At 40.1% G+C, this 276,230-nt stretch overlaps 7 protein-coding genes across 16 annotated transcripts; 3 read left to right on the forward strand and 4 right to left on the reverse strand.

Annotated features, from left to right (window-relative positions):
* The first annotated feature begins 6,509 nt into the window (after positions 1-6,509).
* On the forward strand, positions 6,510-15,043 carry TUBB6 (tubulin beta 6 class V). Of its 5 annotated transcripts, XM_074146136.1 has the most exons (6): positions 6,578-6,634; positions 7,291-7,399; positions 8,536-8,646; positions 13,406-13,496; position 13,559; positions 14,104-15,037. In XM_074146136.1, the coding sequence occupies exons 1-6, from the start codon at positions 6,578-6,580 to the stop codon at positions 14,467-14,469; spliced, it is 735 nt and encodes a 244-aa protein (XP_074002237.1). In that variant the 3' UTR covers positions 14,470-15,037. The 5 variants fall into 5 exon arrangements, with proteins under 5 accessions (XP_074002234.1, XP_074002237.1, XP_074002236.1 ...); XM_074146135.1 differs by lacking the exon at position 13,559 and having other exon boundaries at positions 13,406-13,518; positions 13,861-15,037; XM_074146133.1 differs by having other exon boundaries at positions 6,510-6,634; positions 13,406-15,043.
* Positions 15,044-19,339: 4,296 nt separating this feature from the next.
* On the reverse strand, positions 19,340-45,565 carry AFG3L2 (AFG3 like matrix AAA peptidase subunit 2). Of its 2 annotated transcripts, none has more exons than XM_074146185.1 (17): positions 45,358-45,565; positions 40,791-40,890; positions 40,245-40,313; positions 38,083-38,198; positions 37,093-37,245; positions 34,804-34,878; positions 33,210-33,331; positions 31,407-31,680; positions 30,682-30,819; positions 27,245-27,398; positions 26,545-26,652; positions 26,270-26,395; positions 25,130-25,240; positions 24,414-24,529; positions 23,257-23,457; positions 21,487-21,681; positions 19,340-20,337 (listed from the first exon to the last, which is right to left on the reverse strand). In XM_074146185.1, the coding sequence occupies exons 1-17, from the start codon at positions 45,478-45,480 to the stop codon at positions 20,095-20,097; spliced, it is 2,424 nt and encodes an 807-aa protein (XP_074002286.1). In that variant the 5' UTR covers positions 45,481-45,565; the 3' UTR covers positions 19,340-20,094. The 2 variants fall into 2 exon arrangements, with proteins under 2 accessions (XP_074002286.1, XP_074002285.1); XM_074146184.1 differs by having other exon boundaries at positions 33,210-33,334; positions 45,358-45,560.
* A 393-nt stretch (positions 45,566-45,958) lies between these two features.
* Positions 45,959-57,778, forward strand: PRELID3A (PRELI domain containing 3A). 2 transcript variants are annotated; one of them, XM_074146510.1, is made up of 6 exons: positions 45,959-46,115; positions 48,759-48,927; positions 49,329-49,418; positions 50,225-50,295; positions 50,392-50,494; positions 56,110-57,778. In XM_074146510.1, exons 1-6 carry the CDS (start codon positions 46,084-46,086, stop codon positions 56,221-56,223), a joined length of 579 nt encoding a protein of 192 aa, XP_074002611.1. In that variant the 5' UTR covers positions 45,959-46,083; the 3' UTR covers positions 56,224-57,778. The 2 variants fall into 2 exon arrangements, with proteins under 2 accessions (XP_074002611.1, XP_074002612.1); XM_074146511.1 differs by lacking the exon at positions 56,110-57,778 and adding an exon at positions 52,292-52,345 and having other exon boundaries at positions 46,084-46,115.
* Positions 57,779-66,923: 9,145 nt separating this feature from the next.
* On the reverse strand, positions 66,924-191,247 carry SPIRE1 (spire type actin nucleation factor 1). The gene is made up of 16 exons (XM_074146358.1): positions 191,125-191,247; positions 178,061-178,095; positions 134,173-134,409; positions 110,836-110,961; positions 99,594-99,677; positions 98,350-98,514; positions 92,854-92,940; positions 92,342-92,471; positions 81,732-81,895; positions 78,047-78,137; positions 77,036-77,178; positions 70,744-70,881; positions 69,040-69,110; positions 68,260-68,287; positions 68,035-68,171; positions 66,924-67,176 (listed from the first exon to the last, which is right to left on the reverse strand). Exons 2-16 carry the CDS (start codon positions 178,064-178,066, stop codon positions 66,924-66,926), a joined length of 1,860 nt encoding a protein of 619 aa, XP_074002459.1. The 5' UTR covers positions 178,067-178,095; positions 191,125-191,247.
* Positions 191,248-193,277: 2,030 nt separating this feature from the next.
* Positions 193,278-206,794, reverse strand: CEP76 (centrosomal protein 76). Of its 2 annotated transcripts, XM_074146631.1 has the most exons (12): positions 206,692-206,794; positions 205,480-205,635; positions 205,057-205,138; positions 204,447-204,671; positions 203,088-203,273; positions 201,754-201,851; positions 200,949-201,077; positions 199,415-199,606; positions 197,337-197,503; positions 195,258-195,591; positions 194,099-194,316; positions 193,278-193,634 (listed from the first exon to the last, which is right to left on the reverse strand). In XM_074146631.1, exons 1-12 carry the CDS (start codon positions 206,752-206,754, stop codon positions 193,496-193,498), a joined length of 1,989 nt encoding a protein of 662 aa, XP_074002732.1. In that variant the 5' UTR covers positions 206,755-206,794; the 3' UTR covers positions 193,278-193,495. The 2 variants fall into 2 exon arrangements, with proteins under 2 accessions (XP_074002732.1, XP_074002733.1); XM_074146632.1 differs by lacking the exon at positions 204,447-204,671 and having other exon boundaries at positions 193,496-193,634; positions 206,692-206,754.
* A 119-nt stretch (positions 206,795-206,913) lies between these two features.
* PSMG2 (proteasome assembly chaperone 2) lies at positions 206,914-213,190 on the forward strand. The gene is made up of 7 exons (XM_074146657.1): positions 206,914-207,033; positions 208,695-208,866; positions 209,632-209,690; positions 210,635-210,753; positions 211,986-212,159; positions 212,299-212,419; positions 212,843-213,190. The coding sequence occupies exons 1-7, from the start codon at positions 206,965-206,967 to the stop codon at positions 212,933-212,935; spliced, it is 807 nt and encodes a 268-aa protein (XP_074002758.1). The 5' UTR covers positions 206,914-206,964; the 3' UTR covers positions 212,936-213,190.
* A 7,927-nt stretch (positions 213,191-221,117) lies between these two features.
* Positions 221,118-256,022, reverse strand: PTPN2 (protein tyrosine phosphatase non-receptor type 2). Of its 3 annotated transcripts, none has more exons than XM_074146279.1 (10): positions 254,901-256,022; positions 250,908-250,998; positions 243,613-243,713; positions 242,863-242,961; positions 242,029-242,166; positions 234,587-234,796; positions 232,952-233,110; positions 228,971-229,161; positions 227,261-227,362; positions 221,118-222,697 (listed from the first exon to the last, which is right to left on the reverse strand). In XM_074146279.1, exons 1-10 carry the CDS (start codon positions 255,138-255,140, stop codon positions 222,676-222,678), a joined length of 1,353 nt encoding a protein of 450 aa, XP_074002380.1. In that variant the 5' UTR covers positions 255,141-256,022; the 3' UTR covers positions 221,118-222,675. The 3 variants fall into 3 exon arrangements, with proteins under 3 accessions (XP_074002380.1, XP_074002379.1, XP_074002378.1); XM_074146278.1 differs by having other exon boundaries at positions 222,399-222,697; positions 227,159-227,362; positions 254,901-255,105; XM_074146277.1 differs by lacking the exon at positions 221,118-222,697 and having other exon boundaries at positions 226,183-227,362.
* Positions 256,023-276,230: the final 20,208 nt, after the last annotated feature.

The following is a 276,230-nucleotide window of genomic DNA, read 5'->3' on the forward strand; positions in this document are numbered from 1 at the left end:
CAACAGAAGGAACTACTACTTCAGAGAACGGAATTCAGTTATGAGTGGCAGGCAATGCCATAGGAGACTTAGGAGGCTGCAAGTGTAACAGTTTAAAAAGCAATTACATAACCTAATGGATGATTCAAAAGGATTATTAAATATGATGGTCCAGGTCCATTCTTTGGCTCAATGAAGCCGTAATCACTGATTGCCAGGATGTAGAAGGGCATTTTGGGGGAAGCATTACCATACCCTTTCCCTAGCACCCATCACTGGCTACTGTCAGAGATGTAATTCTAGATTAGATCGATCTTCCATCTAATCAAGACCAGCTGCTGTCAGCATACTCATCTGGTCAGAACACGCTTTTTCTCCTGATAGTCTTTAGCATGACTTCTGGTTAAAAGACCACTTTGTCCTCATTCTGCTGTCTCCCACACTCAAAACACCAGGACTTTACTGATAAACTCTGCATTGTACTGGTATCTATTCAGAACTGACTAAACTCCAAAAGCAAGTCAGCAATATCTCAGATTCATTATCCTCTTACAGCTGTACCACTCACTGTGTGATACAGATAATGCAGGGCACACATTCTAGCTAAAATTTGTTTTCACTCTGTCCTTCAAACAGCTCAATTCCTCAAAATCGCTGATGTGCAGAGAGGCTGGAGAGTTGAATATAGATAAATTCCTGCTTTAATTTTGTATTTCCATACTCTCAGTTGTAGCTGTAAGAAAACGCTAGCCTGGATATTTTACTGACTGTTGAACACACAGCACAGCCCATTCTCTAGCTCTGTTTGTTTATGTAGCTAAGTGACCTATTAGAATGGAAGTTAAAAACATAGCCACACCAAACACACATTCTGCCTGAAAAAAACAGGCAGGTACATGCCTCTCTCTTCTCCAGCTACTACAGCTATTGCATAAAAATCACTTTGACCAACTCCGCAAAAAGTTCTGGATGAGTTACTGTTAGCATTGAGGCTAAGCACAGCGAGAAACAAAGGGCTGAAAGAAAATACTGATTTCCAAAGGACAGAAAATATGTTACAAATGAAAAGACAGTAAGTGCTGAAAGTACAAAGGTGACTGAATTCCAACATGTTAATATTCAGGGTTGGACTTCTAGTGCTTTTCCGTTCATCTTGTCAAACTGAGAAAAGCGTGTGAAAATGCAACTCAAAACTCCTTTTGACAAGAGGGTGGAATTCCTCCAGTGTTGCTTCACACTTTCAGACACTTCAACGATAAACATATTTACCTCTGACCTGATGTAGTGACCTTTGCTTTAACATTACAAAGTTCAGGCCATAATCTTGTGAGCTAAAATACAAACACCAGCATTACCTCCACTGGCAGCTACAGTTATAAAGCAGTCAGGTGAGCAGCATTAAAACAAACCCCTGAGTACCACGTTTGAGCTTAGGTGGCAATTAGTGACACCACAGCTTCCACAGCAACAAGACTCGGGGGGCGGAGGGGAAGCAAAAAACTTTTTGAGGACCATATGAAATATAGTAGCTTTTATAGGCAAAATGTGATAAGCATTAGCCTTATGAGACTGTCCACTTCTCTGGGTGTGTCTTGCTGTTTCCCTCCCACTTTTGACCTGTTTGACCATGCTGTCAGGTTCTTGGGCTGTTTCTGGACTCTTCTGCAGCTGCAATATCTCTGGAACTCAAGTGCCTCTATCAGATTGTGTCACAAGAGGTTGATAGATTGAAAAGATGGTGGTGGAGATAGATGGGCACACACTTGCATGGAGCATGACTTCCCATGCTTTGTTTCCTCAGGAAGCCAGGCCAAAAAAAAACCCAAGGCCAAACTGCTTTAAGATACTTTTTTCCTTTGTTTTTTTTTTTTTTTTTTAACTTACATGAAAAACTTTCAGACTAAAGGAACAACAGTTACCCTGGGACTTTCATTATAAAGGTGACTGTGGGGTTAGTGGCACTTGCTAGCCTGTTACAAGCTGTCAGAGTGAATCCACAGATTTATTGCTTTGGCAGTTAATGTAAGTGCTAACAAGCTTTATAACACTGGATGGACCCTTGTTGGTATTCTTATGTATCAAAATACAGCATATTTATCACTCTGAAGAAGAGAATAGTAGCTATCATGTTAACTGTTCTGCATGACATGAATTTCTCTCTAGTCCTTAAAAACTCCAGTAAATAGAAACAGTCCTAGCAACAACCCTGATACACACACAAATGTGTTTCCTGAAAAGCAGGAAGCAGCTTAACAATCATATCATATGACCACCTAAATACAGAAGAACTTTTCTGGGGTTTTTCCAGGGCATTAAAGTACATTTCCATGTGACTTTGTGGGAGATGACTATTGCCTGGGCTGCTGTTACTGGAAAATCCTGCTACTCTGTAGCATGGACACCTTGCACATTTTGTCCTGCCTTGTGAAACTCATCATCTTGTAGGTATCCATGTCTATTTTAGCCAATGCAAGAGCAAGGAATACATGAGAAAGGCTTAAGAGCAGTGGGAGCTCTGCAATGCCACATGGCCCCACCAGTTTGTCTTGACAATGAACGTATATGGCTTTTTTGAAGAAGCAGGAGTAACGTGACTGTGTAACTGTAACATTTGCTGTTACCCTCTGATACAAGTGCTAAGACTGACAGCCAAGATCCTTGTCGGTGCTGACTAACAGGAATAAAGAATCACATGGCCTCTACCCATCACATTGGAGCACCAAAGGGCTCCCCAATGAAAATGAACTGTTCTGGGCTTTCACCAATTAGAAATCTCAGACTAATTCATACTTGGCCTAGTAGTCAGATATTCCTTAATCCACATCTTGTCTATTGTAAAGGGTCATGCCACTCCTTAAAATACAAGCATGGATCTCTTTTACTACTTAATCATTTGCTTCCATACCTGGGAGCGAGAGGTACTTTGAGGGTGTAAGTCGCGTAAACTGATTGTTCAAAAGTCTGTCTGGAGCATGAATTCGCAAAGTTGGGCTATTTGTTTACTAGTTTTGCAGGTTGCATGTATTCATTGATTTTTTTTAACAACAGAAGTGGAGTTAAAATTGCAAAAGGAAGGAAAAGAAAGGAAAAACAATGAAGGGAGTAAATCTGCGAGTCAAATCTTAAGAAAGCTTTCTTCCTATTTTGTGCATTGTGAAAAAAAGCATTACATTAAATTAGCCTATGAAGTGAATGGGAAGGAAAAAAGACTATGAGTTATGAAGGTTAGAAGTCATATATATTATAGGTATCTGAGAAACAGACTATGCAGCCAAAGACAAGTGAAAATCCATTGTACAGAATCTACAGTGTGTTCCTGTGTTAACCTATTTCTAGAATGAATCTCATGGACCCAGTCAGATGAAGCAGCTGGAGAGAAATCTTTAAAGACATTCAGGTGCCTTAAATTTCCAAGAGGTGTTTAGTGGGGGTTTAAAATACATCCAGAAGTAATCCATAGCAGTTGAGTACATAGTAGGATTTTGAAACACCTAAGTGCCTTTAAAATCCCAGACCAAGCCTGTGAAGATTTAAAGAGAACGTGTCGGCTTTTGTAAACACGGGTTATAATGGCACCTCCACCTCCTAAGTCAGCTCAACTACTAAGTAAACACAAGCATGGATGAAAAGGATTTGAAGGTACATTTACATTCAATGACCAACAAATGGGGGTTGCTTCTTTTCAGATTGCTAGCAATAAAACATGCAGAAGCTGCAGGTTGATTCAGGTCTGACTGAATATTAGACCATATTTACATAGCTATAAAATGTGTACAAGTGAGATGCAAATTTGTTGAGTAAACTGTTGCTCACCTTCATCACACACATGGTTCTACAGTCTTACATGTACTTCAGTAGGTTACTTTGTATGTGTGGGAAGCTGGCTGAAGTTTTGGCCTCAAAACAGTGTTTGACCAACTGCTGCTTCCAAACAGTAGACAAACCTTCCAAAGATGACAGGCAATGGCACTGCAACCTATACAGCTTGTCAGGAGGCACATGGACTAACGGCTCTACTACAATACTGTCTAATATCTTCTTTTACCCCCTCACTGGCCTACCTATGTCCATTTTTTCCTTCTTATTTTATTCTCAAAATATCATTTGATTCAGATAATCAAATGTTCTACTGCTGGGTTATGTGATTCAAGACTTACCTCCAGGAACACAAAGGAGCACAGAGGAACAGTGGCAGGTGGGGAACCCAAATAAGATACCCAGAGAAAAGGAGCCCCTGCCCCAGCTCCTCCCAGAGAGGGATCAGTCCATGGGCTGGGTGTGATACCCGTCACCAACAGTCAATGGGAAAGGCTTCATGGATCACCGTACAGAGAGGGGTTATTGCCTGCAGGGGTATGGGACTCTTTAGGGCATGGAGGGGAAGAGCATCTTTGGGATTTTACAAGATGACTTATGGGATGTTTAGAGGAGGAATCAAAGGTGAGGAAAGGGGAGGATAAAGGTAGTTTGGTATGGAAAAATAAAAGGATACTGGGCTAAAATGGCTCGTTTGTGTGTAAACAGGTTGCTGGTCAGTACGCCTGTCTGGCTATGCTTTGCACCTGATCTCAGTGGAGCTGTGGGCCTCTGGGGATAACATTTCCAGGTGCCAGCAGCTGGGAAGACTTTGGATCAAGGGTCAGCTACTGAATAGGATGAGTGTCTAAGACTAGCTACTAGAGGGATCCATATTGTATAAATGTATACAGATATATATTTATTTTCCATTAATGGGCTTCTGTCCCAACCAGCCAGAGAAGGGAATAGGATGAGGCCATCAGCGCTGTTGGTGTTTGCATGAGTGCTGTGTTTTCTGCCTGTGTCAATCAGTGTGGCCAGCCATGTGTATATGTATATGTGTGGGGAGGTATATGCGTATGCATGTGCATGGGCGTGTGCCTATTGGTAACGCGCACTCAGCCTTACCACTAGCTGGACCTGGGAACTAACTATATTTTAAAAAGTGGCATGCCAGCAGAAATGATGGCAAGTTGATGGCAAGTGTGAGCCACACAATAGTATGTGGAAGGATCTGCAAGGTGCAGGGAAAGCCAGGCCTGGAAGCCATACTCAAGGACATACAGATTCAAGCAAAGCCCAGGAAGACCTCACTAATCAAGCTACTAAACAAACGACTTGTTCATGGATCTCTTCCAAAAACGCAGTTCACACACAGAAGGACATTTATTTGAGTCCTTCAGCAGAGAAAAAGGCACATAGTATCCAATCCTGCGCTGGTGGCTGCTTGGAAGGCAAACACACTGATCCTCCAGCTGCTTCACTGATGTCAGAAAGACATTTGACTCAGCATAACATGGCATGTGGGGGCTACTCAGAGGTCATTTGCAAGAAGCTGCTAGCCCTGCTGAAAAACACTTATGAAAAGGCAAGGTTGGAGCCCAGAGCACACAGCCTGGCTGACATCAGTCATGTCACAGCAACACAAGGGCGGGCAATAAGGATGTGACCTCCCAGCTTAGGTACAGATTCTGGGTTATACGTGGATTACTTATTGATTGATGGGCATTATCTTAACTGTATTCAAACTGGAGAAAGCACCCAAGATTCTTCTCCTGGAGAGTCCCTGCTGGGTCACCTTTGATCAAACAGATAATGAGGTCCTGTAACTCTGGCCTCAGGGCTGCTCTTGCACAACAGCTGAGATGCGGTCAGACAGCAAAGATGTGCATAGACAGAGGAATGCCTCCCACCAGGGCTATATATCAGAATAGGCTACGTACACAATGGCATCCCTCATCCCACAGAAGAGTCCCAGTGGCATTAAAACAGGCAGCCAAATTAGGCAGCTTTTCTATACCTGGGAAACCATGAAATAGCTACTTACAGGGATCGTAAACGAGATTCAGTAGTTGTGGGAACTTGTTTCCTCTCTGGAGGGGAAAGAAAATCTCTCTTTTCATTAAAAGTCAAGCTATTCAAACTATGCATATTCCAGGGCGGTGACATGAGCTTTCAGGAAAGTCTCCATAAAGACTGCTTTGCCTTCTAAGTTACACGCAGCAGCTTACTATCTGGTTTCTGGGGCGAAACTGCCTCAGCAAAGAGCGACGCAAAGAAGATGGCCGTTGGCAAGGTCCACCCATTTCTTTGGACGCTGCAGCTTCAGTGAAGGTTGCGGTATCTGCCCGGCCGAAGGGGACAGCAGGCCGAGGAGCAACAGGAGAAAGGCGGTGATGTCCGCCTGCAGACAGCAAGGGCAGGAGTCCCTCCTCGCCGGCTGACGATGACATACCCACCTTTGCCAAAACGCGGTCGGGGTGAGAAGCGCGGGCGGGGCCGGCAGCCGCCGACGGGGCCGAAGAAACCCGCCGGGGACCCTCGTTAACGGTGAGGGGAAAATGCGAGGGGGCGGCCGTTACGAGGCCAGCCGGGGCTGCCGTTGGCGGAGCGCGCGCGGGACGCCGGCCGTTGGGCGGTTGGAGGGCGGGGGTGGGGGTGGTGAGGGAAGGGTGGGGTGGGCGCGCACCGCCCCGGAGCCCATAAAGGGCCGCCCGGCGCCGCACTCAGCCGGGTTTGAGCGGCGGGAGAGCTGAGGCGAGGTCCGCTGGGGAGGGAGGGCAGGCAGGCGGTCATCGCCATGAGGGAGATCGTGCACATCCAGGCGGGGCAGTGTGGAAACCAGATCGGCACCAAGGTGAGCCTTGAGGGGAGCCCCGGGACCCCCCCGCTGCCTCGCGGGAGCCGCCAAGCGCCTTGCGTCCGGGGCGGGCGGGGACGCGCTCAGGCGCTTCTCCGGGCCGTTTGGTGCCGCGGGGCCGGGGTGTGCCAGCCGCCCTCCCGTGCCCCCAGCCAGCCGCTGCCGCCGAGAGGCGCCGGGCGCGCTCGGGCCGCGGGGCACCGCGCATCTGCCTCTCCCCGTGACCATAAAAGGCTTTGAGATGTGCCGAAACCAAACGGGGCTATTTATTTAATTATAATTTTGTTTTGTTTTTTTTGTTTTGTTTTTAATTATTTTTATGTTTAAACTGGCCAGGCCGTGGCTCAAAAGCGGGCAAGGGCGGCAGAAGTCCGAGCAGCCCCCGCCGAAACCCCGCAGCCCGACGTGGCGAGGAGTTGGTCGGCCGCCGTTTGTCCGTTTTGGGTTTGAATCCTGGTGCCTGCCCAGCTCTCCTTGCCGCCCTGTCCCGTCCCGGGCAGGGAGGGGCGGCGGGCACGCCAGGAATTCGGCAGCTGCGGCCGCACCGGACCGAGCCCACCCCTCTCTCCGTCCGCCACGGGGCCGGGGCGCTGGGCAGCACCGGGGTGCTCCGCAGGGGAGTTCTCAACCCACTTCTCCTTTTCCTCCCTTAGTTTTGGGAAGTGATAAGCGATGAGCATGGCATTGACCCAGCCGGAGGCTATGTCGGTGACTCAGCGCTGCAGCTGGAAAGGATCAATGTCTACTATAATGAATCATCGTGTAAGTGTGGGATGGGGAGGGGTGCGGGAGAGGGGACTCCGTGGGAAGGGACACAGAGATCTGAGAGTGAACGGGTCTGTGAAGCTGTATTACACATCTGGTCATGCTCCTTGCGTGCCATCAGCCCCTCAGCTGATCCCAGCTCCCCCCATTATACGCAGGAAAGATTATCTACTTTCTTATAAACTGATAACTGGGTGGTACCTCCCCAGGCAGAGAGAAATGGCACAAGGGGCTGTCTTTAGGGTCTGGAGGTGGAGGCTTGTTTATTACTTAGCGCTATGCTAGACACTTGCTCTTCTAACATATGATTATTTCATCAGATGTGTCGTATCAATTGCCCCAAATTAAACTGTTGGTCATATGAGCCTGCATCTGTAGTACTCCATCTCTGATTTCATGACTGAGAGGGTTGGGCCATGGGAAATGGAGATCTATGATAATTTATTAGTAAGATACCAAAGGTGCCCAAATCCTCTGAGTCAGTCTGGTGTTGAAGGGTGTTAACTGTGTAAAATGGGGATCATGAGTCCTTTGGTCTATGGACATGAACCTGCAAGTGCGAATGTTTCATCTTTTGTCCAGATCAAATTAATTCATATTATTTACCTGAGTTTTCTTGAACAATTTCAACTGGATACAGATTCTTTATTTTGTGCTTTGTGGTGTGATGTGCTAATCTACTATTTTTTGCCCCCTACACCAAGTAGCTCTTTCAGTGGAGGTGAATCCTTCAAGCATAAAAGCTAGTGAAATTTACTAGGACCATTTGAACATAAACCCTTCACTCACCCCATTATTCACAGAAAAGATTATCTACTTTCTTATAAAGAACATAACTATTTTTTTTCTAATCGGAAACTTTCCTCCTTCATATCTATTGCTAAAAAAGAGCTTACAAAATGTAATACACCATCTGTATGACCCCCAAAATGTCAAGTCTGTTTTTTAAGGAGAATTAATTTGTTCCCATGGTGCTGAGGTGTTTTACCACCATGACTTCCTGTATAAGAAATATTTATATATGTACAATCTATATTCAACTAATAATATGAGACATAATGTATTTGTGTATTGGGAGCTATAACTGTTAGCTTATTTCAGAACACTAAGGGCATACTTGCTTTTTATTGTAGCCCAGAAATTCGTACCAAGAGCGGTCTTGGTGGACTTGGAGCCGGGAACCATGGATAGCGTGCGGTCCGGTCCTTTTGGTCAGCTCTTTCGGCCTGATAATTTCATCTTTGGTATGTGGATGTCACTTCTTAAAAAGCAAAACTATCCAACAGTTGTTTGGTTACCAAGGGAATGGTCAGTTCCAATTATCTGTAAGTCAGCTAAAAGATCCTGTTAACTAAAAAAGTATTTTTTCTGTTAATAATTTCTTCAGTTAGAAAGCCACTGAAAGTTTCCTATGGTATTCAGATAAAATACATTTGCTTTCCATATATATGAACTCCAGATAAATCCTGAGACCGCTGCTCTACAACAAAATGCATGGAAATTCTGCAGAAAATGGATGGCGGGGGGGAGGGGGAACCTCAACCACAAACCAACCAGACCACTCTTCACTTGAATTCACATTAAATGCTTGAGCATGAAATTGTTTATGGGCTGTGTAATTTGACTTTTTCAGCAGATCCTTACAGTATAGTAAACAGCGGAGGAAGAACAACTGCATAATGGGAAACACTGTTATATATAGCCAGTTACTGGGTTATTTTCCAACATAGTGAGGAACAGTCTAAGAGCATGTGGGGAACTTCTGGTATTGCAGTGTTCTTGCACAGGGTTGTTTTGGCTTTTACTGTTTTACTTTGGACTTCTGTAGTACTTTCCACTAAAACTTAAAAATACACATTGCCAGGATTAATTTTCATAGCATCTTTATGAAGTACGGAAGCATTATGCCTTTGCACTAAAGGGAGAAACAGCGTGTGAAAGTGCAGTGATCCACTTGCTGAAACAGGAAGCCTGAATGAAAGCTACCATGAGAACTCTCCTGCCCTTTTGGTTTCCAAGTCTGCACTAGCCACAAAACACATTTTCTCCTGCCAAAGCAAGCTTAGGTTGCAACTTAGTTTGGTATATTGTGTTAACATAAGGAAGGAACAATGCCAGGGACAGACAGAGATAAAATAAACATTATTTGGGTGGTATTAAACAAACTGAAGTCTGGGTTGTTGCTGTTGAGGTGGGGACTAAGAAGCCGCATAGAGTCACTTTAAGCTTTTAACTAACTTTCTATGTTATCCCTATTGTTCTCCTGTATAGTCTATGGCAGAGATGTTAAAGGTCTCTTTTAAAAGAATTTTATGTTACAACATGTAGAAGTTATCCTGGGGAGAAAAGCCAGAGACAGGCAGCTTTATGAAGTATGTTTTTATATTCAGGTTTCCCCTTTCACTCCCTTTTTCCTGCATGGACCACACAAGCCCTCTGAAAGTGAATTCACCTGACCTATGGAAATACCTGAACTGGAGCTTTACAGTTTGGCATACCACCAGTAAAACCAGAGCAAAATCAATTCAGAGCATTTTCAACAACAGTTCACTGTACTCCCTTCCTGCCAAGCTAACAATGAACCAACAGCATGTGATCGGCTTGTATCTGACTGAGGCCCCTGCCAGCATCAGGCACTGTCCTCCCAACCTGCTGAATAATGCAGAATGGCTGCCTGAGCGCTGAAGTAATGATCTTCTATGTCAAAAGCCAACAAAGCATTTTGTTTTCTTTTCAAATATCTGGCCTGGGCCCACAAAGGGTTTTGTGGCAGAAGCTGGCAGTTCCATACTTGCTGTATGCCAGCATGTTAGGACTTAGTCTGATGGAGATGTTTTCTGCCTCTTCTTGTGTATACCTGCATGTGCCCATGTCTCCATAGCAAGTAACTGTGGAACATCAATCAGGATTTCATTCAGGTATATTGAGTGCATGATCACACACTCCAGATACAGTAATTTTAGCTCAGACTGGAAGGAGATTGAGGTGGGCACAGAATAATCCTTGTGCTTTAATGCTTGTGTTGACAAGGTAGTGATCTAAAAGGTGAAGAAACAGGTGGAATGAAATTGCTGCACAAGAGCAGCAGGTCTACTGGCCTTCTAACAGCATATGATTGCCCACCAGGAACTGCTGTGAACTCTGATGTGTCTCCTCTTGTTAACCTCATTTGTACATTTTTGCATTTGTCATTCTTTTCTTGTGTATGCCTTTTCTAGCTTTGTTGCATACATATCAGCCCAATTTAAGTTTTCTGAAGTGGTATGGGCAACCGCAAAAAAGTTGTTAGCCAGTCAAGGGAGCTGTCCTTCCCTCTCTAAATCCATACTGTGTGTTCCTGCACCAAGGCTGTTCATACTGGGCCTCTGAGTCTTAGTGTGCAAGCTACTGATCTCTCTTCCCAGGTTTGTCTTTTATTTCAAGCAGTGGAGAAAGGAAAGAAGAGAAAAAGAAGATTGCAGGAAATAGCTGCCATTTTGGAAATTAAAAAAATAAATTGACCATTGGACAAATGGCTTCTATGCATGCACAGCTCTACCTGAACACATGTAATAACCATTCAATGTGTTGGAGAAAGAAATAGTGATAGAAGGATCTGGAAGTACCAAGAGTGCAGATAAGTTGTGGGATTGCTGGATGTAGACTTTCTTTAGATCTCAGTGTATGCACAGTGAGAAGAGGCAGAATGCTAGAGACAGGCTGCGTACAATGCAGAGCTTCCAGGACTGGCAAAAGATCTGCCAAGTCTTGATTTTTGTGGACACGGGCTCATTTTCAACCTAGTGATTTAGTCCTGGTGGGAATTGATCATTTTATGTGGTTGTCTGAGATTTTCAGAGATCTGGTAAGGTACCTGATAAGTGGAAGGCATCCAGTGGGGTTTCACAGGATCATGATCAAGATTTCCAGGTGTGTGGCAGCCTTGTCAGAGCCATGGCTCCTCTGGACTGTACTGTATTGTCAGGAGCTTCCAGGGCTTATTGTACATGTTCTGTGTGGTGGTCTTACAGCTTGATAGAGCCAGTGGGTTTGAAATCAGATTACTGGGCATATACGTGTGCACAGAAGGAAGTTTCAAATGAAAATGTGGGAGACCCTAGGCAGGTGGCTGACTAGTGGACCAAGTGTAGTGACACCATGGGAGCAGCCAATAGTTGTGGGCTGGAAGGAAGCCATTGGTATTGGTGTAGGCAGCCACTGCTACAGTTACACTCAGCAGTTTAAATACAAAAGCTGTATCAGTGCAATACAGACTGGTGGTGTCTAGGAATTTTTGTGATTCATATTAAGACTGAGGGAGTCTAGCGCAGTTAAGGGCCAAAAGGAGGACGTCTACCTCTGTATCAGGTGTTTTGCCTCCAAATGTAATCTGCAAACTAAGCAAAAGCAAGTAAAATCAGTCTCTACTGATTTCTTCTTTTTTCCCCATGAAAATATCTTTTCCATGTTTGTGAGAGTAATTCCCGCTCTCCTCTTACCTTGTTCTTTGTTCTTGTTTTCCTTTCTCTTTCTTTCTCCATTCTTCCTTTACCTCACTGCCCACTGAAGAAGGACAATATAATGTTTACACAAGAGGCAATCTGCAAAATAAAGTCCTAAACTCAGAATTTGGCTTTGTTAGGATCCATCTACATCTTGGAGTGATGTCTGCTTGTTAGTGTCCAGCCTGATGTGCTGCCCTATCTGTAGCAGGGGATCTGCTTAAGCAGACAACTGATGGTTACGAGCATGTTCAATTCTGGAAGGATATTACTTTGTGCTTTGCCCAGCTGGGCAGGAAGTGCTGAGCTCCCTAGGTTCAAAGAGAAAAAAATATAGCAGCATATAGAACAATGCATTAGCTAACCAAATACATCATGAGGAAACCAAGGATTTATGCAGTGAAAATAAAGTGCATCATATTTAAACAATATCCCAGCAAGCAGTTTCCCTGATTCATATGTTTGGCACCAACACAGTGCACTGGGAATTGAAATGAGGCATGGTAATAGGAAGGAAGGGGATGGTCTTGGAGAACAGCGCAGAAGCTGACAGCCCTATACCTAATTCTGAAACTATTGCTCTTTCTGATTACCACTCACAAGAGTTACCATTAAGTGACACACATGTGGCACAATATATGTATGGAGTAGTCACTGTGAGGAACAGGAGTATTAAAATCCCGGTCCCCCATTTAATCCTCCTTGTTATCTAAATAATATTTAAATAGTGACATAGCAAAGGATACAGATTGTCCATCTTAATAAATTGAGTGGCATGTAAAATGAAAATGGAAGCCTTGGGGAGAAAATAAGGGGCTCATGAAACATCAGTGATCTAGTTTTGCAAGTTGCTTTGCAGATCCTGAAGAATAGTTTGTAGGGAAACCAGTAAAAGCTAAAGGTGCTTAATAACTTCCAAGCTTCTGTAATAACTTTCCTGAAGCTTCTGCTGATCAGTATTTTCATTCAGGCTAGGTAACGGTGAATTTAAAAAAGCTATAGTTCTTGATATAACGAGTTAAATAGGACTTCTGAAGCCCAGCCTTATCCTTGAATGAAAACAATACCTCTGTGTCTCACGGGAACAGTCCAAGAACCTTTCATTTAGAAATGTGTATCTGTGATTTAACTTGGTATACATCATGGACCTTATAAACAGAAAGTATTTAAATATTAAACAGTCATCTTGTGTTTATGGAATAAGCAGGGTCAGGAGTGTGAAAGCTTTCAAAACAAGGAGTCAAGACCATCTTTGCACTTATGGAAGGTTAAATACCAAAAAAGAAAAAAACCACCCAAAGACATTAATGAAGACTACCAGGGATTTGAGGCAAAAGGACACTATATAAAAAGTTTATGTTGATACTTCTAAAGACATTTGTAGGCAAAACTGAAGAGGACAGTTATCTACCTGACAGATTTATAGCAGCTTTTGTTACAGACGTGAATCCATTTGGCAAGCAAATACTAAACCTTACCAATAATTTTGTATATTTTCTTTCTCTATTGTGTGTTGTTTTAGGACAAACTGGTGCTGGAAACAACTGGGCTAAAGGACACTATACAGAAGGGGCAGAGTTGGTTGACTCTGTGCTTGATGTTGTAAGAAAAGAGTGTGAACACTGCGATTGCTTGCAAGGATTTCAGCTCACTCATTCCTTGGGAGGAGGGACAGGGTCTGGCATGGGAACCCTACTCATCAGCAAGATCCGAGAGGAATATCCGGACAGGATAATGAATACCTTTAGTGTCATGCCCTCTCCAAAGGTTTCTGATACAGTGGTGGAGCCTTATAACGCTACACTCTCGGTCCACCAACTGGTTGAAAATACAGATGAAACCTATTGCATTGACAATGAAGCTTTGTATGACATTTGCTTCCGCACCCTGAAGCTTACCACTCCAACATATGGTGATCTAAACCACTTGGTTTCTGCTACCATGAGTGGGGTAACTACATCCCTGCGTTTTCCAGGCCAACTAAATGCTGACCTCCGGAAGCTGGCAGTGAATATGGTCCCTTTTCCACGCCTTCACTTTTTCATGCCAGGCTTCGCTCCTTTGACAGCCCGGGGCAGCCAACAATACCGAGCACTCACTGTTCCAGAGCTCACTCAGCAGATGTTTGATGCCAAAAATATGATGGCAGCCTGTGACCCAAGGCATGGGCGCTATTTGACAGTGGCTACCGTCTTCCGTGGTCCCATGTCCATGAAGGAGGTTGATGAGCAGATGTTGGCTATCCAGAACAAGAACAGCAGTTACTTTGTGGAGTGGATCCCAAACAATGTCAAGGTGGCTGTGTGTGACATACCTCCTCGTGGCCTCAAGATGGCTTCCACATTCATTGGCAACAGTACTGCTATTCAAGAGCTCTTCAAAAGGATCTCGGAGCAGTTTTCGGCCATGTTCAGGAGAAAAGCCTTCCTCCACTGGTTCACAGGAGAAGGAATGGATGAAATGGAATTTACAGAAGCAGAAAGCAACATGAATGATCTGGTTTCAGAGTACCAGCAATACCAAGAAGCAACAGCAAATGATGGAGAGGAAGCATTTGAAGATGATGAAGAAGAAATCAATGAATAAAGAAATTAGGTGCGCTATTTTTCAGGCCAAATTCTCAAATCTGGATTTCTAATAATTAAGCTTATACATCCATATTTAGGCTTCAAAAAAGAAAAAGAAGAGCATGAGTCTCGGATGTTAGAGGTGCTCTTTAGAGTCCATTGAGGTCACTGAGAACTGAGGACATCATCAGTATTTCTGGAAATCAGGCCATTTCTATTCATGAGACAAATGTAAGGCATTCTGTTAAGACTTTGACCTAAGAGTCTGAACACAGAGATTGCTAGTTTGGGATCTTTTTTTTTTCCAAACAAAGTTTGTCATCCCTAAAGTTGTACAAGAGAAGATGTAAAATAGGCATGAAAAGCTACGAAACGGAGCCGTGCTATTTTGATCCAATCATGAGTAAGAAAATCTTGTGGGTTTGAAGTATTCATTCTGTACCAAATGTACAATACTAAACTGCCAGGAACAAAATTCATTCATAATAAAAAGAAGAAAAAGTTTTTAGCGATTCTGTACAGTAACTTTTAACAGTGGTATTTGACTCCTGTCCTCTAAAAACAAAATAAAAAAGATTAGTATCTTCTCCAGCAGAAGTGTTTTGGGCAGTCAGTGCTATATAAATATCCAGTGAGCTGCAGGTCAGAGGCTGGATTTATGCTATGTGACTTCATCACTTGCAGCTGAATAATCACAGATTACATATATATGAAATCTATCCATTTGTGACGTGTTCTGTAAGGGCCCTTGGGGTTTAAAGTGGCACCTCGGTATCCTGCTGGTCCGCTGTTTTTCTGGCTATCACCAGAAAATTGCTGGTGCTATTCCTGTCTCCATTCCACCTAGCCCATATAGCTGAAATTCAGATACTCCACAGAACATGGCAGGAGAGACTATGTGTTGATATATCTCACTACCTAGTTCACCACCACACCTATAGATGCTATGGATATCTGTCTGGACAAATGAAGGGTAAAGTACAATTAAAAGCATTTATCCACAGTATTAAAATCAGCTGGCAAAATGAAAGATAAACAACAGTTTATCTGCTTCTGCTAAAGCTGAAACAGAAAGGTCTCATCTTACCCAGCTGACTTGCTGCCTTGACAAAGTGGCTGTTGGGCATTTGCTCTTCTTGCATGCTTTATGTTTCTGCTCATATCAATTAAACTGCCCTTCTCCGTTAGAGAGCCTCTACCAGAGAACACTGTCTACACGGAGTCACGGAGCCTCTTATTTAGGTCAGTTTCTAGGCAACAAAACAAGCAAACAAAGGAGAAACCCTCCGGAAATCCAAACTTTAAATGTTTCAGGAACTCTTTGCTCTTTTTCTTCTCGCTTTAAGAAGCACTTTCTAAGGAAAAACATTGCTCAATACTTAAAAAGGCCCTTTACAAACATAGTGTAATTTCCAAAGATCCAGTGCTCCTAACAAGATGATGTTATGTTTTGTTAGTTTGGGATTCAGGGAACGAGACAGTATTTTATAAAGTATACGAACCGGGCAACTGTTAATCACATAAGCTGAAGCTGTCTGCCCAATTTTATTCTACGTTGAAATGGAACTAAACTAGTTTTAATCAAGTACAAATTTTTCATATAAAGTGAGTTCATGGGTTGGAACACACTAACCAAAGTGGCTTTGGCACAGGTGTACAGGCAGAGACTGGGAGGGCCTGGCTGATTACCTTTCGAAGGGTCATGATGGCGTCAGCAAACTCACAGGGGACCATGCTCTTTGCAATGACTAGAGAGGCATAAAGCATTTATGAATTCCAATAGAGCACCTTTAAATATGCATTTTATAAATGTTGCACTATGTTGTGGCTATGTATTTATCACAGCGTGAGGTTAAGCTAAAACACAATATGCATTAAAGAGAAATTAATGTTTAGTGCAATATATGGCCCCATCCATGGGCAATAAAGCCATTAAACTTAGAAGTGTAGTTGCTGCTTTGTAAATGGCAGGCCGTTAGCTTCACCAGCAAGGAGAATGTGTTACAGGCTCAGAGCCTGCCCTCGCAGCTGTGGCACACACTTCAATTAAAGCACTAGCAGAGCTTTTGCTGAATGAAGTAAAAGCCAACCACCTTACAGCTTGTGGACTGCATTTTGTTGTAATACAGAATTCATAAATAGGTCCCAGCTACACATTCTGGTATTACTGTAAAAAAAAAAAAAAAAAAAAAAAGGTTAATACTTTGAAAATGCCAGGATTCTTGTGAGTTTCTAGATATTTGAGTTATTCACTTGGTGAACCAGCCTATTCTTTAATTGCTTTTTGTACGTTGGCTCAAAATCCAGACTATATACTTTGAGCCTGTGGAATCCAGACCTGAATGTGTCCTCTGATCCTGCTTTGACTCAGCCATTCTCTTGCATGTGTTTACTTGCAACTGTTTGATGTGAATTTCTAGAATGTGTGGAGGTGGGGGAGGCAAACTAATGCCCTCTTTAGAAAAAAGAGACAGATCTTCCATCTGATCTTAGGAAAAAAAAACCAACCCAGAACAACCCACCGAAATGAACCCAGAAACCAGTAGTAGGAACATTGGCGGAGGACCGGATTGCACGTAAGCAGTAAGAAAGCTGTGGGAAGCACAAATGGTTCCTGTTCCTCTTCAGTCAAACAGCTCTAATCATCTTCCTTTCCTGACATAAAACAAAAACTTGTTTTGGTAAAAGGTTTGGTGAACAATCCCTTTGGTTGCACTTCCTTTCAAATAACTTCCTGCTTTTTTCCTTGGAAACCTCTCTTTTGGAATCTACCTGCTGAGTCCCACCTAGCTTTGTTCCTCTTCTTTTCACATTCCTCACTTAAGTGTTTTCCCTTTATCCCCTAGTTTTTCAACCTACTCTTGCACCTTTTCTTTCTGTGCCAGGCCCACCTTCATTTTCTCTCTGTTTTACTGCTTTGCACCTGGCCATGGAGAAATACACAGGAGCAGGCTACCAGGACAAGCCAGACCTAAGGAGGTCTAGAAGCGCAGCTCCCAGTGTTACCCAGACACAAACACCTCTACCAGCACCTTAACCAAGCCACCATAGGCTCTTGATTTCTCTGCAGCCTGAAATTACTTCTCCCCGTTTCTTCTCTTGCATTTGTATCATCTCCTTAAGAAAAGGCAGTTGCTTCCTGGGACCAGGGCCAGGCTGGGAAAGAGGGTTCTAAACCTGCTCCTTCTCCCAGCGTTGGGAGGAGTAGGGAACTCAGTGGCTGTCTCCGTGCTCCACAAACCCCTGCTAGTTGAAGCAGCGCTGCTCAATGTGCTTGCAACAAAAATTAATCATCTGGCCTCATCGGCACCTACAGCACAGACTAAACCCGGCTTTCTTGATTTACGTTAAACCACTTGAAGTCATAAATTTGTGAGTAGGAGGAAGCTAATAGTCGTCTTCAAAGAAGCAGGTTGGGTAAACAGGCTTTTTTCTTTTAGTATCTTTGTTTTGATTCCAAAATCCCAGCAGTGTCAACTTCTGCCACTTATTGGCACAAAACGTTAAGACTTTCTGAGGTAAGACTACACAAAGCAAATTTATGCTCTAAAATCAGGGCCGAGGCACTTGCCTCTCCTTTATGTTATCATATGCTTATTAATTCCATGCTGCAACTAAACAAGAGTGAGATTTAAAAGTAGACAGCATGAACAGGGAGTAAGATAAAACATTTCCTGGAGAGGGGATGATTCTTTTACAGCCTGGTAGTATCATTGTGAAGAGTTAAGTTAGGGGTTTTTTTGGGGGGTGGGGATGGGGGGTTTGGTTTTCTTAAGTAAGGAACGAGGAAATGCAGAATTCTGACCTTTACAACAAGCACATATAGTCCTCAGCACTGGCTACAAATTGCCTATTCCAAGCAAGAAGCGTTCAGCTAAATGGAGAGGGGAAATAGAATAAACGAGGCATTAATACAGAATACACGTAAGGTACAGCACTAGAGCTTATGCACAGAAGTCAATCACCACTTTGCCGCGTGTGCAAGATTCAAGTTTTATAGAACAAGCTTACTATTGCAATAAATCGTTCCAAACTTCGACTCCAATGAAAACTAAACTTCAGTTCCTGTTTTTTCAGGATACTCTCTTGTTTACCATTCATTCTACAACAACAAATGCAAGAGTGATACTCAGAAGTGTTGTTTAACAATTAAAAATGCCCAGTAAGTATGCCCTCAATTGCTGTATTTGCTGTTTCCCGTTCCTCTTCACTGCAAAGCCAGGCAACATCAGACGGCAACACCTTCATCATGAAGAAAAAAAAAATAAAATCCCAAAAGAATGATTTCCATAAACAATTTACTTCAAATAATTCCAGCAAAGAGCTTGTGTCTGACCTTTCAGAGACAACTTTTTCCTTTGCCATCCTCCTTTCCAGTATGTTGCAACATACAGATGGAATCAATCACTAGTTACTCCCTGAACCTGCTCTCTCATTCATAAGCCTTAAACGATTTGTTGTCCACCAGAGAAGCTTAGTTCATTCCTCTTTCCCATTTAACCACCACCCCACCATCCCCACTTCCCTCTCTTCTTCTGGGACAGGGAGACCATCAGTTAATTCTTGAATAGCTGAATTCTCCAGCTGATAAATCCTTAGCACGCAGTATACAACCAGAAGCAGACAACTATACTAAGACAACTGTATTCAACTAGGCAGAGGAAAAAAATAAATAAAAATAAAACTTTAAATTCAGCAAACCAATATGAAACTCTGACAATATGATTTAGTACCTTTGGGTTTGGCTGCTGGTTTTGGTATTTATAAGCACAATCTTGCTACCCTACTTTAACAAAATCTTATGCTTAAGAGGAAGTTTTCTATTGGTCTGAATTCTATACCAAGAAACCAGCAAACAAACAAACAAAAAAAAAGAGACAAGCTTTGTTCAGAAAAGTACTGATTTTATTGACTCAAACTGTATTTACACAACACATTCATATGTTCAATATCTTACAGAACTCTGTAAAAAACTGACTAATAAAACTGCAGGAGCCAAAATGAGTTTCAGACTTAAAGACACTGAACCATGAGTATATTTTAAGATATTTAAGTGGGTGTCCAGTTTCACAGTCAACTTACATGGCAGTTCTCTGTAAACAAACTCTTTTTAAAATCAAAATGAAAGGTGGAGGGGGAAAGGGTCAGACGAAAGAGCTGATAGTTTTGCAAAGCCAGTACTTTGTAAGACCAGACTTTTGGCTAAGCATTCAACAATGCAACGATTCTTTTTTTTGGAAACAGGTCACATACAGGTATACTTTAGATGAATAATCAAAAAACTTTAATTTACTTTAAGCTTACATACATTTTTAAAAAAAAGAGACCAGTGCCACAAAGTTTGTGCGTGAATCTGAACTGTTTCAAAGTTTGAGAGGCTCGGTTCTGGCATTCCACTGCAGCTCAAATCCAATGCGTGTTTCTTCAGCTGACAAATGAAAGATGATCATCTTTTACCAGTGAACTGATGATATCACATACGTAAATTTACGTATGTGATATCATCAGTTCACTGGTAAAGATCTCTCCCATCCTATACATTTGTCAGCTGAAGAAACACGCATTGGATTTGAGCTGCAGTGGAATGCCAGAACCGAGCCTCTCAAACTTTGAAACAGTTCAGATTCACGCACACACTTTGCAGTTAAAAAGGCATCCCTCCTCTGATCTGCCTGGCGACCTCTTCAGCTGTTGTCTCCTCTTTCTCTTTTTCACGCTCTTTGTTCCAGTCTTTAAGGCCTTCTGGTAATGAAGTATCCTCATCCAAGCTTCCTGTACCTTCAACAAATTCTTCATAAGTAGACTTTTCTGCAAACGGTCTTGGCCCAAGCAAGTCTAGCATATCGCTTTTATCAAGTACTTCTTTCTCCAGTAGTCGCAGGGCAACCTGGAATAGCAATGTTATGTCACACACCAAATACCTAAGTTAACTCTCTTCTTTGGAAGCGTTTAAGGGAGTTTGAGACCAAACTCAGAACTCATTAATTTTGATAGATAAAAAAAAAAAAAAAGGTTGCTCGGAGTTCACTTAATACATGATGTTTCTCCCTTGTGAGCATTTAGGTGGCAAAACCACCATTTTTTTAATCCTACTTTTAAGATTTGGCAGAATACCCTCCGTAAGGCTACTGTTGCTGTTCTTGTTGCTTCAGAACAGCAGGCCTTCTCTGCTGCCAAAGGCTACTGATGCAAGACATTAAGCTAGAGATGAAAACAAGCGTTCCCTTCCTATCAAACCAGATGGTTCAACAGGGCTGCCCTTATGTTACAAACAAAAGAGTACCAGGAAGTTACAACGTGTGCAACACCCTACCAGTGTAGTTTGTAACCTTCTTGGGTCAGGGAGTGCATTGCTCAGCACAAACCACACTCAGCATCTTTTTGGGGATGGTGACCTACTACACCACCATTTACTGAATCCATACAAAGTTGTCCTCTTCTCAGGAAGCCTATCAGATGCCTACCCTGGAAAATTTTCCTTTTGCTGTTTCAGGCTTTCCGGTGTGGAGTAAGAAAATACACACAAGGGTACCTTCTGCTGCAGCGAGGCAGATCACAAGCAGCCAGGGGGCAGGGAAGGCAGATGGTAGAAAGATTCTTTTTCTTTAACATTCAAAAAGGAATTCAGAGTGAGGAAGTTATATGGACTTCCCTTCTTACAGAGCTTCTTTTAGCTAATGAATTGGCATGTTAGTATTTCATGTTTGGGTTTCCCTTTCATACTTTTCTAGTATGCCTATTAAAGCCTCCAGTAGCGGACAGATTCTTCCCTCCAACTTTCCAAATGAATATTGACCTTATAAGGGAAGAGGGATGTGAAATCAAGTTAATGAGAACCTCAGAGGTGTTGCAACACAAAAGGAGATTTCTATTTACTTATTTGAAGTCCTGTGACACACTTGAAACTATATTGAATAGTTTTAAGAAAACTTTCTCAAATACTTTATATATAATCACTATTTTTAATCTATTTAGTTCAATCCAGATTCCAGTTTACCAGCTGGAACTTGGCAGCTAAAAATATTGTAATGCTCACCTTCTCCACTTCTGCTTTCTTCTCAGTCAGGAGACTTACTGTCCTGTCATAGGCGATGTTAATAAGCGACCGTACTTCTTCATCTATCAATCTGGCAGTTGCCTCACTGTAAGGTTTCTCTAATACCATGTCTCCTTGACGAGGGAGGTCAAAGGAAATCTGCCCTACTTTTTCATTCATGCCAAACTGAACAATCTGAAGAAAAAAACAAGAGGAGGAAGTCATGTTGCTATGACCCAGTCTTTTCCTCTAAAACCAAATCCTCCCCTGAAAACTCAAGTCTACCTGAGCTAAAGTACCTTAGTTGACTTCCACTTACTCCTTTTTAATGATTAAATTGAAGCACCCAAACGCCGCCATTGAAAGGTAGTCACTCATGATGTACATAAGGCTTTGCTGTTTAAGTACTAAGATATTACAGAAAAAAAACACTTCAGCCTTCATTAAGCAGTAAAACTTTTCCTTTACCAGAAATATACGCATTTTTCCAATTCAAAATGCTTCTAAAGCATAACACATTCCATTCACCCATACAGTTAACTTAAGGATTAGTCTTGAAGATTTTGTCCTATCATATGTAAAAATCACATGCTATACTTCATCCCAAGACACCCCCCTACAACGGTGAAAGTGATTCTTATCTTGCTTGACTCATTACTGAGTATTAACTCCTCTGCCAAATCTGCATGTTTTAAGTTGCATTTTACTTCAGCAGAGGCAGAAGTAAGTTCAAACTGCTATTTATTTGCATTCCATGGTCACTCTCAATTTGACGGTTAAAGCAGCACCTTCTCTGCTTGGTCTTGCAAGCTGAGTATGAGTATGACAAAGAATATTCATAATTCAAGGAGATTTCAGCATTAGAATCAAGCTCCTTAACCTGCTTCTTTAAGAAAAGATCAGTGCTTTTTATTTTAGCCCCTAGCTGTCTCTGGAGACAATGTCTGGTTCACACGAACAAAAGTCTTTATTAAAATATTTTTTAATTTAGAATTGAACAAGAGTCAATGAAGGTCCTGTAAAACTAACATTAATAGCATTGCGTTACACATTTACTTCCAGAACTGGGGTAATAAGCAGCACATCAGAGACCAGCAAGTGGGTGTGTTTTGGGGGGGTGGGGGCCAAGTGCTGTGCAGGGGAAGAGACACATCCTGAAATGTCCCTCTTGCTCACCGTTGGGCGTCTTACAAAATGACAGCTCTTGTGCTGATGCAGGAAATGGAATAAAGCACCAGAGTGCAGCACACAGCTACGTTTAGGTGAGTCATTACATTGATAATGTTTCCAATTACTCATCTACACTAGTTAACATGGTACAAACAAACTAATTGCAGTAGCCTTAACTGACAGCAAATTCTACTTAAATACAAAGTTTTCTGGATTTAGTTACACATGTGAATCCAAATTGGGTCTTCAAACTGGACAATTGTAAAAGTAGGATCAAATGATCAAATCTGAACACTAAATTCCATTTTACAAGTATACAATTTCCACATGTATTCAAACCAAACTGTGGCATTTATGTTCCTGTGAGCAGATACAGGATAGTAACCAAAGCCTGGACTCTTGTTGTAAGACTATAATAAAATATTTCAATCATCAACATCTCTATACAACAACAGCATAATGGGTAGTCGTATAATACTTTTGAAACTAGGCTTTTGAGGGACATACCTGAACAAGTTGCATCCTTTCAAAATATTACTGTTAGGTAGTAGATAAGGAAAACTTTAAGAAAACACCGAAATCCCACAACTCTGCGCATACCTGAGCATATGCACTCTGGGTCACCTTCTTCAAGTCATCTTGGGCACCAGTTGTAATTCTTCCAAAGAAGATTTGCTCAGATACGCGTCCTCCCAGAGTCATGCACATTCTGTCAAGTAGTTGCTCTTTGGTATAAAGATACTGTTCTTTGGGTAAATACTGAGCATAACCCAGTCCTTTACCACGTGGTATAATAGATACCTACAATCAAAATGAACAGAATGCTAGAACTAAATAGTGTTAAAAACATAAAACATTCTTTGGTTCGACTTAATTTTTAATACCGCAACCTATACCATACTCACCCTTGAAGTTTAATTCAGACATTATTTCCATTTACAGTTTTGCCCTCATTGTGATTTATCCTTAAAAGCCCTGGCTAGTTCTAAACTGGGATAACAACTACTAGAATATCTGGAAAAGAAAGGTAAGACCACTGTCATATCTTTTCCAAAGATTGTATAGTATTTTTAAAAACTTTTAATGAAAATCCACAGTTCTTTAGAGTTACGTATTGGCCTTTAAGTATTCTGCAACAGACATAGCATTTCTGCATCTTTAGTATTGTGATTAGTTGGAGGAGTTTCTATGTTTATTAACGTCCTTCCTTCCAGCAGTAAATTGTACAGGATGAATTTTAAGCTTGAAAGCCAGATGAGGTTAAGAACACAGCCAAGCAAAACTATGAATGTTAAAGCAAGTTTGGGAGATATAGGTGCTTTTTCCTTTATCTTCAACTTGTCAAGCTGTGCATGCAAGAAGCAAATTAAACTAAGATCAGTCTCTAGACCATTTTTATAGTTATATTCCTGAAGAGGCACTTACATGCATAAGCTGGTAAGATTAACTAAACCACTGATATGTACTAAAAGCCTCAGAGAAAAAGCAGCTATCAAGGCAGGCAGATTCATGGGAAGACCAAGTCCCTTTCACTTTCTAAGGATATTTATGCTACAAACCCTGTAACAGTTTAGTCAGAAACAGTGAAGAAAGCTACAAAAAGTGGATCAAAAAAAGCACTCTAAAATTTACACACGCTATCTTTTGCAAGATTACATATTTTAATACTCTCTCAACACTGGGGGGAGTGGGAAGAGAAGAAAGAGAAGCTGTCCATGCCACTATTAAGTTACTAGTTCAAATTAAGTTTCCTTTACCTTTAAGAGTGGGTCAGCATGTTCCAAAAACCATCCTGCAACTGCATGCCCTGCCTCATGATATGCTACTGTCTTTTTCTCTTCTGGTTGCAGTACTTGAGTTTTCTTTTCCAAACCTTTATAAAATAAGTTTGATTAATAGTTTCAGACATACCTTTCTCCTCTGAAATCTTTTATCTTATTTAGAAAGATGGTAAGTAATACTTAGATGCCATATATGCCATCTATTGAAAAAGTTTTTAAAAAAAAAAACCACAAAAACAAAGCTTGCAAGTTTTAGAAATTTCTGTCTTCCAGGTTTTACTGTAACCTTGTCCTTGATCAGATTTTCTAATTTCAAAGTATAAGTTCTTAAGAATATTTGAAGATTTAAATAAAACATTTGCACTTTAAAAATGAAACCGTTTTCTAGACTATTCCAGGCTAACAGCAGTAAAAAGCATTGCCAGATCCACACAGCTATTCCTCTTGCTATTTGAAGAAATTAGAAAAGTGTCCTGATGAAGTTTCTTTCCCTAATCCTTTCTCCATTACACAAGTCAGTAACACAGACAGGATACTTCTTTCCTAAATCTCAAGTATGTTTAGGAGAGAAAAAAAATACAACCTTGAAGAACAAGAGAAACATACAGAATGTCATGCTTTCAATATATACAGAAAAGGAAGTCACCTATTATATTACAAATTTTGAGAAATGACTGATGCAATTCACCTACCTCCAATAACTCTTTCAATTGCTTGCTCAAAATGCTTTTGGTTGATGGCGTCTGAGAGATGCCTTGCAGCAATTAAAGCAGCTTCATTACAAACATTAGCAATATCAGCACCTAAAAGCAGAAGGCATGAATTACCGATCGTTTTCAACAACTTTCTCTCAGTCTAGCATAAAGATAATTTTATATAGAAGTAGCTTTCTAGAGATTCTCATAGAAAAGTAAAGGTAATCCTCTCTGAAATAGTTCATTACACGTAGGTGAATCCTTTAAGAGATATTTAAATACACGTACTATGGTTATATTATAGGCTTTAGGATTTTTCTCTTAGGCAGACAGCTACCAAATAAAAATTATTACCAGTTAAGTACTTGTTTGATATATCCTACCTTCTGTAAGTTTTTTGTCAGCAACAGACTACACTTAGAGTTGTATATACTTAGCAGAATAAGTTTACTACATATGGATCCAGTAATCGCTCAGACCTTGATGTCTCTAGAGGATATCCTTCCATATTACTGGCCTCAAGCCATCCATGTCTTATTAACAGTTGCAGTAATGCTACTGAGATAACTTGGTTTAAACATCATCACTGCAATTGCCAGAAGTTTTGACCTCAGAAGACAGTTTTATACAGATCACAAAAATAGTGGAGAATTCAACTACTGGTCAACACATTTTACGTGGATTAAACTACAAGCCAGTAATGAAAGTTCTCACATCCATTCCTAACTCAACACAAGGTTTAAGTACATTTCCAGGGAGAAGTTTTTATGTCCAGAAATAGAAATCCCTCTACAGAACGTGCACGCAAACACCACAAAACCCAGGTCTTCTCTAGTAGTGCTCAAAGAATCCAACAAATGTATTAAAAGGAAGAATACACACACAAGTGATAGCAATGAGAAATCTCTGGATTGCTTTTACTGAAGACAAAGGAAACTGCCATTTTGTCCCCCTGATCAAGGCAGATGAAACTTAAGACCCCCAGAACAAACAGGCAAAGAGAATTTCATGCTGTACCAGTAAATAAAAGTCTCATTCAGAAGACCAAGTGCAAGAAAACCAGAAGTAGTAGGGAAATAAAATATCTACAGATTATATAGTAAATGCAGAAGAATAGTGGCATTAGGAGTCACTTACCAGAAAAACCAGGTGTTAATGATGCGAGTTTTCTTGCTAGGTTATCTTTATTTAAGACGGTGTCTAATTTCAGAGGTCTAAGGTGAACTTTGAAAATAGATGCTCTTCCTTTGATATCTGGGGGTCCTTTAAGATTAAAAAAAAAAAGCATGCTTTTACTTTTCACATATATATTCTAATTGAATGTGTGCAAGAAGTTACATATGTAAATAGTTGCAGTGATTTCAGTGCTGTTCTACAAATGCAGAAGTACAGCAATGCAGACAAAAACTTACCAATGTAAATCTGCCTGTCAAAGCGTCCTGGTCTCATTAGAGCAGGGTCTAAAATATCCGGCCTGTTAGTACCTGCCAAAATTACTACATTTGTGGTTGTATTAAATCCTGTTGAAGAAATGTAATAAAGAGAAAGTCAACGTAAATATAATTTCCAAGAAAGAAATAAAACAGAAATAAAAAGACTGTTTGCTTTACAGGGCCACATAAGAACTGACAGCTTAAACAAATGATCTTAAAGCTGAAAATACTTCCATTTATTAGAGCATTGTCCAGCTTTTCATAACAAGCAAAAAAACAGCCTTGGGCTCTGCTTTGTGAAGTACTGTATCAAATCCTACTTTATCTTCAAAATGCAATAATAGATTAACTGCTCAGGAAATTGCAGAACCAGCACGGATCACTATTTTTTTTTTTTTTTTTAATTACAGACTAGTCGCATGCAAAGAATTTTTTTGGCCTATTCAGCTGTGACAGAGTTATCAAATGCAGAATGGTGGTTCTTTTTTCTGAATGAATTTTAGCAAAACATCAGGCTATGGCAAAATAAGTCACCATCCTTCATTTTAGGAAGCAAGGAAACACACTCAATTCATATTTAAGCTAGAACCCAAATCTTGGTTAACAGGTCTGAACAAGCGTATTAGTTCTTTCCCTTATCCTTGTTATTATAATGTAATATCGGATGTTAAATACTTACCATCCATTTCTACTAGAAGCTGATTGAGCGTGTTCTCTTGTTCACTTTGTCCTCCAAAGTTGCCCCTTCCTCTCTTCCTTCCTACAGCATCTATTTCATCAATGAAGAGAATGCACGGGGCATTTTTCCGAGCAAGAGCAAATAAGTCTCTAACCTTAATAGAAGAACAGAATATATATCAGACTGGATTGCAATTGTTCAGAGTTGGGGGGCGGGGAGAAGGGGAAGAGGTACATCAGTAACAGTATCACTGGAATGATGGTTGTTAATAAGTATTCCAAAGCCTCCAGCCAGCTCTCAAGGCAGTGATAAGTTACACTGCAGCTGCCGCTCAGCAAGAATCACTAACGCGGAAGCCCACTGGTTGACAAATTATTCCTCAATTCATAAATTATTAAACAACTTAAAGTCTTAAGTAGCAGCCACTTTTTCTGAATAGCTAAAACATATCTTCAACTTCAGCTTTAAAAGCTTCCAAACTTCAGAAATTTAAAGCAAGATTTCTCTTAAGCTCTTCTTTAATGTACAGTATTAGAAGCAGAACTCGAATGTGAGCAGGCATGCTACCACACAGTAGTTCTCCATACCAAGGAAATAAAATCTTCTAAGTTTTTCTGCAGTTAGAACAGGGGGATGCAACTCCTACAGTGAACTCAAGGCTTACTTACAGCTCTTACCATTGTACTCCAAGAATATGCTGCTATAAATATTGACTCTTAGCCACACTGTGTCTCAATTACATGGGCTAGAAAACTGAATTCACCTCCAAATATTTACTTGGAAGCCAAATTAACTTCTAGAAGTCTAGAAGCTAAGACCTAAGGCTAAGACCTAAGAAAATAGTGGAACATTTTTTTTGGACTTTCAGATAAGTAAAGATATTACCTATCAAATTGTACCGTAGCAGTTATACCACAATGTGATTGGCTTTAAGATGAAACATTACGATGTTATTTGGCTTGCAAATATATCTAAAGGACCTCATTAAAACCAGTTCAGCGAGTTAACAGATCTACAACTGAGGAATCGAACTGGAACAAACAGGAAATGAAAAATTATGGAAAAATTTTGACCTGAGTGGGAATTACACACAGCTCAGAGCTTTACTACTGTGTACATAGAGATGCAATTAGAGAAGGCTTCTCTGGTGACAAACAACGTACAGCAGATGCTAAGAGATGCTAATTTTGGACAGCACACTCTACTACAGAAAGTCACTGATTTGTAAACAGAATTTGAAAAAAGTACAATGAATAAAGCATGAAGTGAAGGAACGTGATAAATGGGGGAAAAGTATCAGATGCTCAAAGCAAACTATCTTTTCGTTGGAAAGAGACAGAGATCCAGAAATATACAGCTATTTTTCAGAAGGAACAGAACTAAAAATTACCATAATGCATATACACTAAAAAAAGTTTTAATTCTAGCATATCCAAATTCACAAATAATCAATTTAGCATCATTAACAACTGTGTTATTTACTAAATTCATAGGAAATTAAACTAAAACACACTCTCATTTTGTTTTCTACAGGCAGCAGAAATTATCAACTGTGTTGAAACCTTGATTCATAGCCAAAGCAGCAACTGTTATGTCAACAGATTTCACACTGTACTGAAAGCTGATAGTCATCTGCACAGACCAGCAGGGAAAGGTTAAGTCACTTTGCTTTGGGGCTTTTCAGGTATATTGACAGCTAACAACAAGGTAGTTTGAATACCGTTATTATTTCAGGATACCTAATACTTTTCCAGAGGGCATGGATCAGTTTATTTACTTATGGTTTCTTGGTAGAGTACCTTCTACACTGCATCCTCCCTTTTACACGGCCTGCTCATCTTCCATACATGATCACTATCTCCATACCCTCTGGTGTTCAGTCACTTTTTTCAGTTACCATCCATGTTTTTTACCCTGTTACCCAGTTCTGCATCTATTTTCCCCCGTGCTAATTTCCTTACACATTTCCAGTAACCCTCTGCACTCTCATTGATGCCTCTGCTCCCAACTACCATCTGCATTTAACTTTCTGAGCAGCTCCTATTGTTCTCAGTGCGAAGCTCTGTGCCTACCTGCATGTGTCCCCCACTCCCCTTCCCTCTTCTCTTTTCAGAAGACCCAAAATTACCTGGTTTCACTTATCTTTTCCCACTTGTATTACTGGAAGAAGTCCAGCAAAAGACCATTGAAACAGACCTAGGCTTGCAAGTGGCATGTGACAAACTAAGGACTAAATCTTGGCAAGTTTATCTGCTGACCTCTGACACATCTGGTCATGTGAACATTGCAGTTTTTCAGGGCTTCACAGAACTGAGTCAAAATGAATTTTCCTGTGAGTTTTCACAGGATATAAAAATCGCATATATCTGGTAAGAGCCATTCCCTGTCAAATTTCAAATTCAAATCAAGACCCTAAAGCACTTTCATTTTATGCCAGCAGAATTAGTTTTTAAACATAAGAAAAATCATGGTATGCTTTCTTAAGTCTGTGTGAAAAATCTGCAGCAAACAAATCTTAGTTTTCCAAAAATGTCACCTTGCAATATTACCTTTTAAGGCTTAAGACAAGATGGTTGGAGTTTAGTGAAGGTATCAGCTGTTGGAAATAAAATATAGATTTTGGACATTATGAGGAACCTTATTTTTTTGTGTTGCCCACCTAATTTGTAAAATATTATCAGTAACCTGTTTATAGAGTACTTTTCAGCAGATATAAGTGTCCTTCCGTCCTTCCTTCCTACACAGGAGAAGATAGATTTAAAACTGAATGCTTGAAATGTAGTTGTAATTAAAAAAGAGCTAGAGAAAAATGGATGTACTAGAACAGAGCTAACTCACTTCAATTCATATGCTTTTAATGAGCTATTTTGAAAGCTAAGGCAAAAGAGCACCAAAAAAAGTCAGACAGGTGTATTTGCTTATTTGAATCACCTGATCTCTAGAAATCAATCAATAGCTCCATGACCCTCGGACTCCTGTTTCCACCAGAAGCTCATTTGTGTGTCCCAGACAACTATTTATATCTAAGAGTTTGACACCACAAAGAGAATGAAGTTCTTCAAAGAAACAGGAACAATTTAGAGCAGGAGGAGACATTCCCATAGCAGCAGTCACATGAGCTACGCATTTCTGACCCAGCTAGTAAATTTACTTCAGAGCGGAGCTTGGAGAGTTCTCTGTTTTATTTTCTTAAGTTCCTGCAAAAAAGGAAAACCCTCAAGGTCCCGACGGGCTGCAACCAGATATTGAACTGCATTAGTTCCTTTTATGAAAGGTCCATCTACGATTTGTGTGTTTAGACAGGCATCTGGCATCACTTGTAAGCAATCTGCATGGATGAAAGAACTTCAGCTATCATCAAACTGTTTGCCTCCCAAACTTGACAATATTCTTTCAACAACCAATAGTGAAATAAAAGAGCAAGGCCAAAGACTTACTCGAGCTGGACCCACACCAACAAACATCTCTAAGAACTCTGAGCCGTTGACTGTGATAAATGGTACATTAGCTTCTCCAGCTGTAGCTTTAGCTAGAAGTGTTTTCCCAGTACCTGGAGGACCTGTCAGAATTGCCCCCTGCAAGAGAAACAGGTATATTTTCCTCATAAGAAAACATAATACAAGCCTACAAAATATCTTTCTTAAAAGATCTACATGTTATGATGTTGAGTCCACTGGCTCTCTTTCCACGAAGTCAGAATTGTGCAAGGAAACAAACTAAGATTCATCTCTCATTTAAATCAACAAAAAGGAAAAAAAAAAATCAGCTACAACACTGCCACGCTGTCTTAGATTTACAGGAACAGCATTTTCTTTGACTGACATTAAAAAACCAAAATATCAAAAAAGGTATGTCATCTGATGGGCTCCCACAACAACATAGCCAAACGATAATTCTGTAACAGTTATATACAAGAATGATGGTACACACGCATGCCATGGATCATTTCTGACCCTTGGGAACAGATGAAGGATTCCACAAGGTATATCTTCTGGCACCAGTTATACTGTTGGCACTTAATGCCTATTTATTATTTTCTGACTGTGAGAAGAAAGAAGCTGGAAAGCATTGCATATATAAACATTCCTAGTCCAATTTAGAATACTGAGGACTAAAAAAAAAAAAAATAAAGTCTTTATCTGTTAAGTCATAATTTCCTTACCTTTGGAATCTTGGCTCCCAGATCCTCATATTGTTTGGGATTTTTCAGAAAGTTAACAAACTCCATTATCTCCAATTTGGCCTCTTCACAGCCAGCTACATCTTTAAATTTAACATCTATTTCATCCTTAAGGACTTTGGCTGTGGTTTCACCCACACTGAAGAGTCCACCCATTCCACGCCCTGCTCGACCTAAGCCTGCAGGGCCTCTTCTTAATGTGTACAGTAAAGAACCAATAATCAGGATGGTAGGCAGCAAACTCAGGAGAAATGATCTGTGGAGAAAAACCAAATAAAGCAGAAAGCCATGTATATTACAAAAATCCATTACTATATAACACGTACAAAATCTAACATACTACATATAACATGTACCATCATAAGCAACCCTGAACATGTTCAGGACAAACACTCTATTAACTTGTAATATTTACATTTTTTGCAAGTTGTTCAGATCAGGAAATAACCAAAATAAATTTGAGGAAAAAAAAAAATAAAGATTCTGAATTACAGAAGTAAAATAGGCCAAGAAGCCTCTTATAACTATAATTAAAGGAAGATTTGGAATTAATTTTTCTTTGCCCATCCTCCTTCCCTCATGACCCTGGGAAAACGTAAATTAATAATCTTAGAGGATAACACATTTCTACGCTTGATGTGTAGAACTAACTCACTAACAAGTGACAGTTTTGGGGTTTTCTTTTTGTTACTTTTTATTTGGTTTTAAACAAAACACACCATCAGGTGACACTGATGAGTTATACAGAGGAAAACTGCCTTACCTAGTACGCAGAAGTTGCTCATTTTCTGAGCTCTTCAAAGGTAAATTCACAGGACTAGTTTATGGAAATGGTTATATTGTCAAAATAAGTTGTATTAGGTAGCACATAATCAGTGTATGCTACAACTTCAGGCAGAAGTTTCTCTCAAAATATGATCTTGCCCTTATTCCCTTAGGTCTTTCTCCATTTTCTTCTTCTTTCAATGTGCCCAATTCCCTTCCCAATGGCTATAGGTTTTTGGTTTGTTGGGGGTTTGGGTGGTTTTGGGGATTACTTATTGCCCATTATTCTTCACTGTCTGTCCTCCAGTTTTCTAGCATAGGCTCAAAATCCTAATACTAACACAGTATACACTATCATAGTATATCACAGTATCAATAAAACACAGCTACATAAGACGAATACAAAAAGAGTACTGGAGCCATTATTCCCTACCGGGGAAGCAACAATGCTGCAAATCCAACATCAGTACTATTTTTCTTAAACAATTTAGAGATTAAAAGCATGATGGATGTTCCAGCTCCTGTTAACAGGCAGGACAGTGGTTTACTTAATCACCAACTTTTTATCTTTTTGCAAGGCCACAAAATTTGACTTCTGCTGAATTTACAGGCAGAAATCAGTGCCTGTTATAGCTCAGTCAATATTCTGTAATTCTATCCGTATTTTGTCTGTCTAAAAATCTGCATGAGTGCCACCTCTGGAGCTTTACAGCTGTGCCTGGCTGACTCCTGCTCTAGTCCAAGTCACTAGAAGGAAGAGCTTAAATGAAGGGCTAATTGTAAACAGAAACATTTATGTAATAAGAAGCTATATTTCAGGTAAGAGGATATGGATTTCTACATAGACAAAGTACTGAACAACTCCTCTTAAGAGTTAACATTCAAAAATAAACCAAGATAATTGTTATTCCGATAATACTGCCACCTAGTGAAGCATAAGGTGCATATCTTACAACTCTACTTTTCTACCATAAATACAACCATTATTAACAAGAGACTTTTTTTAAAGCAACTTCTTACCCATCACTCTCTGTTGAGTAGACTACAGGCAATCTGTTCTCCACTTCTATTCCAAGATCTTGCTGCACAGTTTCAAGATTCCGTTCAAAAGTATCCACACTACCAATATTAAACCAGACGTACTGCTATAAAAAAAAGCAGAGATCACCACAAAGTGCCCTATCTTCTTTCAGCTTCATTACAAGCCAACTTCTAACACATACACAAGCAATTCTCAGAACAGATTAAGATCAAAAGAGAGGTTTTAAGTTGCCTTGTAAAGTGTGCAACTGATGTAAGGCGTACCTAATAAATCTAAGGCCTACCAACCTGATTATACTGTATCGGTCATTGCTTCTACAGAAATCATACACCCAATAGTCCTGGGGCACTTTAAATGGACTGAAATCTTGCCATTTTCTCCAGGAAAGAAAAATGGAAGGAGAGCAGGTAAACAGATCTTTAGGAGGGAGCTATGCAGTCAGAATAATACAGAGCACTGAACCGGCAAACACAGCAGCCATATAACTGACTGTTTCACCTGAAGGTCTCGGCTGTTCTGATTTAAAAAAGCAATTGTCTACTTTTGGAGTCCGTATTAGGTTTAAAGTTGCTGTCTTGACAAAAGACAGCATGAACTTATATCAGACGCCAGAAAAAAGAACCCAGATGTTACTGTCAAACAATATTGAAATTTGGGTTTTCAAGAAAATCTCCCCTTTTACACCATGACCTGCCTGACTTGCCCCTACTTTCCCTGATATTGAAAAAAAAGAGAGTAGTCCTAAGTATTAACTGATTGAGAAACTAAGGCAACTGGTGGTATGTGGGCTAAAGAGTAGGTGTATAAATAATTCACCCTGAAACCCACTGATGAAGTAATTACTGCAGATTTCACTTTACCCCAGAGGGACTTGCAGACCTTGTTTCATAAAAACGCCACCACCTCAGAAGAGGTAACCTGAAAAAGCTTCTCTAATGCTTCTTCTAAATTTTCCAAATTGTGTACGAGATTTTTTTTTGTTTGTTTATTTAATTTTGAAATAGGTCCCTGCCACTGAGTATTACTCTTTGAAGAACTTTTGCCTGTATCACTCTGTTCCCTGCTGTGCTACTCAAAAACTAACTTCCTGAAATAAGGACTTTTCTCAAGAATAGAGAGCTCTCAGCTTAGTTTTAAAGACTATAGTATCAAATATACACAAAGTTAAACATTTCTCTTTGTTTTTTCAAATAACTGGCTCAAAGCAGTCTGGAATAGAAAAGATGCAAAAGTACAATTAAGTCTGGGATTTTCTTGAGCAGAAGAAAAACAGCAGTTAGAAATAGAACTTTCAGCAATTTATCACTCTTCCAGTTTGTGTATTTGGATTAAGAGCATGGTGCTAGAAAGGAACTACTAGCCATAGTTTCAAGATACCTGTGGCAGAACAATCAGTACAGCAAAGTGAAAAACACAATGTAGGATAACGTAACAGTAAGGAAGAAAACTTGCTTTAGATTAAAAGATTATTAATGCTCCAGACCAAGTTTTCTGCATCAAATTTTATCTAAAGAGATCGCTTTGCTGTTTCTAATGTCATGTATATCATGTATATGTACTAAAAGCGTTTACCCATTCATGAGGAGACTTTCCTGAAACAAAGATCACTCTAACAAAGCGCTTGTTCACCACTTCAAGTCTGTCCACCTGTAAGAGGAAAGAACAAAACTTACGTGTTAAAATGTACAGTCACTGCACTTCTATCACAGCTAACAGCGACATATAACAAATATGAACCTGCTCTGTTTCCCAGTAAGGAGAATAAAATTCATGTTGTAGATAGGATGGTTCCACAATCCACAGTTTGCCATTAGGAATGGCATGAGGAATCATGTATGTAATCAGTAAGCAAGGAATATTGGTATACTGGAATTTAGATTGAAAGGACGACCTCATACCCTTTTTCCAGGAAAAAGCCCAACATACACCTCAACTCAAATTACAGGTACAGTGAAATAGTTAAACAATACTTAACTACTTCAGTGGTCAAACACCAAAAGCAATAGACCCCACAACTCCAAACTCTTGTAGCAGCTTCCAAAACAAAACAAGCCAAACTGAACAGAGTGAGGGAAAACTTAATTTGCTCTTGCAATTGTTTTCCTTAATATCAAAAGCTTCCTGTGCTACCATATTAAACACAGTAACATCAGTTAGATAAAAAAGAATTTAGTTGAGATAACATATACCATACCAACAAAAGTCAAGAATTGAGCTGCAGGTTCGCAAATATATACTATTAGGCATTTTATTTTTGATAAAATAATTCTCAAATTTTTAGTTTCTTGAATTTGACAGGGTCTCTTCAGAAGGCAACTAGTTTCCATTTTTTCTTCCTCTTTCCATAAAAAACTGGTTTCAGCATCCTAAAAGAATTTTAAACTAGCAATGGTTCCACAAGTTGGGCCTGAACTGTACATAGACTAGCAAGGTTTCCCTGAATTCACTACATGTGGCAATTTCTGGCAGAATTGAAGCAAAACATGAGCTGGGAAGCCACTCTAGATCTAGCCTGACTTCATACAAAACTACCAGAACACCTTTGTTTTGAAAAGTGTATAACCCCAGTAGTGCTGAAGTCTTCTCCCCATTAACTGGCCACCACTACAGCAACCAACAGCATTTGATGGCTATATATTCAGCTTATCTGAATATCCAGACTACATCTTGCAAAGGCCCAAGAGACCTGGTTTTATGCAACAACTCACTTTCATAATGCTTTTCTGCAACAAGGGTTCAGGCTGCGTTCACTATAACTGATAAATTAATCTTTTTTACTGAGCTAGCCTCTTACTGCTTCACACAAATATAATCAGTAAGGTTGGTTGGTTGTCCTGTCCCCTTCCCCCAAAACGTATGCTTAATTGTCAATTAAGAACAGGGCTGTAAGACACAGCCTAGGCAGAAGGAGAAAAGAATACAGAACAGCTCTGCATAGACCAATATGACAGAGGTAGAAAACAACCTGTTTAGCGGTTTACCAAAGTAATGGAGGAGTAGGAAGCATGCTGTTAACACAGAATCCCAGGTCTGAAACCTAGAGGAGGAAGCAAACCAATGTCTTCCTAATCTGCAGGTGAAGCTACAAACAGGAAGGTAACACAGCAAAAAACTAGTGGCTCCTGAAGTGGAAAAGGCCTGCGTAAGACAATCTCCTGAACTTCAGGACATCACCAACCTATTAGTAAGTGCAGAAAGCTGCCAAGTTCTACAGAGAGATAGAACACCAGTGATAAAATTGATTGCTCCAGTAGTGGCTCCAGATAAAAGAGAAAGAAGAAATAAGAGAGGAAAAAACACATGAAGGAGGCTATTTTACAACACAGTTATGCCAATTTACTGTCCTCGGAAGGGATTCTTTGATTCCCCACCCTGATCTTTCTGTTCGCACTGCTGCTCCTCAGATTGCCTGAGGAACTGATTTAAGGCACAAAACAAGCAGGACGCTTTTTTTCAGAGGGGTGGGCTTGTGGAAGCGTTTAAGGTTAGGAGTAAGTTTCTTCTGAGAGCAGCCTGCATAAGCCATTAGGTCAGCTTACCTGTACTATAAGACCATATCCTAAGAGCCTGTGGTTACACTGCCTCTTCAAACTAGCATCAACACAAGCTACCCAACAAAGAATTTATGTTCCAACCTGCTCATTCCCTCGCATCTCTTAAACTGACACAAATTTTCATACAGCCATCCAAAACATCAGATCAAGGAACTGATTAAGATGAAAGCTAATCCCCTTCTCCCTCAAAAGTTACTCTTCAGCCAGTTCTCACTCCACAGACACGGGAATACAAGCATAAGCAGGAAGGCAGAAATAAGCATCTTCAGCACACTAATTTGCCATTTTGATTCCCTTCACTACTCACCACTCCTTTAGAAAGATAGTTATTGACAAAGTCTTTCCAGGTGATTTCTCTCCCAGGGACCCTGAAGAAAAAGTAATACACAACCATCGTCCAGAAAAAAGAACTTCCCACTACGTACATCCGAAACTCCCTGACATCCCATGGAATGTCACCCTAGGAGATGGAGGAAAAAAAACAGTTTTAGAGTCTGTAACGGTACAAACATGACAAGCAGGTTCTAGTATCCATTCCTACCCATATCCTATTCCCTGCCCTCAAGGTTACCACAGAGAATATCAAACAAAGCTGTATTTTGTTGTATCAACACACTTCAGTAACTTCAGATACAAGTAAGGAATTACAACATTAGTAGAAAACCTTAAGTGGTTTACAAGTAGTAAATGAACTATGTTTTGATCTATGAACTACTTTTATTAAAAAAAAAAGTTTAAAAAACTAACAGAAAAAATCCAGGAATGAGGAGAGAAAGTATACCCACTAAGTAAAATTGGAAAATGTTCTTTATATTTTTGAACTGCCAGATGTTATCATCTTTGTGCTACAGCTAATAACAATATATATAAATTTTGAAAAGAAACTTACAGAAGTATTCCATTAAGGTCAGAATAGCTGACAGTAAACTACATTTAACTAGCGTTGTGTGGTCAGCAAGTTTTACAAATTGACATTCTGGAACAAAATACAAAGTGTTTAAAGCCCTGAAGCTCCACTGTAAGAATACTGACTACTAGCAACCATATTCATGTACTTTAAAACACCATTAATGTTCCTGAAACCAGAGTTAGGAGCCTCTGAAGGAATAGCTGTTATTTATGAAAGGCACCGAGTGGGGAGCCACCTAGAGCCAGTTACTATGAAATACTAGGCACAAGAGGCTTAAGAAGGATTTCGGCAGTCAGACCATGGCCCTAAAAATCAAAAACCACACAAGGTTATTTCATGGGGGCAAGACAGTTAGTACCATAAAGAAAGGTATTTTAAAGTCAAGACCTTCTGTAATCTAGTCCACCAGTTAGTTTCTTCTTTCTTGCCACCTTTTTTACCACCACTGCCACCTCCTCCACTACTAGGCCCGCTAGGCTGTCGGGCACTAGCTTGCTTTGCTTCTGAAAAAATAAAGCATAACAAAAAAAAAATAATACATCTTTACATCTTCAACCAACCTCACACTACTTTTTATTAGTTTTAAAATTAAACAGTTGTTCTGAAAAATGAACTAGTTTGCAATGCTACAATAATTAGAAGATGTGAGAAACTGCGTCTTTCATGCAAAAGCAGGTATATAGTCCATTAACTGGCAGAGACATGTCTCATACAGTTACGATCAGAAGAGAGGCCTGTTAATTGTATAACTGGTGATACTTGTGCACCAAGAATTGAAAAATGTCCCAAATATGAAGAAAAACCTGTTGTGGTGACTGCATGAAACTTATTTCTACTGTACTAATCCAAGACATGTACAAGACTATTATAAGTGTTTTGTTGGGCGTTGGCAGGGGTGGATTGGTGAGGTTTTTCATTGGTCTCGGGAGTGGTGGTGGTATATGTGCAGGTGGGTTGGTGTTTTTTGTTTGTTTGTTTGGGGGGGGGGGGGGTGGGTGTTGTTGGTGTTTTCTTAAAAAAACAAACACACACACACCCCCCACAAACCACCACAAGCTCTACATAACATCTCCTTCTCCCACGATTCACCCCACCATCGTACTCTGGGCCCCTCGCTACAAGAAGGACATTGAGCTGCTGGAGCGTGTCCAGAGGAGAGCCTCCAAGCTGGTGAGGGGTCTAGAGAACAAGTCATATGAGGAGAGGCTGAGGGAACTGGGCACATTTAGTTTGGAGAAGAGGAGGCTGAGGCAGGACCTCATTGCCCTCTACAACTACCTGAAAGGAGGTTGTAGAGAGGTGGGTGTTGGACTCTTCTCCCAAAGCAATAATGACAGGACCAGAGGAAATGGTCTGAAGCTGCAGCAGGGGAGGTTTAGATTAGATATTAGGAAGAATGACTTTACTGAGAGAGTGGTCAGGCACTGGAACAGCCTGCCCAGGGAGGTGGTTGAGTCACCATCCCTGGAGGTATTTAAGAAACATGTAGATGTGGCACTTCAGGGTATGCTCTAGTGGCATCCTCTAGTGGCCGAGATTGTAGGGGTTTCTTTGTGTGTGTATGGTTGGACTTGGTGATCTCAGAGGTCCTTTCCAACCATGATGATTCTGTGATTCTATAGTCCTCTTAAAGCTCCAGGTTTATCAACATCACAGGCTAGCATCTTTTTTAATATTCTAGAGACAAACACAGCACACTGACAGCCAACTGCAGCCGAGTAGTTCATCTTAATCATTCTTCTACTCATCCAACTCACAAGATGCTAGCATGGCACAGCATAGCGTAGTATCATGTGTCAACATACTCAAGAGGGCGAGACGGAGCACAACACTAACACACACTCCTTCCAACCCCAGGTCTTTCAACAGCTTGGTAGTTTGGGGATTTAGGCATGACACTAGATTTTACCATTCAAGGCCTAGTGGAAGGGAAACTGCTGCTCCTATTACTGCTCTCATAAGAGACTCACAGAGTTGCTGCCTCTCCTACTTGGAAGATATATTTTATAGATTTCTGATACAATGGAGTGGCTGTTATTGCTAATAATTTCCAGATTAACCCTCCTCTTTGTAAACGTAGGGCTGCTCCTAGCACTGTCACCACTAACTCCTCCTTCAAGCAGCAGGCTACATGGTTGGTCCTGGCTAAAGCGCTGGTTCTGGATCTTCACCCAGAATGACAATTCTGGTTATTCCATACAACAAAATGGATATTTTAGCTTACTCTAGGAAAAGCTGAGAATTGTACACATAGAGACTCTCTGAATGCATGACTGTATCAACTAATAGGAACCAGTAAAACAAGAATTTAAGGACAGCATTGCAACAGAAGCATAAGGGAAAAATAAATGTTATTCCAGAAGATATATATGATATGAAAGCAAAGTAACATTTAATAAAAATATACCAATTTGCACTTTTAAAGTAACTGGGTACAGAAACATCTTCCTCAAAAATAAACAAAAGCCCCAAAGCCACAATGTTATGCTATAAAATCTAATGAATACACATTCCACAAGAAGAACCGAAATCAACCAAATTTTTTGTACCTTTTGCTTCTCCAGATGTACCTTTAGTTCCATTAGCTTTCTTCCCATTGGGAAAATATTTTTCAAATCCTATTAAGAAAGAATTAAAAAGTTCATAATTGCTTTTTAGTTCACAATTCTGTCATTACACTTCAGCAGTCACAAGCTGACCGTATAGAACAGCAAAGCAGTAACATATAGACTGCAAAAATGGTTTTGTTCTTGTCTTTTGGTTGAAGAGTTCTAGCAGGTTCCCATAAACCAATCTACTAGAGTTGACAAGAAAATATCAGATGTATTTAATGAGTAAACAAAGTAAAGCTATCCTTTAGATATAGACAAGCGTAGTTCTACAGAAGACTGCATTGCATAGCTTGAAGTTGAGCAAACCACAGTCATTTTTTAATAGCTCCTAAAACCCTATAAATCAATGTTGCATCTCAACATTACTGGTTGGTTAGTACAAGAACTTACTTCCCCATAGACAATAAACCTAAATGGCACACAAGTGCAGTCCTCAGCAAGGAACACGGTCTGCTTCACTTCACTGATCAAAGTTATAATCACCTTTGGGAGGTTGAGAGAAAAGCCTTCTGCAAGCAGCAATTACACTTGCCAAGACAGTACTTCTGTCAGCAGTAACTCCAGTGGTAACTTTTTCACGGAGCTGAAAGATGAAAAACAAATATAAAGCAACAAGAAGGTGCCACAAAAACCTTCAAGCTCTCTAGTAGTCCTGAACTGCAACAAGTCAGATGTTACTTTACAATAGGCTTCATAATAACTGCTGTGGACCACAGTGTAAGACAACAATGGAAAAGGAAAAGTCAATTGAATGGGTAATTTCTACAGCTAGGAAATTTTTATTCTATTTGTTAAGAGCAGAGTTTCATCTTACATATAAATATAACATTCTTTATTAAAAGAGAAAAATCAAGCAGGAAACACTACAAGCTATGAACATTAAACAGCAACACACTGATCCTATGGGAAATATTTCATAACACCAGCTGAATGACACTGCAGAGCAACACTAACTGTGGCTGTACAAGCATGATCCACACAGTACTGCATTATGTTTTGTTAAAGAACAGCAACTTTTTCCAAATAGTTAGGAACCTGTAACTTCTGAATATGAAAGATCTGTTTGAATCCATAAGAAAGTGGTATGGCAGACAATGCTTATGTCCAGCTAAGAAACCAATGCAGAGGAGGAATACCAGTTCAAAAAGCAGACCTAAACCCCTATGTAGGTAAAGATCCAGTTATAAAAACACAACAAACCCAAGTCTATCACACCTTGATCTAAAACTAATTGTTTACTCTTACTTGTCATTTAAACGCAATGAAGAAAATAAAATTTTTATTTTAAATGACTAATTCTTAAGAAAACTTTTGGTATTGTAACCGAATACTTAAAAACAGAGTAAACTGCTGTGTTATTACAGAGAAATCAACCCCCCTTTCTTCAAGAAGGACTTATTTTAGATAAAATCCCAACTTATCCCCTTCCTAAGCTTTCCCAGTGCTTCTAAGAAAAAAAGTAATTCATATCAAATTTCCCCACAGGCTGACTCTTTCTGCCCTATAGAGGTGCTCAGTCTCCTTCTGTTCATTTTGAATAGAAGCTATTTACCTTAAGAGCCAAAGAAACAGTAAGACAAAAAATAAAATACAACCAAAAACCAGAAAACAACAGGTCCTGGAAACATGACTCAAAGTGCCCATGCAAGACAGCAAACATCCATCTAGGACTAACACCTCTAGGACTACATCTGTGAAGGAAAGCCCAACGTTAGCATCTCCATAGCAATTTTGTTATAGTCAAGTTATAATGGTACAATGTTTTTGCATATTAAACAAACTTGTAGGATACTAGATAACATGCTAAGACTACACTAGGGATGCTGACATATCATTAATTGAATTCTAACTCTCCTGAAGCCTTCCTTCTGGGATCTTCTCCCTCCACTCCTTATCAAATGATGAAATACATTAGACTTATTTAAAGTAGCCATCTGGTTCCACCTGCTGGAACCAAGAGGAATACCAAAATGTCTTTGTTGCGCTAAAAATTCTTACGCTGCTTGATCCAGCCATTATTTCGTGCCACTGCCTGTCTTTGAATAAAGTCTGATACTGAAAACCCAAGAGGACATTTTACTGATCATGAAAAGCACATGCAGCGCAGATACTCTGGAGAGCAGCTAACCTAGAGAATAGCTACTTGGTCCAATACACTATTACCTCCAACATGAGCAAATGCATCTATGCTCTTTCTTAGAAGCTTTAGGACAAGTGGGATGCATCCATGTGGGCAATAAAATAATAAAAAAAAACACAGACCAGCCCATCTGTAGTTCAAATACAAATAGGTAGTGAACGTTGCAGCAACAAATGAAACTCAAAGACATGCCCAGTATTACACTGGCTTGTCTTCTATGTCACTGGTCTCCTACAACACACAAAAAAAAAATGGGAGTTATTTATTCCACAAGCTCAAGATTATTTTGTATTTGTGAAGAGACAGGAATATTCAGAGGCCTTTACTCCAACTAAAGCAACTCTTCAAGTTTAAAAGAAAAATTTGAGTAAGCCAAACCCAACTGCCTGGCTCAGCTAGACCAGCATGGGTTTAATACAGCATTAAGTTATAGTTTAATCGGGTGGGGGGGAAGGAAAGGGAGAGCGAAGGAGAGAGAAGGATAATCAGATAGAGCTTTGAGGCAGACCTGAATAATGGAACTGTTTTGTTGCTGGATTGTCTCTACAGATCCTAGATTCTATGAATAAATGCACAGTCACCTGTCAAGTTAATATGCAGAGAGCCGAGTGCTTTAATGCTGTTTTGCGAGAAAAGGGAACAACTAACTTCATGGCAAGTTCATAAATAGAGTCTGGGAGGAGGAATGTTTTTATGCTACCGACCGATCTAGGTGAATCAATCCACTGAAACACGCAGTTTCTGTTCACCATAACATTCCACAAACACAAAAGTTGTTAGAAACATGCTACACTGGTAACAACTGCTTGGATTTGGGGTTTTGGTTGGGTTTTTTCAACTCTAAATTATCAGCATGAGAACTGATCATACTGATCCTGATACAGGACCTGTCCCTGGGTTGGCTGGCAAAGGGAATGCCACAGCAAGCTCAGCTGATACAAGCATACCCACTGCCTAAGCAGAGGGAAAGCAAACGAAGCACATTTTGACTGGATGCTGTTTTGAGCTATCTACCAGGAAACTCTGCCCAGTCTCTCCCAGTCAGAGATGAAAGAACTGTCACAACATATAAGACAAAAAAACCCTATGAACTATTTTTCTCAAGCAAATCTTGTGACACTTTCCTAAAAATCAAGACTTTTTTTTTAATAGAAGTTCAAGATAAGTAAAGTACAAAAAGGTCAGTTTTGAGTTAAAATAACCCAGAAAATGTTACTACTCCAGAGTATAACATAAGCCCAAGATTTGTAACACTAAAGAAGTGCCTTCTCCACATTTCCAATATTAAATAAAATAGGTAACTTTAAATAAGCAGAACTACTGACTTTACAAAAACTTTCTAACCGTAATCCAGTTTTAAAAACCTGAGGCTATACAAAGCAAGAACAGAAAACCCACTTGCTTACCTATATAAGCAAAAGTCCAAGAATCCATTACTTCTAGAAAGTTACAAGTTCACAGCTATATCCATAAACAAGTTCCAAATAAAACAAAATAAAATTAAGCCAAAAGTCTTAATTATCTAACACTCACCAGCATGTTACATAAAAGCATAATGAGGGGGGTGGGGACAGAAAGCTGGTAAAGAAATGCAACTTAATACAAGTTAGTCTCATTTTTTTATTTTTAAAAGAAAGATCAAAAAAAGTAAGGGCTTTTATGAAAACAAAGTTCCTTGTTTCGCTATCTATACACGCACCCAGATGCTAGGATGAACACAAAGTTCCCTTCATAGTTCTTATGTTCCATTCCAAACAAGAACTCATTAAGTTTTATTGACAGAAATGAGAATTAAGTTTCCTGACAGATTAGCAGTACTGCTGACAGTGCTTTATTTACTGTTGTGACGATGTTCAGCTCTGACCAAACAAGAATACAGATTCAACATTAAAAACAAAACATATATTTATACTTAGGACTAAGTTACTAACGTGCTTAAGTGCATTCATCTCACAATTATCACTGTCCTAGTGACAAACTTCATGCCTACAAAGGTGCAATTGTTCTCCACTATACACTACAGAAAAATGAAGCAACCTGCCCAAGATGCCATTGAAAGATAAAGGAATTAAGCATCTCCCTTTTCCCAAGCAGTAACATAGGCCTGTCAATCCTCCAGTATGTTAGGGCTGACAACAAACATCTTATAATAGCTGACAGTTTAAACCATTTCACTAAGAACAAACACCCAGCCATCACGATTTCATAGCAGGTTCAAAATCCACACCAGTACTGCGATCCCAGAATGCAAACAACCGGCCACTCACCTTCTCTTTCCCAGCCCGTTACCGTTACTCTCACTGACAACCCAACTCCCTCCCCCCGCCCCAGTCGCTCAGCCCACAGCACAGACGCCATGTGCGGACAGCCACAAACCCACCCACCGCGAATCACCACCCTGAAAAGCAATGGAGGTACTTTTGAGTTAGGCGGAACACAGCACTTCACCATCCGCTCGGAACCCGGCAGTACCGGCGGGGTGCGGCGGCAGCAGCAGCTCTCAGGTACCGCCTCATCATCCTGCTCCTCCTCCTCCTCCAAGAACGGCTCTTCTTCGCCCGCTCCGGCAGCCGAAGCGGCCGCGGTACCAGCGGGTGCTCTCGCCCGGAGCCCCGCTACCGTTGCCGGCCCAGCAGGCGCCGCACTCCGGCCCCCCCACCGGCCCTGGCTCCCCGCCGTCCGGGAGGGCAGGTACCGAGCGGCCGGCGGCCGCCCCGCCCGAGGGGTGAAGACGAGCCGAGTAAGGCCGCGGGGAACAGCAAGGAACCCTCGGCCCCAGGGTCCCGGGAAGCGGTGGGGCCGCCCCGGGCGTCACCATGGCAACCGATGCCCCCCCACCCCAACCCAACCCCCGTGCTTACGGCCAACGGGCGAGAGAGCGGCCGGCTGGGCCCGCGCCCTGCCCCTCACCTGCGCCAGGCACGGCCTTGCCGCCAGCGGGCCCCTCCCGCACAGCAGCTGCTGCAGCAGGACCCCGGGGAGCCCCCGGCGCCGGCAGCTCCCCCGCGCCAGCAGCAGGTAACGGTGCGCCATGGGCCCGACCGCAGCCGGAGCCACCACCGCCGGCGCCTCGGCCCACCCCGTCCGCCACCGCCCCGCGTCGCGATCGCCGTCGCGTCGCCCCACCCCGGCGTGCGACGTCTGACCTCATCGCGCTACCTCGTGCACTTCCGCCTCTACGTCTGAAGGACCCCATCCGAGCCCCGCCTCCCTTCCCGTAGACCACGCCCCTTTCCCCGGCCACACCCACCTCCGGCGCAACATCCGAAAGCCCCGCCCTCCCTCCGCTCTTACAGCTGCGCCTGCGCGGTGCCGCCGCTGGACTGACGCGGAAGGTGGCGGCGTGAGGCGGGGCGGGACGGGGCGAGGCGAGGCGGGGCGGGGCGGGGCGGGGCGGGGCCGGGCCGGGCCGGGCCGTGCCGTGCCGTGCCGTGCCGTGACGTACCGTGACGTACCGTGGCGTGACGCAGGCGTGTGACGCATGAGCTGGCTGGGTACGTTCAGTGCTGCCGGGCGGAGCTCCGCCCCCCGTGGCTGCTCGCGCTCGCCGGCCGGCCGGCGTCTGGCTGTCAGGCGGCGCCAAGCCCGCGCTTCCCTTCGTCCCCCGCCGGCCCCGAGGAGAGACCGAGGGCGGCCATGAAGATCTGGAGCTCGGAGCATGTGTTCGGGTGAGGAGCCGGGCGGGGAGGGCTGAGCGAGGAGCCGGGCGGGGAGGGCTGAGTGAGGAGCGGCGAGGAGGGCTGAGTGAGGAGCGGCGAGACACCCCCCCCCCCGCTGTCGCGCGGTGGCCGTTCAACGGCGGCGCCGCTTCTTCCACCGGCCGGACCGCCGGGGGGAAGCCGGGCCCTGCCGGGGTGAGGGCGGAACTAGGAAATGCCGCGGGCACGGCCGGAGGAGGGAGGCCGGCGGCGGGTCCTGAGCGGTTATACCGGCAGGAAGGCTCGCCCGGCAGCCGGGGGAAGGGGCACCGGCTTCTGGCGGCGTTAAATCCTCCGGTGACGGGGAGGGCTGGGGAGGGTCCCCGGCGGTGCCTCGGCGTTCCCCTCTCACCCCCCACGCTGCCGAGCCGTCATCGCCTGGAGCTTTTCCCTGGGTGGTCGGAGCCCGTGCGAGGGGCTCTCCCGCCTCCCGCCCCAACCAGCGCTCCAACAGGGCAGCGGCGGGGCCGGCCCCACAGCGGCATGCTTTGGTAAAGGTGTGGGTGTTTAAGGAAAAACAACTTTCACACGACTAAACAAAAAATAAATCCCAAACTGCTGACGTACTTGATGATGTTTTCCAAGAGGTATGGGCAGAGTGACTGTATCTCGCCTTAGCTGTCGGATACTCTCACAGAGGTGCCTAGCAGACAGCCATTAAGTGACAGCTGAGTAAGTTTTCTTACCGTCAGTCCTTTTCTGCACTAAACGTGTTTTGAACATGGTTCTGGTTGTCCAATTCCACTTCTGTGTAAGGAGGGAACAATAGGCCAAAGTATCAACAGGCATGTAACTCTTACTCAGGCTGACGTGGAAGACAGGGCAGTTCCAGTGCAGCTCTTAAAATGCCACTGATAACTCATCTGATACAGGTCTCTTAAAAGTCTCAAAACCTGGAGAGCACCAGGAGTGATAGTTCTTAAAATATGTACAAAATATCCCAGATGTGCAGTTTTAAACTTCTTTAATTACATTAGCACAACTGAATTCATTATGCTGACACAGGTATTAGGTGTTCAACTTTAACATTAGTCTGGTATAAGTAAACTGTAGCCTCTAATATGAAATGACAGGCTGAGGCTGGTAAAGGCTGTTGCCGTATTGTGTAACTTGCGAGTTTGAGATTAACATCTGTCATTTGTGAGACACTAACTTGGTTTTTATTCGGCATTTTCTCATTGACATCTGTACTGGCACACTTATGGTGTGATGGGTGTGGGTGTAGATAGTTCAGCGCAGGGGTTAATAAAATATTGTTGTACCTTATCAGATCTCTGACTCTAAAAATCCCTCAAGGACACTTAACAGAAATTTGACCTTTTCAGTTTGTGTAACTTCTGTTGATTATGATGTATAGTCACTGAACATAACAAGGAATGGTCCTCCAGCTCTCCTTCTGATATAGGAATTGAAGGCTCTATTTTTCCTGCTTGCATCAATAAAGCTGAAAGACCTTTTCTTACTTTTCTTGTTGGAAAAAGAACTTATTTTTCCAAACTCCTGTTTGTTCTGGCGGTGGTGTACCGTTGATGCCCTTCTGTACTGGTCTATTTTAAGACTAAAAGTAGTGTTCTTAAAAATCAAATCCATTTAGGGCCCTAAGTGCAACTCTTATGTACAAGTTGGCATCCCTCAGCCTTCTTAAGTTAGTTATCGATAGTTGAATTTTTGAAGGTACCTTTAAAGGTTATAAACTTTTCATTCCAGATCTATTAGTTATTCCGAATATAGAAATCATTGCTTAGGGACAATTTATTCGTTGGATCAAGTCCATGGTTTCTCTACCCTCCTGCATTTCAGAACAAGATATATAAAGTTCCATAACAAGGGCCATGTGGATGGCCTGCCCTCCAGTAGTAGGGCTGCTCTCATCCCAGGAGTTTGAGATTATCAAAAGTTCTTTGCATGAAAACAGTCCTGTATTGAGAAGAGTATCCATAAATGTAATTCATGCTAACAAGCTGCTGGAAGCGGTACTACAGATGCAGACTTAAGGCAGTGAGCTGAGCTGGTTTCTGAAAATCTGTTTCTTTATTTTGAACTTCCTGATATTTTTTTTTCATTGAATTAAATTTCGCTTTGCTTTTTTGCTATGGAAGGAATCAGAAACTAATGATTTCTTCTTTAGTTTATGTGGTGTGCTTAGAATTATAGAAGAATTTGTGTTGGAGTGGTCTTCTGGAGGTCATCTAGTCCAGCCTCCTTCTCAAAGCAGGGCTAACTTAAATGTTAGGTCAGGTTGCTTTTCCGGTTGAGTTCTGAAACGAATCCGTATTCAACAATCTCTGTGGGCAGCTACCCCGTCATTGTGGGGTTTTTTGCACAGCTAATTGGAATGTCACTTGTACCAATTGGTGACTGTTGCCCCTTGCCCTCATTTATGTTACTCTTGGGTTAATAATTCCTTTCTTCACGCTGTAGAAAGGAATATTTTTTTTTCTGTTTGTGTGTCAATACTTTCTTATTGCCTTTCTAAGCATCGCTTGGGATGCCTTTTGGGAGCTATGAAGTTGTACAGCATGTGCCATATTATGCAAGCTAGATTTCTGATTTAGTGTTGTCTGAATAGTTAAAATTAAATACACAATAGTTACAATGTCTCCTTTTTTACAGACACCCCTGGGATACAGTGATCAAAGCTGCCATGAGGAAGTACCCCAACCCAATGAATCCCTGTGTGGTAGGAGTAGATGTCCTCGACAGAAGCCTTGATAACCAGGGGAGGTTGCATAGTCACCGTCTTCTCAGCACAGAGTGGGGATTGCCAAGTATTGTGAAAGCGGTACGCTTTTATAGTCTTAATGGGTTATTAAGGGTGGGATGCATTTTTATGTCATCATCTGAATTGGACCTGAATTAAAAAGCTTAATTCATAGGAAATATCATCCACAAATATCACACAAGCTGTAATGAGTGTGCTTTGTAGAAAGAATATGTTGGAGACTTTAATATGCCTATAGTGTGTGTGTGTCTATACATGCCTTCCAGACTGGTCTGTGTGGCTGATACAACCTACCAGGATGTAGTCTTGCCAGTGATCACAGTGTTCTGGTATCCATAAATTACTTTGCATATATTTGGGGTCACTAAGAACTTGACATGTATGCATTTAAGTTTGGGATTTTTTATATTTTAGTACTTGACTTTTTTAATTTTTATATTTTTTTATTTCTTCACTTTCAGATTTTAGGAACAAGTAGAACTCTGACTTATATTGAGGAGCATTCTGTGGTAGATCCAGTGGAAAAAAAGATGGAGCTTTGCTCAACTAATGTGAGTGGTAGCTTAAGAAGTTTCTGGTAATTAGTTCTGGAGATTAGATGTTTTGCTCTTAACATTTAGATTAGAAATGTGTTTGCATCTTTCATCAGGAGGTGGCAATTTCCATGTCTTAATTAGCAGCTTAGTTGGCTCTGTTTTTCCCCTCCTCCTTCTTCCCACAGATAGGAAACTTTAAATACTTTGGGATCAAACATTTGTGATTCTGTTTTTAATGTAAGATTATTTCTGAGAATGGATGTAAAGTAGTCTAACTTTTAGGTGAATAACTTGTTCTACATTACACTGCCATTTGCAACAACGGTTTTAATTTAAAATTCCTTTTTTCTCCAAATGTAAATGAAGTTGTATGCTATATTTTGGTATCCTGGGAACTTGTAGCTATCAGATTTAAAGTGGAGTTGTCTGTAGCAGAGCCTTGTCTCTGTACAAGAGGCATTGTCTTTGCTGAGTATTAATTTTCTGTACACTCCACATAGCATTATGGTGGTCTTGGTCTTGAGAGCCCGTCTGAACTGCATGCCATAAATCAGATAAGACTCAGCACTCAGAGAAAACAAACGGAAAGCTGTTTGTGCCTTGTACTGTGAATCAGAACTTCGATTGATATAATTAGATCTCGGATAGGAAAAGATGCATCACCCTTTATAGGTCTTTTTATTGACTGTGTTCTGGATATTATATTCTGTGTACACTGCTTTCTCTGACATTAAACTGAGGGCTCTACTATTGAGTAGTGCTGTTGATAACAGACAAATGGAAGGCTGGAAGTGAGGATTTCAGCTCTTTTTTCTTTTTAGATTACTCTCACAAACTTGGTGTCTGTTGATGAGAGACTGGTTTACACGCCTCATCCTGAAAACCCTGAGAAGTAAGTAGGGATATTTGTGTGCTTCTTTGTGTATAGGAGATGTTATGTTAGTCCAATTTAGTTTAGGTGTTAACTTTTCTTTATATTCTCTTACAGAACTGTGCTAACTCAAGAAGCAATTATTACTGTTAAAGGCATTAGCTTGAGCAATTATCTGGAAAGCTTAATGGCAAACACAATATCTTCTAACGCCAGAAAGGTACATCTTTATTCTGGTTTCTCCCTCTCTCCCCCTACCCTACCTTTCCTTGTGTTGAAATAGTAATTCTTAGTCATGTATGCTGAATACTACATTTAATTTCTCTAAACTTTGTGCACAGAGTTTCAGTTGATTTTTTTGGAGGACCTCAGCAAGTAGAATATAATTTCCTAAAGCATGAAAAGGTTTCTCTACTAAATCTTTGTTTTTCAACTAGAATTGCACATCAGAACAAACAAACTTTGATGTGTATGCTACAGTTACACATAGCATATGCATATTGTTGGTAGGTTGTTTGTTTTTTTTTTTTCCAAAGCACCTTATTAAACACTAACCTGCTATTTCCAGGAGTTAGTGCTAGTAGTGAATGTAACTTCCTTTTCAGCCTTTATAATCTGGATGTAGCAGTTAATGCTAGCATATTTTCTATGCTGCTTTGTCAGTTGTTCCAGTTCCTATCCATTATTGAGCTGTCTCCTTGCCTTTGGCTGAAAGTAAGGTAGTGTAAGCAGAGGCATATTCTTTGAAGAGATGAAACTATGCTGGCTTTTGTAGGTAACACTATACCAGCTCCTCTGTCTCGTGCTTGCTTTTTCTGCTTGGCTTGCAGCCATGGAGCTGTACTTCAGCACAGGCGGATCTGTGGGAGTGCTTATTTTGGGCGCATTGTCCTATCCTTCAGGGAAGGTGGGAAAGAAATGGGGTTGCTAGAGAAGCATAGACTTCACTGCCTAACAGCAGGACGAGTGCACCTGAAATTTGAGTTCATGCTCTGCGTTGCTGGAGAGGTTCAGCACAGTGGGAATCTGGCCCAGGTAATTCCTGCTATGCCAGAGAGCCTGTGCTTTGGCCAGCCCTTTGTCCTTGTCAGAGATGTTGCTTGACTGAGGTGATGTAAGCCAACTTGATAGGATGTATTGACCAACTAGATCAGAAAGGAGAAAGTCTCCTTTTCCTCCTTTCTGTGTGCTTCTCCAAAAATAAGAAGAAAACAGGTTAAAGTCAGGGGATGGGGAAGGAGTGATGGGTAATTTCTAGACACTGAAGAGTAACTATCTGAGTGCTCACTGTGTTTGTTTGAAAGTCATAAATGGGATGTATTTCAGATAAATTACAATTCTATTCTGATCCAGTTTCCATTTAGAAGTCTGTATGGGGCATATGTTCTTGAAAGCCAAGTCCAAACCCTGGCTCACAACCAAACTTTGGGCTGACTTGGAGGTAGCAAAGCACTAGCTAGTTGGAATGGCCAGATCAACTAGGCACACTTAAAGTGCTGGCTGAATTCCTCTTGTGGCATCTGTCATGTTTGCATGTCTCTGTTGAACTTAGGGAAAGAGTGTAAATATTTCTTGGTGCCTGTTCAGGTGTTGCCTGTGTGAGAACTCTATTTCTTTTAAAGATTGTTCTCCTGTTCTGCAATTTTCAAGGAACGCACTGGCTCACAAGCTTCTTGCAAATCAAAAAGAACTTCTTGTCCTGTGTATTTCACTGAAGAATCTTTGGAGATTTTGAATTTGGCATGAATTTGTACTTGCTGTTACCAGCCCTTTCTTTGCTACACAGTAACGTGCTCTGCTATTACTAGCTCTTATCCCTTGCTGTTCTGTGCCCCTGTGCTTTTAGCACCCCTCTTAAACTAATAAAAGTCACTGAAAAATGTTTTGTTGTTCTGAAGAAATAGGAAGTAAGTCTATTGTGCTCTGAGGTAGAGGTGGCAGATGATGCATTATTATTTTTAATGATGATGAAAAAATCATTTGCCATATGTTGTAAATCTTTTTTGTGTTACTCCAGGGGTGGGATGCTATTGAGTGGATAATTCAAAATTCTGAAAGCGCTCTAAGCTAGCAGTTCTCCACATCTACAGTTTGTACTAACTAGTGGTAATGCCAGCATTCTTCTTCTTGGTACAGCATTTCAGCTTTCTAGCAAATATGTGCATGGATTGTTGTCATGTGAATTTCATAAATTAACCTGCATGTATGTTTTATATACATTGCATACAGGAATGGCAAACATGTTCATTGCACTGCAGTTGTAGGGAGTGAGAGTAGATCAAATCTAGATGAACTGGATCAATTAAGCTGTGATTATGCCTCTGGATAACCAACTTGGTGCAGCCATGTCTTGTGCCACATGTTGTTGCTTATGGTTTGAAAATGTAATGATGGCTGCAGGTAAATGAGTACCTCCACTAAGTGTGGAGATGAATGAGTGAATGAGTCCCTCCACTAAGTGTTTGATCTGGTCCCCGTCTCTGTGATTTCTGTATGTAAAACTGGGACCTGAAGAAATTAATAAATTGATTAATGACTGGAATTGGCATTATAAAAATGAAACAGAATTGTGCTCTTAGGATACAAAATTGATTTCTTGAAAGAGATTGCCCAAGAGGGGTAATCTTTTGCATAGTGAAATTGTATTTGCTTTTCTTATGCCTGAGGAATATTGTTGCCCTTCTGTGAACTTCTGTGGAAATCTGTACAAAGCTTGAAGCTGTCAGAATGCCAGACTGTTTGTGTTTTTCATTGGTCTTTAGTTTTATTCATTTTGGTAGTGACGTGTCCCTTAAGCAATGTGACTATGAAAAAACTTGACTTCAAGGCTGAGAGAACTGAATGTACTTGCCTCTGTGATACCTCTGTGCAGACTGTTTTCCTTCCACGAGTCAGTGTAGCCTGTCTCTGTCATTCCTGTATTGGCTTATGCTTCAACTAATAAGATTCCTTAAAAAAAAAAAAAAAAAATCCATTATGCTGCTTCTCCTACTTAAAAACATTGAGGTTTTTTACACTGCTTACTTTGAGATCAGTGTATACCAAGAGTGTTTGCTTTTACGTTCTCATTCCACTAAGCTTTTATGGCTGTTTTTCTGGAAAACATCAACTACAAAGGCTTAGCATTTATCAGTCAGTCACTTAAGCTCTACCAACAAATCTTCATCTGCAGTGTTTGGTCTGCCAAACACGTCATACTGCTAACATCTGCAATAAAGACTAATATTATATGCATGCTTGGTTATGAATGTGCTTGCTTAATGATTTACTACAGAATTTGTTGTACAGTATGAAACTTTATAGATCAATCCTCTGTCAGATTTTTTTTTTTTTGGTAACTGGGTAGTTCTACAGTACTCGGAGGCTTTGCATCTTGTTCAGATTTGTAAGTTAACTTCCTATGCAGAATATTCCTGAAATCTTCCTTGCGAATATCACAAGTTTATTCTTAGCTGCAAAATACAGCATATAGTGTGTGCAGGTCTGAGGAAACGTGCAGACCTATGTAGTCTCAAAAGCTGAAGGAAATATCTTGGTGCTCCAGTTGAATGTTGTGGATTTTTTAATTTTATTTTATTTTCTCTTGTCAACAAATATATCAACTCAAACACTATGACCTGGTTGTTTCATAGTCAGGGCCTGTAAAGAATCTCAGTATTTTTCTACTGATCATTTTCTACATCAAATTTGTTTGACATTCTGACGAGTCTTCTTTGTGCAATTAGACAGATATAACATCTAAGCTGTTGCTGTCTTACTCGCTTCTCTCTGCATGTGTCACCTAAGAGAGGACATTTTAACCTGACTTTTAAATATCCAAATGCGTGCTTACTGAAAGATGACTCCCCCTCTCTCCCCCCGCTTTGTTCCTTAGGGACAACTCCACTCAGCTAATTCACAGCTAGTTACAACTTCTTGCTATGCAGTAGCCTGCCCCTGTCTGGGTGCTTTTATCCGTGCTTTGCTGGTGGGCCCAGGTCTTGCGCAGGATGTAGAGACAGTGGAGGCTCCTGGTGAAGCATGGTCGATTTGGCGCTCAAATGGAAGGAACTCAGAAGTTAAATCGTACTCTTCTAAGGACTTTTTTCAGCAACCGCGTACTTAAACTGGGCAATTTAAATCATGCTTTCTTGATTATTGTCTGTATTTTTTAAAGGAGTATCTTGAACTAAGTTCTGAAAGATCCTAGTTCTGGAGGTAGTTCTGGATAGGGCTGAATCCCCCTTTCTGAGCCCTGGCCAAGAGTTGAACACTTTTTTGTGATGTGTGGATGGCTTTCCTCAGGTTAAGGATGGCTTGCCAGGGCAGATGTAGCAATTAGTGTTTATTCTGTGAATCCCTATAGTTTGAAAAACTCGAAGAGAAACAGAGTCAGCCCCTGACTGAACTTAGTGAGGGTCTTGAGATAAATATGCTCTGACTCGTAGTAAAACTTTATTTCTTTTAATACGTTACACTTTGCAGCCTGGAACTGGGCTTTTAAAATTATTGCAGAGTAATGTTTCTAGCCTCAAAAACAATTTTCAAGAGTATGTGAGGGTTTTCTTTTTTTTTTGAGGTTTTCACAGCTGTTTATGCAGATCCTTGTTCATGCTTATTGGTTTATAAAGGACAACAGCAAGCTCTGGACACTTCAAGAGATTTTTGTTCACTTTATCACCTATAATGAATGCAACAAAAATAGCACATCAGAGTTCAGAACAACTCTCTCTATGTGCGGAGGGCTCTTCTCCCCCTTTCCCTCAATCTCCGCAGAAGGCTTGAACACGGGCACTGGCTCTCCTGAAGACCTAGGGCTTTTTGGGTTTAAACCCTTCATCTCCAGAACTCCTCTAGACTTGGCCAGAGCCATGTGGCTCCCAGTTACTGCTCTCCACTGTCTGTACTTCTTATTCTTAGTCGGGTAATTGAGGTGAGTGTCTCTTGGCTTCTCTTTAAGTGAAAAAAGGTCAGGTGTTTTCCCAATCTGATCCCATCTGCTTGTTTTGGCAAAAGCTGTCATTCTGAGATTGTGGAGCTCTAAAATCTTGCACTTTTGTTTAGTTAAAGTGCTTCTCTATTTTCTTGGCTTCACTGTGCCACTGGCTGCGTGCTCATCTTGTGGACATTGGGGTGCGGTTGCTACAGAGTCTTCTTAAGGCAAAAGGTTTTTGACATACTTATTCTGCTGGATTCTTCAGCTTTTATTAAAGCATTGGCTGTCAATGCCTAGCTTTGAGGCACTCCCATTCTGAGAACTGAATGGACAAAGACCAAACCTTGATACGAAATGTGCGACTGTAGTCTCTCAGTCTGTTTTATGTGCTGAAAAGTTGCTGTGCATGAATATGGGATTCAGTGTGAGTCCATCCCTGAACTTTTGCTAGATATCAAGTCAATTAATTGCTACTTCAAAGAGCAGAAGACGTATCTTTCTTTGTCCTGGATCTTCTCAAAAACTGTCCATATAACTTGGCTAAGGAAGCTGAGAACAGTGTCTAGACTTTGCCATAAATTTGCTGATATTCTTTGGGGGGTGGGAACAGCAAACAACAAAACCAGCAATACCCTTACCTAAGGGAACAACTGCTGAATTAGGCTTTTTACCTAAGTGTGCTACTGGGAGCTCACACCAGTATTGCATTTACTCCTTGCTTATGGGTTAAGCAAATGCCTTTGCAGTGAAGTTTCCATAAGAAGATGCTCAGAAATTATCAATATAATCTGGTATCAAACTATGCAGGGCATGGAATTAATTTTAAAACAAGTTTCATGTCTGACAGAGGAAAAACTATAGAAACACAAGCAGTGGTGTTGTTTCTGTTCTGATCCTAAATCCCAGTATTTTCCTGGCAGGGTCGGGATGCCCTGGAGTGGGTGATCAGCAAACTAAACACAGAATTGGAGGAGCTGAAGTCAACGCGCGAGGGCATGAAACCAGCCATGGCAGCAGCGTCAACAGAAAAATAAAACGAAAAATACCAAGTAACCAACAGAAAAGTTTTACTCTGCAGACTGCTTTGTAGATCTCCCTTCCAAGGCTGATCTGCATATGTTTTATATATTTATAAGAATACCAGATCTGTGGAAAAGTAACCTCATCCGTCATCTCCACAGCAGCTCCTGTTGCCTACTGAAGATTAAACTGACCTCCTGCAGATGCTCTTTTCATTTAAACAAATTTTTTAACACTGGAAAGAAAACATTTAGCACATTTAAAACTGCCTAAATGTGCCTTTTTGTAACAAAGATAGAGAGTGTATTATATTTGCACCGTCTTGGTTTTTCGTACTCAAACTTGAAAAGAATGCATGTGTGGTATTAAGGATTTTCCATGTGAACGTTTGTTCTGTGAAGGGCTGATTGGTACTAGAGCACTGAATTTTGTGTTTTGTAATCTGGTAGTGTCTTATAACCATTTAAAAGGAATTACGTGAGTCAGAACATGATACTGTAGAATTAGATGTGTATCTAGAGGATCATCCCGAAAAGCTAAAACTTGTTTGGTACGATCTTTTCGGGTATTGTTTAAATGTGCTGCCTGAATGTGACACACAGATGCTTTACCTCTTAGATGTTTGTATCCAAACAAAGATAAAGTTTCTATTGGTGTTAATAGCCTAGAACAGTTCTTTGGTGGGGAGAAGGGTATAATTTATTTTCATATTTATTAACTTGACCTAGTTCCTACCCTCTATATGAGGAGAGGACTAGTAATTCCTGGAAGGTGCTGGAAAATACTTCTGTTTATTTATCTCTAAGAAGGGTATTTGTAAGCTACTTGAATGAAGAGACTGTGCTGTTCCACGCTCCTTGCTCTTCACATCATGTCTTAACTGAGGGGGAGACTGATGCAATAATCAGAAGAGTTGAAATGAGAAATAAGCAGGAAATTTGAAATCCAAAGGTTTCATGAACATGTACTTTTCATGCCCTGAATGGAGAAAACAAGAGTACAAGAAAAACAAATGGACTCTCCTTTTTGAGTGCTTTCTACTAACTATTGACTACCAGTGTAACTGAATTTTTTTTCAACTTTTCCACATTGTTACAAAATGGTTTTAGAATAATTTTAAATGCTTCTCATTATCTAGAAGAATACTCCAGTAACTGCAGAAATTGTTTCCTATAAAACAGGCATAAATATATATTGGTAACAGTCCTAGCCTTGTCTGATGTTCACAGCTTTTTCATATTTGGTTCAGGTGTTGTATATGTTTCTTAGACAGCACTCTGTTAGGGCATTTAAACTTATTTTTTGGTGTGCACACAAAGTGAAATAAATGTTGCAAGGACGTTTACTCGTTCAAGTGGCAAGTTTGTGTTTAGGAAGCTGTTAAACAGCATGAGTAACTTCTAAAAAACTAGAAGAGCAAAATGTGGTCACTGTTTTGATCTGGTAATTTTAAAGTGTCTGTAGCTTAAGGGAAACGTCAACATTTGTATTCTGGTTAGTTTGAAAGTGAACATTAATTTGGGTGTAACTATAGTTTCACTAAATTACGTGATCCTAATGAATAAACTTAATTTTAAAAAAATATTAGTTGAAAGCAATTAAATGAGTAGCTTATATTTATATTGCTCTTTTTATATGGACCTAAAGCCTTTCTTATTTTGGAACAGAAACTTACAGCGTAAAGTCTGATAGTAGCTTCTTTCCAGAAGATACACTGGATAACTTTGGTGCAGGCCAGTTGTTGCCCTTCTCAGAGGAGCGATGCCAGTTACTGGATAAAGAAGGCAGAAGATGTTCTAGCTCCCGGTGGAATTCTGCTGGGAAGGGGAGTGCAGCTGTGGCAGCACTCTGCAAACGAAAGGAAAAGATGAGTAAGTGTGTGTGCATGTGGAAACCTGTACTACGGCATTTCCATACGTGCCTACTGGAGGCAGTCTAGCTGTCAGGGGGGTAGAAGAGTCTTTGGAGAGGTTCATGTATTGCTCTGGCTTGGAAGAATTGTCTAAAGCTGCTTCTTGCATCAGATTTGGAATAATTGCTTAGTGTTGTCTTAAAGCCGACTGACGTGTGTAGCACCTTCCAGCACTAGCCTGTGTCCCAGAAAGGTCACCACAGGCTCCTATGTTCTGTCTAGGGCCAGACTCCTCTGCCACGCCTTAGGGCCAATACCAGTTATGCATCAGTTTTCTGCATTACTTTCTTTGCACTTTGCTTTCTTCTTCCAGAAACAGATCCTTGCCTGCTTGTGCTTGGTCCTTTTCTGCTTTTCTCCAGGCTAATTGGGAGTGGGGAAGCTTTGGGTAGGAAAATGACTAATTTCTTTCAGAGGCTGGTTCCATCACTCAGCTGCCTCTCTCCGCTGCCGGACAGTGCTGCTGGTTCTCGCCCTGTCTTCGGGGCAGGTGACCCTCCTGCACCTCTGGGCTTACTGATCTTCCTGTGGCTGCTCATTTTGCCAGCGTACAAAGGACCTTGCAGGCAGTGGTCACACTGGGACCAAGTAGGCTCCAGTGTTTAGCAGATGAAGTGATTCTTAATTTCCCGTAAGGTTTCCTGGACACTTTCACTCTTCTGCTGTCTGCTCATCTAGTTTGCATGCAGGCTTCCTGCCCTTCTTCTCCCTTGACCATGTGACTCTTCTTCATGGGCTCTGGTGGGATCTGTAGCTGTATGTTCAACCCTGCTGTGCTTAACTGCTTAACCTGTGCTTAACTGTGCTTAACCAGAGCTTAAATGCTCTGGTTTTGAAGCACTCAATTTCCCACCCCAGTTCTGTCACTATTACAGTCTGAGTTGGCCCTTGGGGCAAAACCCCCATACCTTTGCAATTGCTTATCTTGGGCCTTCCCTAGGGAAGCTCCTCCATCTTTTCTTTATTTACTGGAAATGGCTAAAAGATATTTATGAAGTCACTTTTACGTGGGGTGCATTGACTGAGGGGGTCTGTCAAAGGCAGAAAGCTGCATGTGAGGGAAGGTGCTAGGCTGCTTGTGGGATTTGGTGCTGGTGTATCTGGTCTCCGGGTTGGTCAGAAGTGTGGCTGCTCACCCTGCCCAGTAACTACAGCTGCATTGCCTGCGCCTGCTGGGGATAGATGGTTCCTGACCACGGGGGAAACAGCGAGGGGAGATGGCAGTGGTGATTCCCAGAGAGCGGCAAACTGGGCATTTTAAGGTGTTGAAGATAACAAACTTGAGGTAAACTCTGTTTTCTGGTTGATGTTTGTTTTTCATGCTGGCGCAGATGGGCTCATGTTAGCAACAAAAGGTATTAACTTAAAATAGTGCAATCAAATGGTCTTGTGTGTAATCAGGTTTTTGGGTGTTTGGTTTTTTTTTTCCCTGACTTGCCCTTGCACCAGTGTGAGTCCTCCAGGCTCCCCCCATGCTTCTTATGGCTTTTCCCCCACCAGGTCAGCAGGCACCATGGGGGAAAGGGTCGTATTTGTTGGGAAAAGGGGTAATCCTAGTGCAAGGTGCGGTATTCTTGAAAGACCTGCATAAACCAGTAAAGACACTGAACTGCAGCACTTAGCGTGTATCAGGAACTGATGTATAGCACATATCAGGCATTGATGTATGTGACGATGTAATAAAGTAGCACTGAGTAAGATGACATTCCTTGATGTGACACTTTAAAATCTTCAGGTGGAGCAGGAGTTAACACCTTTCCTATTCTTGCATCTTCCTAGATTGTAAGCTATGAAGGGCAGGACTCTGTAAAGTGTCTGTGTACACTATGGTGCTATCTTAAATAAAATGACATCTTCAGTTTAATAAAAAAAAAACAAAACACTTCTGGGTGTAACTGCTGTAACATAAAATGGGCTGTTGGTTTTCAGAGAAAGCTGCAGAAAAATTGGCACTAGTCTGTGCCAGGTAAGCAGCGGGACCCAGCACCAGGCTCCCTGGAGCTCGCTGAAGCCACACATCCCGCTGGGCAAAAGCTCTGCAGGGTCCTCTGTGCCTGACTTGGTAACTCCATGTGGGTCTGGCACCGCTTCATTTTGCAGTAAAACAGGGAAGAGTCATATAAAATGATCAGCCTTGACTTGTAAATAAGGCCTTATTTAGCCAATAAACTATCTTCTTATCTTACCCCACCAACACTACTTGCCGCCGGTCAAAATCACGCAGGGTATGTGCTCGCCTTTTAATGGCAGCTGCAGGAGGCAGGTCATGCTTTCACTATGAATTTATTCAAGGAAAAGGCATTTTTGTGAAGCCCAACTCCTGTCCTCTTAAGCCTTCCACAGCTGAGGTGGCTGAGGTACGACTCTCACTTTATCGGAGGGTACCTGCAATTAAAATAGTCAGTAAGGGCTCCTGGTACAAGACTTTCCTGTTTTACTCTTGTATAATTTTGTTTCTAACCTAGTTAAAATCCGCAGCAACGAGGGTTGAGGGCTCTACCTGCCCAAGCGCCATGGAACGTGCCCTTGCCAGCTGTGCCGGGTTAGAACTGACGCTCGCCGGCTTTACAGTTAGCTCAAGGAAGCGGGAGCAACGCACTGCCATTTTAAAGAACTTTTTATTAGTAACGCATAAACAAGAAATTGCATTTCAGTACCACAGAACATGAAAACAAGCAGAAGACGATTCTATTGCCTTTCGCTCCGAGCTGATGCCCCGGGTGTACCTGAAGCCGCGCAGTCGGTACATGCGCAGTGACAGCACAGAAACGGGAGAAGTTCCAAGGGGAAGGTTTGTGTTTTGGGCCAGGTAATGTCCGAAAAGTGCATTTCCTGTTTGGGATTTTCCTGGTTCCTTCATTGAAGGAGAGGGGGCTGGGGGGCGGTGGGGAGGGGGAACCAGCTTTAACAGAAATACAGCACAAATACGCTCCTCGTGCCTTGGTTTTGCTTTTGAACTCACAGGTAATGTACCCACCAGCCCCTGCAGTAGACCCTTGCCCATCTTCAATGTCTAAGCCAAAGCCGGGCCTCGGCCTCCGCCTGCCCCGTGGGCTGGGCCATCAGAACGCAGCCCCTCTCTAGACACGTGTCAGCTGGTGCTCATTTCCACCAAACTTCGGAAGCCAACCTCCTGCAGAAGTTGCAGCAACTCGTGCCCATGTCCTTTAATTCTGGATTTATCACCCTGTGACAATCCCACACTGCAAGGTTTGCCCCACGGCCTGTCCTCCAACAGCCAAGGCCTTGCTGCCTCCCGCTGCTCAGCGCTGACATGACTCCGGTGCGGGACAGGCAGGGAGGGCCCGTAGCTTCATGTGAGCGCTGCAGCTGCACGGCAGGCACCAAGAATGTGGGGTTTGGTTTTTTTTTTTTTCACACTGGATGCTCGCCTTTTTGCACTTGCGGGTTTGTTTTTTTTTTTTTAATCAAATGGGTTAATAATCAAACAGGTCTTTTCCAGCTGTGACTGTATGTGAAGTAGCCTGGTACCTTGAAAGACTGTCTCCTTAAAAATGCATTTTTTTATTAGCTATAGAAAGGTCTGTTCCAAATGGCTTCCTCTAGACCCGGTCTACAGAAACCATCTCGACGAGCTTTGCAGAGCGCAGCATCTCCTGTCACTGTTTCAGGACACAGGCTCCTGTGGCTCCGGCACTGGGGTCAGGCAGGCGTCGCCCCCGCAAAACAGCCCCACCAGAGGAGAAACGGAAAAGTTACTGAATTGCAGTTCAGTGCAAATCAACAAGCAACGCTATCACCACATAAAATTTGCTGTGCCTATTTGATAACCGTTTAGCTCCTGGAAGCGGTGCTCATTGCTTTCAAGTACCAAAAGCTGATGGAAGCTTGCAGTGTGGGATCCCGTTAACCCTGACACTGAGCACTCACTTCTCAAAGGCCTTTAAGCAGTTGTAACCGCTTTGTAGTCCCTGGTTTTGCAGACAGGGACCCCGGGGCACAGAAAGGCTGACAACTTGTGCCAGGTAAACTGAGCAACAGGAGCAGCTCTGAGATTTTTTTCAGCACCAAGCTGAAAATGCTAAGAACAACAAGGACTGCGGTGCTGGACTCGATGGAGCTGCCGTGAGGACAACGCTCATGGAGTTACACTAATGTGTGAGGAAAAGGTTTGTGTGTCTTGTGTATCACGTCAGACTGAGCTAATGCCCCTCTCTGGTTGGTCTCCTGCAGGAAGTTTTGGTGAACAGTAACTTCGGGAACCCAAAAAATGTGAAACACAGTCGTAAAAATCAGACAGAAACAACAAAACAGATCTTTATAGCTGGAATCAATATTCATAAACATTCTCAGATTGGCCTTAGGATACATACAAAAGAAGAAGAAATAAACCAGAGCAGCTCCAAGTTATCAACATGGAAATACTATAAAATTTTATGGTACCATTAACATAATCCATATGCTGTAGCACCAGAGCGTACAGTCGCAGCACCTTTCCCTCATGCCTGTGTGCTGTCACTGTGTCACAGATGAGCCCGAGCTCCTAAGACAGACATTTCTAAAGGATGTAGGGAGCTGCCGGATGAGGTAAAGCACAAAGGTAGCCATCAGGAGTCTAAAGCTGGAGCTTCTACTGTAGTTTTAACCTATAGAGCATGCAGCCAGTGACTAACCGTGGAAGCTGATGCTGAACTTGCCTGGGGAAAAAAGGGAGCTTGAAAGAGAAGAGAGAACAATGTACTAGTTGTGCTAATGATGTTCTCTCCCCTTCTGGCTTAAAAACTAAAATCAACCAATTAAAAACCTCTCCAAAAGACGGCCAGCATTTCTCCCAAAGCTGAGGGATGGAGATTTCCCTAAGCCCATATATATGACATGCAGGACAAGCGCACCTTAGCTACAGACCGGCAGTGTTGGAAGCAGCAACACATAGGTAACGGAGTGGGCTGGGAACGATGACTCGGTGCTAATCCCATCACTGGGGTTACACAAGCACTTTTATTGCTGTTCTAAGAGTACTTCAACATGTTTCCGTCCCTTCACGCAACCCAGCCAGTGTTCAGCTGTTATTCAATCATTTTCATTAACAATTCTTCGCCAAAAGAAACATCTGACTGATGTTGCAAAACTATAAAAGCATGAAGAAGAAAAGGAGAGAGGCAGAACCTTTAAATCAGCTTCCACGTGAATAATTAACACAGACAAAGGCCATAATGGAAAGGCATTTTATTTTCATCAGGTAACACCCCTCCCTGTATAAAGGAAGTAATGGAGAAGGGGGGAAAAAACAACAAACCCTCAAAGCAATCTTGTCACCCTGATCATTTGAAGCTTCAGGTTTTAGACGTGCGAGAGCTGCAGCAAAGGCCAGCTCGCTTCCTCCATCGCCACCGTGGGGCAGAGCTGCTTTTGAATTCTCCACAACCAGGTTCACGTACGAAACAAGACCGATGCTGCCAGTGGCATTTGTGTAACTCCTCGGGTCTCCTATGATATATTTAAACAGACCTTGGGCATATTAATAAAGCTAAGAAAAAATTTTAAAGATTTGAAAAAAACTGGGAGGGAGCTCACTGTGCTAGTCCCACATTCTTTTCAGCAGTAATTGCCTCTAAAATGCCTATGGAGTGCAAACTGTAGTAGGGGGCTGAAAGCGTTAACTGTAATAAAGATAATAGCCAACACATATAAATAAGACTCGTTTCCTTTTTAAAACATCATGGGAAAGTCAATTCCCACTGCATGATTGATGGAGACTTCCTAAATATTAATAAATATATTACAGGTATTTACAAGCTTCTGATTTCCTCCTCTGACGCCGATGGGAAGTTCAGAGCGTAACTAGGACATGCTGGGCAGCACCGCGGGGCGCGCAGGCAAATAAATGGCTGCAGTGGATTTGGGATGCTAGCGCAAGCAGCGAGATGAAAAGCTAAAAATAGCCCACTCTGCCGAGATCCAGGCAACAGAGCTCCTTCAGGCTTCGCGTGACAAACCAACCCCCCGCTTTCTCTCCTGCAGAATGAAATGCCAGGATAACGCGGAGCAACTGTGGCAGAGAGGAAGGGATGGGAGGGAAGGGAGGGGGGAGGCAGCCCCCTGCACCACGTTTCCTAGTGCTTGCTGCAACGTGTGTCAGCAGCCGGAGGGATTTTTCCAGGGAAAATGGCAGGTATCCATGCTCTGCCCCACAGCAGCTCTGCATGAGCAACACGGAGCAGTACGTACAACCATGGCGTTGTTTGGTGTTCACACCTGGGCTAGCACAGCAGAGCCTGGCCTGAGCCAAGGGCTACTGGCCATCCTGGGAGGGCAAAGCTGGATCCTGAGGCTCTGCTGCTTCCCTAGCGTTGCCCCAGACACTGGGGATGCAGAGCGGGACACAGGCGTGCCATGGGGACTCATCTCCCTCTGCACACTCAGGACTCAGTCCTTGGATCCTGCCTGCTCCACAACATCCTACATCCCTCTCAAAGGGGAAAATAAGCACGCTGGATACCTTGCACCTCAGCAGCCTGAGGATGCCATGGAAGAAGGCTGCCGGCAGAGGACTGAGCGGTTGTAGCGTGTGGCTGGGGCATTTCCAGGAGAAAATGCTAAGAACAACAACAGCGGAGATAGATACAAAGCGAGATTTCACGCGTTTCTTTCGGTCGAGTTTTCCTGATGCACTGTGCAGCAAACACACGGCCGGGTTTTGGCACAGAAATGAGAAAAAGTGCTGATGTGACTGAGATCAGGTGACCCTTCCAGCAAGAGCAGAGCTTTCCAATGAGCCCGCCTTGGCTGCTCACCCCCTGCGATCCTACAGCCTCGTCTCGTGCCAGTACTCCAGGTGCTTGGAGATGCCCGCTTCCAGAGGTACCCCGAGGAGAGGGCCACAAGAGCTGGCACGGGACAGCTACGATGGAGAGTTAGCCTTGAGCTCTGCTTTTCCTCTTTGCGTTGCTTCAGCAAAAGTTAAAAACATTCTTTCCATAAGCCCTGCATATGCAAAAATTCTCATTTTTCCAAGGGGGCGTTTAAAGAAAAATAAAGATGGATGAGTCCCTGGGAAGGTTTAAGGAGACTTTTGCATGTGCTTTTCAAATCAACTTAAAAAGATATGACACGAGTGGCTGCTGCGAAGGCTGCAACGTAACACGTAAATACACTTTAAAGGGGAAGCCTTGTTCCCCTGGGCAGCAGGAGGCAGCCCACAGCGGGGCTGGAGCCCAGCTATCCCAGGGGAACCAACAGCCCTGGTGCCCCACGGCCTCCGGGCTGTGCCTTCCCGGGGCTGGGGGGGCTGTCCGCCTTCTCCTGGGCTTATCGATGCACGAGATTTGGACGGGAGAATCTGCTGTGATTAATACATCTTTATAATTACGTTACGGAAATCCAGACCCAGCTACTTTGGAGCAGTTCTGAGGTATCTCTCATTAATTTGAAGTATAGAAATGTTAATAAATAGATCTGAAACTTTTCTGCTAGTTCATTCTATAATACACTGCTATATAGATATTAAATATGCCTCAGGGTATTAAAAATTTTATGAAAAAGTTACAGTAGTTGATTTTCAAGTATTAATAACTTGGCTATGTTAGCTTGTTTTTAAATACCAAAATGATCTGGCCCCAAATTATTGACTAAACTCTGGCTATGCCTGAATTTAAAAAAAGTATTTAGAATATTAAAAAAAAAGTGCAAAAAAGCATGAGACGTCAGTTAACGTTGTAACATTCTTGGAACTTCTAAACACCTAGTCTAGCACTCTTTTGTACGTGAATCAAAAAGGGAAAAAGAATGAAAAAAGGTAAAAGAAAAAAAAGAGAGAGATTGCTCCCAATCTGAGACAGCACCGTCCCAAATTTCAGCAGAACACGAATTTTTACAGCCAAGTTATAAACCCCAGAAAAAATGGGGTTATCAGTGGATATGCTGTCAGACGTAACTCTAGCAGTATTTGTGTGCTCCATTATAATACAAATGTACACCTTACCCACCATTTCCTCTGAGTAACAACGAGAACAACTTTACAGGTGTTCAGTTAAAATTAGAAGCCTCCCTTATTTCCCATCCTCCCCATAAACTGTACAACTCCGTCTACTACTAAAATCCACTGCTACTAGTAGTCATCATCATACATTCAAGATAGAAAGTAAACTACTAAAACCTGCTCAGGAGACACTTAGAAGTACACTAAGGCTTCAAAAGTACAGCAGCTCAGGGGAACAGCCAACCACACAGGCAAAGAGCTTCATGGTGTTATTTTGCCCCAGGATACAGAGATTGTAGAGTCCCGTGCTGAACCCTGATCTGAGAGCAACCAAAACAGTTCAAAGAAAGATGGTTTTGGCCCCAGTCGCTGACGCTCCGTGCCTGGTGTGCGCTGCGACCCTTTGCTGTTTCCAGCAGGACGTGAGCATTACGAGGGCGGTAATGCCAATATGACTTACTGTTTGCTACCCTGCTAACACTGACACTTTGTTAGATTTGGTTCTCCATTAAACATTATGTTTTCAGCTCATCTCCTGAAAAATGATTCAAAGCATGGTTAAAAAAAGATTGAAAGCAAGAAAAGGCTTTCTAGTTTCAACGCGCACATACAAAAGAGGCAACAATTTCAATCTATTGATTTCCTTCCAGTGCAAGCAGCTGACCCATTGCGTATCATTCTGCACAGATCCAAACATAGCGTCCCGCGTCTCTGGGAACCGTTGGAGTAGGAAATCTTGTGACCTAATGCAAATTCAAGCCAGTCAGGTGAAACTGAAGCAACGGGATGATAATCCAGTTTCAGTGACCTTGCCCATGGATGATGACCTCATGAAGACAAAAGCAAAGGAAAAGGCACAAGGCTCAGATCTCATTGATAGTCCTTTCAGAGGGGCAGTACTCAGAGGTTCCCGGCGATGACATGTAGAAGGACTGCGTTTTCCTTTTTAACCTGGCTCGCTTGTTGGCCAGAGATAGGCTGCGCCGGCTGGAGTTGATGATTTCTGAAATAAACTTCTTGCAGTCCACGCACACCTCCATCGTGCTCCAGTCCTCCATTAATTCTTTGGGAAACTCTTCATGTGACTTATCCACAGATTTGGACCTTGAGGTCAACCTGAAAGGCAAAAGAGCAGGACGTGTCACATTATTTAGCAGCAAGGCAGTGTTTTCCTTCAGGAAACAGCACATCAGAATGGTCTTGATTTAAATCTTCCTTTCTCCTGTCCCAAAAATGACACCAGGAGACCAAACACCAGAGAGGAAAGCTTCTGCCAGCAAGATTGCAGGGTCACTAACTGAGGGTATGTGTAACATTTACCTTAGCAAACATAACCTTATTAATAAATATAAAGAGACAATGTGTTTGGCTAATTTGACACAGCATCGTAGCACTAGTGATTTATGCAGAGGTTTTATGCTGTAGATGACCTCAAAAAGGATCATTTCTTTTATATTTAATTTCTCAGATTAGCTTTGACAACCATCTGCACATAAGATATAAAACCAGTAGATAACTTGATAATGTCAAAGTGAAAAAAAATAGTTAAAATTAATTAGAAAAATTAGGGAAAACAAAGATAAATCTGTGGAAGACATCATTGAATTCCCATTCAGTGACTGATTCTAAGCCTGCAAAACTTATCTCCGGAGAGTCTATTCGCACCAGAAAAAGCCATGCTAAGGATATTTTTGCGGAGGTGCTACAGAAACACAGTTGTTCCAGACTCTCATTATTTTTCACCTGTAAAGTGAAAAAGGTTTAAGCCATGCTGTTAGTATTGCTATTTCTGTAAGTCACAGCAATGAGTGGAAGAGACATGGATTTTCAGGCTTCGGAAAAGTTACTACAAGCATTAGAAACACTGACAACCACAAAACAGGTAGACAGCATCTTCCTTATGAATGATAACTCAGTATGAAACACTTTGGAAGCATTTCCAAGAGACACACGTGAGCTAGGGTTGTTTCTCACCTGGACATGCTCCGCAGCGATCGGTGGTGACTGGTAGAGGGTTTCTCTGGCCTCATAAAACTTTCTCCTCTTTGCAAGGTTGAAGGTCCCAGTGAGAAGATGGGGAGAGTAGAATATGGCTTTGATGGCAACCGCATCTGTTGAGAATAGCAGGAGGAACATGCAGTATCATTACAAAGATTACAGCTTTTTAGAAAGAATCTAGCCGTAAGTTTGTTGACTTACTTTTTTGCAACACTGTGAGCATACAGGCCTGTGGAAGAAAGCAAGAGCATGAATCATTTCACTGGGAAAAATTCCATTTAAATCAAGAATCAGAGATAAATGTTTTCACGAGTTCGAATCCTTCCCCCATCCTCCCCTTAAACAAACATTTTCATTTTTAAAGTTTCTTCAGTGTAATACCTTCACTCGTAACATGAAGTCAAAAGCAAGGAGAAATGCTAAACAAGAACTACAGCTAAATTAAAAAATAGGAAAAAAAAAACAAAATGAAAGAGACGGCTTTTTCTCTGAAGAAACCTCCTTTGGTAAGTGGCACAGTAATTCCTGTGGATTTCACATTCAGTGATTCCACAGATCTCCAGACTTACTGTCTCACTGCTCAACTTAAAATTCTTCATTTTGCCTGCAAATGATTCCTTTTCCCTTCTCCCACCAATACTCCAAAAATAATCCAAAAGGTAAATCACCTGAAATGTTTTCCCCAACAACAGAGATTACGCAACTGTTGACTGGGGAGTCTGAATAAATTCCATCTACTGTCCCATGAGCATAAAAGACAAATGAGTGTTTCTTTCACTTTTAGCCAAGAGTTTCATTCAAAGGAAGCAATTCTGTCACTTGGGAAGGAACTGGTTTTGCATAATTTTTTTAACATCAACTGTTACAGAAACAAAAACAAACAACAGTATGCAGCAGAAACATCTGGAGGTTTCTAACGTATAAATCAGTATTTTTTCTTCTGAAACAGTACTCATTTATTAACAGATATTGAATATTTACCTCTTACAGAACTGACAAGTGTAAGACCAGGTAAAGAATGAAAATCTTCTTGTTCGACAGCAAAAGCAGAGCTAAAACAAGAACAGAGGAGTCCACAACGTTAGGCAAAGTCCTGCACAATAATGACTTCATCTGTCAGTCGCCATCAGTGAGACCACAGCTGCAGTACTACATACAGTTCTGGGGTCCATACTTCTAAGATGATATTGAAAAGAATGGTCTAGAATTGTATCTTCATATATTTGGAAATACTCCTTTCATTTTTAACCTTTAATTAAATACTTGCCAGTTAATTATTAACTTATTTTTACTCCTCCCTCACTGATTTTTCTATCATTACTACACAAAAAAAGCAATGGGAAAGTAAGAGTAACAGCAGTAAGGACGGGTAACTTACAACTTAAGAACACAAGAACAAATGGGCATAAATTCAGCCATGAATACATTTCGGCTGGAAATTGTTCCTAACCATGTGGGTCAGGCTCTGAGACACAAAGATTTTGCCTGTGATAACATTTGATGATTTTCTTCCAATCCTACATTCCTGAAAACTAGAGGACATCCAGGAGATAGTAATCTTACTTGAGGAAAACCTTCTTTATAGTGGGAAAATAAATCCCATCTATTCAGTTTATTCAAAGGAGGTAGGGATCACAACTTTAAGAACACTTCTAGGCAGGAAAGGCATTGAACAATGAGAAGTTTTGCAGTCAAACAAAAGATGACATATTGAGATCCAAAGATTCAAGTGAGGCTAGATAAATTTGGTTGGAAATAAAAGTGAACAATTTTAATAGCGGGGCAAATTAATTAAAGCATCAACTTACTTTGAGATTTGATAAAAGCTCATTACTAAACTTTATATATCACGATGATATGCATCAGGAGAATCTAATGAATGACATTTTAAGATTATTGTTCCTCTGCTTTAAATGTATTACATCTTTAAATTAAATCTGCATAATAGACACAGGTAGGCCTGTAGGTAAAATACACTGTGAAGTCAAAATACACTTGCTGGAGGTGTTCAAGAAGCACAGGTCAAAAGTGGAAGAAAAGGACACTGATTCTACTGGTAAATACCAATACCCAATCTGCAGTTTACATTAAAAAAAAAGCGTTAGTTAATGGATTCTCTAATATTAAACCTTCTTCAGGGGTCACATGTTGTCTTGACTTCACAGAATCATAGAATTGTCTAGGTTGAAAGGGACCTTTAAGATCATTTAGTCCAATCATCAACCTAACTCTGATAAAAACCATCACTAAACCATTTTTCTCTGGTCTTTTTCTCTGAAGGCTTTCATTCTCTCTTTGCTTGACAGTGAGGATTCATGTGAAAAACCAGCTGTAATTTCCTACTGCTAGCTGTTACTCTATTTTCTAGAATAGAAATACTGCAGAAGGCATGGGGCAGAAATCACTTTACTCAATGAAGTTTAAAACATACACCTACAGATACGCTGATAATTTCAAACACTACTGCATTTTTATAGACAATCTAAATAAATAAGGTATTTCCATGGAAAGTTTTGAAGTTTCTGCACAAAATTCAAGGAAGCTAACCCACATTTTATGTTTAGGGAGAAGTTGGTGGATATTCCTTCTTCCCCAATACAGGGTAAGAAACAAATGTGTAAACAGGAGGCTTGCGGCACCAGCCTCCTTCAATAAGCTTCAGAGCCTCCACAGACCCAGCCCTACCTTTCCTTTCTTGAGAGCAGTGTAGACATCTTTGTATTGCTGGTACTTCTCCAGCTCCGCCTTCACCAGCACCTGACGGATGTGCATCACCTCCTCCACCGTCAGAGCCAGACATTCCACCGGGTAACAGAACTCCTCCTGGAAGCCAAAAACCCTGTATTATTTCAAAGCCAAATGGCTTCTTCCAGACTTCAACCTAGACAACCAGCCACCTGGTTAGTAACTCCAGAAATAGAGGGTTTCTCCCTTCAAACTGGAATAGCACTGGCTCATTCATGGGCATCACATGAGTTTCAAACCGTGGGAGACTGTGTAAGTGTGATCTAAATGGTCTGATGTTCAGCCTTCACAACAATGACAGTTCTCTTCATTTTTCCTCCTCAAACCACTCGACCCTTTTCTGCGTTTGTCTTTTATTACAAAGATTTGTTTCAAATTAATCAACGTTTGGCTTTGTAATTTGAAAGGGAAAAGGTAATTTGGCAGATGGTATTAAGTACATTGTTTGAAGTCACACAATTTCTCTGAGACTTTGTGGTGCCCAGAGTGGCCAAGGAAAGTTGTTAGTAGCCCATTCTAGCAGAAATTTTTATTCAGTGGTACCACATCTCGGTGCTCACAGGACCAGAATCCCACCAAGACTACAAAAGGTTACGGCAGTTCAGGCAGAAGATTTTTCCTTTCTGCCCCAGGAAAGTAACAGCAGCAATTTAAGCTTTATAGAATAATCTCCAAATATAAAGCAGGAAAACTTGCTACCCAGTGTTGCCTTATTAATGGCAGAGACTCAAATAGAGACCAACAACACAACTTCCCACTTACAAAATTTTGCGTCTGTTCTGTATTACAGCATTTAGGAGAATACTGAGTAGAGAGCTCCTGAATTCGGTACCAGAGAATAAAAAGCACCAGCCCAATTTGTAATCCAACCCTGTAGTTGATTATACATTTCCAACAGAAAGACAGAAACCTCTGTGGGAACTCCCATCGCTTTATGCTTAGCGAACCTTTTCAGCCAGCCCGGAGGGGCTACTGTGGGGTAATGACAATGACATGTAATGCTCTCTGAATAAACGAAGGAAATTTCTCCTGCAAATACAAAGACATGGCTGACAGTTTGGAGATCTCGTTTACAAATTGAAGTGATGAATCGGATTAGCAGTGAAATGTTCTATTTCCATGTACTCAGAGGTCTGTTCTGTCTTTCCGTTAGATTAAAAAGAAAATCTTTCTACATTGCAGACCTGGCAAACATTAGCATTTAGGAACCACCACATTTTTAAAAACTGTTGTCTTACCTATCTAGAAAGGGAACACAAAGAAACTTCACTCTGTTTAAGGTACCCCACAAAAGACTAGAATTGAGTTAACTTTGTTAGATTTGCCAGTTAAACCTTTGGGGCATAGAATGCCTAGTTTTCTGGAAAGAACAAACTACACCAAAAGCAACTGCAATTTGCTCTGAGGTGTAAAACTGCACAGCCAAAACAAAATCCCCTCTGTTCCTTATGAACAACTTTACAGCTAACCAGCAGCTCTCAGCGTTTCACTCGGGGTTCTTCCCATAGCAACTGCCTCGCCATGGAGAAGGCACGGCTGAAGGCCGGGGTGAGCCGGGAGAGGAAGTGGGTGGGAAAGCGTGATGCACACAATGCCAGCAAAACCCCTCAATTCTGCATCGTGGGAGACTGGGAGAAACTGTCCAAGGTGAATGAGGCTGACTGAATGCCTGTAATCAATCAGAGCTTTAAGTCCTTCAGAAACAAATTTCTTACTTGAAGCTCTTCCTTCCCCCCTCATGAACGCCCATTCCTTTAATTTACAGAACGATGACGTCAGGGAATATTGCTCCTTTGAAGAAAGTCTGCGGATCTGCTATAAGTGTAGAGCAGGTACTAGGGGAATAGTGTGGGCCTGTTGTTGTACCAATCGAAAATGATTATCACTAAAGCAAATAGAAATCGCTAGCAGGCAACAGGGGAAACATAGAAAATGTTCACATGTTTAAATGCTAATGTTTTAATTCCAGAGGTTACACAAGGACAACAAAATGTTAATGCAACATTAAATGAAAGATAAATATTATGCTGGTTTCAGAAAACGGCTTGATTATTTTTCTTTTTCTTTTCGGAATAGAAATAAGTACACGAGAAAATACTTTGTTTCAATACTAGTTCTAAGGCATTGAAATTAATTAAAATTAAGCTGAGCTCTGACTAAACGTCATTAAACAGTGATGCTTTGGAGTTATTGCTCAAACTCCCAACAATGATCTGCACCCAAGTTAGGCAGCTCCAAGAGAGAAAACTTCAGCTCTCTGCAACACTTGCATACAACAGAACGTACTAAAGACAAAATGTGGTTTGAATGGTCCTGATTTTCTAGAATTGGACTCAATACTTGTTTTAATATTAAAGATGAGTCAGTATCCTTATTTTTAAAGGGAAAAAAAATCTTACTTAGAAAATACTATCTTGAACTGGAAGTTTCCATGGTCCTCATGAGAATTGGCTTAACACTTTGACTTTGCAATCTTATTATATACACCGTAATAACAAGGTGTATGCGTGTAATTTTTTTTTTTACTCAGGAAAATCAGGTAGTAAGAATTACATATCCATAATGTGAAAAAAGTGCTTAGTAGGTCATTCTCAGCATACACACACCTAGTAAGTCCTTATGACTAACACATTTTTACACTAATATATTCCTTGTAAAACTTCTCATCAAAGGATGTCAGTAGGTATTCAAATGAGCTGCCCTAGTAAACTGCAATACGAACAAGTGCCAGATTTGTCTCTAAAATTCTGCAATTCACAATTAGTTAAGTACTCTAAACTCTTGTTGCTTTTGCAGACTAAAAGTTTCTAAGAAGTCGCTGGATATCTTAACTATAAATTCTCCTGCAATAGGTTTCACACTTTCACTTACTGGTCAGGACATGAAAAAGATGGAAAAAATTAAATTATTCATGTTCATTTCTACATGGGGATAAATGAATTCATTTTTATTTTCAGTGGATTTGCCTTCCTGGTACATAGTTACTAGTTATTCTGCAAGTTCTGATACATAAGTGTGCTGAGGACCAACACCATATGTAGGTTTTCAAGTAAAACAGATTGCAAATGCCCTTCCATTCTACATAGTGTATCTTGTTAGAGACACAGAACCTTATTCTTTTCAACATAGTCCAAGGATTACAACAGCTTTGCTGGATTTTTGCTGCAGGATCTTCATGTGCTGTAACATTTAAGGTCTGTCCCATTGACAATCTTGTGATGTTGCATTTTTAGTTTGCTGTCCTTTAGAACTGATTTCTTTTCCCCGTGAGGTGATTGAAGACACACAAATATCCTACACACATTGAAATCAACGTCAATCAGGTGCAATGTCCCAGCCTAAGCTTTAATTCTTGCCACAGCTTAGGAAGTGCTCCCCTAGGAGGGAACATGCTGGTGAAGGTGATTTCCAAAGCCAGCAAAAAGAGGCAAACCTTTGCGGGTTTCCACCTGCTGGCAAAAGCTCTCTCACAGAGATAGTACATAGCCCCTGCCACCCCGCACATGGCTGCTTCAACGGGATGAGAGCTGAGCAGAGAAGCTGTTTGCATAGTTGAAAAAAGTGGTCTGAAAGTCATCCTTGGAAATAAACTGGTTATCCTAGGAACCTGAACAATAGATAGGAAGCAAAGAAGCGAATGCTGTGTATAAATGAAACCATTAGCTTTGGTCCTTTGGGTCATGAAAAAAAGAAAAGATAATAATAATAATAATGAAAAAAGCAAACAGACTACAAAGGCATCCATATGTACATCTCAGGACACTGGCTTCATCTCACCGAGTAAAGCACCAGGTCAGCTCACTATATATAGCAAGGACACCACCAGGGCCGAACCCCCAGAATCATTGAGCTGCCCTGCCTTTCCGTGTAGCGCTGGGAGGGTGACGTATCAAAAGGACTACGTTTGGCATTTTTCCAAGTTTGTTTCCCCTCCCCACCTACTCAGGTCTAACTCTGATGAGATGCCAGTTCACAAAACCATCGTTAGTATGCAAGACAGAGCAGTTTCTTGCTAATCCTGCTAAGAGACTGTAGCAAAGCCCTGCCTGTTTTCACTGGCATTGAGGGCTATTTATTGACGAGGTCTCTTTCACCTTGAAGAGAAACTGCGGTCACGGGAGCAGGTGATAAGAAATGAAACTCCATCAATCCTGGAGGAAGGGATGAAGAAGTATGAAGTCAAATAAAAAATAAATAATATTCTACATGTATTGAGAAGCGTTCGCTCCAGGAACGGCAATGTTACATATGCAGCATCTGGTGCAGCCACTGAAAGAAGCTGGCGTCTCTCCGGGGAAGGAAAGACTTGCAGTAAACCAAAGCGTGGAACTGGGCCGGTGCCAGCATATCAGAAACCATCTACCAAAACGAAAAACAAAAGTATTGTGGGAGTTGTCCATCACACCCTAGAGGGCACTATTGCCAAGTTGAAGAATTAGCACTCTAGGCATCAAATAAAATAGGTTCTTATTAACACAACATCATTTCACTACTGATTTTCTTTCTCACTTCATAGTCAAAACCAAGCTGGGTGACAGTTCTCTAAAGATTAAAAAAAAACCCAAACCACCAAAAAATCCAAGCACAAAAGAAACTAGCAAACCCTTTCCCGTGTGTTCCCACATTAGCCTGAGTTATCTAATGTCTTTTTCTCCTTTTCTTTAGTATTTTTAGGGGGGAGCAGAATAATTGAATTACTTTTTCTGCAATTGTTTTATTTTCTATGTATTCTTCTAGGCATATGCCAGTGAACAGACTGACAGAGGGAAAATATGTATGTGGGCAAAAAGGTCGTGTTAAGAACTTGGTTGACCTATTTTAACTAACAGCCTCATATGTAAGATTTTTAAGTTGCACAATCCCCTCCCAAATACATATGTGATCAGTACTACGACGTAACACATTTAGATACACTAAAAGCGCGATGGAGCAAATGCTTCAGTATAACATATAATGCTTTCTCCCCTCCTCCCTTTAAACAATATGCCTGTGAATGACTCTGGGCCTATCAGAAAATAAAGCTTGTGTTTCCACACATAGCGAGCGCAGCAGGCGATGACGGGGCAATCCATTTGATATGGCACTGTCTATATATGCATGCTGAAGGTACCCTCCAGCTTGATTCTGGTGCAATACATTCTGCTCCAGGTTCACTCTGGCAGAAGTCTACTTGTGCTGTGTGTTTATCAATATACTACTACCTGACCTTCACCTGGAGTGAGAAACTACACTCTGGTTTGAAGGATATAATAAATAAAATCCAGCAGACCCTCTGAGAAGAAGAGGAGGAAGTGTCTTGTGGGAATATTTGGAGATTATTTTCTTGTTACCGTTCAACTTCATCATCTAATAGGTTTGGATCCTGGCCACCATCTCTTGGGCCAACAAGAACACTCTTCAAAGCCCATTAATACCACTGCACTAAAAGATGGGGTGAGTGAAAATTCCTTTTCTTTCAAAACCAGGATGTGTTTATCGATTTCTCTATTCACCAGCACCTCATGGGGCATACTTCAAAACCCTGCTGGTAGGAAAAAAGATGAGGAACATATCCTGCATGAAACTACAAAGCACTAATCAGTATGTCGGCATAAACGAACCAGGATTTCATACCCTTTGCTGTTTATACTCTGTTGGAAAACAGCTCTCAATTAAAGCTAATTGATCAAATGTGCTGTACTTTCTTTTCAAGCAGTAATACAGGTTTTTGCCTCAGTAACTTCAACAAAGCAACACAGACAAACTTTTTAGATTATGGAAAGAGCTTTCACATGTATAAACATTGCCACACAAGTTCTTAAGGTGGGAAGAAAAGAAACCATTCCATTCATTCAGCCATTAACTAAAATACTCCCAACAACTAGAAAATTCCCCCAAATCCCAAAATAGATCCACTGCTTTGGAATCGCCTCTATTCAAATGGAAAATCAGTAAAGTGAAGTTCATCTGTTTTGGTAACATTCTGAAATAAAATCAAGACACGTGGCTTTACCCAGAGTCCTAATCAAAGTGCAAATGTTTTCTGAGGCACCTGTACCTGGGATTTTGGATAAATAGGCTAGAGAGACAAAGTTCAAATCTTGATGTCAAAACGTCTTTAGTAGCCAAAGGCTGTTTCTGAATTGAGGAGTTTTCTTTGAGTCAAGTTCTAATCACACTGAAGCCAAGTTTTAATTTTCATTATACCCTTAGCATGCCTCTTTTTCTCTCTCCTACCACCCACTCCACTTACAAGTGATCTGGAGCTCTGTTTTGAAGGTGGTAGGAACTGTCTCACATTGGTTGGCGTTTCCTTTTCAATGGAGTGTCGTCTCTGAGGTGGCTGCCGTCTCTCAGGCTGTGGTGTAGATGATATGGGCAAGAACTTTGGAGGCACTAAAGATTCAACCAGTATAGAAAAATTAGTTCTGTTGGATAGCATTGCTCAGTACTTAAACTAGTCACTGACTTGCTAGAATTTCCACTACTGGTGGCTGAAGTTACACATCCATACTCAGAACATCTTCAAGACAGGTACCACATTCATCATGTTTTCCAGATTGAGAGGATAGGAATACTCATAAACCTCGCAAAAATGCAGGCATGCTACTGTCCACTTACCATTGTATATAAACTCAATGCTTCAGGGTATTGGCTTATTCTACTTATTTCACCATCGTGCACACAAAATACATGCATAGATTACATGTTTCATTACAAAACCTTTCCAGTGAAACTGAAACACTTTGAAACAAATGAAAAAGATTGTTACACAGTAAGGCCTATGATAACTATGCCAGAAAAAAAGAACAGATCCTCTCTTCTTCCCAGTAGGTACTTATGAGAAATATCGGTGATTTCTATGTGTCTTTCAACCGAGGACATTCACTGCAACAGCGACACAGATGCAGGAAACATTTAAATTGGTCTCAGGTGAGAATGTGTTTCTGCAGCAACAAATTCTTTTATGAGATGAGTTTAGCTAAACTACCCCCCATTCACCCTCCATTCCTGTACAGTTCCACAGCAACTTTAAGTATGAAACCTTCAGTTTCACAAAGATATCCACATACAGTGGAGGCTAATGCCTTCCAATCCTTTATCACATTTGACCTATTCAGCAGGTTCTAGGGTTCAGCTTTAGATATTTATTCCATTAACAACAGTCAGCTTCAGCTTTCTATAAACATTTCAGACAAAGTTCATAGAACAGAAGACGACAGAAGTGTGTAAAAGCAGTCACTGGGCTCTCATCAAAACTCACTCTTTCTGCTGCTGGTACCTTCTTGAGAGGGGTCTTCCACTTGTGAGGGCGAGATGCTGCTGCTACTCGTTGATTTGTGCACTGATTCCTCCTGTGTGGCAAGAAGAAACGAAACAATTCCTTAGGGATTGTTTTTCCTTCTCTTACTACTTCTTAGCACACAGAAATCACTATATATCAAAGATATTTTGCACCACTCAATCACTCAACACCCTAGAAGAAGACCTAGGAAAAACATTGATTCTACACAGCACTGAGCAAATTGAATTTTCAACACTCAATTTTTTTAGAAACTGGAAAAAATGGTACATGGTTGGAATTCAGTGTACTTAACTATTGCATGAAAGAGCAAGATCAGAAGAGAGGTGCACGAATCCATTGTGACCTGTTAATTTTCCTCATTGTATTCAAGAACTACTAAGGACTTGCAGCTCCAGGAGATACATTAACTCAACTTTACATCTCACATTAGCAAGGAATAAGCGCTTGGATTTCTCTAGTCTCCAAAGGAAGGAGAGCCACTCACACATGTGACTCAGGTAAAGAGAAATTAATCTGATCTCCATTGCACTGTTCTCTAATCCCTAATCTTGGTGCGTACCTCCTTTCTTCTGTATTGAAAAGAAATCTCATTCATTATATAAGCACGTTTCATCACAACAGCCAAGAGCAATTCCTGCAAGATAAATGAAACGGGCTTTGACTAACACCTTTCAGCTACCTAAAGCATTATGCCACCCAAATTATTAAACCCTTTGCTTTCACCTAAAACCTCTGTCTTTGGCCACCAGACACCAGGAAGATATAGATCGTCACAGGAGCTTCCCAAAGGAAGAGAGTGGAAGGACTGAGTGTGAATGCTCTTTAGCTCTAATGTGAACGCTTTTAACCAAGGAGATTTACATCATTTAAGCTGTTGAGATTTACAGATCAAACAAGTGACCTGCTCTAAAATCCAGCAAGTGGCTGAGCTTCTCTCTCACAAATTTCCTTAGTTACGTGAACTGCAAGCAGGAAAACCTCCACTGGCTGAAAGATTTCCTTCTTTGGTAACAGTAAGTCAGAAAAAAAAAGCTGGCAGGATCACCTCAATGAACACCATGCATCACAGGGCAGAGGCCTTTACAAATTCCCATCAGGTGATCTGCTCTACGCTTAGCCCAATGGTATGCGTTGTATGTGAGGACACTGTGATGTATACTGTTCCCACATACAGGCCACAACACAGTATTTTGCAAAGGGACTCAAAGCAGGCCAGATCCCAAAACAATATATTCACTTTAACACATGAAGAGTGACCCCGCAAAACAGTTGTGATGGGAAGCTTGTAGGGAAGTTCGAGCAGCACATTTAACTGCATCAGTTGCTTTACCCAACATCTGGGACCCTACACTTTTCCACAGACAGTTAAACAATTAGAATTCTACAGGTTCTGAGAAAGCTGCAGCTTTAAAGGCCATCACCTTAAAACATCTAAATATGTTACTGACATGATTTTTGTCCGGATAGCTGCAGCTTCATTAGGAAGATAACGTTTTTATATCTGTATCAAACATCACTATTATATTGCTACTTCTTTCAGCCACACAAAGCAAAATGGCACTGCCTGCTCCCCCTCTGAAACTGTGATTCTAGTGGCAATGCAGAAAAAAAGCAAGGACAGAAAGCAGGAACGGGCTGTACAATATTCATCCTTGCCAGCAAATGGGCATAAGGCTGTACTAGACCTTCCCTTTCACCTCTGGCTGGCAATACTGAGTGTTGGGGCATAGGCTGCATCACAACACAGCTGAGAGAAGAACAAAGGGGATGCAGGGGGAAAAAAAGGCGTCTGCATCATAGCTTGTTTAGAGGTCCTCAGCTCAGCAGTGCAGATATTTTCAGCCTGTAATTTAGGGCATAACATAGTCATAATTTAACTCCCAGTGAGTAACTCTAAATAGGTTAAGCCCAATTCAAATTGCAGGCAAAGAGGTGCCCGAGTCATTTATAGGCAATCAGGACAACACACACGCTCATCTGCGTGTTACATGCAAAGTAAAAGTCAGGAAAAAAATAAGACATTTTGACAGAGTGATCTTCACTTTCTTCAAATGTTCTACGTCCCACCCCCCTCTTTAGCTCAGAAAAATTTCACCCAAACTCCCTTCAGTTTGTTTATTTACACTACTTTAGCACTGTTCCTGAGCCCCAACCAATATTCTGCTGAGCATCTTAATCATCTTATTTGCTTCACCAGCTACTTCTGTTGACTCAAACCAGCACAGCATCTGTTCTCTGTGACAGCTCGATGTGGCTGATTTATTTTCAATTTATCTTTTGCTGTATGTTCCAGAGCTTGTTCTATATGACTTTGCTTGTCTGCACAGTATTCCCTAATCCATAGTCACAGTCAGACATCTTATTTCTCCCTTCTACAAGGATCACTTCACATTTCCCTTTACAAAATTTTCTTTTACTGACTTTTGCTCATTTTTCCATGTGAAATATCACGCTGCATTAGCTACAAGCTGGGAAGCTGTAGGTTCAAGATCCAATTCTCATTGACAGGTCTTAATATTCCTGCATCCTGCCCAGCTTCATTCATATTAACAAAACCTCATATATAGCTTCTATTGTAATTTTAAAGACTGCTGAGCGACTTCAGAATGCAAATCTCTTCTGCTTTCAGAATAGATGCACCAAATTATGCATCCACACAAGCCACCCATAGGACAACTCCTAGTACAAAGAGGGTCAACCGTTCACAGATCAAGAAAGTATGCAAAGAGATAAATTTTTACCCACATGTATTTATTCTCAGCCTCCTAACTTTCAGCTTAGGCGCCTTTGTAAGCACCCTGTCAGGAAATCCCTCCTTCCCCATTTATTAGAGAGAAAGAGAGTCAGGGAAGACTGCCTTCCCCAGGCTAAAATTAGCCTCTGTGAATAAACCCTGCCTGCATGTGCTTTCCAGACAGCTTAACTTTCAGAAAGGTCCAAACTCAATTAATAATACTACTGGTGCAGAAGACAAAGCTTGTTCTTGAGGATGTAATGCTGGCACTTCTTGAGGATCATATATAATGGAGCTTTTAAGAGAGAGCTTTTTAGAAGCTTTTCTCCTTTTTATGTTTTTTTACATCTTTAACTCTTCATTTGAGAGAGAATGGATTCAAAGTTTTTTCCTCCATCTAAGTGGTATTTGCTTGTCCCTGTCTGTGAAACATTTGTTGGGTGTTACTTCCCAAGCCTACACAGCAACCTAACGCCCTGACATTTGCACCAAACTGCAACCCCTCTGGCACAGCTGATGCTCTTTATTTAACAGCTGGTATGGTGAGGCTGGCCTCACATCTGAGGCCTTTAGTGACAGCTTCCGCACGGGCGCCAGAAGGGTACAACACATTTGCCTGCAGTCCAAAAGCATAATTGCTACATACACACTGTGGACAGATACTGGGTATTTAGAAAAATAAGTAAATACTGGGTTTAAGGCCAAAATTAGCATTTAACCTTTTTAAAGAATATTCTCATTTTTGAGGTCTGATCTAATGCTTTTGAAGTTCTGTGGGCTGACAAAGCACTCATGGAAAGTTCAGATTATAATCTGCAAAGTCACTTCTCATCTGATCAGATCAGCAAATCAAGGAATAAGACTCAATTCTGACAAATCAAGAAGCAAGTTGTGTCCTGATTTTTTTACCTCTGAATCTGAGCTGTCAAGTTCAGCCAACGTGGGAGCCTTAAGGAGTCTCTTGCGCTGCACTGTCACTTGCGTGGCCCCATTCTGCTTTCCTTGTGGTGCCAGGCCACCGTTCACTACAGAGGCATCCAATAATTTTCTTCCAGCCTCTGGCGTAGATACATCTAGCAAAAGAAACAGAACAATTGGTGTTTGGACCTAATTTTTATTTTGCCTTCTCAAATCTTACTTTCAAGGCAATACACACAAAAGGGAAAAAAATATTATTGTGATAGTTATATGTGTGCAATTATTTTACTTCAGCAATACATTGCTTGGAGAACTACAGGCAATGGCTTTTGGTACAGAAGCAAGATGAAAGAATGAAAGCAGTGAAAAAAGCAGCAGTGCACAATACTAAAAACCAAGCCCAGACTAATACCAAAATAACCCTGTGTTAAACCCAAAAATATTCTCCTTCAACTTATAATTAACCATATAAGAAGTATAAGAAGAATGCACAACCGTATCTGGACAAGTGGGTTTCCAGCGAATCTGAAGACAACACCACAGAGAAATTAGAAGGTTTAGCATGGAGTAAGCCTAGTTTTTCCTGCGAGGAGAGAACTACACTTTATTCTGCAGTACACAGAAAAGGAATGAAAATGAGCTAAATAACTAGCATTCATCAAAAATATGCAAAATTCTTAGGTTTGCATGGTCATTTGTATTAAAAATATGTCTGTGATGTCAAATCTTCATGGAACAGCAGAAACATGAGGCTCCAGCTCTATTTTCATCTATGTGAGTTTTACAAGGATATAACTCCACTGAATAAATGACTCGGGATTTCTGCCAGTGTGCAATGAAGATGCATCTCGAATAACATGAGCATTGGGTCTGCAGTGCTTAGCCTAGCTTAGTTTAGACATTGAGATAATGACCCAGGCTTTGATATTTTAGGAGAGCTTAGAGTTCAGTCTGATAAATCAGTTTTATCCCTGTAAAAGTACAAAGTGCAGTATTCCAATCTGGAGAAAATTATGTCGGAGGGAGGAGGAGGAGAAGCTTTTAATCTCCCATTTGCATGTATGCCTAAGCATCTGGTCTTTCTACAAATGTGTTTTTCTACCCATGTAATTATAGGACTCTTTCCCTAGTCTTGTAATAACAAAGTACCTCCAGGTATTTTAAGGCTAGGATAATGATGAGTTATTATTCCCATTTTTATACATGGTGAAAAGAGGCAGAGAAGGTCAAGTGACTTGTACCTTAGGTTACTGGGAGGGTTGTGACAGAGAAATGATATCACTCAGATATTCCCAGTGCCAACAGCGTAAGGACTCACACATCATTTGCAGTTACTCACATAGTTGCCCTGCTATAAACAGACACGGTCACCGCTGCTACAACACAATTTGCATTGATAAAAGCCGTTCTTGCACTAGGTAAGTTAAAACTACAGAGTCTAGACAAAGCCTCAGTTGCAGTAGTAGGTCTGTTTTACAACATTCTCACCAGAGTAGCTATTAAAAAGGAATAAGAAGACGGATAAGTTAAATCAATATACATTTTAAAGAACTAATTAGGTTATTGTTAAATGCTAGAAACTGAGCTAGAAAGGACAGGGAATGTATTATAGTTCCTCTATAAATCATACCTGCAACTGGGAGTGTAAGAAATGGCGATTATTTGGACTATTAAAGTCATGGTGACATTCCAAGCCTATGAATCTGTGTACTACAGTGTTATTACTGCCTTCAGGTCCTCCCTACAAAGAGTTGCAATCAAAGACTTAGACTCTCTAACCCTTAGTTCCTATCTTCAAAGGCTTTGCTAATGGGTGTCCTGACTAGCACTATGGCTTATAGGTCATGAGTTTTTTTCCTCCTAGATTCCTGCGAGTACAGCATGGGCGTCCTCCACATCAAATGCATTCCTGCTCTAACAGCTGCTCAACACAACCCCAGAAAGCGACAGCAGCAAAACAAAACCCAAACTGCCTCACCTCCCTGCTGCCAGTATCACTTCTTGAGACTTCATAATTAGCTGGCATGCAGTTGATTGAAGAAGCTCAGGGTTTCCCAAATGAGAAAGACAAAACCCTTTGATTTGTCTTTTCATTGCACAGGGCGGTTCCTGAACAGACTGTCCCGTGAAGCAGCCCTGGCACCAAGAACACAACAGCCAAAGGTGGTGTCCCTCTTCTCAAAACCTTCCTGGGTGGTGACTCTCCTGCCTCTTCAGGGAGGCTGAGGAATGGCCTGTGAGCAGTTTGACTCACTGGAATAAAAGTGATGGGAAGGCCGACAGTATTGCCCTCTTTCCAAATTATAAAACACACAATAGCTCTGGGGAAAGGAAAGAGGAGGGAACAACCACCAGACATCCCCTAGCACTACAGGAGGTGATGAAATGGATATCCAGTTTTCTGTTATTTTCTGGTTTGTTTGGGGGTTTTGTTTTGGCTTGTTTTCTAAGAATTTAGATGCCATTTCTTTAGGTCCCAGAAAGGGAAATTTCTGATCCACTGAGATAATTTATGTATCCAATCACCATTTACAAAGCCTAAACTAGGCGTTATTTAAATTCACAAATGCATGAGTTGTTCAAAAACACTGTTTACAAAATCTTCTTGGAATACCAGAGAAGCTTTAGGAGAATTGAGAATACAATCCATAGTATTTGTTTTGAAGGGTTCTTCAGCAGGAAACGTCATTTATTACCATTCTTTCCTCTAAAGAAAAAAACTGGGAGTGTTTTTCACAGCTTGCAAGCACTAAATAATAAAATAATAATAAACCAACAAATTTTACAACAGTAAAATTAGAAAACCATTCTATTTATAAAATATGTTCTGAAAACAGTGCTCGAGTTCAGTTTATCTTTTCTGCACTTACAGTACCAGATATATGTGAATAAAAGGATTATCATAATTTAAGGAAGGGATCATGAAATTTTACAGTTTCAGCTAAGAGATTTCAACAAAAATAACTTGTTCCAAAATTAAATCCAGGATTTGTTAGCAGCTACAGACCAAAAAATGATTACTTTAAGCTATTTTAGTGATGTACTCAGGCAAAAGAAACATTACCATGTGGCAAGTAATTGCACATCATCATAAACAAGATAAAATTATCAGGATAAACAAGTCAGGAGCAACCATTAGACTAATGCTTATAAAAATGAATATGACAGAATAAATTAATGCACAATTCTTTGAAACAAAAACCTAAATTTATTTTTTTAAAAAATGGGTAGTAGTTTCACAACCTCTGGTTGCATAAAACATCTAAATGTTTTGGAGATGATTCAAATTTTGTTAAAAAAAAAAGGTTTGTGTGAGTAACACCCTGGGGTTAAGATTTTATTAGAGAGTCAGACACTCTGGGAGAGTGTCAGTTCTCTGCGTTTTCAGGCAGCAAGAACAATGAAGAGCATCTGCAAACTGGATGAATATGTTTGGTTTCTTTTGAGTTTCTCCTAAGCTATCATTACAACAGGCAAATGAAAGAAGAGAAGGTCTTGATTTGATTACTTGATCTTTGTGTTGGTCTTCCCTGACTAGCCTTAAGAAGAGGGAGACAAAAAAAAAAAAAAAAAACCACCCTAGGATAATATGAAATGCACCTTTATTTACATGTAAGATTATGTCTCTTACGAAACAAGGAATTAAGCAGACCACAGATTACACGCAAACCACAGCAGTCATGTAACCATACACTGTCTGCCTCCTAACCAGCTCTCCTTGGCAAGCGATGACAACAGAAACCTGAATTTTGTTCTATACAGCAAATGTACTCCTCAACCTTATAGTTTTTACTATAAGTTTAAAAGAAGGCTAAAATGGATCTGCTGAATAGCAGACAGCAAACATAATAAAAGCCTGCATCTGTCCTTTGGCACTTAGTAGGAAACACTTCTGGTTTTCATCCGGTCTGTGCGTGTTCATGACAGCAATTCCATCAAGCAGAGAGCAATGAAAGCAGTGAAAAAACAAGTATGTGGAAACAGCAATCACAGAACAGAAACGCAGTAGAGCTTGCCTGCCTCCAAAATAATGAAAAAAGTAAAAGCACGCAGAGCAATAACATTCAAAACTACCGCTTATCTGCTTACTATCGACATCCCAACCCATCTAATTCACGCTCATTCAGATGAGCGTGACACTGCTCATCTGGTGCCTCACATCTACCTAACTGGAATGTTTTACTCATCCTGAATTTACTTCTAAAGACAATTTATCAGATCACTCAGTCACGCCATAAGATACTACTTGCTCAGAACCACGACTTGAAAAAAACAGAAACAATCACATTTGGAAGATGGATAAAGAAAACAGGAAGAGTTCTTCAATGGTCAGTCAAAAAGAGCAAATCCAAGTACAGTATAGATTGCTATGGAGCTACTTCTTTAAAATAAAAACATTATGGTAATGAATTTATGGATTATGAAGGGAGCTTTCAGAAAATACTGTTTGGATTTAAACAAATGAGGATGTCTCAGGATTCTTAAAAACAAAAGGCAAAAGAAGAAGCAAACAGACACATGCAGAAGGACAGATCTGAACATTTCCCTTTTATTGGTCCCTGGCACATTCAGTTGTATAGTCTTAAAACTGAAGAAACTTTTGGCATATCTGAAAGCAGCAATACTGTTTGAAAACTGAACTTTGTCTGTTTATGCTTTTATCTGACCCCCTGAGGTCCCTTCAGCTTTCAGTGGAGTAAAACGTGATACCAAGTACATACACAATTTGAATCCCACCAGGCAGCTGTAGTAGCTGTACAATGCGCCATCAGTGTAAGGTTTCACAAAAGGGCTTGAGCTGGATGAGCAGCTTGCCACCGCCTCTCACAGGGAGAGCCTGTTCCTTCCTCCCATCCACCCAGGCTCATCGTCTGCCCTCAGCCAGCTCTCTGATCATCTGATCAGATAGTAAGCAGGTTTAAATCACCAGAAGAGCAGAAAACCAACCTGCCAAAAAAAAAAAAAGCATTTTTTTTTTGTGGGTTACATGAGTTTAACCAGGTCATCTTGTGAATAAACAAGCAGGGCTGGCACAGAGGAGGAGCCGGAATCACATCCTTAGAGAGGAGCTTGGGGAGGAGAGGGAGCAGCGAGAGCGCCTCCTCGCCTCCTGACAGTAGCAAGCTGTTCACCTGGCTCGGCCAGAACATGAAGCCACGTTCGCAGAGAGGTCATTTGGGAACTTCACTCCCATATTACGAAACTATTGTATTTTTTATATGATGGTAATCAAAAAACTTCTATATGGTCTTTCTAATTCACAATATGGTAGCATTTCAGTCAGATGACGCCTTTCTATGGGGAAAATAACCACATGAGGCCAAAGGGTTCATGGAGAAACAGAGGACGAAAACTCTGCAAAAGTCCCAGATGAGGTGCTTCTACACGCAACTGGAAGGAAATGGGGAGGGTACAGCTGCTGTTGTTTCTTCACAAAATGAGCACAGATTTACTTGGAGACTGTTTTTCTTGGGAGTCACCTCGGGGAAATTAGGTAAGAGCTAGCATAAGAGCTCTCCTCAGCTGACAAACCTTTGAGGCTAATGTAGAATATTTCCAGCCTCAATGATGGAGTCTTTTGGGCCGAAGCATGCTGGAAAGTTAGTGCATGAAGGAGGAATGAATTCTTTTCTGGCTAGTAGGCACAAACTCTCTCTGACATTGCTGTGTCTGAAGTAGAACATGTTCATACAGTCACTGAACATCCTAACTAATGGCCCACCAGGAGGAACCTTTAAATTTGATATTAGATAGTTGATGAAGGATCAGCTATTGAATCCCCTGTATCAGCTATTAGCAACAAATTTTAGCAATTTATTTTGCTAACCAATAAATAAGGAAGATTTAACCTCCTTCAAGTGAATGTCTTTGATTTCACAACTTACAAAGTGTTTATAGTAAAGACAGTAGAACTGACAGTTCCTTTCTAGATAAGCATTCATAGGTGTATTTCTTTAAATCTAGAAAGGTAAATGAGTTCAAAACTAGTTTTTGGATTTTTGTGAGAAATTAAGTACTGCAAAAGATGGGCTAGTCAAAAAGTGAGTGTAAAGACACAAAGGTCAGATTAAAAAATAAGTAAATCAGACTTGAAGGTGACACTGTATTCTGCAACCCTTTTTAGAGTTTGGAATAGCTCTGGGCCACCTTATTTTGGTTATTTATTTAAACAGACTTCCAGCACTCTATTTCAGGTGAAATACAGTTGTTTCCAACACCTAGGCATCCTTTTGTGGCAAGGGAAATGTAGGTATTAATAAGTAATTTATCTTAATTATTATTTTCACTGACCATATCTTGGAAGAATCCCTTCAAGTTTCTTTCTTAAATGGGAGTTCAACAAACAGATGGAACAAATTTCACAATAAGCACAATAACCACGTCAGGTGTTGTTGCACCTTTTACCTGACAAGTCAAAACTGTAAGACATGCTAAGTGGCCGCATTGCTGTAAAAAAGAAACAAGAACAACAGAAAGAAAACGATTCAGCTATTAGAAAAGCAGAGGGGTAATGAAACCAAAAGATTAACTCCACTTGAGACATTTTGGATTCTGTTGCTTAAATCCAAAATGTGTCAGACATACTATTGCTTTACTGTAGTAAAGCTCAAAGTCTGAAAACTACAGTAGCATAAACGGGGCTTGCAAACAGAGCAATTATAAATATTCTGTACAATTGTAGAATGAGGTCTTTGGAATTCAATAACTAAAATATCAAGAGGCAAGTATCTTAAAAATGGAATATTTTCAATTAAAATGAAAGAAAGGGGAGAGGGAAAAGAGAGAGAGGAGAGAAAGAGAGAAAGCTGAAAAAAAATGGAAAGTACAAAGCCACATTTCACACAAGTTTCAGTGACCTGAAATAAAGATATTTCTAATTTTTTTAAGCATAATCTCCAATGATTATAATTAACCTAATAAAGAGAGACATTCAAGCTAAGCTTGACCAGTAGTTTCCTTGAAGAGGATGGAAAAAAAAGGCTGAACACTGTGAATTGTGCTGATTCTTTTCTTTTTAAAAACTTCAGGCGAACTTAGCCTTTAAAACATATCCTTAATATCATCCTCTTCTTTCTGGGCCTCTAACCATTTTATTCCCAGAAGAAAGTGGTTGCATGTTCTTTATTTCTGGAAAGGCCTATGTATATTTTCCATTAAACACTGTAATTCAGGGAGTAGACACTCAAAATATTTCTCAACTGAAAAGAAAATGTCAATGCTCTAATCCAAATTAGCAGGCCAAGCCCCGCAACAAGAATGTATAAGAATGCATCAAAACTGACATCAGCTTATCTGTCTCACTTGACAGGTGATAAACATGCAAGCTGGTATGAAAGGGCCTGTCAGCCACACATACCCCTGCAATAAAAGATATTTAAAAAAAGGTTGTGCTGGGACAAGTTTTGCTCATGAGAAGAAATCTATGTGGTGAACACAGTAGGTGGCTGACTCGGAGCTAAATTTGGGAGTCAGGGAATTTTTCCTGTAGTTCATTAACTAGACAACATCAGCCACAGATAACAGCTACAGTAGAAACAGTATCTAAATCCCTGTCCAAACTCAGCATAAAGGCAAACACGTTTTAAAGCATAAGGGTGTTTATCACCTAATGCTGATTCCTAACTGAAGGTTGATAAAACCTGTACATGAAACAAAGTTTTCTCCAAGGTCCATTAGCTCAACTTGCTTCACACATCCATGCTGTTAATTAAAAGGACATGTACCTCAAGGCTGTATTTGTCTCGATAGCTTACTCTGATGATTTTATGAGGTCATTTGAAAGCTCACTCCAATTCCTTTACTCAAACCTCTCCCTCTGTGAGGAGAACAGCTACCAAGATTAAATTAACATTTCCAAAGAAGTTACAGATTGAGAGCGGCCAGCCACAGGCTGGCTTTTCTCAGCGTGTTGTGCAGACCAGAGGGACACAGCCTGTGGCTCCTGGAAAACACACACCATAGGTCCACCCATATCGCAGAGGGTGAACTGCAAGAGTACAGCCCCCCCGCAGCCCCAACAGTTGTGTGCTTGGCTGCTATAAACTGAGCAAGAAGCAATAAAGCATTAACTCTGGAGTATGTGAAATGTACCTTATACTCCCAGATATTTCACTCTAACACTCGTTTTTTTTCTTTTTAATAGCAACAAATATTTCTGTCCAGGTGGTGCAAGTGGCCCACATGGTTGTTTCTACTTAGCTTTATAATCCTTAAACCTTATTACCTTACATGTTGTTACATTAAATTACATTAATTGGTCATCTAAACTATAGGGCAGATCTATTTGTGCCATACTGAATGTCACCAGCATGACCCAAAAAAAGCGTGGCCAGCAGGTTGAGGGAGGTGATTCTGCCCCTTTGCTCTGCTCTGGTGAGACCCCACCTGGAGTACTGTGTCCAGCTTTGGAGGCCCCAACATAAGAAGGACATGGACCTGTTGGACCAAGTCCAGAAGAGGGCCACAAAAAGGATCAGAGGGCTGGAGCACCTCTGCTATGAGGACAGGCTGAGAGAGTTGGGGTTGTTCAGCCTGGAGAAGGCTCTGGGAGACCTTATAGCAGCCTTCCAGTACCTAAAGGGGGCCCACAGGAGAGATGGGGACAAAGGCTTTAGCAGGCCCTGTTGTGACAGGACAAGGGCTAATGGCTTTAAACTAAAAGACAGAAGATTTAGACTAGATATATGGAAGATTTTTTTTACAATGAGGGTGGTGAAACACTGGCCCAGGTTGCCCAGAAAGGTGGTAGATGCCCCATCCCTGGAAATATTCAAGGTCAGGTTGGCCTCTGAGCAACCTGGTGTAGCTGAAGATGTCCCTGGCTCATTGCAGGGTGGGTTGGATTAGATGACCTTTAAAGGTCCCTTCTAACCCAAACTATTCTATGATTCTATGACTCCATTCCCAATTCTGCACAAACACATTTTACTCTAAGAGAAACTTTGGGCATAAGAATCATTTCAATGTGAGAAAGAACAAAACCTCATACTTCAACATAAGAAAAAATTATCTTCGAGGCCTTTTCTCTTTTTTCTTCTTCATGCCAGAAGCAATTAAACACTTGGGAAATAAAACTTGCATGCATCCCCTTTTACACTTCCAGTAATATGGCATTTAATCCAAACAATTCACAGGACTGAAGCAGAATTACCACAGTTCCAAAACTCAAAAATTTAATTCTTTAAAAAAAAATGAAGAGTTGGTGGGAGACAGACATCCCTCATTGGAAGCCAAGCACTGAAATCAGCCCAGAAAGTCCTAACCAGTAACACTGCAAAATTTAACATTGTTTTTAGAAACTGTTTACTAAATGGGATTGATGTCATTTATATTGGTTAGAAATTGTAAAGATCGATTAGATCAAATTTGCTGCCCCTGAGAGGATGTGATGCTGCCCTGAGTTCCCAGATGGAGAACAAGTAAAATACTGAAAATAAATGCCTGAAAGAAAAGTAAGGAATTGTTCTGTGGTTTTACAAGCTTCCTACATTTGGAAAAATGTCTAGGCCTATTAGAAACATTAACTGACACAACAGACATAAACTGAATCCAAACTAGAAGCTGGAAGGCCGAAAGAAACAATATTCAAAACACCATGCTTTTAAAAATGCACCCAAGCATTCACCAAACTCTACCAAGCACTTCAGAAACAATGCAACAAAGAAAGCCTGATGAAATTGTTTTTCTCTGCAGACAATGGGTTGTCACAACCCACTTGAATCTGGACCAGTGCGTTTAAGCACAGGTGGCAAGCACAAATATTTTGCAAAAAAGCAGCAACAGAGAGTACATATATGAATTATTTCATGCTTTTCAGCCATAAAATGCCACATTTGCCCTTCAATAATCCAGCTAGCTCAGTTTTTCTGGTACCGTGCTCTTGACGAAATGTAAGTCACAATGTAAGACTATATTTGTCATGCTTTTGTCATCAGAACCATTGAACTAGTGTACATTGGTGATTGTTGGAAAGCATAGTAATTGTATAATTTCACAGTGGGTTGTTGAATATACACTGCAGAAATGAAATGCTTTGCAGTGCAAGTTGGAATTATTTGCCCACTGAAAATATATACAAACACGTGTTCCATAACTTAGAAAATAAAGCAAAGATTTAGATTCAAAATAGAAGCAAAACGATTCGGCAAATAAAATAAAAGTAAATTGTAAATTAAAATAAGGAAACTGATGATGTTAACAACAGGAAAAAAAGAGAATAAAATTAATTAAAACCAGACATGTAAAGAATCCTTGCAATATGTAAGGAATATTGCATGGGCGAGAAGTGATATCCATTCCATTCTGAGCAAATCTAACATTAACTGTCATGTGCAACAAGCAATAGAATGCCATTAAATTTATCTACTGCTTACATAAAAACATGAAGAGAATCAAGCTGAGCCATACAGTATCTAATTTTAAAAAATAACTTAGCCCAAAGACTGCATGGCCCTAGAAAAGCCCGTAGGTTCTTTCTTCTTCTGAAGTGACGAGAACAATTTTGTCTTCAGTGACATCTGCACAGACATCACAAGTATTGCTGCACCTTACCTGCGAAGTTTTCCGTGGATGCTGCAGGTAAAAACTAGCAATGTGCTTACCCAGCCTGCTACGCCTTATCTCATCAGGTGAGACTGGACGTAACTTTCTTTCTGCCTTGATTTCCTCCAGTATCCTTTCATGAAGGCTGCGTGGCCGTGGTGGGGTTGGTTTCAGTTTTCTTGCCGAGGCCTCAGGATATAAAGATAGTCATATTTACATAAAACAGTACTTCCTTGAAAGTAGATTTCACGCTTTTTTGGAAAAGAATGTGGAATGCTGTGTTGTGGTATGATTTTACATGCACTCACTTGTAAAACTCAGGAAAGAGGATTGTATTTTTCCCCAATTCATTAGGATTTCCCAGAGATAAAGGGCTGCTCATATTAACAGCTATTAATTGGTAGGTGCAAGATATTATACACTGTTCTTTAAGGGACCACATTCTATATACAGAGCACGGTACTTTTGAAAGCCCACGTCAGAAAATATAATATTTAACATATTCCCTGGACACAAACATGCTTTAAAAAGCCACATTTTTGTTAGGAATGAAGCCCACTGGATTACATACAGGATTTAATGGAGGTCGCGATCGGATGAAATCCAGGATTATTTCATGAGCACTCTTTTTTAATCGAGGTGGAATGTCACCGTTGACCTGGAAAGGAGAAAGAGAAAATATGTATTTCCATGTTTTGCATTCATATTCATGCAGATGATGAGATCAATTGAAAACTCACAACAAGCCCGACAGAGCTTGCAGTGTTCTGATACCTGCACTAGACATAAAACCCCACCAGTTCTGAGGAGAGGAACAATCCAGATGCAGAGCACAGGCAAGCAAAAACACAGATAACAGCTTTTTAGCTTTGCAGATAGCTGCAGAATAACCACAACTGCAGCAGCTTTAACCAGCAATACTTCAGATTTTGAAATGTTAAAATCAAATGTCAAGGGTGCAACCGTGTCTACGGGAGAATGCAGACAAAGACTGTATCTTGCTTGGAGAAAAAGTTGCCAACACCATTTTTAAGAACAACTATTTGAACCGTGTCTCACTGCCAACCATTACACAGTCTCTACTACTCTGTTCTTAGCTTCTGAGAAAACATAGATTCTCTTTAAGGCCCCAGTTTTCTTGATCTCCCAAGCACTGAGGCAAAAGCAAAGCCAGATCTGGCACAATCACCAATGATTTTCTTGTAGCAATGGATGAAAAACATGTTCCCCCGTGGTTTTTTGTCTTTACCACCTGCCTCTGCTGCTCTGGCCATGAAGAGGTGCCCTTGTGTGTAAATCTCAGCAGAAGGAGAGGGAAGCCCTGAGCTACCTCTTTCATGGCTACCTCTTCACCTGCACTTTTAAGATTGCTCATGTGTAAAACCACGTTTGTTAATATGTCTAGAAAGTAAATCAAATGCCACTAGAATGCCATGGCATGCCATTGGAAGTACAGGAAGAGCATTTCTTCGCTGTAAATCACATATTTCTGTAGAAAAGGGGCTGGATGAGGGTAGTTTGCTTGTTTGGATGGTTTTCTCCAGAGACATACATTTCTTTCTCTAATACCCCATTTAGACATAAGACCATATACAAGGCTTCACAGGAAAGAGTGAGCAATTCACTTATATGTCCAGGATATAAAAGAAAGCAATGGAATTTTTGTTACCATCTGAAGAATTTATAAATTGTAAGCTGGGAATAAGTGTACAGATTTGCTTAAAAAAAATCCACCTGACAGGTTCAGTCTTCATACAGCACAGTGCCCAAGCACACTGTCAGGGATGAGAGAGCATCCAATGCCACACGTTCTTTTGGTACCTATTACTAGACAGTAGTTGGCTACCAGCGCTGTCCTCCAATTTGATAGAAATTCCCATGACACTATACTTCTTAGACTGAGTATCCCAAATTTCAGCACTTTTAAAAATTGTTTCTTTTTCTTTTTAAGGGTCAGTTGGCTCATTTTTCTTTGGGAGACTCTATTCGTACAAGCTCTGTAGCCAGAAATATGTGTAAAGACACAGCTCTGGTTTGTCAAATCACATGGACTTTTGCTAACCAGAAGGAATGAGCTCAAATGCCCATAAGGTCACCCGAATATGATCCCTAATTGAACCTCAGTAACGCCATGCAGCTTCCATATAAGCTCCGCTCACCTCAGACATGCGCCGTTTCCAGGCTGAGGCAGAGCGACAGCCTCCCAGAGGAAGTTAATCCCTTCCCCGATATGGAAGCAGATGCAGAGTCCCTCCTGGGAAACATTTTGTTGCTTTCCCAGGGACTTTCTCTGGAGGTATCCTACCCCAGACATGGTCCAAATTCTATTTGTTCCCCCCCCACACCCCCTCGGCTTCCCTTAGAGTGAATTTCATATAGCTGGCAGAGAATACCGAGCTGCTAAACTCTGCAACATGCATCATCTTCCTAAAAATAGTGCAGAAAAAATATTAAAATTGAAAAGATTTATATTAAAGAGTGATTTGACATTTTATGATGAGGAGAATATTATTTTAAGTGGTGTGATTGATTTCTTCTGTTTAAAGACTGAGCAATTTTTTGAGGCCAGCGTGCTTTGCAAGATTGTTAATGAGATGAGAAGTCTCTCTTCCTCGAGTTACTGTTCATCAGATGTCAAAGTTGATAGCTGATGTTGAGAGCTATTACCATCAGAACAGCCATTTTGTAAACTGATATTCTCCCTTCCAGCCTTGGGGAACAACCCTCTGCATGTCAATTGGAAATAAATAATACATGGCTCTGAGCCTTTCACCTCAGGGCACTCTACGCCCTGACTTAATGCCACCAGGGTATAATTAGTATCAGTATTCCCATTTGATTGGAAAAGGAGAAACCTTAAGATTTGCTTAAGTGATTTTCCACAGGATACATGGGGAGCTGGTGGCAAAGCAAGTGGATGTTTCGCAGACAACAAGCCACGAGCAGGAGCGCCGGTGGCAGAACCACCTACCTTCTTATACTTGGCGCCCAAACAAGATGCTGACAGGAAAGACACAGCTTCTCTGTCCACACTAGATCTATTTCTTTACTCAAAATAAGTCTCTCTGTAATGAGCAATTTCACGTGCATCTTTTACTTTTAATTAATTAAAATTAATGGCTCTTGATCAAAGTCTAAATCAGAGATATATTACACAGATGCAGCCACGATACATACAGGGAAAAAAAAACAACCAACAAAATTATCTTTTTTTTTCCACATACCAGATTGGCCCCATCTGCAAACTGGTATTGAAATAAATACCTCAAAACACTATAAAACTATCCAAAGTCTTCACGTGTGTAAAATGGCTTTTGTACAGCAGTATGCATTAAAACTGGCAGTGTGGGGAAAGCACAACCAACAATTATAAAAATCAACCAGAAATTTAGAGATTTAAACAGCTAAAGCACAGAAAAATTACCATGTAATCATCTACTCACTCACAACCTGCTACCATCACATTTTAATATATAAATATGGATTTCCAGTTAAAAAAAAATAACTGCAAATGGTACTTAGTAACCTTTGGCTGAAGCCTGAGCTTTAAAAATGGCGATCCCAAACAAGAAGTACATTGCACATGACTTTCACAAAAAATACATCCCTTATCACTGACATTTAATGATCTCAGCCATTTGTGTCACTATAAAAGGCGACACCATTAAGTAGGGGAGTGCTATCTCTTAAATAATTTCCTAATTTCTACTCAGAGTACTGAGCAATCAGGGACAGATCAAGCTATGCTTTTAAACACAGCATTATATTAACAAAAAGAACAGTAAAGACTTCATGTTGCATCTCATTTACTTAAAAAAATTACTTAACCTCTAGTTATCATTAGTAGCATATGCATTTTCACAAGTACCAAGTTTAAAAAATACTACCTATAAATTTAAAGCCAAAATTGATTTTAATAAAAATTTTGTCAAACATCTGTTTTGACTGATAGAAACATAATCCGTCTTTCTCAGGCTGGCTTAAATTCAGATTTAGGATTCTTGTCCTTCTCTTCTTAAGAACCACAACAGTTTTCTCTGATGGGAATACATATAATCAGATTTGACCCATGACGGTCAGCTAAAAGATGCTGTATTTATGTGATCTAACTAAACTTGTAATTCTATATGAATCCTTCAGGGTCCACATATTTCATGTCAGGCTACGCTCTTATTATTGTGCATGTTTTGCACATTCTTCAAGCAGACCCTGCAGCAGAATCAAAGTTACCGAATTTAAGGTTTCTAATAAGAAAGAAGTTATTTTTCTAACTCAATGTTATTAGCAGTTGTCAGACTAAGCCAGTAATTGCATCACAGGCAGCACTACAGGTCCTGTACCTGCAGTTGATTGTAATCCCGATTCATGTTTACACCCAGAGGTCACTTTGGACAATCTACCTAGTGGACAAGATAGCAGGATAAAAATAGGTGCTTGCAGGGATTTTGCATACAGCGACAATCTGGATGAGCAGAGGAGCAGCTGTGCCTCCAAGACCTACCATATAATGAAGAAAATCTCCTCTGAAGAGGCAGGAGCTTGCTCAGCAGATGAATTAAAGGCTAGTCTGACAAAAGCAAAATTAGGTGACCCAGGGGTTCCCATTCAAACAAAACTCCTATACTGATTGCATACAGTAATCACGGTCCTGAGGGGACTGTTCCTCTTTCGCAGTGGGTAGTGGGAACACTTAGCACAGTTCTCTGAATTGTTAGCAGAAAGACAGATAACATCATTACCTGTGTATGTATTTTAACCCTATTGATTTAACATTTCAGTGGCATCTGCTGCAGAAAAGAAATAAAATCTGATAGTCTAAATCCAGATCTTGATTAGGAAAGTACTTTCAGCTCATACACAAAAGGCATTTATATTTGTAACAGAACTCATTTATTTGCTCCCCATGTTGTCGTTCCAATTTTTTCCTCCTTTATTCTTTTTTCTAATGATCTCTGATAGAACAAACTAAATGCTTTCTGCCTCTCTCATCTTCTCCCCACCCCCATCTCTGAATTTTTCTTTCTCACTAACAAAAGTTGTGTGAGGCTTTGTCAGGAAAGCAAATACATTTGAACACTGAATATTCTAAGACAATGCTTCCACTGTAACTAATAACAGGCAAAGATAAGTAAGTGCAAGGTATAAATATTGACAATGAGCAAATACATGCCTCTGACAAAGGGGTTAAAATGTCCTACTGAGGATAAGGAGCCCTTTAGATCAGTTGTTAACTTATCAGGAAGAACATCTTAATGTTGAACACAATACAAACCATAAAGAAAGAAAGACCAGGGAGGCACCAGTAAATATCAAATGGCTTCTAATAAAAAGAGAGCCTCAAGTCAATCTTACATGCACCTTTATGAGTATCTTGGAGGAGGAGACCCATCAGCACTCTTTGGCTTGCTTTGGCACATTGTTTTGACTTGAAAGTAGCAATAGGATATGCTGAAAATAATTAAGCTCAGCTTCTTCAGAGTGAAGATTTAAAATTTTTTACATAGAGTATTGAAAATTGATAATAGGTCACGGTAATGTAAGTTTTCACAAAGACTGTAATATAGGTAGTAGGGATTACAAGTTTTCAACCACTGTAGGTTTTCCTTTCCTGTCACAGTATCACTCATGTAACAACATGGTAGCACTTCACATTCTGGAATTCCCAAAATTATGTTGTAACTCAAGATAAATGTTCTCCCCAATCAGAAAAGCCTAAAACAACCTCTCAGTGGAAAACATGACAGGACTTTTGATATGACTCTTAAGGTTATCATAAAACCAACACAAGTCATTTGTTCAAGCATATGATATGTGGCTATGTCTCTCAGAATTTTAAATGCCTGCCATATGGAAAACAAAATACACAACATTTGTTGGTTTCATGATTTTCCCCTCAATGTACTATGAAAATTTAAGATGCCATATAAAACCCATGAACATTACTATCTACATGAAATAATAATTTCAAGGTTCTTAGAAAAAAAAAAAAAAAGAGAAGAAAAGAGGAACATAAAAAAGGAAAGGAACATTTTAGATTTGACAAATTCTAGTGATTCTCTTGACCTACCATGACCTTCCTTAAGGTATAGCGTTTGGATCTAATATCATCCATCAGCATTTCATAGGGTGTGAGCTGATATTCTATTGGGAGTGGGTTGTACTGACGCTCTTGAACCTTCTTAAGTTTAACACCATTCCGTAAATCTCTCATTACTTGCACCCAAAAACGAGCCTGAAGAGAAAAGAGAGGGAAATTTTATTTGATACGTTACCCTTGAATACCACCTCAGATTAAATCAAAGTTGTTCATTCCCCTTTCAGGACACCACCAAATACGTACAGCTGTACTATTTTATTTTTAACACATCAATCAAACCCCATTTCATTTTATATAAGCCTATTTTTAACTCTCATGAACGTAACAAAACTTTGTTGCAACTCAGCAGGACTGCAGAGTCTCACCTCAAGTGATGTTAAACTCTAAGACAACATAAAAAAAGGATTTGAAATTCTCATACCATACATCTGTATTTCCATTTCAAGTATACTGCATTCATGTCAGGAAAGTTTCCAGACGTATGGCTAATACTATATGCATTAAAACCGTCACTGAATCCAAAACTTTGTCTCCTTAGGCCCAGAACATTCTTGCAAAATTTCCCAGCAGTTGTTCTTCAAATAGAAATTTTGGAATGGACTCCAAATCCTAAGGTCTAGCAATATCCTCTCAGAACTCAACTTCCCTTTTGCTCTTTTCCTGTAAGCGAACCAAACACTAACACCTCCCTCTCATTTTCCGGGCAGTGAGAATGGGTGGAGAAAAGGAAGAACAGGTGGTGGACAGAAGATTGGGAGATCAAAATCAAGTACTTTTAAGAACCTCATAATATTTCCTTATGAACTGGCAAGAACAGTAAGTAGAAAATAAAAGAAGCTACATTCTGTTACAAGTTTATCTGTAATAATTCTTTTTCACCATTTGAGAGACTCAGCTGGTGGCTCTGCCTACTGACTGTAGGGGCAGTCAGCGTGATACCTGTCTAAATGTCCAGTCTTTTCAAGTTGCAAAAGCTTCTCCAAGAAAACCATCTAAAGAAAAAAATGTAATGCTTGAATACTTGTATTGTTTCATCTCTCTGCACAGGAAGGTTGAGACTCCATTTGGTTCTAACTTGTCATGAGTTACTATTAATTCATATGTTAAAAAAAAGACACTGATTTTAACACGAAACAAACAACTTTAGTTAAGCATTATAAAGAAATATAAACTACTAGTAATGATGCTGAATCACTATTCCATTGTTGTCTTACCCAGTCAGCATTTTTTAACTCATCAAGATCTGTGCTGGATTCATCACTTGCCCCTTTGTCCATTTCTTGAATCTTCTTCAGATTCTGCCAATGAAAAGAAAATGAGTCAGTAAGTGAATGGTGCCAGTACCCTCAAGTAAAACTGAAGCTTGATTTTTGACATCTGTTGAATTATGCTGTTTGGGTGTTCTACTGAATGTTTTATGACTTGAGTAGTAATACCAAAATTCCTCTTATGTATTGAATTCAAGAGAGCTCATTTTTGTAGGAGAAATTCCCAAAAAGTTAGTTGTGAGGAGAAATAAACTATGAGAAATCCTTTAAACTGAATAGTGACAGGCTTGCATATATGTTGAAATTAAGTACTCTGTATAACATAGTTCTAGATTCTGAAATAAAATCATGTAAGAAAGAGAAACAGATCTTTCAAAGGTAAAAACTGGTATTTATGAACAAGATCAGATCATGCAAATATGGAAAAGATTGTCTGCAAAGGGGCAAAAAAAATCTTTCATACTAAGAAAAATATGAAAAATGATTAAAAGTTACAGCAGACCAAAGCATAGGCAAGCTTGCACACAGACAAATGCAAGCGAAAGATTCAAAAGGCTGTGGCTTTACAGAAACAAACTTAAATGCATAAACAACTGTATACTCAAAATGCTATTTTTGGTTTACTTCTGTACTGAAATGTTTTAGAATCAGCAATAGCAACAATACTCAATTCCATTTTTTTCTAAGTACTCACTACTGTATTCAAAATGGATAACTAAATCCTCTGCTGTTTATTTTACAAGACTAAAGCAACAGGTCAGAGGCCTGACAGATGTATTTATTTATCAAAAATCTTTTTCTCACTCAAGCTCTTCCTTTGATGGAACTCAACAACCAGTCTCAATTTAGCTTTTGAGCTTCCCAGAAAAATTAAAAATAAGTGTATTTTGTTAATTTTTTTTTTTCCCTGGAAGTAGTTATTCCAAAACTGCCAGCATTTCAGTGGAAGAAATGGAAGCACTGGAAGAGCACTTAACTTGCACATTTAACAGAGTGCAAGTATCTACCAAACCTGGTTACAGAGATAGCACATGTGAGTCAGCTACCACAGAGGTTTTGCAAAGACAGCAGATGGGTTATTTATTGTCTTATTGAAGCAGGTAACACACTTGCTTTCACATCAAAGAAGAAATCCTACCATTGCCCTATAAAAACAAAATATATAATTTACAGGAAGACTCAAAAAACCATAAATCACCTAAACTACAGAAGCAAATATATCATGGGACAATGTGGGAACGTTTTGGCATGACTTGCAGTATCACCACAGGACACTCAATTGGGAAAGAATGTCTTTATGGAAAATTGTGTTGGTCCTGCCGCTGCAGTCAGCAGTCAGTCTGACACTCACAGGCGATCACCCTTTTCCAAGGGAAAAAAAAAAAGAAAAATGGAAAGAATGAGTAACATAAAGGCCTCGCTCATGTATTTTGCTGTCCAGGTTTCTTCTTTCTGTATCATATAGCTGCAGCAATCACTTCAAATACAGTATCTGTGAACTGTAAATTACTTGCTTTCTTGCAGACTGCTAACATTTATTGATAAACTGCAAAATATACAATCATTCTGATACTTTCTCCTTTTCCTCTCTAATAAAAGGCTAACTTCAATAAACGAGCTCACAACTGTCAGGTTTGCTCATCCTTTCCATACTGGAAGGTATGCATTAATTTTTAAAAAATTAACATGTTCCAGCTGCTTAACCTTTAGTTCGACTGTTCAACAAGATCTGCAGCAATTACCCCTTTCGGCAACCGTGTTCCTACCATAAAGTTTACTGGGCTAGTTTATGCCCAAAGGCTCATGCCTTTGACTGACATAAATATTCCATGAAGCTAAAAAGATTACAACCTGTTTTTCTGAACAACAGAAAATAAGATGGGAAAAAAACCCCAAACCTGAACAGCTGAAAGACCTTCCAAATAAGGCAACCATCTAATTAGTTTCTCTGGAACATAGCTAGAGGGGGAGTTTCTACCCAAGAAAGCACAGGTGTAAGTGATGCTGGCTACACTGGAGAATTGCAAGAGAAGAACCTGCCAGCCAAGAGATAAGTCTCTCAAAGTGCAGTTTTATGATCCAAATGAGCTGATACAAGCACAGGCTACTGCCAAAGCCGGGCTCCTACTCTTCCCCATCCTAGCCAACTGCTCCAGCTCTTCCCCTCATAATGGCACAGGCCCACACTTCACTTCTTAGGGATAGTTTACGCCCCTCCCCAGCATTTGGCTCAGACCCCTAAACTCAGCTCCCCATGCAATTAGTGGAGAACAGTAGAAAGGAAAGGAATTTCCACCACTGTAGAAGTTAGAAAGCTTTGGAGGATTGGGGAGAAAAAGAAACAGCAAGTGCTCTATCCTTCCATCCAATGCTTAGGAAGGTTTCTTTTAACTCTTCCCCACCTGTCAGGTGCTGCTTAGGAAGGAATAAGTTCACCGTGACAAATGATGATGTTTAAACTTCTAGACAAATGAAATATCGTTGTTTCCCTCCAGCAACCCCAGCCACCATCAGTGGGTTTCGCATCTGTTTCAATCGTAAATTATGGAAACCAACACATTTACAATACAAGGGACCATTTGTCAGAACATAACTGTGATCCAAAACCTGTGAGTAAACTCAGCTGCTGTAGCCACTTGTACTTACCCTTGGGACAATGGGTTACGAAGAGCTATTACAGTATAATAAATACACAGCCTAAGTGAGATTCCATTTCAGGAAGCAGAAACGTCTTAAAAGGGTTTTTCTAAACGATGCGGGAACCTCAGACCCATACCACAGACCTGATTCACCTCCTATAGCCCGGGCGTTCGTTCAGGAAATCAGGGTTGGATGCGTAGGAAGAGAATGTTTCAACAGTGTGGCTTTTTTTAAATCATTACAGCATTTCGCCATTTTTAAAAAAAACTGCATTTTGTGACAAAAGCTAGTCATATAAATACCGCATGTCTTCAAACGTCTTGCTGCACTATTAAAAGCGGGCAGTTGATTTGCTGCTGCTGCGTGTCCCACATTTGAGGCGCGCTCTTCTGTGCTCCAGGACAGACGGGAGTTTATGTAAGACACTTGTCAGCACAGCGTCAAAGACTCGCTTCCACAAAATGCTCTCTAAAATGCAACGTTTTAATGAAGACGGAATTCTTGGAAATCCAGATCTGGACTTTGCCTTTCACCAGTTACTGGATAGAGCCTACTGCAGTTCGCAGTTTTTATGCTTAATTAGGAATCATTTGTTCACCGACGCAAGTAATTCTTACACTGCTATCTGCAAAATTAGTAAAATATTCTAGCACCTCTAGGCTCCATTTAAAAATGTATAACCTGCACATAGGGGAAAAACTGCTTTTATATATTTAGCTATCCAACTTGGGTTTAAATTCCAGTCACCATGCTGCTCAACATAACTGTTTAAGGAGAGGCAAAAAAACCCCAAACCCCATGCGTGTCACACTTACTGAATGAGGGTGCCTGCATCACTTAAGAAAAAAAACCTCCACAGAAACTAAAACAGCAGCCTTTTCCCTTATTAAAGCTCCTAAATTGAGGGATCAAACAAATGATGATGGGGCTGCAAGCCTGATGACAACACAGTTGCAAAAGTGGAGTCACTGGAAGCCTGGAAGTGTAGGCAAAAGTGAAGTTGAAAAGCTTACTGTTCAAAAGTGAACAGAAAAGTTTATGAATCCATTTCTTTCTCCAGCTGTGCTTTCTGAAACTCCAAGCAGCAGGGCATTTAACAGTTTTTACAGTCATGAGCCTATTAAGAGAAACTTGGCTAATAACCATATTTCCAAAATAAGTTAGCCATTAACATTGTTTAGGTACCTATTAACTACCTCTATTATCATATTTTGTACAAATAATACATCAGTATAGCCATGTTAAATGGAAAGTAACACTTGACTTTTTTAATTAACTGTTTTCCAATTGAGACTTTGCATGGCATGAAACTAGGAAAAAAAAGAAAGGAACAATTTCATTTCTACTCATGTACTTAATTAGAATTTGTATGTTTACATTTTCACACAGATCAGATTGAAATCTATTCAGGCAGACTGAAAGAATTATGTTTTTACATCAGAAAGGACAGAAATGAAAGGTGACATGATTTAAAAGAACAGTACGAAGATGACATATTGGGAGCCTTATTTGTATTCTACCAAAAACTTAATTACAAGGCATACTGTGGATAATGAAATTATGGACAAGTTTTTGATGAACATGGACTTTCTCCACAATCAAAGATGTAGTCAATTATAAAAATATACAAAGTCTTAGATAGTTTGGAAGGAATATTAATCTTGATGCTTTAGGGTGTACATCAATCTCTAAATTTTTTTGAGATACGAGTCAAACCTACTGCAGCAGATTAAGACACATCTGTCTTACTGAACACTTCTTGTATTTTATGCTGGCCAGCATCACACTGTGTCTTTTAGTACCAGCTGTGCCAGTTGTGGAGTTTATCACCCACAGCCTGTTCATGAATGCTTAGCTCTGCTACAGGCTGGCATCATCATTTACTGGTACCACTCTAAGACTCACAGAGTGGTTGACGTTGGAAGGGACCTCTGGAGGTCAGATGGCCCAGCTTCCCTGCTCAAGCAGAGCCAACACGGGCCAGTTGCTCAGCACCATATCCAGGTGGCTTCCGACTAGCTCCAAGAACAGAGACTCCCCACTCTCCCTGAGCAACCTGTGCCAGTGCTTGGTCACCCTCACAGTGAAAAAGTGTTTCCCGATGTTCAGAGGGAACATCCTGTGTTTCAGTGTGTGCCCATTGCCTCTGGTCCTGTCACTGGGCACCACTGAAAAGAGCCTGATTCCATCCTCTTTGCACCCTCCGTTCAGGTATTTATAGATGTTAATGAGATGCCCCTGAGCCTTCTCTTCTCCAGGCTGAACAGTCCCAGGTCTCTCAGCCTCTCCTCTTATGTGAGATGCTCCGGTCCCTTCATCATCTTAGTGGCCCTTCATTGGACTCCTTCCAGTATGTCCATGTCTCTCTCATACTGGGGAGCCCAGAACAGGACCCAGCACTCCAGCTGGAGTCTCACCAGTGCTGAGAAGAGGGGAAGGATCACCTCCCTTGACCTGCAGGCAATATTTCTCCTAATGCAGCCCAGGACACTGTAAGGTGTCTTTGCGACAAGGGCACATTGCTGGCTCACTCAGCCATTAAGCACATGTGGAGCATTAACTCCAGTAGAAGGCAAGACTGGGCAGTAACAGGGAGCTGAAGGAAGACTAGTGCACGATATCCCCCTCCTGGTGGATCCCTGGCCCAATCCACAGCAACAATTTCTGCATTCCTATGCTTGCATACTCTTTCCCTGTCTCCCTCAGTCACACTCAATGCCATTTCTAAGCAATGTGTGTGACCTTTCCAGATACTCCACAGTAGGAACATTTGCTTTATATCTCATGGACATCACTTATTTGTGCCTACAGTTCTGTCTATGGCTAGGTGCCAACAAAGGTGATCTCAATGACTTTTGAATGATCCTGATAAAAAATGAATCTTTTCTTTTACATGAGGTCTATTTTTAGCAGATATGTAAACTATCTTCCCTCTCGTCAGACATGAATGCATTTCCTCCACCTTGTTGATCATTTTTCCACATACACAATCAAAAAAAAAAAAAAAAAAGGGAGAGATCAACTTTTTGTGGAATTTTCCTATTGGAATTTTAAACGCTCACTGCTTGAGATGAGAGACAAGCTGTATCCCATTTTTGTCACCAGCTGTAAATGCTTAAACAGCAGGACACAGAGTTAGTGGGTCTTGACCCATCAAAAGACCACTTCTGGATGGCAGCAGACAGTACCCAGGGTTGGATCTGCAGCAGAGGCACTTTTCACAGAACCTGAGCAGGATACAGATCCTGCCAGCAAGCTGAAAAAACACCCCAGTAAACTTGCTAGAAAAATTTTACCTTGCAAAAAGATGCAAAGTTAGATCAGATTAGTTAACTTAATTTCAACCCTACCTTTGGAGTTGCTGCTGCTATTCCACAGAAATATGTATTTTGACTATTGTTACTCTAATTTTTTTTTTTTTTTTTTTTTTTTTTGCTATTGCAATAGTAGTATCACACCTTTCCCAACTCTGGCTTGAGTCCTGTCCTGTGCATCCACTACATTAAACGTTTCATTCTCATTAAGAATGGAAGTACCATCTCCCTGTCTGCCAGTCAGCTTTACTGCTGACCTTTCATACACCGGGAATCAGACTGGAAATAAAACCCACATGCCATCAAGTATGTGACAAAGTGCCTAAACCACTTTATTTGACATCCGTTGAGATGACCCAAACAGCTCACTCATTGCTTCATCATTTCTGATTAATGCACTCACCCAAATGCATGCCAGTAAAACCCTTTCTGAAACTATGCTCCATTTGTTCTATGACAGTGATGTTCACATGATAGACTGGAGAGCACATGACTACTCAGTTTGTATATTAGTAACAAAACATATTACAACCCTATAGGCCCACCCTTCCTGCCTCCTGCCCTATCATCCCTCATGGAATCCTGTATCTTTGAAAATCCTGTCAATTTTTTATAGTTGAAAATACTATCACAGCAATATTTCTTCTGCCTCTTTCACAATGTACTTCCCTTCTAAGCCTACCCTGTGCTGTAGCATAAGATAGGTGACATTGGGTCTACTCCTAGCAAGTGAATTTCTGCAGCTAAAAATTCTTCCTCTTCCACTACAATGAAGTTGGCTGTTTAAGCACCTACTGAGCAAAAACTATGAACTTCATATACCTGGGAAACAGATACCCAGATGCCATCCAGTGGCCCTAGAAGGAATCCAAGAACTTTCAAAGTAATTTTTCTTCATAGGAAAGTTATTTTAAGTAATTTAGAGGACTTTTTCCCCTTTTAGTGTTTTTAATTTCATTTTGATCTCACGTCCACAACTGTGTCTAGGTCTGAAGGATTCTAATGGAAGATCTCCAAATAAAGCTGTCAGTTTTTGAAATAAACTAATAGTTTATTTAGTAAATAGTAAATAGTAAAATTCCTGGCATCTTTAGCGTCACAAACACAACATTACACAGTATAAGGTTTTTGAAAATTGGAGAGTTTTCCCCTGGTTATCTGCCAATGCAATCACCACAAATTCATGACAATAAAACGTCCTTATTGAAGTATTGTTTCCTTTATACCCAACACTCATATGACAATAACAAAAGGAAAAGGAGTTTATTGACTTGAACTGTATTTAACCTTATTCCTCATTAATTAAGATTATTCTGTGTATTTCACTGAATTTTTTTAGAGTTGGAAGGGACCATATAGATCATCTAGTCCAACTCCCCTGCTGAAGCAGGATTTCTTAGAGAATGCTACTCAGGACTGCATCCAGGCAGGTCTTGAAAATCTCCAAAGAAGGGGACTCCACAACCTCCCTGGGCAGCCTTTCTTCATAAGGGAGATGCTCCAATCCCTTAATCATCTTTGTTGCCCTTCGCTGGACTCTTTCCAGTAGTTCCCTATCCCTCTTGAATTGGGAAGCCCAGAACTGGATGCAATACTCCAGTTGTGGCCTCACCAGTGCAGAGTAGAGGGGGAGAATGACTTCCCTCGACCTACTAGCCACACTCTTCCCTATGCAGCCCAGGATTCCATTGGCCTTCCTGGCCACAAGAGCACATTGCTTGCTCATTGTCATTTTGCTGTCTACCAGGACTCCCAGATTTTTCTTTTCGGAGCTTGGCTCCAGCAGGTCCATGCCTAACCTGTATTGGTGCCTGACATTCTTCTTGCCCAGGTGTAGCACCTTACACTTTTCCCTGTTGAACCTCATGAGGTTCTTCCTTGCCCAGCTCTCCAGCCTGTCCAGGTCTCTCTGGATGGCAGCACGGCCCTCCGGGGTGTCAGCCACCCCACCCAACTTGGTATCATCAGCAAACTTGCTGAGGATACACTCTGTCCCCTCGTCCAGGTCACTGATGAATATGTTGAACAGGACTGGACCAAGTATTGACCCCTGGGGGACACCACTGGTTACAGGCCTCCAGCCTGAACCTGTTCCATTAACCATTACCCTTTGGGTCCTGTCACATAGCCAGTTCTCAATCCACCTCACTGTCCCCTCATCCAGCCCACACTTCCTTAGTTTTCCAATGAGGATGTTATGGGAGACAGTGTCAAAAGCCTTGCTGAAGTCAAGGTGGATGACATCTGCTGCCCTCCCCTCATCCAGCCAACCAGTTATGGCATCATAGAAAGCTATCAGATTGGTCAAGCATGATTTACCCTTGGTAAACCCATGTTGCCCACCTCCAATAACCCCCTGCTCTTCAACTTGTTTGGAGATGACATCTAGAATGAGTCTCTCCATTACCTTCCCAGGGACGGAGGTGAGACTAACTGGTCTGTAGTTTCCAGGGTCCTCCTTCTTGCCCTTTTTGAAGACTGGTGTGATGTTGGCCTTCCTCCAGTCTTCTGGCACCTCTCCTGTTCTCCATGACTTTTCAAATATGATAGAGAGTGGCCCAGCGATAACTTCTGCTAGCTCTCTCAGCACTCGCGGGTGTATCCCATCTGGGCCCATGGACTTATGAATGTCCAGCTTGGCCAAGTGGTCCCGAACCTGGTCCTCTTCTACTGAAGAAAAAACTTCCTCTCTCCATACCCTCCCCCTGGCCTCCGAGGCCAGAGGTTCATGAGGGGCAGCCTTAGCAGTGAAGACTGAAGAAAAGAAGGCATTCAGCAACTCTGCCTTCTCCGTGTCTTCCACCACTAGGGTGCCCATCTCATTCCTCAGTGGGCCCACATTATCCCTAATCTTTCTTTTTCTGTTTACAAGAGACAAGAGCATATAAACAATACCACAGCTTTTAATGACACAAACCCGGTGTGATCATATGATTCCTGCTTGCCACAAGTATAAAATATAGCAGTCATTTTAAAACGGTGTAACAAGATTTACTGCATTCCACCTCGTATTTTCTTCATACCTACTTTTTTCTTTGTACAGTACATTATTTTCAAAATTAAATATATTCCAAATCTACAGTTGGATAAAAGCTATAAGCAAGGATCAAGTGCATCATAAAACAAAAGTACTCAGTTTCCAGAAGCTGCTTGTAAGATAGTTTTCTTGGTCACTTCATGTATGCCTACTGGGGACTGACCCAGAGTAAAATGAAATCAAAAGATGAAAATTCTGGCCTTGGTTAGGTGCAGCAATAGAAGTCTTACTGATTTCAGTAGGGCCAAAATTCCATCTACAAAGATTACTTCCCTTGACCTAAATGTGCTTTGAATCAATCCCTAATAGCCTTTGAGAGACAAATGGTTTCTTTCATTTGGGATTAACTCATAGTATGGTCTATGGTGTGATCTGATGTTGTTGGTTTTTTACATCCAATTACAAGGTGATTAAATAATTTGCAAATTCGAAACACCCCTCTACTTTTAAAATAAATTAAAAAAAAATATTGTTAACACTTAATTTTAAGTGGTTATAAACCACAATGTTTTAATTTGACATTGACAACAGAGATGCCTTATTACTGCTTACTGTGGCCAAAATGTCCAAGAACTACTGGAAACACAATTTCTCTCTGAGCAGAAAGGTGAACTCCAAAGGGTCTTATCTTTGAGCCTCAACACAGACTCTGCAATAGCTGTTAATTGAGGTGCTTCTAGCACAGGTCCCTCAATTAGTATATCCAGGGGTCGGAATACTAAGGAGCAGTCAAAAGCCGAGATGTGAAATTAATGCCGTCAAGGTTCAGGAGACGGATTTAGCACAGAGACACTTGTACCCTGTCTGCTCTCTGTATCAGGGGCGTTGGATGCAGATGAACCGTAACACAGGCACTTCAGAAAACAAGTGGCTCTTTAGCCATGCTGACACTGTCCAAATTATCCTTGTATGATACTGCTTCAGTTTAAAAATTGCTTTCCATTTGAGTAGGACTGGAGGAAAAGTGGAGGTGAAACTTGACCCCGACCAACAGAAAAACACCTCTGAAGGATTCTCCCCCTTGGATGGATGCATCTCAACCAGGAAGGAAAGACAGCACCAGTCCCTTATGCCTCTGGTTTGCGTCTTCCACCACCAGCGTGAGGATAAAAGCTCTCTTGTGCTGCTCGGAGGCTCACCTGACCCTTTAATGAGCTGATTCAGCTCATTAACCTGACAAGGAATGACTCCCTTTTTTTTTGTTTGGTATTCGCTGTGTTTGTTTCCTAGAACCAGAGGAAGTAAAACAATGGGAGCACGTGTATGTAGGTGGAACAGCTCTGCCTCTGTCAGCAGCAAAATTCTTAGATCAGTCTGTAAAATCTTATCCTGCTTTTCAAAGGTACTGTAGCTCTTGACTTACAAAAGAAAAGAAAATCCTTCAGGGATTTATTAAAAAAAAAAATTATGAAAGTGTTCTTACTTGACAAGTTGCCTTCAGTGAAGAAAATAGCTTTAAGAAGCCTGATTCCCTTCCTGCCCTTCCCCTTATCCACTGGTTTTCCAATGTAACCAACACTCCCATTGTGTTAATACAATTGTTTATGGAGTCATTCTGCAGGCCAGATCACTGAAACTATCTTCATTAAAAATCATCCGCCCACCCTCAAAGTTAGTCTTTAGCCAGACCATTTAATTGAAGTGGTTCATAGGATGGCCTTCAGTCAACAGTACCAGCCAAGCAGGCAGTGAACATAACCATCACAGGTGGAAATTTCTCTTAAGTTGACTCTGCTGTGAAGCCTATGTGACAGACAAGCCCATCACACATCAAAGGTAAGGGAAGCTGCTGACTGGGGACAAAATATGAGCAAGAAGAATCTCAGATAATTCTCAGCCAAAGACAAAGCATAAGAAGGAGCTGAGGAACAAAAGGCAAAGCTCTGATGCCTCACAACATCCCTGAAACACCAGAGAAGGAATGGATGCATGTGTGCAATGTGTAACCCTCCAAGAAAAACTTCTGCTTTACTCCCAAATAGACTAGTCGCAATTAATAACAATTTCTATGCGATATCTATAAATGGTTACAGACCAAAGCAAAAAAACCTCAACTGTAGAACTGCTTTCCCTGAACACTACAGATAATGTCCTCAAGCACCTGACATCCACTACTGGCTGGGTACAGAAGTGATTTTGTAAGCCTAATTCACACAGTAATGAGCTCAAAAGCAGAAAACCTTCTCAGACTGCTTACCTCTTTTGCACTTTTAATTTTGGCCAAGAAAGTGTACAGTTCCATTGTTTCAGCAAACAGAGCCCGACATACTGCTTGATAGTGGTTCGGTGCCTCTGATCGGGTTGGCAGGTGGGCAGCACACAGCTAGAGACAAAAATAAACAGCAATATTAAAACAATGCCCCATTGCTTTCACTAAGGCTACAGAGCATGAGATAACATGAAAGGGAATGCAATGGAATATTTATGGTGCAAAAATCCAGGAGACATTTAAGTTTCGGCAGAAATTGGGGTGTATTTTCTAAACCATCTGCTACCATTTATTTTATAAGAAGAGTTCCATAGGGGCGGTAAGGGGGCTGGTGACCACGTCCTGGTAAACTCTGAAAACCAAGACATTGCCTTTTCATCAAAAAAAAGAAGAAAGACGATGTAGCTGTGAAGAGGGAAAAAAGCAATCCTGCATCATCAAATTTTGGGAAAACATATTAAATTCAAACCAGCTTTGACACTGTAAGTGTTGTTTAGCTTCCTGTGAATGGACAGAACTGTGTCCCTGCCAATTTACGAAAGGATGACAGGTGAAGGAAGAAAAAAGTAAAGTGCAATCGTCAAGCTGAAACGCTGTTTTAATTTATTTCAAGCAGTACAAAGATTTTAAAATCTGCAAGAGCCATGGGATCACAGTTTTATTGCTTCACCTCAGACATTCATGAGCATTTCCAGACACAGGTACAGCTGATGTAAAGAAACAATGATAAACGTTTTCATATATGCTAAACCTGTAACACTCCGAAAGCCTACTCAAATCACTAATAATCATTCACAACTACTGTTAAGCAATAAGTCAGTCCAGTGTTGCTTTTAGACTAAAATATTCAGCTCCCATTTCCGACAAGACAAGTTTCACTGAAACCAGCCTTTATATTTCAAGCAGAGAACCTGGATGGTCTGAGCAACATCCAGCTTCATGAACATGATCCAGCTTCCACTATTGTAGAATAGCTCAGCACTGACACCAATTGTTGCAATATCTTTTTCTTACACTTCCTTTAAGTCAAATCCATCACCTGTAAGCATTCATCATGGAAATCTTGGCTGGAAATGGACAGAACAAAATAACATTTATAATTAGTTCCCTAAACAGTTGTAAATAAAAACCCCGAAGCTGAAACTAGAGCACTCATATCATACTGGTGTAAATATTAAAATAAAACAAAATCTTAATAAAGGCCTTAAAATGTGTCTTGTTACTGTGGTTTTATAGTAGCTATTTATTATATATATAGCTGTATTTAGAGCTATAGAGCTAAAAGTTAAGAAAAAGCCCAAACCTGAGGCAGTGGGTGGCTACATTCAGATCTCCAGAACTAAAGCTTGAGACAAAAGCCTCTTTAGGACAACCCTTAATTAGCCTAGTGGCATATTTGTCTAAATCTCTCTTGTCATTACAGTGAACACTGTGGTTACAAGGGGCACAACGCATGTAAAGCCTGGGCTGCTTTTTCATATTGCTTTCAATGTGATTTAAATCCACGCTGCCACTAAAAGGTGTGACCCTGTGGCCTCCAGCTGTGCATGTCCACTGATGCCCTTTTGCTGGCACCAGAGTTTGTGCCCTAACTCAGAGAGGATTATTCACCCGGGCAAAAATTAACACCGTGAAGGAAGTGGGACAGGAGACAATTATTCTTCATGGCACGGATACACGCGCAGTAGCGCAGGCAAAAAGGAACAAGGGGAATACGCTGCCAGAGAGGGGAAAGGGAGGAAGGGCTGAACAACTTCTTTTGGTTGCAGCCAGATTTAGATTGGCTCAGTCTCACCGACAAGTTGTTTTCTAAGGCCATAGCCCCCTTGTTTTTTTTTATTTCTTCCAATTAGTGTAACAATACAGAGTTCACTGCTTCAGATTTGGTCAGCTTTTTTGATAAATTTTCACAGGCACAATTTGGACTCCCGCAATATCCTATTCTGATTATTGTACCCATATATATATCTCTCTCTCCTTTTAGTCATAAAAAAGAATATAAGGAAAGTGTATATAGTGTGCATGTATATTTTCCTTCTTTCCCATATACTTTCCTTATAAATAGGGAACACAAGGCAGATATGTTCACAAAACTGCCCTTGATTCCTCCCTTTCAAATTTTACACTGCATGACAATGATGGCCAAAATTTTCTTATACCTTTCACATTTCTTTCTTGATAATCACAGGGACATACTTGACAGAAAACCCCCCACTTTTTTCTTTTCCCTTTCTTTTTTCTTCCTTTTTCTCCCCCATCCCTTTTTTTTCTTTTCTTTTTTTTTTCCTTTTTTAACAAATCATTCATCTTTTTGAAGGTAAAGGAAGAAAAACCAAAACAGATGCAGCTCTAATGTGTCTACAGTGACAACGTATACTACAAAGGTAGAAGTTGTTAAATATTCCCCTTGACTTCATGAAAAAGTCAGAACATTTGAAAGACCAAATTCTGAGAATGGTTAATTTGTGTTCCTTTCTCTCAAGAACTAATCATGTCCTTACCTGCCTTACTATGTTTTCAGTAAGCTATTTCTGGTTATTAATTATAGCACAGATAGAAAGGGTTTCATTCTAAAATACACCACTTACAGGAATAACAATAGCTATAAGAATAACAACAGCGATTTCAAAAAGGTCATAAAATGGTACAAGTCTTAACAGCCGAGAATAAAATTTTATTATTATACAGGTTGCACACAGGTTTTTAAGAATTTTTTTTTCTTTATTTAGAAGCATGTTAATTAGAAGCAATTTGCATCAAATATTGAGTTAATAAAATACAGCAGTGGCAAGTTCAAGCAGGGTATGGATATAATCTTGATTTTATTATTGAACATGAAGTAAAGCAAAAAAAAAATTAAACACCTGCTGCTCTACTTAGTTACAAAAGCAGCCACATAAAAAGTAAACCATTTGGTTTGTAAACGTTAGGCTGCAGATATTAAAAGAGGGTGAGAAGCTCCTACTAACTTTCATGTTCTGAAAAATCAATCTCCGAGTGATCTTATATTATGTGAAGATGCATTTATATACAAAAGCCCCTTGTGACAACATTAAGTCAAGTGACTTAGCATAAATTTTTGGATTGGGGAAGGTAAGCTTGAAGAAAAAGGAAAATGCAAATCGGACAGTGATTTTTTTTCCCCTTCATTGTAAGATATTGTACTTGCATGTTGTTCAGAGCGCTTGACAAACTACAACTTCCACATGAAAAAATACTGCAAAATCTAGTTGGGCAAGGCAAACGAAGTATGAAATGTCACTTCTAGCCTGAGTTCAGGATATTTATTCACTTAAAAAAATTAATTTTATGATAATAGTGTTTGAAAAGCTATGTTACTGTAACACAACAGGAAAATCACAGCCAGAATGTTTTAATAATTGAGATATGAAAAGACAGCCACCTAATGAACTCCTCCTCCCTTTACCATGTCATAGTGGTTGTGGTGCAAGAAGGATTAAGATCAGGTCTGCACTCTTTTCCAGCCATTCAGAGTTCATCAAGGAAAGAAAGCCTCTGTACACTGCTTATTCTGACACTTGCCTTTTCATCCCTCATGATACAACTTAAAACTATCCTACAGGGAATGAATGCGAACAGTGCCCAGAGCTTAATACAAGGGCTGTTTGTTCTGTTTCCAAGAAGTCTCAAAAAGTATGGTTGAAAACAAATTATGTGGTCTTTAAAAACTGGAGAATTATCAAAAATATTATCAACTACTGAAACATTAACTAGCTCAGTCTGCAAATAATTCCATTTGCAATCATTGTGAAGAGCTGGGATTTTTTTTAATTTTTTTTTTTTTCTTAACTGCGCCTATCCAAAACCCAGCTTGACCCAAAGCATTCAGTCTTTGCTTAGATCACTAAGAAGATTAGAGACTGTTTCCATCCACATTCAGGGTTCACAGAAAAAAAAAAAGGCATTATGTAAATACCATAGCCTTGCCAGCTCCTCTATCCAAATTCATTCTCAATCGACTAGGAAACAGAGTGCACCAAGCCAAAGCAGTGTTAACAGAAAGCACAATATAACCATCTGAAGAGATCAAACAGCATTTCTTGCATCTGCTTGAATATATTCCATCAAGGGCTCCGTAAAATTAAAAAAAATACAACTGACTCACCCACTAAAATTCAAGTAGGTTTTGTAAAACCTTTTTGGCTAGATATATATTAGAAGCTTCATCAAAACACCTGGCCTGCTGGAATCCGGATTTCAAAAGACAAAAAAATGTTTCCACTTGCAGTCCTCTTGGGCAGAGGGTCTGTATGAAGGCACCACAAAGAAAAGGATTTCTTTTTCCCATGGGACACAAAGACAAGCTATTGATATTATGCAAAACATACTACCAGCCTGCAAATGCCAGGCTTGTTAAGTGTTTTGAAAGCCTTGGACTATTAACATAGACTTAAAAGATGTACTTTTTCTTAAGTAACAAGAAGAAATTACTACAACCAACAGATCACCGAACATGCAACTGTACTAGTTATCTGCCTCATCCTTTGCTGTATGGTACTGCAACAGGTTCAAAAAATAAAACTCAGCTTGAGATGCCTTCCCAAGTTAAAGTTGTCTTCTGAAAGATTTTATCTCCGTGCAGATAAACTAGACCTTGTGATTAGGCTTTTTTTTCATATATATATATATAAATAATTTTATTCCTATGAATATGAACTTCAAGGAGCCATCTGCCTTACCAGAAAAATCCTACCAAGACAATACTTGTGTATTTGTAAAACTCAACCAAGCGTTTTGCTTTGCTTTATTATCCAGAATAACGTTAAGGGACTGAACATTCAGAGGAATAAGAAGTGCTTTGATATGAGCTGGTAAGATGTTTCTGCCTGCTGGGACCATCACTGTACATAGTATATGGGCCTTAAGCACAGTGCAAGTTTTGAGGCAGCTTTCACAACACCTGGAGCCAGCTCACCTGCTCCCTACCAGTTCACAGCTGCTTTCTTGAACTTTCCGGGCAGAGATTTGCCCCTGGCTCTGCTGCTTGTAACTGCAGGAGGGCCAAGGACTAGCTGATCCCTCTGATGAAGGACTTAAGGGGAATGCTATCAAGGTAAGACTGCAATAAGGCAAAAGGGATGGGAGCAGTGTTAGCTATTTACCCACAAAATAAATTCACAGAAAGTACAGGAAGTATTCACAGAAAGTTACTCTTCTCAGAAAGTAACCTGCAGAAGCTTTGTAACTTTTTAAACAGATTTTTTTAAATAATCATTTGCAAGTGCCATGGAATGTCCAATTGCTTGGCATGTGAGTTCCTAATTAATTTTACACACCTCAAGGAAAAGGTAGGTTTTGTGGAAATTAAGGTAAATTGCTAGTTTGCTGGTGTCAAGCACATCTACCTCATTACTTAGGTGTTCCCCAGCAATCTGGTAAGGCTTTCCCTGCACACTGGTATTTGTTGCTTTGATCATGTTTTTGATCACTTTGAGGTGAACAAGAGAACTATGTAGCACTTTACTTACACAGGTTCAGAATGTAATGGTTTAAGTGATCCTTCCCATAAAATGGTTTAATAAATACATTCTTTCTTTACTTATTTCCCTTTCTAATATGAAAACCCAAACGCAGCAGCAGAGCTATTGCATTTAGCGGTAACAGCTACAATTTGATTAGTGGCCTTGGTTTGTTCCCACTTTCAGGATTGTAAAAAGAAGAAAAAATGCAGCTGCTGAAATTAAAGCCAAAACTGCAAATGGGAATTAGATGATGCAAGGGCTGACAACAGTGTTTTGCATAAAATCTTCATCCTTAAAGAAGTGTCTGGTTGTCTGTATCGTACAATCTTCACCATCATTAACTACCCTCTGCTTTGCAAACTCTGAGGATTAAAGGTCTTGAGCAAATTATTTATAGATATGATTAAATGTCAAACAGGAATGGACAAACAAATGTTTCCAGATGCTCTCCTGAGTCAAAACTTAACTCAGTGCGGAAGTAAAACTGAAAGACTTACGTGGGTAGACCGTATTTGGGAAATGCTGCAGCGCTGATTCAGATGCTGGTAGTTGTTTTTAGAAATACATAGCAAAACTGAGCAATTCAACAATGCTCAGGATGAAGCCGGTGCACAGTAAAGGACTCTCCTCCATTATTTTCTTCTAAACAGAGTATCTGTCCCGACACTGTTTCCTCCACGTACTGACTGCCTTGAGGTGCTGAGCACCATGATTCATTTTCTTTCTTAAAATCTTACATTCCACAGCTATTTGAAGAGTTTTAACTACTTTTCCACGCTATTAGAGTGAACTTAAGCACTGATGAGCATCTTGATACAATTTCAACAGACAGCAACTGTCAGACTAACATCTCACTTAAAAACTTGAACCTTTTCCAATGACAGAAACAATTAAAGGTGAAGACAATTTGTATTCTGTTACATTTATATGATACTATCTTTAGGGAAACAAGTCTTACAAATATTTAACACAATTACTAACACTTTTGAAAGTGTTTAAAACTTACATGGGTGTTAAGGAATGGAAGTCAAACTACAGTGCACATTACTGACTACATTTCCATTTTTAAGGCAAATCCTGTAATTTTCATGTTCAGTGAAGCCTATTCTTACTCTTTATTAGCTAAGTAAAGAATGACCTGACTATCAAAATAGACTTCAAACAAAGGTCAACCTATGTTTTTGTGAGACAACGATATTTCCACCGAACATTTTGACAGTAATTTTTCAATGACCAACTAATTTTACGTGCTGGTGCAGACTCCTCAATAAAGCTGCTTTTGTGAAAATTCTCATTTCTTCTTGAAAGCTATTTAGCTATTTTTACCCCTCAAATACACCCCCTGCATACAGCTGTTTCTGGAATATGTGTTAGGTGTATTGTTACACTGTCTTTACACAGTGGACTAACAACATCCTGCTTCCCAAAGAGGCTTGTTTCAAAAGAGCCAATTAAGTGAAAACCAATTCTGCATTCTCTCTTAGTTTCAGAGAAACTGTGCTCTGTTGTTTCTCAGCAGAATAATGGAGGAATTAATAATATAAATATGCAGTAATCTGAATTTGGTAGCTCTTGCTCTTTGACTATTCAGTGGAACATCAATGGGATTATTCATGAGCAAGGGCAAAATCCTACAATTTATATTTTTCCTACTCTTTCACATGAAATGTCAACCCTGGCAACATATAGAAAAACCACTAGCTAGCCTGTCAGCAGCAACTGTTTTCTAAAGCTCTCTGCTTCACAAGGCAACAGCTCCATGTACATTCACAGCTCTCATCTGTACGGCTCACACATCTGCATTTCACGCAGGAGCAGCAGCGTGAAGGACGGGATGGAGGCATCCGGGTAAGAAAATTAGCTTCAGAAGCGGAGTAGAGGCATAGATGGGGAAACATGATAAAACTGGATAATTAAAGGAGAAGGGGAGTGGCTGTGCATATTCACAGGGCTACCTGTAGCTGTTAGCTAACAGCCCATTAAGCTGTGGAAACGCCCTTTATATTATTAAATAACTTAGACCTGAACAACTGATAGCAAAGAGCCGCACCCCTGTAATGTCATTTGGTATGGTTGTCTGCCATGCTTCTCAGACCCTCCTTAGGGATGGAGGATGCCTTCTTACTGCAATTACTATTTCTGTTCAGCAGGAAAGAGAGGAGAGCTGGTTTTGTAGCAGGATGCTTGGCATATGCAGCAGAGTGAGAACAGAACAGAGACCCTTCTTTCTTCCCCTCTGCCCAAGCCTCCACACAAGCATACAAATCAGCCATTACACTCAGGGTACTGCTTGGAAAAAAAATAGAGCATCTCTGGAAAAACAGCAGAAAATAGTGAAATTTTTAAACAGAATAAAAGAGAAAACAATTTTATCAAAAGGCGACAGAAAATGGTGGGGAACGACTCTCAAATCAGAAACCAAATCTCACTGAAAAAAAAAAAAGAAGGGCAGAATGATGCAGAAGAGAAGTTGTTTCTACATCTTCAATAATGCCCACCAATCTTATTACTAAACAGTTCAGATGCTTCCATACTTACTGAGAGTCAATATATTAATGTAAGGCAGTTTTATTCATAAGCCACTTAAAATCCAATTAAAATATATCAACTAAAATAAAAACATGCACTTTCCTTGGCAGCAATTTGCAGTTCACATATAGAGCTTTAAAATGCATGTGTGTGGGTAGCTTGTTTGTTTTTATGTGAAGTGCTGAAACTTCTCTCAGTAGGCATAATAATAATTTGCTTTCATGTTTTGTCCTGAAGCATGACTTTTTATTCCTATCCAAAAAAACAGATTTCCAGCTGCATAACCAAACGAACTCCATTATTAAACATAACAAGCTTTTAAACTTCACTCCCAATTAATAAATCCAGCAACTTCTAACCAGTCGCATTTTGCTTTCATGAGATCTCAGCGTATGGAAACCTATTCTATTCCTTCATGCATGCCGTACTCCTTATTTGTAGTACCTTTGTCAGGGAAATCAAGTTTGAATTCAATCAAGATAGAATGAAAAAGGCCTACAGAAAAATTCTTCCTCCTCTTCTTCTAGGCAAGTATGCTTAACATTTTTCTCTTAAAATTTACAGCCACTGAATCTACATTGCCATGATCCTATAAAACATATCAGTTACATAAATGTTAATATTTAAAAAACACATGCCATTCTAAGATAGGTGTGAACAAAATTATTTAACCCACAATTGATCAATTGATTAAAAAGAAAATACTGCAATTCTGATTCAAATACATATTCTTGCTTATTCAAGCAGACAGATACCCAACAAGTCAGAACTTAAAAGGTGTTATTTTCTCCTCAATCCACTCTATAACAAGTGGTGGAGCCCTTTTTTGTCCTTCTCCTCTATGCACACTCCATTACTGGAAATTGTCTCTAGTCTGGTAATTACTAGAAATTGAATTATCCGGAGTCAATGAGTTTGACATACACCCTGTATATAGGTGGGATTAACCACCTGTAGGGACTGCAGATGGTGTTTATACTGCCCTGACTCCTCAGACTCGAGGGAAGGACGCCTTTACTGCTTTGCTTTGCCTCCACGCGTTTCTTGCCAACGGCAGCAACAGGAGTGAACCCACCACTCTGTCAACCATTCGAGGCCACTTCATATATCCCGAACGGCACTGAGTCTACACCTCAGGGACTGTTGTGACTGTAGGGGCTCCATCACAGTAGTTGCCTCAAAGTCCATGCTGCATGTATTCTCTCATTCTTGAGACTCTAGGAATTAACAATTCTATTTTGCCAATGGAGATCTGAGGCTGATGCAAAGCTCACTGAGCGGGTGGGAATCTTTTCTGATTAAGAAAATAAATAAAATCTGGATCAAAGCCATAGCTGACCAAATCATGTAGGATGTTACAGCTTATTTTTCTGACATGTTCCTGCTTTCTTGGTCCGTTTGCGCTCCTACTCACTAAAAACATTTCAGACTCCATATGAAAATGTAGCATGGACAACTGTAGTGAATTATTATACATCTTGTAATAATTGGTTGTTTTCCTGAAATCTTAGGTCCTGAACTCATAGGCATACATATGAAATGTAATCTTCATTACTTCTAATTAAGAGATTGTGAAGTGCAACCTACAAGCTGATCTCTTGCTCCAATCTTAAAAAATATTAGTTTTATTTCAACACCATGACTCCTTGGAGGATATAGGAATGAGTCCTTGCTTCTAAAAAGGATGAAAAACACAGAACTCAACATAAGATGAAAACCCAAAGATAAAGAGCAAGAGAGATCCCCTCTTGCTTATAAACTAAATTCAGAAATAAACTAAATTCAGAAACATTTCTTCTTCTCTAGGATTTGGCTGTTCTTTCTAACAGTTAGCTTGCTTATTTCAAAATATGCCCCTTGCAGAAGAAGGCAAAGCCATGCACCTTGGCCAGTCTCTGATTGCAAAAGCAGGCAGTTTGTTATATTTTCAAAAAGAGCTACTTGCACTTTGAAATGATAAGCATTCTTTTTGCAATGAATTTCCTTCGCACACTCAAAAAAAAAAAAAAGCATTGGAAAAGAAATACAGAATTTAAGTATTTGAAGACTCTTCCCAACTCTTATTACCGTGATTTTAATTAACATAAAATAATTTTGCACTTTAGGTTATTTCAACCACATCAGATAAGTCTTACCATTCTTATCTAAGAAGGAACCTTGTAGAAACAAGCATGTTCTGCAGTAAAAGGGATGTGTCCTTGACAGAGAATAGTTAAGGGAAAAAACAAACAATGAAAACCAACAAAAAAACCCACACACCACAACCCAGCTACCAGCTGCCTCTTCATCAAAATCTTATTATCTGAAGGGAAAAAGAGAAAATGGAAGGAGGCAAATCACTCTCCTAGTTCAGTCAACTGCTGCATGAGTGCTTTGTTTTCAAACACAGCTCTTAAAATAATTAAACTATTTTGTGCCAAGATAATTATTTACCTGTTCTCAGTTACATATCATGAAAGATGTATCTCTGCAAGTCAGGCAGGAACTCCCAGCTCAGTTATTCAACTTCAAAGCTTCCTTTAAAACGCCTGGCACTTGCAAAGGCATCTACTACACGTCCGTTGAAATAGATGCTTTTTCATGATACGTTTACCAGTGCCTTCCAAAGAAGAAATATAAAAGGAATTAAATGTCTGGAAGGTAATTAATCCTGTAGTGATCTCAGTCCACGGAGAGTAAGGTTATCAAAGGGGTGATCGTGATAGAGCACTCTCCTGAATGTCGTCAAAGACCAATTGTTACTCTTGGGTAACTTTTCTGTACTGACGTTTTTCATGATAAAGCCACTTTTGAGGACTGAAACTCCGTGCAGTTATTTTTAAAATAAACAAGACTTAAGAGCAAAGTATAGGTAACTAGAAATGCAAATATATAACTATTTCAAACGTTGCTATCTTCAGCAAGATGAACGCCAATTTAGCATCAACTTCATATAGAAGGACTTGATAGCGAAGGATAAAGGGACAAATCTAAGACACTGGTCTTCAGTTGGAGTTTGTTGACAACTCTGAACTGCATTTTGGATATACCGTCACACAAGGAGTCTGGTGCAAAACTGATGAGTGTTAAAAGCTTACAGCTCGTTCTGCCAGCAAAGATAGCTGAAAACATCACTATCCTACCAAAAAATACCCTAACTAAGTGTTTCTAAAGGACTTTTTGTCGGTTTCCTTAAGTATACATCAGGGTGGCATGAGAAAGACGGCTTCAAGTGGGAGCTGGGGGAGGCGGGGAAGGCGAGGGGGGGCTCAGTTTCCTCAAACTCTGCGTGACGCCAGCAGGGAGCTGCCAAGAAACCGCTCTGCTTGCAGCGTCTTCATTAAAAGGCCTAGATAGCTGCCAAATTAACCTCAAAGAGAGGTTATCTTTATCTGTCAGAGTGGTAAAGAAAATTATTAATCATTTTATTGTGGTAGGCTTGTAAGACAATAGAGGTTAGTGGCGGGGGGGGGGAGGGTGGCCTAGTTATCTTGCCAGTTATCTCCCCTCAGCAGTTCGCTGCCGTGCACCCAGGCAGAAGTAACACCCGGTGGGTGATTACAAACCTCTTGAGTTTCATCTTTAGGGTGGAAAGTGTCTTGGACATGAGAGAGATGCCCGTCCTGTTTTACCTGCTCGCTTGACCCCAGAGCCAGGCCGCGGGCAGATGGGTGCCATGCATCCCCTGGCCACCGGGAGAGACCTAGAAGGAGCGGGCATGTCCCCTTTTCTCCTCTCCTTCTTCAGTCGCTCTTGACAAAAAGTGGGCCCAGGTAGGAAAGAAAAAACAACCCGTAGTGTCCAGAGGTATGCTTTTTGCAACTATTTTTGCAGTTTGTTTTTTTTTAAAGATCCCCTGTAAGGACATATTTCCGCGTGTCTGCTGAAGGTGACACCATGAGGCAAAGTGCCTCTGGCAACCAGACTCCTCACTGGAAAGTCCCCGGCAAAGCCCCTTGGCTCTGAACCCAGTAAGCGCCATTTCCAGGACAAGAAATTGCAATAAATACCCCTCCTTTGCTCTCTGACACATTCAAATGTGAAAAGCACTGACATCACCCTTTTAAAATGAGCACAGTGGCTACTTTCAAAGTAACGCGGACCACGTGCTGACCTCCAATTACACTGCCCAGAATGAAAAATCGGGACAACTGTTTAAGACACCAAATGACATCACTTTAATTAATGAAACCTGTCTATCAACATAATTCACTTAAACACTTGTCACGTTCAAAGCTGCTTTAAAATTACATTAAAGGGATTTACACAAACTGTCCCCAGCTTTCTTGATCAAGCTAAGGCACAGGAATCCCTTCACTTTCTGAAGAGGTTTATAAGAAATTAAATGCAAACACACAGGCAACAGTAACTTACTGAATATTTTTATTTCCAAATCAAATGTGTGTGTTGACTGGAAAACATATTTTCTTTTTTCTTTTTTTTTTACATCTGAGCCATTAAAAATATTTCTACTGTGACACAACTCCTCTGTCCAGACATGAAAAGACTTAATAAATCATGCTGACTAATACTCTCCTGAACTTCAGTTTTTTCATTTGCTTGTTAATATTACATGCTACCAAGGAAGTCAAAGTTTTTAAAAAAAACAAACCCTATACCTCATCTTCTTCCTCCAATGCCGTCATGTTTTCAAACATCACCTGATAATCTCTCCATTTTAAAAAGTGGATTGAGAACAGCCATATTGATTGACATGAATTGATTAGAAGAGATCAGCTCATAAAGAGATTTGGCTTCATGTGAATTTGCTCATCTAAAGCATGTGTTGGTCTTAGTGCTCACATCAAGAAATCTTGGCATGCCAAAAAGGAAAAACAAATACAATTGCTCATTAGGACCTTCTTGTCCCAACTCCATGCTTGCATTGTCCTAAGAGAAAGGCAGGCAAAAATCCACAGATCTCTCTTCTGGCTTAAATCACCCGAAGTACCTTGTTCTTCCTTGCCATCATGAACTCAGTAACAATGAAACAAACTCCCAGTTTTTCTAGTGTTTAAAATCAAGTTTCTAGCCTCTCTCTCAGAGATGCAAATACATAAATAACAATAAAACAAAGGGTTTTGTTCTCTCCTCAGGGCAAAGGCAAAAAACCTCCTCTGTTTTCCATCCAACCAGGCTTCAAAAAAAAAGAAAAAGCTTCCTAGTGCCTGCTTTACAGGCTTTGCACAAAGCAAACTCAGAGCAGGGTATGAAGCATTGCCCTCGCGTTCAGCTGGCTTCCCTTAGATCCTTGTCCTTGCCAATCACTCAGCCAAATCTTCTTCTTTATAAGATTTCGTTCGGGTGTCCAAACAACAAGTAGCCATGGTTGCTACTCAGCTCTGACAGTTTGCTTTGCCTCCCCACACAAAATCCCTGAATTCCCGTGCCTGCTGTCTTACTATAGCATCCAGGTTAACCTACACCTTCCCTTCAACAAATACTCTGCCAGACTTAGCAATTCAAGGAGTTCACCTCTTAGGACCATTTTGTTCAGTGTCACAAGTTCATGTGAGTTATTAGGAAGGCTGCTAGAATAAAATGTTAAAACAATTCTCCACAACTACGCCTACAACAATCATCTGCACAGATGCACGAGCTTTGGGACGGTATGGCCCAAGCGATGCAGTCGGGGCAAAGCTAAAACTACCTGAGAAATGCACTGAAGCCACCACCCAGAAGAATACTGCTTTTCCCACTGTGTTATTCATTAAGAATATTTACAAATCAATAATTTAAAATACACTCAGGGCCATGCATCCTACGGACAATAGTCTTTTGAAAACTACCCCTTAAGTCTGGTTCAGTTACAACACTATTTAAGGATGTTGCAATTACATGTTTTAAATAGAAACCTACTGTAAAAATTCTTTTACTAAGAAATGCAAAACATTCCCTGTCTTCAGACTGATCTTTGGGATAAATACAATAGTCTGACTTTTAGATTCAGATCTTCAGGGGACAGCACAATCTAATATATGCTGTTTATTTCTTTGTATCAAACTTATCTCACTTAAATATTTTTCTAAAATACAGCATGCAGCAGTGCACTATGCAAAGGGGAGCCGAAAATAGCATCATGGGAACACAGTAATCAAGAGCATATTAAAAATAATCACATAGCTAAAAAAGAGAGATTATTATTTTGTAAAATTAGTGGTACTTTTAAGTCAATTCAAACAACTTTCCTCCAAATGTTTTATTTCTTTTAATACTGTTACCAGCACTGAAATAAATGCACCAAAAGAAACTTTGCCTCCAGCCCAAGGCTCCCTCTTGAATAATTCAAAAGCAAGAAGATCACAGTGGCTTAATTAAAGGGCCCTCACTCCATTTTGTTACTTTTCCCATGTTGCTGTTACAGAACAATATGCCTTTATAAGAAATTGAGTAATTTTGTAGAATCCACACTGCTTCCATTTTCTTTGGCAATGCAATTGTATTATCCTTAAAGGGACTCTGAACTAGCAATATTGACAACTGAAATACTCACAGTTTTTTACACAATTGCTATCAGCAAGAAAAACTGCCAAGCATCCTCAAATCTAGTAATTTGTCTCCTGGCAAGAACTAAAAAAGGCAAAGCTTCCACAGCTGCTTTTCCCCCTGACTCCTCTTCTGAATGGGATGGTGGATTGTGAGGCTCTAACACCTCACAGAAGTTACAGACTCCAAAATTTATAGCAGACAAGCACTTGGAGACTCTGCCATTGGACCTTTTGTTTCAGCCTGTAATGGGCTGACATATTTTCCCCCAGCTAAATCAGTTGGCTTAAGTACGAAGTTCTCCCTCACCCCATAAATCCTGCTTCTCTTGTGCCTGTAGAGCATTACAGCTACAAGGACACCTATACTTCCCATTTCAAATAAGAGCTGTATATGCATAACTTAAAAACTGCAGAAACAAGTTACTCTACTGTTTTGAATACGGCCTGTAAGGGCAGCTACCAGGAACCTCCAACACATAACGCTATATGAGAGAGAAAATTGTACAGCAATTTTGAACGTCACCATTAATTTACTTACCTACTAAAACATGTATCACACACATAATGTAAATAATACAAGCCGTACTGATAAGGTACATGGGATATTCCCTATGGGATGTTGGCATTACATGGAAATCAAAGAACACTTGTGCCTTACAGACACAATAGAAGATGACATGTGAATGTGTATAAAAATACCTGCATTTTTAAAGTAGCGGAAGGAGTCAGTAGAGCTAAAAAGCTAGCTGCAACACCATGAACATCCAAGACTGCAAAATGGGTGGCAACTAGATTCTGACAAGATGAACCTTTTTCAAACCCTAACGTTAAGACAAGCTGCTGTCCTGGCTAATTTTTCTGAGCAGATCTCCTGCCTTTATCAGGCTGACAGCAAATCTGAAAATCCATCACGGCCTTCTGTGCACTTAGCACACCTGGAGAGGGGAGGTGGTTGTGAGCTGAAGGGAGAGACTCTCCGGTAGATCCCTTCAGCTTTGGATGGGTTGGTCTGCATTGCCCGCCCTGGGTGCTGGAGTTAATCCGTAGGGCAGAGAAGATATGGGTCACTTTTGTAACCAACAGCGGCTCTGCTCTTTTTTTTACTTTAGTATGGGTCACTACAGCATTACTGTGTTAATTGACCAACCATTACCCTGATTTCCAGTCATTAGTTAGAATTTCAAATTAATCTGATCAAACAAAACGTACCTTGTGAAAGTAAACACTCATTGATCTGTTTTAGTCTCCAGGGTCCATTTCAGCAGCGCAGGCCAGCACAGATTCTTTGATGCTGCAGATTAAACCTCATACTCAGATGTGTTATTTCTAACTGATTGCTTTGCATGCTTTAGACATTTGTATTTTTAAAGGGAAAACTGGAGCTCTGTCATGACTTGAATTCTGCATTTCATGCACTATGGGACACCATTACTGCCAAAGAATCCTCCCACCTCCACTGAAAACTGGAACTTTATTTTTACCCATGTACAAATTATTTATAATAATTGCAGCATAAAACAGATGGGGAAAAAAAAGTCTATGCCCTACTCTGCTTCTTTTAGATGCATAAAGGCCACACACAAATTTCAGGTGTTCTAACCTCCCCATACATAAAAATAATCTGAACACTCAATCTGTGTTTCCTGTTTTTGTTGGACAACTCCTTGGATTCCTCAGACTATTTTAGACCTTAGACAGGTTATACCAGTATAATTATGTGAATTATGGGTACAGGGGTTTTTCACTGGTGTAGATGCATTACTGTGAGCCATAATGGGAAGATAAAAATCACCACAGAAAAGACAATTTGGTTTTGTCTCCCAGCCTGGAATAAGACACTCCGATCTAAGCCCATGCCAAAGGATGGGATGCTTCCCCTGTTCTGTATCAGAATAATTAAAGCAAGAGAAGAACAAAAAAGCCCTTCTTTTTTCTTTAATGGGAAGACCAAAGTCATGAGGGACAACTTCCTTGCAAGTACATTTGGAATAATGCAGTTCTAAGCAAAACCTCTCAAATAAGGTTCGAACAGTACAAAATTACTTCTGCTTCTACTTATTTTCCACTTGCAAGTTCTCAGTTATCATAAATTCACTTGCTCTGCAGCTGTTTATAAAGCTCTTCATATCAAAACCCTGTTGTTATTGTTAAATAATTTTATTTTAAAACCAACAACATGGAGATATTGCTTATACATTATGAAGACTCAAATCTGCAGAGAGACACTTCTGCTTTATTTTGCAGAGTCTGTCCTCGGCTCCCTGGGCTTGCACAGTACTGGAGCTTCAAACACTGACTCTTTTCACAACTCAGCCAGCAGCACAGTTTACTCTGCCAGCCCTTCAGTTGTGCCCGCACAAATGTTTGAGGGGTCTTGCAACAAAACAGATGAAGGAACTGATGGAGTTAAAAAAAGCAAAACCAAACAAAAAAAACTTTAGGGATGCTTTGACTAAATATAGGTGACATGGATCCCAGCCAAGGTGACAGCACAGGCAGAAGACGCACACTATGGTTTGAATGAATAACCATAATGTGCAAGGCTTGTTTGGGCACAAGAAAAATAGCAGATTTACTGCATTTCTAAGACAATTCCTAGTTAGCCCAAAGAATGGTGAAGGAATAAGAAAATTCCTGTGGTTGGGTCCTAGTCAGTCAAGACTATATATTCCTTTGTTAACCCAATCTCAGCAATTGTTTTTCTGAGACTTTCACAGTCTATGTGTCTGTCTGAAGACACTGGGTACCTGATACAAAAAGGTGTACTCTCAGTCAGCTTTGGGAGGGTAAGAGCCCCACATGGAATGTTTTTAAGCTCCTGAGCACAGGAGATAAGCACTGGTCCTTGGGACCTCGCTACTGAACTCAAGAGGTGCCACTTCTGTCAATGCATCACAAAGAGAAAGGGTGGCCAGAGATGCAAGTCATCTACCTGCTCAGACCAGAACCATGAATGTCCACCTTCAGAGGCCCAAGGTCCCCAGGGACATCCACCTGGGGTGTGCCCTGTCGTAGCAGTATGATATGGGGGTATGATTTTTCATTTTGGGAGACCTTTGGGCTTCTTCCTAGCTTACAGTCCCCAAAGAGTTAAACTGCAAAAAGAAATAACCAAAGGAGAACATTCACAGAAAGCTGCATCTTACTAATTTTAACCTCACAGACTAGGCAAAATTATGGGCCTTTGAATTCCAGTAACATGAACTCTCATGTCTGTCATGAACAAATACCCAGACTTGTTTTTAACTGCATTTTCTGGTTCCTCTCTGACAGGTTCCCATATTATACTTACATGGGGTCATACCATCTATATGATAATAACGTATGTCCTCAAACTCAGAAGGGAGCCTCCAAAATACTTAGATCTGAATGTAGATCTTCTCATCCTGCCTGTAATTGCATGGAGACAGGACATATTCTTCTTTTCCTCTGTAACTCTACACATGCCATAGATAGTTGATCTGTACTACCATTAGAGTACTCAAAGCACAAGCAGATCAACATCACCACTGTACATTTCAGTTCCTTCCAGCTCAAAGAAGTCAGCCATATACTTGAACTACCAAGACATTCAAGTCACCTAGACTTAAGTCTCCCATTTTAGACACCATGCCAATGATTAAGTGACAATTAAAATATCTGAAATATGGGGAGGGAGGAGTGTTGACAGAAACAATTTATTCTTCCTCTTTTGCTTACAAGGAAAGCACAAACATGAATTTCTGCCAAAAAAAATATTGGAAACTGTAATCTTGTATGCATTTGTTATAGTAAGATAACGCAATGCTGCACACGCTCCTCTGAAAACAATTTTCATACAAATTAAAAGGTCAGCATGGAGATTTCCTCAGTACGAGTTTTGTTTACTATGGGACCTGGGTCACTAATTCATCTTTGCAAAGCAGCAGTTGCACAACAGTTAATTTTTGGTCAGAATTAACAAATGTTATTACTGAACTACCTAAAAGTGATTAGTTGGGTAAGGCCTGGGACCAGAGCACCAGGGGACATCCACCTATATTTGTCTCTGATACAAGAAGGTGTGGCTCGATTACAGATAAGGTACCTGTTAAAGCTGAGTTAACTTTCGGGACGAAAGGTGAACATAAGTAAGAGCAAGATATCTGTTCAGGAAGACCACTGCCTCCTTATGTGTCTTCTAAGAGACCTGCAGAGAAAGGTAGCAGAGGCAGTGATGAAGGTTAGTGTCACGACTTGCAGATACTACTGACAACACCGCCTCTGATCTGAAGAAGAGCTAAGGTAAAATCTAGTACTGGCAGTAGCGATTTGGCTACAATGATGTTCAAAGCTTGAAGAAATGACAGGGCTAGGGCTAGGATGGCACTTCAGCCCAGCAAATACCAGCACAGACTAAAACCTGCTATCAGAGGGTTATGTGGCTTTATTTACATCTGGAATTAGATGGGGGTGCTGGCCTAGAATAAAAGATAATACTGGAAATGGGTTTAGGGTTGGGGCTCAGGCCAGCAGATATTGATAAACTGCAGCTTAGAAAGCGCCTCCAGGTTAAGATGAAAAGTGGTGCTGGCTTAAACCATTTGACTGCAGAGATCTGCGGGATAAGGAGCGAGATAACGTTACGATTAGGACTGGAATTAGGGTTTGAGCAGACTCTGCAAGAGGTTGATAAACTGCATCATCTCGTTTCAATATCAGGGAGGGCCACATGCCGTGATAAAGGGGCCACATGACAGGACTTCACACACCCTTCGCAAGCCCAACACCGCCCAGCATGCCAAGCCTACTCTGCCTATGTCCTCTGTTGACCCAAGACTCCTCAAGCCGTGCATTTGCTGTCAACCTGATGCATTCCCAACCCCTTGGGACTACTGTACATGTACACTTCTGTCCTTGCGTATGTGCACGGCAAACCTGGCACTCCCGAGATGCACAGATTTCCTGTACCGTGTGTGCACGGTGTGTACATGCTGGAGATGGGGGTAGGGGAGAGGGCCCCAAACAAGGAAAACATCTGTCTGAAAACATAGGGTCCTTACTGTCTCTATTTCTCCCTTCATTTGCACTAGGGTTGCCATGCCCGAAATACAACAAAGGCTAAACTGAGTCATTATTGAGTGTACCCTCAGCAAGTTTGCCAATGACACCAAGCTGTGTGGCGCAGCTAACATGCTGGAGGGAAGGGATGCCATCCAGAGGGACCTGGACAGGCTTGAGAGGTGGGCCCGTGCAAACACCATGAAATTCAACCAGGCCAAGTGGAAGGTCCTGCACCTGGGTCACACCAATCCCAGGCACAAATACAGGCTGGGCGGAGAATGGATTGAGAACAGCCCTGAGGAGAAGGACTTGGGCGCGTTGGTGGATGAGAAGCTCAACATGAACTGGCAATGTGCGCTGGCAGCCCAGAAAGCCAACCGCATCCTGGGCTGCATCAAGAGAAGTGTGGCCAGCAGGCTGAGGGAGGTGATTCTGTCCCTCTACTCTGATCTCGCGAGACCCCACCTGGAATACTGTGTCCAGCTTTGGAGTTCTCAGCACAGGAAGGACATGGACCTGTTGTAATGAGTCCAGCAGAGGGCCACGAAGATGATCTGAGGGCTGGAACACCTCTGCTATGAGAACAGGCTGAGAGAGTTGGGATTGTTCAGCTTGGAGAAGAGAAGGCTCCTGGGAGATCTTATAGCAGCCTTCCAGTACCTGAAGGGGTCCTACAGGAGAGATGGGATGGGACTGTGAGGGTGGTGAGGCACTGGAACAGGTTGCCCAGAGAAGCTGTGGATGCCCCATCCCTGGAAGTGTTTAAGGCCAGGCTGGATGGGGCTTTAAGCAACCTGCTGTATTGGGAGGTGTCCCTGCCCATGTCAGGTGAGTTGGAACTTGATGATCTTTAAGGTCCCTTCCAACCTGAACCATTCTATGATTCTAAAAAAGTTAAGCGTCTGACAACCAATATCTCCTCTCTTCATAGATGCAGTTTTAAAAACAGTGGATCAAGTCTGTGCAGCAGGTTGGTCCTGCCAATGAAATCAAAAGCCAAATCAGCCAAATATACCAAGAAGCAGTACAAAAGCTTGTCTGTGTCTTCTCCAAACAGAAGCTTTGCCAATGATGATCTTGGCAGTACTATTTAGCACTTACCCTTTTCCCAGTTCTTGGGAATAGCTTTCCGCTGTTACTCAGCACTTTACAGGTTAGGGGAGGGTTCAGAATTGACTGTGCCTACTTCAGATCATCGAAAAACCTGACGCGTATCTATCTGTGCGTTCTAATGATAAAATAGGCTCATACACATTAGTGATTAATGTTGAAAAATTCAGTCTTAGTGGCACAGACAGGCCTTGCACCTGACAATGACACTTTCCGAAGAAGGGGGAAACTTACAATCACATTTCAAGCACAAAATCATGTCCATGCTGGAGACTATAGAGTTAAAAACATTAAAAATCAGTAAGTAGCACACAGCTCATCTCTACCATTTTCCAAGCTTGCCATTTAGAGAATGCAGGGTAGGCAAGAATGACAGTTGCTCAATTCAATAAGCAAACCTGCTGCGGCATTCACTACAAACTGCAGAGAAGAAAGCTCCACAGTGAGTTTTGCCAAGAGGGAATTACAATTATCGAGCCTCATGGTCACAAGACCACACACTAGTGTTGTGAAACAGTCATTGGGTAAATAAGGGTGTAGCCTGCAACACAGTTTATGACTGGTGGGCGGGCAAGGCAGGGGGAATGAAAGAAAAAGCCACATGCAAAATACGGTCTTACCCCTGAAAAGGTAGGAAGTCAAGAAAAAAGGATCTTACAAATCTGCACTGATGTCAAAAATGTGGCAGAATGATGCTGCCGTTCTAGTACTGTCAACACAGGAATGACACAGAGAAGGGAATAAAGGAGAGGTGCAGAGTTAAGCATACAGCAAATAATTTAGGCAAAAAGCAACAACAGCAAGAAAAGAGAATTCCAAGGGATGGAGGAGTAAAAGTTAGAAATGACAGCTGAACTTCAGTTCACTAAGATGAAGACACAAAAGCGGTACATTTCCAGAATGATAAAAAATTAATAGCAAAAGATGGTAAAAGCTAAAGCCTAAGATGCTCATTTTAAAACATATAAATAGGTAGGTACCTCAGAGTAGCAGAGATATATATTAACAAGGCAGAACCAGAAAGATGCCATTCATCAGCCTTAACAGCTGAAACCTCACCAAACATTTTCTTATCTTTTTTGTATTTCAGGGATGTGTACCAGTGTAACTGACAGAGTTCAGAGAAGTTTTCCAAACTTATCTTTTCTTGTTTGCAGAAATCAGGAACTTGCAAAATAATCACTTCTACAAGCCACTGCCCTCAGCTCTACATATACAAATGTCTCTTCTGCCTCTGCACGAAGCGAAACTTCCTCTAACGATCCAACTTAGCTTGTCCCACCAATTCACCGCATTTTTGCCAAACTTAGGGGAAAGAGGATATACTGCATCTGTCCTCTGCGTAGCACCGTGCTGTTTGGAGCAGCTCCCACAGGGGCTTAGCAGGGTGCTGCTGGCCACTTCTAGAGAAGGTGACTGGGTGACAGGGAGCGAGCGAGGGAGGAGAGAGCAAAGCAACCTTCGCTTCTGCCCGCAGTGAAGGCACCGACTCAGCACGGCTGGGAGTGGCAGGGGGCTTGAAGGGGAGAGAATTTCATCCAGCCAGGCCCTCCCCATCACAGGGGAGCAAAAGGCCATTTCATTCATTCCTCCTGCTGACCCCTGCGTCTCCAAGGGAGGAAGAAAAAACAAAGGCATTAAGCATTCAGCATTATTTCTGATGCAAGGAGGATACAAAAGCATCTCAAAGAAAAGTTATTCCCATTCCAGTCTCCTAAGAGCTTCCCTCTTTACTGTCAACCGATCAGAAGTGGTGGGTTTTAGTGGGGTCTTGTTTCTGTGTGCTAATATGTCCTGATGTGCTATCCAGGACACTCTCCCAGTCTCAGCTCCCACCACTACACTCTTAATTTCCGTGACACACTAAGCCTCTGGTCCTTAGATATGACTTATATTTACAAAGAAGCATTATACAGGATTCGATCCCCTGGTATAAATTAGCATACAATTTTCCAACAATTTTCCAAATTTCCAACCAATTTTCCAGTAATCGGTAAACCAATTATACAAATTTCGCCAAAATCCACACTTATTAATACCTTTGTCTCTACTAAGAGCTCACTCAGCTCTAAAACTTATACTGAAGACTACTCTATAGAAAATAGAGGGTTAATACTTCTAAATGGCTGTTCATGGTAGCCCGGATAACATTAAAGAACCTGTTGCAATTAAAGTTCATCAGCTGTATTTCCAAATCTCACAACTCAGGTCAAGAAATGCAACCGTAATGATTGTCAATGAAATACTGTACCTTGACTCACCCTGTACAAATAAGCCACTCTTATAAAAGCACCCCTCTGCTTCAGTAGAGGAGGGCGGCAAAGGAAGAAACTGATAAGGAATAATTAAACTAGTACTGCACTAATGAAAAGGTGAATTAATTGAAACAGGCCATTAAGTATGCAAATGTACACAAAGTAATTCAACAGACATTACACTGGAAGGCTGACTATCCAGTGCACGGAAGAAATCAGAATGGGATATTAATGGCACATCCAACAATAAAGCTGATCACGGATTTTCTGTTGCTTACTGTCACCTGTGAAATATTACTGCATCCCATTTTTGCAAGCGAATCTTACAGAATGACCAGGGCAATCAAGTATCAGAAAATGACACAGCCAGTATCACACTAGACAATAACACAGAAAATAGAGTTGATTTTCTCATTGCTAAAACCAGTGAAATATCATATAAACTGCCCATGACTGTACCTTCATGACATCTTTATAGGAATGAATGGCCTCAACTTCCTCTTTGTCATCATCATCGTCATCCTCCACTCCTTCATCCAGAGCATCATATCCTTCATCTCTGCTCCCATCTGTTTCTGTGGTATTAGTCATGTGGTCAATAAGCTGCTCCAGTGGAGGACTTAATTCCCGCTCTTCATTGTCCTTCAAACCATAGTCCAGGGCTTTATATATAATAATCCCTAGTGATTCAATAACCTATAAAAGTGAACAAAATAAAATATTTATTAATGCCATTTACATGAATGAATAGGTCAGTCTAGTAACACCCTTCTTTGGTGTTTGTATAACAAACTTAGCAACAGAGAGGGCAATAAACATCAAAATTAAATAGAAAAAATGATCCTCTAATACCTACAGTTGTACTCCAGTAACGCAGCACAGAGCATGCATACCACATACCTACCACTTTCTTATTTCAAAGTTTGAAATAAAATTTTGTAATTTAAAAACAAAGCAGGACCTTTTAGATTATTTTCCCTTTTTCCTTCTAATATGACAAACCTCAAAATGACATGACTCTAGACTTTGTGAGAATGTATTACATGCCTATAACCTCTTCTGGAGGGGGACGGAGAGGGAAAGAAGTTAAAAAAAAGAATAAACTAAGATGAGATCCCTCCCTCCTCCCACAAATTAATGACACTAGGAAACTGCCCTTCCTGTTTCTGCATCTCTTCATTGACCTCAGAGGTGTCTGGACACAGCTGTGGACATCCCAATATTAACTCACTGCGCACTGGGAGATCAGCCCACAAGAAAGGTGTGAAGAGAGGGCATTTCAAACTGAGGAGTTTGGAAATGGGTATTAATGGAGAGGGAAGGGAAAATGGGCTTGCAAGAGGAAACCACAAGGTAATGTCACTGCTGGGAGATCCTTGTCTGACAACAAAAGTAGGACCAGGGATATTGGATGTAATCTCTGATCTTCCTTGTGTGGTGGCTACCGTGTCACACAAATGAGCAGACTCCAGTGTAGGAGTAGTTGGCACTAGAGCAACTTTAATAACAGAAGCATTTCCAAACATACCAAACCTTGTCATCAAATGCCATTTTCTCTCATCTGGCTTTCAGTACTGTCCTGGTCAACACACTTTTTAATGCGGATTTTTGAAATTCTATTTGGGTAAATAGGACAACACAAATGGATTCCTAAAACATTAAATTTGACTCCAACAGCTTACTTATTTCAGCACAGCAAAGTATTTTTTGTCTGAGAAGCTGGAGGTTAGCAAAGAGTTAAAATGATACCCTATTAGTTTATCTAGACAGACAATTTAATGAACGAGCTGTACTCTGACAGCTTTAAAACTGCATACTTCATTCCTCTGTTGAGATTACTTTGCAGTGCAAATTCACTTTGCAAGACAGTGCTAATAAACAAACAAAGAAAAACAAATACATACAGCCCATCCTTTATAATTTATTTCCAAAAATTTTGATAATTCAATATAAATAATTTCCCTATGCTATTCTCTTGAAATGCAGTTATACATATTTGGAAAATATTCTTAAAATGGAGTTAAGAAAAGTGATTAGGCAAATTAGCGAAGAAAAAGTTGTCTTTATTTATTTACTTTAAAGAACAGCTTCTGACTTGGGAAATGCTAGTGAGACAGCGAAGTATTCCAGGGAAGCATCACTACACGCTTGCTCAGTTCTCATACCCTTCCCCAGACTTCTGCCACGACCCGCTTTGGAGACAGGACACTGCAGTGTATAGACCTTAATAACAGCTGTAACAGATCAAACTTACATTTGCAGCACATCTAGCTTGCCTCTTAGAGAAGCTATTTTGTAATAACTGTCTTGTAAAACTTGTTATAAAAAAATAAATCTGAAAATTTCACAAAATAAAATATATTCTACTGGTAGACATGTATGTTTCCTGTAACTCAGGTTCTGCATACAACCTAAACATATACCCCTTCAGCAACTGAAAGGGAACAAAGAACACCAAGTTAATTCCAATTTGAAGTAGACCCAAATGAAAATGAAGTAGAATTGAATAATTGCTTTGATATTTTAAACACTTGGGAGTAAACACAATGTGAGTAATTTCTAACTTTAATGAAAACTAAATTTGAAAGAGCCTAGCATATAGCAGAAGGGCTGAAACGTCCAAATTAGATGCAAAGAAAATCATGTCTTGTGCCATGCCACGATGGCTGCTGAAGACAGCTTCTGGATTTCGCTACACCAACACTTCAAAAAAAATAGGGGGAGCTGTAGAAAGAAAGTGCACTCTCTCTGCTTCCTTCTGTTTGAGAAGAGGATTAAGGCATTCAAAAGCACCGTGGCTAAAACTGGATGACAGCTGCTGCTTGCTTTGATGTATCAGCAGTGGGGCTTCTGCGGTTCACTAATACGGTTTGTGCATTTTTAGGTACTATGAACAGATTTCATAATACATGCAAAGCTGACACAACAGCAAAGCCTGCAACAGCACCAACTCAGACCTATATTTCAGTCTCTCAGCTCCTTATTTAGGAAGTCATGATCAAAACCACATTTATTCAATGTCTGTCAGTATCACAGATTCTTCTTGCTGAAAGACAAAGCAGCAAACACCTTAACTGAGAAACTTTGCTTTGACTTGCATTAAAACAGAAAACATTCAGCACTTTCAGTGCTACTGGTTTACCAAGGATCTTGTAAAAACACACAAGTGCCATATAAGCATCAAACAAAAGTCACAGAATCGTCAATGCTACTTCACATGGACAGAACTACTAATGCAACTTTGCACAAATAAAACTTGTATGTCTATGTAACTAGAAACATAATATACAAGGTTAAACAGTCGGCTCATTGCAGCTTAAATGCATGAGTGCTGTCACTTTGCCTGTAACACAAATCAAACACAAACAAAAAAGGAAAAGCTTTTCACAGCTGAATGGATGACTTGATAAATATGTTGGGGTTTGAGTTGGATAATCAGGGACTATCACTTTTTTTTTTTAAAGCATCAATTATTTCCAAAGAAGTCACTGGTTCTAAACTACACTGCTATTTTCACACAAAATAAATACTTCTGGCACTTAACAAATGACAAGCACTGGCAATTATATTTATGTACAATTATATTTCTATTCAATTATATTTGAAAACTGAGGTATAGTTGGAAAAATAAGGGTAAGAAGGGACCTAGCAAGACTCTTAAACCACAGAGTTGTACTTTGGCACACCAAAACACCCGCACAATGCCGAAATAAGTGCCAGCACTAGTGATGTTGCTCAATTCAGATATAAAAGAATGAATTTTATTTGTTCCCAACTGATTTAAATTTTGGCAATGGACCTGATCTTTGCAAATCAATCAGTGACTAAATAACTTAAAAAAATAAACAAGGAAGTCTGCATTATTATGCTTTACACCTTCTCACCAAGTCCTTTTGAAAGTCATGGCTTCAGACCAAAAAACCACCCATTTCCCACAGACTGAACTCGTACTCTGTTGTGCTTAAATCGTTAGTGAAAGGGGAATTTTGTCTCACCAGAAGTGAGTATTCTTTCAATTCCTACACCAGTATGGACTCGTATAATACTGTTCTTTTACAACAAGTTGCGGTAAAGTTGCTGGAACACTTAAACTTCAAACACACTGTAAAAACAATATCCTCACGCTCTTTTTACACAAACAGTAAAAACAAACCCCAACCCATTCAGATTATTTTTATACACAAACATGCATGGCACTTTCCATTCCATATATCTTCCTCCAAGACATTAAGGCATGCCTCTTGGAAAGGGGTTCATTAGGGTTTTATGTCTTTTATATGACACAAATTACATTCTTCCAATAAAGACTGTCAATTTAACATTCTCAAGAACTTGTCAAATTTACAGCCTTTGCATAGGAAGCAAACATGTTTGAGACTTGCAAAAGCCTCGAGTGGAATTACTGTTAGTACTTCATTATCTTTTTTTTTCTCTTTTTTTTTTTTTTTCTTTTCAGAGAGGAATCCTTTTTTCCCCTCAACATCCATACCTCTCTGACTCTTGCTGAAGTGTAGATGAGGACAGGCAGAATCCACATGCCATTCCTCCCCCCACCGCACACACAATAGGGCACTGTCTGAGCTTTCATCCCTTCCTAGGCTTTGCCTCAATTTTTAAACAAAGCAACAAAGCCTAAGGACAGGCTTGTACTTACAGCAGCAAAGGGCTTTTTTTCAGCTCAAATGCCTGTCCCTCCCTAAACTTCTCCCTCCCTCCAAAAGCCACTCACAGGGTTTATATCCCTAAACTGGGATTAAAGACGCCGTAAAGCTCCACCTCCTAAGGTGAGTCAACTAACTTTGAACTTTCCCACAGGGACCTCTGATATGGCAACCAGTCACAACAATATTTGCATTACTACTGCACTGTCTTTTATGTATTCTAATGCATTTTTTTATTAAAAAATTACACTACAATTACTATTTTTAAGCGCTCCCATTTCTTGCCAGCAGACCTCCAACACACCTCATGGAGGAGAATCCCTCTGCCTCACAGTGACAGTGCTGAGAGCCCGGAGCTGGCATTCTCCATGGCACTCTTTAGGGCAGAGCTCCTCCCCTCCACCAACTCTGCCACCACCCCCGGTATGAGGCAGCACTTACTCAATCTGCAAAGACTAACCTGTCCTACTGCTGACTTTAAATTAGCCTGCCAGGAGCTCCACGCTGCGCTTCTGGAATCATAACACACAGCAGAAACATATCCATAGGCACCCTTAGAATCATAGAATCATAGAGTGATTAGAGTTGAAGGGACCTTAAAGACCATCCAGTTCCAACCCCCCTGCCATGGGCAGGGACACCTCCACTAGAGCAGGTTGCTCAAAGCCCCATCCAGCCTGGCCTTGAGCACTTCCAGGGACGGGGCATCCACAGCTTCCCTGGGCAACCTGTTCCAGTGCCTCACCACCCTCACAGTAAAGAATTTGCTCCTAATATCTAATCTAAATCTCCCCTCTTCCAATTTAAAACCATTACCCGTTGTCCTGTCACTACATTTCCTGACAAAGAGTCCCTCTCTGGCTCTCCTGTAGGACCCTTGAAGTCAGGAGTTATATATCGCAAATTTTCTGTGGCACATTAGGAGAAGACACGACAGAAATGCGCAAGTTTTTGTGCTAAAATTCTGTAATACAGTCCAAAAGACAGGCACGTTAAAATTTTATGTGAACTCAACTCTTCCACTCCAGCTAGATGACAAAGGGAGCAAGCTATCGCCCTGGTTATTATCTACATTTCTAACAAAGTAATTTGCTGTTTCTTCACTATCCAATTCTGGAACTGGAAAAGACCATGCTTTTAGGAAGGGTGAACAAATAACAGGGTTAGGATAATACGCTTTTCGGTTATTTACTTCATCCTTAGATGCCCTACTCTCAGGAGTACCTCACGGAAGAGTATGTCTGTATCGGTTGCTATAAGAGATGCTCTGCTGTCGCTGCATACCTGGGGTATACTAATGTAGTTTTTACCACAGAATTCCCCAGTGGAAACAGGCCAGCATTACCCAGGTTTTAATAGCTGGGGACGTTGCTAAATTTAGATACGACCTTCACTAAATTAGAGCAACTTGCAACAGACTTGTCAAATGAGAACAGTGAAAAAAAACTTCCAGGCGCTTCCAGGTAAGCCGCAAGGATTGAGAATATTTCCAATGAATAAGCTGAATCATTCATTTCCAAAGAATATAGATATAAGATACAGGATTGTTTAACTTCTGGGTGATGTTGGTTTGCTACTGAAATAATGAGATGCTGCTTTCTGCAATATAATGAGCTTTGCTATTTGAAACAAAGGGGGGATAAAAAAAGGGATAAAAGCAAAGAAAAAAATAATAATCAGAGTATGTCAGGTCTAACAGAAAATATGAAAGGACATTAAATACACCCTTTTAACAAGATTCAGTCTGTTTTAGATAAATTCAGAGGCAGGAAAATTTCTCTGCTGTATTCAGGGGAGATCTTTTCAAAATTACTTTATATCCATGAGTCTTTGAGTGCACTAAGTGGGTAGAGAGACCTACTTAGTGAATTCTTTTTACTATTCAGGTATAGATTAAAGAGATTCAGTGGAAGAACTCCTGATCAAAGACACAGAAGAAGCCTGAAACACACAAAGGGGATGCTAGCTTTCTGGGGTTTGGTTTTGTTCCCCCCCCCCCCAGTGAATAAGTAAAAATTTAAGCAGTGAAATGTTGTTGGACTCAGCTGCCTCTAATAAAGTAGCAGGAATTTATCTGTAATTTTATTAAGGCTCAAGTGTAATATAACTCTCCAATTTATTCAAAGGTTCTGATAATTATAAATGTTTTTGGTTGTTCAAGTTTCACTATAGATATTATCTAAGGAGAACTATCATTTATTAGCATAAATGAAAGCAGAATTTATTCCATTGTATCAGTTTCAACTTAACATTTTATCTGCTCCATTAAAACATTGAAACAAAGCCCTCATTTTTCTTCTAGTTTTTGTTCATACATTATAATCCCCAAGATTAAGACAAATTGTTATTCTGTTATTAAGAATTTTATCCAAGCTGAAGGAATTTCACCAAAGTGACAGTTCATCCCCAGGGAAAAACAAAATTAAATTCCCTGATTTAACTGTGCAGATTCCAGTAATAGCTGAAGCTCCAGTAAAAGAATTAGGTGCAATAATTAAGTAACACAGATGGTGAAAGTCATTTGAAAGTTCTTAAATACACCTCTCTTCATATCGAGGTTTTAAATACAGGCCATGTTATCCTAATCCCATTTAAGTAAATCGCAAAGATGGTGATGACATTAAGAATTCTAAGGTTGGAATATATTTGCTGAAACAAATAGGCAGGATGGGTACGTTGTTACATTTCCCTACTGTAGGCTTAGAACTATCTGAAAATTGCCTTAAAATATCCTACTGATTCAGAATTTTAGGCATAGTATCTTGTCTTGATCTTTTTAGATATATTTTATTATCACAGTCTATAAAAGACAACTTGCACCAAAATCGTCATTCAAAATTCAAAATTAAGTACATGAAAATTTAGGTCATGAAAGCCCCCAATGACTATAGAAATGCTATTTGGAAATGCCAAGAGAATACATGTTTTTTTATCTCAAGTTAAAGACACAAAATCAAACTGTGTCACAAATTTCTGTTCTAGTTCCCTAGTACACCAAAGCTATAAATCTGCTGTTACTCTTCAGACTAATGCTTCTTACGCAGACGAGGTAATTTTTTGAAGAAAAGTTTCAATCCAGAATGAATCTGGTAAAATGACAGGTAGTATTACTACATCACAACCATTTAACACTACACCTATCCAACCAAATCAATTATTATTCTTTTCAGCACATCTAACCCTTCAGTATTCCCAGCTTTACTTAATAAAGTCAAGTCCAAAGTTTTTGTCTCTTTTTTTAAAAATAAAATTTATGAAACATGTTACATATGTATACACAGTTTTATAGAGAAACAGAAAGCAATCAGGTGAACTCCCTGGGTAAGCCAAGAGATGAGCAAAGACTTTAATTGACAATCAAAAACATAACCAGACCACAGAAACTCCAATGGGGTCAAATTGGGTAAGAGACAGAAATTGCCGTATCAGCCTTTTGAATAAAGCTTTATCTAGATGACACGAGAGCATCCGATTAACTACAGCAAAATATTTTGTAGTGAGAGAGAGAAGTGACCAGCTCAATAAAAAATTCATATAAAGGAAAATGGAACTAGTTCAGTAGCTCTGATCCTGAGAATTCGTGCATGACTGGTTTAACTTTGGCTGATACTGCATACGTGCCTATGGTCTGTAAGACAAGTTAAAGAAAGATAATAGAATGCTTACAGTAGCTTGGATTCAGTACAATTTATGGTAGTCATAAAGCGATGCAAAATCAATGCCGCTTTTATTCAAAGTACCTACACAGTTCAAGTAATCTACTCAAAAAGTCAGTTTGCATTAACTTCTCAGCCTTCCCACACAGATTTCATTTAAACCACTACCGCTGCCTGCTACAGGCTTGGCCCCCATTTAATTAATTCAAAAATTAAAGTGAGTAAACACCTGCTGCATTTATTCTCCTGTGAGTCAAGAACTTTCTCACACCTATTTTCCCAAAAATTAACAACTACAAAAGCCAAGCAAAGAAAATACCTGTACAGTGAAAGTTGTTCTTTTAAATGTGAACTCTTGATTAGTTGAAGTTTTACATTTGCATGTACGTCTTAAAAGCTTTCTAGCAGTGGTTAAAGTTAGGCTGGTTTCACCATATTTGTCAGAGGTATATGTGCATTTCAAGCATTTCACAGACGATTTAACTTCACAGAGACAGATGAAGCGCCCAAACAAGTTCACACACAGTTGGGAACATGACACCTCTTCTGGTTTAACTGTAGCTTTCCTAAAATCCATCTTCTTCCATTCCTGAAAAAAATATGTCCTTCTGGCTCCTAAGAGACTTATCAGCCCAATTGTTGAAATTCCAGGATTTCATGCCTAAACTCAATGATGCCAAGAAACAAGCCCAAAGGTAACCACACAACAGGTCCTTTTACAAGTGATGTGCCACAAAAGAAGGCTGACATGCTGCTGCTTTCTAGTGACTGAAGTCTTAATTAATTACAAAGCAGCACAAATTTAATGCTGTTTGTCTTAAAGGTACTGAATATTTATAGGAAGTCAAATAACCACCAATAAGAAACTTGTCCTTTTCATCCATACCGAAGGAGAGACTTTTAAGATGTCTATGGGATGCTGGCATTTATTACATGGCCACCAAAGACAAATCATGCACAGCTACCCCCACTATCTTGTGGAAGAGCACTCAGCCATACCTACAGCAGACATCTGTAAGTGACTTCTTTCCTAAAGAAACTAAAGGGAACTCACAGATACGGCCTGTGAACAAAAAGCTGGAAAATTAAAGACTCCTACTGACCGTTTTTTGGTTAGTCAGGTTTGCAAGGAAACAGGAGGTTGACATTAAGGACATGATGTGATCATGAAATATGTGACTTTTCACATGGACTATCATGATCGTCCAAGGAGTTACTACTGTGCCAGACAGCTATTCATTTGGGTCACATACGATCTCTATCTATGTCATACAAACATAACACTGCAGGCTGACAAAGCCTCTGCAAAGCCCCTAATTTTATGAATATTCTTCCACAACCTCTTCCCAATAAGCAGCGACATTGGATACAGGCTTTTGGATCACTGGCATTCGAACAAATACTCCTCCAAGACTGAATGCCTAAGTGAACGTGAAATATTTTAGTAATGAGCAAAGGGAGTTACTGCACAATTACCTTCGAGCTCTCGCAATGGCCTCGTTGGAAAGACTGGCATTTGCTAGAATAATTCAAAGAAAGCACCAGTAGGCACTGTTGACAAGTTATCTACGCATAAGAAGATGTAAGCCTGACATTATTTTTTAGGTCTGAAATTCAGACACAGTCACAGCACGGAAGGCTGACTTACCCTGAACCGAAGAGCAAACAGAGCGTGTGGCTGGGCCTCAGCAGAAAGCTCAGCGCCTGCTCTTCGGGCTGCAAAACCCCAGAGAATCCATGGATGAAATGACACTCACAGTTTTCCATTTCCTTCACTGTTCCTTCTGAACAGTGAAATCCCTCCAGAAGAAATCCATATTAAAACATACCTCTGCCACAGTTTAAAGTTATTGATATATAAAACATACCGTTTATAACCTCAGGCAAGAAGTACCTTAGCACAAGATAATCTAGCACCTGCCAGCTCCCAAAGTCATCAAAGTGCTGACCTGTGACAGTTTATTATCCTTAATGGGACAGCCATATTCCTGGATTACAAATTGCTGAGCACTGTTCTATTGCTCTCCACCAATAATGACAATATCCATGTATTCTGGTATGGCGATGATAACAAAGATTTGCTTCCAGTCACAGTTCAGAAGTGTTATGCTATTAAAAAATAAATAAATGAATCATATGCATTTATGCTTAGAACAAAAAAAAAACCGAAACAAACCCAAAGCATTCCTAACTGGCTCTCTGCAGAAACCTGTATCACACAGCCAGATTTTCTACAATACTCAGTACTTGGCCCTCTAATAGAGTAGAGATGTTATCTAGATAATTTATTTAGCTGCTTAGATAGCAGCCAAGTTACTAAATATGCAGTTGTTGGTGGAGAGCAGTTAATTCCGACACTTACATATATGTAAGCTTCACAAGTACTTCAGAACAAAAAAAAAGCTGAAGTTTGATCATTTTTTTTTAATTAAAAAAAAGGTATATGCATACCAATTAACTAGACTTACTGCCTCAGAATCTATACTGAAATTCTCTGTCCTATTCAGTGTATTTTGCAATGCTTGAGAAACTTGAAAGTCACAAAAACTTAGGCCTAAAAGAGCCAATCTTGAGTGTCTCCTGTGCCGAAACCTTGTTAATGGATGTGCTAGAGTCAGCTCTGGTACAAGCCACACTCCGGTCCTCAGCCCATGGAAAAGCAAGATACGTAAAGATGTGTATTGCAGGTAACATGCTAGCAAGGAGAAGGGGGAACGTTAGGGCAGAGTGACCTGTCACATAGGACCATAGGACTACTGTAGGACAGCTCTAAGACGGTCCTACACAATTCATCCCCAGATCAAGGATTCACAACAAGCTCCTCAAAGCTTCCTTGCTGGCTTACAAAGAACAGAGCTGAGCTCAGGTGTACAGGGAATATAAATCCCCTTGGACTTCTCATACTTTGGAAATGAAAGTAATGCTGCAATACTACCCTGTCTTTCTAGCCACATTATCATCCTTTAAATGACAGCATGGGATCCCTGCTTCAAAAAAGAAAGTCAAGCTGTGATGTTCATACTGTGGTGAGTTTCCTGGTTTTGAAGAAATCACACTCTTTTTATAAAATATCAACTACAATTCAGAGTTTATAATATCTGGGTAAGTGGTGTCACAGCACCTCCTAAGTCAGAATATCGTTGCCTCCACAATTTTCTTGATACAAGACAACCAAAAAATTGAAATCCTAAATTTAGTCTCATCTTTACATCCCCAAACTCCCCAGCAAAATAAGCTGAACTGCCCTTGCTAACCACACTGTAAAACACAGACATTACCTCTTCCATCCAGTACTGGAGCCAATTTCAAACGCAGGAAGTGTATGGGGCTGAAGGTCCTGTGGGGTTTTCCTAATTGCTGGTTTCTTGTGAAACCTCACACTGGCTGTTTCCCCTCTCCTATAACAGATTTACCACCTGTTATATGAGGATATTGACCCAATTTCAAAGCTTTGGATGAGAAGTGCTGTGCAAGTCTGAATTATATTTCTGCATGTCACGCACACAGGCTTAAACTCAGCTTGAAGTGCCTCTAATCATCCAGTTTTCCCTGCGACTTTTGTTCCCTATAAAATAAGGGAAGGAAAAATGAAGAAAAGTACATGCCTGAGGCTAATGGTTAGGCTTATCAGCTGGATGCAATGCAACACACAAAACTGCTTTTCTCTAAGAATATAAACCAAGACGTAAAAGTGATTTATTTAAATGTAAGTAGCACAGGTAGCCAGAGAAAACAGCTACCAAGATTAGACTCTCAGATTGTTCTGAACTGCACAGGAAATAAATTCTGACAGCATCATCCTTTTGTCTTCTTATACCAATGTAATTATATCTACCAATCTACACTCTAGAGAATGAATGCCTTGAAGTTTAAGAAGTCAGAAAAATGGCAAGGTTTTAATGATTTTGGACACTGTGGCTTTAATTCTGATCCTTAATTTAAGAATCCCTAATTATTTTTAATATCCTTTAAGATTTGAACATTTTACAAACTCTGTCATATCACACGCCCATTTGGGAATACCTTTTGCAATACACACAGCATGACATTTCATATTATAGCTCAAAAAGAAACTGCCTGGCAATTTCTAGACCAAACAAAATGAAAAAAAAGGTTGTTTCTTCAGATAGTTCTCTAACAAGTGAAATCATTTTCCTGGAGGGATTAAAAAGAAATAAAAGTTGAAACAAGGCAATGTAACAGTCAGAAGGTCCATTATAGAAGGAACACTAAAATTCTGCTGGACTTCCATAGGAACCACAGCTTTGGAATAGCAAAAACATTCCTGCCTAGCCAAGAAACTAATTACTGAAAAGTAATCTCCCTAAAATCAGAGAGACATCCATTTGGTTCCATCAGAGAATCTTTTTTTCTTGTTCTTTTATTTTGTAGCCCCCCAAAAGTTTAAGAAATGTAAGAATTAAAGAAAAATATCACTGTATAATAAAGACAACCCTAGATTTCTTTAACTAAACGAACATAGTCATCAGTACTCCTGAAGGAGTTAAAGATCTTCAGTCAAATCGGTTTGAAAGAGCATCTACTCAACTACCTCCAGGGAATAAAACGTTCAGTATTTCAAATGCCAATGAACAGTTTATATCTGTGAATTCTGGAGCTCAGAGTGATAGCAGAATTTGTTTTTATTTTTTTCTCATTAACCCTTTTGCACAGACTTTTTTTTCCTTTGTCCAGTTGTACTACATTTCATTAAGATGGGTGTCCTCACATAAACGACCAAACAGGCAGCAACATGAAAAGGTTGGCTTATGTGAATGCAAAACCACACAAAGGAGGGGAGTCTTGTGTAAGGATTGGGACCACGAGCAAATGTCAGATAAACTGCGGTGACACCATTGCAGAGAATACTGCTTCTAAGGAATAACTATTACTAGCCAAACCAGGGGGGGGCAGGGAGGTGTCATCCTCTTCTCTCCACATACCCTCTGCTAACACCTTAGCGCTTGTGTTCCAGTGGGGTCTGCCGAGATCACAAAACTGACTTTGCTGAAAAATATCATGCTTTGCTGACCAGCTTAGGAAAAGAAAAGGAAAAAAAAGAAAACAAACCAACAAACCCCAAACCCAACTCCCAGTGCTACTGCATGCACTCTCTACGCGTGTGCATGTGCACTCTCTGTGAGACCATACATCAGCTTTGGCTTCAGGCCAAAAGAAAGCATAGCGCTGCAGAAACCTCAAAGCTATACTTACAGATAAAAGAAACGTCTATTTTAACCAGAAGAGCTAAAAATAGCCTTAAAAAGGAGTGACAGCAAGACTCTGCCATAACCATTTATTATTTTTAGATAAAATGCTTGGTGTAAACATAACCCTTTCTCTGACAATTTTTCTATGTATTTACAATACCTTGTCTTCCCTAATCTCCAGTTTTACTTATGAACGTTGCTTTTTACCAAATACTTGTTATGACAGTTAGAGCTGGGAGGGGGATTTGTTAGGAGGTTTTGCCTTTTATTGTTAAGATTTAAAAAAAAAAAGTTAGCTATTATTTATTTATTTATTCTAAAATTATTACATAAAGGTGAATCAAGTCAACCGAAAGCAAGACACAATAAAATAAAAAGTCTAACTCAAATCATAACAACATTTTAAATTAACATTTATTAGCAAGAGAAATCTAATAACATTAAAGAGATTTCAAAGTGGAGCAAAATACTCCAAATACAGTGTTTTCTTTTAGATATTTAATTTTTTTAAAACCAAATTAACACTTAAAATCAAATTTCTAAGGATTTTTTTCTATTACATTTTAAGGTGTTTTTACGGAGTAATACATGATATTCCAATAAAGCCCAGGCACAAAGGAACAAGCAGACTGGAAACGCAACCTTCCCTGCTCATTGCCCTTATCTAATTAGGCTAATAAAAAGTATTCTACCAGAAGAAATTAAGCTTTTCTCTGTCCCAGAAAGCTCTCTATTTTTAGATGGTCAAACTGAGAGAATGAATAATGTTTATAATAATTTTAAACATACCTCCAGCTAAAACAGTTACTCCATGAATTGACCAACCAATGGGACTAGGTAAGTATCTGACCTAGAAACTCGTACACAAAAAAAAATTCAAGAGAAAAAGAATTATTTTTTTCTTATGCAGAAGGTACACCTCGAACTGTGGATTACTGCTCACTAGAAAGCATGGCCTCAGGGAGAAACTTCTTTCAGTGAGCAGATGCTTCAGTAGTTGCTGCTCATATGGGAACACTATGAAATACGAAATGTTCGGCAGGATGGCCAGCAGCCACCACAGATACGTGCTGTAACAACTCCTGAGAAATTTTCAGCTGAAGGCAAGACTAAATATTCTTAGACTACATATGTTATTTGCCCAGATCTCTCCGGCCATCTGACTACAGCTAATTTTTCTAGACTGATCTACAGCTGCTTCCTCCAAACATACCTCATCTTACTATAAAACTTCCAGTTAATTCTCTATTGGGAGTATTTTGCTTTTTTCCAAAGCTTAAAAAATTCTGGTCAAATGTTAACATTAAGTTGTTCGCAACAGACCACGTGTCACTGTTTTCTAAGGAACAGTAGCCATTAAACCTAGGAGAGCAAACTTGAGATGCCAGGTCTGCTATGAACATTTACCAATTTTGCAGCATTCGTTACCAAGGGCTCACATTTATGTCTCTTATTTAGTCACATTTTTGGGCTACAGCATTAAAAAAAACCACCGGACCTGTAAAAAAAAACATTTTCTTTCTCTTCTATAACTCGCTAATTAAGAAGTAACTGCTTATGAATTATAAACACATAGAAAATACATTCACAGTCCTGTTTCTGCATTCATTACCCATCCTATGATGAACAGTCAAAAAAGTGGAATGATGTTTCAGACTCAGCGTGGGTTGCTAAACAGAGGTAGCACATGCTTGGATGAAGGACCACAAGTCACCTTTAGTGACATAGTCACTAAAGGGTACTACAGCACTTCGGTTTTCAATTAAAATGTGCTTTTGTTAACCTTACGAGAACAGATTTTTGACTGACCACATTCCTCTTTGGGGAACTCACATTAGCATTTACATTAACAGATCAATGACACTGATTTGTTAATTTACATTAATTTACGTCGCTTTTAAAGTGAACCTCCCCATCATCCCTCTCCGAGCTTTTGGGTTGCATCACCATGCGCTGTGCAAAACGGAGCTCCTTTTAGATGAAGCAAAACTGGAAGATGAAATCCAGCAGCTCACCTAACGTACTCATCTTGGTGATGGCACACCCAGCTTAAGGCTCTCAGAAGAGAGACAATCTTAAGTAAAGCAACTGGGAGACATATTCCAGGGACACTGGGTTCTCAACACCAACTTTCTTGCTCTGCAACATGCTATTTGTTAATGCAACTGACTGAGTTGAGACTGAAACCTCCTAAATAATTTTAATGCAAGACGAAAGAACAACTGAAAAGTTGTAAAATAACCACAAAACTATTAAGCCAGTTCTAGAAAGAGTAACAGCAGCCAGCATCTTGGACAAAAATTTTGTAACATGAAGACTGTGGGTTAAGTTGGGCAGCTCAGATACTGTACTGTACTTAGTTTCTGTCTAAATGGAAATTTATGGCGGGTGGCTGCAGCTCTGGGTATCTGGCCCAGCTCTGGGACATCTAGGGATGAAAATGTAGCAGTGTCCACTAGAGTTCCTTCCCCTAGCTGAAGGAGGATGAATATCGTTATGGCTGGATATGCTGATGGCAGGGGAGACATTTTAGTAATAACTTTCATGTGTGCTACAGAGCCTCTCAAACACTAATAAGCAGTTGCTTCATGACAACAAATGTTATCAGATTACTTTGGACGCTATACAATAATATTTTTAAATCTCATCTCACAGCGGTTGATAAACTCACTCTGCTCTTCCAAAATCCTCTTCTTATACTATAGACTTTGCAATAGGTTAAAAATCCCATACAGACAAAAACCCCCATGTTTTTATCTACATAACCCTCACCTGAGATAACCTGTTCCTTATAGGAAATACCTGCATTTGAAAGTCATTCCTCAGATAATGGGTCGTCTCAGAAAACCTGCACACGTGGTGGTATCACAGACGAACGGCAGAAGGGGAGCTTTTGAGGGTTCAGGATCAAGGGTGGGAAAGCGGAAGGGGACTGGAAGGAAACAGGTGCTTAAGAGTAACTTACACTTTAGACAACTACTCACACATACGTGAAACTGCACTGCTGAATCTCTGCGGGGAAAAAAAAGGAATCAAAAAGCCAAGCGAAAACTGATAACCTGTGTGAAATGCACCTGAAAATACAGTCATGAATTGTGGTCCACGGTGCCTAAAATAAACGGCACTGGGAACACAAGTGGGTACAGTGCTCTAAGCCACTTCATCACACAGATCTTTACCAGAGAGATCCCTCTCAAATGAGTGTTTATTCCAAAGGGGAGATAACTTCTGAGCAGATCAGCATTTGTCCAACATCACCTTGAACAGTTTGCCAGCCTGGAGCTACACTACAAGAGACTACAAAGGACTCTAATGAGGACTTGACTCACAAAGCAGCATTGAGGTACAAACCTACTTTACAAGTAGTTATTGTAGTTATTTCACAATGCCCAGCCTGTGAGATGCAATCTCAGGTGGTCTACACCTGTTCTGCAGGGCTTCGGGCTGTCAAGGTCAGATATCTTGAGCTGGTTGTAACTTGAACTCTGGCGGAGTTCAGGTAGATGCAGTTAAAGAGAGAAGAGAAAGCTTTAGTGTCTCTCGAGTGTCCTATTCCCACAGAGGGCAAAGGGAAACAGAAAGAAAGTTTGTGTTAGTAACACAGGCTTGGCTCTGTTTTTTTTCCTTCCCTCTCCTTACCCCAAACCCACAGGCATTGTTAGATGTCTAATTTTAGTTTCCAACTGCAGATATCTTTTTCATAGCTTTTCCAAGCAAAATGAAATAATAAAGGGGGGTTTCTTAAAATTTTAAAGGGCTGAAGAGAACCTGTTGAATCTCTTGCTGGTACTGTTAATTATCAACACTAAAGAGATTTAATTAAAACCAATGGAACAGAAAAACATATGTAATCTATGCCTTCAGCATATCATGAACCATGCAAAGGGCAATGAAGCAACCCCCTGCAGGACAATTTCATTACTTTTACTTTAAGAGGACTAGTCAGACCAGGATTCAGCAAGGCTATTTCTAGAAACTGATATATGATCATTTATGAAGGATAAGCTTTAAAACCACATTACATTTTGAGACAATAGAAAGCCAAGTCATAATACATGAAAATCTTGTGCGCGCACAAGAGGTTTCCTATTGTGATGGAACGGGCAACACTAGTTTTGCCGTTTCCCAACTCTCACATGCATGAGTTCATAGGTTTTTATTTTGTGAAAGCAAGACATAAGAAAGGGGGAGGGGAAGCTAACAAAACTGAGCTCTGTAAAAGCACTACGATCAAGAAACCTGTAAAATTGTAACTCCTAACCGGGAATGTAAGCACAATACAAGGCTGCTGTCTTCCACACAGACTGATTTATCCTTGGCAGATATTTGCAGAAGGCAAAAGGTCTCCCTGCTACTTCTGACCAAGAACACCTCAAAAGTGTGCGCTCTGTCTCCCTTCCACCCCACACACTCTTCAACCCATTCTTCACCGTTTCTTCTCCTAATGGAAAAACGAAGATATATTGTGTTAAGCTCAGACAACCTTTTATTGGTAAAATTTTAGTCCCCACAGATGGGAAGACTGGCTTAAAACGTACATGGATGCCCATGGCTTTGGTTTCAGGAATAACCTCTCTTAGCCTTAATAAAATCTTCCACCATTTAGTCACAGCAGACCCTTTATGATTACCCACAAGACTAGCTGCACATACTTAGTACAGTTAGCCACTAAATTTTATACCCCTCTTTTCCTGTGAGCCTGAATTGTCGATGTAGATCTCAACAGCAGAAGCACTGAACCACCAGAGCCGAAATAGAAATCACTTGAAGTGCTGGACAGCATGAAGTACTCTGAAACTCAGGCTCTAGGTATTCAGAACGGGGCATCTAAAATTAGATTATCTGTACAACAAAATGAAAACACACTATGAAAATACACACTTGCAAAGCCTTTTGAAATTACAGCAATATAATGGTAAAGCCCATGACAGAGTCAGCCCTTCTTTGAAAATTCATTTGAATGTTCCAGCTATAACATAGGAAAATCCCGTGGAAAACCTATAAGAAGATGCAAATGTAGAAAGGAACCAAATTGCTCTTGCAAGGCCACCATCAATTATGGGCATTCTTAATTTGTGAACTCTTGAATTTACAACCTTAATACATTTTCCCTTTTTAAAACATGTATGTGTGTAGATATAGTATCATACACAGCTCTTCCTTCAAAATTATCTTTTAAAACATGTCTGTGCATAGCCCACTTTGCTAATGTTTTGACATGTGCACACATACGGTATGCACACGTGTAATTGCACATACACACAGAAACACCATTACCTACAGCAGTAAACGACTTTCCCATCTATCCCTGCTACGGCTTTGAAGCTAAGCTGCTTATTTTAAAAGAGTTGAACCTACTCTATTTACTCTGGAAGCTTATTAGAAGGAGCAATTTTACACTGTAACTGGTAGAAGGATAATTGCTTTAAAAAAGCAAACCGAAACAAAAAATAGGTTTGTCTTTTTCTGAAGACCATAAAACGTTCAACCCTCCGTCTAGTGTCTGAGCATCTCACAAAGCAGAGACCAAACCTGTATTTCAGTTGGTTTATTCCCGTGGAAGACGCTACTACAGAGAAGACAGGCAGCCTTTGAGATAACGCTGTCTGAGCCCGTTCAGGGCTTTGAACATCAGCAGCCCCGTTCCGAGCTGCACCCAGGACGCGAGCGGCGGCTGAGAGCAGCGCAGGGCGCAGGCACGACACAGAGCGCTCTCCCCATGAGCTCCACGGGGTAAAACCGGCATTCGTTCCCGTCGTGTGGCCTCTTAGTCACGCAACAGTGAGACACAGATACCATCATTCAGTCCTTCACAAGAGGACTATTAACTACAGCCAAAGAAGCAGTCAAGAGGAAGGGGTTCGGGGCTCCATGGGCAAGAGGAATCAGATGTTAACCATCACTACTTGTTAGCAGCTTGCTTTAAATTAAAATTAGTGACTTAATGAAATGACGCAAGCTTTTCTTAACTACCGACTGCTAGCACCACTTACAAATTTCAAGCATTAGGTCAGTTCCACAGAGCTTGTGAAAATCAGCTTATGCTTTTTTAATGTTTAAGTTTAGTAAGTCTTGCTTACAAGTGTTTTACAGCGTGGTTAAGCAAACTGTAAATTCAAGCATAGTTGGAACATACAGAAGTTCCATTTATTAAATGTGACTTGCAAAGGCATTAGGTGAAATCATAATTGGGAAAACAATAATCACCTAGAACACAGTAATTACATTTTTAAAATTAAACCCTTAGCCAATTCAAAGCATCCAGAATTAGGGAGTTCATAGCTAATATACTGCTGTTCTTGATGTGCTTCTTTTTTTCCCTTTTTTTTAAAGGGCAGCCATAAGGCCTGTAAAAAGGTGAACCTTTATAATCCTATCGCTCTTTCTAATTAATGATGCCATGCAGGGAACAAAAGAGCAATTATTTCTAGACATTTAACAGACTTAAAAAATTTTACATCAGCTCTTCATAAGATCATGGATGAACATGTGAACTTCCACACCTGTTCAAAGATATATTAGGAGAAAGATAAGCATTTCAGCCAATACAAATGTTACCAGCAAGCTGAAATGAGAGATCCTTGTCCTGACAGAATGGCTTAACTTTTTGCACATGCTTTTACTGTGTACCCATTCACATCAAAATAGTCTGCAGGATTCCATTTGAGTGTCATTTCAAACACTTTTACCAGCAATTGCTAGAAAAAAGAGTCAAGGATGATTACATATGTTCTGTTCAATTCAGATCTATTTACAATATACTTTTGCAGAATTCTGTGAGATTAGAGTGCATTTAGAGTGGAGGAGAAAATAATTTTGGAAATATATGCAAATATTCCACTTAATAAAGAATATAATCTGAACATTAATATTACAATTATACAGAATAGATAGCAGCAAAGAGGATTTCCTGGTGGCTTTTAATTAGAGAGTTTGTTAGTAAACACACTGACTAGCAGCATAACTAGGAATTTTGCTCTGTGCCTGCAAGACCTAGTGAGAGGTGTCCCTGCCCATGGCAGGGGGGTTGGAACTAGATGATCTTTAAGGTCCTTTCCAACTCTAGCCATTCTATGATTCTATGATTCTAAGAGCAGGAAGGTCAAGAGCACAAAGCTCCTTTTTTACGAGCAGGAAGAAAGAAGGTTAAAGAAGGCATGACAGAAGGATATTTTTTTTTTTTCCCTTCTTGCTTTCAAAAAAACAGGGGTTTGGAGAAAAGCTTGGTTAACTTTTAATCAACACCAAGAATTTTTTTGTTCACATAAAGAAGCAATTTTATTACAGCAAGTAATAATTACTGCTTTTTTACAGTCTCTTACAATATAATTTGTTGAAAAAACACTTCTAAAAAATCATAAAAAACAAGAATTAAAAAAGACAAGGAAAATAATCCCTGCATGAGACGGTCTTTATTTTCTTTTATTATAGATGGTTGAGTGCCGGAGCATTTGCCATTAGAGGAGAGGCAGATGGACCTGGGCTTCTTAATGGCTGGAGAAGATAAAACTTTGAGGGAGCTTAGCACAGCCTGCCAATACCTGCAAGGTGGTCACTGAGAAGACAGAGCCAGGCTCTTCACTGACTTGCACAGTGTGAGAACAAGAGATCATAAACTGAAACAGGAGAGGTTCAGAGTGGATATAAGGAAAAAATAAAATAATCTGGAGGACAACTAAGCCCTGGAACAGGCTGTCCAGAGATGTTGTGGAACCACTGTCCTTAGAGGCTTTCAAAACCCAACTAGACAAAAAGCCTTGAGCAATCTAGAATGAACTGAGAATGTACTAGAGGCTCTTTCCCAACCAAATGTTTCTGTTTGGAAATTTTTAGGCAAACATTTATCTTTAAATTTTAATGTCGCAGTTGCAATGGAAAGAGCGGTTGGCCTAACATAATCATATTGATGGCCATTAGCTAACTTGTGAGCAGCAGCAAATACAGAAATGAGGAATTTTCTTTTTATAGAAATACAGTGATTAGTCATCATCTACAGATGATAAAAAAAAAAAAGACTGTCCCTAAAACCCAAGTCTTAGAGGCTGCCAGGTTTTATTAGGTTTTATCTTTTCTTAAGATGGCATCTTTCCATGGGCATGAGTTCATGCACATCGATAGAGTATTATTATCTCTTTATGGAATAAATGCTATTGTTCTCTGTTATTTAAATGAAAATATAAATGTCATTACATATTTATGTATGGATATTTTATAGAATTGGTATTTTGTCTTGCCAACAGGGAATAAAGAATTTTCCTGGCAAATTGATTAAAAATTTGCACATGACAATTCATAATTTACGTAGATACTTTATAATTTTATAATTTATACAGTCTTAAAAGCGCAGTTTACATCAAATAGAGTGCGAATCGTTGTCTATAAAAAGCATCCCCCTCCTTTTTTTTTTTAATAACAAATCACTTCCTTGAATCCCTGTATTTTTTTCTACTGCTATTTTATGTGCCCAAATGACACCAATATACTGATGTGCTAAATTATAATATGGGAAAGCAACAAAACATACCAAAGAACTAAAAGTCACTAAAAATCTATATGAGCCAGAACCCACTCCTGATGTAGTAACTCCTTTTGTGCCATCTAATTTAGATGCCTACTGTGCAGTACCAAACATAAATGCATCCATCTTGTTTCCAAGCCTGTATCGTAACAAGGAGAAGACCAACTTGAAAACAGTTGGCTTCAACTGAAGACAGGACAGCACTATGTCATATTTGAAGGACAGCAAGTAGGAATAGATGAGACATAATGGGGAACACATCTAGGAAGATTCTGGCATATTCAGGAGAACTCCTAGGTTATGTAATAGACACTATCAAAAAGATCAATATTGACAAGTTTGATAAAGTTTTCGTCATCTGAACAATTAAATACTTTAATTGACACACAGAAATGCTGCTGTTTGACAGAGATGAGTCTCTGAAATATTATGCAGAGTCATGCACTATAAATCCAGGTCACGCTCTTCTCAGTAATTACGGAAGGCATGAGATGTTTCCACCAGAACAGCCAGTCTGCACCAGCATCACAAAGATGTTACTCGTTAAAAGCAGAAATTACGCCAATGTATTTGGACTTTGCCAGATGCAGGTTCAATTTAATGGCTCAGAAGTGGTTCACAGAAAAATACCTTGATTTTACCCCTGACAGAAGAAGAGGCTTCGTTACAAAGATGTAACTCTGCAGATGACACTCTATTGAAGGACACTTGTCATTTTGCTGTTCTTGATGCCAGTTTTTGTAGCATAAAAGGCTACGTCGTCTTCTATTTTTTTTCTAAAGTATTATATAAATGTTATATTTACTTTTGGTAATATGGCATAGCATATTTTATTTCACCCAGAAAGTAAAACGGAAGACCTGTTCTTCTGCATGCAATATAAGAAAGTAAGAGTTGTATGAGATGAATGTAGCAAGGCAACTTACGTTCTAGATGTTCCTTGGGAGTTCAATAAAACTCATCTAGAAAATTTTTTAATGTAAATGTAAAGACAAACCCTTAAAATATACAGGTAATGGTATACAGGTCAACTTATGAGGTCTGTAGTGCAGCAGTTATGAAAAATGATCTAGTCATAGTTGTACTAAAACCTGTTCTGTCTTGAGACATCTTTCCAACTGCACTTGAAATATTAGTTACCAAGTCTCATGATTTCATCAAAAGACTCATGCAGGTTAGCCTGTTCCTTATAGTCCCAACTCCCGAGTTGTGCAACAGATTTTTGCTTCTTTATTTTAAGGTGGGGGTTTTAGGCTTTAAAGTTCAAGTGAATAAAAAAATAAAAATCAAACCCCAGGAATTCTAAAAGGCTTAGGGCTTTAAGGAGGAAATGAAAGAATTCATACTCATGAATTTCTGAGGAAAAAAAAGGGTTTTCTAAAGCCTGACCCAATTTCAAATGCTTGGATTTTATGCTACTGCTTTGCATCATTTCAGATTTATCATTCCCTTAATAATCATTATGTAACTTCTGCTTTTTAACAGCTGCAGATTTCCTAGGGATGCTTAGGATATACAGTCTCTATATACATTTTACACCAATATTATAAGCGCTAGGGAGCAAAACAAAAGAAAAAAAACAAACTCCCACTATCCCAGTATCAACATTCTTGCTGCTACAAACATTAACTTATTTTTTAAACACCAGTCAAATCCTACTCAGAAGGGCAGTATTACTAGCAATTACCATTAAAATACTTCCCCAGTATCTAACCAAGGTTGAAACATACTCCTTTACAAAAACCAAGCTTAGTGCACCCTTTCTTCCAATCACATGAAGTAATTTCACAGACTTTCAAGCAATTTACTTCATGTAGCATACAAAATAAAAGCAGAATACAAAGAAAAAAAATAATGCATCAATCTTCAAAAATCATTAAGCATTCAAGAAACAGTTTTTACATTAAACCTCTCCTGAACTTAATCTTAGCCAGCTCTTTGTCATTTCCTCAGATGCAGACCAGGCAGCTCTTTATTGTATCCAAAAGATTTAAAGAATCAGGAAATATTATCAAGAGGATAAAATATTTACAGCATAGGTGGTAGATCTATTGTGTTACATTAACCCAAAGGCATGAAAGCCACCACCTAGAAAGCAAATTCACATACCTTCCTAGATTTTATTTTTTTTTTTTTTTTTACTATTATCATTAATCTTCTTTCTTGGTAGGGAGGGCAAGAACAAAGTGGAGCAGCACAGGAATAAACAAGCAAATCAACTACTTTTCTAAGAAGAAACCATCTAAGTGAAAGGTGATGGCATAATTTAGATAGGTTTGCCTTTTTCCGCTTCCACATAGGAGGGAGAATTATACAAGATTTCTAAAGTCCCTTCTATCTACATGTTTATGATTCTGTGCTTATTACAGCTTGAGGCAGCTGTAATCACCAAAGACTCCCACACTGTAAATGCAAGATGTCATGAGACCTAAGAAATAGAATGTTTCTATTGTTCTGATGAGATGGCAACATCCTAAAAAATATTTCCATTTTTCCTAAAAGGCAGACATAATGTATTTATAACATGTCATTATTCTCTTAGAAGTTTATCTATTTTGCAGAATTTCATGTAAGACTTGCAGTCTTGTGAGATTTCCCGCTTTCACATTCTGCTGCTAATGGAAGAAAAAGAAGCTTCAACCAGTCATCCATGGTATGACAAATTTTAACTTATCGTAAGATAAGACATTAGTTTTGAGACATCTATTTTGACATCTATTAGACTGAGATATATAAGTACTTCTATTACAAAATGACTTCTGTCTAATCTTCCTTTGGAACGTACATTTACATAAGCATATAAAACTTGTATAAGGATACTGCTTCCCAACTAGTATTCATAGGGTAGCCCACCAACATTACATAACAGTGAAATAATACTATTTAATAATGAAATTGCAAGTCAACGCTTCACATTTTTTCTTGCTCATATCAGAGAACTGTTGCAACAGGCAAAGTCATAGAAAGTCATCAAAAGACAGGAGGAAAAAAAAAAAAAAGCATTTTGCAAGAAAAACAAAACCCAATTGTTCCATGCGCCTCCCTGATATTTTAGTCCAAGTACCTTGAACAATCTCTCCCATAACTGTAATAAATTGGGCTCCTTGATTATACACTATGTTAGAGAAGAATAGTACGTACGACTCTACATACAGTTTTGTTACCAAAGAGCATGTTTCAGCAGCAAGTAGAGCATCTATTTATTCTGTGCGTTTACTTGGAGTGTACAAAGGCTATACCCACACTGTGCACACCACCAGAATTTCCAACAAGCTGCAGCTCACACCAGAAGACTGTCTGTTGCACCAGCCTAGAGCTGCAAGCAAACTAGTTTCTGGTAGCGTCACCCACGTGGAACTGCGGGTCATCAAGGCTATCTGCATCCAGAAAGAGCTCAGGCGGGCTGAAAGGAAGAGCCAGGTATCCCTTGTGGCTACAAGTACTAAATTTTGTATTTTCTGTTTGGAAACTGTGCCTGTCGTAATCTTTCAGCAAGACAGACTCAGGGCCCAAACTCCTGCAGAAACACTGAAACTCTTACATTGCAAGGCAACTGTTGAGCCAAGAGTTAGTTACGCTTCTGATTGAAGTAACCGGCATTTATCCAACCAAAGTAGTTCTTCTATATTAGATATTACTACATAGATGGCAACACCACAGATACATAGATTTTAATTAAAAAAAAAAAAGAAATAGAAGTATATAAATATTTGAAAGTTTTCTAAATATTTCTTTTCTGGAAAAACTGCACGCTCAAATCCAAAGCACTGTAATCTCTGTTCCCATTAAGCCTTGAAGGCAGCCCAAATACACCAGTCAGCTCAAGGTGGAAGAATCTCAACTATGACTCATTGGTTGGGGAATTTCTGCCCACTCCATGTCAATTAGGAAATGACAAAGTCATGCTGAACAGAATGGTCCTCTTGCAAAACAGCTACAGAAAAAATATCTGTGCACCCATTCATACTCCAGCCACTCTCCAGCGTTCACAGCCTCAGCCAGCATGCAGTCAATCTATAGACAGTCCAAAAAAAAAATTCATGTAATATATGGATAGTTTCTGTCCTTGTTTTTAATGATATTTCTGTATTTGAAAAATAGCCGTGCCTAATTAGAGGAGCCAGAAAGATGTAAAAAAGGTGGCATCAGATGATGATGGGATGTTCACCTTGTAGGATTTGTTAGATATTAGCAGTTGACTAAATAACAGATTCTTCATTTAACGGATATGATTCTTTTATTCGTAGAGCAGCCACATGTCTCAGATAACAACTGTCATCTTCTCTGCTGGGCTTTTCTGAACTACTGTCTTAGCAATTTAGAAAGAGAAGCTTTCTTAAGTTTTCTTCTCCTTTGCCAGTTTGCAATAATAGCATAAGCAAAGCTATCCAATAAATACTTCTAACTTAAGAGCTCCACAGATATGAGAAGTATGTCATCATTCCCCTTTGGAGAAAAATGGGCAGAGGATGATTTTCTGTGTTCTGCAGAGTCCAAAATTAACTTTGGTATGAAAGTAGGGCTAGTTTTGACTAATAGATTAACGCTATGGAAGTTACAAAACTGATCTTCCTTAAAAACAGCTCCCAGCTTAGATGTTGCAAGAGGAGAAAGGACATAGTATTCACTTTGTTATGTATCCTTAAAAAGGACAGGCTTTTACTGCTCCTATTTACAGGTAAGTGAAGTTCCCTCTCTACATGTACTATCCTCTGTTCAGAGAGACAGAGGACACAAAACATCATTAGTTTGCTTTAAAACTGTTTTTGCAGTACTGTGTGTTAACACTGCTAACTAAATTAAGTGGGGGACACTTACAATATTAGATGAGATTTAGTATTTATTGTATTATTTTTGTTGAGCCTGCTCTTTTCTGACTCCTAAAGTAAGTAGACATCATAATTTCTCTTCTCAGAAGTTGAGTGAGAACATTTCTTTCCAAATATAATTTGCTATGAAACAATTGAGACATTTGTTTTTCCACATAGGAATTTCTCTCAATCACAAACAAGTCCCTGACCTTCAAGTAAACAGGCACAATGATCCCAGTAATAATCTCAAATTATATTGTGACTGGGTCACAATGGCCACATAAAACAGATCAAGGGTGGGAAGATGGAAAAATGGGTAGGCCACAGTCACCCCCCTGGCTGGTTGGTGGCTCTTCTACGGATGTTGCCCTTGTCATCATGGCATCTCCACTGGCTGGGGAGAGGATGTGAATGTAAAACACTGCAACAAACCTAGAATTAATTTCTCAGACACTGAGGTGTGCCGATTCCCGTCAGCGGTTAGGGCATGGTAATGCACTAGGACAAACACAGGGCAACTCCTTAGTATTTACTTTGATATCCCGCTCTGATACTCTCAAGATGGATGAGGCATTAAAGCGATAACTTTTCCAGATTCTTCATAACTTTACCTTAAAATCCCTTGCATTGTGTGTTCTACACACCTGTACTCACATGTACGTGTTGGCTGCCACTGCTGCAGAGAGAGAAAAGAACTGTGTGTATCCTCACAGGGTTCAGCATCCGTGTGTGTCTGCTATCTGTACTGGTTTTTTATGCTGTGACCAGAGAAAGGAAACACACTTCCCTGTTTTTGAACGAGCAGAGAAAACCGCGTGAGGAAGCAGTATGGGCAGCCACCTCCGCAAGGGAAGGCGAGTCAGGAGCTGAGAGTGACCACAACAGAGGCAGGGGCAGAGCCCTCACTGACCAGGGACGCAGTCCCGGGTACCCAAACAGGAAAAGCAGAGCGGATCTGGTGACAGAAGCCAGAGTCAGCCACAGTCCACGATCACCAAAGAAGTCCCACTGTGACGAAGCAGGTCTGAGGCTTGGCCAGGAAGGCAAGCCAGCGGGTCAGGACCAGCAAGGGACGTGACTGGGCACAGAAGAGCTGCAGCGTAGCTCGAGAATGCAAAGGCTCAGCTTAAATGCTGCTCTAGAGAAAAAAAACAAGGAGTGCCTGTGACAAGGCTTCTCATGGCTCTTCACAGCTCCGATGTGGCTGTTTTCACAGCTACCTGGTACAAGGCTACAGCCGTACCACAGCAAAGCTGGCCTTGGGCATGGGCAGCCCACAACTGCCAGGGGTGTGTGTGCAGGGCTCCAGCACAGGGTGCTGTGCTTTGGTACCAGGAAATTCCAAAACACTAGAGGGAAAAGTGTGTATTCTTCTGTTACACAGTATATGGCAACTATGAGAAAATACTATTACAGAAAAATCAGATGTCTGAAGTCAAGATCAAGAACAACCCAGTGTCTAGACATAATGTAAGATTATGAAATATATATGGACTTTGAAAGTTAGCTTGGGGAGAGCTGCATTGAACTCTGTATTTATCTTGAGTATTCGTAAACTATGAGACAAAACAATAGTCATGTTCTTCAGGAAGAAAAAAACTTCATCCTCCTGAATGAAGAAGACTTGGCAATTTGCTTGCTACACTTGTTTCATAACAGATCATGAGACCTACTAACAAACTCATGTTGTTCATTTTTTAATTAAACGAAGTCTTTTATATTTGGGAATCTCCTGGAAAAAACTTGTAATAAAGTTATTGATAGTTTTGCGTTAGAGAACAATAGCCTTTTTAAGCCAATATTGTTTATGAAACTAACACCAATTAGATCCATCAATGGTATCACATAAACAAGACCTTCCTTTAAAAGAAAGGATACCAATAACTATTGCAGGAATTACTGAAAACAAACATGCATGCAACTTTCACAACCACAAATCAGTCTTGGGTATCTTGTCATTGTGACTCCTCCACTGGCAGACTCATCTTGGGCAGCACGAGCCTCCCCAGCACACACGTGGCTGCTGTAGCAGCAGTATCTCCATCCCTTTTGCCCTTCAGACGGGCCTCTGGCTCTCTTTAAAGAAGCTAAAAATTTCAGCCAACATCATGGCTCATTCCTTCTGGCCGTCTGAGCATCCTACGCTCCCAGTGACACTCCGTGAGTCAGCTGGTAGCCTGCGCGGCCAGGGCAACACTTCTGCCTCCTCCCTGAAACCTCCCTGCACCCTCTGACACCTCATCCCCCTATGCGAGGTCAGCGTGGGCATTCCAAGCTATTAAAATATTTCAGGACGCCCATGCGTTAGGCTTTCTCTCCTCTCTGAACCTAGAAAACAACCGAGCTTTTTTTTTTTTTCCATCCAATACTTGGGAGAGGATAATACAGACAAATAAATACACAGCTAAAATAACCTTCAGAGCATTTGAGAAGCAATAGAAAGAACAGATTTACGCGCATGGTTTTTTTTTTTACTTAAATTATTTCATTACAGCAACATGAACAGACAAATCACCAAAGTGCTCCAAACAGCATATGTTTAGGCTAGTTTAACAAAATGAGCAGCTAAGAAAATATCAGTAATATCTGAGACATACATAAAAAAAAATTGCTTATCTTGAAGCCTTCTCATTTTAAAACCGAATTATCTATATAGGCATATATATATGAGCAAATGTTTCAGAACACATTGCTTGTTGAGCAACTGTCCTTCTATAAGATATTGTCAGGTATGTAAAATCTATGTAAATAATCACTGGCAAACATGTATCTAAATTTGAGACATCCACGTGGAAAAAAATGGATGCATACAAAAAAGTGAAAAATATCTGTGACACACAAAGAACACAGTTTATATAGAAATTGTCCAGTTTCATACCTCTGGAAAACATTTCATCAGCAGTTTTACTGCAAGTAAACAGCGATACAATCTAAACCAGAAAATGAAATATATCCAACTGTCTAATAACAATGGTTGCCTAACAGTTTTTTTAAGATCATTTGATTAAATTTTAAACTAGCTACATTATGGTAATACACGTTAGGTATTTTAAACACTACAATCTGTAAGACTCGTTAAGTAACAACAAACTTTATGTAACATTAGAGTCAGTGATTTGAAGTCTCTTTTAAAACTTGTGATCAGTCACAAGGCTCTATGACTCTTGAGATTATCATTTCACTTAAAGGGAAACTGTTTTTCCCCAGATATTTACATATGCAGAATGAGCATGTATCTACTTACCATAGCTTAACAGAAAGCTACCAAGTCTCACTTTATTTTTTCCCTTGTGCAACACACACTAATTCCTGATGGTGTTTTACTTGTGTGTGAACCAAACAATACAATTCTGTGCTAACAGGAAACACCAACGTATCCACTATGCCTTCTTTTTGTCTGCTATTTCACCATGACAGAAATAAATATAACTACATACAAACATGCCTATGTGTTTTTATTTCCTACGCATGATAAAACACAAGCTTTGTATCCAAAAACCAAAGCAACAAAAACCTTAGAATGATTTGCAAAGTTTAAATAAGGCCATTCATTGAAGACTGATGTGAAATCGCTGGAATGAAAACCATTTCAGCCATTTTCCAAACACACAAATAGAAGTTATGCCCAGAAACTAAGAACAAAAGGTTTGTCATGAGTGACCCGAGTTCCTCAAGATCTGTAACCCAAAGTTTCAGTACAGAAGGACATTAGAGTTTGGAAAGTCTGTTCCTAGCTTTACCAGTCCTCTGAGAAAGGAGCTCATGCCTTAGTCTTTCATGTTGTGCTGCCACATCAATGCTCTGCTCTGAGCACTAACCTCCATGCCCTCAGTATTTCTCAAGCTGCAATTTAAAACAAGCACTAGTAGATTAAAGAGAAGACTTTACCTTCTTTAGAAAGAATGTACCCATACCTGTGGATTACATTGTCAAGTAACTACAGCTACTCCTAAGAATTTTTTTTTCTCTGTTTGGGTGACCATCCACGTATGTGTTCTGCACAATGAGGTTGCTGAAACAGGGGAGTGGATTTCCCAGAGAGGTTGTGGGATCTCCAACCTTGGATGCAATCAAAACTTGACTGGACAAGGTCCTTATCAACCTCATTTAACTTGAAGTTTGCAGTCCTCAGCATGCTGGTCACCTAGTCCACCCCGGATGACCTGAGGTCCCTTCAAAGGGACTATATAACTATATTATTCTACGATTCAGTAACATTGTAACTGGCCAATTTCAAGCCCTGTCCTACAAATTTACTGTCATTAAAGAGCAGATCACAGAGGCCTTTATACATGGGAGGATCCAGAGTCCAGCACAATCCTTGGCAAGGAGCATTGTTGTCAGAGCTTTCAGCAACACCATGCAGCTTAATGAAGTTACAGAGCGCCCGGTGGCCATGCCGAACAAGTCAGCGCTGGAAACCCTCCCAGCCTTAATTCTAGTGGACCTCTGAGGAAAGAAATGGAAATCAACAAAGCCAGCATGGACATAGTTAACATAAATCAATCTTGGCACAACACATTAGCCATGCCAAAAGGATTTGAGTAGGGATGGCCAACCCCCCACAGTCACTCCACAGTGGAGACAAAAATCTGAGAGACAACATGAAGGGCTTCAACCTGCGAATGTTAAAAGACAATTTTTCACGTTCAGAGCAAGTAATAAAGCTTGTAAACTTTGTGCATCCAGAAGGAAAACACAAGTAAATTGTCTGCATAGGAGCAGTTGGCATAGAATCTCCTCATAAATAACACTGCGGTTAACAGGAAGACCAACTTCATAAAAAGACACACCAGTAAATACGTTGCCAAAGGTACAAATTCAATAGGATATTGTGTCGTTCAGCATCCCATGATACAGGAATCAGGTTGTTTAGCATCTTATGACCCAACAATGTTCTCTGCAGGCTGCAAGAGGACAACGTTTCTTTTTCTTGACCCTAGAAATCCTGGAAGACATCCTTAAGTCAGTCACTATAATGCAAGAAGCTGAGGAAATCAGAGACTTTACGTAGCAATTGCATCTCTAAAATGGACTGCAGCAGCATGAGCTATTTCTCCACCTCAGTGTCAGATAGACTGAAGGTACTAGGAGGAACATGGCACCTGTAAGAATCAACTGTCCATTCAGGATACTGACTCTGTAGCTGTAGAGCATCAGAGAGTGCAAAGGCAGCAGTTGCTAGGCTTGGGGCAGTCAGAATCAGTAGAACTTTTGGCTGAAGACAACCCTTTTGCTGTACACAAATCTGTTTCTTTTGCTCACACTTTTTTGCTTGGGATACCCTCATGAGATCTGCAGGGTAAAATCCTGCACCAGGATGCTGAGGACCTCTGCAATCTGCAGCCTCTAGGGCCATGGCAGAAGTGGGTCAAGCCAGGGTCAACAGCAGAATTAGCCTGGAACACCAATGGGGCCAACATGGTCTAAAAAGCCACTCATGACCCTTACGAGGAGGGATTCTGTAGATGTGGGCTTTGCTCCCTCTTTCTACAACTTGAAAGCACTGACAACTCTGTGCTCAGTTACTGGATCCCTCCAGAGCAGCAGAGATACTCAGACTGTGGGTGGATGACAAGGAGTATGCTTTAAGGAGGCTGTTCTCAGGAGTCAGACTGCTGTCTACTAACAATTTAAAGGAAAACAGAAAAAAAGGCAGACTGGGATCCTCGTTCACTGAGGAGCTAAAAAGGTCTGGTACTAAGAGGTGACAGGCAAAGTAATTAGAAAATAATTATTTTAAAGGAGAAAGGGATGTAGAAGAGTAGTAGAAGTCAGTCAAGAACATTCCAACAGAATGAATCATAGGAAGCAAATTCAGAAAACGTAACACACAGATCCTGTTGTGCTGGGTGATTCAGAGGGATGGACATGCTCTTAACTAGATCTTCTGCGCATCACAAGGAGCTATGACAGAGCAGCTTGGATGAGCACCACAGCAATCTCTGGTCGCCTGTGTCCATGGTGCACAATAACTCACGTCTTGAATGAACAGGAACTATCACTAAAAGACAAAGTATCGTTTCTCATCCAAATTTATCTATCAGTGTAAACGTAATTACACATGGAGTTGCTTTTGATGTGGGATTGGGACTATAAAAAAGTAACTTTTGAGGAAAACAATATTCTGTTTTGTGTTTTCTGTATAGCTGATGTCAGAAGGGCTTTTTATTTCAAAGTCTAACAATTCTCAGTTTCACTGCGTCAAAGCCACAGGGCTCGCAACTACCGTAACGCCTGAAGCAGCTGATGTTCTTTGTTCCTATAGCCATTAAACAGGGAAAAAGCAGAGCAATCAACACTTTTCTGTCTTCTATTTGGAAAGCTTTTTGAAAACTTGCTCTCACACAGTCACTTTATAAAATCTTAAATAGACTACATCAAACAAAAACCCCCAGTGTCACAACTTCAGCCACCTTTGGTGAACAGTATCTTCTAGTTATACCCAACAAAAATACAAATACAATGGTCCATTAATCCATAACATTCAAATTTCCATGCCAAGATAGGAAATGCAAGACAGTGTGCATGTGCATCTGCTGCAGTGCCCGCTGATAAAATCCATCTAACTAGATATTCACTCAGACATAAGATTGAAGAACCAAGATCTTCATACATATACACGCCGTCTTTTTCAAAAACAAAAGGAAGAGCCACTGTCAGGAAAGTGCTTGGAATCTCACTAATTTGACACTTTGTGTTTCAATATGACATTTGAAATGCTAGAAGAATACCGAAATACTGTGTTGCACTGTAAATCCACCGTGAGATTCAGGCTGGTTTTAATGATTGTATCTTCATTCATGAAACATCTGCTGAAAAATGACACCAGTCCTCTGAAGCAGATTTTGTGAAATGAAATAATTCTATTTTTAGGATCAGTAGCTTGCTCACTTCTAACAGGTTTTTTTTTTTTCTTCCTTCAAGTTCTCCTATTTACGACTTATTACTAGGGTATTACCACACTGTGAAGCTAAACAGTTTCATCCACATTTTTATGACAATACACCTCATTTGTTTCACTGCCTTTCCAAATGCTGCAATAACGAAGCATTTCCTTATTCCATATTAGTTTTTGATGTTTCTTTCCTTTATTACTGGAAGAGGTTCCATTTTCTCATACCTAGATATGACTCCTACTTCAAATCCTCCCAAGTTTGCTTTTTCCTTCTATGAAACTGTTCATTTTGATTTTTCCCAGACATTCTCCATCAGTTTTGAAATTCTTTCTCTGTCTGAAATATATACAAGAAATTTGGGGGTAAGTTTGTCTTCTGTGTTGGAACAAAGCTCAGTCTATCTACTGCCAGTAAGTGAACAATAGAAAGTAAAGTCTGCTTTTGTACTAGCATGGCAACATCTACATGTATAACCCTGAAAGATAACAGATTTATTTTGAAAAACAATGGTTTACTACTTCCATTAAATTTTAAAGTATTTAAGAAATCTACACAGGAAAAAAAAAAAGGATAACCTAGCCTGGAAGTAAATTCCTAGTATCTTGATGGAATGTCTCTCAAGAGAATTAGTATTTTCTTGGCAGCAAAGTAACAAGTTCGTTATTTTGGGTAGTATTTGAAATCTGAAGAAAGATTTTTGGTTTTGTGATTAAGGCTTAAATATTCCAGATTTTATGCTGGCTCTGTCATGTAGCCCAAATGTCACACTGGGCAATTTGCCTGATGTCTTCAAACTTAATTTTTCTTTCTCTAAAATGAGAACAGCATTTATTTTCTCCCACCAAACATTCATCTTGCCTACTTTGCGTTCACAGAATTAAGTCACTGAGGCAACTCATAGAACCTCAGGTTCATCACACACCTCATTTACTGCTGGTCTGGGTGTTAAGCCGTAAAGTCTGCTACTATATTTGCATATATAACTAGCATAATAAGACACAGAAATCAACTGGAGGATCTGAGAGTTGCAAGCAGACTATACTCCAGAAAGCTGAGAGTCCAGGGATTAAAAAGACCTTAACTTTTAAACAAATATCCTCCTTGTGTAAGAAAATGAAGTACTTTGAAAAATAATTTTGCTATAATCCCTCCAAATAAGTGGTAAAACTCTCCATCACAATGGCATGTTTTCCTTCCTTTCTCTCATTTAACAATTCTTACCTAAATTTTTCGATTAACTTTTTTTTTAACATGCAGTAATGAGTCTGAAACATGAAAAACAAATTGTATTCAAATACATTTTCCTAGTGTCAATGCTTTAAATATTACAGGGATAAACATGCAGCTGACTCTCCATGAGCATGCAGTGTTGCTGCTGTTCAAGCGTCCTTTACACCGTGGGAGAAAAGCACCAGACTCTGCATATAGAAAGCCAGGTTCAGCACTAGCTCAGTCTACCAGATCTGGATAAAAAGCTACGAGCTGACAAAACCAAAGGCAAAATTTTTAAGAAAAATGTGTTACAATTAAAAGTTTGTTTATTACATAAAATCCTAGCAGAAGTCCTCAAGTACATTAAGTTGGACAACGAAAGCTAAAAGTATTACGAAAAAGCAATGCTGGATTGTTAAGAACACATCCTGGCCAACAAAGTTCATTAAGAACATTCTTTCTGTTAGTGTATAGACAGATAAAAAAAGAAAGAAGAAAAGGAAAAAAACCTATTTTCTGTATGCCTTACTAGTTGTAGGTTTAAAGCAAACTGCAATAGCAAACAATACAAAGAGTTATAAATGAAAGCAGCCCTCTGGAAAATTACACAGCAAAAAGGTGGCCAAGGACCAGAGACCACAATTACTTCACTGTTTTCAAGCAGTTTCGACTGTATTTATTTTCCCCATGCCCAACTAAATGGATCATTTGTGGAAGACACAAGGAACTACACGGAGCCTTCACTCCGAGAACAAAAGTGAAATACTCAAATACTCGAGCACAAGCAACACTCTCAGAAAATAAATGTGATCTGACGTGCTATAAAGTATATTCAAAGGAAAGTATTGATTCCCAATCACCAAATGGTGAAGTTAGAAATACATAGTTTATAAGAACACACACACGTTTTTCTCATCTATCTTCTCTGAAACATTTGTAAGAGCTTTTCTCCAAAGCAAACAGAACGCGCAGCTCAAGGAATGGCACATCTTCCTAAACCACCAGACCAGATGGAGCAACTTGTTTACTTTGCAGCGAGTGGCTGCTCCAGACCTACAATAATAGGAAGAAGATAGTCTGAATGTGCAGGCCAGAGGTGAAAAGCAAAGCAACATATAGCAACCCCAAAACCACGATGCATCCAGAGGAGAATCTTACAAAAAACTTTGAAGAAATATTTCACGTCATTGCCAAGAGAAGAGTAGGTGGCAGGCAGTTTGCATTAGCCAAGACAACCCAACAAAAAAGCACAAAGCCTGAATTATCATTTTTGGCAACAGAGAAGGGTGCTTTTAGCCGACGTTAATTAAGGATTTGGCAAGCATCTGGAGGGAAGGAAAGAGTGTGAGTCAAAGATAACGCTAATATCACAAGTCCAGATAACAGAGGAAGATAAAGACACAATGAGAAATACATAGCAGAGAAATAATAAATTTGGGTAGCAGTACAACACCCACTAGGGCCAACAGAAGAAACAAGCAGAGGTGCAGGGAGCTGTGAAAGAACACACTTGGAACAGAGAGTCATCTCTGCAACGTTGAGAGTCATCAAATATTGGGAACAGGCAGTAACACACCCACAAAAGTGGATGATTAACTTTTTGGTTAGGGAGAAACAAAAATAAAGGAAGTTAATGAATGAACTAGAAAAGATTTTGAAAGAAAACAGGAGAGGGAGGCTTGGAAGAAAAGGTACAATACAGATGAGAAATAGTGACAGCAGACATGGACAAGGTTGTTTCAGGCTTAGGGATGGATAAGTGGAAGAGAAAAACTGTCAGTTTAACAGAATACTCCTACCTTCTTAAATGAAGCAGGAGTTAATCTACTAAGTGTGAACAGCTTGCCGTGTCCTAGTTAATTATTTAACCTTCACTTCTTGCTGAGGGTGAAGTACTAAAAGCATTACAGGTGCTTCATAATTACTACTGGTTAATAGAAGAAAGAGACATGATGAAATACACATTTAGAATTCAGTCACCCCTTTGTTTTATCTGTATGTTTAATTTACCCTCTGTGTTTCCTCTTGGTAAATAAAAGTATTTCACTTCACACACTACAGCACACAGCAACACTAAATGATAATCGAAGAGTTCAGCACTGAACATCTTCTAGAGTCTTTCCTTCACACCGTCAAGGAGAGATTTTGGAGCTTGCTCTGTTTTCCCATGATTGACATTACAAACATGCAACTGACAGGCAAAATTAAACAGTTTAAGATGAAAATGTTCACACTGGTAGGTCACGAGGAGCACAGAAACTTACCAGTTGCTAAAAAGTTCACTTTGGAACAAAAGCTCAAATGAGTTGCACTGTGCGAAGCCAAACAAAAGAAAGTACAAAACTAACAAAAACTCCTTTTTTGCCCCAGTGAGCCCCAAGACCGACTCAGTGTCCTCTCTGCCAAAGAAAGCAGGCAGTGGCTGCACACTCTCACAACTCGGCTGCAAATCTTGCTTTGTTTAACGTCTCAACTTCTCAGGTCAAGTGATTTAGATAAAAAGCTATGTTAGCCTTCATGTGAAGAAAAATATTTAGTCATAGAAAAAAAAGTATTTGAGTACGTACTAACCAAAGCCTAGAAACTAACCTAAAAAAAAAAATATTCTTTTCAACAGTTTGTTCTCTGCTAATCTCACTGTATGCTAGAATAAGCCTTATGAACTTTGAATGCTCAAAGACAGTGTTACTGGGAATTTCTGAACTGGCCACCATGACCTGCCCTGTTATTAACCTACTGAAAATGTGTATCTGACTAAAATTCCAATTATACCCTTAGTATGTTCCCCAAGTAACCTTTGGAAATCCTGTGAGAGGACACCACATCTCCCTTCTCTTGCAGTAACTGAAGCTTCTGCACGTTCACAACCAGAGCACAGCAGCTCTTCTTGCTCCCAGCAGAGAGGTAAGAGAAACGGTGGTAAGATAAATGAAAGGCTAAACAAAGATCAACCACACTGTCTATTTGTATAAAAATTCCACATGTTCATCTGCATTAGGTTAGCTAAAGCTGCATTAAAAAAAGCCTTTCATAACGTTATTTTCACAAGTTGCTGGGGTTTCTACACATGTAAAGTATAAAGTGGCTACCAAGAATTTATATGTTAAAATGGGATCTACTTCATACAAGAATGGTTTAGATGAACCGGATCGATATTTCTAAGCACGTTCAAAGTAGGAATGTTAGAATGACTCAATGTCAATATAAGTTATCACTGAAAAGAAGAGCACAGGTGTCGTCAAACAAAGTAGGTGGGACCACTCTGAATTCACCTAATTCATAAGTAACTATTTCTCTCACTTTAAATCTCTTCACATTTTGAAAATAAACTTACTGATATTATTAGTTTCATCTTTTAGTCCATGCCTCATTTTCTTAATAGTTAAATTTAAAACACTAATTGCTTTTAAATTTTAAGCTGGGAAACTGGTACCTGGTAACTGAACTGCTAGAGTGAAATTAAGTGTTAGCTCCCTTGAGTTCCCATTTTCTTTGACCGCTTACCAAATTCAAAACTGATAAACAAGCAATTAGGTTATCTTAGCTATGCGAAAATTAGCCTAATCCAGTAATGCATGTTATAGCTGAAATAAGTGCTGCTTAGATATTAGAGTCAGAGAGCTGCTAAACCTAGCAATAAAAATTAGAGATCAAGTAGGAACACACATGCACGAAAAGGTCTATTTGAGCAATTTTCTTTCTTAAGTTGATTTAATAATATAGTAGGATCACAACGTTTTACAAAACAAATTGATGTTTGTTCTCAAGAGAACACCACTAATACCCACTTCAGTCAGAGGAAGTTACTCATGTCCTGCAGTGAGATAAGTACGATATCAAAAATAGAACATCTGGAAGGAAAAATTCAGTACAAAATGAATGCAATATTATATTCAGATACTTAACCAGATCACCAGAGTGCTCCTTGCTCTCCTAAAAAATTATGTGCCAAAGTCTGATTTCCCTTGGCTTCCCAAAAATCAAACCTCCCACTGAACCTATTTGGTACTCCAACTCGATCACTGTAAGCGTAAATGCGATGTGGACTGAAGTGGTGCTGGGAAAGAATGGCTGCAAACAACAGGAAATCTTCCAAGGTTCAGCGCCTTTGTGTGCTTTTTATCTGTCATTTGATCTACATTTATGTAGTTTATTCTCAACACCTGTAAGTCTTCTGCATACTCTTTACATCGTGGAAGTCTGAATGGAGGTATTCAAGAAAGGAATGTCTGGGTTGGGTTTTGTCCCCCGTACATCAAAAAGCCAAGACTGTCAGGTCAAACTTACCACTGAAACTGAACTTACTGAACTCCAGGGATGTATTTTACCTGTTTCAAAATTGTCCTAGGCAAAATCCACCAGGAAATAACAAACAGCTCCCTCCATGCAATCACTCTAAGAACTATTATCTAGTTTCTATCCATCCCCAGAAAGCATATCCCTTGTTTGGATTATGTTTTTACTATTAACTATTTGGTACTTAGCAAAAAAGGGAGGAAAATGCATCATCTCTAAGAGAAAGTTCTTAACGAGCAGACTTCATCGAAAAACAATACTGTATGATCTCAGAAGCATTTGAGGGATTTAGCAGACCAGAAATGTAATTATAACTTTTATAGCTTAAAATTTATTTCCAACAACAAGCAAAGAAATAAGTACGAAACATCACATTCTCATTTCATACCGATACTGTAAACTTTTCTTTTATCATATACAACAACAAAGGACAATACAAAGGGCCATTAAATTGTAGGTGTGCAAACAACATCTAAAGCTTAACTTTTCCCTGTAGTTTGAATGAGCAATCAGATTACTCTCTTGGTCTGAGCAGACAAACATGTCAACTGGCACTGGTTGGCTAAAAAAATAGCACCTTAAAGTTAATTGATACAATAGCTATCATATCAATCAGTACACATGATAGCTACCATCGATATGACAGCATGTCATTGATACAATAGGTATCTTACCAAGCACAATATGGTAGAATTATATAGAAAGGGTTCTGCAAAAACTAAGGACCTGTAAAAACTACCTTATTCTCCCCACATTCTGAGATCCCTTTCAGAGTCATATAATCTGTATTTGCAAACCTTCACATTTAATCTCATGAAAAAGCTGGGTAATTCTGTAGTTACCAGAGGGTAACTATATGGGGAATATGTTTGTGCTTTGAGATTTAAAAAAAAACCAAAACAACATAAAAAACACCACCAACACCACCTAACAACGCTCCATGCTCTGTTCTTTGTGCTTTTCATAGCCAAAACGTTGCCCGGAGGCATCAAAGTTACTGCAAGACCTACTTTTCCACCAACCATTATCTGAAACGGTCAGAAGACCAAGGCTGAAGTCTGCCTCTGGACTCTTCCCCAGCTGATTGAAAGGTTTACCCGTGGCATCTCTGGAACAAAGATTTTGTCATAAATCCTGTGTTACTTTAGAGCGTGTAGATTATTAAAGGCACACCATACTACAGTGCAAAATTACAAAGCCTTTACAAGGAACAGTTGATTTCTCTAAGAGGCTCCGGACAGATGGCAGGATTTCACTATCACTAAATCAGCTTAGTCAAATACATTATTAGTTCTCCAGTCCAATATTCACTGTGTATGCGTAATGAAATTCCTGAATGAAAAGGGCAATGTGCCAAACTGATAGCAAGTAAACAACAGAAATCCGTTTTCCTCGAAGATCAACCTCCTCCTGATGTGCTGTAAAAGCTTATACAAATTACAAAAAACAAAGCTCCCCTTGAAAAAGCAGCTCATTAGAAAACACAAAAGATCAAAACCTAATTTCTACTTTTTTGTTTGTGTTTGCTATTTAATCAAGTGTCTGTTAAGCTGTTTCTTTGTGACTATGAAGCAATTCAGGAAAATCAGGAGGTCAGACTTAACTGCCACAGAACCACCACATCAATGAACAAGCATAATGGGCTTTCAGGTATCTAAAATAACAGGTCCCTCAAAGGTTGGGACGTGCAGCTTCTCTGTGAGATAATTCCATCAGCAAGGGATGAGCGCTTCACTTACCAGAACTGACACATAATGCTCAAGCATGACTTAATCCTCACAAGAAAAGATGCATGATTCTGCTTTGATTTCTAAAAGGCAATCCTGAGTCCCTCCTAATTCTCCTCTTAACAGCAGAAGAAATCAAAGATTTTCATGGAATTACCAGATTTGTAACCAAGCATTCACACAGAATTTTGTTTTTTCAAAGCATAATCAAAACTTATTTTGATGAGAGACAAACTCAGCCACATTTTACAGGAGAAATTATTCTCAAAAACATTTTTGCCTGTCCTCCTTGCAGTGATATTTTCTCTCCTTTGTCATTGTAAGGTTAATGCTCAGGAAGTAGAACTATGTGATTATCACTGTGCATGTTGATTGTTCGCTGGAGCAATTATTCCTTAATCAGAATGTTACTCTTGTTTACACTCAACAGGGATAAAAAATGAGTCCTAGATATTAGTATATGCTAAATACACCCATTTTACACTGCTTGATTTTGAGTAGGTAACACCCTTTAATACAGGTGTGGCATTATTTTAATGCAAAATTATGATACCTCTTTTGAAATCCTAACATTCTGTGCTATTAAATACACGCTCTCATTTTCATCAGCATGAGACAGGTGGTTGATTTTCTTTGTGTCTAACAAGTATATTCTTATTTGTACCAAAACAAACACAGTATTCTTATAACCTAGTTATTTCCTTAAATTATTATCTGAAATATAGTCAATATTTCAATTTCCCAATGAAAGGGGAAAATAAACCCACCAATTTTAGCTCTATAGACACGTACTATAATTCTCACTGTACATTAAGATTTTCAGTAATTAGAGATACATATAACTGATAGTTCATGAATAGAATTTGCATCCAGAGCACAGAGTCTCCCTAAAACATTTCTACAATTGATTCCTTTTGTGATTTGACATGAGCTGAATGGCGTTGAACAATTTATTCACCATTGTTTGGGATGCGCTATTCAATTCGTTTCTGATTAAACATTACATGAGAGGTCGCGTATATCTTTGTATTAGCATACATACTGGTTAACTACATTAATCATACACAACAGGCCTGTGCTCAGTTAGGTGGGTCTCTTCAAATAGATGCTAATTAAACCCTCCTACATATGAATCACTCAGCATTCACAGAATACTTTCTATATGAGTACTAAATGTTTACAAATGAGGCTGGCATATTTTATATAATCTCCACCACCTCAGTTAAGACGACTAAGGAACGCTGTCATTATGTACGTAACAGAGTCATAGGCAGATGCAGATTAAATAAGGCCACCGTATTCCTTATACCCATCTTCCCACTATGCCTATGGCATCTGGAACCTGAACTTGCACACACCACTCGTAGTGGTAGCTTGAAATAAATGGTGTATCAATTCAGGATAGTTTACATGTTCTGCAAAAATGTTGTTATTGTTATTAGTTACGATTTTAAGAAGTTTCCCACATATTCTAATACATTCAATCAGGCCACGCTCTTTCACGGGAATCAAAGTAGTGAGATGGGCTGGCTCTGCTGAATTCCTAGTTCTGAAAAACACAAACATCATCAACTCCCAGTCTAAAGCTGCAGCCCCAAAGGAATTTTGGAGGAGGAAAAAGCCACTGACTCCTTCACAGCCTCCTTCAAAATGACAAAGATACACAGAAGAGTGAATATGCTGATGGTCACAGTGCTGTTTATTAGAAACAATTTAAAATGAAGCCTCTGTCTCATGGGAAAGTCTAATCAGCTTTTCTTTCCAACTATCAACAAAAATATTTGTAAAAGACCAAAATTAAAAAACTCTTTTCCCATGGAAGATGAAGTATAACATACCCAACTGACTCTCACGAGACATTATCATTTGAAACAAAAGCACTTTTACTTACCCAAAATGAAGTATTTTATGTTTTGTTAAAAATGTTTTAACAGGGGATTATTATTATCTGTATTTTTAGTGTTAGGGCCTTTCATTACCTTCTGTTAAAAAATGCAAAGCAAAATTGTAAACTCTATTTAATATGCAAAGCAAATGACACCACATTGTTTATAAATAAGGTACTAGATTTATGAACTGAGATGTTACAAATGCTGAAACAAAACCAGGATGTATTTGCTTAAACTGAACACACAAAGAAACAAAAAGCGCCTACGTCCAATTTCTGTGCTTACATCAGTTAAGAATTATTCCTTACACTGTATCCTGCAGAAAGAACATTTCCTTTTTTTTATTGTTATTAATACTTGCAAAAAAATCTAGATGCCCTTAGCATTTTACCATTTGTAGTTGAATTAGCTGGCCTTTCATTTTGCCTTTAAATCAGCCATTTTCATGAACAGCGTATACGTATAAACCATTCAGTAACAGCTGTTTGTCACCTTCGTATCTATTATTGATAAGAAAACAGACAACCCGCCAATTAAGATGCATGCACTTGCCCCATCTCCAGGCTCAGCCTGAGGTACTGATGGAACAGTTGAAGTAAAAACTCGGTTTTACATTTCAAAGAAAGTTCAAAGGCAGTGAGAAAAGACTGCCCTGCAAAGGACACAGAAATTATATTTATTGCTAGAAAAGTTTATTTAAGGAGTAGACTATATTATTTACACTGTATAATAATAAAAATTATACTATGAGTCCACATCTTGTTCAACAAGGCATTCTACTCAGTTTTCCTTTCAGTCTTGGATTAAATCTCTGAATCTGGCAAAATGATAGTTTGAACACATTCTTACAACACTAGTCACAGCTTAGTATCAAAGATACAGAGTCAAATGATGGGCAATTTGTGTTTCTCTTGCTACCCCAGCAAGACATACAACAATATTTCTTGGGCCCAAAAAAATAGCCAAAGTGATAAATTAAAGGAAGTATTTAAAGTATCTGAAATCAAGATGTCTTTCCATGGACAAGCAACCCTGAGATGATTTCTCTTCTCTGCTTCCATCCAAATTCTTGGATTGTCAAAAATCACCAAGCCATTCTATAAACAGAATGAATTTATTCCATGACCTACTAGTCCTTCCTAAAGAATTTAGATAATTTATCCAAGAGAAATTACCTAAAATAAAATATTCTGCTAAAAATATATATTTTAAAGAAATTAGTATCAAGTGAGATTATATTGGCTGCATAACATATCTCTAACCTTTCTTTCCTCTGTTCCTGAATGTGAGACTAAATATCCCATGTTAAGACATGTTTATGCAGCTGTTAACAGAAGTCATAAATACAATGCACATCCCATGGTACAACTAACTCCACACTATAAATGTACCACATTTACACTATAAGTTAATGATAAAAAGCTGAGGTAAATCAGGACTAGCAGAGAACACAAAATACTTCTCTTACCTCCATTTCTGTGCAGTGTAAACGGCCTGATTTATCTGTAATGAAAAAAAAATAAAATTTCAGGTTAAGTAAAAGACAATGAACAAATAAAAAACTAAAAACTTGAGAAACTTTTTTTTTTAGTAATTGTCAATTATTCTTTGCTTTAATCATACATTTCAATAATATTTCTATTATATATGCATCACAGAATTAACAAGAAGGCCGTGGCCCTGCCCTCTTTATTTGGATCCTTCATAATACACCCTTTTAAAAAGATGTGTCTTTAATGCCTAGCTTCATTATTTAAATTGTAGGACTGACACTTGGCCATGGAAGGAACATGAAAACATGTTGGCTTCAATTAAGCAGCAGCAAATAATTATTTCAAGAGAAAAAACAACATTAATTCATAAACCAGGGAAAAGCCACTGTTTCATCTGATACTTCTGGGATATCAAAGAGTTCCACAACAACATGAAGTTCAAGCAAATTAAAGTTGAAACAGTACTGTAATATTTTTGTAAGTCCCTCTTGTCGATTTTTGCATTTCCTCTGAGTTCACAAACATCACTTTGGAATTTATATAGTACAGAGAAATTAGGTTTCTGAATTGTTTCATCAAACTGAAACATCAATTTTCTCAAAGACAAAACAGTTTGGTATAAAAGTGTAAGTGGCTTGACAGCTTACGAAAAATAAGACTGAAATTTCACAGCGTATTAGGAAGGTATCATTTTGCTACAAGCAGCAGGTTTATAATTTCATATTAATTCATATCAAAGTAGGGTGAAGTAATTCTGACAAGATGATTTTCTGTTGGAAAAACGACATTCAATGAAGTATTCCACAGAAATATATCCATTGCAAAGGGGAGCTCCCTGAAACTTTCATTTCAAAACACACAGATATTGAATTTTGCTCTTTTGGGCTGCATTGCACCCACACTGCTAGTTTAAAATTTGCAACTTTGGGCCTGGTGGCTCTCACTCTAGGAAATGCATGACACGATTCTGAGTCCCCACGTACACAAAAACTCAAAGGGTGTGTGTTGGCATGACTGTGCTGTGCGTCCACCGAGAGCACACGCTACAGGCGATGGCTGCTGGACACCACCCAGTCTGGCCGAGGGATTTACTGCAATGGCTAGGACGAGCCTGCAATTTGTAGCCATAACTAGAAGGGCTGTTTTATCAGATTGCCCGGCAAGCCCAAGGAAGCTCAATCAACTGGTTAGGATAATATTTGCTCAGAGGAGTGATCACGCTGACTTCATACGTGAAATCTGAACAGCATGCCGAACCGTCAGCACTAGGGAAGAGTCACCCACAAAGAAAAAGATTAATTTTTCATATTGGACCGGTCACCTTCCCTTTGAAGCTAAAGGTTAAACACATCTTGAATGAACAGGGAACATTCACCCAACTGAGCGAAAGCTGGTCACCCTCATTGTGAACTGTTGCCAACGCCAGCGGCACGCTTCGCACTGGGCTCTGACTTCAAAATGAAGAACAGAAGAGTGACTTAAAAAGGCAGCTTTTGTAGCAGGTACCACGATACTGGTGATTCTGATCGATTCGCTTCAAGGTCCACATAACAGACATTTTTTTGTGTAAAATGGTAACATTCGTGTGATTGTTATGAACTATAAATGGGAGAAACTTAACGAGAACTTTTTTTGAAATAATCCTACAATTATTAGCAGGTTTATGAATATTAGGAGCTACTCAAATGACAGATGACCAATGCTATGTACCTCCATTACAGAAGATGGTACAAGACTAATTCACAGAAATGTGGACAACATTGGGAAAAAAACTGTACTGCCTTTTTTGGAAAAAGTATTTTTTTCAATTACTACTTCAAAAAAGTAGTAATTTTAAACCTATAATAATGCAATGGCATACAGACGACCACCAATGTTTGCAATCCCTGGTAATTTGAAATATCTTGACTTGCATCTCCTATGGTCTAATGGAACAGGAGTCAAACTATCTACTAGATCTTCTCAGTAGCAGAGACACAAAGCACTTATTGCTACACCACACAGCAATGCTGAGATCCTATGAAGATCCTTTTAACAGAAGTCCTAACCAAGACCTGGAGTACAAAACAAATAGATCAGCCCAGACCAAAACAAATAAGGCAAAAATCGTATTTCTGAAAGAAATAGCAAGAAGTTTATCCCACAGCCCCTTTGATAGATCTTCTTTGATAAATTTCCATGAAAGTTCTTCAAGGAAAAGCACTCAAACTCTGGAAACCTTCCTTGTTTCCTATATGGTACTGTCAAAGTTTATTACTGCTGTCAAAGCAAATCATAATTTTTTTTTTTTTTTTTATTATAAAAAATATCTAGGGAACATCTTAAGTTGGATTATTTATTCCCATTATTTGTGAAGTGGGCAACGACACACAACAGGGGCAACTTTTATACCAGGGCTTTAAAAAACAATAGTATTGTCATGATTCCATGTGCTGGGGAGGAAAGGGGAAATAATGTTCCAGTGTTTACTGTGAGGGTGGTGAGACACTGGAACAGATTGCCCAGAGAAGCTGTGGATGCCCCATCCCTGGAAGTGCTCAAGGCCAGGCTGGATGGGGCTTTGAGCAACCTGCTCTAGTGGAGGTGTCCCTGCCCATGGCAGGGGGGTTGGAACTCGATGATCTTTAATGTCCCTTCCAACTCTAACCACTCTATGATTCTAGTAACAAGTAGCTGAAGCCTCCCACCAGCTGAAATGCACTGCAGACGGTATTCTAGACAGATGCAAACTACTAACTGACAACATTTTAATATTATATTCTGCATTATTCTGATTATTAACCATGCCACTCCATACCCCTCTGTACCTTGAGTCCAGCTATACACTTAACAGATTTTCCCGAGTTGTCTGCAGTGACTTATGGGCCTACTCCTTTGGGAACTTCCCACAGTTCTGAAGAGACCAGCATTAACAATATCGACCCAAGGAACACGCGGTTACTTGCACCTACCAAGACCGAAATTAATTTGCTTTTGTATGGCCCAGGCAAGCCAATTTATTTATTCTGACTTTACTTCTACTGGCTGGGAGTAGAAATTTCTTCTCTCTACAGCTGATAGGACTGAAAAAGCAGAAACACTTAAATGTAGCCTAGGGGTCACACTTAGGCTGTATTCCCTGTAAGAAGTCACTGAATATCCTCTGTCTGCAAGCAGTATTAAATGCTTATCTGGTAAACAGGCGAAGACTTAAAAAATCATTTAAGCTGCTGCTTCTTAACATAGATCCAGCCTTCACAACCATTCAACCGGACACTAATCTGTGCAGCTGAAAATGCTACTCTTGCTGCCAAAAAAATGCAACAGTATTTTTCCACGACAGCTTTCAAATAGTGACTAATGCATTCATTACTAGTAAATACCATAACTTTAACTGTCAAGTTAACTTCAATTTATAAACAAGCTACAGTTTGGAAAATTACATGATTTTTCACTCATAGATTGCTGAAATGCCAGAAATGAACAGTTTTTGCAAGAAGGAAAGAGACTGAAATTGGAGCTTCATAGAATGGTTTAGGTTGGAAGGGACCTTAAAGATCATCGAGTTCCAACCCCCCTGCCATGGGCAGGGACACCTCCACTAGAGCAGGTTGCTCAAAGCCCCATCCAGCCTGGCCTTAAACACTTCCAGGGATGAGGCATCCACAACTTCCCTGGGCAACCTGTTCCAGTGCCTCACCACCCTCACAGTAAAGAATTTCTTCCTGATATCTAGTCTAAATCTCCCCTCTTTCAGTTTACAACCGTTTCCCCTCATCCTGTCACTACATTCGATGATAAAGAGTCCCTCCCCGTCTCTCCTGTAGGCCCCCTTCAGGTACTGGAAGGCTGCTATAAGGTCTCCCCGGAGCCTTCTCTTCTCCAGGCTGAACAACCCCAACTCTCTCAGCCTGGAAAGGTGCTCCAGCCCTCAGAGGTTTCCCATACGTCTAAAAACAGTCTTCAAAGAGACATATTTGCCACCAAAAAAAAGGAAAAAAATCAAAATCTTCACATTCATCTTTCATTCCTCAAAATTTTTATTTGAAAATTATTCTCATTTCAAACTCTCAAGAAGAGGAGTCATGCCAAACTTTCATCAAGCATTAGGGCACACTGACTCATCCCTCAAGGCAGGACCTTCAGGCTGCTACTTAAACTAGGAAAAATAATTATTTTCACAAAATCTCTCAGAAAGCTGCTAAAAAAAGATCATACTCCATTTATCTATAGCCCGTGCTTCACCGAAGGACAATTGCCCAGCGTTCCAAGGATTAACAGGTCACAGTTAGAGAGGGTCTTCCTAGATCTAAAAACAAAGAGCAAGCATATCATGTACTGCTGCCAATAGTAAGAAGCACACATTTAAGACCGAATTTTAAAAGAAAACAGATAATTCATTATATTAAAATGGACTGACACAGGATATTTGTAAGAAAGCATGCAGGATGTGCAAAAACACTTTGTACTTTGCTATCTGAAGAAAAATTAAGCTATGGAGTTGACATTAGTGATGTGACACCACAATCACAGAGCGCTGCTTCAGCTATAACCAGCTGCTCCAAGAGTCCAGCAGCTTAGAGCCTCAGAGCATCTTCCTGGCCTTCCTCTGATGTCTCAGATTCCTCTGCACAGATCCAAAAGCATTTCCTTCAAGACAGCTTCTTGTAGAATTGAAATTATTAGCACTGATTTTCAGGCAAGGGGGTAGCTGATGTACACAACGGCAACAAACCTGAAACTCATTTTGCGTTAAAGATTAATATTCTACTTAAACGCCACAGCCCATTTCTGCATGTTTTGGGTGAAATCAAGCTGCTAATTTCACAACAGCAGAACTCCAGTTGCCTACATGCATACTGGAGGACAGCGGGAGAGGTGGCAGAAGAAGGAACACATGAGCCAATCGAAGGAAAGGGAACAAGGGAGAATATAGGAGTCACTAACTCAAGATCCAGAAATTCAACAGTCTTTAGTCAGGCCTCCAAATTAACGGTTAAGTTGAATATGTATTTGCTTTCTAGCTTTTATGTCTTCAAGAGGCACTGTAGCTGCAATAATAGGCTTTTGCCTGCCTGCCCTTAAGAGAAAGAGGAACTCCTTTTAAAAAAAAAAAAAAAGGAAAAACAAAAGGAAACAAGTTCAGACTCTCATTTAATCATCTGATCACATGAACTGGAGCGTTAGTTACCAAGTCAGACAAGGTTGTCAATACAAGAGTCAAGATTAGTACCAATAAAAGGAAAGGGAGAGAATGAAGAAAGCAAAGGCAACCAAGCAACGTAAGGAAAAGAGATGAATATGCAAAGAACAGGATTCATAATTAAGGGAGAAGAAAATATTGATGCAGCAAAAGCGAGCCAGGCTTTTGGCAGAGGACGGGTATTACAAGATAAACAGAGGACAGAGATATCTTGCACGATAAAAAGAAACACAAAAAGTGAAAATAACAGAGAGAAATATAGGTAAAGTATAGCTCAGGAGTAAGAGACATGAAGCTGCAGGGAAGAAAGTCAAGAAGAGCGAGAACATGAGGAAGTGGAAGGAAGCAGACTGGATTAGGAGAGGCAATCGGAGACCCCTCAGAGCAGCAAGCAGAGACACCTATGTTTTTAAGTAAAATACTTAGGCTTTGAGGATCAACATATCCTTCCTTTAAACCATGTAATCAGAAGACAGTGTGAAATGGGGTGAGTTTTTACAGCTTTTTGGATCCAGCTCATATTTCTCTATCAGCCTACAGCTGATGACTTAGAAACGCTATGCTTCATCTTTCAACTTGGGAGAGGAAAAAGAGGAAATCTGTAAGAAAATACAAAGACAATTCTCAGAGAAGTTGCTAGACCAAAGGCAGCCAGGACTCTTCTTCTCTGTGTCAATCTTTTTATTTTTCTTAATCTTTCTCCATTCAACACTTCAGTGAAGTCAGGCCTCATTTTGTATGGGCATAAGCAATCCTCTGCACATTGCACAAAGCAAAGGTAATGACCAAGAGGTCTTCGGTGTTAACATCCAGTTAAATTTTGCAATAAAAATTACTTTTAAATAATATTCTTTAATTCAAAATTAACAGATCCATACTACCTTAGTGCTACCTTCTAAGACATAATTAAATGGTCACTCATTGTCTTGTCCCACTTCTGCTCTGCACAAGGAAACTGGCTGTGGTCACCACGTAACTCTTTCCACGTTCCACTGTTCACCTTCTATAGCAAACCTGTAAGTTTACCTAGGGATCACATCAATTTTTGTTATTATAAGATAAATACTGTGGTAGATATCCATCTCCAATGAGGTCTTTTTGTAGCTGCCAGTCTCTTCTGCAGATACCTAAGTAAAGATACTACACTCACTTTCCTCTGCCCTGTCCAGATATCAACCCTTCCAAAAAACTGTGAATAGGCACTCAAGAGTTCATACATTTCAATTTTTTTTTTTTTCCCAAAGTTCTGTTACTCTAATCATACTCTGTTTTTTCCTGGAGCTACCCACCTGCTTGCTCATTCAACAAGTATGTGTGCTTGTGGCAGAATTCTGACTCCACTGGAGTCACCAGGAGTTTCTGCCATCATGTTTCATGGATCCAGTTTCAAGCAGGTTACAGCCTTTTTAAATTGATAACACAGCACTACTGGACTTCTTAAGAACTTTTGCCATCTGTTAATAAACTCTCTCAAGCAGAAGAAAAAGTAGTTCTCTTAATTCCTCTCTACCTCAGCTATGTCTTTGCAGTCTTGTATTTACACTGTACAAACTGACTCATCTTTTGTTCCTCTTAAAGCGTACAACAATAAAATTCAATAACACACTCATAGTTGCATGTGTCATGCAAGCTAGCTTAAGGTTTTATCAGGAATGGAGCAATATTTGTTTTGTCTCCTTACTGGATCCAGTGCTGTAATGTCGTAAGTTAATTCAGAAACAAAGAGTGAACGCTCTCCAGTTTTCTTTCAACAGACATTATGAAAAAGCTTCCCCACTTTTATAAAGATACATTCACTGCCAACATGGATCTAGGACGTTAGGCACCTTTAATCCTCTTGTCACCTGCAACACACCTACTCCACACTTGGCAAATGCAGTCACGCTCGGGTCAGACTCATTCACAACGCTGCTGTCATATGGGTCATTTTCACTGCCTGTTGCCCTGGTCACATCTTGCTCTCTGCATTCTCCTGTTAAAGGCACGCTCTCTCTGTCACATCATACACAGCTACCGTCTTCATTTTCAAAGCCCTTCTCATGCTACCCCAGTCCTACCTGTCACCTCTCACTGGGTACTGTGGGGTAAACTGTCACCTCCAGCCAGCCCCGGAAGTTGGACTCCATTACTCATTACTTTTTTTTTTTTAAAAAAAAAAAAAAAAATATTTGTTCTTTGCCCAGTGCCCCCCATCATATTAATTCTCTGCAACATCGTGGCAGATGTCTCATTTTTCACTCTACCCTTCACTGTTAACAATGACAACTACAAATCCACCTGCCTTTCCACAGCAACGTTTCTATTGCACTAGTCTAGAAAACCTCCATTAATTTACAAATGTGTTATCTTTAAGTCATTATGAACATCACAAGCGCACGACTCCTCAAAGATCTTTGCTCTTAAGTTTTCCTTAGGAAAAAATGCAGATTTCAGGCAACATCAAATTAGTCCTTATGCCTTCACTGCCTACTTACCATTTTCAACATTTCTGCATACAAATGTCAGTAACCAAGGTCACCTCTCACTGTTGGCAACTTCATTCCACTTCTTTTGTGCAGGCATTGGGAATATGCTATTTTTTAAGCCAAAGACCTTCTTTTCTTATGTTGGGATCTTTTTTCTTTGCTTATGTTGTCTTCCCCCACCAGAGCTGCCTACAACAGGGTCCCTCACCATCCGCCTACGTTCACAGAGAGCCCATGTATGTAACCCCTGGTGCACAGGATGCACCAGCATAAGCCACGACTGGAAGCCTTCCAGTTCACCCTTCCATACTGGGAACCACAGTGATGGCAGAAAGCCTGGCATGAATAAGGCCTAAGCTTTCTCTCTTCCACTGATAAGCAGAGCAAGCAAGCAGAGATAAAGCATCAACTCACCGAGGCTCCCCTCTGCTGTCTAGCGCCATTTTCTCCCTGCCTTGACTTCCAACATTAACGTATCTATATAGAGGTGCATAGATATCTATCTAAAAACTGCAGGAAAAGGTGAGGCTTAATACATCAAGCCTTACTATTTTTAAATACGGATGTTTCTGAATACGCTTGAACAAAATCTGAATTCAGACCATAATTAAGTCTTAATTCTAGAGGTACTACTTATTTCAGCAGTATTCATAGCAACATCTGTTTTGAAATTTAAGCAGCTAGCAAGGTTGCTCCCATGCACTATCTTTCAAAAGGGTCAACAAAATTAGAAGTAAAACGTCAGTACATTCATTTTCCTCTAAAAATCCTGCATATTTTTCCTTGGTGCTCTACAAGAGACTGACAGGTGAGAACGTCTTGATGCACACAAGCTAAATTTGAATTTATTTGTCCTACATTTCTCCATGATATCTTCCAATACCTGGGCACACAAGGGTGTAAGAAGGGCACGAATGTCTTTAAAACTGCCAAGATCATGCAAGTTATTCCTCTCCAGCGTGTCTCACCCTGAGCCCTCCGAGTCCCATGAAAGCCACCGCGCAGTCAACTTTTCTGTCATCTTTTTGATTTAAAGCCAGAATCCTCCATGCATTACGCCCTCCCGCTGAATGCCTGGCAGATTTCCAGGAGAAAAATCTGCATAGTACTTGCTTCTGACAAAACCAGCAGTAATTTCCCTCTGTGCTTCCTCCTCTAGGGCAGGAGGACAAGGAAAAAAAAGGGCCACCGACACAACCTGCAGAGGAAAAGGGAAGACCAAGGAGCATGCCAGCTGACAGCTGGAATCAGCACGTTTTGGTTTCCCAACTACCTGCCCTTACCCCTTTCCGAGATCCTCAAGGCTGTTTCTCTCCAGGAGCTCAGTGCAATGCCCAAAACCAGCAGCTGCTTTTGCTATGTCAGGGATCTGGCACTAACAAAACATGCGAGGAAAGCGTTTGCTTTTTCCAAGCCTGCTCATCCCCAAAACTGTCCCATAGGAAGGAGGTGGCGCAGTCGGCGCACTGAGAACCAAGAGCCCCTTATCCAGCTCACAAAAACAACGCAACCCCAACGAAGCAGCCTCCTGTGTCCTACCTATGGCATCCTGCTGCCGCTAAATACCGGGCATGAGATCGACTGCCAGCTCTTGTGCGGGTTTTCTACTCCTGTATCTATCATTTCATTATTGCTTCAAGTTTATAAAAACGCTTACAAGTGCTGCTCTGCAAGAAGAGAGCTTGGAGGAGTCAAACCACACATTTACACCAAACGTCTTAGCTCGCTCAGAAGTTTTTTTTTATTGCATGTAGCACTTTACTAGATGCCACTGTTGGCTCATTTCATATAAATTTCAAGTAACAAAGAGACGGCTAAAACACCCATTAGGAAAAATGCATTCTACACCATATCTCCAATTTCATCGTGGGTATTTCTAAGCAACCCACATTTCTGTGGTATTTAGATGTCAGACAGTTACAATGATTCATACTAAGACGACCACAGTGAGCTCTTCATTTTTTGCATATTCACGTTTATTTCTTACTCACTTCAGTTCTGGCAAAACGATAAGGTTTGCAACACACCGTGAAAACATCGCTCCGTGAGCGTCTCCGAAGCAAACTCCGTGACACGGCTGCGTTTGCTCCTGACTTAGCCCGGGCTCCGCTGACAGGCATGACTGATCACATCCTTCTTCGCAACCCTGAACAAAGCCCGAATGTTGGCTACCCAAAGACACCATTCTTTGGGGACTCCTTTATCTGCCCACACAGGATTCTCCTGTTTACAAAAATAGAAACTAACAGCCAATACTTGTTCCTGTGAATTATTCAAATCTATGTACCAACCTACAGCTATACATTTTTTATGTATTGCTATAACAAGATAGCTTTACAGCTCAAAGCATTAACCTGCAGAAACCCTATTGCTCTAAAAACCTCCTGACACAGGCATTTAAATCCAAGTTGTCTGAAACACAGAGGCAGGAAAACAATCCTTCCTGATTCTCCTCCTGCCAGGGATTCAGGTAATATCAATGCTTACGTGAAAATGAACTGACATGTTCATTCTTAATCTTTTTACTTCCATTTAACCAAAACCTTACTGATTTTTTTTTTTTTTTTTAAACAAGATAACCATATATTAGTAGACCACATAGATAAAACTGGTCAGATCTGAGAATCTGCCTCTGGTCTTGGTTAAGGACGGGGATTGAAGTCCAAGGTTGTTTTTCCACCCTGGTATCAGCGAGCCTCATCTTTGTTTCCTATCTCAAGGACACTTTATTCAACTTCTAGGTATTTGTACTTGGAATTTCAAGTATTGCACATTGACCAGAAAACTGCTTCGCAAGAAACAGCTTTGGAAAAGTACCATTGGTTTCTACATAACCAGTACTTCTTTTTAAGAAAACTTTAATTCGTATCTCAAGAGTAAAATTAATGTGGTCAGACAGCTTCAGGGCCTATGCGACGATATACTGCTCCCCAAGTCATTGTGCCAGGGCAATGGTTCTTCTTAAGCTCTCATTGCTACTAAGCAGAATACACGAGCCTAAGAATAAATACCTGTTCGAGAGGCTCAAGCTGAAACTGGCTCAGAAAGCTCATTAATCATCACCTAAGGACACTGCAGTGAGCAGTAAGGAAAAGAACTGGGACAGTTCAAAAGACACTGAAAAGAAGCGAGTCTACTGTCAACTCTTCAGTATTCAGTACAGTGAACTACCAACATTCACTGTATCACACATACGGCAATTTCCGGTGAAAACCTGCTATAGGTTCCACAACCAAAGAAGAATAAAAGCCAGCTGACTAGGACCACCTTTGTTTCATGTCATTGACAGCAACCCCCACAAACGAAATCCTCTGCAAAAACTTGAATGCTGAGCAATAGCCCATATTGCAGAAGTCTATTCAAAATTAGGGAGAGGAAGACCAGGGGCAGGGAGTGGATCCCAGAAGGAATACTACCTCCTTTCAAGCCCAGGGGCCTACCAGCCTGTGGCTCATGCAAAAATGGGATCACCGAGTATGGTCTAGGAATGGACATCTGGCAGAAGTCTCCCCTCCTCCCCTTCTCTATTACCCGGACTGCAGGGGGTACTCTCCCCAGGTTATCTCCCCCGTCATGCTTTCCTGGGAAGTCTTAGCAGACTGGTTATCTTTATTTACATATAAATATACACACACACTCTAAAATTTTCAAGAAATAAGCGCACATGTGGTGTTAACTGATATACAACATAATACATACAATAATAAGGTTAAAAAAAAAAAAAGCGGTAAGAGAAAAATAGTCAGGACTACGAGATAGGAAAAAAAGGTCTCATCTATCCAAAGATTTAAATGCGGTGTCAACATACACAGGTTAGCACATGTTAACTAAAATATCTTAAAAGATTAATGCAGATGCGGCATGCAGCTTTGGCATAAACCAAATACGCTGAATGTCAGCAAGGGGCCTGAACTTTATACCCAGATATATCCAACACCTTCCTACGGGCCATTGAAGATGTACTGTAAGAAGAAATAGAATAAGCTCCCAAACAGCAAGAAGAAAGCAACAAAAGAAATAAATACATAGTAAACCAATACATTTCCCACAGTAGTAAAGAGAAAGGAAAAAGTCTGTTATGATGTTGAAACATCGTAAGTAAAAGCAGCACACAACATGCAATATAGAACCCTTCAATGCTCTTGTAACATGCAGATGCCTTGCTCAAGAAAGTATTTTCCTGGAACTTATGGGTGTTGGTCTGGCATTTTATTAATGCTACAATAATCCATTTTAAAAAATTATTTTAAAAGCACATCAGATCACATTTAAATGGAAGTCATCATTAGACTCATTTCAATTGTGGAACAAAATGATGTCCCTTCTTCCACTGAGTCTATTTTGATATTAGCATGTACCACTAGCTCCAAACTGGATTACTGCAAATCTCTGCCAAAAGGCTTTCCGGACAGGTACTGTGTTAAGAGGTTTCATTAAATTGTACCACCTGGCATAATATCCAGGTTCCAAATTCTGAGGGCTCCAGTAAATTCACAAAATGGGATTAATATCGCCTTCTGCTTCACGTAACTTTAAAATCCCAAAACCTCTGTCTTCCTGGAAAATTCAGTGACTTTGAAGGTGGACTAGGTTGGTACCGGGGAATACCATCACCTGTGTGGTAACCGATCACATCCCTCCTGCTGCCCAGCTTTAGTTGCTTTTCAGAAGTCAAGCTTTACTTGCAACAACAACAAAAAAATATTTGCAAGCAGAAGCTTTGAGATGCTGAGAAACAGACATGCGCCCTTCTTTTCATTTCCAACGCAAAATATGGTTTCCTGGGTATTTTAAAGAAACAGATGGTAGGTGCTAAGCCCCTGGCAGGCGCACAGGGCTTTATTATTTACTTTATGTCAGCATACCTCTAAAACCGATCTATTTCTGATAGGGACCTTTCGATGCCAAACTATTTCCCGAAAGGCGCTATAGGGCTAGCTATAGGGCTAGCTATAGGGCTATAGGGCGAGCGATATGGCCAAAGGAACTGGGAGCGAGGGGCCATCGGTGCGGATGACAGTATTCCGCACCGAAAGGCGACGCAATTATAAAACGCTAATCCCGCATCCGCCTCCCCCCCCCGCTACCCACAGCCAGGCGGTTACACCCGCGGCGACGGCTTCTGCCCTTCCACGCACGGAACCGAGATGGTACAGGGACACCCACCCGCCCCCCCCCCAAACGCATCCCCACACCACGGCTGAGGAGCCCACTGCTCGCCCACCGCAACTCGCCGGCGGGAAGGAGACCGGCTCCTCCCGACCGCCACGGACAAAGGCTGAGGGAGAAGGGCGGCCGCCCGCACCCGCCACCCGGCTGCTGCCCTTGACGGGCCGGGCCGTACCCGGGGGGCTGAGGAGCGGTGGATGTTGGCGGCGGGGCCCAGCCTTACCTGCGGCGGGCGGTGGCGGCCGGTGTGGCTCGCCCTGCTCCAGGGTGACGGTGCCGTCCCGCCAGACGCGGAGGTGGGCGGCCGCCCCCAGCCTGGCGACGGGGGTCTCGCCGCGGCGGGCGCGGGCCCGCAGCGAGCCGCAGCACTGGTAGCAGACGGCCCACGCCTGCTCCTCGTTGATGGGCTGGTTGTAGAGCCTGAGGATCTCCTCCAGCGACAGCGCCTCCGGCTGCCCGCCGGCCCCGCCGCCGCCGCCGTCCTCCTCATCCTCGGCGGGGCGGGAGGCTCCGGGCTGGGGCTCCGCGCCGCGCTCCCCCGGCAGCGCCATGCCCTGCCTCCGCCGCGGCGCTCCTCGGCTTCAGTGACCGGCCCCGCCGCCGCCGCAGCTGCTGTCTGTGCTGCTGCTGCCGCCCGCTCCCGCCGTGCTCATCCTCCCCGCCCCGCTAGTGCCACCAGGCCGCCGGACAGCCCGGCCCGCGCAGCAGGCAGCGGCCGGCCGGCAGGAGGAGCGGCGGCGCCCGGGCCGCCCGCCACTGCCGCGGGGGGAGGCAGCTCATAGCAACGCAATGGCGTCCTCGCCCGCCCCCAGCGGCCGGCGCCCGGCGCCACAGCGCCCCCTGCCGCCCACAGGCGCGGAACGGCCGTAATGGCGGGGGCCGGCGGAGGCGGGGTCTGCTCCCGGGGCTACCACGGCAACCTGTCCCCCACCCGCGGCCGTGGGCAGCGCCTAAATCTCCTTTCGAGATGCCTCGGACACGGGTAAGGGCCTGGTTCTTATCTCATAGCCCTCGGGGCGCCCGTTCTGTGCCGAGTGGGGGTAACAACACCCCCACACCCCCTGGAACAAACAACTCATGTGGGGAAAGCAGGGTGACACCCCCCCACTGCAGTGACATACAAGTGTGTGACACACACTGCTCAAACGAGATACAACTAGGATTTAAATAAAGCTATTTAATTTAGTGACATCCACCACAGTCCAGCCTTCCACATTATATTACATATAATCGTGCTCCCTGAAGCTCTGATCAGGGTCCTGGGGGCTGTGTAACAGGCAAACGAACACACTTTGATCTACCAGGTATAAAAAGGAAGATAAAATACTTTACAAATCTGGTTTTGTGTTAAATCTGTTCGCAGCAGGGCCAGCAAGTACATCATGAACTATTAAAATCTCAAGTTAAAACCCAAGCGCTGCAGCAGGCAGTATTTAACACTTCTGGGAAAAAAAAAAAGACAAAAATAGTCTCACACAACCACGCTTCTGTTAAATGTACACGCAAATGCCAACATTCACTCGGGCTGTATCAGCCGTGAGCTTCTTTAGAATTAGTTGATTGTGGTTTTTTTTTTCCTCCAGCACCAGCAGAAAGAGTTGGATCTTTCTTACAAGTCAAACAAAAGGAGGTGGACTTGGGCTATCAAAGATATGGAATGGCTTCTACAGAAGAAATCAAATGGTTTTGGATTCTTCAGCCTCAAAATAAGATGGCTGGAGTCCATGTGGTGACAAACACAAGAGGCGTGGCGTGGAGAAGCTCAGTAAGACCAATCGCTTGCCCTTTCTCAAAGCACGAAGACTAAAAGACACTCGGCAAAATCTTCATCCACGGGTTTAAGACAAAACCAGAGATGGATAATTAAGTACAGGTCTGAGTGTCAGAATTGGACAAAGTCACAAATGCTTGTTAGGCAAAATGACCTGGCTACAACTTGTACCTCAGAAACTTCCTAAGCTAAATGTCAAGAAAAAGGCATCAGGTTAAACCACTTTCTCTATCCCAGCACAACTATTCACATGCTCAGGTATCCAAGTCTCAATTTTAAATATATTAAAAAAAAAAATCCATAAGTTATTAACAAGATTACCTTTACCTGACTGAACTATTCTTAGAAGCTGAATGTAGAAGGTCTTGCTAGGTCCAAGAGAGGCAGAAATAAGTTTTGTTGTGGAAAGGACACACGCTTAAACATCAGTGTTTCTGGATCTCGGTCACTCACAAAGCACACCCCGGATACTGCGTGGGGAGGAAAAACAGAGCCTCTTACCCTGGAGAGGTAAAACAGACTTTTTTTTCCTAGATGAATTCTCACGCCAGAAGAGAAGCTAGTGTTTTATGCACACATTTTAGTAACTTGACCCACATTCCTGTAAGTATTAAAAGTAACTTTTATTAAAAATAAGAATAAATTCTCTTTATAAATACAATCATTACTGTGTACACAATTCTCTTCAATATACACGCTGCAGTATTCAAAATCAGTGGCGTTCATGTAAAATACAATATTCATTTTTAATTGCATAATTTTACACCCACATACATTATTTCGCAGATGTAAGAAGACCTGAATGATTTTTGGGTTTGTTTTTTCAAAGGACAGAGCGGTATTTACAAGCAAACATGATCCAAACAGCACACGCAGATTCAGGGTATGTAAAGACTCGTACACGAACTGCAAGTCGCACTTGGTCTCCCCTGCAACAGATTACTTCTTCACAAAAAGGAGACCTATTTGACAAAAAGAAAACCAAGAGTGACAGACATTACTAAGCTATTATTACGATTTTCAATTACATATGTGCAATTTTTTAAAATGTGACTAAGGCTCAAATAGTGATGTTTCATGAGCCCGTCGTTACAAATAATAATATTGTTCTATAGAGCAGGGGCTCTTGCCTTGGAGGAAAACAAGACCAGCCCTGATCATTTTTAACAAGTGCAGATAAATTAAATTAACTCCTCATCCTTTAGTTTAACCCATGAGAAGCCTATCGTCACTGAACTCACCAATGTAACATAAAAGCTCTGTACGCCATGACCCCTTACATATACTGTACAACTCTTCTTCCAGTTGTAATTTAAGGAAATTAATTTCCTTTAAATGTCATTTTAAAAAAAATAAACCTAGTCGCAATTGATAATTAAATATTATTATTTGGTTTTAACATATATATCTTTAAATTTAAACTTACCGAAGACACGTGGCAAATGCCCTCCTGGCATTTCTGTATACAAAATGGATAGGAAACCCTTTAAATGTATGACCATCAGGTACCGCTCTTCTTACAGCGTCTTGAAACTCTTCATTTCCTGCAGAAATACTTGTTGTACGTTCAAGCTCATAGGCTGCTAGTGCTGGTGACAACAGATAGGACAGATGGTCATCCCAAACAGTAGAAAGGCCAAGATCCTGTGAGGCAAGTCACAGAATGATGACAACCATGCAAAAGGAACACGAGGATATTAATAAGCTTGCATACTGTATAGATTCAAAATAAATCCATGACAAATCTTGGATTTGTAGATAATGGAAGTGAACCCATGAAACAGTAAGATTTGTATATTGATTCACACACCAACCAGAAGAATCAAAACATCCTCAATAAAATATCAAACATTTACCAAGCAATGAAGCTAGACTACTACCATGTATGTATTCAACATTACGTGAGATTCATGCTCTGATAAATACTTGACACCCCAAAGGTTGAGCATTATGTGGTGAGATAAAAACAAGAACAACTAAAAAAACCCCATTAAAAGCAGACACAAGCTAACAGGGATTTAAAAGATCATCTCCTTCACATTCAGCACAGGAAGAATGACTTCTGGCACATTACATCTTGTGAAAATCCTGATTAAGGACGAAACAAACTTCTAGAAATACATTCTAATTCTGTAAAGCACTCAGTAAGATCACAAAAGCTGAAAGCCTGCTTTTTATCTGGGGACCAAAACCATTTGTGATGGGCAAAGGCCTCTGACGACCAGATCTGATCTTCCTAGCTCTTTTACAGAGAGACAACTCACAGGTAGTCTCCAGGTGCCAGTAAGCTGAAGATCACAGATCTAGAATGAGAGGCAAAGGCAGGATGGAGAGAAGAGCCCACACATGTGGATACAGAATCACCACTGCAGATAGTAAGCATGACATCTAAACTAACTCCGTACAGTCTTTCCAAAGAATTTTTCAGTTATTTCAGTTACGACAAACTGCATTTCTGCAAAAGCTGATGGAAAACACATTGGAAAAATATGTCAACTAACAAATGCTATCTAAGGCAAGTATACAGTAAAAACATGCACCTTTATTACCTTAATAGATCAATGACAATCTTTAAACAGAATTACCTTTCTGTGTTCAGAAACCAGTACTCTCAGCTGCACCTCTATCTCATTGCTTACTACCGCAGCATCTAGTGTGGAAGCACACAGAGGAGGAAAAGGGGGAACTGAAGATGTTGTTCCAGGGGAACACACAGACTTTATTGCTTCTCCGCTCATGGGTTTCCATTTAGATTCGTCATGCAGGTCAAACACACAGACCTCCACAGCGTCAGAGGGCTGACAATTTCCAAAGAACTTTTGATGGTTGAAGATACAACCTATTGTGCGATAAGGATACAGTGGCTTGGGTTGTTCAACTACTGGAGGGTCATCAGGGTTGATAGGTCTGTGGATATACCTAATCAAAAACATTCGATTTCTAGTTAATACACCTTATTTGAAAGCAAGGTAAAAATATTTAGACGTAACAGATATAAGCCATTTCTCCTTTTAAAAATATAAGCCAAGTTTGTCAACGTTTTTTTTTTCCCCCAAAATGGCATTCATTTATTTACATAAAAGTAATTATGCATATTTTGGAGGCATAACATGCAATGAAATAATATACCACTTTTTTCTTTAAATCTAGAAAAATAAGCTGATTAATCAAGCTGATATTCAACAGCAATTACATTCTGCAACTGTAACAACATACTCATATGGTTTCCCCACTATTCATCACATTTGGAGAAATACATCTTCAAATGCTAATCGTAGGATACACAAGCAGTGGCAAAACAATTGCTTATTTTCAACACTGGATATTAATCAGCATTTTTCACAAAGCCAAAAGTCTCATATTCAAATATATAGTCCCACTATGCTACTACCAATGCAACTTGAAGCTTTATATTACAAAAATTACATTTCCAAAAGTAATGCTTCAAATAGCACTAGGAAGTGCACAATAGGAATATCATCAGTAAAGAGGAAGTTCTCTTTATTGAAGTTTGGAGCATTATATAAAAATTGGGACACACTTGAGCAATAGGACACGCAGAATAAGAAGGGAAAGAATTTTTAACACAGAGGTTCCAGAAGCTCTGGAATACAGAACAGCACATATGCCCTTCTAAAATGACTTAAGTGAGAGAGAATCTCAGAGAACTTGCACAGATTTCTGCAGGGGAAAAAAGTAACGCAACACTGATTTCACACATGAAAAGGAAAAATAAAAAAATCCTGTGCTGGTTTTGGCTGGGATAGAGTTAATTTTCTTCTAGCTAGTATGGGGCTATCTTTTAGATTTGTGCTGGAAACAGTGTTTATAGCACACTGAGGTTTCAGTTATCACTAAGCAGTGCTTATACAGAGTCAAGGCCTTTTCTGCTCCTCATATTGCCCCGCCAGTGAGTAGGCTGGGGGTGCACAAAAAGTTGGGAGGGGACACAGCTGGGAAAGCTGACCCCAACTGACCAAAGGGATATGCCATATCATATGACATCATGCTCAGCATGTAAAGCTGGGGGAAGACGACAAAAGGGTGGGGGGGATGTTCAGAGTTATGGCATTTTGTCTTCCCTTCTGGGAATACAAAGCAGGGATGGAGCCCTGCTTTCCTGGAGATAGCTGAACACCTGCCTGCCCATGGGAAGTAGTGAATGAATTCCTTATTTTGCTTTGCTTGTGTGGCTTTTGCTTTACTTATTAAACTGTCTTTATCCCAACCCACGAGTTTTCTCACTTTTCCCCTTCTGATTCTCTCCCCAGCTCCACCAGGGGGGAGTGAGCGAGCAGCTGCACGGTGCTCAGTTGCCAGCTGGGGTTAAACAATCATGTCAGATTTCATCTCCTTCTTTACAAATGATGGCAGCAATAGCATCAATGGCAATCAGCTGCCATAAGACATGAAACAGTTGCTATACTGTATTAAAGCCACCAAAAACTGCATCACAAACTGTTGAAATATTTCACCTTACACTGAACCAGTTATTTTCCAAACAACAGCAGTACACAGAAAAAAAAGTCAAAGACAAAAGTCTGTCATGTAAGTGTCATGTAGTCAAGAGTGTAAAGATAAAAAACAAAAAAAAGCAACAACAAAAACAGCCCACACAAACCTCACTATACATTGCCCAGTTTTCTTATATTCCTTTTACTCACCTGTGTCCTGTTAAGCTCTCCCAAAAAGTAATTGTTCCATCTGTTCCACAAGTCATTACCCAAGTGTGGGGGACTCCTTTTGCTTTTGTTCCAACACACACAAAGGCTTCCAAGCCAAAGCCAAGAAGAAGACTGCACAGAAGGTTAGCATGATCTTCACAATCACCCTAGGCAGTAAATATTAGTAAGCTGGTTTGAGTATCAGACACAGATAAAATCTTAAAGAAAGAAAATAGTGATATTTCTCTAATTATGACTTAACAAGTCATGTTTCCCTCCTGTTTACCTAAAGAACATATCAGAAGTCAGGACTTTAAGGTTTAAGCTTGACAAGTTTTAGTTTTCTGTAACAGAAAAAAAATGTTTTAAAATAGTATCTTCTAATGATAGACTATTTATATTTTTTATTCAAATATACTATGTGATTAATACCGGAGAACATTTCTTATGCTTATAAAGATACCTTCAAGTAAAACAAAACCTGAATCTATTGACCCATAAGAACAAAAGTAACATTGTAATTAAAAGCCAAAGTGTACATAAGGCAAATACCTGAGGTAGTGTTAGAAATTACACAGGGAATTTAATCACTTAATAAAATGTAATTCTATTGTAATTTTACTGGCTTGAATGTGTTGTCAAAGTTCAGAAAACAAAGATAAAACAAATGCCCCCACAGATCTAACTGTGTAACAACTGAAAGTCACATGTAGCTGCATTTCCCTTCAATCAGGAAAAAAAGAAGTTTCCTTCACCAATTTATTGCTACCATTGGCAATTTGCAGAAATCGGTTTCTGAATGTGATGTGTAATATTCTTTTTATCTTAAGTTACAGCTTACGACAAATGTTAGCTGTAAAGTAAGAAAAAAAAATTCCTCATGCAATGAACCCTTCATAATACAAACAAGTAGAACATGGAAGTAGCATTTGGAAGTGGAACAATACAGCACTTTAGTCAAATACTATTCAGAATGTTGAAAATGTAAAATTCAGTGCTCTTGGATTTATCGGTTCATTACACAGATAACAAAAATCTTTGCCTACCATAATGTACAAGAGAAATATCCAGAAGAGTAGGTTTAAACAAGTTGGTGTTGAATCTGCATTCATTTAATAATGCCACACCACTTTCCACAAAAAAATTAATAACAGTCCAGCTGGTGTCTCAGGGGCTACATTCGGCAATTTTCTATACAGTTTTCCACTTCTGCCTTGGAGGAAACCCTTCCTCTGTGCCTCCAAACACAACGGTCCTCAAACTCAAAGTCATGATCACCACCTCCATCTGAAAGCCAGTGCGTAGCCAGTGGTGCCTTAATATGGTACCTATGCACGGCGTGACATTCAGAGACAACAGCTAATGTCTGTTCTGTGTGGTCTTTGAGACAGGTCTAAAAATTGGGATAGAGCTCCTGCTGCCAAGAAGAACAGATCTTTTTAATATAAACACATCAGTGAGATTGGTTTTGAATGCAGAAGTATGTCAGCGGCAATGAAAGGCACCAATCACTCACTATTACTACTATTCATACAACAGAAAAAATTATGATCCAGAGCAAGTTACAATTTATTTCAATTTATTATAGTCACATCATACAAGTGTTAGATCACTAAGAACTAGGCTGAAACTTTTCGTGAAAATCCCTATCTTGCAAAAAAATTAATGCAAAGGCTGTGAATATATTTTAGCCCATCTAAAATAATCAGTTTTTCAAAAGAGATTTCTCCAACTGTTCCTAGATTAGTCCAGAATTTAAACTAGTAGCCTGCTCACTAACAGGGATTCATTGAATAATTATATGGGATCTTAGAAAAGCAAATGAAGAAAAGCAAGCTCATTGTCAAACAGATGTATTGACGAAGGGACCCCAACAGTCTCAGTAAAGAAAGTCTGCTTCAAAACCACCTTGTCTACTATTTAACAACTGTTTCTCTTAAAAAGGCCTTAAACAAGTTATTGTAACAGAATTTTCCAAATTTGATTTAATCCATGTATTTGCAGCCTGCTTTAAATTATTGACTTCAGTTAGAATGACAGCAACTCCATTGTGTCACATAAAGACCATTTTCACATACCTTGTTTCTACATAAAAAAGCAAGAAGGCTGCACCATTGTTCTTGTTTGCCACCACCTCCTCCTATGACAGGAGCTCTTTCATAACCCAGGACACTGACAAATCGTGCTGCTTGTCGAGGAGTGTCTAGTAACCTGCCTGCTCGAAGTGGTCTGATATATGAACATACTGGACGGTTTACTCCATTTTCATCCTGAACATATAAAATATGGTTATTTGCCAGGCACAAAAGATTCACCTTAATTTAAACCATCTTTTTTGCTACAGAATTTATTCTCCCTGAAAAAAAATTCACTGAAAAATATTAAGACACAAGACCATTAAGGCAATTCATTTAGAGGGACTTTACAGTTAGATTTTTCTGCTGTCACCAGTAAGACATTCTAGACTAAAAATTCAAACACCTGGAGCAGTACAGGTTGAACTGAATTTCCTTAAATGGGTAAGGAATCCTTCATGCTTCATCCACTGTCAATTTCAGTATTATCTTCACACAGCCAGGACAGCTGAACTGACCAAAGGGGTGTTACATGCCTTATAGCATCATGTTCAGCAATAAAACTGGTGGGCATAGAGAACAGACTTTTTATAAACTAGCCCCTGCTTGGAGACTTGCTGGGCATCAGCCTGCTGGTGGGAAATGGTGAGTGACTGTCTTTGCATCACTTTTCCCCCCCTCTTCCTTTCTTTCCTTCACTTAAACTGTTTTCATCTTGACTCATGAGTTTTTCTTTACTTTTGCCCTTCCCATTCTCTCCTCCATTCCACTGGGGAAGAGTGAGTGATTGGGAGGGGGCCCAGCTGCTGGAGGGGATCAAGCCAGCACACCCTTATTTGGAAGTTCACATCACTACTTGAAAACGCAAGGTACAGCCAGAATGGAAGCTGTTACTTTACTGAAAAGAAAGAGTAGGTAGGCATCGCTTCAGGAAGTTACTCTGAGATAATAAACTACTGCTCATTATCTGTGCTAGGAAAATTAACTACCATGGAAGATAGATTCATGGCACTGAAAATGCAAAGAATCATACCATTCCTTCTACCGAAGGGACAGTCACCAAGGAGCAACTGATGCATAGTAATTTATTATCCTACAATAATTATGTCTGTAGCTAGCATGTGACATGAACCAGACAGATTGCTTTACAGACCACACAGAGCTCAAATATCGTGTGGATCTATTCTAATAGATTTAAGTAAGTCCATTTTTTATAATTGTTTTATCTGGTATAAGACTTGTTTGAAATAGCACAGATCACGTAAGTCTTTGCCACTTGTGAGTATTCAAGGAAAAGGCTAAACAGGCTTTTTTATCACCTCGTGCATCAGAAGTGGTTGGAGCCACCCTTCTTCCTGCATCACACTATTGAGCTTCAATGCAAGTTCAATCCTTACAAATTTCATTTTTTGTATCATATACTACATGTAGCCCTGACCTGAATGTAACCATGTCATAAATCTATAGATAAACTTCAAAATACATCTAAAAATAAAGACATAAAGAAAGGATCGGTCTATTTGTAAAATTCACAAACCTGTGCAAAAATCTTTACTAGCCTTGCGTTGTGTGTAGGCCTTATCTGTAGGTACTCTCTCCACCACTGTTTTGCATACACAAGAAATAACCGTTCTTTTTCTGCTGTTTTCTGACGTTCCAAAGCAAACTGCAGGTAAGAAAAACATAACCAATCACATACATATTAACCCCAAAAAGGAAAAAAACCCACATAATCAGTAAGTACATTAACACCAAATCAGACCTATGTAGAATAAAACAAAATATTTGAAGCATGCCATGCAAACGCCAAAGAACAGTATTTTTAAATGAAAATCCAATGAACAAAAACTTCAAGTTATATTTTTTATTTGTAGACTCATATATCAAGCTTGACTGAAGCAGTGTTCATGTGAAGTGATGCATTTCTGTACAGAGGATTGCTCAGCTTTTGATGTGCAGAAGGATATCTGCATGCACCTTCAGGCCAACATTTACTGGCTTTCCAGGCAGAACAGGTGAATTGAAATCATTATTTCAAACAAGAGAGAGAGCAAGAAAATATATGCGACCTGAAGAAGATTCAGTATTTCACACCTTTCTTATTTTTGTCTGTAAAGTTTTGATACAAGTAAGTAGAAAAACTAAAGTAATATTTCAAATAAAGAAATATTCAGTATAAGCAAAGTAATTTAAAAAAGGTAATGATATTTAAATTTAATGGAAAAAAAAAGTATTGAACATTCAATTCAAAAACGCACAGCCCCCAGTATCTACATAAATAATTCTATACTGAACTTACCCCCCAATAAAAGAATCACTTAGCCCCCCCTAAAATGACTTACTTGAGTATTAGTTACTTCTGGAGACAGTGTCTTATTAAGCTGTGGATACATTTCCAGTCTGATGTTTAAAATGCCAACAGAAACCTTTGATTCTGTACCTTTGAACCAAAATAGATTTTGATCAGTTCTCTCAAATTCATTTTACTTAGGACATTTCAGCCAGGCAGGAGCAAATAATTCAAATTAATAATTTTAGCTACATAATCACAAAAAATGACAAGACTTCAGAAGAGAAGAAAAATCATTAGCTTTACTGGATTGATACTTTATTACTTGGAAAAAGGGTAATGATAATTAGGTTTAACTCCTCCCATCAGCCATTTGCATATTAAACTCAATTTATTTGTTATGCATTTCCAAGTCATTATAAATAAAACGCTCTCCATTTGAGAGACTACCCAAACCTATATTGCTTACTGAAGTTTCAGCATTTTCAGAAGAAAACGAAGCTAACAAACATATTAGCAAATAAGTTTACTAGATTTGTATTCACTGGATAAAACACTGCACAAAAAAAATATGAAGTAGGCAATAGTGACAACAATCAGGAATAACTTAAATAGTATACCAAATCTTCAAAATATTTTGAAGGTACAATTTAATCTCTTTCGAAACTATCAAGAACTGCTCATTTACCTAACACGTAGAAAAACTGCGAGAAAGAATACAACTCATCAGCTACTAGTTGACTAAACTCTGGGACAGCCAGCATAGGAAGTCATGATAGATTGTGTCCTCAATCTAATCTTTATCTACTAGATCATAATATCCTAAAAACCTAGGCTGGAACTCCGATACAGGGGAGTGAGGACAAGTAATACACAAAAATACACATGTATGCTAACTGCTAAGCACTTAAGACAAAGCTGTTCACCCCTTCCGTCAGAAAACACACTTTCAAGTACTGGAATAAATGGCAGCACAGCAGAGATCACTTTCTCCAGCAGTTGCTAGTTTGCTATGAAAGGGACACAAACTAGATTTTACTCTTCAGTGTAAAATTCTACTCTTCCCTGGTCTGATATATTCCTGGAGATTAATTGGTAGATTTTAGTTTTGTTTTTGATAGCTTATCCAGACTGTGCAGTAAATCAATAGTGAGAGTTCCCAGACACGGAGATCATTATTGCACAGAATTTGGAATAACATTTATAGTATTTTGGTAACAGAAAAATCTGACTGTTAGCCTCCTACACATTTTCTAATGATACTTCATAGTAATATATGGAGTTAAACTAAAATTAAACTACATCATCAATACTGCTTTAAGCTTATAAGCAAGCTCAGTACCCAATATTTTAAGCCATCATTACAGCCTTATTATTTATCCTTACCTACACCCAGGAGTTCAACAGCAACATTTGTTACACCATTCTCTGCAGCCAAGACAGATCGCCACTCCAAGAAATAGGATGCTACTAGTGTTGTCTCACCAAATGTGTCTGTTTTGATCAGAACCATATGTAGTGGATCACATATAGATAACATAGTAGTTGCATCCACCATTTTACTTCCATCACCTGCCATTATTAAACCAAGATAAGATAGCAAGAATATTATCATCCCAAGTCCTCAAAAATAAAAAAGTATGCATTTACATTTATTGCCTACATTGCATTTTAAGAAAAATCTCACATCCAGAAGTGTAACCAATGATCCCATCTTAAAATGAAACTCAGTATATGACAGAGCTACAGAAAGATCACAGTTAATTTCACTGAATTTCACTGAATTTTTTTAGAGTTGGAAGGGACCATATAGATCATCTAGTCCAACTCCCCTGCTGAAGCAGGATTGCTTAGAGAATTTACAGAGGAGATAAAAAGATTCCTATAGTTGAATACTCCAATGTAACTGGTTCAACTGCACAAAAATGAAAATGGAATTAGCATTTAAGAAAAAGAATATTAGAGCACCATTAAATAAAAAGCAATTGAAAAATATTCTTTTGGTAAGTTGGAATGCATCAGGTCAACTTACTATACATCAGTATTCAGAAAACAGCTTTCTCTGTAGTTAAGCTTGACTCTCTGATATAAACCACTCCATGAGCGGCAGAACTAACAAAGTCTGCTTTTCTTTGAATCTGTGGTATGTTCACTCCCTCCCCTAAGTCCAACTGCAATAACTCTGGGTTTCTCTCTGTTCCCTCGTATTCCATAAGCTACCCTGGATTTCTACAGAATTCAGACAATATCCAGTCTTTTCATAACATGCTTAGCTCCTACCATATTCCCTGGCTATCATCATCAGAAGGGTAATACAGGCTGTGGATGACTGACTCTTCTGCAGGTGTTTGCCAACCAGTAGGCAAACTGAACTCACACTAAAGTTTTTCCTTCCATATGACAACAGATCTACATTTCCCTTCATGTGTCAGCACAGAGTTCATGAAAATCACAGCCACCTTAGTATCTCTTACCATCTCTGAGACTATCATTTCCCTGTCAGTTATGGATACAGCTGGTCAAATTCAAAAGTTACTTTAGAGAGGAAAAGAACAGTTAAGAGTACAGAAAGGTCTACAAGTAGCATAACCTAACACAGTTCCTTAGGAACACATGACAAAAAATAAGAAAGAAAGCCACTAAATAATATCAAACATATCTCACAATAACTCTGGAAAAAAACAAAACAAAACAAAAAACAACAAAAACCAGTAGCATCATCTTTATACCCACAATATTCCTTACCAAGGCTATCCTTGTGTACTTCAAGTAAAAAACCGTCGTGAAAATCTGGCTCACAGGCACATGGGACAGGTTTAGAACGGAAGCGCTGATTTCGAAAATGTAAACACAGAGTGAAGGTAGAACAGACTTGGCCAGGCAGAGGCTCCGGTTCCTGAAGATGTTCCAGAAAAGCTTTTCCACCCAAAACCTGAAGGTAAAGATACCTCCGTGTTGGGTCAATGTTAGCTGTAAAGCGTAGCAATAAAAATGAAGAGACTACAAACAGATCTTAGGAAACACTTAAACATGTTAACTAACAGGACACTAGAAAAAAAGGAACTTTTTTGAAACAAGTTCTTAGGAGAAAGTAATTGTAAAATATATGGAAGAGATCTTAATGTAAAATAAATAAAATTCTAAAAAACAGTCACATTTTATGCAACACTAATTTCTCCTGCTTACATGATTTTGCTTCCTCTAGATAAGCAGGAAAAACATGTCTTTTTCCATGTTTTGAAGGCTATAAATTATTCCAGTTCATACTGGATTACTAATACAGAGTTCAATAATCATAGACTTCAAATTTCTATCAAAACTATGATCCAAATATTAAAACAAACAAGTAACATACTTTTTTTCAAAGCTGGTGGTTCTCTGTCAACAAAATGTGTTGATGGTTTTGGAGCTGAAGTCCTCTCCTTTTCATTCACGTCCTAGAATTACAATTGAGACTTTTTAAGGCGTCAAGGGATAAAACAGTGCTCTTACCACAGCCCTCTAAAAATTACAGAATCCTCCATTTCAGCTGAATGCCATTCTTTGGGTATGCTCCCTTCTAGTACTTGAGATGTAATGAAACTGAACAAATACTCTCAATGTAGTACTATCATTAAACCAATTTTAGCATGTGCATCAGGCTGTTCCGCTCCTTGTACGTCACTAATCACTAGAGCCATTACAAACCTTTAGAAGTAGTGAGTTTTCACTTTGTCAAAATACCAAGTCAGTAAGAGGAATAAGTAAAAATATTTTCCCCTCTTCAAAAGCTACTTACAGTTATAAATTTAAGTTCTTTCATAACGTCATCAATGATTCCTCGTTGTCTTAAGGCTTTTATCAGATCTTCTGTGGATAACTGCTGATGCTCAGGTGATAACTCTTCACGTATAGTCTCAGCAAGAACTTCTCTTATCCTGCCATGGACATCCATCTGAAAAAAAAATCACTATATGCTACAGATACAAGCTCTTTAAATGGTAGTACCTATAACAGTCACTCTATAAGACTAAAGGTATTCTCCTAGGAACACAGAAATAACTACACCAAAACATTAATCCTTTCAGAACTAACCAAATGAGCCACTATCTCACCAAAGCAGCTCTAACAGTTAAAAAAAATCACTAGCAAACCAAACCTGAGCCTTTTCACTGCTTTTGACAGCATCCCCTGCCTTGAACTACCCTCCTTGCAAAAACGCCTGCAAATCCATCAATTACAAAATGGTCACTGTTTTAATTACTTGTCTCCCTCAAAACTGAAAATTTGGATAATATTTATTGTTTTTTAAGGGGAAAAGTAGACCTTTATATACTTGTAGGTAAGGCACAAAAGCAGGAAATCTCCATCGCAAGTTTTCCCTATGCTCAAGGGGAAGTCAGAGAATTTCTGTCCTTCACCTCAGCTGTGTGCATGGGTTTGTAAAGCTGTTTCTCACACAGAAAGGATGTCAAGGCCACAGCCACTGCCAACTTGAAATACTTTGCGATATACAAGTTAAAGCATTTATATTTATTTCCCCATCAGTCCAAGACCCAGCTGTAAAAGCAAAGAAAAAAAACGCAAAACGCCTCAACAACAACAAAAAAGCCTTAGGATGCTCAGAACCTCATCAGAGCCTCAGGCCTCGCCCCCCAGGCTCACCCCGCCTCAGCCGACATCGCTGCTGTCCTCTCCCTAAGGCGACACGGAGCGAGAGACCAGCGACTGAGGGGAGAAGGTCGGCAGAGCCCTCAGCAGAGGGGGCGCAACCGCCATAAGCCAAAACACCGCCCGGAAAACACCTGAGGCGGAGAAAACAAAGCAGGGCGAGGGAGCGGGCACGCTGAGTGCCCCCGCCACCACCTCGGCGGCCGCTGCTGCCACCAAGGGCCGGGGGTCCGCACCACCGACACGAGAAGCGGCAAAGCCCAGCCAGGCCCCCCTCCCTTTCCCCGGGGTTTCCTCCCCCAGACAGGAGAAGTCGCTCCGACACGGAGGACGCCCCCACCTTGACCAGCTGCTGGTGGATGATCTGCTTCAGCTCAGAGGCTTTCTCCGGCGGCAGCGACATGGCGACGGGGCAAGCGAGGAGCCGCACCGCTTCCCGCCCCGGGAGTAGCGCAGGCCCCGCCCCCAATCGCCGTTGCAACGGGCGCGGGCAAGGGCGCCAACTGCCGGGCGCGGCGCGAGGCGGGCGGTTACCGCCGTTACTCCCCGCCCCGCTGAGGAGAGGAGACAGAAGGGTGCAGCGGCCGACTGTTGCCTTCCTTCCCCGACCGGCATGTTTGTTCCTTGCGAGCGCGGCGGGGGCTCCGCCAGCTCCGATTTTAAAGGCTTCACCCTGCTGATGGTAGGTCGCCTTCCGGCTTCCACCCCGCCCTCTGTGGGGTTGAGGGGGCGGCTGCCCCTAACTGGGCACCCCGGAGCGGGCGAGGGGGGCGCGCCGCTTCTCGGGGCCCGGACGCTGAGGGCTTCGCTCTGTAGGGTGTGGGCGGAGGTTTGTGTCCCTGGCTGCTGTGGGGCTGGAAGGCCGGGGGGGCTTTAGTATCTCTCTCCCCTCCCTTCCCTGGGCGCTTGTGTGTGGGAAAGTAAAGAGGTGCTGGGCAGGCGGTTGCTGTGCCCGTGTGTGTATCGGGGGTTTTGCCGAGTAAAAGGGGGATTTGCGGGGATCCTTCCCAGAGCAGTTTCCAGCAGAGTTTAAGGAAGTTTCCTCCGTTTCCGTTAATTTCTCCCTCCTCAGCCCCCCGTTTTCTGCACTTGTTAAACTGTTATGTGCTGAGCTACAGCTGTATGCTTTTGCCCTAAGATTAAAACGCTATACGTCGTCTTACAAAATTTGCGGTGTCTGTGGGTTGGCACTGGAATAAAGGGTTATTTTTTTCATTTAGATGCGATATATACACATTTTTAATGAAAAATTTCTCGTTTGTGCAGTATTTAAACTCCGCGTAGGATTGTTTTAGGAAGTGTTTTAATCATCTTCATACATGGTATGAAATCAATGTAAGATAACCTGCCTGAGGTTACATTTTGTGGATTAAGAGTTCCAGTCCAGGCTGCGAAGTAGCAAACTGTTCTTTTTTTTTTTTTTTTTTTCCTGTTAGTGAGTCCCTTTACTGTATTCCTGAAAGGTAACCTCAGCACCTTTTATGGAGGGCTGCAGGGCCTGGGATGACTCTGCAGGCCGCACGGGAAGCCGTTGCAGATCAGCTGACTACCCACAGGAAACAGATCACGGCTGGTTTCTTTGTCTGGGAGTAACAGGCTATTGAATACCAGCCAGCTTGTAATGACACTCTGTAGGTGCTGTTACCTTCTCTTTCGCCGCGAGCTTCTCGGCATCACCTTTGGTGTGTTTCTGCAACTGGTGGCAGCAGAAACCTGTAGACATGGGTTTGCTTATAAATTGGAAGGAAGCAACCTAAAGTTTTACTGTTGTCTTCCAGTATGAGTTTCTGTAGATGGGCACAAATTCTTGAATTTCTCCTTCTGTGCCATCAGATTAGGCCAGTATCTGTACCAATTGGTGATTGGTACCCATGGCAATTCCTAGGGAACAAATCCAAATGACCTTGAGCATTTTCATCCTTAATAGATGAAAAATAATTACTTTTGTATGAGTCAAGCTGAGATTTACAGCTTTAATATGTAATATCAACATTACCGTTAGGTGTCACTTGAGGCCTGCCAATCTCCGTGTTAGTCGTTTGAGTGACTTGTAACTACTCTGTAGCTAGAAAAAGAGAGAGAGGAGACAAGTTTCCAAGCCTTTGTTTACATTTACAGTGAGACAGGATTATTCACAGAAGTGGTCAGGATGTTTTTATGGGACAGGAACCAAAGTCTGCATTCGTGTTGTGTTAAGAAATAGTCACCTTTATCAGAGAATGAGCAGCCAAATTTAGAAATCATGTTTGACCAGAATTGAAGTGATATAAACTTTCACTATTTGAAGTGCTTATTGTATTGTCCATAAAACACACTGTAAATCAGTAACTTCTGTTACTTCAGCCAGCAGTGTCGGTAGGAAATGTTGGTCAACTGGCAATAGATCTAGTGATTTCCACGCTTGGCATGACTAAAGTTGGTTACTTCTACACTGATTGCCTGGTGCCAATGGTTGGAAATAATCCATATGCAACAGCAGAGGAAAACTCAATGGAGCTGAGTATAAATGCTGAAGGTGGGTATTGAACCCTTAAGATATCTGCAAGCTGCATAAGGTGCAAGAATGTTGCATTTACTTTTTGTTGTTGTTACATTTTGCTTATGTGAACAATGTTTAAACTAAGTTCAGTAATAACAAGTTCAGTAACTTACAGATAAGAATGTGTTTACACTTCACAGAGGAAATTCTTACTCTGGTTCTTTTGGATAACCAATTTGACGTATGGAACCAATAAGAAATGTTGAATTTCAACCATATTACAGTGCAGCCAAAACTCTCTCCAGTTTTAATCCAAAATGACACGAAGCGTGCACGAACTTATAGTAAACTGCTGGAATCCAAGATGAATTTCTGGTGTAGAAGGATATTTATCCTCTCTTCTTCCTTCCCACCTATATTTGCCTTTTTACTTATGTGATGTTTCTCCCACTTACCTCTTCAAATTCTTAGTTTCTTTCCCTATATTGATCATTGCATTTCACCTTTTTTTCCCCTCTTAAATCATGGAAATCTCAGAATAATCTGTCAATTTTTGCAAAGCTGCATAAAGAGGTTGTCTGAATCATTAGAGGTGGCAGATCTTCGTATATTTCTCATTATTCAATCCTTTGAATTTATGACTAGTGAAATTAAGTCCAGCGAAGACAATGCACAAAAATACATATTTTTGTCACTGTGGATATTGTCAGGCTTTCCTATATGAATTGATAGCTGAAACGTTTACTATCCTGAGGTTTGTAAATTGGATAAATCTGGGTACTTCTTGCTTTTTTCTTGTAGTGTATTCATTACTTTCAAAGAAACTTGTAGTTCTGCAGATCAGATCACCTTTTATAAAGGTATGTACGTTCATTGATTGCTCTTACTTCACTGTTCAGTTTGAATAGTTCTGTTGGTGAATAGTTTAAGTGGCCTAGGTAAATTTTAAGACTAAAGAAGCAAAAGTAGAAGAACTGTGCCACATTATAAATCATTTTGTTTCCAAAAAAACCTGCCCAGACTGAAAAAGATCAAAATATTTTTCTACTTTGTGCTATAAGACCTTCTGGGGTTGATACAGTTTTAGTGAATAGAAACTGACTTCTGTATTCATTGAGGGTTGAGGTTTTGTTTTGTTTTTCAAAGCCCCATTTTCTACCACCTATGCTGGTAGATTTTAGTGTAAATACCTCCTTAGTTATTAACAGTCTTGAAAACACAAAACAGTCTGGGGTTTCTATATTCCTTTTTTCCTTTACACTTACTGTCTTTGTCTTTTATTGTAATAGCTTAATTTTTTATGTCACTCCAATTTAATTATTTCATAGTGTTCTATATTCATTTAAACTGCATTCATTATGTAAAAAAATGAAGAATTTGGAATTACTTATTAACTGGACAGTGGCTGTAATTTAAAATTAGCAGAATACCATGCCAGAAAAAATTTTGTGCTGCAGTTTTTATCAGTGCAAAGCGTGGAAAAATACTGTGTGATCCTACCGTCCCATTTTACTCCAAAGCTTTTTCCATTGGCATTAATGGCACACAAAACAGGTGGTACTGCTATTGTTAACATGGTCTTAATCATAATTTTTATCATTCTACATGTAGTTTTGATTAAGTAAACAACCAGAGCAGTCATCTGCTTTTTAAAAATGTATCTGAAGGTGAAAACTAAATGGATATGAAGAAAAATGTACATCACTGGTAAATATTCTATGTAACACCCAGTATTGTTGGCTGTTGGCCTTTGTTTAAAGGACACAATATATTTTTCACTTTTTTTCTCTGTTTTTGCATAAAGAACAAGTACAGGCCGTTCTGTCAAACACTCCTTTCTTGGGTGAAAAGCAGCAAATGTGCCAGAGTCATTCTTCTGTCTAGCAGCCATGCATACCAGCGTGATGACGAGCAGCTTCTTGGGTATGTTTGTATCATTAAAAGACCTAATTAGTGTTTCTTTTCTTTTTGACAAACTGACATGTTTCCCTCTACTAAGTACTTTTAGCAGGGTTCTTTTGCTTTGCTGCGTACATAGGTCATAAAATGTTTTAATAGTATATTAAGTATTATATTATACAGGATCAGTCTCTGAGCTTTGGTTACTACTGTCGAAAGTACTGAGCAAATAATAAGCTGTAAGTAAATAGCACTTGGGCTGCGCTGTCAGGCAACAGAGCCTCAGTACTAATTAATTTCTTGTGGCTGCAAGCAATCAGGGATTAGCTGCTAACATACAGGTCACAGATTAGATTTTTAACTGATAATTAGAATATGGGTTTCTTAACTCTTCTTCATTATTCTGCATTTTGAAGGTTTTCTTTAGTATGTCATCATTCTTTTTTATAGGAAGTTATCAATTCTTATTTGTTGGGAGGCAACCACAAGGTTCAGTCTATACATATTTTTATATTCATCAAATAAATATTTATTTGATTTATCAAAAACAAACGAACAAAACCCAGTATTTTTACAAAAGACTGTTGTATAAATGCATAGGGCCTTAAAGAAGGTTTAGGTCCATGCATGTCGCAGATAAAGTTACCAGTGTTGCAGACTGGCCAGCTAACATGGATTTAAATGAGAGGGACTGATGGTTATTCGATGCGGTCTGAGTTGTGGTGATTTGGCCCCCTCTCCCCCAGCACCACAGAATAACTCTCTGACAGCAGAGTCACTTAAGAGTGAGGGTGGTACATTCAGAAAATACTCAGACTTGACTGACGTCTGCAGATATTTGTAGCGTGAGCTCATTAAAAATACTGTATCACAGTGAAGTCTAAGTTTACCCTAAATAACTTTATTTTAATCATCTCCTATCTGAAGGAAGAAAAAGCACATTTTAATTGTAAATCATTTTAACAGCCGTAAGCAGTTCTTCTATTTATGTCCTTATGTATCTGGTACTCGCCAGATATTTGAGCCTCTAAAAAGAGGGTACCTTAATTCTGTTTGTGACAGAAAGTTGAGTAGTTTAAACTGATTTGAAGCCACAGACTACTTTTTAACTTTGATTTGAGGAGGAGGGGAAGGTCAGTGCAGTTCTTCATTGCAGATGTGAGCTCCTCAATGCTTGTAGCTTCTTTCTGTCACAAGTAACATCATCAGTAGTGTCTTTTGTTGTCAGACTGAGTGTATTCTTGATTTGTTCCTAGGACACCACTACGCTACCTACTTACACCTGATCTTGAGAAAGCAGTTGGAGGCCTTATGCAGGAGCTAAACTGGAAAGAAATGGAAAAAGTAGCAGCTTACCCTGGAATAAATGATACAGAAAAAGTTCTACATATTCCTGGAGGTGGCATCACAAAACTATTGTTTACTGAGAGGTGAGTTGTCTAAAGATAAACACAGAAATATATCAGAAGTCCTGATTTTAGTATATGGATTGTTGTTGCTTTTAATACATAAATATAATTGTTCTGGATTTAGAAAAGAAATAGAAATGCTTGCTTATTTTTGTTGCAGTTGTTCAGAAGGAATCCAAATGGCCGTTCTTCTGAAATTCTGCTCAGAAGGGGACAACATCCCTGATGCGTTTGCTCTTGTTAACTACCTTAATGAATGGCTCCAGCTAATTAAAAGTGAAGTAAGTGCTGTTTGATCTAGAGTTCTTACTTTTGCATTTTATATCTGTTATTTTCATTTTTCTTCAATCCAGAACACGAAAAATGTTATTCAGCTGAATTTTAAAGAAGTTAAAAATGTATGGGTTTGTTTTGGCCCTTGGTCATCAAGGATAAACCAAATTAAAGATACATTTTGATTAAAATCTCACTGGGAATTTCTCCACCTGAAAAAACAAATTTAAACCCCAGTCCTTTTATTTGACAGGTGTGGGGGAAAATTGCGTAAAGATTTGATCGAGTTAGATCTTCCAGTGCTCTTCTCTAAAACAACCCACAATGATATTGACACTCAAAATGCTGCCCATTATTTTAATGCATGTGCCAGAGAAAGAATTAGATGATTATTATTTAAAACTTACAGAATTACTCTGTTTTTGTTGCAGAGCAACAATTCCACAGATACTTCTTCACAGTGGAAAATACCAAGTTCTTGGCGCTTACTTTTTGGCAGTGGTCTTCCACCTGCACTCTTCTGATCAGTTTTGAATTCTTCTGTAAGTCACTTGTGCAGTCTCAAACATCCCTTGAGAAGGTGATTACAAACTAATTGCCAAGCAACAGCAGCTTAATTTGTTGTGTACATAAATTTTTTATTTAAGAAAAATTCCGTTCACGTATGTGGGTAGCTAAATAAATTAAGGTAACTTTCACAAATTGACCAAAGAATTATGTTTTGTACAGTTGCTTATTGAATAACTTTGGTTGGACTTTTTTCTAATAAAATATTTTTTAAAAAACCTTTTTCTTTGGTTAAGTGTTTTTGCTATGGAAAAGCTTATGATGCACCTTCTTAATGTAGCTGAGAAATTGAGATTGATGTGCAGGCATAGATTTCCTTATGAAGATAAAACCCTACTCTTCCATGATGACTGTGGATCTTGGCTTTTTTTTTTTTTCCAAACCTTCCTGGTGATGGAAGCAAAGCTCAGAAGTGACTAGTTCTGTGTGCTTTTCCCAGTGCTGCTGTGGTAGCTTCAACTGGGGAGACTGCAAGCGATACAGCAGCCTGGTCTATCTTTTCTGGTCTGCTTCTGTTGTATAATTTCCAATCTGCTTCCAAAGGCACCAGAGATGCTGAAACTAAAATTTTCTAGGTAGATGAGTCTTCTTAGACTGATTTAAGGATGAATACAGTGCTGTGAATATGAAAGAAGTAAAACGTTGCCCTGATAGCAGGCAGTCTGGTATTGGTATATTTTATAAGCTTAGTCTGAGACACTAGTTGTGTAATGAACAACCCAAGTGTTTAATGTTTCTAATGGTACTTGTTGCGTTATTAAGCTACATGTTCAGTTTTGATCTTTTGGAAGACCCTGATGACATTAGCTTATTTAAAAGTAACTTTAAATTTAAAATTTCTAAGTTATAGCTTATGAATTAATAGACACAATATATATACAGGCCATACTTTTAAATATTTACTCTGCTAAATAGATGATGGGGTTTTTTTGTGGTGTTGTCATGCCAGTAGAAGAAATTATGGGGAAAGCAAGAGCAGCAGTCCTGAAGAGATCTGTGAATGATGTAGGCATAAAACTCGGTAATCAGCTTTGCTTGAAAACTTGTGCCTTTTAAGTAAAGAAGAGCAGTTCGGTCTAACTACTCAGTGAATGTGACTGATCACCCAAACGATGCGATATCATTCATCTTTTTGGGTGTTTTGAAAGTTTGTGAGGGGAGAATCATAGTGAATACCTGTCACAGAGGACTAATATTTGAATGAACATTCAGTTACTGTTCTTCTTCCACAAAACAATAAGAAATTTAAGTGTTTCTCAGTCTTGAGTCCGCTTTGCGGGAGCATATAATGCAAGGCCAAATTGAACCTTGGACAATTGGTATGTGAAACAAATGCTTCGTGTAATTGTATGTCCAAATACCTTCAAATAATGTCTTAAAATGTAGGCAGGTCTCAAGTTAAATATCGTATTTGAGTCAGTCACAAACCTAGATATATGTAGAACAATATGAGCACAAACTAACTGCTGCTGGCATTAGGAGAACCGGAACGGCTTCATGATTGCTTAATTACATCTGTGGCGTTAGAGGTTTTTTTAAAGGTTTGAATTGTGTTAGCACCAATGCTTCTTAACACTAAATACCATGCTAGAAATGGAAAGTAATTCTTTGCTCATATTAATAAGCTTTTACAGTAGTAATGCACAAAGATAACACATTTCATGAAGATGCCATGGTTTATGGTGTAAAAAATGGGCTATGAATAGATTTAAAGTGTTCAGGAATGACTGATATGCCTGTGATTATGAATAGAAAAAGATTTACCTGAAGAAAAAGCAACTTGCATACAGCTGGTACACAAGCTACACCCAGAAGCAAAACCAAATACCATGACTAAAAAGATCACATTAGTGTGAGCTTAAAGACTTATTTTGGCCCGTGGTGTTGTCATTGTTTTACAAGAAGCTTGAGTTTCTATAGGCAAGTGGAAGGCTAAGCCATTTGCAGCCTGCCTTCATATAGATCCCATCATGGTGATATTTCATGCTTACAAATACTGTTAATTCAAATTTTGCATTTTTAGAAAATGACTAATGAACTAAGCATTCTTCATTGTGATGGATTCTCAGATTCTCTGTGAATGTAATACATCACCTGTAACTGGAGAGTAGTGAGCACAGAGAGATTTGGTAACTGTTACAAGAGTGTAGACTCCTGCTGTACATGAGTTTGGAAAGCTGAATCTGCCAAGCTGGTTGAAAACTTTTGCCTTGAAGTGGTAACTACTTGGAGTGCTTCTTAGCTTTAAGCACATAGGCCTGTGTAAATCACAAGAACTACTTGCTTGTTCTTGTGCACTGATGAATCTGGAACTGAGTATTCATTTTCCTTGATCAGAATCCGACCTTCTAAGAAGTCAGAAGTTGAAACTGGTCATGGTCCTGGTTTGGGCTTTAGGCCTGAAAGCCATCTGGGTGTGTCTGATTTACCAGTAAAATCAGAGTCTGACTTCAGAATGAAGCTGTAGGAGATACTGAGTTCTCCCTTCCATGCACTGACGCCTCTGCATTGTCTGATGACCATGTTTGGTTTCAGTTGGGGCTTTGCTGACGTACTAGAGAATAGGTCAAGAAAGAATGGCCTGGCAGTTTAAATATACTCATCTTAAAACATAAACTCTGTCATTTTAGAAGAGTGAGTGGATGTGGGAAAGAAGAATACTTTGAACTGACAGTTACTACATAGAATGGTGCTTTTTAAAGGGAGCAGAATATTTAACTGAGCAAACCAACATGATGGGGATGGCTCTTTAAATCAGCTGTACCTTCTTGAAGCTTTCCTGAGGTGAAAACTGTTCTTCAGAAAGAGGAGGATGAATGCCAACCTCTGCATTACCTTAGTGTAGGTCCTTCTGCTAGATGAGCATGGGAGTATTCCCACACCTGTGCAGGACTCAGATAATTGCACCTGTAATGACTGTAAAGGTATGTGTGTCTTTTATTACACTAACTTGCAAGGTACTGACCAGTACCTATCGAAGGGCCAGCTCTTCAACCACTGCTTGCGTATTGCCTATACAATGACTACAGCTATTTGGAAAGTTACATATGACTGGAGGTGCTCCATGAGGCTTTTCCAACTGTCATAGGATTTTGGTGCGGGGGGAAAAAAGGAAATTACCAACAGGCACAAGCTATTAAAATTTATTTGGGTTTTTTTTGTTGTTGTGGGTTTTGATGTTGTGATTTGGTTTTGGTTTTGTTTTTTTTTTTTTAAAATAAGGTGATTGTATAAACTATTTATCTGGCTTTGTTTAAGTACTTTGTTCCTTTGGGATCGAATTAGCTGCTTCATTTAGGCCTCTTCACAAGTGTCAATATTTAAACAGCTGTGAGCTTCAGAGACGCTGCAGTGAACTTATTAAACATCTCTGCCGTCTGCAACCTGGTGTTCTAGATGATGCTCAGTACTGCAAGCAAGTTGTGGAGTATGTGTGTTGCGTCGTAAAGAGTCCATTTGCATAAAGGCTTGGTGTTTAAATAAGTTGTGACATAAAATTAGCGACCCCAAACATTGTCTGCTGCAGCTGTTTGACACAGGCACATAACTTGTTCAAGATTCAGAATATATTGTGCATATGTAAAATATACAAGGTACTAAAAAAACTTGAAATACTGAAGTCAACTTCAGTGGCTTTTAAACAATAAATTAAAAAAAAAAAAAAAAAAACAGAAAGGTAAAACCTTATTTGGGAAACAAGCAGTGTTGCTTAGGTATCTGCGGAAAATTAATCCGGTAGGAAAATTTTTTATTAATTGTTTGTGTTAAGCAGGATGCAGTCTCATGTGTGCCCGGTGGCATTTGGGAAGCTACAGGTCAGGAGGTACTTAACTGCAAAGCTACATTAATTAAAATCAAAGCAGCTGTGATAATAGATTGAATTTCTATCAAGATTAGTATAGCTTGGAACAAGGAGAAGCAGTGATGAAAAGCTAGAGGAGGAAAAACAAGGATTCTGAAGCAACAGCAAGGGAGTGCTTGACCACCAGACCACAGCAAAAAAGCATTCAGAGGTGTGAGAGTTGTTTTATCTATCCTTCTTTTACTGATTACAGATAAAGTTGCGATTTCTCACTAAAATACTCTTGTAAATAGCTCAGACATAATAATTTTTTTTGCTATCATGTTGACTAAACCAGTAGTTATGTTAAAAACAAACATCTTAAGATGCTTTTTTTTTTAAAGAAAGATCAAGACATTTTTAGAAAACATCTTAAAAATCCAATTCTTGCAACTGTTTGCAACTAAAACAACGCAGTTAAGAGTGCAAGCCAACAAAGATTCTTTAATGCTGAGTGTTTCTTAATATAGGTATGTGCTGGTAGTCCCTTGTGATTTGTGTGCCCAAAGGCAGGGCAGGCGGGTGGCCAGACACTGCCCTGAAAACCTGTTAACAGGAGGTTTTATGGGAGCCGAGAATGGGATGTTGGTTTCCGAGCAGAGGCTGCCCTACCACCTGCTGTTCCTTCCGTGATTACGCACCTCAAGAAAATCTGTTTGTGCACCAGCTCGAAGAGCACATGGTATGTGAAGGCATGAGGTAAGCTCCTGTTTATAACATAATGGCAAGCTCCCAAAGAAAACGGAAAAGTAGCGCCTGAATGTATTTTAACCTAAAAGCGCCATCGCGTAGTTAAGTAGGAGTCGCTAGGGTAGCTTTCCTGCCCCCTTTCCCTTAAGATATTCTTCTACGGCTTCTTAATCTTTTAATCTAAATCTTGCAATAAATTTGTGAGAAAGGCAGGCAATGGAAAATACAAAATTGTGTTAAGAATTGTTCGTCCAGTTCTCTGCTCTTATTTGTTGGACTGACTGACCTTTATATCCATCCTTGTGAGGAGCAGTTTCCCACTACTGCCATCTCTTTTCAGCTACGAACAAGAAGTACCAGGCATGAAATCTAGTATTTGCAAGCAGTTAAAAGACTTAAAGTTCTTTTGATTTTATCACTTGGAGTTCCTCTGAAATTCTCCACGCTGTCTATAGTTACGATTAACTCCCTGCTCAGGATTGCATCAGCCTTCTCGTCTCGAGTTTGTCCGATTCCTGCGCGACACCGTCAGGCTGTAGTCTCTCCCTCTGGGGCGCACAGATCTTCAGAACAAGGGTGAGTCAAACCACTGCGTCCTTCAGCTGGGAGGGTTCACCCGTGGCAATGTTACCTTTGTGTGTTGGACTGCTGGTTTTAACCACCAAGATACCTTGACTTACCGTTATCAGAGATACACGGCTGTAAAAAGGATTCCAGAGCGTGCTCGCCAAATTGGGAAGGAGCGGTACACAACTGATCGCTGTCCCGCAGAAAAGCCTGTTCTGAATCTTGGATTATAAGCTACTTACCGATAGTGAGGATGAAGCCTTGACCATTCCAGACAGGCCACAAACTTTTCAAACTTTTTTCTTTTTTTTTTTTTTTTTAACAGATTGTGAAAAATAATAAGCCCTGTGGCACAAAACAGGTAGGATTCCCCGAAGTAGTACTCATTATTTAAAAAAATAAAAAACGGGATCTGAATTGTGGTATCTAGTATCTGATGTTGCAACAACTACTAAGCACTTACCCGGAACCCTCATGACAGAGGCTGGGCTGCTGCTTTCAGGCGTCATCATTGCCGCAATCAGTGACATTTTCAAAACATTTCAAACAAACAAAACCAAAAAACTAACCCTCCCCCCCCCCCCCCAAAAAAAAAACCAACAAACAACTTCAAGGAGTTTCTTGGAGTTTAAAAACTGATTAATAGAGCAAGTTGTGAGATGATAGAAATATGTTCAAGTGCTGTAAGCAAGAAAAGTAAAGCAACTGAGCTTCGTTTTTAAATCAGAAACTTAACAAGGAGCAGAACGGTAAGTGTAAGAAAATGTTGGGAAGCGGTAATGACCTTTCAAAACTGGTGGCAATTCCCCTTGTGTTCCTCTTCAGGCGCAACGCCAACGCAGCTTGCGTTGCTAAGAGGAAAGGGCAGGAAGAGGGTTCTGCGTGAGGGATACTTGGGTGAATTGCAGGGGGGGAGAAGCCAGAGCCAAAGTCGGGGAACTGGAGGGTGTTTGAACAGCATTGAGTTCAAACAGCGCAACAGAGGGGGACAACAGTGGAGAAACCGCTAGGAGGTTTCCATGGCAGGTCATGGACGTGAGGTGATGCAGTTCTAGGGTTGGAAAGTGGGAATTAACCACAGCGCATCTTTAGGAATTTCCATAGGTATCCAGGCTAATAAGCTGGTGAGTCAAAATGGGGATGCACTCAGGGAATGCAGACAAAAGGCTGCATGTAGCACAAGGCCAGTCTGATAAGCCTAAAACTAGTTGGAAGAACTAACCCTATTCCAAATTGAGACAAGGGCCTACATTGCTGTGAGGCAGACAAGAGAAACGAGCACGCTTGCTTTCCTGTATCCGCAACACTTGTGCCGTGAGGCACACAGCTGCTGTGTGACAGAAGCTTCTTTGCAGAAACTAATTAGTCTGTAATTGTCTGTCGTACAGAAACCTGAGGTCACTCCTGTCCTGCGCTACAAGAACTCTGTCCAAGTACCAGAGTTAACCACAGGCGTGAGCGAGGTGGAAGATGGGCTCTGTGCTGGACAGGTGAAGACTCTCTCTCAGGCTTGACTTTTTTGCTCCCTTTTCTTCCCCTCTCCCCCATCATCCCCCTTTCATTACCTAATGGGTATGTTTATTTAGGTAACTACATTCCAGTCCCACACACTGACCCGTGTGTGCCAATTTTCAACTTACAACCTATGTTAGAGTAGATGTCAACTAGGACTAACTTGAAAGACTTGCCGACTTACTTCTATACTTGTGACCAGCAAGACATACCCAGGAGTGGAGGAGAAAAAAGACAGGGCCGAGTGTTGTTAAGCACCAAAGGATTCCTTGTCGCTTTCAAAAAGCTACTATGAGATGTGTATATATAGCAAGAGGCCAAATAAATTACTGACGGAAAGAAGGACCAGACAAAAGCAATGAAGACAGTGTCATTTGCCTTGCAAGATTTTTCTTAAACAAGCCATAAGATGCCAAGTACCTTCTCAAGAGGCGTGGTAGGGTAAAACCTCATGGAGAAGGAAAAAAGGGAGCACTCAGTGCTGCGAGTTCTTTCTAAAAGAGGAAACCCTCAAGCCTTTCCTGTTCCCTGTGGAAAAAGTACCAGTTTGACCCTTCTGGACCTTTTGGTCTTTACCAGAACAAGGAGATGGCTTCTCCTTGCCATCTCCTGGCCAGGCCAGCAGTGCCCCGGGTAGCACCGTGTCCCCTTGCCCTGCGAGCAGGCATTGGTGTAAGCTGCTCCCAGCTCCTCCTGCTGCCCCCAGCCCACCGCTTCCACTGTCCCCCAAACTGCTGCCCCCACCTCATCTGCCTGCCCTTCCGCACACCAAACCTCGCTGCAGGACAAGGCAGCGGTTGTGTCCCTGGGGAGGGATGGCTAGCAAAAACACATACAAACACCTCTGCAACAATTCTCTTGAAGACGGGGGAAAAAACAGAGCAGCCAATAAATCACAGCTTTTTCCTTTGAGAGTCTTCAAGTCTATCGTTCTTCTAACTCCCTTTCTTTCAGAAGGCAGCCCTTCCTCTTTCTTTACCTTTTACAATGAATTTTCCCAGTGGCGGAAGAATGGTGGCCTTGCGTAGAAATAACAAAACCCGTGCAGGTGTCAGAAGTTCCTGGGCCAGTGAGCCAAGGCTTCTGCTAGCACCAGGCAGCCCGCGACAAAACCCGACAAAGCCCTGGGTTTGGAACTACTCTGTCTTCACCCCCTTTGCCTATTCCTCGTTTGCCTGACAGCAAATTTAGTCCAGCAGTTCAGTAAAGGGAAGTAATTTAAAAAAACTTCAAGGAAATCAGCGTTTTGATTAGACGAGTCCAGTGTGTGACGAGAGCCAAAGGACATTGAGCTCTCTACGCCCCACAAGACGAAAGCAAGTTAGTTGCGTATCCGATAGTTATCTGTGACAGCAGCAGGTAAAATAACAAAGCATGTGCACGTTGCCAGCAGTCATACAGCACCTGCTTACTCGCAATTCAAAGAGGACCAAAATAATGAAAACATAAATCACAGCAGAAGGCGCAAATGGCAGAAAGCTGTATCCAAAGAGGTATCGAGTAGCATAAACAGGCTGCGGTCCCGGATTCAACAATAATAGGGTTTATTGCAGTGGTTTTGGCCAGACCACGATCTCTCATTACAAACACTCCTGGTGTCGGAGCTGCACCAACCTGAAAACGAAAGCTGAATCAAGTTGCCATGTTCACTCCTCCAACACAGGCTAGGAACAATACTAATCATCAAAAGAAATTAAAGTATTGAGACAAACCAGACCGGTGATTTAGGCCATTTCAAGGTGGTGTCAAGCATATATTTAGCTCAAGTAACGGCATTATGTACTCCCCTGATTCAGCTTCACGTTCAAGTTAAACACAACCCTGGACACACTTGCTTTCAGGAATTATCCTCCAAACCAAGTTCTGTTAACATTGCGGGTTGCTGCCTATTTTAGCAAAAATAGCCTTAGCTGGCCTAGATTTCCCCCCTCTTCCATGCTTTACTTTCAGCAACTGTATGATTTGTACAAAAATCCATTACAAAAATATGCGAAGTACAAATTACGTATAAAATCCCACCACGTATTAGACAGTCATATTGAATATAATTTTTCGGTGAATTAAGGTTTATCTGAAATCGTCAGAGAATGTCAGCGAGTGCAGAATTTAGGTCAGCTCCGTTAGAGAAGGTATCGGGCTGGAAACCCTGTTGAGTCCGTTAGGAGAACTCCTTTAAGCAGCGTTCCAGTTTACCCCTTTCCCATCCAGCTGTCCAGGATGCGTCAGGAAGAATGCGGAGAGCAGATGTGAAGTAAAATATTATTCATACAACACACTGTGATGACACAATCCAAAACCCATTTAATTGAAGACACCATTCACTTTGTGCGCTTTGTACCTGGCCCTCGGCACCCGTTAATTACAGATGACCGTGGGTAGTGAGACACCGGATTTCCCATTTTTCCTCCCTTTAAAGCATCAATAACAAAAGACTTTCCCTTCACAAAGTGACTCTGAGCATTTTGTGCATATTTTACCGCAAACATCAGGATTACCAAACCCAACTGGTCAGGTTAATAAAACAATATTCTTAGTGGCGTATTACAAAAGAAATGTGCAAGAGGTCCTCCTAACTCAAACTACAATACTTAGCATGAATGAAAATATTTGCATAAAGCACATTCTAATCATTTTGCCATTTTCCAGTTAAGACAGGGCATCAGGAAACCTTAAGGCAAAACATTTCTTTTTCTGCAAAACAGGCTCTTAACAGTTTCTCCCTAACATAATGCGCACACAACAGCATATTATCGATTTAAAAAAATATTTAATGCTGCCAAAAAGTATAAAAATACAATAAGAATGGCAGTACAAAACAAAATATTTCCTAATTTATTTCTTTTACATCTTTCTACATTAATACAGGCATTATAAAAACACAAGTGGGCAAATTATTTTGTTTTGCAAAGTAGCACGCTGCTGGTGGTCTTCATCCCCTCGATGCAGTTTACGCTGTAAACAGATAACTGAGGTCTTCTTGGTACTTAACAGACCTCACTTTTTGTTCCCGAAGAGGGGTTCATGTCTCGCTTTGCATGTCAATAATTTGCAGTTTATAGCTGCAGAATATTCCCAAGTCTCGAAGGCTTAGGTGTCGGTCAGTCTCGGCCTGCGACATACAATGCAGAAGAAAGTCACCGATTGATTCAGTACACAGTACGGAGAAAAAAAAGAAAAAAGAAAAAGAAATAAGAACAGAGAGCGGGTTTGCAACTCCCTATCAACAGCAAACAGCGTCTCATGCATCCCCCGCAGCAACTCCCCGCTATTGCTCACGCTCTGCTTTTCCAGAAGGAATTTCCACATTACAGCGTAAGGCGCACACTTGCTGGAGAGCTTCAAGCACAGGTCTCAGTCCAGCAACCCACGCGCTCATGCACTTAACCACGAGCACCACAGAGGTCTCCGTGGGCCTTACTGGGGCTGCAGAAAGCTGCACCGCAAACCGCTAACGTCACCCCTCACGGCTTTGTAGGCCAGTCCTGGAAATCAGTGTTTCTAGGCAAAGGTTTCCTGTAGCTGAGGAAGAGATCCCAAGACTGGAGGTTTTCTTTGCTCTCAGGGAAGGTAAGGCTCTACTCCGAGGAACTCAGAAACAGACCAGCACCAAATACCCACACTACTACAAAGTAAACCGCTTCTAAGTTCTGCAAGCACTATACTCATTCATAAAGCAGCTGTCTTTGATCAGTTAAGACACACTAAAAACATTCTTCCAAGCATTTATCCTTCCAGTTTAAATAAAGACTCGGACAGAGATGCAATTTTGAACACATTTATTTTTCGTACATAAAAATGAAAGACTGACCTAAAACTTTGGGGGAAAACAAAAAAAAAGCCCAGGAAGACTACTGTGTGTTAGGTCAACTTGGCAAATTTTGCCCTCTGACTTAAGCCACTTGGCCATGCAGCAGACTTTCCTCTTTTGTCATCCTTAATTTAGTTTCTCGTGCAGTCCTCCAGTGTCTCAGGTTTAACTCTAATGCCAAGCAGCAAACTAAGTAATTTGGTTAACGTTCATTAAACTTAAAGCTAGCCAGGCGTTTTATTCGCCTGCACAACCCAACCGCACAGACATGCGTACACATTTACACCTCTCCCCTTTCCAGGGGGATATAAACTGATGCCCGTAAACCACTTTACTCAAGGTTTAACAGAATAAGCTGTTTCACTTGTAACATCTTGCTTCCATAAAATAAGCCTGTAATTTTTTTCAAAGCGTTATTTCACGCTGAACTCATTTTACTTGATACATGTCAAGAAAAATACAGATGTACCGTCACTCTTAGTGGAGTGTCCCTGCACCAAGAACATAACCAGAAAACCTAAAGGACTAATCCCGAACTGTCAAACCCCTTGCAATGGAGGTCCACATTTGTTAGTGATTTGTTTTGGGTTTTTTTAATTAAAACATGCATGATTTGTACACAAGTGTTCATCTGAGAGTCAAACGTTGTTTAATCAAATTCAAAGCAGCCCACTACGCATCCAGTATTTTGACGGATGTATTTCCAGAACGGAGGGAGAAACCCAACCCGGTGCCACTTTGAATGAAGCGCAAGAGCGCTTCAGAAGCGGCACAGGCCCAGCCGGCAGCTTCCCAAGAACCGGGGCAAGGGGGAGGCAGGAGAGGGCTCAGAAGGCACGTCCTTCACTTTTAACTCTTTCATTAAGCAATCGACAGTTCTTCATTTTGGCCCGTATTTGTTCCTATTTAACATCCAAGTTGTGCAAAACTGCAGCAAGTTTAAATCCTACAGAATAACAAAGTATCACAAGGGCTCAATTTGCAGTAAAGAAAACAAGCCTCCCCCAGATTTTGGGTGTTAAGGATTACTGATAGACCAGAAAAAAACGTTTTATGCAAATTATCTCCTGGAATGTACGAAGGGATCTAATGTTAATTTCCTTTCTATGCCCATACTGTCATGGACAACTTACTATACAAAACAGTTTTGTCCAAGACTTTAGTTCGTGGTCCTTAAATTATTAACAGTTAAGACTCTCAAGATACTTACAATCATGTAACCAAACCAAATTTTTTTACAGATCAACTGTTGCACGTGCAAGTCCTGCTTTATTGCATCAGGAAGGTAACAGAGCGCGAGGTGATGTAGGATGGGCCCCTCGCACCCTGCCCACCCAGAACAGAAGAACGTCTGCTCAGGATGGAGAGAACAAAAAAGCCAGGATTTTAAGACAGAATCAGGAAAAAATTCAAGTGACAACTCGACAGACAGAGTTAGAGGTCAGTGCCTGTAGGGTACTGGTGGCCCAGGAAATCCTTCTCATGCAAACTGAAAGGCGCTAAGTGACAGTATGGTTTTGCCTGCGCTTTTTCCTTAGCCGATTTTAAGTATTTAGAATAAAATCTGGAATATTTCTGTTACAAAAGCATTTAAGTACATTCCACATGTTCTTCCATAACCAAAATATCTTTTATAAGGCACAGACATTTACACCTCCTATCAGTTATAGCTGACACTGAAAAACCCGTCTTCCCAATTTAAAGAAAAAAAAAAAAAGAATATTTTGCCAAGCCTCCTGTTGGCTGAAAGAGTTACTGCGGTTGTAACAATTATGAAACGTCTTAAAATACGTAAGCTGCCTGCCTATACTGTGTCACAGCAATCAGCAGGTCATTTTGCTAATAGAGCTGCATAGTTGTTCAGTAATGCCACAGGACAAGTTATCTTGTTCTACTGACATGCTGTTTCCCAAATTCAGAACTCCATGTTCTAAGAAACTACACTTGTTTTCCTTATCTGGACCCTTAAGCATTTGTTTGCTATATAAACAGCGTGGTCCAGAATAGTATTAGCTATTGTGAAATGAGCATTTCCAAGAGTAAACTCAACTCAGCTTTGCGTAGTAAACGTCAGGCTATTTGGGCCCCGTGCCTGGCATGTCACTACTAAAGCCTGAACGTACTGGAAACCTTTCAAGTTAATTTCTTTGGATAAGGAGCAAAGGCTCTTTTAGTATTTTTCAGCAGTACACCCAAGAGATGCTTTACCGAAGGACAAAAGGAAGTGCAGGGGGGGGAACCAGAAAAGAAAAAAATACCTCCCCCAAGCCCCCACACCCAACAGAAAACACCCAAGCCAAGAAAATGCAGGGCGAAAACACGACTTCTCTGAAGTCACCCAACAAGGCAATGCCTGAATAAATAAAATCCAGGTTTCAAAGTGCAGTCCAATACTACAAATTATTAGGTCTCAACTTGAATAACAGCAAGCTACATACAGCCACATACCATCTCTGCATTCAAAGAGAATTTAAAGGACTGAAAGTGGTATTTGTTGAATTACTATTTAGAAAGTGTTATCATCCAACTAATGGAATAAAATTTTAAAGCGACTGTAGCATAGATATTCCCAAAATAATAGTCATTAAGGGTTTTAAGTCATGCCTCTCTAATACAGTGCTGGGGAACCTGAAAAGCAATTCCGGACTTTGTGAAGGTACGGAAGCGGCTCATGCAGCTGAACATACGGAGTACGGGAGAACACTAACAATATTTGTTTTCTGTTACAACCACCCTTGAAGTCCAACTATAGTTTCCTTTGATGTGCGCTTTCTACAGCTATTACTGATGAATGAGTTTTATTCTTTCTAGCAATTAAAATCTATAGACACACAAAACATTATGTTTCACATTTAATGGAATGTCAGAACTTTAACAATGTTGGCCTTCAAACAGTAGTTGAAGTCTGAATACATGAATCAACTTAACAGTATGCTTTTCAGTGGGGGCTAAGTTCTCAAAAGCCTTAAGAAAAAAAATAATCAAATTTCCAAGCCTCACTTAAATACTGAAAACTACAAAAAAATAAATAAGGGATGCAAATTAACAGAGTAGAAATTGGTAAGTGCTTCATCAGACCCCTAGCTGCTCATATAATAAATTTGAGAGTCAAAGTATGGGGGAATGGTTGCACTATTATTATCATGCACAAATTATAATTACATTTTGTTTCAAAATCAAATTCTTTTTGGTCAGAAATTTGTACAAACTGAGCTTTTAAAAGTACAGTGAACTACAAAAAGATTAAATATGCAATTATAAAATATATTTATCCTAGGTCATAAGAATATAAAATGTTTATGTCCATGTCACTAATACATTACACATTACACACATTTAAGGATAACTTCTTTGCATTAATAATGTAAATGAAACAACACTGTTTATTGCTTATGTCAGGCATGTAAATTTAAATCGAGATAGCCTTCAGTAGCTAAACCTCTGTGGTTCAGGGTTTGCTTGAGATCCGGTACAACACCATTTTAAAAAGTGTATAAACAGTTGCAGCAAGTTTGTACCTGCTCATATAAACAAAAAAACATAAGCGTGTTGGGGGGCAGCAGTTCATTTTTTTTTTTTAAGTACCTGCAGTGGAAAGTCCTGAGATGTTGACATGGGATCAAGTTTACAACACTTCTCTATTGTATGTAACAGTCTGCACCCATCCCGGGTGTAAGGAGTTTACTGCTTTAAGTTACACCCCTAATCATTAACTTGCAGCAAACTTAGCTGCTGGAGTAGACAGGCTTACTGTTTACTTACAAGGAATGTTGTTGAAAATACATTTTCCAGCAAGAATAAGCGCCAACTAAAATGAGTGTACCAAACCCAATCTTAGTGAGAATAGGTTTCCAATATAACCACCTTTTTCTTTTTCTTTCAGTCTCATTTAGCTTCTGCTTCATCTGCTGCAGCTTCTGTGCTGTGTTAGCTTTCCTATCCTCTCGCAGTCGTTTTCGGACAGTACTTAAAGAAAAAAAAAAAAAAAAAAAAAGTAAATGTTACATTGTAGAACAGAAAAAAAGGCTATTAAATATTAAAACAAACCTCTTTCCAACACGTTCCCAATAGTTAACTAACCCACCAGTAGCATATGGCAGCAGTATATAAAATAAACCAAGCAAGCAATCTTTATTCTGTTTTAACAACCTTGTTGTGGAGAGTTTCAGATCAGTGAAGCCCCAAGTAGTAAGTAAATGACATATATAAAGATATAAGTGGTGCCTGACCGATGTGTTTATTAGGAAACAGAATTAGCTTAATTATCTGAGCTTAGTCTTTCACCCCCATCAGTGCCCCATTCAGCGGCTGAAGTTTTTTTCCACGGAAGTTGCTTTCTATGCAATGTCAGACATTATGTGCAAACATTCATAGTCTTTAAGCGTGTGCCCCCACTGCAGAGTTCACACCAGCCTCACTGATCCATTGATCCCAACCTACTCATGTCTGCGTGAAAATTAAATAGTACTCATCCTAGGCTGTAAATCGATTCTTGATCAAGGACACAGGCTAAAAATCAGTTGTGTGTTGTTACGCTATCGGGGCTGCCTTGTAATTCTTGTCTCCAAAAGTATCCTCACAACCTCTAAGAAAGCCTAACTCTGGCACAAAATCCCACTTTGACTGTCTAAGTCCTCGCACGCAAACACCACATTCGCACCCAAACCCCAGCTCCTGCTTGCAAGGGGCTCCTTCAAACATCTACAGAATCACTGTCATTCGCTCTTAAAACACTCATAAAGACATGGAAAGATAAACTCATCAGGGCATTCAGAGTAAGCCATCGGTTATTTCAGAATGGCAGTCTATCTACACTGAACCGCAGCACCTCCTCTCTACTGTGGTCACTTTAGTCCTGTGGGACAGACACTGCCTCCTCCCCTGCACTGCACAGCTCAGCTGGTGGCAGGCTCTCCGGCCACGGATCCACCCTCCATGAGCAGGGCCAAGTGACACGGTGCCTCAGGGCATAGCAATTCCAGATGGTAATTCCCAACACAGCAGCTCACGCTGAGGCATTACTACTCATGAGGCGGAGAAACTTTAAAGAGAAGTTCACATGTCACAGCTAAACCACAGAAATGTATTCCCGGTGGCAGACTTAATATGAGTGGAAGGTACCATATGGCTGCAATGACACAATTGCAATCGTCTTATAGAAAGCGGTAGGTGATAAAAATTTTGTGCTTCTGACATACCGTCTATTTTTACAAACAAAAGTCAGCACTGTATTTAAAAATCAGTATCGAATTATTTTGGGCACTTTTAGGACCTAATTCACACTGCACAGAGTTCACAGGCAGTCTGCAGGAAAAGGCTTTCAAGCATGGGGTTTAGCTACTTTAATTAGAGACAATATTTTTTCTTCTCTTGACCTTTAAACAATACAGGTTTATTACAAGGAACAATTGAAGCTATATTTAAAAAAATCATTAAACCAGACACTCAAATACCACCTGTCCTTTTCCTCTACTGAAGAAAGATCTTGATGGTTTATGATAAGAAAAGCATACAATAATTCAGCCTCTCAAAGGACTGCATCTGCCTTCTAAACAGTCTCCTCGTTTTGCCTACCTTTCAATGTTTCCATCTGTCATATCTTGAACTTTTGTGGACAGGTCAGTATTTACTTTCTCCATCTGATCTTTGTTCTCCAGGCCTATGCTGTTCCCATTGTACTTCTCTGTGGTTATTTTGGTTGGGTGTGGAGGAGACTGCTCAGAGCTTGGCGCTTGGTCCTCCTTAGAGAGCTCCTTCCACCGTTTCTGCAAACAAGGAGAACATATTTCAAACATTCCCCTAACACTGAAAGACCTCTCTGATCAAGATGTCTTCGCACAGAAAAGTCACTGAAGTAGATTAAAGGAACTGCTAGCTCAAGAAAAAAAAAAGATAAAAGTAGCTAGATGATGAAATAAGGTTAGATGAAGATGAATCTTTTCCAACAATGATCCCTTTTTATATTTCTCCAGGATGATGCTACTGTGAAGGTGTGAGGCCACTGACTTTGGTGTTTGTACTGTCCACAGCAGCTCCCACAACGAGAAAACAACTTGCATAGTCCTACACTGTTCAGTACTTTCCATCTCCCTCTAGAGGCCTACGCTGTGCTGTTACCTGTCACTGCTCCAAACACAGTGGGACCAAGAACTGCCTAAAAAGAGAGAACTGGAGAAACTTGCAATCCCAACAGAAAAAAAAAAAAAAAAAATCTATGCCAAAGTTGTGGTCTACTATTTCACCTAGTGGTCCATAAGCCCAGAAATCTACTGTGTCATAAAACAGATAGTCTCCTTGTTCTGAGAATTAATCTGAAATGAGATGGAAGAAAAAAAACTAAGAGAACAGAAATTAAACTGGTTTTCTAGATCTCCATCCTCACGGGTAACTGTCCTAACGACAAACAGTCTGAAGGCTTTCTCGCAACAAAATTTCACGCAGAAAAAACACCTACAAAAGTAACAGGAAGGAAAGGAATTGCCCCTAGAAGACAATCAGTTCTTTTCTTGCACAGGCCAGCCTGCAAAGATACAGAATACCTCAGGGGGAAAAAAAAAAAGTATCAGTTCCTTCTACATGTCTATAATAAGAAAGATAACTGACAACTGACTCTTCACAAAATGAGTGTTAGATTATTGTTTGTCAAATGAATTCAAGACTGCTGCTCTAAATTAAATATCAAACTCAAAGACTGATGTCAAAAAATAGTTCCTTATAAATTAACAGCTGGCAGAATGAGCTTTAACAATAAATCAACTCCTCCATCTCAGAGGAGCTTCCAGGATAGATCTGAAATTCGCAAAAGGGAGTCTTCATGCTCAAGAGACTTCACTTTCAGAGGTTTTCTTTTTGTCCAAAACAAAAAACAACCCCAAGAGAAATAGCCACCAACAAATGGAAATCCACTCAGCAGCTCCACATCACTGTCACAGAAAAAGGCCTTTTGGAAGAGACGGTGGTGTCCATAAGTGACTTGCCGGCTAAGATAAATACTGATTCCATCTGGAGTGATAAGCCACACAAGCACAACTGAAATCAGAGACAATTTTACTACTCTTGTGAAACAGAAGGAATTTCCCATCAAGAATTCGATTTTAAATGTGTAATAATGATAGCTCAAATAGCTGGTAATTTTAAGTTAAAATATCTATGACAAGACTATGTGAGTGGCAGGAGTGGTAAAATAACGTACAACTTGGAGCAGACCGACAAGGAAGATTGTTTTGCTAAACTACCTTTGCCGTTTTATGATAGCACTTGAAACTTTACAAAAAAAGAACAACAAAAAGGTATCTCAGGAACTGAAGTGCTACACTGCGTCTTGTGAAATTGCATCTGGAAGACACCAAGAAGTGATGGTTTGATTTAAGAAATACAATCGTTCTTAAAATTATAACCAAAATGTCTGTGTAAGGAGCTAAGACTTAGGGCCTGTATTGCCTCTGGGAACGAATGGACGCAAGGGAAAGGCACATTAAGACGTGCAGTTGATAGAACCAGGTGAATTTCAGATACAGTTTTACGGATTCACAAGTTTCAGTAAAAATTAGAATATTCTTGTTCTCTGCCTGCAAAACACATCCTCAGATCTAAGGAATTCAATCTTCTTTGTCCTTTCAACGTCACACTTGTTTTCCAGAGACCACTCATTTCAACAGATTTTTCTGAAGGAGTGATGGTAGGTTATTCTACTACATTTTGAAGCACTATTAACCTAGCTTTATTACAAAGGAATTTTATAGAAATGAGAACTTCAATCTTGTTCCACCTCACTCATTTTATATAGTGCAGTGCTGTAGTATAATTAAGCAGCAAGTAATTGCTTCAGCTACAGCGCCGTGTAGCAGCAGCGCACCAACCACAGGCCTCTGCAGGGCTTCAGGGCAACCCAGGGCAGTGTACGACCCTTCCCTTTTGGTCACAAGTAGAAATCCCATCGGTGCTAACCAAAGGGAAGAGACTCCTCACCCGCTGACATAAGTGTTGCGGTTGCAGCCACTAGCTGGAAGCAAGTAAAGGTTCAAGTATACGTTGTGTTTGTCTGCTCAGTTTACTGACTTCTGAAATCCATGGAGATACCAGAAATGATCATTTGGGTACTGTTATATTAGAGAAGTGTTCAATGACTTCATGCCCTCCCCGTCACTAGCAGAGAGATGTAAACACCTCTCACACTCTGGACAGTACAGCTGTTCCATATGGGGGGAAAGAAAAAAAGATCTAGCTGACCTTGAAAGGAGAAATACTCCTATTAAGCACTGTCGATTGATTTTCTGCACATGACCTTGAGGTTTAAAGAGGAAAGCACCAGGACAACTGCCTGCACTGCAGAAAAGACGGGTTTAAGAAAGATCATCTGAACAATCATAACAAGAAAAAAAGCACAAATGAGAAGTGTGCCTTCTTACGCATCCTCTTAGTCTGAAGAAATAACACACTTGAACCTGACAAGCAGTGTTCTGAGTTGACAATGCTCCCTTGTATCCAGAAACAAGAAATCCTGGGATCTAGATGGGTTAAGTGTGGGAACCAGAACTGCTCACAGTCTGAAGTATGGCTTTTTTAAAAAACAAAGCAGAAAAATTATTAGAGAGAATACCCTCATACCACCAGAAGTAGCTTCTGGAAAACGAAGAGGCTAAATTGCTGTTAGTGTTAGGATGAATCATGCAGTCTTCTAGGCATATGGCGCAGGTGGCAGACTAGCAGCACACTACCTAGGTGTTGATTAGCCCTTGTGCAAAATTACTTCTTTATTTACTTAGCAAGTCAAGAAACATTTGTCAAAGAGAAGAATCTGACAACTAACAGAACCACAGAAAAGAGGAAGTGTCTTTTAGCTTATCTGCTTCATTCATGATTTTAAGAAATCAACAAAATAAAAAAGCCCTAACATATGAAAGCAGAACGAAGTCTGTTTCACAGCCTCTCCTCCCTCCCACCGAGCCCCATCCATTTAAAAATAACTGTAGCTACTGTTGCATCTGCAAGGCACACTGATAAAATAATGAAATTTGATAATCTGCCCCAAAATTCATTATATTTGGCTAAATTCTACTAACTGTAATACAAATTTTAAAGGATATCAGGGGGCGGGAGGGAGAAGCAACTTCACTAATAAATGTGATCCGTAGCATCAGGCAACTTTGTTGTTAGGGAAATATACAGCAAAGATCAAGAAATCCTAAAAAGATCCTTGCTACATTTTCAAAGCAATACTGGGCATTACTTCTGCTTTTCAGTATTGCAGATATCAATTTAACTTTTCTTTTTCTTAAACATTTGTACAGACAAGTTATTTTTATATTGTTACATTTTATCTAAGAGGGAACAAACACACAGAATTAAAAGGTTAGCTGACAGAAGGTGCTGATCAGATAACCTCTGATACCTTCTAGGCATCTAATGAAAAAGGCAAATTATTTAAACCCCACAAAGTTACATGTTTCAAAATAGTTTGGAGCTCATTTTTAACTACTGTTAGTAGTTAACTGTTCTGTTAACTACTATTTTTAACTACTGTTCATGGTCAAATACACAGAACTAAACATTTACCTGTATAGTTGAATCCCCCATTATAAATTTTGCTCCTTCTATTACAGCCATATATGAAAATCTTAGTTGATCAGGAGTCTGAATAAGTCCCATTCGGTATTTTCTCATATCCAGTAATACTTTCTTAATATCTACAGAAAATGGGTCTTTTTTTTCCATCTGTAAAGAAAGTTACATAGAGACTGTCATTGCTATTCACAGACAACATATAAAAAAATAATTACAAGTAAAAATTAGTCATAAAATTCAATCTAAAAATTAATTTATTCATATTATGTTTCTATTAGTTATATACAAATATAACATCTTCGAATTATTTCTAAATTGTAAATTGTTTTTACAGGAAAAAGTAAACCATCTAATGAAAGCTTAGTATGAACAAATCAATGATCACGTATTGACCAAATAAACCAGTACCTAATACTAAGTCTTAAAATTAAGGAATTTAGATAGGCTGGATTTTATCATGTATTTGTACTTGGAAATACGACTATAGGAATCAGAACCATAAAGCAGTATTTCCTACTGCTCCTGAATGGAACAGTAATTTGGAATGACTGGATCTGGCAGACCTTTCCTAATCCAAGCAATGCAGACACTTGTCCCTACACTATATTCACGGGGTGTTTTTAACCACATCTCGGCACTTCTTGTAATGTTCACTTTAATTCATCTAATATACGTATGATGCAAGTATACTTGCATCAAAACATATACTTATGTTTTTCAAAATTCAGAAAAAAAAAACTGAAGGAAAAATAAAAATAAGTTGAGAGGACCTCGCCAAACCAGGAGACATGTGTCTTATAATTTAAATGAAATCCTATTTCACCTAATCCTGTGCTGTACTTCTCACTATTTCCAAGCACTGCCAAGGAGAAAAAGCCTGTATCTGGACTTCTGAATCCAAGAAAAATTTAAAGAGATTTTAAATATTATTGAACATTTAAAGTTCACTCAAGTCATGAGCAATTATAGATGATGCAGTTCACCAAGCAAGCAAAAAATCTACTCATTCATGTGGTACTGTAACTGGCTACAGTTACACGCCCCACCTCCCAGAGGGCCACGCAGCTAGGGAAAATCTGCACCATCCTCCGTTACACACTACAGGAGATCCAGGGGCATGCCCAAGTTCTCATCCTAGTTCAGATATCAATTTTCAGCAACCTTAAGAAAAGGTGCCTGTCAGACCTGCGAGATACTCCATATTTAGAGAAAAAGACTTATATATTCAGTTGTCTCAATATATACATATAGAAGCTTAACTTTAAGCTTGCATTATTAAAAAAAACCAAACCAAAACAAAAAACCCACAACAAAAACCCCAACCCCAACCTTTCCTAAGCCCATCTTATATAAAAGGAAAACAATCCTTACTATTGACTTTCCAGGAAGCTTTGAAAACGTGTAATGTACTTCAAGACGGATTTGTAAACGTATTTCAAGAGCTGTGTTTTTAAACCACCAAAATATGTGAAGAAAAAAGAAGTATGATGTCTTAATTAAAGTTTTCACTGGCATGTCCTTAACTTAAATACTTTTAAAGCCTTTTGACCAAAAAGCCCATATTGGGAAAGGAAGCAGAGTGTCAGGAGAAGGAAAGGGTGACAGAGAAAATGAGCAAACACTTACCAGAACAAGACAAGTGTCTACTAATGAAAACGTGCCAGAACGTCCTATCCCAGCACTGCAGTGAACTACTGCAGGGCCGTGTTCAGGACTTAGTGAACCAGACTCTCTGACTTTAAACAGGAAGTTCAGGAATGAAGCTGGGGATTCAGGAACTCCAAAGTCTGGCCACGTCGTATAATGAAAATGAAAGATCATCCTGGACTCACCACTCTAGAAGTAAAACCAAAATAAACAATGCAACTAGAAAGTAATTTACTTTTCTTTAGTTAGCATGCATTTCCCCGATCTAAATAAGTAGCTATTTTCTATTTTAAACCTCCCATTTAGAAAACAATCCAATAACTTGCTTCAAGTTGGATGACAACCCACAGCGCAACCTGAAGCACTCGGGTGCTTCATCTGAGTTAGTAGTTTTCCCCTTTGCAATTAATACCACATACATTTTTTTCTTCTTCTCAAACTTCAAATATTATATTTGGTTTGCTTTACTACTTGCTCCCAAATATTCTTCTTTTTAATGGCTGACAGCAGTTATTAGACTGCTAGCATTAGTATCGCTGTCAGCACTGTAAACACTCTCCACTCTTGCTCAGAGCAAGTTTTAATATGAAGAGGTATTAGCATCTCCTTTATACTAATCACACTACTGAGAGGAGCAGGAAGCTTTACGGAAAAGACCTAGAAGAGCCCATATAGCAAGATACCTAGCAAGATTTCTGCTAGATGTATTCATCCTTTCCAAGTAAGAAAGAAAGGTTCCAAAACCATGCAGTTGTTTTAGAGCCATGCAGCTCCTTTGCTAACACGAGCAACTAACTGCAAGTACCGAAATGACAGCAGAAAGTACAGGCATCTCCAAAAGGCTTTGATGACAAATTTGGATTGTATCTTTATGGAACTCACTTCAGACCTGCTGCTAAATGCTACTCCTTGCCTCTCTCCTTTTCTTGCTACAGTGATTTTGAGATAACTTGATCACAGATTTAGCTCAGGAATTTTAGAAAGGTTCGGTTATTTTTATCCTCTCTCCACTTCATCTCATTTTCAACAGATTGAAACCTACATAATCCTCCACAAAGTTGGAACACAAGAAGATTCAAAATATCAATGTATTTCAGAAAAGCTATTTTTCTTTTTCAGCAACAGTAAAATAAAGCTATGAAATGAAAATAAATTCTATTGTTCATCTCCTGCTCAGTGTGTTTTAATTTCTTACGACGGACAACTTACAAAACTTCTTTGTGAAACTAAAATAATCCAGTTCATGGTTACCACAGTAACAAAAATACTCTCCCATTTTTTCTTTTGCCTTCAATGCCTGATGCTACAAGACCGCCAACATGTTCATAGGAAACAGTGGATATTAACATGACTCAGGTCACTCCCAAATGCACAGTTACCTTCCAGGAATATTTTGCCTTTTGGCTAAGAGCTCAACAAGGACAACAGAGTCTGATCCATCATACCGGGAAAATGAGTACACAGTAAGATTTCAAAGGGAAAAAAAGAATCTACCAAGGCCTAAATTGTGTAAATATGGTGAGACTCCCCTTTCTTACTTGTCTGAAACGAAGCATTAGAAAAAAAAAGAAAAAAGTTTTTATTTTCAACTGAGATCTTCTTACTGGTCTTCCGTACTTAGTTTTTCAACTAGTGAGTTAAATCACATCAACTGAAATTACCCATTTGTTTAAAAATCATGAAGGAGATACATTTTTTTAATAAGAAATCTGGAAATTATAGAAGATAACATTCTTAAGCAATTTCCTCAATTTCTAAGAAAAATATCTCATCAACTTACAAACAAATTTAAAAGGAAAATAGAGATGAGCTAAATGCACATCCTAGGTAAAGCAAATGTTAAAGATGTTTCTTATGAATCTAGAAGATCCTTTGAAGTGGTAATTGATACTCTCCCCCTCTCCCTCAAGATTCTTATATAGCATTTCAGACAAAAGCCTCCCTTAAGCCTCAAGAAGGCAAAAACACTCTAATCTATAGAAAACAAAGGTGATCTATATTTTGTTGTGTTTTTTTTTCAAATCCCATACTGTAATAAGCACTAGCATCCTCCTCATAAAAAACCCCAGTACTGCTTAAAGCACATGGTGTCACCCTGCTCATACACTAATCTGAAAATAGGTATTCCTAAAGGAGCGATTAAACAGTGCTGCTGTACAGCTCATCCAGCTCTAACCCACAGAATTACTTTTCTTCTTCCTCCTCATACTGTACGAAGGCTTTATCCATCCCACAATTTTCCATCACTTCAGCTCATTTTAAAAATACCCAGTCTCTTCTTTTCATGAATCCCCATTTCAGTACACCAGAACTGGCTGGCCTTCGTCGAACTTGCAGTTTCTAATCATACAGCCAAATCCCATTTGAATATTTCAAGCCTCCCACATTTTCTCTCTTAAACAGAACGCTTCTTTCAAGTGGTGCTTGGCAGTCAAGCTGTACAGCTGAAATACTACCTTTGTGTGAATATCTGTACCACCCTTTCTTAAAGAACTCCCCCTGTCACTGAGCCATGCGCCACAGCTATCACTTACATGGAAAAGGTTTGGCTTGCTAAAGATTCACAACTGTTGAGGGACAGAAATTCAATTTTAAAGAACAACTAATTTTATTTAAAGCGTTACCAGGAAGCTAGGTATTATTTTAAAGAAAAAAAAGCTGGACTTCAAGGCTCAGGCAATAATATAAAGTTTTTGTATGTTGTACACAGGGCATACATTTCTGCATGGTAACTGAAAATCACCTTCTTCTACAGTAACCACAACATATTCTTCCAAGATTTATTCCCTAAGACTAGCTACCAAAAAAAAAAAAAAATTTTAAAAGTCCTTGAATAACCATGGGACAACATTTAAACAAAAAACTTTTCAAGAAAGTCAGTCAAACCATTCTAGCGAAAGTTTCATCAACTACTGGGATAAGCTTTCAGTAAATAACCAACACAGCTAAAACTGATAGAGTCAGGAAATTACCACCACACCTCACAGTTCTCCAATGACTCCTGGCAACACTAACAGCATAATCAAAGGATGATCAAACCACAAGCCATGCTCCAGGGTACAAGCAGATATCCACATGAGGACTTGAGCAGAAAAATAACATAATGCCATTACTTTCATCAAAACAAGCCCCGTCATAACCTTTTTACAGTGACTATCTAATCACTCAAAACAAAAAGGTACAAAAATCTTAGAAAAAAACCTTTAGGTCGTTCAGTCACTTGAGGATATGAACATGAATAAAATACTATGAAAATGCTCAAAGGCAGTTCATGCCTTCAGTATCAAGTAAAACAGGTGAAGACAGAAAAATGCTGATCTGTCAACTTTCACATACTCCCTGATTTCATAGTTTAAGGGCTACTGAAATTGTCTGACATACGAAGGCATGAAATACACCTACAACCCCACAGTGGTCCCGTATTTAATGATCACGCCTTAACTGCATCAACAACTAATTTGATTGTATAAAAACAAGAAGTCACGCTGAAGGACAATACTCTTAAGCACTGACATTTAAAATCTTAAATCAACTTTTACCACAGCCTCTTCTATTTGTTCACTCTAATGCTTGGCAAAATGGTTTTCAAAATGTACATAAAAATGGCAATGAGGATAATGGGGCCAAATAATACCGAAAAACATTCTGGGGTTTTTTTTTAGTAACTAGTGCATATCCTGTAAGTCAACATGGTAATAGCTATGTCCATCGAATCTGCGAAACACTTGACATTCAAATGAGTCCGGGTTCTCTCTTCCTGTTAGACACCAATACTTTTCCTAACACCTCAGTCTTATTCCTGTGGTCATGAAGACCAAAATTAATCCCTGTTACAGTTTGACAAAGTGATATGAGGACATCCCACAAGTTTAAAAGCAAGTATATGCCATGTTTCAGAAATCCCTTCAAAACACTATAGAATTACATACATATACACATCCGCGTGCAAAGATACCACGAAGATCCCAGAACATCACCTGCCATAAGATTGCTTGCCTCCACAAACAAAAGGTCTTGGCAGCATGATTAAAATTTTGGACAGTGTAAACTAGCAGCGAAGCACATCTTCTTGAACTACATTGACTCTTCCTGTTTCATCCACAGGATTGGATAGTGAGGGCCACTAACCAGTCTCACGTCACCCTAATCTGACAGCAAAGGCCACACAGAGGCTTGGTACTAAACTGAGAATCCATTTTGCTGATGGCTTTTTCCCAAATATTTGCTATTTGCAGAGGACTCATAATAAACCCCACTCCACATAGGGTTTATTAATGGTCCTTACTCCAAAGTATCATACCACCAGTGTCACATCCAATCTAGTTCATTTCTTCTAGACCTTTCTCCTCCAGCAATTATTTTCTTCAAAACCCCCTCCTTCAGCTCCTTTATTCTTATTTCTAGGAACATGGTCTGAGATAATTCATCAAGGTTCCTCCAGCAATTTCAATCCCTTTCCACTGCTCCGTTTCCTCACCCAGTCAATCCCTGGTTTCTCTCAGGTATCAGTGCTCCTGTGCCCTCCCACAGCTTCCCTGAACTCCCCAGTACCAACCTAGTGGTATTTTGCTTATAAGCATTCATTATGCGTCACATTCTCCAGGCTATCTGGGTCGCCACATCAGAAATTAGAGAAAGAAACCTTTTGTTTTCAGTAAAGTCCAGTACTTCTACTTGTGACAAGAAAAGCTAAAAGCAGCAACAAAGAATAATACAAAAATATATATTAAACAAAGTGGAGTCTTCCAGAAGTTAGCTGTTAATATCTAACAATTCTCCCATAATATTGTCACAATATTAGCAACCCCATCCAATAAGGTTATTTTACAGATTTAACAAAAGGCTCTCATAAACACCTAACTATCACTTCTCCAGTATACTGGGAGACTTTGCTTCAAGTCACAGACATGCAATAGCTTCACACATAAATGATTTAAGCCTTCACAATCAATCTCCTTTCCTCAAGGAGAGTTCCGAACCTGAGCGATTACAGCAGAAAGCAGTGGTCAGCTTTCAGAAGAGCTGACAACTGACACCAACAAAACAATGGAGGACACACAATGAACCATAGCGGAAAGGCAGCTCCAAATTTCTGTATTCTAAAATGCAGACTGGGTCAGGCAAAAAATAAGGAAATTCCACAATAATCATTAGCAAGACAAAGCACACTAGAAATGTTTTCAAAACTTTTGGAAAGATACCAATAAACACCATCTCCTCTCCAAAGTTTATTGGACTACACTAGCCACAACAGCAAACCCAAATGTCTGTCTAGAACAGATATAAACAAATCAAACCCAAATGCCTTGATCTAATCCTAAAAAACAAACATTGCCCCCCACCCACCCACCCACCGACCGACCCCACCTGTACTTCTAACTGCTCCTTAACAAAACTAAACAAAAACACCACCAACAAAAACAACCAAATATACAGAGACTGTTTCACTGGTAACAACATTAAACAAGCACTTTACTCTTCATAGATACGTATTTTGCTTATGTATTAGAGAGATTTGTTGCAGTAACACAAATTTACTTGAGTTCAGAATGGTTGTATTATAAAGACAATTCTAATTCTCTCTGTTTTCAAGGAAATACTAAAAGTTCTTAAGTATTCTTGGAATTAAGAGTATATTTTGTTCGTGAGTCATCTTATATTCCAGGCGTCAAGTGGCTAAATGTCTTGCTATGCTGGCTTCACCAAAGTCCCCTCCAGAGTAACTTGTATAAACATAACTAAGCTCACATTTCAAGTTACTGTGAATACTCAGTTCCCACAAGTTTTATAGTATAATTATCGAATTCTTACAGAAGGCTCACTTAACATTCACAGTGTTATTCTAGTAACTATGCAGGTTTTTTGTTTGAGTAACATATAAGAAGTATGTTCTACTTCTCGTAGCTGTTTTATATAAAAAATACTATTTGGAGTTAATATTCCTGGAGCTTTATAGGAGTGCTAGGGCACTAAAATAAAAATTCAATTCAGTAAGTTTTCTAAGTATTTGTGAAACTGATTTACATGACATACAAGAAACTCTGTACAGCACTGATGGGCCTGCATTACCGGTCCAAAGCAAACCCAGAAATTTAAGTGCTCAATAGCTCCAACTCAAAAGTATACTATAGCATACACTGTGCTGTTCCTCAAGGGATTTCTGCCTTTTCCAGTCAATGTTATGTCCAAACATACTAATATAATGAAAATTGCACCCTTTGAAAAAAGGAAGTTTAAGATTAGGGGCCAATGTCAGACAGACAATTCCACAAAGAAGCCTTTTCAGTAGATAGGAAAACTTGCCTCAGCTTTCCAAAAAGGAAAGTTATTTTTTCTCAGACACTAGCTTGCAAGCACTACTCCTCTCTTCTTTGCCTTTGATGGCAATAAACAAACAACTAATTAGAAATTCTTCAGGTCAGTAGGACAGAATTTCATAAAGCTCTTCTTACATTGAATAGACCAAGAAACAACATGCCAAGTTTTATCATGTTGATCTTGTGAGGGAGCTTTCAAATTAACAAACATTATCTCAAAGTACCATTAATAGTTACTACAGATTGAAATAATTTTGACCAAATATATCCATGTTTAGTTGTGTAAAACAACATGCAAAGGAACATCTTCAAGCTTTCCTTTCCCAAATCCAATGACAAGACAACCTTGAATTAAACTTGCCATACTATTACTTTCAATTAATATAAGGCAAGGTTTATAGGGAGAGAGAATATCTTACAAGACATAGCTGGAACAAACAGACAAGCTCTTCAGTCCTGTCTTCAGCTCTGAAACAGAAGCAGCAAATTCCAACCCAAGCTCAGGCCAGGAACATTTTTTTTTGAGCTTAACTTGATTAAATTGTCAAAGTGCTTAATTTTTAAGAGAAAAGGATGGTTGGTCCTGTGGAGCAAAAGGGTAGGTAAGCAAGAGGAGATAAAAGTTACCTATCTACAGCTGGTAATCACCCCTCCCCCCAAAAACTTAGATAGCTGGACTGAATTATATATGGAAAACTAAAGTTCCATTCAAAAAAAACCCCAAAAAACAGTAATTACTGAAGCTGATTTCTGATATTCAAAAGAAATCAGAATTTTCAACTCCTAGGTTCCTCCTTTTAGGGTATTTCTCACAGCTCTTCTTAGAATCACCACTACCATCAATTACAATTCAGCATGTTCAGGTGCTGCCAAACAGAAAATATAAAAATGCTGAAGCTGTTATCTCTTTTAATGTACAGATTAATTCAGACCTAACTCACTTGCTTATATGCCACATACACATCTTCAACATTATCAGAAGCAAAGTGCATTAAAATTTTCAGTGTAAAAACTCAATCAAACCTTTGGTGACAATATGCTATGCAGTTTTCATTATATACTTAAGCTCAGGAGTATGAGCTATACAGACTTAGAAAAGCTTACGTTGATATTTTCTAATTGCAGTAGATGTACTGTGTAATAGGATTTGACGTCTTCAGATACTAGCCTCACACGGAACCCTGTTTCACTGAATGTCATAACTTCCTCTTCTTTTGTTGGCCAGTACTGTGCACACTTCACCTAATTTATTTTGTTAAAAAAGGAGAAAAAACAAAGAAGAAAAGAAAAGAAAAATCTGGTTAAGTATCCTAGTATCTTGGGCTTTGCAAGAGCAGATTCTCAGACCCCATTATTCAATATAGTAGGCTTAAGTACCTGCTCCCAGTTTGAAGAATTCTCAAAGTCCATAATGTTTACAGCCAAGTTACTAAACCATTTCAATGGCTATTACACGTTCCAGATTTATCTGTTTATGCCTTCTTTCACTGCAGGGCTGGCGTGTTTTGAGATATACCTTAAGGCTTCTCCCTCTTCCCACCTCTAGTTCTCTACAGTGAGCAGAAATCTTTACTCAGTTACTTCAACAACATTTCCCCGCTCCATTTCTGAGGTGTACACCTGCACATTTCCTTAACTGATGTAACAAATCCAGTTTTCCCAGCTGAATACTGGAATATTCTAGTAAAACAGAAGAATAAACTACCAAAGCAAGGCAAAACTGTCCCTTGTCCTTTACTCCTCTTGCCCTGCAGTCAAACTTTCAGTAGGAAAATTTTGCACAAGAAAATAAGTGACTTTTTAATGGACTAGTCAAACCTTATTGTTATATCAAATACATGTTATGCTGTTAGTTCTTTTGACGTAACAATTAAACGCTATTAAACTGTATTAAAATTACGTGGCTGGCTTTACAACTTTAGGCCTAATATTACTTACCGATTCTTTTTCAACAATTCTGTTCAGCATGACAACTGCTTTGGTTTGTTGTTGCCATACCATTAGCCAAAAATGACAACATGTATTAGGCAGCGGACCCTGTGTAGTAAAGAAAAAAAAAAGGGTGTGAGAATGTATACACAAAGTGGTGTTTGAACACAGTTAACAGTTCACTGTGCAAAACAGGAAAAAGTTTTCCTCTGAAAAGTTTAAACAAATTATTAATAGAATGATAGAAATACAGGCAATAAAGTAACCACACTGCATAGATCATTCCAGTATTTAAAAGCTGTTTTGTGGGGTTTTTTAAAAAAAACAAAAGAAACCCACACCACACAAAAACCAAAAAACAAACCAAACAACAAAACATTAAGAACTCGGGTATGTTTCAGTTTGGGCATCAATACTATTGTGCTGTTAGAAGAAAAGCTACTACATGCATGCTAAGAAGGTACAGGATGAACTAAGAGGTAAAAGTATTGTTGCAACCTATTTGCAAGAGAAGTGAAGAAAAAAGCAAGAAATACTTGAAAAGCTTTATATGCAGTAAATTATTCATCCTTAAATATTCCCTTTAGCTTTTTCTTAAAATACAAAATAATGTGTTCAGAACTAGATCAAACAGGCACTTAGTATGAGACATATGTAATTCAGAGAGACAAGGAACCACCCAAATACAAATCCAACTGTACAAATCCCCTCCCCTAGATTCTCAATCCCTATAATAACCTACTAATTGGTACTACATACCTGTGTTAAAATATAGTATCTCTGGGCTTCTTCTATGACCACTAGGCTGGCATTGATATAGTCATTCTCAGTGTTCTGCAGTTTTACACGACTATGATCATCTAAAATTCAAAGAAAATTAAGAATTAATGATGCATCCATCTTGATGAATGTTTAGGCAAGTTTAGGTCTGACAAGCAATTAGAAATAAATTCTGCAGTACTAGCCAAATGGCAAACTACGAATATACGTGAAACTAATTTCTCATGTAACTTTGTTAACTGCCTGTCTCATTCTCCCCTGAGCACTCCATCAGAATAATTTCAGGCAGTTGTTAACAGAAGCTTCTCAGAAAACTGGAATACTCAGTTTTCTTTAAAAAACAAACCAAACAAAACAAGCCTCCCACACATGCCAAAAGGCAGAGGCAAGCAAAGGACTCTATTTAAAATTCTAACTTTAATATCAGAAAGATTATCAGACTGTGATACTAAAACAATGCACAATAAAAAAATCACCGTGGCTGTTCCTAGAACCTTTTAGTATCCGATTTATCACCCTCTGGGAGACATTTAGGTAATCAGACTTGTTTGCCCTGAGTAATCCTTCAGCCATTTTTTACAACTGTATTAAATAAACAGCATTTTTAGCTTAAAATCTGTACACAACTGCATGCCAGGAAATGAGATCCAAGTGACTGCAAGCCCCCTGAAGCCCAACTGCCTAGACAGGCTGTTTATGAGAAGAATAAATAAAAAATGGCAAATTAAAACGAGTTTAAGAGACTTCAACACATTTCAGGAAAAGATTCCATAAAGAAACTGACAGAGCTGAGAGTGAATTACAGTTCAATGCCAGTTTTTAACCTACATTCACCTAGTCTAACCCACAAAACTCATCTGGAGTACAGACTGGTGGCACAGCTGCTGTTAAAATGTCAGTTTACTTTTCCCTCTCCCATCCCTGCACCAGAAGGCTAACTTCCTTTTAACAAATATCTTGAGTAACGTACAAAATCCCTAAGTTTTGACATGAGCAACTACCAAGTATCACATCCAGTGCAGCTATAATAGCTGAACTCACATTAAGTCCCAGAGTCACAGCCAGTGTGTACAGCACAAGGCTTATCTAAGAAATTCACGAGTATGACCCCAAATAGGCAAAAAGTTGATGGGAATCAAAAAATAGTTACTGAATTAGACTCTTGTTCTATGGACTGCTGATATGATTTTATAAATGTATCCAAATGTATTCCGTATGTTTTGAAACCTGGGAAAAGTACACTTACTAGGTCTTGCTCTGCTTTCATGTTCTCCCTCATCTATCTGCTATTGACAGCTGTCAAAGAGGATCTCACTGAATTCAAAGAAAGAACTCAGCAGTAAATTACTACTTTTTTATTTTTCCTGAAGGACTGAGATTTGGGGTTGTTATCCTACCTCCTTTAGCTGCTAGCTTTTATATGCAGTCACGTACAAACGTGCAGAGAACAGAAATATGCTGAAAACCTATTTTTAATATAAAATTATGAGAAAGTTAGTACTTTAGTCTGTTTTCATTAGCATTCCAGCTGTAAGGCAACACCAACCTGACTTTCAGGAATATTAAAACAATTTATGATAGATCTATATGAAGAAAAAAGATATTATCAAAGCTAAGAGACAGTAAAATTAAAACATACGTGTATTTTAAAGTAATATATATCTCCTCGTATTATTTTGTCTGGATAGGAAAGTGTTACTTTTTCCTTTCATGTATCACTTTATCTGAAATGTTTCTACTGGAGAGAAACCAAGACCTTTGTAAATATTACATGTCATTTGCCAACAGGAAAAACTTAAGATCTTGTTATAGTAAATCACACATACCGGTACTAGTGTTCTCGGAAAGATGACGTAAGCAAGTACTGTTAACAGTTTAATCACCCAGCAGCAGCTGCTGTATTGCTGCCAGTAGGAGATAACTGCCGAGGCCCTAATGATGTTTCCTACTGTAATCCTTACACACGTTTTCAGGCTTATTTTACCCTTCCTATAAATTTTGCTTTGTAAACATGACAAATAAAATTCTGAAAGTTTTTTTTTAAAGTCCCTTTAACAATTAATTCTATGCACAGACAGCCTCCCTCCTCCTCCCCAACTAAAGCGAGAGGCAATCCCACAAATACACTGGCCTATACTCCACAGACAAAAGCAAGCCACTGGAATATATTGATTTCCCTTCTTTCAAGGGAAGGGATTCCTAAAGGACACAATGACCTAGAAACCTCATTCAAGCCCTGGCTTGCTCTTCCGAATTAAATGAAGCAAGCCAATTTTTGACAGTGAGTTAGCTGTAACATATTTCCCGCATGTAAAGAATTTCCAGTTAGAAAATATTTTAGATTTATATGAATGATAAACCTATCTTAAATCTTATCTTCAAGATTTATCTTAAATGTTTCCATGCCCACAACAGCTAAAATATAGTACTCATTTTCTGAAGTGCTAATTCCCCTATTTCAACAAACTATACAGCCCAAAAAAGGAAGTGGAAACCCTAAAAAATGCTTCTCATTCTGGCTCCTGCACTAAAAAAAACTACTCCCAGAAGAACTCCGAGATAAGCAGCTGTTATTACCCACTTCAGGTGAAACCCTGTCCCACTGATATCACTAACAACACTCCCCGTGTCTCAAATAAGGTCAATACTTCACATTACACATCAATTTGCCCACTCTCTGCTAAAAAAAGAAAGTGACATATCCAGTTAAAAGTGAGATATGAAACATTTAGCATTTTACATCATACCGTTCTTGCAGTTGGTTAACGAAAGGTTTTTATTTGAAAAAAACTGCTTCTAATAGTGAAACCACTGTATAACTTAAAAATCATCTTTTATCCAAGAGATGTCTCTGGCTCCCCAAATATAGAGCTATTAACAACAAAGGAGGGTGAAGTGCTACTTAGTGGATTAAAGAAAGTCATAAATAAAACATGTAGCCATAAGCCATCCCAGTGACCCAGTCTGACCCTTCCCCGCCTACCAGCAAATCCCCTTCATTTCAGTAATCTAAATCTAGTCTTTCCGAACTGCTAAATTATTCAAATTACAATACCCCGTCACTAGGCTTACAGTCTCAAGTTTCAGAGGTAGCCTAAGGCAAAGGAAAGGCAAAGTGACTTTTCCCCACCTTTCACTGGTTGTACGCAATGAATGCCACTGTATCAATCATGGCCTGGCTCATAACTGAAATGTATTCATACCGAAATATATGCATAACTACTGCACAGGATCATTACACTTTTAAAGCAGCACTCTGAAAAAAACTTATGATACTGATGCAAGCTTTATTGTATGTGCTATAAAATTCCCCTTTTCCCCAACCCCAAAGAAAGAAGTATCTCCAAAAGCAGCATGTTGAGTTCTTTTATACCACGTTTCTGGTAACAAGATGTTTTAGAGAATCATTAGATAACGTCATAAAAATCAACGTCAGCTTCTTTCGGATAGAACACGTCCCTGTTCTCAGCGCATACACTCAAATAATAGGACAGAACGGGAACATTTTTCCAATAATAATTAATCAGCACTAAATGCAAAACCATCGCTATCAGCTTGAACTCTGCTCCCTGTAAAGCACAACAATCTTCATGTTCCTCTCTCCTGGTACATACTCTACAACAATTGGAAGCCAATCACTGAAAGGTCCAACACAAAGTCTACTAATCGCCACAAGAAGAAAACAGGAGAAATCACTGCCTCTCAAGATCCTGCAACAGCAACATGATCTATCAAGCAAAAACGTTCAGATGACCTAAAATATTGGGCTACACACATTACAAAGGAAGGCTAAAGATAAAACTGCGTAAACCCCCATCTATCCTCCAAAGACAAAGAAAAAAAAAAAAAATCCTGCCAATTTTGCAGAGGGGATTTCCTTCTTGACTCTAAATCTGGGAACATAGCACGCAGATCTCTAAAGGTGTTTACAGTCAATCTGAGACACTAGACTCCCCTGATATCAACTAAGGATAAGATTTGGAATAGAAGTAATAACAGAAATCTTAGAGTTTCATTAAAGTGATCAATAAAGTATAATAACCTCACAAGTTATTTTCCTCTTAACAATGTTTTCTGAGAAATGGTTTCATCTGTCAGGAAATGACTGGCTGTCAACCCAAACCTATTTCAGATTAACTTCCTGTTTCAATAGTACTACATAGCCAAAATATTCCTCTCCTTATTCTAGACTAATACCAAACTGCTAGACTGCTATTTTTTTTTGGATAGGCAGTAACTGTTGAGGGTTTTTACCTAACCAAACTTAAGCACAGCACAGCTGTTTAGCCAACAAAACTGGACCCTAACAAAAATATTTATGAAACTGGAGACAATGTGAAACTCAACTGTATTGGGCAAAGATGATTTGTATTTCCCAGTTACGAGAAATCAACTTTTACCTAGAAATGTAAGTAATGGGCACAAGTTGGTTTCAGTGTACCTGTCCTGTGTATTATGGCTGAAAAGGGGGAAAGCAACCCAAAACATTTTTTCCTGCACTTGTAATTGACATCTTTTCTGTAAGACAATAATCTTTGCATTTCCTCTTGCAGACATACCACCTCAGATTTTAGGCTGGCTTGGCCGCTATCTAGATTAACAAACCATTTTCTCACTGCTAGGGAGAAATAAAACATTTTCATCAAATTACATCTTATGTCTTACAAAATTAAGTAGCTAGATCTTAAAAGTTTAACTGCTAGTTCTGAAGGCCTTTGACTATCAGAGAATATTAGTATTATCACTTGTTTTTCATTTAAACACTATTAAAGAGCAGTAAAATTTGTGAAGGACTGAGATGTTAAGATTGTGTAAGACTGAGTTGTCTAGCATTTCTGCAACACCAGTTCCTTGCATACACGCACCACAATTAAATGTGTTCACCACAGTGACCAAGCTGCACAGCTCTTACCCCTGCTGCTCTGAAATTTAGATACTGCTATCTCGGAATGTTATTTATCATATATTCCTTTCCAGGTCTCTTTCTCCTTCCAACTCTCACCATCGTTACAGGTACAATTATGAGTCATGTTTGAAAACATGCTACTTAAACAGGAATTAGTTCAAACAGCATTCTGCACTTTCTCCTGATGCGGTCTTGCTCCTAGTGCCCAGTTCTGAAGGCTCAGTGGCCCAATTTAAACCTTCTTTCTGTCATAAATACTACAAACTGAGACATGCCTCAAAATTCACCATCTTAGTTCAGTCATCATGTTATACTTTGTGTCAACTAGCATGTAATAACTCTAACCCTTTCCTGAGCACAACTACTACTTCAAGACCAGATTTTATCTAACTGTCTCTCTGCTCTTGCACAGGGTCCAGGGATTAATACAATCACATAATTATTTTCCTCCTGGCTAAACAAGCATTTCAGATGCAGGCTTTTCTGCGATCACACAGAGGGTTCAGTGCTCTTCACTATTGTAAAAGGTATGCCATGATTAAAGAAAATTCTGAGCTCCAAAAAGCTACAGGAGATGAATACAACTCACAGGCATTATCAGATGCTACTTAAGTAAGACAATGTCTTTTTATTTACTTATTTTAGAAACACTCTTTTTAAAATGAAAGAAAATCACAAAGGTAAGCTCCCATTCTCTTTGCGGTAATGCCTAAGAAACAAAATCCACAGATGGGAGAAACGGTAAATGCATGAACACAGCTTTTGCCACAGAAATTGTATAGGATATTGCACGCAGGAATAGAACTTGGGTCTCGAGGGTTCAAATCCAATTTCCTGCCTTGTCTTCTTACAAACCCCATCCCAACTTAGGTATGAAACAGAAAGTGAATAAAACATGATCCGCTTTACCACCAGTAAGATGCTAATGCTGTGCTGTAACAGGACAGCAAAGTTGGGAAACGCATAGATCAACAAAGGTCCAGCAGAGGCCTATCTCCCTTTGCAGAGCACACAGCGGAAGTTAGTAAGCCATGACTAACTTGAGGTGTCTTCTTCAGAACTGTACTGTCTGAAGTTCATTTTCATCAGATTCAGCATTAAGCCAGACTGGATCCATCCGGTGCAAACACACAGTGCAAGTTAGCAGCCTGGCAGCAGTTGAACGAGCGGCAAGCAGTGCTGCATCTGACCAGCGTGACTCAACCCGAGACCCTTCCGTGTAATTTTGAGAAGTGCTATGCACATGCTGTTACCACAACTTTCAACTGGAAACAAGGAGTTCAGCACTTCTCCAAATCTTACAATACGTATTCAGATTAGGCTCTCAAACAAAAAGCCCCAATACACCAGCAACCCTTCAAAAATTCTAGATCCAGTAACAAGAAGGGTTTTCTGAGTCTTTGGTGCTCTGAGAAACTTCATACTAAAGAACACACAAACCTTTAACCTGTTCCAACTTCAAAATTTTGTAGAGAAATTAAGGATGTACTGAATATTTTTCCTAGCCCTTTTGAAAATGATTTATGATAGATTTCTCCAGCTATAACTACATATTGGTAATCTTTTTCTCATGTGTATTTTTATAATTATTTTGCATTACAGTTTCTAAAGTAAATGCTGTTGAAAAAGGTCTACAACACTTCAGTAGCTAAGAAGCTGGCAAAAAAAAGAGCTACCTTCACTTGAGATATATGATGATTATGTCACAAAGACCATTTTATGGCAGTTAGTAAAATACAAAGCACTCCATACCATATCTACTTAGTACAAAGCACTCCATACCATATCTACTTGCATTGAGAAAATTAAAGAACAACTCTATGAATACACTCTTCTGAACAGACAAGAATAACAAAATTTCAGGGTGTTTTTTTTTAAAGCAACAGTAGAAATTCAGTGGTATTTATCCACACAATCTTGTAAAGGTGCAGAATCACTTAGCCCAAAAAGAAACTGTTTATGTTAGTCAAGGCTTATTAACTCAATTTCTGTGCTCAGCAGGTGTTGATTTTTTTTAAGACAGATAAGGCAACATTAAATAAATAATTTCCTTGTGAGAAAAATATCTTTAAAGGATTACTTTGCAGCTCACAAACATCTACCTATATACTAATAATTATGCTTTGCAGTCATCTCTCATTCACCATTCAGCACAATGAATTTAACTGGCAGACTTTTCTCCCTTCTGTTTTACACATTTGTGTATGTGCTACAAAAACCACATTTATCACAGGATACATGCCTTCAGAAATAAACAAAATACGAAACCTACAATGACCATGATTTATTAGTGAGGGTGTTTAAAAGTGAACTGGGTAAGTAAACAGTCTAGAAAATTTACTGCAATGATTACAGAAGAGATACTTACAGGGACTAACATCTCTGTATCTGTTTCGATTTCTGTTTTCTGGATATTTTGCAACTCTATGAGGGTAGTCACTGGACCTATGTCGAATTTCCTTTAAAAGACAAAAAATACAATTTACTTATAGCCAGTAAGATGATTAAGGTTACTGTTCTACACATCTTATTGGAAGACTTCCAAGCTTCTTAATTAGTCAAGGTTATTCATTACTAACAATTTTAAACCAACCTCTGCTACACCTAGTGTCATTTTCACTCAGAAAACGTGTGCTTTGTTCTGGACCAAGCTCTTGCCATTTAGATCTTCCCATACGTAGTGAACACCACCAAACTAACATAAGCGCAACCTGGTAAGCAAGTGATGTAGCAGGAACAAAGGGAAAAAAAAACCCAGATATTTATTATGCTTACAGTTTACCTCAGACTCGCATGTTATCTCCCACATTAATAAGAGACTCAGAGAGAACTAACAGCAGTATAACTGCTAGCTCTTTTACACCAAGTGGCAGCAGAAATCCCCACAAAGATAACTGAACTAGTTAAGGATTTTATGGCTGCTGTTAACAGCCACAAGATTATTCTTGGTGGTTTGATGGTTCAACCCATATAGCTGTAGTTAAACATGATTCAATATGAAGGAACAATTCTAGACTCACAAATACCAATATGAAATCACAGCCACCTTCTCCCCAGGCATTAGAATCATAGAATCAATTAGGTTGGAAGAGAACCTTGGGATCATCGAGTCCAACCATCTACCCTACTCTACAAAGTTCTCCCCTATACCATATCCCCCAACACCACATCTAAACGTCTCTTAAACACATCCAGGGATGGTGACTCAACCACCTCCCTGGGCAGCCTATTCCAATGCCCGACCACTCTTTCTGTGAAAAATTCTTTCCTAATCATAGAATCATAGAATGGCTAGAGTTGGAAAGGACCTTAAAGATCATCGAGTTCCAACCCCCCTGCCATGGGCAGGGACACCTCTCACTAGAGCAGGTTGCTCAAAGCCCCATCCAGCCTGGCCTTGAACACTTCCAGGGATGGGGCATCCACAACTTCCCTGGGCAACCTGTTCCAGTGCCTCACCACCCTCACTGTAAAGAATTTCTTCCTTATATCTAATCTAAATCTCTTCTCTTCCAATTTAAAACCATTGCCCCTTGTCCTGTCACCACTCTTCCTGACAAAGAGTCCCTCTTTGTCATGGAATGTCATGTCCCTCTTTGTAATGTTCAGTCTAAACCTACCCTGTTGGAGCTTGAAGCCATTCCCTCTCATTCTGTCATTAATACAAACCTTTCAATAATATGCATTTGGAAGATATTCAAAGATAATCATTTACGCGCTATTTTAAGGAACACACTGTTCAGATCTCTGAATGTTCAGTTTTATTAGTTTTTTGCCTCTGAGTGTATCTTTTCCACAACTTCACTAAGATATATACATTTACCTTATGTAGACAAATGAAAACACAGCTAAAGTGCTATTGATGAGCAGCCTCCAATGAACTGAACTATCCCTCTACACTATACTATATCAAGATGGTATTGATGCCATCTCAGCAGACACACTGTATGATATAGAATTAACAATATTTTACTTTGAATTCTCCTTTTTTTTTTAGATGATGTTGCTACACATGATCATTACGCCCCATGTAAACCTCTCTTTACAACTAAGCATTCTTTGGTATTCTCTATGTTTCTGCTGCCTGATATGTCTTCTCAAACTTTCCAAATAGTCTATATATTCCCAGACAATGAACACAGCCAAAAAGGACTTCAGTGGAAATCTAATGTACGTAAGCAAGCTCCATTTTTTAGCATCTGGTGTGTAACGTTACTGAAGTGCAATGCCAATGTGCAAAGAAACAAAACCACAAAGCGGAGCAGCAACTGTCAAGCACCAATGCTCTACATATTTGTATAAAAATGTCTTGACCTATTAGACAATCAGGTTTTTTTATTTTGATTCGACATGTTGGAACTTGTCCTCTCCTCTAGCTTCTATGGCTTACAAGCTTTGGGAGCAACCACATGCACGTTGAATAAATGCATCCGGCAGGCATTCACAACCAAGTTCCCACAAAATGTAAATTCTGTATTGCTTCATAACAGGACACAACCTATTTTGTTTTTAAAAGCACTGGCACTCTGTGCACAGAAACAGACTTGTCATTTGGTAAAGAAACATTAAAAAGGCTAGAAACACTACTACAGTGATGCGACAGGGAGCTTACTAAAAAGAATTAAAACTAAGGAAGTTTAATGACTAGTTCTAAAATCAGTTTTTCCACATACGATCCAGCCATCACAAAATGGAGAAACAAACCAGAAGACAGATGTAACGTAGGGCATATTACACAAGAAAAACTTGCAATAAAAAAAAAAGTGAAAAATCGGTATTAGATATTCAGTCATTAATTCAGAATGGACAGGAGCTCCAGGAGGCAGCATAAATATTCCGAGCTTCACAGAATTTTACCTTAAGTCTTGGCAAATTCACGGAGCTGAAGGGCAAATATACAAAACTGGTCTCAGCAAAAAGAATAAAAAACCCTAATGCCCAACTTTCTTTTTTTTCTTCAGAGAAACTTACACTTCTCATGGCAAGTGTGTCTATTTCTTATACAACACTATCATCGGAAAATACCTTCCTAAACAAAAACTCAGTGTAAAAACAAGTAGTCAGCAATTAGGAGTATTTTCTGCAAGTCTGGGCTATTGAAAAGCATCACGTGCTGTTTCCCCTTTATTTTTTAAGCAGATCTTCGTTCTCTGGCTTTAGCATAAAACAAATGTGTTAAGTGCCCTGAGAAAAACCTGCATTCGCAAAACCTACAAAATTGGGAAAACATACAATTCTAATACAAACAACTTTATTTTAAAAACGTTAAAACACTGCTGTAATAAAATTAGGAAATCCATATACAGAATTTAGGAGTTAATTTTCTCTTCAGTTTACTTCTCCAAGTATAATGACTTGCGAAAGCTAACTTACTTGTTCAGTCTGGATAGACCGGAAATAATACACGTGTGTGTACCTTTTAACCTCAAGAACAATACTGGCTGTCGAATTATTCTCATAAACTGCACTAAATTAATGAGATAAAAGCGTATTATTTCCACTATCCCTTGTCAAATTCAAACCACAGTTCAGTTCCATAATACACGTCTAGAGATAATGTATTTGAAATACACATATACGTGTATCACACAAACCACTAATTTAACAGAGAAAAAGCATAACAAAGCATAACAAAGTCAGTAAAAATAACTTCAGTTTTGGGTTGTTTTTCCTAGTTTGTGAAAGAGCACTGTAAAATACATACTGCTGCAAGAAACTACTGTAGTATTATAAACTTATACGTGAAGTCTATTTTATGGAACTGACCCAAAGACTACTGCTGCACCAGTTAGTAATCGGTGTCGTTTCCAGAGAAAAAGGGTAAATCGTGTGTTTCTGAGCTGCTCTCCTGCAGAAGCCAAGCAGGCGGTAGTGGTGGGTAACAGGAGGGCGAGCGGGTGCCTGAAGAACCGCGACCCCAGAGCCGATGGCAAGCCTTGGCCGAACCCACGTTGCCGGCTATAACTTTCCGCTCCGCCGGGAAACCGCGGGGAACAGCCCCTTGCCCAGCCCGCTTCAGCCCTCCGCGCCCCGCCGCCCGCACCCGGCCGGGGCGAGGGGGGGGGGGGGGGGACGGGGGGCGCCGCCGCATGCGCAGTACGCCGCCAGCACCCCCGCCGCTCCGCACGGCGCCTGCGCGCCGCCGCCGCTCCCGCCGCCCCCTCCCGGTGAGCCGCGGCGGCCGCCCGCCGGGAGCATGCGCGGCGCCCGCCCGCAGTTTCGCTGCCTGCACCTGAAAACGAGTCGTGGCCCAGCGACTTCCGCTCCCCGGTGAGGTGGCGGCAAGTACCGGCAACGGGGCGCTGCTGGCCGGCGGCCCTCTCCCCGCCCGCTCTCCCGCCGGCGGAGAACCCCCACTTACCAGATAACGCGCCTGCCAGTCGTTAGTGGCATCGATCTCCTGGAACTCCTGCTCGATGATGGCAGACATGGCGACAGCGGTGGCGACCAGAAGGCGAGCCCGTGGGGAGGCCGGCGCACTGCCGGCCCCTCGCGCGCTGCCCACCACAGGGGAGCGCCGAGCACGCTCCGCCCCCACCGCTGCTGCCGGCGCCGCGCGCGCACATACGCTCGCAGCGGGTCCTGCCGGCGCTGGGCGCATGCGCGGCCCCTTAGCTCCGCCCACCCGCAAGGGCCGAGACCACACCCCCGGAGGGGAGGAGAGCACCTGGAGTGACGTCAGGGGGGCGGGGTAGGGCGCGCCGCCCTCAGGTGGCTCGGCCCGGAGCGGTGAGGGGGCTGCGAGGCGCTGCGCTGCTTCGCGGCGCCTCAGCTGGCTGCAAGGCGACAGACGACGGCAAGCCTCGCCGCCTGTACAGCAGCAGCCCCTTGGGTTGGAAGGGACCTCAAAGATCCTCTAGTTCCAACCCCCCCTGCCATGGGCAGGGACATCTCCCACTAGAGCAGGTTGCTCAAAGCCCCATCCAGCCTGGCCTTAAACACTTCCAGGGATGGGGCATCCACAGCTTCTCTGGGCAACCTGTTCCAGTGATCGCTTCAGGGAGAAACTCCCCGAGGAAACCGCTCCGCAAAACGGTCAGCGGAACTCAAGGCCAAGCAAAGGGTTCAGCAAGGGCTGCGGTTGCCTAAGCGGCAGGAAAACCCGCCCTGCGGCTCGGCCTCCCGCAGAAGCGCCCTTCGAGACAAGGGGGCTGCGCCTCGCACCTCAGCACAGATCTTGCTGTGTAACGTGCGGCTGTAATTAGTGTCGCTAATTAGTGTTGCACAGGGGAAAAAGAGGGTAAAGCGCCGGGCTCCCTTCTCCTACCCCAGCGACAGCCCTGCCGTTAGCCCCGCCGCCCCCTCTAGGCGGGGTCCCTCTCCCAGGCATGACTCCACGCCCTCCCCCAGCACGCCCCCTCACCGACCGGGAGGTTCCACCGGGAATATTTTTATCCGCCCTCGAGCGGCCTCTGCCCCCGCCGTGCCCCTCAGCTCCCCGGCTCGGCCGCCCCCTCCGCCGGTTAGACACGCCCCCTCTACCGCCCCCTGGCGGTTAGTCGCGGCGACCGTTGCTTGTGGTGCGGTCGCCGGGCCCCCTCAGCGCCGGGCCCCCTCAGAGTGCCCCGTCACCGGGCTTGTACAGGCGTGCAGCGGTTGAGCGTGGCATCTGCTGTCACCGCACCTCGCTGGTTATGGTCACCATAACCAGCTGCGCGGTTCTGGCCGTACTGCCACCGCACCTCCCTGCTGAGGCGCCGGGCTGGGCCTCGGGTGATTTCTAAGGAGGACTTCAGGTGTGTGAGGTGAGGAGGGAAGGTCGGCAGAGCGAGGCGATCACACCGTTAGTGTGCCGATGGAATTAACGTCAGTAAGGCACTGAGGAGGTCGCATGCCAGCTGCCGTTACAGCAGCGCGGTGCGAAGGCCCCAGTGGCACGATGACTCCCGGCGTGAGCGTTGCCCACATCGCACCTCAAGGCCGAAAGTTGCGTGCTGGTGAAATGTAGCCTCAGGGCTGAGTGAGCTGAGTTCACACCCTCCTCTGCTGAGGTGTTTTTACAGCTAGGAAACACAGGGACAAGGGTCACTCAGCGTGATGCAAGAAGTACATGTGTAGTTACACAGGTAAGGCAAATATTTTTGGAACAGACTTCTGGTTTTGACACCTAAATACCTGTCATTGGCATACCTGTCATCGGCTGTTGCATTTCCTTCCTGTCTGCGGGTTGCAGTGCAGTACAGTGCTCCAAATCCACGTGCTGATGTGCTCCCTCAAGTCCTACAATAAGGGCTGGCGTCCTGTATAGCAGGGGACTGCGTGATGCTCTCTGAAGCACAGCTGATGGGACAGTCACCAGCACTAAGTTCACAGCATGTTTTTCCAGGCAAGTCAAGGAAATGTTGCATAAGATTTTCTTGAACTGTGGGTTCAGACTTTGAAATTGATATAGGAGTAGCTTTTCTGGATTTTTTTGCCTGCAAGACTGAGGGACAGGCCATGTCTGTAGTTCTGCAGGTGTTCTGTAGTTAATCAATGTGCTACATGTGATCAGTTGTGAAAAAAGTAAATTAAGACAACACCTGCAAATTATGATTCTGATTTAGGAGTACAGAGAAGAATCCAAGTGCCCATCCTCAAGGTAATGATTCTTTTTGATTTAAAATATGTTTCTTTGAATTCATGTTTCAATAAACAAAAAGAGCTCTTAACCACAGAAACCTGATCTTGCACAGGCTGGGTCTAAGAAAGTAACACTGTCTGCCAAATAACAAATTTTAATAAAAAAAATAAAATACACAACTTCCGCACTGATTTTAGTCTTCAGTAGGAATTTCTCTGGATGTAAACTTGCTGCCTGATCTGTATTTGTAGCATTTGTCACTACAGCCCTTTTTACCCCTTGCTGGAGTTACCTGTAGGTCACAGACATCATGATGCCTATGAAGCCATCCACAGCTAAAGGAGGCCCAGTCACTGTCCTGTCAGTCCGCAGAACAGACAGTGATGACTTCTCAATGACATGTCACTCTAGTGCAAAGGCCGGGGAAAACTTGGAGCTTGCTGCCCCCGGAGCGTGAGAAAATACTGTGCTTGAGTTCAAGGACAGCTTTATCAGTGAAGGAGCACCCTGTGTGTATCAGTTGAGCGGGCCATTGAGACACTGGTGTGTGTTAAGAGGGACACAGGAGAAGTGGTAGTTTGAATATATAAACACAGGAACATGTATTCCACTCTTCTAATTAGCAGCTGCCATGCATATGAGAAGCTGGTGTGTGTCATTGTTTGTGATATTTAGGGATGTAGTTCATATTGGGAAAGCAATGTACTTGTGTCATTAGGAGAGGGAGTTTTATGGTAGCAGCTATGTTTAGGATCTGTAACACAAATCAGTGCCTAGAGACAGCTCATGGAAAACTAAAAGAAGTGTTTATTAATTGTGACTTACAGTTGGCTTAGGAAAGCAGTAACTGGTAAACTAGAGGTTTCTGGAGAAATTGCCATTGGTTGCTTTTTGGTTGTTTTTTTTTTACTGCAAATATGCTGAAAATGTTGTACCAATTTTCTGGCTTTTGGGAACTGAGCCCAGGATAGGCCCAGGACTGCAGTTATAATGGTCTGTGGAGGAGAACTGTGTACACAACATAAACCAAGTACATTCATTAGAAAACTTTATTTATTCTGTTGCCAGTAGTATATTCCAATTCTGCATTAGCTCTACAGCCAAACCCAGATGAACTACTACAGATGCTCTCAAACCCTTGAAATAGCATGAGACGTATGCAAAGCAGGATAATGGAGTTGCTGGAATGTGTGGTATATTGTTAGTGTTTTCTGTCTTAGTACAAACACAAACAAGTAGTTATTGCAATGTTTTCTTATTAAAATGTCTGATAATTTGAGGAGCCCCTTGCTGTGCTGACAGAACAGTCACCCCAGGGTAGCTGGTATCCATAGCAGTTCTGGTCTCAAAATTAGTTTGGTGCCCTTGCTCATCTGAATGAAAAAGACCAATCAAGTTAACTTTAAATGGTGTTTGTCCATTGACCTTGGCCAAACAATTAACTTTAGTAGCAGCCTGGAATGGACTAAGTGCTTGTTCCTCTGTGTGTATGGGGTTTTTGGGTCATTCACTGGAATTACTTAAGTATCATTTATTGGAAATGATCTGGTTTGTGCTTCTTTTCTGAGAACCATTTTGGATATTGGTAGATGAAGAACAAATTCTTCCCTGAGGTGTTTTTTTTTCACAAATACATTCCACATCAATCTATCTTAGCTGTTGAGGAAGAAAGCTGTAATGTGCTTAAGCTTGCCACGGTGTGAGAGGATGAGAAAATATCCTTCCTGATTTAAGTCTTGTAGCCCAAGGCCTAAAGGAGAAGAGCATCCTCCCTTCCCCCACAAACTGGATAGGACTGGAAACTCAGAAGGGCTGGCCACTCTTCTGGCATCTGTTGGGGAGCAGGAGAAGCTGACTGAAAAGGTCCAATGGTCAGGATGAAACAGGCATCATTTGTTCTGTGCATTTGCAGTGGAGTCTCCCTATTTCAGACTTTTAGGGACTGTATTTCTTGTTCAAGTGAACATTAAAACTCGTATTACTGTAAGTGGGTGCCAGTACAAATACCTGTCCTCAGCTATATTACTGATTTCCTTCCCCTGCCCTAAACTGTATTTTGGCATACAGCAAAAGAAAAAACAAAAAACAACTTCAAACTTTATGTAGCAAAATGCAAATCCTTGTAGCAGCAACAGTAGCAGAAGCTCAAGGGGCCCTAAAAGGTTGGCATTCAGCTAAGGAGGTCTGTCACATCAGTCACAGGTCCACAGCAGTAGGATTCTAGTGTCCAATGTCTGATAAAAAATGGCTGGATAGTAAAAGTGATGGAATTATGGAAGCTGTAATTATGCTTTGAAGAGAAAGACAACGCAGCTGTGCCCAGTCTAAATGATTGCCCGAACACTATAGTTTGGAGTTCTGGGTAGAAGAAATTTATGGCCAAGAAAGAAAGGAAAGATTAAGGTCTATTTAGGAAGTCCATTTTATAGTTCAGAGATCTGTGCCAGTCTGTGCTGCACTGGACTCCTACAGTGAAGCTGAAATCTTTGTGGAGTGTGAAAAGAAAATGGCAACTGGCAGAAGTGCCGTCAGGAGTGAATGGACACCAGCTAGCTGAAAAGGCAGCCAGCCAGGATGTCTGATGAGTGGAAAAACTTTAGGCTCTGCTGTGGCTTTCTGAAGCAGCCCCTTCCAGCAACCTAAGCTGGGGTGTGCAGTCAGCCACAAAACCTAATGCCTATGAGTCAAAGCAGGGGGTGTGGGGTAAGGCTACAGGAAGAGAAGAGCCAGCTGCCAAGAGGAAGATGGCTCCAAGTTATTATTTTTATTGCTTGTAGAGAGGATCTTGCTTGCTGGGGATGGTTTGTATACATTACTTGATTTTCCGTCCCTCTTTCTCTTTGACCCCTAGCTACAGTGACATTTATTAAAGTCATAGTTTGCAAGTGAGAAAGTCTAATTCAGTGAGCGTCCAGAGTGGCTTGATGGTGTTCCACGTTCCTAGTTAGAAGGTAATTTTTTACTAGAAACTGCATCAATAGAAACTGCCTATAGGTAACATAAAGTTTTCACATTGAAAGTTTACTGAGACCTGCATTTGTTTGAAGATCGCTGGTTTATTAGATTTTAAAATTGTTTTCCTCGCAGACTGAATAGGGCTGTTCGATGCTTAGACCATTTCTGATCTCACAGTAATTATTTCAAAGCATCACTTTACATTACTGTATAATGGTGTCTAAACTGCAGTTCTCGAAACAGCTTTATGTTGCCCAGTGAGTCTTTAATTCACATTCTCTCATAATTTTGAAATCATGTTATCATGATCTTGTAACTTTTCTATAGCACAGATTCTGTATTTTAGTGGCTTCCATGCTTGATTATATGTATTTTCATCTACATTCAAGCTTACCTTTGAAATTAGAAAATTAAGGGCATTCTCTGAATTACAGCTGAAAAGGTTGCAATGCACAACTCATACCACCATTATTTGCTAGAAGTTCTTGTAAAAAATACTGTTTTGGCAGAAGAAGACTTTGTACTGAGGAGTATCGGTAAATGTTTCTGTTAAAAATGTTTGTTCTCAATTATTATGTCCCAGCTTTTCTTTGGATTTCCCAGCATCTCAACAGAGCAATTATGCCTGTTTTCATGGGTGTAAAAGTCTCCAAATTGTGTTTGCCTTCCCCCTCCCCCCCCCCCCCCCGTATTTTGAAATAAAGTAATAAAACTCTTTTTGGAAATGTGATTTAGGTTTGCAATCCATTTTGTAATTTATGTTTCTGCGTCAGACAACCTGAAGTGCCAATAACAGGAAAGAGTTTTCTTTTACTACTAGCTGTAATAATGATTTTAAAAAAATCCTACTGTTACCAACTTCATAGAGACTTAAATCTACCATGTGGTGGTGAGCCTTCAACATGTATTACAATAATCACTTCTGTCTTTCCTGTACTAGCAGAGGTAGATCTGTGCAAGATTTGTGGTATCTTTGTCTGTTTTTAAGTTGGCATTAATATATCTGATTTCATAGAATTTCCTGTATAAGCTCGTCCTACTGAGATAATCAGCAGCCCTGCAGGAGCCACATTCTCTGAGTCACTGTTTGGATGGCAGGGCGCCATGAATGTGTGGCTAGTTTTGTCTGCCGAGATGTCCTTTGGTATGTTATCTAGAGCAAGGTGTTCATGCTTGTGTCAGTGTGAAAAGGCACTGAATCTTGTAAGGACCATGGAATACTAGATAAGGATTTGGGTAGCTGCATTTAATCGGCAAGGCAGGATTGCAATAATTGATGCGCCTTTCTTTTTACCCTGAAAGTAAATCAAAAAGCGAGAAGGAAAACAGATTTTGCCTGTATGTGGCAAAAAGCCATGAAGAAATTGTTATTTTTTCAGGCAGTATGATTTCCTAACAAAAATAAATTAGTAGTGCATGTAAAATTTATCTTACCTTTTTTTCATTGACAATGCCTCTTATAAAAATGGCTTTGAAACTAATCTACCAAAGTAGGAGTCTTAAAAAAAGTCTGGTTTCATAACAAGTATATTACAGTTTCTGAATGTATGCTGTTTTCTTTGGTCCAGACATTTAAAACCTCAAATTCATACCCTTATGGCACATGAATTGCTGTAACTGCTAAACCAATTTGTTTGTTTTCTCAAAGAAAAGAAAAACTGAGTATAATGTACTGAAAGAAGGATCCATAACACAAGTTTTCCAATTGGAATGCTGTCAAGGTCTTTAACATCTTATTTTAGCCAGTGGAACAGTTCCAGCAGCTCAAGTCATGACACTGCCACTTACTGGAATTAACAACCTGGGAAGAAAAGAGCCCTTGTACAGAACGTGTCCAGTATCTAAATGGGTGTATGAAATTCTCCACATCTTTTGAATTTTAGATCTTTTTTCCTACTGTCTCACTGCATGCAAAGAGATATCACTAGTCATCAAAAGATACTATTTTCTTTTTAAAAACCTTGTGATACCACTTCTTAAACAGACCATTGCAGCTTCTTCAGTGGCAGGCAGTAGTACCCTCTAAATATACCGGAAGTAATTTGTCACAAAGGAAAAGCTTAAGGTGTCCTATGACACCATTTTCTTTACTTCGCTACAGTTTTATATCACAAATGTCTTGATTGTGTATTAGATGACTCAGAGGCAGATTCTCCTCAAGATTTAAGTATAAAATAATGTATTTACTAACACAGATTTGCGGTAATGGAACAATGCTACAAAGAGATAAAGAAACAAAGTTATTAATGTTATATTTGTCAAGAAACATCCTCCAGGGTCACTTTAGCATCTCAGGTAGCTTCTACCTCCCATTCCCTTACACTAATTTGGAACCTCTGTTCTCTTGAAATGGTTTTTCTTTGTCCAAGCTGGGTGTTTTCTTCTTGCCAGTCCCCTCTTAAGCGCTGAGCAGGAAAGGTAAGACACAGAGAGAAAGCAAAGGATTTTTTTTCAGTGTCCAAGCAAGACAATCTTAGTTTTGCCCTTTGTTTTTCTTGATTAAGGAAGAATATTTGGTTGAGGCTGGTGATTAGATTCTTGAAAGCGATTCTGTGAGGAGGGGCTTAGGACATACGTCTGCCATAGGCCCGTATCTGCATACCCTAACAAGTTGCTACACTAACATTTCTACCATAATCAGTACACTCCTCATTTCCCATTGCTTCTCAACACATTGCTAATACCTTATGCATAATGTGAACAGAAGTTATAAATGCCCAATTTCTAGATTCAGAATACATTTTGGCTGGTGAATACCATATAAGGAATGAATATGACGTCATGAATGGTGAAACGAGAACTTGGCTGCAATAGTTGTGAAACTCGGCCATGCAGACACTCTTGGTTCTAGGGGTTTTCTCTGGGGAAAGTCACAAATCCCATGATGCCAGTATTTCTTGGTCCCATAAAAAGTGGTAAGGATAATTCTCCCTTAATTTCCAGAGTTTCAGCAGCCTTGGAAAGCAGGATGAGGCAGACAGCCGAAGGAGGTAACTGCATCAGCCATTACAGCTAAATCTGTTGCCAAACATGCATCAACAGTGGGCAATATCAATATAGAACTTACACAGTTCTGTCACAGGCAGTGGAATAAATCCTTAATATCTTTGGAAAGGAGGTTAGAGGGAAATAACACAATGATTATGGTTTTAAAACAGAAATATATATGCCTTTCAGGGTGGCATGAAAACTTTCCCTTCTCTTTGTTTTACCTCTAACTTTCCTGAGAGAGGAGGTAGTTGGGAATGCTTTGTTCACACAGAGGAGTGATTCATTAATAACTTCAATAATGAATTACATTAATGAAATCTATTCTGCAAGTTATACCCCCTGGTTACTCTAACTGGAAACTTAGTGCATAGCGTTTTATAAAATTGTGTTATGAGTTGCATATATGTATACATTTAAATCTACCAAGTGTTACCAAATGTGATGGAAATTAAATTGGCTAGAGTTACCAAGTGTTGAATTATATTTGTCTCAAGAATTTAAAAATATTTCTATAAAAAGTATGGCAGATGATACTTTTAATAATCATGCAGGTAACTGCATGATTAACTCTGAAGTTTACCTCTTTCAACAAGAGAATATAGCATTATTGGGGGAAAGGGGAAATAACGTTTTCATGTGACTGATCTGTGTAATTGAAGAGTGTCCCGGTTTGAAGTAAAACTGAACCAATTTTCTGTTCTGTAACTTTACATCCTAGCTAGGCCTCCTCTAACTCTCTGAAATTAACGGCATGTTGTGGAGAAAACTGCTCGTTCTCAGAATGATAAGACCAATGTTTGTGCTCCGTGCCAAGGAATGGTATGCAGGGAGGCCCTTGCTTATACTTATTGCTGTAACAACCAAGGTCGGCCAATTTCGTTATTTGCCCCCTTAGGGGGTCGGAAATGGAAAAAACGTAGAGGGGTCACATCGGTGGGGAGGAGTGGACAGGACAGGTGACCCAAACCTGACCAACTGGGGTATTCCATCCCATCTGCCCCATGCTCAGTATAAAGGCTGAGGGATCAAAGGGTCAAGCCCCTTCCTGCGATGGCCGACGTCCAGAGAGGACTCTGTCTGTTCATCTGCCTTTGATCCCGATCCGTGTGTTCCTGACTCCAGAGCTGGAATCCAGTTCCCATTCATCACTGAGTCCAGTCTGGGACTTCCCCAGTGCCTGCCAGTGATGTGACTGTCATCCTGGGAGCTTGATACGGTTTTGTATATATTGTATCTATTTCATTATTTTCTTCTTTATTTTTAATTTTTTAATATTAATTCTTCATTAAAGTAGTTTAGTTCATTCTAAACTTCTGAATCTCCTTATCTCTTTCTCCTCCTCTCTCCTCTTTTGGGGGGGAAGAAGGTGGGGGAAGGGCCATCTGTCAGTCCGGTTTTAGTAAATTCAGCCGAAACCACGACAAAGAGACAGTGGATAAGTGAACTCCATGCACAGAACATTTCTGCTCAGCATTTCATGCATGTGTTTATGCACGATACTTGTGTATATAAATATCATCTGTTCCTGCTGCACTCCCACAGAGCACTGCCGATTGTCTCAAGGACATTTGTTAGGCTCAAAAGTTGTGCTCAGTACTTGGGGACAGCGCGTCAGCCACTCACCAAAGATGCACAAATCTGAAAGAATTATATTTCAGCTTGTTCAAAAGCAGATAATTTTTGTGAAACACTAAGTTGTGTCAGTAGAAATGATGTTTGTTAGGCATACATTGTTCTCTCTACAATACGGCATGTGAGTTACCTTGGGCATGAAGCAATCGCTGGTAATTAGTGTCACTTATCTGACCTTTGCTGAAAAGAGTGTTCACTGTTCAGCAGTTGCTAACGAGCCTCCACAATACTGCTGTGTGGCAATGTTCAAAGTGCCATTAATCCTCAGGCATGATGCGAACACGCCTTAAAATACTCAGTGCTCTTTTCAGCGTGTTCATCTGGTGGGTGCTCTCTTAGCTTTGGACCCTGTTTGCTTTGACACGTGGGTAGAGTTTGCAGTTGAAATATCTGCCACAGCACAAACAGCCCTTATTCCTGTAAGGCCAACTAACCTTGCTAATTAGTACAAGGCTGTAGAAAAAAGACTTAGCAATATGCAGACCTGATTCTTGTCTGCAACAGTGAAGTTAAGAAATGATTTAATTGAAAATACGTTAACATAAACTGTGACCATACAGTTTATGCAATAACAATTTAAAATTACGTAAATGCTTTACTGCATCTAATGATTGGCCCCTTGGGTAATCTGCACTAATAGCAATTCCCGTTGGAAATTTCTCCTTGTTATGACTCTGATCGAACAGTAACTCTGGGTTGAGATGTGATGAATAAAGTGGTCGGTGATGAGTATAAAATCACTGTACAGTTTCTCTTCGAAGGGAGCACACCCTTATAGCTGACTGTAAGGCAGCATTTTTGTTAGTGAGAAGACTTAACTGAACACAGCAAAACATTTTAAAAATTTCCAGTGAATGGGAAATTAGCTTTTGTAGTCATGTGTCTTCCAGAAATCCAAATATGCTTCCTCTGGAATCTTTTCTGGGATTTCATTACATGTTCTTAATCCAGATGTTTCAAATGCTTTGGAAACAATGAACTATTATTATTGTCAGAATAAATTCATCATCTTTGCTTTCAGAAATGTCAAAGGGAGGAGGAGTGTTTCGCAGACCCCCAGGGAGCCTTTCGGTGTTTTCTCTACTGGAATCTGAAACCTTCCTAGACAGATATGTTTAGCTTCTCCTAATGGTTTTCAAACTAGAAAATTACTCCATTTAACATTTGCAGATATATATTATCTGGACTATATCCCCAGACTGCTCCTTAGTTAAATTAACTCCATCTTGTTATGTCTCACAATGATCTAAAAGTTATATATAACATATGGCATTCATAAATAGGTGATTCCAAATCTATTACATAGTCTACCCATATGCCATATGAAAACTTGAAATCTGAGAGAGAGACAGGGTCTATTCTACATAAGAAAAGATTAAAGTGTCTTCTAACACTTTGAAAACGTTGGCTGTGCCCTCTCACATTACCCTTTCAACGATATTCCTTGAAGGCTGAAGCTGGCTATAAGTACAGGCACTTGCCCTAGCTGGGGTTCTTGTTAGCCCTGGAACACGTAACAGATCGTGACTCCTTAAGTACTTTACCTTTGGACACATGGAAATGGCCCCAAGGATTATTCTTTTGCTAGAAGTCAGAAGTATAAGGCTGCTTTCAGGATGGGCCCTTGTTGTGGTTTCGGCTGAATTTACCAAAACCAGACTGACAGATGGCCCTTCCCCCACCTTCTCCCCCCCCAAAAGAGGAGAGAGGAGGAGAAAGAGATAAGGAGATTCAGAAGTTTAGAATGAACTAAACTACTTTAATGAAGAATTAATATTAAAATAAAAATAAAGAAGAAAATAATGAAATAGATACAATATATACAAAACCGTATCAAGCTCCCAGGATGACAGTCACATCACCGGCAGGGACTGGGGAGGTCCCAGACTGGACTCAGTGATGAATGGGAACTGGATTCCAGCTCTGGAGTCAGGAACACACGGATCGGGATCAAAGGCAGATGAACAGACAGAGTCCTCTCTGGACGTCGGCCATCGCAGGAAGGGGCTTGACCCTTTGATCCCTCGGCTTTTATACTGAGCATGGGGCAGATGGGATGGAATAGCCCAGTTGGTCAGGTTTGGGTCACCTGTCCTGTCCGCTCCTCCCCACCGATGTGACCCCTCTACGTTTTTTCCATTTCCGACCCCCTAAGGGGGCAAATAACGAAATTGGCCGACCTTGGTTGTTACAGCAATAAGTATAAGCAAGGGCCTCCCTGCATACCATTCCTTTGCACGGAGCACAAACATTGGTCTTATCATTCTGAGAACGAGCAGTTTTCTCCACAACATGCCGTTAATTTCAGAGAGTTAGAGGAGGCCTAGCTAGGATGTAAAGTTACAGAACAGAAAATTGGTTCAGTTTTACTTCAAACCGGGACAGCCCTGCATTTGTTAAACTGCTGCCCTTGCAGATGCAGAAATGTATTAATGTCCCTGCTTAAATATTTTTTTTAAAACAGGTAATCCTGTTTGGGTTTGGAGAGTATGTCGTTTTCCTAAAACATTCATTTCAAAAGCTCTTTAGCCTATTATGGCTAAATAACATTTTAATGAAGCATGTTTGTTGCGCTTACTGACAGCACAAGTACTTGATCACGTAGCAAGAGTAATGAGCAAGTTACTTCCATAGCTAATACTGCAATGATAACATTGTGGTGTTGTCTTCTTTCAAACTGCATTGTACCACCTCTGCTGCACTAGAAGTTCAGATTTTTACCAGACAAATGTTCAGATATGATGCCCTAATATAAGCACTTATTCTTCTTTTTCTTACAAGGCGTTTATTTCTACTGATAGGCAATGCTGAAGTTTCCATTTTAACTTTGGAATCTTTGTTTTATTTGACTAGAGAACAGCAGGGCCAGGTGCAGGTACAGGCAGTGTAGTCAGGTTGCCTATGGATGCAGATGTTCAGGGTGGCAAAACGGTCCCAATGAAGAGCAGCCGTGCTCGGCTCCTGCCTCTGCCGAGGACTTTTCTCCTGTGACAGGGGGACCCCAAGTTTGAGCGCTTCATGGTACATGAACAACAGATTTCTCAAACTCTCTCAGCCCAAGTAATTTATGCTTTTATACTGTCTACATATGTGTTATACCATATTCATATGTGTTTTATACTCACTCTCAGAGCGTGAGGTGAGCGTGCACCAGCGAAGGCAGCAAACCTGACCCCTCTGACTCAGTCCTGTCTCTGCCCCTTCCCTTTACGGGAGCAGCTGAGCCCTGGCAGCAGTGGAGGAGAGGTAAATGATGACTTGTTTGCCGCTTCAGTGGTAAGGAGCGTGGGCAAGGAGAGGCACAACCTCCTGAACCTGCAGACTGGAGGGCTGGGATCCAGTGATGGACAAAGAGGACCTCTTAATTCTACTCCTAGTCAGCCAAAACCCCCCTGAGTCTTCTCAGCCTGTCTCCCCGCACCTCCCTCTGCTCTCTCCTCCAGACTCTTCTTCATGCACCTCCACCTTCCACAACCCCTGTGTTCTTTTTTATGCAGACTCAGACTACAACTGCTGCAAAATTCAAATTTTCCTGTACGTGGAGAAGTCTTGAGTCAACTCCAGTAACTAACCATTTAACATTTTCCGATTTAATAAGCAGATCACCTCAAGTTGAATACTCACTTCTAAAGTGTGAGAAAGGAAAACTCCAAATAAAGGAAAAAATAATCATTACCTGTGGTAAACGAAATGAAGTCACATTCAGGATGGATGGTATCAGGATGTGCATGTGGCATCAAACAGTACCCTGTGAGAAACCACCCTGTGTAACAACCCCAGCCCTGCTTTGTGTGCCCCACCGCAGAGGTGTCTCTGCCTCCCCGAGTGGGAGTATTGCCTCTGCAGAGTGTCTCCATCCCACGGGCAAGAGGCTGAAGAGAAAGTGTGTAAGATTTGCTCCTTCCCTCAGCAGCACCGCTCTTCCCCCTGCTGAGCAGGGGAAATGCTAAAGGAAATGAGAGCTGGCTCAGGTGGGAGGTCACTGAGACATGACGGACTCTGTCACTGAGGGAGACAGACATGCCAGGGGGTCCTCCATCAGAGGGGGACAGGTGGGACAGTTCAACACTATGCTACAGCTTTTGGCATGCAAAAGGGCAGGTCATCTGGGGAGAAGAAGAATTAGTAGGGTAAGGTCCTTCTTCAAACACAGTTCACCAAACCATGGCTGACCCGCTGTCCAAATGACTAAGTATGACTTTGGTATCTGGTGATGCTGTGACATCTATTTTTAAAGTAGTGAAAGATTCATGTCACCACCCACCAGTAGAGGCATTAAGGCTTCCTTAGGTTATCAGCAAAAATAAATACCCATTCTGTAAACAACAGCTTTAATATTGCATTTGATACTCAATCGTAATTGTAGTCTGCAAAAATTGTTTAGTTTTCAATATTTTGTCAGCAATTTATATGTCTTTTTCTACTTCTACTGTTTCTTTCCATACACACCAAAACAGATGGAGGAAAGCCACTGCTGCTAAGTTTAGACTTTTCTGCCTGTTCTTACTGTGAAAACTCTCAGGGCCAGCTATTTTCCATTTGCACTCCTACAAGCTCTGTTTTCATTTCCCAACCTGAGATCACTAGTTTAAAGATAGCTCTGATGTAGTTATACAATCTGAGATCAACCTTTGTACGCATCCGTTATGGAGCCACTAGTATCCCCTTCCTCGCTGCCAGTTATGTTGCTTGTCAGTCTGTCATTCCAATTTCCCCTTACATTTCTTTGCACGTTCATATGACTGAGAATAGTTTTCCATCCATAAGCCGCTTATTTATGTAACATCACTTCTGTTTCCCCTTAACTCATCTTTTATGGGCTGCCAACACTATAGTTGGTCGTGACTGGGTAACTGTTTGGCTTGAATGGCATTTCTTGGGCTAATCAATTGTAATTTTGCTTAGTCTTCCCGTACTCTTTTTTACACAACGTGGTAAAATGTAATTTTAGGCAGTTGGAGCTTGTCTTTTTCTTGCATCTTTCTAATAGTCCTTTTTTAGGTAAACAGTAAATTTTAATTTCAGCTTGGGACATTCTCTCGATTTCCAAGCAAAAGAAATAATGACAGCTTGTAAGTGGAACTCTGATTGCAGCAGCAACAAAGCTGGGTGACATATAGAGGTTCATAAGAAAGGTTCACTTTCTGCTTTCTTTAATGCCTGTAGGACTTTTACTCTCAGTTTACTCATGTAAAGACTCGGGGAATTTATTTACTCTCATTTTTGCCCATGAAATATAATTTTGCTACTAATTTTTTCCATGATCTGCCAGTCATGCCTGGCAAGGGATCCTCTTAATTTGATTTACCCTTCATAGCAGTAATTGCCGGTATGCTTTTTCCTTAACAGGAATTCATCCCATATCTTTCACACACTGCTGTGATGATGAGTGCTTTCCTCTGAAACATCCACCCTTAGATTTCTGGTTTGTATGACACAGTATGTTACACATGAAAGACCACTTGCTGGCAGCATGCCTAACATTTTCAAACTCTTTCTAATCGTTAAGCTTCAGATTCTCAAAGCTAAGCAACCCACCTAACGTCTGGCTTTACCAGATTTTTTTCCTGAATCTTAATTCCTTGATAATACCACTTTGTATTTCCACAGTGCCTTAATCCAGGAATCTTGAAATAAGAGATATTATTTTACTCCCTATGGAATATTATCAGTTGTTGGGAACCCAGTTTTTAAGTGAAGGAAAGCATGGTACAGAAAAGTGTATGAATTTCACAGTCAGGCAGGTCCCCCCTATCAACAATGATATCTTTAAATGGTTGTCAGGGATGGAACCTTTAACTATGCTGTGAACAGTTTGCTGTCAGCGTAATAGTCCATGATTGGCTGTAACGAATCAGCTTCTAGTGCAGATAGGACCAAAGCATATGATAAGAACCATGCAAGACAGGCTTCCTCACCCTCTATCCTACGCCGATATAAACTTCTTTAATGCATAGAGCTCACGATTTACTTTCTTTTGGACAGGCCTTTGTAACTTTTAAAGTCTCCCTCTACAGGCAAGAGCATGACTTTTACTTGAGGAAGGTAGTCAAAAGGGGAAAAAGGAATGTACTAACTGCATTTTCTATAGTCATTTTGAATATTTCTACCAATGCTAATTCAGTTACTCTGAACTTCCAGCAGAAGTAAATTAAGTTCTACAGGTTTATGCAGTCAATTTGAGAACAAAATAGGTCCACTGTGTCAAAAGTGAAAAACTAACCTTATTATAGATACTTTTCTTTCTTCTCCTATACTGTGGTTCAATTTAATTTAATCTAGAGATAATACTGAACCCAAATGTTTAAAAATATGTATCAAGATTGTCTAATTCAGCGTGGTCTTCCTCTGCACGTGATCAAAGAAAGGGTACAACCTCATGCACGCCATCACCATGAATCAAATGTTTTTCTTTACTGTTCAGCTTCAGCCGTAAGAGGAAGTCACTGAGGTTAGCCAACAGTTGAATCCTAATTCATGGCTCAATAACTGGAAGCTGCAAATTTCCTGGGGTTTCCATGAGTTCAGGCATGCTTCCCGTTATCTCGCTACGCAGCACACAGTGTTCTGGTTACCGTCAGTCATGAAGGGTGCTTATGCCTGTGGCCATGCTGGCTGCCCGCTACCGCTGGGGAGCTTGGATCATCCTGTTGGGCACCAACTTTTCCACCCTCTGGATACTCTAGAAATGCAGCTGGGAGCTGCAGCGCTTTTCAGCTCTCGGTGCCTCGCTTCTTAGATTTGTTACACCCTTCGAAAGGGAATGTCTTGCTAGGCAGTAATCTTGAATTCATTCTTAATTTCATCTAGATTAAGATAAAATTTTATTTCTTTAGTACTTGAAGTATTTTTTCACAAGATTAAAAACAGGCAACAGAATAAGAAAGATTTATATCAGACCTAAGTGAGGAAAGGCATACTTTTTTTTTTTAAAGAAAAACATTTAAACCACACATACTATTCACATTTTTTCCATCTGATTTGCCACACTACCCTAGATGTCAAGACTTCCGTGGTCCTAGATATCTTACACTCGTGTTACATCATTGGAAAATATCTCTTTTGATGTAGCAAGTTAGCTTTTATAGCCAATTTCTTTTATAGCATTTGAAATAGCCTACATGCTCTAGGCAATCCTGCTTCAGCAGGGGAGTTGGACTAGATGATCTTTATGGTCCCTTCCAACTCTAAAAAAATTCAGTGAAATTCAGTGAAATTCAGTGAAATCTTCCTGAAGAGGTCCAGAGAGATTTGATCTTACTAAAAAAAATTTATTTTACTTTTAATCCAGGATATAGTCTGGCCATTTAAAAGAATTTAAATAAGCATTGTTTCATTTCCCAGAAGATGCAAATGCCTTTTCATTAGACCCAATGTCATCCGCTCTACTTGACTGTCTATTTAACAACTGCTTGCTTTAAGAAAGGGTGTAGCTTGTCCCCTCATCCCTTTGCTAATTTTGACGTTTCACTATGAAGCGTTTCCCCTACAGAGACTTAGTTCTCTGTTAGTCTTTCCACTAACAAAAAACACCTGATACCAATGTCTGCATGGGATAAATGTATTTATCTCATTACTGAGTGTTGACTGAAATCAGACACAACGGAAAATTAACATTCTGGGATCATAATCCCCTAAATATTTCCTATAAGCTTTCTTAAGTAAGTAAAGATTTTGGACCTGGTTTCTAAACAAATGCAAACTGACCTACTTGCATTGAATCTGGAGACTGATCTAGAGACAGGAGTAGATTTTATTTAAATGAATAAACAATTGTGTATGTGTGTATGCATTAAATAAAGATAGGGGTTTTTTTTTGGCTTACTGACCAATGTAAGAAAAAAGTCTAGTCTTGATTTAAAGTGTACGATTTTTGTGGTCTTGTAAAAGAAAATAAACATTTTAGGTCAAACAAAAATGTGCACTTGTGCTCCATTTGAAATAATTCTATATTATTCAAATGAAACAGATTGATGCCAATTATTTATGAATCTGAAATTTTTGCCCTGCTCCAACTATACTGATATTAATGGCTGAAGAAATTAGTTAGTTTAAGTTAACTTAGTAAACTTAGTTAAGTAAACTTAGTTTAAGTTTAAGCAGGTGAAAAACATGAATTCACTAGTTGTAACATACTCCGAGTCTTGACAAAATCATTACATTACTAAAAATTGCAAAAGACTGGGTTTTTGACAGCTGAATCACTGACTGGAAACAATTTTTCTGAAAAAAAAAAAAAAAAGGCAGCACAATGTTTTATAAATATAATCAACGGTTTACAGTAAAAGACATTTCCCAAAAATAGCTAATAAAATCAACCATTCAGAGACACTGCCATGAACTAAACTTATGAAAAAGCTTTAACGTTTTTATTAGGCACTGTCTCTCCAGCTATTTGAATGAAGCAATAACTGAAGTTTCTAAGTATAAATGTCTCTAATCATGCTGAAAGAAGGTAAAAAAAATAATCTTCTTAGCAATCCAAATAAGTGCATGAATATTATTTGTTGGGTTTTTTTGTTTTGTTTTATTTTTATATATGAGTGATTTCCCTCTAGCATGAAAAAAGTAATAGCTCTCTAATTACAGCAGTGGAACTATCAGGAACAATCAACCTTGCTTGTTTCTTCTATTGTATTGCTTAAATTTTACCTATTATTTAGAACACGCTGAAATTACAACCTCCAAAGTGATTGCATGCGATTGGGAGGGGGGAGAGGGAGGGGACAGGTATGTTGACCATGGCCCTACAGTCCATAGCGAGGTTCTCTCTAGGAGAGGAATTGTGCAATACCAGTTCATCTTCAGAAACAAGAAAATGTTACCCCTTCTGTTCATTAGCTCCTCATTTTTAAAAATGCTTTACAAATTTTCTGTGTTGTTTACAAACTCCAAACCAAATTCTCCGCTATTATAAATAGGTAAAACCCAGACATCAATTTTCTTTACAACAACTTGCAAATTCTTCAACTCTATCTCATGTTCTCCATTAAGCTCTAGTATTTAAAAAAACATCAGTTTTAAACTATCTTTGGCCAACTTAAATAAGAATGTAAAACCAGATGGTAATTTTTCTTCTAAATCCTTATGCAGTTTCCATTCTCTGTAATTGAAAATGTTTTTATCATACTCCGTGTACTTAGGTAACAAAATATTTTATTAACATGTTAACTTTTCCTTACCTGGTTATCATTAAAATAATTAAATCCTAGCATCTTAATGCCATAGTGTCCCTGCAAGTCCAAATTTGTTGCCATTTACCTCAATCTTCTATCATTAATATATTGTCATTCCTTATCAAGTTTGGGTACTATCGTATCTAGTCTTAATGTAAGGTCTACTAATGAAGCACATGCATTAGTGTGCTAAATGCTTGCATATTAAGTATACTTGTATATTATGCAGAAAACAGTGAAGTGATATCTATGTCATGTGACAGCAGCAGCTCCACCAGTTGCTATGGAATGTAGTTTACAGTTTGTAAAAAGAAATGCACTAAATATCAAACCCAAACTCCCACGTTTATTCCACAAGCAGGTAACAGTTTCTTTACAATTCTCTTCAATATCTGGACATCCCTGAATAAATTCTCTTCACCAAGTGGACAGAATTTGACTCCTTATTGCCATGACCTTTTCACTATTTACCTTTTGAAAATGGTAAAACTAATCTCCTGTTAAAGGTGCAGATATAAAAAATGTCATAGAAAGGATCTGAATCTGACTTGAATCAAGACAGTTTGAATATAGCTGATTTCAGGAAAAATTACATTTATCTTCCTTAATCACTTAATGTATGATTTAAAAACTGCTATAAGGCAGTGAAGGTGTCCTAATGGCTTGAGTACTGTTTTGGAACTGATATAAAGTACAGTAAAATACAAGTGTGCTTGCTTTTATTAATTAACACATCATCATTTCATTATTATTATCACATCATCGCTTCATTATTATTTATTTTTGTCTCTATTGACTGCATTATTACTATTTGGATTGTAGTAAATTAATCGTTTGTTTTCTCTTTGTTATCAGTGTCCTGGTTTCAGCTGAGATAATTTTCTTACTAGTGGTTGTGGTCTTTTCAGATTTGGTATGAAAGGAATGTCAATAATGCATATTGTTATAATGCATATTGTTTTAGTTGTTGCGAAGTGATGTTTATAGTAGTCAAGGACTTTTTTCAGCTTTCCATAGAAGCTGAGAGGGAGCACAGACAGAACAATGGGATGGCCAATGGAATATTCTATACCATAGTTGTCATGCTTGCTATATATGTGGTGGTTTAGCTGGGGGTAGGGGGAAATCCATGATCACTGCTTGGGATGAGCTGGGCAATCAATTCACTGAGTGGTGAGAGTGACCTGTATCTTGTATATTCTATTATCGTTATCATCATCTTAATAATTTTCATTTTCCATTATTGTTCTATTAAACTTCTATATCCCAACCCACAAGGTTTTTTTTCCCTTTCCCCTCCTTTTCTCCCTACCTTTCTGAGTGGGGAAGAGGGGTTGTGTGAGAGGCTGCATAGTCCTAGTTGCTGGCTGGTGTTAAACCATGACACCCAGCTGCTGTAATTAGCTTCAGAAGAGCTAGTAAATAACACAGCTTATAGATAAAACATTCCATAAGAAGAAGACACTGGACCAGTCTTGCGTGCAGTGATACGATGAATGAATGGTATTTAAAAAATACTGGGAGCTGCATGATCCAGTTTGTGAGCCGCCACTGCAGGACACAAACCAGAAGAAAGTGTTCCTGCTAGTGAGGGGCTCCCTGGAAGGTGGCAGGTCAGCACTGAGAGTATTCAGCCCTCAAGAGTCTTCAGCTGCTTTGGTTAATTTATTTTGTACTAGTCGCTACTGGTCTATAGCTCCTGCCCAGACCTCAGTCACTTGTGATGTATTTTCTACCATGTGCAAGTAAGTCTCTGTTCTGCTTCCTCTACTTCATAGTCTGTGATGCTATCCAATACCCACCTCCTCTCACTCAGTGCCTCCAACCTGTCTTCAGATTCCTTCACTGTCTGTATCGTGTATTACACGGTTCATCCTCCCTGTAAGACCTCCCAAACTTAGCCCCTGCACACCTGTCCTCGAGAAGCAGGTCTCATGTTCTTTTGCACCACGGTATAAACAATTAATTTACTACATTCATTCTCCAATGAGAGATGGGGCACTTGAAAACCCTTTATTGCATTTCAGTTTTTACAATTGGTATTTCTGTAGACCTGAAAGAAAAAAAAAAAAAAAATCCCTTCAGGTCACACTACACGACTCATTATGTTACAATTCACAAATGTCCCTGTTACAGTATTCTCAGGGCTCATGTGACAGTACTCATTAGTACAGTAAAGCATAAATAAATGAAGTAAATCATACACTGCTGCGCTGAATTTTACCTCTGCTTGCTTATTGATTTGCACTATTACAGCAAGCTCCAACATTGTAAGGCAGGTAATACTAAGACTTAGCAGTCCCTGCCAAGAGAAGGAAATGTCAATGGCCCTGACAGTAAGCGGGGAGAAGAATGAAGCCCTATGCTGACCTGC

The sequence above is a fragment of the Numenius arquata genome, chromosome 4, assembly GCF_964106895.1.
Source record: "Numenius arquata chromosome 4, bNumArq3.hap1.1, whole genome shotgun sequence".
Taxonomy (NCBI): Eukaryota; Metazoa; Chordata; class Aves; order Charadriiformes; family Scolopacidae; genus Numenius; species Numenius arquata.

Coding starts and splice junctions, on each gene's coding strand:
- CEP76 (XM_074146631.1), bottom strand. CDS start 206,754: ATGTCGCTGCCGCCGGAGAAAGCCTCTGAGCTGAAGCAGATCATCCAC. Junction 201,852..203,087: donor TGTTGAACTCCTGGGTGTAG/GTAAGGATAAAT, acceptor TTTGGTTCAAAG/GTACAGAATCAAAGGTTTCT. Junction 193,635..194,098: donor GCATTTGCCACGTGTCTTCG/GTAAGTTTAAAT, acceptor TTTGTCAAATAG/GTCTCCTTTTTGTGAAGAAG.
- SPIRE1 (XM_074146358.1), bottom strand. Junction 78,138..81,731: donor TTGACAGCTCAGATTCAGAG/GTAAAAAAATCA, acceptor CTTGCCACACAG/GAGGAATCAGTGCACAAATC. Junction 68,172..68,259: donor GCTCACAGTGTTGCAAAAAA/GTAAGTCAACAA, acceptor TATTCTCAACAG/ATGCGGTTGCCATCAAAGCC.
- PSMG2 (XM_074146657.1), top strand. CDS start 206,965: ATGTTTGTTCCTTGCGAGCGCGGCGGGGGCTCCGCCAGCTCCGATTTT. Junction 210,754..211,985: donor GATGACGAGCAGCTTCTTGG/GTATGTTTGTAT, acceptor ATTTGTTCCTAG/GACACCACTACGCTACCTAC. Junction 212,420..212,842: donor TCCAGCTAATTAAAAGTGAA/GTAAGTGCTGTT, acceptor TTTTTGTTGCAG/AGCAACAATTCCACAGATAC.
- PRELID3A (XM_074146510.1), top strand. CDS start 46,084: ATGAAGATCTGGAGCTCGGAGCATGTGTTCGG. Junction 49,419..50,224: donor TGGAGCTTTGCTCAACTAAT/GTGAGTGGTAGC, acceptor TTTTCTTTTTAG/ATTACTCTCACAAACTTGGT. Junction 50,296..50,391: donor CATCCTGAAAACCCTGAGAA/GTAAGTAGGGAT, acceptor ATTCTCTTACAG/AACTGTGCTAACTCAAGAAG.
- PTPN2 (XM_074146277.1), bottom strand. CDS start 255,140: ATGCGCCCAGCGCCGGCAGGACCCGCTGCGAGCGTATGTGCGCGCGCG. Junction 233,111..234,586: donor TAGACACTTGTCTTGTTCTG/GTAAGTGTTTGC, acceptor CTTTCTTTACAG/ATGGAAAAAAAAGACCCATT. Junction 227,363..228,970: donor ACAGATGGAAACATTGAAAG/GTAGGCAAAACG, acceptor TTTTTCTTTAAG/TACTGTCCGAAAACGACTGC.
- TUBB6 (XM_074146133.1), top strand. CDS start 6,578: ATGAGGGAGATCGTGCACATCCAGGCGGGGCAGTGTGGAAACCAGATC. Junction 7,400..8,535: donor CTACTATAATGAATCATCGT/GTAAGTGTGGGA, acceptor TTTTTATTGTAG/CCCAGAAATTCGTACCAAGA. Junction 8,647..13,405: donor GCCTGATAATTTCATCTTTG/GTATGTGGATGT, acceptor GTGTTGTTTTAG/GACAAACTGGTGCTGGAAAC.
- AFG3L2 (XM_074146184.1), bottom strand. CDS start 45,480: ATGGCGCACCGTTACCTGCTGCTGGCGCGGGGGAGCTGCCGGCGCCGG. Junction 27,399..30,681: donor TTGGTGTGGGTCCAGCTCGA/GTAAGTCTTTGG, acceptor TCTTCTATTAAG/GTTAGAGACTTATTTGCTCT. Junction 24,530..25,129: donor AATTGAAAGAGTTATTGGAG/GTAGGTGAATTG, acceptor TATTTTATAAAG/GTTTGGAAAAGAAAACTCAA.